This window comes from Hemitrygon akajei, chromosome 18 (assembly GCF_048418815.1).
Source record: "Hemitrygon akajei chromosome 18, sHemAka1.3, whole genome shotgun sequence".
In the NCBI taxonomy this organism is placed as follows: Eukaryota; Metazoa; Chordata; class Chondrichthyes; order Myliobatiformes; family Dasyatidae; genus Hemitrygon; species Hemitrygon akajei.
This window is the reverse complement of record NC_133141.1, coordinates 25,397,715-25,670,968: the sequence shown is the minus strand read 5'-3', so window position 1 is coordinate 25,670,968 and position 273,254 is coordinate 25,397,715. Positions and strand designations below refer to the sequence as shown.

The 273,254-nt window shown below is 41.5% G+C and overlaps 2 protein-coding genes across 7 annotated transcripts; one reads left to right on the top strand and one right to left on the bottom strand.

Moving 5' to 3' along the window:
• The first annotated feature begins 101,129 nt into the window (after positions 1-101,129).
• On the top strand, positions 101,130-175,895 carry LOC140741208 (cytoplasmic dynein 1 intermediate chain 2-like). Of its 6 annotated transcripts, none has more exons than XM_073071131.1 (18): positions 101,130-101,240; positions 117,040-117,157; positions 127,191-127,272; positions 133,285-133,375; positions 143,575-143,634; positions 146,006-146,121; positions 148,816-148,911; positions 150,653-150,815; positions 152,186-152,285; positions 158,844-158,969; positions 160,141-160,287; positions 160,492-160,605; positions 163,849-163,982; positions 166,003-166,147; positions 166,676-166,816; positions 168,496-168,621; positions 170,302-170,401; positions 175,789-175,895. In XM_073071131.1, the coding sequence occupies exons 2-18, from the start codon at positions 117,050-117,052 to the stop codon at positions 175,821-175,823; spliced, it is 1,884 nt and encodes a 627-aa protein (XP_072927232.1). In that variant the 5' UTR covers positions 101,130-101,240; positions 117,040-117,049; the 3' UTR covers positions 175,824-175,895. The 6 variants fall into 6 exon arrangements, with proteins under 6 accessions (XP_072927232.1, XP_072927229.1, XP_072927230.1 ...); XM_073071128.1 differs by having other exon boundaries at positions 133,234-133,375; XM_073071129.1 differs by having other exon boundaries at positions 127,155-127,272.
• Positions 175,896-183,386: 7,491 nt separating this feature from the next.
• Positions 183,387-210,275, bottom strand: dazap2 (DAZ associated protein 2). The gene is made up of 4 exons (XM_073071133.1): positions 210,127-210,275; positions 201,722-201,843; positions 189,138-189,338; positions 183,387-184,255 (listed from the first exon to the last, which is right to left on the bottom strand). Exons 1-4 carry the CDS (start codon positions 210,137-210,139, stop codon positions 184,127-184,129), a joined length of 465 nt encoding a protein of 154 aa, XP_072927234.1. The 5' UTR covers positions 210,140-210,275; the 3' UTR covers positions 183,387-184,126.
• Positions 210,276-273,254: the final 62,979 nt, after the last annotated feature.

Below are 273,254 nucleotides of genomic sequence, written 5' to 3'. Positions count from 1 at the left end.
GGAAGACCATGAACATACATTCAGTGGCCACAGAGTGTATGTGTGACTGACAGCATAGATACAGGCTATTTGGCTTAGCTTGTCCATGCTACTTTTTATACACCACACAAACATCCTTTTCACCTCACATGTTCTTTCTTTCTGCTTCTTTCTCCCTCAGGTGTTTAAATGTGCTGCTATCAGTTGGCTCAGCAAGTTACACAAAGTGTTAATTCTTTCAATGATAGTCATTGCTTGTTTAGAACGTAGCTTCCCAGTCTACCATCAGCAGCTCATACCGTACATCTTTGGAAGGTGCTTTCTTAAGATCTAAGACCATAAGACACAGGAACAGAATTAGGCCATTCAGCCCACTGTGCCTGCTCTGCATTTTCAATCATGGCTGATTAATTTTCCCTCTCAATGCCATTCTACTGCCTTCTTCCCATAATCTTTGATGCCATTACTAATCAAGAACCTATCAGCCTACATGTTAAATATATTCAATGTCTTGGCCTCCACGTCCATCTGTAGCAATGAATTCCACAAATTCACCACCCTCTGGCTACAGAAATTCCTCCTCATTTCTGTTCTAAAGGGACATCCTTCTAGTCTGAGGCTGTGCCCTCTCATCCTAGACTCACCCACTATTGGAAACATCCTCAATATGTCCACTCTATCCAAATCTTCCAATATTCGATAGGTTTCAGTGAGATCCTGGCTTTAGATTGAACTAGATCACTTTTGGCCTTTTGTATGAAGTTCTGCTACCCAGCATTTTTGGAACAGCTTCTTCCCTTCGGTCATGAACCCATAAAAACTACTTTGCTATTCCTCTTTTGTACTTTTATTATTTAGTTTTTGTAGCTTATAGTCATTGCTATGTCTCGCAATGCAGCAAACTTCATGACATATGTCAATGATAATAAACCTGATTCTGATTCTGATCACTGTTTCCTTAAGGTGTCTTTAGTATCAAATCATCAATTAACCCCTTTCTTATTAGACAGTACTTGATCAGAAATAGCCTGTTTCCTGATCAGTTCCTCAAAGTTCAAAGTAAATTTATTATCTAAGTATGTATTTGTCACCTTATACTGCCCTGAGATTCATTTTCTTGCAGGCATTCACAGTAGAACAAAGAAATACAATAGAATCAACGAGCAACCATACACAAACAACCAATGTACAAAAGAAAACAAAAATAACAACATGTATAGATGTTGAAAACTGTCTCTTATACACTCCATCAGTTCATCTGCCACACTATTATTACCATTAATTCACCCCACTCTTGTTACGAGTGCTACGAGTCTAGATGGGTCTCTCCACAACTGATGACCTGAGACATCAGTCACCATTTGTGCTTTCAGGAGAGGACATTGAGCGGACAGCAACCTTGACTTCAAGAGCAACTACACTCCCTTCGCTTTGGGAATTCACTCTTCTCATCTAATATTTCAACCAATGAGCTTTGGAGCTGAACCCAAACAGAGTATCTACGACTACAGCACAATGACCAATTTAGATCAACTAAAACCACAGTTTCCAGTAAGTGGCCAATGGCTCCAACAAGGTTAGAAATGGCAAACATTCCATAATAACCTTTCCCATTTAGACTCCATCCTCAGAAGAGAAGGACATCTGTTTAGAACAGAGATGAAGAGAAGTTCCTTAGCCTCTTTAGAGGGTGGTGAATCTGTGGAATTCATAGCCGCAGGTGTCTGTGGAGTCTGAGTTGTTGCATATGTTTAAACTGGAGGTTGATAGATTCTTGATTAGTAAGAATATCAAATGTTACAGGGAGAAGACAGGAGAATGGGGTTGAGAGGGATAATAAATCAGCTATGACTGAATGGTGGAACAGACTCAATGGGCAGAATGGCCTAATTCTGCTCCTATGCCTTATGGTCGTTTGTAATGTGCAAATTGGAGGGGACCCCCTGGTGTGTTCTGACTAGGAGCATAACCCTGCAAGACCAAATAAGCTGCCAATATACACCCTTAAAGAACAATGACACTTGGGGAGCAGTGGTCAGCACCAGACATTTGGAACAGGAGCTTATTGACGTGGAGAAGTCTGTCAGTAACTTGCTGTCTAGGACAGTGAAGGTATGATTCTAAACTATAAACAGTTTGAATCCTGTTTCAGAAATGCTTCAAACTCATTAAAACATAACTGATCACGCTTATTCTATTTTATGATTTAATACTTGAGTGGTAATGGATTAAAATTCACATTAAGTGCATTAATATTTACTTAAGCATTGATTTTTTTAATGATTGTCATTAGCACGAATTATAATGGGAATATCTACACATTTATCAGTATTTGCATAGTTCAACTGTAGCAGCAATGAGGGGTCACAGTATGCTGTTCTTGATATAAATTATCACACTAATAATTAATTACCATTTAATCGCTTCAAAGACTGGCTTCAGGCTGCGTCCTTGAAGCCTGCTTCCTGCCCTTTTAACATACGCACACCCGGCCTGCCACTTCTGATGGAGAAAAAGGAGACAGCAGCAAACACGCAACCCATGGACGCAGCGGGTCAGGCAGCCTCTGTGGGGGCAAATGGACAGTCAGAACCAGAATCAGGTTCAATATTATTGGCAAATGTCATGAAATTTGTTCTTTTACAATAGTAACACATTGCAATAGCTTTATAATAAAAACATATAAATCACAATAACAAGTATATATAAAACAGAAAAAAGTATTGCAAACAGAGAGCAAAATAGTGAGGTTGTGTTCATGGGTTCATTGTCCATTCAGAAATCTGATGGCAGATGGGAAGAAGCCATTCCTAAAATGTTGAGTGTGTGTCTTCAGGCTCCTGTACCTCCTCCCTGATGGTAGCAATGAGAAGAGGGCATGTCCTGGGTGATGAGGGTCCTTAATGATGGACGCTGCCTTTTTGAGGCATCGCCTTTTAAAGGTGTCCTGGATGCTGGGGAGGATAGCGCCCATGATGGAGCTGGTTAGGTTTACAACTTTCTGCACCTTTATCCAATCCTGTGCATTGGCCCCTCCATACCAGACAGTGATGCAACCAGATAGAATGCTCTGTAGAAATTTGCAAGTGTCTTTGGTGACACACAAGTCTCCTCAAACTCCTAATGAAATATAGCCACTGTCATGCCTTCCTTTGTATACGTATCAATACGTTGAGCCCAGGATAAATCCTCAGAGACGTTGACACCCAGGAACTTGAAACTGCTCACCCTTTCCACTTCTGAAACCTTGTTGAGGATTGGTGTGTGTTCCCTTGACTTCCCCATTCCCAAAATCCACAATCATTTCCTTGGTCTTAATGACATTGATTGCAAGGTTGCAGCAACACCATTGAACCTCACTCCTTCCCACCATCTGAAATTCTGCCAAAATAGTTGTGTTGTCGGCATAGCATTTGAGCATTGGGCTAAGCATACATCCTTGAGGTGTGCCAGTGTTGGTTGTCAGCGAGGAGAAGATGGTATGTTCGATCTGCTCAATGGCATCTTGTGAAGCTCTTTTCTCCCTTATCTTAACAATGTTTGCAATGCTAGAAGAAATGGCCACAGTTATCTTCTGACATCATTTCTGTTCTACCCCCTCCTCATCTGAATCACCTATGACCTGCCACCCCTTCCCCTTACCCCTTTATACTGACTATCTCCCCTTCACTCTCGGTCCAGATGCAGGGTCTCGACCTGAAATGTCGACTGTCCATTTCCCTCCACAGATGCTGCCTGACCTGCAGTGTTCCTCCAGCAGTTTGTTTATCTCTTGCTCTAGATTCCAGCATCTGCTGTCTCCTGTGTCACCACAGTCATCTCATTGTACAGGAAGGAAGGAGGCCAAGTAGAGCTGCTGGTTGCCCCATATTACACAGTATCTGCTTGCTGAAAGGGCAAACTGACTGGCCAAAAGAATATCATGCCCTGATAATTTTCCAGGCAAAACCCAGATATTCGAGGATTCAGTTCTGACCAGGACAGCATTTATCCTGGAGTGGGAAAGGCCCAGGGTTTTGCAGTCAGTGTGGAAGTTGCAGCAAGGTAATGTTCAAGATAATGTCCAGGCAAAGGTAGTTTACGGACAGTGTGTAGTCAGTCCAGCTGAGAGAGGCCATTGAAGAGCTTAGCTTCCCCTTGCACAGCAGGAGACTGGAGTCATTTGTCATACGGAGACATGATAAGGATGTAACAGAAGGATGCAAGGCACGCATACATACAAACTAGGGGATGATTACTTCATTAACTACAAAGTATCATCGGTTGTTAACTTGTAGCTTCCATTGGCTTTTAACACGTAATCTGATTGGTGACTGATTATGCAAATATGGAATTTGAACGTACACAGTTTGCCAAATACTCAATATCTGCAAAAATCATAATTTCTCTGTTCAGACTTCAGAACAGTGTGGTGACAGAGGCTGTGTAGTTCTCCTTAGACACAAGTAAATAAAGTATGATTGAGGAACGAGTACAAGTTTTCAGAGTCCAGTTAGTCGGTGGTGACGATGTCACTGGGAACATGCCACTGTGCTCCAGCAAAGTTGAAACTTACTTCAGAATGATCCACCCAGTGAAAATACCAGATTTCTTCCCACTGAGCCAGCACAAGGCTTACCCACAACTCCCAGCCGCACCGACAAATATAAGCCCTATCCATGACAGCAGCCTAATAACTTCAGCAACAGTAGTAGAAGCAAACTTGCTTCAGTAGCTTCAGTCCATCGCCCATGTCACAGATCATGTAATGAATATTGAGTTCAAGTGATCACGGACACTGTAGTGTGCAGATTATGAACCCAGTGTGCACAATTGTCAGAAGCCTATTCTGCCAGTGAGTGATGGGCCCAATCTTACGGCCAGAGGGGGCTTTGGACAGAGGGACTTCTGAACCAGTATAAGTGACTGCAGATACTGTAATGTTAAGTAGTTATGGCCCCATCTTATCCTCAAAATTTCCTGATCTTTAGTGGCGTTTTATTTAATTCCCCAATTATTTAATTGGCATCCAGGCCTGTGTCATCATATTGTATTATAAAACCTGAATTCCTAATGAAGTTCCAGTCTTCCCATGTGTACCATCATGGCGAGATACAGGTACAAAGAAAACTTGCTTGCAGCAGCATCACAGATATGCACAGTAGGTGCCTCAGTAAAACAGCCAACATAATCAAAGACCCCACCCGCCTTGGTCATTCTCTCTTCTCCCCTGTCCCATTGGGCCGAAGTAGTACCATCAGGATAGCTTCTACCCCACTGTATTCAGACTCGTGAATGGTTCCCCGGTACAATAAGGTGGACTGTACCTCATTATGACCTTGCACCTTATTGTCTACCTGCTCTGCACTTTCTCTGTAACTGTAGCACTTTATTCTGCATTCTGTTATTGTTTAACCTTTATACTACCTCAGTGCACAGACGTGAGAAAATAATCTATACATATGGCATGCAAAACAAAGTTTTTCACTGTAGCTTAGACATGTGACAATAATAAAACTTACCAATTTATCAGCCATGAGGTACTTCTGCAAGGTAGGAAGTGCAACAACCAATTTGAACATAGTTTTTAGATAGTAAGATACAAACTGACATTGATTAAGTGGCCAGTGCAAACACAGTCAATAGGTCTACCTCATTAGCCCTGACAGTGCAGGCAGCTCAGTTGTGAAATTACCTGTCTGATTCAGACAACAGACCCCTTGAAAATTAAGGCTCAAAGTCATTTCAGGTCAGACCTGGGTGCACAGCATTGACTAGATCCATGAGCGACAGAACTGAGAGCGTCTTTCTGCATTCCAGAAAAGTAACCTGGACTGCCGTACACACAGTGACCAGAGAGTCAAGAAAGTGCCCTTCTGTACATCGATCTGGGAGTACGAGAGAATTTCAAAACTGTCGCAGGTTATCTAATGCGTCTATGTAGCATTTCTACCTTTTAAGATAATTCTGTGCAAGTGTTTATCTCACAGACAAATTATTTCATTGTTGCAAAAAGAGACAGGTACAAGACATTATCCCACAAGAGTAAGAAATCCTCCACAGCGATTAAATCTTTAGGTCTGAATGTGACAATTTAAATGTACTATACTGTGGATGTCCATATAGCAGCTCCAGTTTCCTCACACTGTCCAAAGACATCTCGGTTGGTAGGCTAATAGGTGGTTGTAAATTGCCCCATCATTAGGCTAAGATTAAATTGGGGGATTGCTGGGTGATATGGCTTGAAGGGCCTGTTCCGCAGTGTACCTCAATAAATAAATATATACCTGTATATACTGTGCTGTATATATGTACTATATATAAATTGAGTTCAAGTCAAGTCTATTTTATTGTCATTTAACTATATGCATGTATGTAACATATATAGCCATATAGTGTATATTGATTGCATTCTATATTGAGTTGGTGTTTATAGCTAAGCAGGGAGGAGTGTTGTATATTTAATGTTTCAGTAATATTTGAATAATGTTGTAAATATGTTGTTTGACTAAGCATTCTTTGTTGTTTAAATAATTAATTACAGGTTATATGTAAAAGTACATGAACAGCAGACGTCATTATGCCACCATGTCATCTGTGTGTGCCTCACTAAGGTAAAACCAAAGTACATGTGTTATCCTTGTCTCCCCTCATTTTTCTTTCGATTAGTTTTATGTTTTGGAGTTATAAACCATAACAGTCAAGAGTCCATCTTATTGTTTTAGGGGATTGTTCAATTGTCTTGTAACTGTGGGTTAGAGCTGTTCTTAATCCTGGTGGAATGTGCTTTCAGGCTTTTGTTGTTTTTGCCAGATGGGAGGGAGGAGAAGGGAGAATATCTGGCATGGATGGGGTCTTTGATTCTGTTGGCTGTTCTACTGAGGCAGCAGGAAGTATAGGCAGAGTCCATGGAGAGAAGGCTTTTTCCATGATGTGCCAAGCTTCACCATTTGCTGTCATCCATTGATACTACAACAACTACCCTTAACAACTACCCTCAAGGAAAAGTTCAATGCACTGCAACTCTATTACATTCTCTCAAAATCGGTTCAATAATCCAATATCTTCTCGTGCTCCTAACTCCGGGTAAGTTGCATTGTCCATTAATTTGAAGCCAGCACTGAAAGTAATTGGAATGTTCATTAACAACAATTTTCCCCCCAGAACAGCTAACATTTGGCCCTTCCTTAATCAAATGGCTGGTCCTTAGAATGGCATTCTGTTTTTGGGATAGATTGGGAATGGTGAGAACCTGAAGCAGCAGGTAGGGCTGAGACCGGTGGGAAATCATACGTTTTCTTGAAGGTGCAGTCTCAAGAATGGTTCCATAGCCAGAAGCAGGACTTAGTTCAGCTGTAATAACTGGGCAAATAGTTCTTTTTTGGTGTTCACAGAATATAGAACAGGCCTTTCAGCCCATCATGATCTGCCCAACTAATTAAGATAGACTTAAATGCCCAACTAAACTAATCCTTTCTGCCTCCATAATGTCCATATCCCTCCGTTCTCTGTACATTCTCTCAAACACCTCTATTGCATTTCCTTCCACCACCCTCCCCCCCAACAATGCATTCCAGGCACGGTTGGATCCTGGCGACTTTGCGATCTAGCAGGTCTTTGGAAGTCAAGAATGAGGCATACAACTTATTGCTTATGGCTGTTAATTGATTGTTACAAGAAGAACAAACAAAGAAAAAGAGAAATAGCCAAGTCATGGCCATCTTATACAAAAGCTAGCTCACATAGAAACATAGAAAATAGGTGCAGGAGTAGGCCATTTGGCCCTTCAAGCCTGCACCATCATTTAGTATGATCATGGCTGATCATCCAACTCAGAACCCTGTACCTGCTTTCTCTCCATACCCCCTGATCCCTTTAGCCACAAGGGCCATATCTAACTTCCTCTTAAATATAGCCAATAAACCGGCTTCAACTGTTTCCTGTGGCAGAGAATTCCACAGATTCACCACTCTCTGTGTGAAGAAGTTTTTCCTCATCTCGGTCCTAAAAGGTGGAACCTTTATCCTTAAACTGTGACCCCTTGTTCTGGACTTCCCCAACATCGGAAACAATCTTCCTGCATCTAGCCTGTCCAATCCCTTTAGAATTTTATACGTTTCAATAAGATCCCCCCTCAGTCTTCTAAATTCCAGTGAGTATAAGCCTAGTCGATCCAGTCTTTCTTCATATGAAAGTCCTGCCATCCCAGGAATCAATCTGGTGAACCTTCTCTGTACTCCCTCTATGGCAAGAATGTCTTTCCTCAGATTAGGGGACCAAAACTGCACACAATACTCTAGGCGTGGTCTCACCAAGGCCTTGTACGACTGCAGTAGAACCTCCCTGCTCCTGTACTCAAATCCTTTTGCTATGAATGCCAACATACCATTTGCCTTTTTCACTGCCTGCTGTACCTGCATACCCACCTTTAATGACTGGTGTACAATGACACCCAGGTCTTGTTGTACCTCCCCTTTTCCTAATCGGCCACCATTCAGATAATAATCTGTTTTCCTGTTCTTACAACCAAAGTGGATAACCTCACATTTATCCACATTAAATTGCATCTGCCATGAATTTGCCCACTTACCTAACCTATCCAAGTCACCCTGCATCCTCTTAGCCTCCTCCTCACAGCTAACACCGCCGCCCAGCTTCATGTCATCCGCAAACTTGAAGATGCTGCATTTAATTCCCTCGTCTAAATCATTAATATATATTGTAAACAACTGGGGTCCCAGCACTGAGCCTTGCGGTACCCCACTAGTCACTGCCTGCCATTCTGAAAAGGTCCCGTTTACTCCCACTCTTTGCTTCCTGTCTGCCAACCAATTCTCTATCCACATCAATACCATACAGCACATATAGTTACGATAGCACATACAGTCACAAAAAATAACATTAGCACATGTCCCCGAGTGACTTGCTCTGAAGATTGATGAGGCATGGGATGGTGTCCTGGAGCCATGTTTCTGCAAGAAGAAGTATACAGCAGTTCCTCATCTCACACTCGTTCAGCAGATGAAGGAAAACCTGCTGGGTTAGCCGCAGACAATCCAGCTTGCCTTCCGAGGAGTAAACAGTGGAGAACAGAACTGATGGGAAGGATCAGCCCCCAGCCCAGCATGGATTCTAGCATGTCCACACCTCTGTTCTCTCCCACACCGCCTCCAGCACCTCGTCCCCTGAGTGACTGTAACAGTCAATGCCACCGCATGAGGACCTGGTCCTCGCAACAGCTGAGGTCATGCAGCTTCCCCACCATTGGTCTTGCCAATGAACTGGACTTGCATTATTTTATATTACCAATGTCCAACAGGGTTTTGTAATCACAAGAAAAAATGTTTAAGACACACATTTGCACTATTTGTTGGAGCCGGAGAGACTGCTGTGACAAAGCGTGCTGCCATCTTACCACAACTCACCATTGACATATAATGTAAAAAGAAGCGGTCCCAACACTGACCCCTGTGGAGCACCACTAGTCACCAGCAGACAACCAGAAAAGGTTCTCTTTATTCCCATTGTTTGCCTCCACCCAATCAGCTAATGCTCTATCCATGCTAGTATCTTTTTTCTGTAATACTGTGAGCCGTTATCTTGTTTAGCAGCCTTATGTATAGTGCCTTGTCAAAGGCCTTCTGAAAATCCAAGTTCACAACATCCACTAACTCTTATTTGTCTATCCTGCAGGTTATCTCCTCAAAGATTTCCAACAGATTTGTCGGGCAAGATTTCCACTTAAGGAAACCATGCTGACTTCAGCCTATTTTATCATGTGTCTCCAAGCCTCATCCAACATCTCACCAGCCACTGAAGTCAGAAGCAGCCATACTACAATTACTGGAGAATTTATATGGATGATTAGGATAATTATATGAAAATACAAGCAAGCATAGAAAAGATAACCTATGAGGAAAATAACAATTTTACTTTCTAATCTACCACTCTCTGCGTAAAAAACCAGGTCCCATGCATCTGCTTTGAACTTGCCCCTCTCACCCTAAATGTATACCCTCTGATATTAAATATTTCAACATCACATACTATATTTAGGAAAGAATGGATATGTGAACATGGTATCTTTTTAAGTTCAGATTCAAGTTTATTGTTGTAGGCGTACATGCTCAGGGTATAAATTCCACAAAAATTAGCTTTTTGCAGAAACAGAACAGACACGACAAACGTTAATTACATAAACCTAAATTAACATAAATGTAACCATATCCTAGCTCAACGGGGTCTTTTAAAACAGGCATAAAAAGGAAGATGAATGAATACAAGATTTGAACTTGATTTTGAATATCAAAATAAGAAATTGCAATGACTTTGGCATGTTTAGCTTCTCTTTTGGGTACAGACGCAGTGCAGGTGATCGTAGGGTGAGTGGATTGAAGCAGTCACCGGGCCCCACACTGTGAGAAGAAGAAGCTGGGAATTAACACGGTGAGAGATACTGTCAGTCACCCAGTTTGTGCTGTTGCTCATGGCATTTATCCCACCAGTGGACCATTTCGGCTCCCTTAGGTAGTCAGCCTCAGAAACTCCTCCCATCTGCAACCTTTTAATTATGTCATCAGGGCAAGCGTCTTCAAAAATGATAGAGAAAGAACAAAACGATCACTTGGGGGAGGTTATACGGCCAAGCTCGGTGAGATCTATAGTACTTTTATTGCAGCATCCAGAAACAGGCCACTGATACACTTGGTATAGACTGCTCATGTAGCTTCTCCTTCCCCATCTCATCTCACATAATAGCATAGAACATAGAGCAGCCCAGCACAAGGTCAGGCCATTTGACCCATCATGTCTGTGTTGACCAACCTGACCAATCCCATCCGACTGCATCTGGTCTATAAACCTACACACCCTGCCTGTTAATGTGTATGTCTAAAAATTAGATTCTTCCTTTACTCATTAATTCATTATCAGGCTATAGAGGTGGGGGCTGGAGCAGAAGTTGCCAAGCTTTTTTGTGCCATGGACCAATGCCATAAACCGAGAGGTCCGTGGACCCCAGGATGGGAAGCCCTGGACTAAAGGTTTTCCTGGCAGGACCTACTCTCCCTACTCTCTTCTTGGCATTATGGGGACTGCAAAGACCATCACAGGGGCTGTTGGGCTAGCCCCCGGATGACTAGAGATGAAGAGGTGTGACTCATAGACCAATTCCATTGAGACACAAGCCAGGACCCAGTCAACCCTGGCTGGGTTGCCTGGGCAAGGATGTCTAATGTTGAGAAACCCAAAACACCCGATGACCTCAGCTTTCGTCATTGTTCTTGTAATTCTTCCTTAATAAGAGGAAGAAAAATAGCATTGAAGTAATCTTAGTGGGTTGACTTGGAATCTACCGTGTTTTGGGGATGCCAGTCAAGTGGACTTGTACATCCTGGATCCTATAAACAAAACTTCAATAGAGTAGAATCTGGGCCCGTCTGGGAAACTGGAGTGTATTCCATCACACTCCTGGTCTGATCAAAAAAGATCTTGAGGTGTCGAGAGCTTGATTATCACAGGTTACACCACCTCCAGTTTGTTGCTATTGGCAGACTGGTCAAGTGAACATTTTCGTCAAGAGTAATAGTGAGACTGTTCCAATCAGGAGGATACAACTGGGCTTAGTATTGTCAGAGGCAGTCACTACCTGGCATACTGTCACTGTTACCTTTCAATTGTCAGTCTTGCTTGTCTCATTATCAGAGAAGATTGGTGGAGGGGCGGGTAGTGTTGAGGAAACAGGTAGGCTGCAGAAGGACAGACAGATTAGGAGAATGGGCAAGAAAGTGGCAAATGAAATACAGTGTTGGAAAATGCATGGTCATGCACTTTGGTAGTAGAAATAAATGTGTGGACTATTTTCTAAGCGGGGAGAAAATCCAGGAATCTGAGACACAGAGGGACTTGGGAGTCTTGTGCAGAACACCCTAAAGGTTAACTTGCAGGTTGAGTCAGTGGTGAGGAAGGCAAATGCCATGTTAGCATTCATTTCAAGAGGTCTAGAATACAAGAGCAAGGATGTGATGCTGAGGCTTTATAAGGCACTGGTGAGGCCTCACCTTGAGTAATGTGAACAGTTTTGGGCCCCTCATCTTAGCAAGGATGTGCTGGCATTGGAGAGGGTCCAGAGGAGGTTCACAAGGATGATTCCAGGAATGAAAGGGTTATCATACAAGGAACGTTTGATGGCTCTGGGTCTGTACTCACTGGAATTCAGAAGGATGATGGAGGATGTCATTGAAACCTTTCAAATGTTGAAAGGCTTAGACAGAATAGATGTTGAAAAGATGTTTCCCATGGTGTGAGAGTCTAGCACAGAAGGGTATAGCCTCAGGATAGAGGGGCGCCCTTTCAAAACAGAGATGTGGAGAAATTTCTTTAGCCAAAGGGTGATGAATTTGTGGAATTTGTTGCCACGTGCAGCTGTGGAGGCCAGGTAGTTGGGTGTATTTAAGGCAGAGATTTATAGCTTCTTGATTAGACATGGTATCAAAGGTCACTGGGAGAAGGCCAGGAACTGGGGTTGAGGAGAAGATAAAAAAAAGGATCAGCCATGATAGAATGATGGAGCAAACTCGATGGGCCAGATGGCCTAATTCTGCTACTATGTCTTATGGTCTTATGTGAATAGAACTGTGTACCAAAACAGTGTGCTAACTTCTGACCGTGTGATGGAATCAGGCAGCATATATGGAGGGAAATGAACAGTCGATGAAGGCCCTTCATCAGGACTGGAAAGGAAGAGACAGAAGCCAGAATAAATAAAAGGGTGAGGGGCTCAGCCCGAAACTTCAACTGTTCATTTTCCTCGATCGAGGTTGCCTGACCTGCTGTTGTGTTTGAAAATCCCATGAGGTTAGCAGCTTCTGAGATACTCAAACCACCCCATCTAGCACCAACAACTATTCCACACTCAAGGTCACTTACATCATATTTTTTCCCCATTCTGATATTTGGTCTGAACAACAATTGAACCTCTTGACCATGTCTGCATGCTTTTATGCATTGAGTTGCTGCCACATGATTGGCTGATTAGATATTTGCATTAACTAGCTGGTGTATCTAATAAAGTGGCCACTAGGTGGAAAAGCAGTTAATGCCCTACACTTTGCTCTTTTCACCCATTGGTGCCATTTTTTGGTTGGCCTATTCATCTGAATACTGTCTTATGTTGAAACAACTACTGTCACATCTTCTTCAGCTTTCATATGCACCAAGATCAAGGAAGTGCTGGGTTCTGGAGCCACTGTACTGATGGGAGCTGAATCCAGGACTGACTCAGCCACACTGGCCTTCAGCAGTCAGGGCACTGAGTGTGAAAGTTGGAAAGTTATGTTACAATTATATAAGGGGCTGTTCTTAAAAAAATTATCTGCAGTCTTGGTCAACCTGTTGCACGAAAGATGTTATTAATCCAGTAAAAGTGCAGAAAATATTTAGCCGGACTTGCTGCAAAGAGAGGTTGTGTAGAGAGGACTTTATTCCCTGGAATATAGGAGACTGAGGGCTGACCTGATAGAGGTATATAGGATCATGAGGAGCATCTACAGTCTTGGACAGCTTGGTAGCGTATCTCAGTGCAATGCTTTATAGCATGCCTACTGTAAGATCGGGGTTCAATTCCCGCCACTCTCTCTCGGGAGCTTGTACACTCTTCCCAAGACCGTGTGAGTTTCCTCTGGGTGCTCCAGTTTCCTCTAACATTCCAAAGATGTACAAGTTAGGGTTCATAAATTGTGGTGACACTTGCGCGAAGCTCGCTGGTTTGCTTTGACGCAAATGGCACATTTCACTGTATGTTTCGATGTACCTGCAATAAATAAAACTCATCTCTAATCTTCATTTTTCCCCAGGGAAGAGGTGCTAAAAACAAAAGGGCATAGGTTTAAGATCAGAGGTGAGAGATTTAAAAGAGACATTGGGAGCAGTTTCTTCAGGCAAAGGATGGTAAATATTTGGAACGAGCTGTAAGAAATAGTGGTTAAGCCCGGCACATTAGCAATGTTTAAGTGCACAAATAGGAGAAGTTCAGAGGGCTCTGGGCCAAATAGGTATCAAAACCAGAACGTATCCTCTGGGTACCACTGTAGCTTAGTGGTTGGCATGACACTTTTACAGCATCGGAGTTCTGAGTTCAATCAGAGGTTTGCTGGAGCAGTGCTGCACCAAGGGCTGGAAGGGTCTACCCTGCTCTGTATTGCTGAATAAAAAATAAATAAGTAAATGCTGGCAGAGGGGACTAGCTCACTGGGTAACGCAGTTGACGTGGACAGGTTGGGTCAAAGGGCCTGCTCTCTGACTCTCAGAAGATCCTCGCAGAGTAGGCACTGACAGCTGGAAATATTGCCAACTCTTTCTGTTGTTTTGCTGTTAACTGGAGGAAGTGTAGATAATCTGTGTGAGAAGGAACAAAGTGTGGATCTTTATCTTCTATCCACAGCTAATGATACACTCCATTCGAGAACTTCACGTAATCAATTTTATTTGTCTGCAGACCTTGAGGAGCTCACAAAGGAGACCAAAAAAATGAATATTGAACAGGTGCTGCATAAAGAAAATGACCTATCGAAGAGGCCTAATTATTCAAGGCTGTTTGATGGTTTGTGGGCATTCATTAACCCACTGTATTTTCCACTCCGCTAGAATAATGTTGTGTAGGAGGTTACACCTGCGATGAGACCTCCAGCTGGCACCAGGTTTTCAAACGCACTGACGCTCAGATCAATGTTCTGACCTGATGGTTGTCAGCTTGCAGTGAATTAATGACATCATGAAGGTAGGACCTGAAAAATGAAGTTGCCACTCATTCTGCAGATGTCCAATCATCACTGGTGTAGTCCTTGCTGCACACTAACCCTCTGCTACATCACTTCTGTTTAGCAGACGCTTCATCTGTTTTTCTTACTCTTCAGCAGGAGGAAAAGGAGCACTTTGATGGACTTAGCTGCCTCCCCTTTTACTTCATCGGCTCAGCGAGAGTGTGGGCTCGTCCAGCATCTTCCTGTGCAGGTCATCAGATACACACTGTGATTACTAGAGCATCCATTTGCGCAATGGGGAATGGCCCTTCCGCAATCTGCTCTCCTCTCCGTGTTTGCTCTCCCATCCGTATCTGGTCATACAGTCATCGAGTCAAACAGCACAGGAACAGAGGAACAGGCCCTTCAACCTGACTGGTCTATGCAAGCCAAGCCAAGCCAATGGCATTTGCCCGTGTTTGGCCAATAATTCTATAAACCTTTCCAATCCATGCACTTGTCTAACTGTCTTTTAAAGAATGTTATTGTGCCTGCTCAACCATTTCACCTAGCTGCTCATTCCACATAGATACATGCCCCCATTGTGTCAAAAAAGCTGCCCCCCAATTTCCTATTAAAACTTTCTTCTCTGATTTAAATATAGGACCTTGAGTTCTTGATTCCCCAGCCCTGTGAAAAAGACTGTGTGCTTTCACCCTCATGATTTTATACACCTTCAAGGAATGAATGAAGTCCTAGCCTAGCCAATCTCTCCTTATGACTCATCTTGGCAAGTCTTTCCAGTTTAATAACATCTTTCCTATAACAGGGCAACCAAAATTGAACACAATACTCCTAATGTGACCTCACTAACACCCTGGACTTCCCAAATTTTATAGCTGATGGCCTGAATTATGAAGACCAGCATGCCTTCTCCATCTTGTTCCCCACTTACAAAACTTTTGCTCTGAGGAAAACTCAGGTCTAATCATCCTTACAAATGATACTCGAACGCCTAAGTGCTTATGTGAGTCTTACCTCTGCCCTAGTTAAGACTATGAGGCTGACCTTGGAAGAAAGCCCCTATCCAAGTCAGCTGAGAACTCTAGGCAGAAATCCTGAGGTTAATATTAAGAGAAGAAAAACAGAGAAGTTAACAGTCACATAATATTCCATTGTGCCTTGCGAAAACAGTTGGTAGGGAAACAATTCAACAGAACTAGACCAGAATAAGTAGCTGAATTAAACATAATTAGAACTAATAGAGAAGTTTGTGATAATTATTTGTGTCTGAAAAAGACATGGAAGGAATACTGGGCAAAGATGTTTAGAGAGGTTGATAGGGAAGGACTAGAATCTCTAATGACTTGAAGGAAACAATTATCCACAACACTGATGGATCAGGATAAGGAAACAGACTATGTACTGTAAGTACTGTTAAAATAGCTCAGCAAAATGCATAAGTAGTTACAAATGCTTCAGAAGGAAAGACGTAAAATGGTTAAAGGGTAGAACAACTAGCTACTGAGATGTGGCTAGGTTAGTGAAAGTGTGAATGAAAGGTTAAGTAAGCTAAATTCCAGATGTGGAAAGGACTGATCAGGGGTTATAGTAAAGAATGCTAGATTGTAAGGGTGTAAGGAGATAACAATACCTTTGTGTTAGCCTTTGAAATCTGTAAATGAAGTACCCAGAATAAGTGGGATTTGTCCTCTTGTTAGCTGACATTGACGTCTATACTGGCAAAAGCACTGGAAAACAACAGTTAAATAGTTAGTCCTGACGAAGGGTCTCGGCCCGAAACGTCGACAGTGCTTCTCCCTATAGATGCTGCCTGGCCTGCTGTGTTCCACCAGCATTCTGTGTGTGTTAGTTAAACAGTTAAATGTTTGGTAAATGATTATTGAAGTGAAGTTAAAGTTATAGAACAGTACAGCAAAAAAAAAAAAACAGGCCCTCTGGCCCATCTAGTCCGGGCCTGACTATTATTCTGCCTAGTCACATCAACTAGACCATAGCCCTCAGAGGGAGTGGGGTGGCTCTGTTGGTAGAAAATAATGAAATCGAATCCTTAGAAAAAGGTGACATAGGATAGCAAGGTGCAGAATCCTTGTGGATAGAGTTAAGAAACTGCAAGGGTAAAAAGATGGGTGCTATATACAGGCCTCTGAACAGTAGTCAGGACATGGGCTATAAATTACACTGGGAGGTAGAAAAAGCATGTAAAAAGGGCAATGTTGCAATAATCTTGGGGAATTTCAATATTCAGGGAATTGGGAAAATCAGGTTGGTGCTGAATCCCAAGGGAGGGAATCTGCAGAATGTCTAGGAGATGGCTTTTTAGAATACCTTGTGGTTGAGCCCACTGGGGGATGGCAATTCTTGATAGGGGGTCATGTAATGACTCGGATTTGATTAGGGAGCTAAAGGTAAAAGAACCCTTAGGAGGCAGTGATCATAATATGATAGAATTCACCCCACAGTTTAAGAAGGAGAAACTAAAATCATATGTATCAATATTACAGTGGAGTAAAGATAATTACAGAGGCAGGAGAGAGGAGCTGGCCGAAATTGATTGGAAGGGAATAATAGTAGGAATGATGACAGAACAGCAATGCCTGGTGTTTCTGGGGAAAATTTGGAAGGAGCAGGAAAGGTATTTCCCAAAGATGAAGAACTATTCTAAAGAGAGGATGATACAACTGTGACTGACAAGGGAAGCCAAAGACAGCTGAAAAACAACAGAGAAGGCATAATAATGGGAAGCTTTTAAAACCCAACAGAAGGCAACTGAAAAAAGCCATAAAGAGAGTAAAGATGAAGTATGACGGTAAGCTAGCCAATAGTATAAAATGGGATACAAAAAAGTTTCTTCAGAGTAAAGAGTAAAAGAGAGAAGAGAGTGGATATTGGACCGTTGGAAAATGACACTGGAAAGGTAGTATGCCAGAAGTTGGAGAGTGTCAAGGAGCAGGAGTTGTTATTTCTAGAGAGAAGATGCTTGGGAAGCTGCAAGGTTTGAAGGTAGGTAAGTCACCTGGACCAGATGGACTACACCCCCAGGGTTCTGAAAGAGGTAGCTGAAGAGATTGTGAAGGCATTAGTAATAATCTTTCAAGAATCACTAGATTTTAGAATGGTTCCAGAGGACTGGAAATTTGCAAATATCCCTCCACTCTTTAAGAAGGGAAGGAGGCAGAAGAAAAGAAATTACAGGCCAGGTAGCCTGACTTCAGTGGCTGGGAAGATGTTGGTGTTCATTATTAAGGACGAGTTTTTGGGGTACTTGGAGGCTCGTGATAAAATAGGCCAAAGTCAGCATAGTTTTCTAAAGGGGAAATCTGCCTGACAAATCTGTTGAAATTCCTTGAGGAAATAACAGGGAAGAAGACAAAGGAGAGTCAGTGGATGTTGTGCATCTGGATTTTCAGAAGGTGCCACACGAGGCTGCTTAACAAGCTAAGAGCCCATGGTATTACAGGAAAGATACTAGCATGGGTAGAAGATTGGCTGACTGGCAGGAGGTGAAGAGTGGGAATAATGGGGACCTTTTCTGGTTGGCTGCTGGTGACTAGTGTTGTGCCACAGGGTTCGGTGTTGGGACCCCTTCTTTTCACATTAGATGTCAATAATTTGGATGAAGGAACTGATGGCTTTATTGCCAAGTTTGCAGACGATACGAAGATAGATAGAGGAGCGGGTAGTGTTGAGGAAACAGGGAGACTGCAATAGGACATATAAAGATTGGGGAAATGGGCAAAGAAGTGGCAGATGGAATACAGTGCAGGGAAGTGCATGGTCATGCACTTTGGCAGAAGGAATAAAGCTGTGGACTATCTTCTAAATGGAGAGAAAATTCAAAAATTAGAGGTGCAAAAGGATTTGGGATTCCTCGTGCATGATTCTCTAAAGGTTAACTTACAGGTTGAGGAAGGCAAATGCAATGTTAGCATTCCATTTCAAGTGGACTAGAATATAAAAACAAAGATGTAATGCTGAGGTTTTATAAGGCATTGGTCAGACTGCACGGAGTATCGTGAACAGCTTTGCGCCTTTATCTAAGAAAAGATGTGCTGGCGTTGTAAAGGGTCCAGGGGACATTCACACGAATGATCCCAGGAATGAAAGATTTAACGTATGAGGAGTGTTTGACGGCTCTGGGCTTGTACTCACTGGAGTTTAGAAGAATGAGGGGTGACCTCATTGAATATTGAAAGGTATAGATAGAGTGGATGTGGAGAGGATGCTTCCTATAGTGGGGGAGTCTAGGACCAGAGGGTAAAGCCTCTGAAGTTAGAGCTTTGTTGTCATTGCTGAGGACAATGAGATTACCCTGCTGCTCCATTCAGTGAAAAACAACAATCCAGTTTCTAAAAACACAATGACTAAATTTAAAAAAAACATCTGAGTTGGTTAGAATAACATCTCAGTTACAACTGAATTAACATCAAACAGCTCTAAGATTAAAATGTTGCATACCATTTAGCTAGGTCTTCTAAAATAAAGAAACAAACTGCAACAAATTCAGAAAGGATCACATTATTACTGGATTTATTATTTTACTTGCAACGGCAAATTACCTCCAAATAACATGCAGGAGACAGTTTCCGATCTTATGTTTCAATCAAAGCACTTTTATATGTTTTTTTAACAAGAAAACAGTAATTAGATTCCATTCCTCTGTTATCTTTATCTTATCTAGTTCTCACATTTGCTTTTTCAAAGCCCCATCCTGTTTCCCTCTGTTGTTAAAACATCTTCTGGCCATAAAATAAATCACCTGTCATATAAAAACAACTTCCTCCCATAAAACACATAGACTTGTGCAAGTTTTCTCATATAAACCAACACAGTACCTTATGGTTTCATAGACTTCATTTTGTCACATTACATTTTACAAAAGTTGCAAATTCATAAAGACCTCACAATTACAGATATACTTCCGTAAAAAGAATGGGCTGCCCCATTCAAGTGTTGCACATGCCCATGTGACAAAATACAGTGATTAAATATAAAATTGCATCAAGGATTAAAGCTGAATTTTTTTAAAATAGCTCTGAAAGCAAAGGAAGGTAAATGCACCATTTAAACCCAAATATTGCACATGCCTATGTATTGCACTTCGAGATTGTCTATAGTGCCTATGGACTATGGGTATGTGGGAAGCATTGTTCAGTTGTACCACAGCCCTGGGGAAAAGTTGTTTTTCAGTCTGGATATCCGTGCAGAGACGTTTCTATATTTAGGAGATTGAACAGGTGATTATTGGGGTGGGATGAGTCCATCAGGATGTTATAAGTCCACCGTAGAGAGCATGAGTTGGAGGTGGTTTCCATATCTGGTACTTGCGTCCCATTGATGTTCTGTGCAGTCCTAATCACTCATTAAAGTGCTTTTTGGTCAATCTTGTTGCAGCTAGTGCACCATACTATCATGCAGTAGGTCAGCGTGCTCTCGATAAAAGCTTATCAGCAGCTTCTGGGGTAGATTTGCTGTCTTTAACTTCCTTCCAGAACTGAGGGGCATTCATTTAGAACAGAGATGTGAAAAAAATTCTTTACCTAGAGGGTAGTGAATCTGTGGAATTCATTGCCACAGGCAGCTGTGCAGATGAAGTCATTGGGTATACATAAGGAGGAGGTTGATGGGTTCTTGATTAATCAGGGCATCAAAGGTTATGGGGAGAAAACAGGAGAGGGATTGAGAGGAATAAAAACTCAGCCATGATGGAATAGTGGAACAGACCCAATGGGCCAAATGGCCTAATTCTTCTATGTCTTATGGTCTGGCTCATGGACCTTTGCTTTCCCTCTTCTGAAGTCTACAATCAGTTCCTTGGTCTTATTGACATTCATGAAAGACTTCAGAAGAGGGAAACCAGAGGTCCATGAGCCAGTAATCATTGGAGGATGAGAGGTGGAGAGGGTCAGTAACTTTAAATTCCTGGGTATCACTATCTCAGAGGATCTATCCTAGGCCCATCATAGATATATAATTGTGAAGAAAGCACAACAGCACCACTACTTCCTCAGGAGTCTGTGGAGATTCGGTATGGCATCGAAAACCTTGGCAAATTTCTATAGGTGTGTGGTGGAAAGTGTGCTGACCGGCTGCATTATGGCCTGGTAAGGGAACATCAATGCATTTGAGTGGAAAATCCTACAGAAGGTAGTGGATTCGGTCCAGTCCATCATAGATAAAACCATCCCAACCATTGAGCGCATCTACATGAAATGCTGTTGTAGAGAAACAGCATCCATCATCAAAGATCCTCACCGCCCAGGCCTTGCTCTGTTTTCATTGCTGCAGTCAGGTAGAAGGTACAAGAGCCTCAGGACTCACAGCATCAGGTTCAAGAACAGTAACTACCCCATGACCATCAAGGCTCTTGAACAAAAGGGGTAACTACGCTCATTTAAGGACTCTTTTGTCTTGTTATTTTAAGCTCGTTATTTATTGCTATTTATTTATATCTGCATTTGCACAGTTTGTTGTCCATTGATCCTGTTTACAGTTACTGTTCTACAGATTTGCTAAGTGTGCCCACCAGAATAAAATCTCAGGGTTGTATATGTATGTACTCTAATAATAAACTTTACTTTGAACTTATGGTCTAATACCCTTCCCATCCATGTACCTATCCAAATTTCTCTTAAATGTTGACATAGCATCCACCACTTGCACCGGCAGCTCATTCCACACTCTCACCACTTTCTGAGTGAAGAACTTCCCCATCAGGTTCCCCTTAAATATTTCACCCTTTCTTACTTAAACTATGGACTCTAGTTCTTGTCTCATCCAACCTTAGTGGAAAAAGCTTGCTTGCATTTACCCTATCTACTGCATATCCCTCATAAATTTATATACCTCTATCAAATCTCCCCTCATTTTTCCACACTCCAGGGAATAAAATCCTAACCTATTCAAACTTTCCCTATAACTCAGGTAAATTGAATGTGGGAGGAAACTGGAGCAGCTGGAGGAAACCCAAGTGGTCATGGAGAGAACATACAAACTCCTTACAGACAGCAGTGGGAATTGAACCTGGCTCACTGGCACTATAAAGCGTTAGGCTAACCACTACTCTAGTAGGCCACCGTTCAAAGTTGCCCTTCAAGCTGGAATTGAACCGGCGATCTAAGGATTTCAAGAACCCTGCCACTATAGCCCTCGCCTCCACCCACTGAGCTATCAAAGGAGCATTGTGAATAACTACTCCAGGTAGCTTAAACAGCTGACAATAAATAATGCAGACTTCTGAGAGTTTTGGCCCCAATCAAAGTATTTTAATGCAGGACACCTGCTGCTCCTAGATGAACATTGGGACATTGCTGGAATGGTGCAGGGGAGAGGCAGAGTAAGTGGTTCCACATGTTAAAGTCATGAAGGCGTGAGGCATCTCTCTAATTGGTAAGAGCCCTGTCATCAAATGTGAGGTGTTCTCAGTGCTTCTACACTTGGTGCAAGTGTGGACCGCACTCCACTCCACTGTTCTAACAATAATCCAAGTCATCCTCTGGACATCCAAGTTGCAAATGATCTGACAAGTGGCAAGTCCATAGACGAAATGGGCAAAAGCATTTTTGCATTTCTCGCATACATTTTTTATGAATAAACATAAATTTTAAAAAGAAGCCTCGAAGGGGATCTTCTGTGTGTGTATGTAATGGGAGTGACATCAGACTCTGAAATAATAATGCCAACAAACCTCACAACAAAATAGGCCAGGGAGGAGTGCAAACTGCAAGGCTAAGAAAGTAGGCTTTTATACAAAGCCAGAAGAGAGTCAGATCGGAGCCAGAATGAGGTTTATTATCCCTGAGGTGTTTTGCAGCAGCAATACAGTGCAAGACATAAAAATTACAAAAGTAACTAAATAAACAGTACCAAAGAGGAATAGTGAGCTAGTTTCATGGGTACATGGACACAACTGAGAGGTTGGTATGAAGCATATCAACTCCTGCCTGAGGAGCGACCATCCAGGCCATGATCTTTTCACACTACTAACATCGGGAAGGAGCTACACGAGTCTTAATCCCACACCACTAAGTTCGGGAACAGTTATTACCCTACAACCATCAATTTCCTGAACCACCGTGGAGAATTTCACTCACCTCAATCCTGAACTGATTCGACAAACTATGGACTTACTTTCAAGGACTCTTTACAATTCATGCTCTCAGCATTTTTCAATTTGCACAATTTGTCTTCTTCTGCAAATTGGTTGTTTGTCATTCTTTGTTTATGTATAGTTTTTCATAAATTCCATTGTATTTCCTGTAAATACCTGCAAGAAAATTAATCTTAAGGCAGTGATTGATTGAATGGCTGTCTGTCATATCTGATGATGACAGTTAGATTTGTACTCAATGATCTGAACTGCATGAAGAAACCCGTGTGGGAGAGTATTTAAAGTGGAAAAGCCATTGCACTGGAGCAGTTCCACTCTCTCAGTCTTGGAATTCCAGATCCAGTAGTATGAGTAGTCGTCACAACCGGTGTCTTCCTCGCTTACAGTTGATGACCATAACTTCCTTTGTGGCTTGTCATGCTCTTTGCTCTCTACGAACCACATTCTTGGATCTCAATGTTGATCTTATCCACCCAGTATGCCAGAGCTGACTTTGCAGGCTAGGACAGCCATGTCCCAATCTCTCCTAGGGTTGAGACCCATGGACTACCCTCACCTAGTTTAGCCCACCTGTCGAAGCAGTGTACCGGGGTGTGGCTGCTGTCGCATGCAAACAGCTACTTGGAGCCACAGGTGAGAGCTGAGTGTCTGGTGAAGACCAAAGGTGAGTGAGCTGGCCCAGATTGGACATCTTGGAAGAAACTATTTGTAAAATGTAACGCGTGGATCTTCAGGCTCCTACACCTCCATCCTGATGGTAATAATGAGAAGAGAACATGTCCCAGATGGTGAAGGTCCTTCCTAGCAATAGTCATTGAGACAGTTCACCTTGCTCTTCTTGGGCTGAGACCATGAAATGGGGCTTAGAGCTCTAAGAAAAAACTTGGTACTCCATGGGGAGAATGTAGGGTTCTGATAGTGCGCCATTGTGCACAGGTGCAGCACTATTAAACGATTTATTCTACTTCAAACCAGTCCTTCGCATATCTTCTTGTTACATGAGCAGTTGATAATTATTTATGACAATCCTTTGTGCAATACAGTAGAGTTGCTTGCATTGTCTTTCTGGATCAAAGGTGCATTCAAGACCCTTTAACATAATGTCCTTCATTTGATTAATTGAGCTGACCATCATATTAAACCAACAAAGCACATTGCATTGACAGGACATGAATATTAAATAGGTTATTGTTTGTAGTTGAAACTATTGAGTGCATAGCCCTTGAGATCCTTAAGTTGAATGTAATCAGAAGGAATCCACTCTTCAGAAATATTACTTTTTTTTTATTTGTGTGCTGATCCAGATAAAAAATGAGAATACAGGAGGAGCAACTTGTTTCTCTTCTCAGCCATATCCTGCCACAGATTAAACCCATTCTGGTCAGCACTGCATACAGCAATGAACAAAAAGACCAAAGGCAAGTTCAAGTTCAATATATTGTCATGGGCAAACATGAGCAGGGTATAAATGCCCAGAAAAGTAACTATTTGTAATACAATATCTACTTTACACAGAGTGGTGGGCATGTGGAACACCCTGCCAGTGATGGTGGTAGTGGCTGATACATTAGGGACATTTAAGAGACTCTTAGATAGTCACACGGATGGTAGAAAAATTAAGGGTTAGATTGATCTCAGGTTATAATGTCTGCACAACATTGTGGGCTGAAGCGCCTGTACTGTGCTGTAATGTTCTGTATTCTAAAACATAACATAAATTATACAGAACTTACACAACGAATGGCATTAGTACAAGTTGAGAGAGAGAAAAGAGAAATATAGTCCAAGGTAGGGTCTTTTGGATCAGTTCAACAACCTAGTGACAGTGGGGAAGAATCTAGTGTTGAACCTTGGGATGCAGGTCTTCAAGCTCCTGTACTTTCTGCCTGATGGCAATAATGAGAAGAGGACATGACCTAGGCTGACATTTATTTCAAGGGGCATAGAATATAAAAGCAAGGAGATAATGCTGAGGCTTTAAAAGACACCAGTCAGGCCACACTTGAAGTATTATCAACAGCTTTGGGCCCCATATCTCAGAAAGGATGTGTTGTCATTGGAAAGAGTCCAGAGGAGGTTCACGAGGATTATTCTGGGAATGAAGGGGTTAACATATGAGGAGTGTTTGGCAGCTTTGGGCTTGTGCTCACTGGAATTTAGAAGAATGTGAGGGGAGCTCATTGAAACTTACCAAATGTTGAAAGGACTAGATAAGGGGGATGTGGAGAGAATGTTTCCTATGGTGGGGATATCCAGAATTAGAGGGCACAGCCTTAAAAGTGTGGAGCAACTTTTTAGAACAGAGGTAAGGAGGAATTTTTTTTTTAGCTAGAGAGTGGTAAATCTGTGGAATACTCTGCCACAGACTGCGGTGGAGGCCAAGTCCATGGGTATATTTAAAGCAGAAGTTGATAGTTTCCTGACTGGTCAGGGCATCAAAGGATATGACGAGAAGGCAGGTGTATAGGATTTAGTGGGATCTGGGATCAGCATGATGAAATGGCAGGGCAGACTTGATGGGCTGAATGGCCTAATTCTGCTCCTATGTCTATGGTCTTAGGTGGTAGGGGTTCCTGATGATGGATGCTGCCTTCCTGGACATTGCATTTTGCAGATGCCCTTGATGGTGTGGAGAGCTGTACCGGTGATGGAAGTTCAACGTTCAAAGTAAATTTGATTATCAAAGTACATCTATGTCACTATATACAACCCTGAGATTTGTTTTTCTGCGGGCGTATGAGATAAAAAAGGAGACCATGAGATAATGAGATAAAGGTTCCTTAAAGTGAGATCCTTGGTTGTGGGAACATCTCAATGGATGGGCAAGTGAGCATATTTATCCCCTTTGGTTCAAGAGCCTGATGGTTGAGGCCTAGTAACTGATCTTGAACCTGGTGATGTGAGTCCTGAGGCTCTTGTACCTTCTACATAATGACAGCAGGGAGAAACGTGCATGGCCTAGGTGGCGGGGATCTCAGATGATGCATGCTGCTTTCCTACGACAGTGTTTCATGTAGATGTGTTCAATGGCTGGGAGGACTGTACCCGTGATGTACTGAGCCAAATCCACTTCCTTTTGTAGGGTTTTTTGTTCAAAGGCATTGGCGTTTCCTCACCTGGCCATGATGCAGCCAGTCAGTACACTCTCCACTACACATCTATAGAAGTTTGTCTAAGTTTGTGACATCATGCCGAATCTCCACAGACTCCTAAGGAAGCAGAGGTGCTGCTGTGCCGAGTCCAGCTGTATCCCCCGAGTTTAGCAGTGAAGGTACTCTTCAATGCATTTATTTTGTTAACTTATGACTTGACCTAAACAACGCCTGTTTTGGGAGTTCATGTCTGGCACACAATCAATATGGTTATTCTGCCAATGGATTTGGAAGATTTTACAGAGATGCCATTGATTGTAGTTAAATATGTAATAAAACCAAGTATTTTACAGGCACATAAATAAGAAAGGAAAATATTAATCATTAATAAATGAATGTCACAATAGTAAAATTGGAGAAGTATGGTTAAGTACTTTGATGGTTTTTATTGGCATTAGAAGGAATATTGAGACAGTTACAATAAATAGTGGGGAGGACAAGGGATAAAACAAGAGGTGCAGGTGGACTGTATCCAGGGATATTAACTAGATTCACCATAAACTTAACATCAAACAGTCAACATCTGTGCTACAGATTCCATCTAACGCTATGCAAAATGTTTCTCAGGGATTTGTCATGTCTTTCCTCAACGCATCTAAATGAGAAAGGAATCAGAAAGACAGATTCTAAACTGAGGACACAATTAAAATTACATCCCAGGATGGAAGGAAACATTCGGGGAGAAAGGCCCAAAGCAATATGTCCAGGTCTTTAGGGAAATTTGTTCCTCGCTCCACAGCATCATAACCACAGGGACACATTTACATCTCCCAGGTGATATTCGAACAGCTCTCTGCTAGTCACTGCATCGTTAATTCCTTTTGCATTGCATATTAATGCTACCATTTAAAAATGTCAAGATCACTCAACATTAGCGCAGCATGTGGTACTTTGGTAATCTATCCTGCAGAAAAATGGTACAATTTAAATGACTTCTCACTCATTACATTATTTGTACCCATCTGTTTAGGAAGTCACAGCACAATTTCTCATCCACTTTCTTCTTGTTCGCTTTGTCAATCAGGAAAATCCCCCTGGATGCCGTCAATAACTAAATGTGGCCCTTTCAGTCCAGGCCATGCACGTGTCTAAATTACATCTTAATGGAAATATGAGGAAGGAGTTGAATTAATTTGTTCTGAGCCGGTTAATAGAAATATAGTAGGAGAATAATGTAAAATTGTAACTTGCATGTAGAAATATGAAAATTGATTTATTTCTGTTAGGCTCCATTATATGACAACACCGCCAAACTGTCAGTGACACTGTCTGGAGAAATGAAGACCAGTTAGTCCTGTCACTTCAAGTATGGCAATAATAACATCAAAATAATAAGTTGGATCCTTTTATGGGCTATTTGTTTTGAGAGTAGAGCTCATGTAAAAAAATTGTTTTAAATGATAATTCTGAATTAAACAAAATCACGCAAGGACACAAGGAAATAGGAACAGGAGGAGGCCACTTGGCCCCTCAAGCTGGCCCACCAATCAGTATGATCACAGCTGATCTATGTTGGCCTCTTCTGTACCATTTCCGAATCACCTTGAATCCCCGATTGTTCAAATGTTTAGTTATTTCCACCTTAGATCTATCGAATGATCTGGCATCTACCACCCTTTGCAGTCAGTCTTTGTTATGAATAGTTATGAATAGACACTGTTGTATTTCTTTATTTTCCTGTAAATGCCTGCAAGGAAATGAATCCCAAGACAGTAGGTGGTGACGTATAGGTACTTCGATAATAAATTTACTTTGAACTTTGAACAGAGAATTCTAGAGATTAACCGCCCAATGAAAGAAGTTTCTAAGCTCCTCAGTTTTAAGTGACCAGCCCCTTACTTTGTATCTATGTGTCCTTGCTCCTGATTCTCCCTCCAGTGGAAACATTTCAACATTTAAATCAAATGAGTTAAATTTAATTAGCAGCTAAATGTGGTGTGAACATAATATTGACAATTTTTGTCTTTTGCACTTTAACTTTATTTTTACAATTTATAGTATTTTTTCTGTCTTGCAATGTTCTGCAGCTACAAAACAACAAATTTCATGATATATGTCAGTGATAATAAACCTGATTCAGATTCTGAAGAGCTACAAGGAAGTATGAAAGGAAACTTGAAAAGGTTATTGAACTGGACTCTTACTGTCAGGTCTGCACAGTCAGGCACTTCCCAGTCTCCACCCATCTAACAGGAGTCACCTACCAGTTGTTTCCAACTCATTACCTGCAGCCTATTTAAACCCAGCTCTCATCCACAGTCCTTGTTTACTCATTCAACAGGCTAGCCTCAACCAGTTGCTCCCAGCCTTCAGTTACCTTGTTGCCTGTGTGATCAGTTTATGTTCCCTCTTGTTATGTGATCCTCGTGGCCTCAGGATCTAACCTGGTCTTAACATATCAATGTCGTTATAAAGAAGGCAAGACAGTGGCTCTACTTTATTAGGAGTTTGAAGGGATTTGGCACATCAATAAGTACACTCAAAAACTTCTATAGTTGTACCGTGGAGTGCATTCTGACAGGCTGCATCACTGTCTGGTATGGAGGGGCTACTGCACAGGACCAAAAGAAGCTGCAGAAGGTTGTAAATCTAATCAGCTCCATCGTGGGCACTAGCCTACAAAGTACCCAGGGCATCTTCAAGGAGTGGTGTCTCAGAAAGGCAGCGTCCGTTATTAAGGACCTCCAGCACCCAGGGCATGCCCTTTTCTCACTGTTACCATCAGGTAGGAGGTACAGAAGCCTGAAGGCACACACTCAGTGATTCAGGAACAGCTTCTTCCCCTCTGCCATCCAATTCCCAAATGGACATTGAACCCATGGAGACTACCTCATTTTCTTTTTATATATTTCTGTTTTTGCACGTGTTTTTATCTATTCAATATATGTAATTGACTTAATTGTTTATTTATTATTATTATTTTTATTTTATTTTTTTCCTCTCTGCTAGATTATGTATTGCATTGAACTGCTGCTGCTAAGTTAACAAATTTCACGTCACGTGCCGGTGATAATAAACCTGATTCTGATTCTGATTCTGTTACTTTGCAGTTGATTATTAAAGCTATCACGCACTGTTAGATCATTTCCGAGCTCTGCTTTTGGGTTAGGCCTCCTCTACAATTCCTGACAGGATGAGTGAGCCCTTGATTGACCCAGCAGAGTTTGCTACCCTAAAGGAAGGCATCTATTGTCAGGAGCACACAATCCAGAAGCAGCAGGAAACAGTTGACCATCTTCTTGCCGCTCTCAACCAGCTCTCCATATTGGTACAGCAACCCAGCGCCAGTCAACCTCCTCCCTCGGAGCCCTGGATTCTGGCGCCCAAACACTTCATTGGATTTCAAACTTGATGCCGCAACTTGCTGTCCCAGTTCATTTTGCACTTCGAGCTCCAGCCATCTCTGTATTTTACAGACTGAGCCAAGACTGCTTCCGTCATCTCTCTTTTGACTGGGTGAGCTCTGACCTGGGCTTCTCCTAACTAGAATAATAAGACCCCTATTTGCAACAGATATGAGGATTTCACCGCTGAGATGCACCAGGTTTTTGACCCTCCCCCGGGAAGTGGAAGAGAGACGGTGGATCGGATACTTGGCCTGCATTAAAGCTCACGCTCGGTACTGGATTACACCGTGGAATCGGGATCCTCGTGGCGGACTGCAGATGGAATGCGGAAGTGCTGCTGGCCCATTACCATCACTGCCTCTTGGAGCCCTTGAAAAACAAGTTGTCTACCTGGAGGTTTTCCACCCACCTCAAAAGCCTCATCACTCTGGCTCTCGGAACTGACAAGTGTCTATGGACTCGCCTTCCAGAACATCAGTCAGAAGCATTTCAGGCTGCAGGACCCTCATCATCAACGCCTCCAGAGCCCAGTCGGTAAGGGAGAGCTCCCTTAACCCCACCAAGAGGTGGAGAAACAACTTGTGTGTTTACTGTAGAGCTGCAGATCTCCCATGCATTAAATACCCACTGTGTCCGGGAAATAGCACTGCCAGATAAAGATGAGGGTCTTTCTTTCTGGTAAACTCCACTGACTTCTCGTTCCAGTACTCATTCTCTCTGTCCCCTCCCACACCCCGATGGCTCTATGCACACAGGAAGTTCTGGTGGATTCTGCACAACAGGCAACTTTCTGGATCGGACTCTGTGTAAGCAGCTTGGACTCCCTCCTGAGCCTATCTCTGACCCCTTCTGCATCAAAGCCATTGACAGACATCCCTCGGTGTCTGGGATGGTCAGAGTGTACACACAGCCTGTGAACATGAGGATTGGAGAGCACTGTGAATCCATCCAATTCCTCCTTATCGACTGGCCAAACACTCCTCTCATCCTGGGTCATCCCCGGCTCTCCTCTCACGACCCTCACTTTGTCCGGTCATCCGGTTCACTGCTGAGTTGGCGGCCAACTGCCTGCAACCTTGGTTGACCACACCCTTTAAATCCATGGAGACAGAAGAAACCATCAGCCTCACCAAACTCCCACAGGAATATCATGGATTAGTCATCGCCTTCAGTAGAAGGGAAGCCAGTACCCTGCCACCTCACAGACCACACAACTGCACAATCGACTTCCTCCCGGGCACCACCCCTCCTCGAGTTTGTCTGTTCTCCCTCTCCCATCCTGAGACCCAAGCCATGACTGAAGCGCTACAGCACAGCTTCATATCGATCATTGCTGTCCTCAGCCAGTGCAGGATTCTCCTCTGTCAAAAAGAAAGATGGGGGTCTCCGTCCCAGCACTGACTACCGTTGATGCAACAAAATCTATATTAAGAACTGCTACTCTCTCCCCTTTGCTGATAACACATTCGAAACACTCCGCAGGGCCCAGATCTTCCCCAAACTGGATCTATGGAGTGTGCACAACCTGATCCACATCCACCAGGGGGATGAGTGGAAGTCGGTGTTTATAACATCCACGGGCCGCGAGTACCTGGTGATGCCTTTCAGACTTTCCAACAGTCCAGTCATTTCCAAACCTTCATTAACGAGATCCTCAGACATACAACAGAGGTACGTGTTCATCTACCTCGATGGCATCCTCATCTTCTCTAAGGACCCCCAAGTCCACCTCTGTCATGTCCAATCAGTCCTTCAGTGTCTCCTCAAAAAGCAACTGTACTGCAAATTACATCCTTTCACCCCAAGGCATAACCAGGGAACCAGAGAAAGTGCAGGCCATTTTGAATGGCCCTAACCATGCTCCCTCAAACAGCAACAGCTTTTGGGCTTCTACAGCTTCTACTGCCATTTTATCTACAGCCAAATCACCACTCCCTCACCAAGTCAACTACTTCACGAATAACCGGTCTGTTACTGCGGACCATGCTTCACCACCACTCCCATTCTTCACTATCTAAATCCCTCTGGACATTTTGTGGTAGAGGTGGATGCATTTGACGTGGATGCTGGGGCCATCTTCTCCCAGTGAGGATGGGACAGGAAGACACATCCTTGTGCTTTCTCACGCAAGTTCAACTCTACAAAGGGCCATAATGAAGTAGCAGTCAGGGAGCTACTCACCATTAAATGGGCTTTGGAGGAATGGGAAACACCGAGTCCTTCCTGATCTGGACTGACCACCAGAACCTCATATCCATATAACAGACCCACCAACTCAACCCACGTCAGGCTCGCTGGGCCTCCTCTTTGAACTCACCATCTCCAACTGACCTGGCTCCAAGAACACCAAGGTGGATGCCCTGTCATGACAGTTCAACCCAGTGTAAGCAGAGATCAACCCTTAGTCCATCATTCCATTCTCTCAGATCCTTGCCCCAATTGCCTGGGACTTTGAGATTCAGATCCACCTGGCCTACATCAAGAGCCTGCTCTGGCCAACACTCCTGATAACCATATGTATGTGCTGGCAGCCATGCACTCTGAGGCATGACAGACTCTGGATTTTCTGTGACTCCAGTTCTGGTGGCCCACCATAATCACGGATGTAGATCAGTTCATTGCTGCCTGCTCTCAATGTACCCAGTCCAATGACCCCAACCAATGGTCCTCTAGGCTTCTGTGACCCCTACCGGACCCTTGACGCCCATGGTTCCACATTGCCATGGATTACATCATGGGTTTGCCACCTTCCAATAGGGCCACAGTGATCACGATGGTGGTGGACCAGTTCTCCAAGGCGGCTCACTTCATTGCTCTCACCAAACTTCTGGCAGACATGGTTCTCCAATGGTTTCCCTTACGACATTGGGTTGGACCAATTCATCTGCAACTTCTACTCCCTCAGTGTGAAAGAGCCACTCAGCAAGTGGAGAAGTTTCTGCAATGCTTCACTGCCTCTAGAAGTATCTGCTGTAGGCCGAACTGTCCAACAATCTACATACCTTCTCTGCCATGAGTATGTCATCCTTTAAGGTGCTTAATGGCTACCAACCCTCATTGTTCCCTGTGCAAGAGCCAACCATGGAGATCTTGTCCACCAGGGTTCTGGTTTGCCATTGCCAGAATACTTGGAAGAGGGAACGGTGGACCATCCTAGCTGCCAACCATGGCTACTGTCACCAGCAGCGCCCAGCCAGAATACTTTGGCCTGGGGGCTATGTCTGGCTGTCCACTCGAGATCTGCCCCTGTGCATCAACTTCCTGGTGCAAAAAACAAAAAAAATCCAGTGAGTGGCAGTTTGGTAGGCAAAAAAGCCCTGGTAATGAGAGAGGTCAGAGAAGAATGGCCAGACTGGTTGAAGCTGACAAGAGGGTGACAGTAGTTGAAATAACCAAGTATTACAATGGTGGTGTGTGGAAGAGCATCTCTGAATGCACAACATGTTGCGCCTTGAAGTAGATGGGCTACAGCAACAGAAGACCACACTGGGTTCCTCTCCTGTACCTAAAAGTAGCCACTGAGTGTATATTGTTACCATATAGAATAAGACCCAAGCCATACTCTCTTCTCGCTGTTGCCATCAGGAAGAAGGTACAGGAGCCTCAGGACCCACATCACCAGGTTCAGGAACAGTTATTACCCCTCAACTATCAGGGTCCTGAACCAAAGGGGATAATTTGACTCACCCCATCACTTGATATGTTCCCACAACCTATGGACTCACTTTCAAGGACTCTTCATCTCATGTTCTTGATATTTATTGCTGATTTATTTATTATCATTTCTTTTGGACTTGCACAGTTTGTTGTCTTTTGCATATTGGTTCTTTCTCTGTCTCATTGGGTACGGTCTTTTATTGTTTCTATTATGTTTCTTCAATTTTCTGAGTATGCCTGCAAGAAAACAAATCTCAGGGTTGAATATGGTGACATATATGAACTTTGATAATAAATTTACTTTGAAATTTGAAGAACATAGGTCCTGTACTGTGCTATAATGTTCTATGGCCTACGATGTTGTGTCGACTCTTAACCTACTCTAAGATTAATCTAACCCTTCCCTCCTACATGGCCCTCCATTTTTCTATCATCCACATGCCTACTAAGAGATTCTTAAATGTCCCTAAAGAATCTGCTTCCAGCACGTATTAGACAACGTCTCTTACACACACTGCGTAATGTCATGCGCACAGTGATCTTTAAGCAACGTGATAACAAATTTAATTCTGTAAGATACTGGAAATATGGCAATGATTGTATATTAACAGCACTTGATAGGTAATGTATTGTAATTTAAAAAATAATGAGCTTCCTTGTCCTGAAAAGAATAAATCCGAAATTAGTAACGAATTTCTTTTCAGTTTGGAGTCTCGAAAATTCAGGTATTCCTTGGAGAATCAGCCGCTGCGATGATGATACGTTGGCTAAATTACTTTATATAATAGATACGAATTATTCAGAAAAGTTGACTGTTTTTTTTATAGTTTCTACAGGCAAGACACAGATTATACCCTGTTCAGCAATCTCCAGTTACCAATAGAGACACAAAATTGCAACAAGCTGATTGACGTCTTAGGTCATGATCCTCTTAAGGCAGATATAGGAAAGAGATCAAACAAATTGACAGCTGAGATGAAATAAGTGTGCAGAGAAATTCAATCATGTAATGATTGTTTTTAAGCACGATGCAGCCCATTTTGAGCAGAAAGGCATTTGTGAACCGCAATGATGTACATAGCACTGTATTGAGCATTTCATTCAATGAAATGAATGCTGTGTGCATGAGATGCCGTCATAGAGTCACAGTCATACCGCACAGAGACAAGCCCTTTGTCCTATTATGTCCCTCCAGGCCATCAAACACTCATTTCATGAAAACAATTTACCAGTGTTTGGTCCGTAGCCTTGACAATTCAGGTACCCATCTTGATACTTCTTAAATGCTGCACTAGTCTCGGCCTCCTCTGGCCCTTCATGATTCTAGGGACTGGGAACTTAGCTTCTGTGGATAGACCAAATAAAATGGAGTTGTCCTCTTTAGAACAAAGGAGGTTCTGAAAGGATCTCAAAGAAGAGAAAATCTGCTGGAAATCCAAAGCAACACACACAAAATGCTGAAGGAACTCAGCAGGCCAGGCAGCATCTATGGAAAAGAGTAAATAGTCAATGTTTTGGGCTGAGACCTTTCATGCTTCTGAAGTGATCTGATGGATATGTTTAAAATTATGATGGGTACATATTAGGAGTTTGAGGAGATTTGGTATTTCACCAAAGAATCTTGCAAATTGCTACAGATGTACTCACAGCCTGGTATGGAAAATCCAATGTACAGGATTGCAAGAGGCTCAAACGATTGTAGACTCAGCCAGCTCCATCACAGGCACAAACCCCAACACTGTCGAGGACGTTTTCAAGAGGCAGTGCCTCAAGAAAGCAGCATCCATCACGAAGGACCCCCGCCACCCAGGACATGCCCTCTTCTCATTACTACCATCAGGGAGGTGGAACAGGAGGCTGAGGACTCGCATTCAATGATTCAGAAGCAGCTTCTTCCCCTCTGCTATCAAATTTGTGAATGGTCCATGAACCTGTCAACACTTCCTCAGTATTCATCTTTTGCACTATTAACTTGTTTTTGTAACTCAAGTAATTTTTATGTTTTGCACTTTCCTGCTGCTAGAAAACAACACGTTTCACATCACATGTCAGTGATAGTAAGTCAGATTCTGATTATATATATTCAAAGTTGGTGGTAAGACAATTCAGAATATAGTGACTAACTCTTAATGCAACTTTACATGTGCTTACAATTGCTACTATGTGCCTATGATGCTTCTGCAAGAAAGTTTTTCATTGCACCTGAGCAAACATGCACTTGTGTTATGTGACAACAGATTTAACTTTGTCTTTAAACTTTACTTGTTCAGTCTTACAGCTGAGTCAGGCAGAGTTAATACTGCAACCTTGTCAGCAACAACTAACGCTCTGATTTGGCTGTCACCGTTTTGCGCCACAGATGCTGCCAAAGAAAAATGACCAAAAGAATTCATCATTCCTTCCTCCAGGCAGAAACCAATCACCTTGTAATCCAGCTTGATGTGATTCCCCCTGAGTGCACTAATTTACATATATTACTGTTAAACATTATTGGGTGACTGGCTGCTCATTTATCTTACACTGGTTTTCTAACAGCACATGGAGAGCGTGCTGTGAAGATGACATTCCATACCTGCTTTTTACATCTTCTTTAGGTTTGGCCTAACAGCAACTAATGTAAAGTTTTAATAGACATTGAGCTCAGGAAAGGATGTGTTTATATGGAACTATGGAAGGGACCCATGCCAGTTTATCTGCTGATGTTAGCAGGTGATAGGCATACCTCATGCAAATATTTGTGATGTTTTACCCATTAACACCTGTTCAGTGTAGATCTTACAGGAGTCCTGGTGAAGCTAGCCACTGCTAACTGGGGTCACACCGGCATCTCTTAAAAGGACGGTGCCCATACATGCCACTTTGCAACCAGCCTCCATCTTCAAGACTTCAGTTCACACCGTAACGATGCCAGATTGTACAGGTGGTTCAAAAGCTCAACTCCGACAGGGAAGTTATAGGCTATTGATAGCAGTGATTGTTTACCAGATAAATTTTGATTAATAAAGTAGTTAGTAGCTTTCTTTGTTTCCTCTGCTTCACCAGTGCCATCTTAAACCAGAACATAGGTATAATTGGGTGATGCGAGCTCGTCAGGCTGGAAGGGTGTATTACCATCCTGATCTCTAAATAATGCTCTGTAATTGTATGCACTCAGTGGCCACTTTATTAGGTACACCTTTACACCTGCTCATTAATGCAAATATCGAATTAGCCAATCATGTAGTGGCAAGTCAATGCATCAGTATGCAGACACGGTCAAGAGATTCAGTTGTTGTTCAGACCAAATATTAGAATGGGGAAGAAGTGTGATTTAAGTGACTTTTACTGTGGAATGATTGTTGGTGCCAGATGGGGTAGTTTGAGTATCTCAGAAGCTGCTGATCGTCTGGGATTTTCACACACAACAGTGTGTCACCCAATAATGTTTAACAGTAATATATGTAAATTAGTGCACTCAGGGGGAATCACATCAAGCTGGATTACAAGGTGATTGGTTTCTGCCTGGAGGAAGGAATGATGAATTCTTTTGGTCATTTTTCTTTGGCAGCATCTGTGGCGCAAAACGGTGACAGCCAAATCAGAGAATGCTGCAAAAACCAAAGTAAAATATCCAGAGAGTGGCAGTTCTGTGGTACAAAATGCCTTGTTTGTGAGAGAGGTCAGAAGAGAATGGCCATACTGGTTCAAGATGACAGGAAGGCGACATTAACTCAAGTAACAACACACTACAACGGCGCTGTGCAGAAGAGCATCTCTGAATGCACAACACGTCGGACCTTGAAGAGGATGGGCTACAGCAGCAGAAGACAAGGAACATACACTCAGTGGCCACTTTTAGGTAAAGGAAGTACCGAGTAAAGTGGGCATTGAGTGTATATTGCCATGTTCACAATTGGGGCAGAAAACATTCTGGAAACACAGAAGACTGCAGCTGCCAGAATCCAGAACAACAAGCAATCTGCTGGAGGAACTCAGCGTGTCAGGCAGCATCGTTAGGGGTGGGGCGAGAGGAATTTGGGTCGAAACTGCATCGGGACCCAGAAAAACATTTTGGGTCGTTCTCCTGATGTATCGGTTGAACTGAGCTCTGAAATAAACTGCCTTGCTGCTCACAGACCAGCTCCACCATTGATTTTTGATTCGCTCCAATGGTGTTGGAAAGTCTGCATTTATTGCTCATCGTTATTTGCAATTAAGTGTGGTGAGGAGACACTTTCCGGGCCAATTCGTGAGGGACCCCTGGCTCTGCTATTGCTGAAACCAAATGAATGATCCAGCTCTATGCTGTTGAACCATTAACACTGAGCTCATCTGCAAATGAGTCCAAACAAGTCTTCAAATTATTGACAATCCTTTTACAAAGCACAGGTGCAGCCCTTGTCCTTGTTACTCAGAATTGCTTTCATCAGCATGCCTGAGAACTAATTACACATATGCAAAATAATTTCTCTAGAGAAGGATCAATGTCTCCTCTAATGCTCCGCATGCTTCATCCATGTCGGTGTTATACTGAGGCACAAGAGATTCTGCAGATGCTGGAAATCTTGAGCATACACACACACACCCATACACAACTCAGCCGGTCAGGCAGCATCTACGGAGAGGAATAAACAGTCAATATTTTGGGCCAAGACTGGCCAGCAAGTGCTGATGAAGGATCTCAGCCCTTCCATAGATGTTTATTCCACTCCATAGATGCTGCCCTACCTGAGTTCCTCCAGCGGTTTGTGCATGTCGCTCTATATCTTACACATGGATCTGCGCAATTAGATGATGCATTGTACTGTTTAAGCTATAAGGTCACAATTTTAGATTACAAGTGTTTGCTACACAACTGAGTTTCTAGATCGATGCTTTTGCTTCCTTACATAAATAAAACTAGCATTTTTAAGAAATTCTTAAAATAGTAAAATGCCCGATCAAATTTTACAAGTTATCAAGGATCATTCTATATCAAAATTATTCCAGAAAAATTCCATTAGGTGACTGAAAAAAGAGATTTTTAGGAACAACTTTAAGGAAGAAAGAGAGACCCAGAGGCCACAAGGTTTATGGAGAAAATTTCAGAGATTCACCAGAAGGACTGCAAGTGCTTCAAGCTGGCAGCTCACTCCGACTTCCTCAAGGGATGGGCAATAAGTGCTGGTCTTGTCATTGACACTCACATCCCTGTAAAGAAATAAAACAAGGTCCCTGCTCAACTGCATTCTACAATCAGTTCTGTTTTGTGCCAGTCTGCAATTGGTGGTCCAATGGTGAAGGGAACCAGCAGCTTTAAATTCCTGACGTTAACATATTGGATGATCTACCCTGGGCCCAGCACACAGATGCAACCTAAAGAAGGCACACCAGTGTCTTTGCTTTCTTAGGAGGTTTGGTTTGTCACTGAACACTCCAACAATCTCCTACAGAGGTACTGTTAATAGTATCCTGACTGGTTGCATCATGTTCTGTTAGGGTGATTCAGATAGCAGGAATGCAAGAAGCTGCAGAGACTAGTAGACTTGGTCTGATAAATCACAGGCACAACCCTCCCTAACATGAGTCGTAGCTACAGGAGGTGCTGCCTCAAGAAGGCAACGTGCAAGATCAAAGATCCCCACCATCTGGTCATGCCATCTTCTCACAGCTACCATCAGGCAGGAAGTACAGAAGCTGAAGTACCAAACCACGAGGTTCAAGAGCAGCTCCTTCCATTCTTGAACCAACCTGCACAGCCCTGATCACTACTTCATTATAGCAACACTATGACTATTTCAATCACTTTACACTAAACTGGACTTCTTTTGTTGTCGCTATGTTCTTTCTTATAAAAATTGTGTATAGTTTATGTTTCTCATGTGAATACTGTTTATTTGATGCTATGTGCTAGTTGCTGCTACAAATAAGTTTTCATTGCATATGACAATAAACTCGATTTTGACTTTGAACCTGTTGGTTATGGCAAAATTATCATAATTCGATGCCTGCGGCTCACCAACATTATTTACTGAGCTTTGTACATTTAAACACATGTATTCTCAGACTTTCTTGACTTCTCATTCAGTGCTGTATTTTTTCACTCTAGTGGTGTCTGTCTCACCAATCCATTGTGCATATTGCTTTTCTTTCCAAAGACTACATCCTGATTCCCACCACAGCTAACCACACTAAATTAGCTTGACCTATGCAACTCTCATTTTAAATTTCTGCATATATTCTGTAGAGTGATTGTCCAGTTTAAGTATGACCTTTCATGGTGTTGTCTGCTTGAGCACATATTAGAGTCATAGAGTCATAATGAACATAATGAACAGAAAAAGACGGTTCAGCCCATCTCATCTGTGCTGAACTATTACTCCACCTACTCCCATCAACCTACATCTGGACAATAGCCCTCCATATGCCTCCCATCCATGTACCTATCCAAATTTCTCTTAAATGTTGAAATCGAACCCGCATCTACCACCTCACTGGAAGCTTATTCAACATGCGCACCGCCCTGAGTGAAGAAGTTCCCCTCATGTTCCCCTTAAACATTACACCTTTCACCTTTAACCCATGACCTCTAGTTCTAGTCTCACCCAACCTCAGTGGAAGAACCTTACTTGCATTTACCCTGTCTATACCCCTCATAATTTTGCATATTTCTATCAAATCTCCCGTCATTCTCCAACACTCCAGGGAATAAAGTCCTAACCTATTCAACTTTTCCCTATACTCAGGTCTTCACATCCTGGCAACATCCTTGTAAATCTCCTCTGCACTCTTTCAATCTTACTCGATATCTTTCCTGGGGTTAGGGGACTAGAACTACACACAATATGCCGAATTAGGCTTCATCCACAACTTATGCAATTTCATTTTAACAACCCAATTCTTGTACTCAGTACTTTGAATTATGAAGGCCAACGTGCCAAAAGCTCTCTTTGTGACTGGTAATTTGTCTTCAGCATCAGCTGAAAATAACTGACACTGTTTCACGGTCTGCACCTGCTGATGAGAGAAGCTCACTACTGCTGGCCGACCATGGAAGTCATTGTGTAAGACCATAAGACCATCAGATATAGGAGGAGAATTAGGCCATTCAGCCCATCAAGGCTGCTCCACCATTCAATCATGGCTGATATTTTCTCAACTCTATTGTCCCATTTTCTTCCTGTAATTCTTAAGCCCTTTACCAATCAAGAACTTATCAAATTCCACTTTAAATACACCCAAAAGCATGGCCTCTACAGCCCTCTGTGAATCCCACATATTCACCACCCTCTAAAATCCCTCCTCATATCAGTTTCAAAGGGACATCCATTAGTTCTGAGGCTGTGTCCACTCTCACTACTGGAAACATCCTCTCTATGTCCACTGTATCCAGGCCTTTCACTGTACCGTAGGTTTCAATGAGATCCCCACTCAGCTTTTGCTGCTCCATTGTGTAAAGGCTCAGAGACATCAAATGCTCCTCATCGGTTAAGACTTTCATTCCTAAAATCATTCTTGTGAGCCTCCTCTGGACCCTCTCCAGGATCAGCACATCTTTCCTTATATAAGGGGTCCAAGATTCCTCACAATGTTCCTAATGTAGTCTGACCAAAGTCTTACCGGTACATCCTTGCTTTAATGTCCAAATCCTCTTGAAATGAATGCTAACATTGCATTCACCATCTTTACTACAAACTCAATAGAGTCCCAGAGTTATATAGCATTACAGCACAGAAACAGGCTCTTCAGCAAATCTAGTCAATGCCAAACTATTATTCTACCTGCTCTTGGTCCATAGCCTTCCATACCTCTTTTATCCATGTACATGTCTAAACCTCTCCTAAATGTGGAAACTGAACCCAAATCCACTTGAACCACGGGTAGCTCATTCCACACTCTCACCACCCTCTGAGTGAAGAAGTTCTCCCTTCCGTTTCCCCTTAAATATTTCACCTTTCATCCTTAACCAATGACCTCTTGTTCTAATCTCACCCAATTTCAGTGGAAAAAGCCAACTTGTATTTACCCCTCATAACTTTGTGTACCTCTACCAAATCTCCCCTCATTCTCCTACACTCCAGGGAATAAATCCCAACCTATTTAATCTTTCCCTATAAACAGGTCCTCAAGTCCCAGCAGCATTCTTGTAAATTTTCTTTGCACTCCTTCAATCTTATTTATATCTTTCCTATAGGAAGGTGACCAAAATTGCACACAATGCCCCAAATAAGCCCTCACCAACATTTTATACAACTTCAATATAACATCTCAACTCCTGTACTCAATACTTTGATTTATGAAGGCCAATGTGCCAAAAGCTCTCATTATGACCCTATTTACCCTTACTAAAGAAAAGAAAAGTGAGAAATAAAAACCATTAGGTGTTCAACCCTGGAGCCATGCATCATACAAAAAGCTTCTAAAGATAAACATCAAACCACTAGCAAAAAAATTAATTTACAATTAGATTGTGGAGGAAATCTATCAATTAACTCAAATGGTAGTAACAAGCAAATGAACCCCACCTTTTAAATTGAATCAGTGAATGACTAGCACAAATCGAAGAAGAGTTAACCAGCTTCAGAATCCGCGTCCAGTCCTCCGTCATAAAAGTCAAATTAAGTTCCTCTTCCCAATCTTGTTTAATCTTAAATAAAGGATGCTTATCCCATTTTAATAGTAAATTATAAATTCTTCCAATGGAACCCTTCATCAAAGGGTTCATACTCGTAATAGTATCTAACAGGTCGGCATCCAATATGTAAGGAAAATTACTTAAATATTTTTGTAAGAAATGTCTAACTTGAAGGTATTGTAAAAAGTGTGAGTATGAAAGAGAATATTTATCAACTAATTGTTCAAAAGACATCAGTCTATCTTCTTTAAATAGATCCAAAAAAGAATTAATACCTTTATTTTACCAAAGTAAAAAAATTGGATCACTCAGAGAAGGCTTAAAAAAAAAATTCGATAAATTAAACAACAAAGTTTAAATTTTTTAAGATTAAAAAAATTACGGAACTGGAGCCAAATTTGTAAAGAATACTTAACACAGGGTATAAATTTAAATTAGCAACTTTAGCTAATTGTATAGGTGAAGCAGCTCCCAATAATAAGGTTAAATAAAACTGTTTCACAGCTTTCAATTCCAAATCTACCCAAATTGGTCGCTCGTTCTTATCAACCCAGTGTAACCAAAGGACATATATCGCACATTAACAGCCCAGTAATACATTCTTAAATTAGGTAAAGCAAGACCTCCATCCTTTTTCAATTTTTGTAAGTGTCATTTACTAATTCTTGGTCTTTTATCATTCCAAATAAAAGATGAGATAATAGAATCAATTCGATCAAAAAACTTTAGTCAAAAAAACAGGGATATTCTGAAATAAATATTAAAATTTTGGTAAAATCATCATTTTGACTATATGGATGCAGCCAGCAAGTGAAAATGTATGTGGGTCCCATCTGCTAAATAAATACTTCATAGAATCTACCAAGGGAACAAAATTAGCTTTATAAAGATCCTTATATTTTTTAGTGATTATAACGCCTAAATATCTAAAGGAATCCATAACTCTGAAAGGAGTATTATCATATATAGAAACAGATTCATTTAAAGGAAACAGTTCACTTTTATTAAAATTTATTTTATATCCTGAAAAATCTCCAAATTCATTAAATAATTTTAGCAAGGCAGGGATAGATTCCTCGGGATTAGATATATAAAACAGTAAATCATCAGCGTAAAGAGAAATCTTATGAATGGTCTCATTCACAAGAATCCCATGAATATCTTTAGCTTCATGAAGAGCAATAGCAAGGGGTTCTAATATTAAGTTAAATAACAAAGGACTTAATGGACAACCTTGTCTTGTCCCCCGTGAAAGATGAAGAAAAAAGGGATCTACAGTTATTAGTAATAACAGTAGCAATAGGAGCTTTATATATCATTCTAATCCAATTATTAAAATTAACAGCAAAACCAAATTTCTCTAAAACATTAAATAAATATTTCCATTCAACTCGATCGAACGCTTTTTCAGCATCCAAAGAGACGACGTATTGTGGAGTTTTAAAAGAAGAACGTATATAATATTAAATAATCTCCGAATATTTGAAAAGGAATAACGACCCTTTATAAAGCCTGTTTGATCTTTAAAAATATTTTTACCCAAATTATTTTCCAACTGATTGGCCATTATCTTTGACAGGATCTTAGCATCAACATTCAATAATGAAATAGGTCTATATGAGGCACAAACAGTAGGATCTTTATCCTTTTTAAGAATTAAAGAAATAGAAGCCTCATAAAAAGTAGAGGATAAATCATCTTTCACAAAAGAGTCCTTAAACATTTCCAACATATACGGAGAGAGCAATTTTCCAAATTTTTTATAAAATTCTACAGGGTAGCCATCAAGTCCAGGGGCCTTACTGGATTACATTGAAAAATTAGCTTTATGAATTTCGGCTTCAGTAACTTGGGCATCAAGAGTTTTTTGATCCTCAACAGAAATTTGAGGAAAAACAATCTTTCGTAAAAAAGCATTCATTTTAGAAAAATCTACTGGAAATTGAGATTTATAAAGCTCAGTATAAAAATCTTGAAAACCCGTATTAATTTCTTCATATTCCCAAGCCAGGGTACCATCTTTCCTACAGATTTTCAAAATTTGCCTTTTGGCTCTGGCCGTTTTTAATTGAGATGCAAGCAGTTTGTTATTTTTATCTCCAAACATATAAAATTGACTTTTTAGCTTAAGCAAGTAGCCTTCAATAGGATGAGTTAATAATAAATTATATTGTGATTGAAGTTCCACCCTTTGTTTAAATAAATCAATATTAGGGAACTCGCATAAATATTATCTAAATCTTTAATTTGTTTTGAAATATTATCTAATTCTACTTTAGTCTGTTTTTTAAGCTTAGCTGAATAAGAAATGATCTGATTTTAGTAGGGGTTTTTTGTGTCACCATATTTTTCAATCTTTAAACATTTTTTTGAGACATTGTAAGTGTTACCTACTTCGATGTACTCTTGTTATTTTGGATAATAATAATAAAAAGATTTGAAAAGAAAGACCCTATTTACCCATGAGCCTTTCTTAAACAATGGAACATTAGCTATCATCCAATCCTCTGGCATCTCACCTGTGGCTAAGGACATTATAAATACCTCTGCTAGGACCCCTGCAATTTGGTGAGGGTTCTTCATGGTGGATGCTGCCTTCTTGAGTCATCACCTCTTGAAGATGTCCTTGATGATGGAGCTGGCTGAAGTCTACAACCCTCTGCAGCCTCTTGCAATCCTGTACATTACAGCCTCAATACCTGACTGTGATACAATCAGTCAGAATGCTCGCCACTATATATCTATAGAAGTTTGTGAAAGTCTTTGGTGACAAACAGAATCTCCTCAGACTTCCAACAAAGTAGAGTCGCTGGTGTGCCTTCTTCGTTAACAGACATATTACCTCACAGTAGTGTTATTTTTGCTCTTTTGCAGAGAAGATGGCACCAGCAAAATTCCTGAGGGAGAGAATGTTGATGGCAGCTCCAGCAACAAACAATCCACTGGAGGACCTTGAACAGTATCATTGGCGAGAAAGGAATATTTCAGTACAAAACCTTATATTAGGTCAACACAAATCATTGACAGTTCTTTCTCCGCCCACCCTGCCACCCCTCCCCCCCCATTCACAGGTGCTGTCTGACCTGCCGAGTTCCTCCAGCGTTATGTACAGTTTTTAGATTCCAGCATCTGCAGTCTCTTCTGTTTACATGTCATCCAGTGTACTGGTTTACAGGGCCATGACCTTCTCAGCAAATGCAATTCCAGAGAGATCCCTGTCCTGTATACTTTGCTTCCAAGTTCTTGGATCAGTCAGGAAGAGAAGTGTCCTTCTTTATTTGTATGTAGAGGGATATGTCCGTTTACTCATTTTGTCCCAGTTGTCTATACTTCTTACCTGAGGTGATTCCACTTCATGTGTTACATATAGAACATACTTTGAGCAAACAACAATGCAGCATTGGACAGGCCCTTTGGCCCACAATCTAGGGCTGATCTTGATGTCAATTAATTCTAAACTGGTGAGAGTAGAAGTGACAGGCTTTGGCTCATTCAGGCTTCGGCAAACTAAGTGGGTTGGTGGACCTCGTTTTTGATTTTTCTTTGCATTTTCTTTGAGGAATCAAAAGCATGTCTGTAGGGTCAGTGCTTTGCTCTGGGTGTCAGATGTGGGAATCCTGGGAATCTCCCAGTCTCCCAGATGGCCACATCTGTGCCAGGTGCACCGAGATGCAGCTCCTGAGAGACCGTGTTAGGGATCTGGAGCTGCGGCTCACTGACCTACAGCTTATTAGGAAAAGTGAGCGGGAGATAGAGATCAGCTACAGGGAGTTGGTCACCCCAAGGCTGCAGGAGTTAGACAATTGGGTGACTGTCAGGGAAGCGAAGAGAAGAGCTCAGATAGTGGAGAGCACTCCTGTGGCCATTCCCCTCAGTAATCGTTATCTCATTTTGGATGCTGTTGAGGGGGATGACCTGACAGAGGATGACCACAGCGATCGGGTCTCTGGCACTGAGCCTGGTTCTGTGGTGCAGAAGGGAAAGAGGAAGATGAGGAATGTGGTAGTCATAGGGGATTCCATAGTGAGGGGAACAGACAGGAGATTCTGTGAGCCTGATAGAGATACCCGCATGGTGTGCTGCCTCCCGGGTGCCAGGGTACAGGATGTCTCAGATCGGGTGCAGAGTATTCTGAAGGGAGAGGGTGAACAGCCAGAAGTCTTGGTAAGTGTTAGTACCAATGACATAGGTAGAAAAAGGGAGAAGGTCATGAAGAGAGAATTCAGGGGGTTAGGTAGGAAGCTGAAAAGCAGGACCTCCAGGGCAGTAATCTCAGGATTGCTGCCTGTGCCACATGCCAGCGAGTGCAAGAATAATATGATTAGGTGTATTAATGTGTGGCTGAGAGGCTGGTGTAGGGGATAGGGCTTCAAATTCCTCAATCATTGGGGCCTCTTCTGAGGGAGGTACAACCTATACAAAAAGAATGGGTTACACCTGAACCCAAAGGGGTCTAATATCCTAGAGCTGTTAGGGAGGGTTTAAACCAATTTGACAGGGGGATGGGAACCATAATGATAGGGCTGAGGAAGGGGGAAACAGAAATAAATCAAAGATAGCATGCAACAGAGATGATAGAAAGGGCAGGCAGGAGATGAGTCATAATCACAGTTGGTGGGATGATTTACAGGGCAATAGAGGCGTGGTGTAGGTAAAACAGAAAGCAACAAAGACTGGACTGAAAGTGTTATATTTGAATGCACACAGCATAAGAAATAAAATGGACGATCTTGAAATTCAGCTACTGATAGGCAAGTATGACGTTGTGGCCATCTCTGAAACTTGGCTAAAGGATGGCTGCCATTGGGAGCTGGACATCCGAGGATATACGGTGTGTCGGAAAGATAGGTTAGTAGGCAGAGGGAGTGGTGTGGCCCTGTGTATAAGAAATAATATTAAATCATTAGAAAGGGATGACCTAGGATCCGAAGGTGTAGAGTCTCTATGGGTTGAGTTAAGAAATGGCAAGGGTAAAAGGACCCTAATGGCAGTTGTATACAGGCCTCCAAACAGCAACCGGGATGTGGATTACAAATTACAGCAGGAGATAGAAAAGGCGTGTCAGAAGGGCAATGTCATGATAATCGTTGGGGATTTTAACATGAAAGTGGATTGGGAAAACTAGGTCAGTACTGGACCTCAAGAGAGAGAATTTGTAGAATGTCTAAGGGAGGCTTTTTAGAACATCTTGTTGTTGAGCCCACTAGGGGATTGGCTGTGGGTGTTGTGCAATGATCTGGAGGTGAAAAGAGAGCTTGAAGTTAAGGAACCCTTTGGGAACAGTGATCACAATATGATCAAGTTCACATTGAAATATGAGATGGAAAAATTAAAATCCAATGTGTCAGTATTTCAGTGGAATAAAGGAAATTACAATGAAATGAGAGAGGAACTGGCCAAAGTTGACTGGAAAGGGACACTAGCAGGAAGAACAGCAGAGCAGCAATGGCTGGAGTTTCTGTGAAAAATGAAGGAAGTGTGAGATAGATATATTCCAAATAAGAAGAAATTTTCAAATGGAAGAAGGACACTACTGTGACTGACAAGTGAAATCAGAACCAAAGTAAAAGCAAAAGAGAGGGCCAAAGGAAGCCAAAGCTAGTGGGAATACAGAGTATTGGGAAGCTTTTAGAAACTTGCAGAAGGAAACTAAGAAGGTCATTAGGAGGGAAAAGATGAATTATGAAAGGAAGCTGGCGACTAATATCAAAGAAGATACTAAAAGCTTTTTTAAATATATAAAGGGTAAAAGAGAGTTCAAGGGTAGATATAGGACCAATACAAAATGACACTGGAAATATTGTAATGAGAGATGCAGAGATGGCAGAGGTGGCATATTTTGCATCAATCTTCACAGTGGAAGACATCTGTAGTCTACTGGACATTCAAGAGTGTCAGGGAAGTGAAGTATGTGCATTGAAAATTACGACTGAGAAAGTGCTCAGGAAACTTAATGGTCTGAGGGTGGATAAATCTCCTGGACCTGATGGAATGCACCCTCAGGTTCTGAAGAAGGTAGCTGGAGAGACTGTGGAGGCATTAACAATGATCTTTCAAGAATATATTAGATTCTGTCATTGTACTGGATGACTGGAAAATTGCAAATGTTACTCTGCTATTTAAGAAGGGTGGGAGACAGCAGAAAGGAAACTATAGACTTGTTAGCCTGACATCAGTGGTTGGGAAGTTATTGGAATTGATTGTTAGGGATGAGATTATGAAGAACCCGGAGGCACATGACAAGATAGGCCAAAGCCAGCATGGTTTCCTGAAAGGAAAATCCTGCCTGACCAACCTACTTCAATTTTTTGAGGAAATTACTAGAAGGATAGACAAAGGAGATGCAGTAGATGTGGGGTACTTGGATTTTCAGAAGGCCTTTGACAAGGTGCTGCACATGAGGCTACTTAGGAAGATAAGAGCCCATGGAATTACAGGGAAGTTACCAGCATGGGTGGAGCATTGGCTGATTGGCAGAAAACAGAGAATGGGAATAAAGGGATCCTATTCTGGCTGGCTGCCGGTTACCAGTGGAGTTCCACAGGGGTCGGTGTTGGGACCGCTGCTTTTTACAACATATGTCAATGATTTGGACTATGGGATTAATGGATTTGTGGCTAAATTTGCCGATGATACAAAGATAGGTGGAGGAGCAGGTATTGTTGAGGAAACAGAGAGCCTGCAGAGAGGCTTAGATAGTTTAGGGGAATGGGTAAAGAAGTGGCAAATGAAATACAATGTTGGGAAGTGTATGGTCATGCACTTTGGTGGAAGAAATATATGAGCAGACTATTATTTAGATGGGGAGAGAATTCAAAATGCAGAGATGCGAAGGGACTTGGGAGTCCTTGTGCAAAATACCCTAAAGGTTAACCTCCAGGCTGAGTTAGTGGTGAAGAAGGCGAATGCAATGTTGGCATTCATTTCTAGAGGTGGAGAACATAAGAGCAGAGATGTGACATTGAGGCTCTACAAGGCATTTGTGAGACCACATTTGGAGTACTGTGTGCAGTTTTGGGCTCCTTATTTTAGAAAGGATATTCTGACATTGGAGAGGGTTCAGAGAAGATTCATAAGAATGATTCCAGGAATGAAAGGGTTACCATATGAGGAACATCTGGCAGCTCTTGGGCTGTATTCCCTGGACTTCAGGAGAATGAGTGGGGATCTCATAGCAACTTTCCGAATGTTGAGAGGCCTGAAAAGATTAGATATGGCAAAGCTATTTCCCATGGTAGGGGAGTCTAGGACAAGAGGGCACGACTTCAGGTTTGAAGGACGTCCATTTAGAACTGAGATGCGAAGAAATTACTTTTGTCAGAGGGTGGTAAATCTGTGGAATTTGTTGCCACGAGCGGATGTGGAGGTCAAGTCATTGGGCGTATTTAAGGCAGAGATAGATAGGTTCTTGATTAGCCAGGGCATCAAAGGGTATGGGGAGAAGGCAGGGGAATGGGGATGACTGGAAGAATTGGATCAGCCCCTGATTGAATGGTGGAGCAGACTCGATGGGACGAATAGCCTACTTCTGATCCTATATCTTATGGTCTTATGGTCTTAAATGTCGTCTTCCTGTGTATCATCCATATCTCTCCATTCCCTTCATATTCATGGATCGATCTAAAAACCTCTTAAGATCCACCAAACTACTGTTCCACTACTATCCTAGTAACCCATTCCAGGCACCTGTCACACTCTGTATAAAAATCTTTCCCCTCACCTCACCTTTAAGCTTCCCTCCCTAACCATAAAAAGATGTCCTCTGGTGGTTGATATCTGGGGGAGAAGATTCTGACTGTCTACCCTCTCTATGCCTCTCAGAATTGTAAACACCTCTATCAGGTCTCCCATCAGCCTCTGAAGCTCTAGGGAGAAGGACTCAAGTTTGTCCAACCTTGCCTTATAGGCCAAACCCTGTAATTCAGGTAGATTCCAGCATCTGCAGCCTGTTGTGTCTCATAAAATAGTCTGGCCACTTGTTTTTAGAACATCTCAGTCTCCAAATTTCTAGACAAATGCTTTTTCTCTTGTCAGTGTTTAGTGTGCCATATCTTTCATCAAAGTTTGAGGAAGAACTGCATGTTAGTGGAGACACGGTTGTTTTGTTCCTTCTCTCCCTCCTATTATGCACTACCCCTTGCATCTTGTTTAAGTATCAATTAGTTAATGTGGGTTATGGGTTTATTAGGAGTTGGCATAAGGGGTGAGAGAAGGAGATATGTGGTGAGTTGTTGGAGAGAGTTAAATCTGATCAGAATGTGAAGGGAGACTTAAGGGAGTGAATCATAGAGTCATCCCATACAGATGCAGGTCCTCCAGCCCAACTGTGCCTATGCCACCCATTCACTCCTATGTGAATCCCATTTTATTCTCCTTACACCAGATGACACCACCAACCCACCCCCCCCCCCCACCACCCCCGCCACCTACATACGCAGGGTTATTTACGGAGACCAATTAACCTACCATCCTGAACATCTCTGGGAACACCCAGGTGGCCACAGGGAGAACTTGCAAACTTCATACAGACAGCACCAGAGGTCGGGTTTGAACCTCAGTCTCTGGAACTGTGAGGCAGCGGCTGCCTGCCTGAATCTGTACGGAATTTGTAGTTTTGTGGCAACAGTACAGTGCAAGGCATAAAAATTTCTACAAGTTGCAATAAAAAGTACAAAAGAGGAATAGTGAGATAGTGTTCATGGGTTCATAGATTGTTCAGAAATCTGATGGTAGGGAAGGAGCTGTTTCTAAAATGTTGAGTGTGGGTCTTCAGGCTCCTACATTTCCTCCCTGACAGCAGTAATTAGAAGAGGGCATGTCTGGTTAGTGAGGGTCCTCAGTGATGATCCTTCTTGAAGCTTCACCTCTTGAGGATGACCTGAATAGTGTGTTCTCCTGACTTCCCCTTCCTGAAGTTCACAATCAACTCCTTGGTCTTGCTGATATTGGGTGTGAGGTTGTTGTTGCAACACCACTCAACCAGCTGACCTACCTCGCTCATGTACACCTCCTCACTGTCATCTGAGATTCTGACAACAACAGCAGCGTCATTGGCAAATTTATAGATGGCACTTGAGCTGGGCCTAATGACACAGAAGAAATTCCAGAGGCTGGGACTGAAGCATCTCGAAGGAGCATGTAGAATTGTGGGTGAGGAATTCCCTTAAGGTTGTAGGGTCGGACAGATTTCAGAGATAGGAACTGGTAAAATAGTAGGAGAAAAATGGTAGAATTAGAATTTTAACACATTCAGTTTTATTGAGGAGAGTTACTGGAACGAGGGTCCCTTGTCTGGTGGGACTGCGTGATATTAAAACTTATCTTTCCACTGTTTTTATTTATGCTCACAGTAACATTCTGGGCTCAGATCCTGTGCTTCTGGCACTTGTGCCCTATGATCTGACAAGCATTGCAATGACTCACACAAGAACAATCACACTTATGTTCTCACTGCCACCATTGAGCATTGTGTCTACCTGGACTCTGCCTTCAGCTTTTGTGGCTTGGGTTTTGAAGCTGGGAAAATCAGTCCTCGTGCCCCTGAAATAGTAGCCTCCAACCTAATCGTATGAACATCAATTTCTCTAATTTCAGGTAATTCCTCCCGTGTTTCTCTCTCTTCCCATTCCCCATTCTGGCTCCCCTCTTACCCCTTCTCTTCTCCTCTACTGCCTATCACCTCCCTCTGGTGCTTCTCCTTCCTTTCCCACATGGTCCACTCTGTTCTCCTGTCCAGCACTTTGTGTGTGTTGCTCTGGATTTCCAGTATCTGCAAAATCTCTTGTGTTTATGATCAGTAGAAATATTTTTACTTACGTAGCCCCCTCACCGAGCTCGTAAGCAAACTTGGCTTGTTAGCCAACTCAGCAGTGAGAAGGCCACCATTCATAAACAATATACGTCCAGGGTCAGTATGATTTGGGCTTCAACCAAACAGGAATGTTGCAATGTTCCAGTTAAAGGAACCTCGACTGGAGTGAATGCTGTATAAATAGTGCCCATACACAGTTATCGGTTGGCAAGAAATAACAAATCATACACTGCATAAAATTATAAAGAAAGTATATTTACCAATTTCAGCTTTATCAAACAATTATTAAGAGAAAGAAAAAAAATAAAAGAGCCCATTATGGTTAAACCACTCTAAATATTCACACAACATTGGAGCTCATATCTTCCAAACTGGGTATTCTTACTCACGTGCTGCATCCACAGTCTGTGTGAAAACACCCACCATGTTTTCAAATTCCCCTCGAGAACCATCTCCAGCAAACTCTCTCTCTCTCTTTCTCTCTCTCGAGTATTGCCCTTCGTCTTTGAAGCCATTCATCTGCACAAAGCAATCCTTGCAATGGGGACTCTCCTTCCCATGGCATTCTGAGGCATCTTCCCTTCTGTTCTCTGCGGCTCCCGCCAAAAAGACCCCAAACCAGACTACTGTCCATCACAAATCTCTCTCCACCCCGCTCTCTTCAGAACTTTCTCCTGATTCCTCCATCCTGATTGGCTGACACAATATTCCTAAGTTGAACAGCAAGGCTCCTTATCTTTAGCTGAAACCAAAACATTCTACCAGCAGGACACACTGCTTTTGCAGAAACTGCTGAAATGAAATGCCTACAGCGTACCAGTAGAAATCGTAACCAGGGCATTACACTCTTCCGGCGATTCAGGTCCTCCTGCTCCATGACTGACTTAGCTTCCTTCAGTTTAAGTAGGTGCTGCTGAACATCTTCAGCCTTCATTGGTGCTAACTGGCAAGATCTCTCTAATAGTATGGCAAGTACTCTAGGAGCAACCAACATCAGACTTGTCGGTAAAAAAGGCATCTTTGCACTCCAACATCTTCTCAGTTAATCTCCTTTTCCATTCCTCGGGCATCGGTGAGTCACCTAGGTTGCATGACTTCGATGTCGACTTCCTTGATCCAGGAGGCTGCTTCTTTTCCATTTCTCCTGGAAAACTAAACACTACCATCACAGGAAGAAGAGGAGCAATCGGCACCCCACATCTGAGGGTAACATCTCTTCCTGAGGTGTTCCTGATGATCATTGTCATCCTGTTTGCGTAGACAGCTGAATACTTCTGCAGTTCAGGTCTCACAAAACTCCTGCAAGTAAACGTGCCTCTTCTTCCTGATCATTGGGAACATCCACCTGGATGGCCAAGGTGTTGGACATTTTGACAAATTTAGGGGTTCCAATCACTCTAGCTACTCCTCCAGGATGTAACATGACAGGGTTAGACTAGGAGTACCACACAGTTCCTCATTTCTGCTCATCTTCCTGCTTAGGAGGAACTTGCCCCTTCTCAAAAGCAGCTCTGAACACAGGGTGAATGGACAAGGTTTCAAAAAGTTCTCTCCATTTCTCTCCTTGTATGCTCTCATGAGCCTTTTCACAATGAAAGTATTTGTTCGCAAAAGAATGGAAACTCCACCCTGTTCAACCAAATCTGTGCAGACCAATACTGGAGTGTCAATAGCCTCAGTTACTCCAACATCTGCTTCCAAAAACTCCAGTTTCAATGATAAGTAACCAACGTACAGATACTCATCAGTACTAAACCCCAAATCTCAAGGGCACGGAGTGGTGTCGATGGTAAATGTGTCAAATACCAGCTGTAAAACGATCTATAAAACAAAGTAACTTGAGAACCTGTGTCAAGTATGGCTCCAGCATAAACACCTTCAATCTGTATGGATACTTCAGAGCTTGGTCCCACTAACCCTTCAGTAATAGTGATTTGCACTTTGCACTTGACACGCTAGTTGGAAGGTATCCTCCTAACACCAGTCTGTTCTTTTACTGGGTTCCTCAGTAGTTTGGCCCATTTTCTTCCCTGCTTAATCAACCGCTGACTTACTCTTCAAACAGCATTCATAAGACATAAGAGCAGAGTTAGACTATTCAGCCCATTAAGTCTGTTCCACCTTTCTATTTTGACTGATTTATTATCCCTCTCAACCCCATTCTCCTGCTTCTCCCTATAACCTTTACTAATCATGAACCAATGAACCTCTGCTTCAAACATACCCAATCACTTGGCCTCCATAGCCAACCTGTGGCAATGAATTTCACAGATTTACCACCCTCTGGGTAAAGAAATTCCTCCTCACCTCTGTTCTAAATGGGCATCCCTCTATTCTGAGGCAGTTCCTTCTGATCCTAGAGACTCCCCCACGATAAGAAACATCCTCTCCACATCCACTCTATCTCACCTTTTCAATATTTGATAGGTTTCAATAAGAACCCCTCTCGTTCTTCTAAACTCCAGTGAGTACCGTCCCAGAGCCATCAACACTCCTCAGACATTAACCCCCTCATTCCTGGGATCATTCTCATGAACCTCCTCTGGATCCTCTCCAATGCCAGCACAGCTTTTCCCAGATAAAGGGCCCAAAGCTGCTCACAATAATCCAAGCGTGCTCTAACCAATGCCTTATAAAGCTGTCACTTCAATACTGAGGACGTGTCAAGGGAGTAGCTCTTGAATGAGACATAAGCATAGCTCCCATCTGCCCTCTCAGGTCATCACTTCAATGAACAGTGCTTGATAGCTTTGCTCAATGTATGTGGCAAAAACAGCCTATCTGGTTATTAACATGAAGATACAAAGAACTGCAAATACTGAAAATCTGAAGCAAAATCAAAAAGCGCTGGAAACACTCAGCAGCTCAAAGAGCATCTATGGAGAGAGAAACATGTTTCAGACGGAAGGCTCTTCTGAAACATTAACTCCATTGCTCCTTGGTTACAGATGCTGACTGACCTGCTGAGTGTTTCCAGCATCTTCTGTTTTTATTATTATCATCACTGTTGTATCAGACTTCCTGTGGACAAACTTGCTGGCTCACCTCTGACACTTACCACTACACTTTGTTGGTTTCAAATGCAATGAGACATCCTGGTGTTGTGCCGTGCGCTATAGAAATGCAGTCATCCCTTAGCTTTTACAAATCAGAAATCCAGGCATGCTGGCTCGTATGCAGTTCAGCTCTTGTGTTCAGATTTTGATGAAGGATGATTTCACACACTCCAGAAGAAGGATCAGTCTGAAATGTGCCCTGTAACACAGGGGCTAATAGAGGTGATGCATATTATCGCAGGGCAATCTTCTTTCATTTTCCTGTTACACTATTGAGATTGGCTTGGGTGGAGGAGGGGAACTGGAGCTCGATTAGCTGATGTGTTTTAACCCTTTAAATCCTGTGGTCCTTTTTTAAATCACCGATTCCCACAGCTAAGTTTCCACTCCCTAAAGTCATAGAATGTTAAAGCATGGGAGCAGGCCCTTCAGCCCAACTCCTTCATGTTGACTGTGTTGCTCAAGAAGCCAGTCACATCTGTCTGCATTTGGCTGATAACCCTCTAAACCACTCCTGCATGTGCACTTACCTAGACGGCTTTTAAATGTCCATCCTAACCATTGTTTCTGGCAGCTTATTCCAACTATGCACCATTATTTGCATGCAGAAACTACCCCCAGTGTTCCTTTTAAATCTCTTGCCTCTGATCTCAAAGCTACGTCCTCTTGTTCTTAGCATCCCCTGTCTGTGGAAAAAAAAAGACTACACACTTTCACCCTGTCTAATGATCTTATAAACCTTGATCAGGCCATCCCTCAGTCTCCTACGTTCCAGGGAATAAAATTCTAATCTGTGCAATTTCTCCTTGCAACTCAGAACCCCTGTCCATGCATCATCCTGGTAAATCTTTTCTGCACTCTTTCTAATTTAATAACATCTTTCCTATAACAGAGTGACTTAAGCTGGACACAATACTCCAAGTGCAACCTCTCCAATGCCTTCTTTAACTGTGTTATTACATCTTAACCCCTATACTCAATGCCCTGATTGATGAAGGCCAACATGCCAAATACCCTATCTACCTGTGACAATGTTTTCAGTGAACTATGCACTTGCACTGCTAGCTCCCTCTGTTTCATAACACTACCCAGGGCTCTACCATTCACTGTACTAGTCCTACCCTGGTTTGGTCTCCCAAAATTTAATGCCTCACATTTACCTGGATAGAAAATCATTTGCTAATCCTTGGCCCACTGATCAAGGTCCCTCTGTATCTTTTCATAACCATCCATACTATTTCCAACACTGCATATCTAAGTATCATCTGCAAATTTACTAACCATGCCTTGTACAGTATGTTCACATCCAAATCATTGCTATAAATTACAAACAACAAAAGGTCCCAGCACCAACCTCTCTGACACACCACTAGCCATAGGCCTCCTGTCTGAGAAGCAACCCTCAACCAGCATCCTCTGTTTCCTACCACTGGGCCAATTATGAATCCCATCTGCTATCTCCGCCTGGTTCCCATGAGATCCAACCTTCCAGACTAGCCTGCCATGAGAGTCCTTGTCAAAGGCCTTGCAAAAGTATATAGAGACACATCTGTTACCCTACCTTTATCTATCCTCCTGGTTACCTCCTTAAAGAACTCCAAGAGATCTAGCAGGCACAACATGCCACACACAAAGCCAAGCTGACTGTTCCGAATCACACCCTGTCTCTCCCAATATTGGTAGAACCGCTCCCATAGATTCTCCTCCAGAAATATGCTCACCACTGATATTAGACTCACTAGTTTGTAGTTTCATGGCTTGGTTTTCCCATCCTTTTTTAAGATGGTACTACATTACCCACATTAGCCCTTTTCCTGTCCTGAACCTCACCTGTGGCCAGAGACAAAGCAAAAATCTCTGGAAGTGCCTCCATAATATCTTCTCTAGCTTCCCATAAGGTCTGAGAATGCAGCAGGTCAGGCCCTGGGGATTCATCCACCTTAATGCACTTTAAGGCCTTGAATACCTCCTCCCTGCTAATTTGTATGTGGACCAGGACTGTTGCACTCACGACCTCCATTTCCTAAGTGTCCATTCTTTTCTCCACAGTGAAAGCTGAGTGAAATACTCATTTGAAAATCTCACCCATTTCCTGTGGTTCCACACAGAAGGCCATGTAAGGGGACCTATTCTCTCCCTGTCCCTGGTCACCATTTTACTCTTATATACCTATAGAAACTCTTGGAATTTTGCCTCACCTTGCCTACTAAATTTTTCTCGTGTCCTTTTTTTGCCCTACTAACTTCTTCCTTAAGTGTTATCAAGAGATTCATTCTTTACAAATTGCTAATATAGTAACACAGAAAACCTACAGCACAATACAGGCCCTTCGGCCCACAGAGCTGTGCTGAACATGTCCCTACCTTAGAAATTACCTAGGGTTATCCATAGCCCTCTATTTTTCTGAGCTCCATGTATCTGTCCAGGAGTCTCTTAAAAGACCACATCATATCCGCCTCCACCACCACCACCAGCAGCCCATTCCACGCACTCACCACTCTCTGCATAAAAAGCTTACCCCTGATAACTCCTCTGTACCTACTGCCAAGCACCTTAAAACTGTGACCTCTCATGTTAACCATTTCAGCCCTGGGAAAAAGCCTCTGACTATCCACACAATCAATGCCTCTCATCATCTTGCACACCTCTATCAGGTCACCTCTCATCCTCTGTTGCTCCAAGGAGAAAAGTCCAAGTTCACACAACCCATTCTCATAAGGCATGCTCCCCAATCCAGGCAGCATCCTTGTAAATCTCCTCTGCATCCTTTCTATGGTTTCCACATCCTTCCTATAGTGAGGCAACCAGGACTGAGCACAGTACTCCAAGTGGGGTCTGACCAGTGTCCTATATAGCTGCAACATTACCTCCCAGCTCCTAAATTCAATTCCATGATTAATGAAGGCCAATACACTGTATGCTTTCTGAACCACAGAGTCAACCTGTGTGGCAGCTTTGAGTGTCCTATGGACGTGGACCCCAAGATCCCTCTGATCCTCCACACTGCCAAGAGTCTTACCATTAATATTATATTCTGCCATCATATTTGACCTACCAAAATGAACCACCACACACTTATCTGGGTTGAACTCCATCTTTGCATCCAATCGATGTCCCGCCGTAACCTCTGACAGCCCTCCACACTATCCACAACACCTCCAACCTTTGTCTCATCAGCAAATTTACTAACCCATCCCTCCACTTCTTCATCCAGGTCATTTATAAAAATCACGAAGAGTAAGGGTCCCAGAACAGATCCCTGAGACACACCACTGGTGACCGACCTCCATACAGAATATGACCCATCTACAACCACTCTTTGCCTTCTGTGGGCAAGCCAGTTCTGCATCCACAAAGCAATGTCCCCTTGGATCCCATGCCTCCTTACTTTCTCAATATGCCTTGCATAGGGTACCTTATCAAATGCCTTGCTGAAATCCATATACACTACATCCACTGCTCTTCCTTCATCAGTGTGTTTAGTCACATCCTCAAAAAATTCAATCAAGCTCGTAAGGCACGACCTGCTCTTGACAAAGCCATTCTGACTACTCCTAATCATATTATGCCTCTCCAAATGTTCATAAATCCTACTCTCAGGGTTTTCTCCATCAACTTACCAACCACTGAAGTAAGACACTGATCTATGCCTCCCTTTTTCTTGAAATCCTAGATTCTGCGAGCATGCCACTCCCCTGGTACCTCACAGAGTGACCTCGAGTCAGCTCGAGTCAACAGGACTGTGAAGGGCCTCAAAGTGAAGAACAATCTAATTCAGATTCAGATTTATTTATCACATGTACTGTATATCAAAATATACGGTGAAATGCATCACTTGCATTAACAACTAACACACCCAAGGATGTGCTGGGAGCAGCCTGCAGGTGTCACCTCACATTGCAGAACCAACAGCCCACAATGCTCAGCAGAACAGAATCAGAATATCACTGGCATATGTTATAAAATCTGTTGCTTTGTGCCAGCAGTACATTTATAATAATAAAACTATAAATGATAATATGAAATATATATGTATATAAATGAAATTAAGAAAATTGTGCAAAAAGAGAGCAACAGAAGAAAAAAATAGTGAGGCAGTGTACATGGGTTCATTGTCCATTCAGAAATCTGAAGAAGGAGGGAAAGAAGCTGTCCCTAAAACATTGAGTGTGTGTCTTCAGGCTCCTGTACTTTCTACTTGATGGTAGTAATGAGGAGAGGTCATGTCCTGGGTGATGGGGGTCATCAATGATGGATGATGCCTTTTTGAGATATTGCATTTTGAAGATGTTCTTGATGCTGTGGTGGTTGTGCCCATGATAGAGCTGGCTAAGTTTACACCATTCTGCAGCTTTTTCCAATCCTGTTCAGTGGCCCCTCCATACCAGACAGTGATGCAACTAGTTAGAATATTCTCCAAAGTACGTCTGTAGCAATTTGCTGGAGTCTTTGCTGACCTATCAAATCTCCTCAAACTCCAAATTAAACATAGCTCTGGTGCCTTCTTCGTAATTGCATCAATGTATTGGGCCCAAGATACAGCTGATCTTCAGAGATGCTGACACCAAGGAACTTGAAATTGCTTCTTTCCATTGCTGACCCCTCAATGAGGACTGATGTGCATTTCCTTGACTTGCCCTTGCTGAAGTGCATGATCAATTCCTTGGTCTTACTGATGCTGAGTGCAAGGTAGTTATTGCAACACCACTCAACCAGCCAATTTACCTCACTCCTGTACGTCTCTTAGTCACTATCTGAGATTTTGTAGACAACAATTGTGATATTAGCTTTGAACTTCACCATCTTTCCATGAACATCTTCCCACGACCACCTAGGCTGGCAGGCTACAAGAGGGCACAGGCCGGGCGGCAGTGTTGAGTGTTATCAATTCTGCCACCTTGAGACAGGAGCAGATCCGTGCTCCTTGTAGCCTCTTCCTCTTGCCCTGGGATAGTCACGGTGATGCCAGTCACTTGTTGGAGAGCGGATCACTGGAGAGGTGGAATACCCTGGAAGACCACTAGCGATGGTGATGATGAGAGCTTACATGGAGGTCATTGCCATGGCAACACTCTGACATTGTGTGGCTTCTGCCTGAGCTGCAAAGGAAACTCAGACTTTGGCCTTCAGACCCAGTGTGATGTTTAGGCTCTCAAACCTTGAGAGATACGTGGCCACCAATCCCAGGTTGGAAAGGTTGTACTCAGAGACTCTGTACAATGCCAAGAGCAAGGTTGGAGACAGACATCCCTCATGCTTCTTGACATTTCACCCAGTGTTTCAGGAAGTCCATTCATGCACCGAGCATTTAGTTGTACTAGCCCATCACCTGCGGCCTGCCTCATCAACAACTTCATCTACGACCTCTGGAGCAGAACTCGTGAGCGATTTCACCTCCAGGGAGTTGGCTCCTGAGCTACCCTTTGCTACTGATCACCCAGACCCAGAAACACCCCCTCTAATCCACCCCCATTCAGAGACTAGACTCATCCCTACAAACTCCCTCCAGGAGCATTTGTCCAGGATAGCTTCCATGATCTTCTTGCACAAAGAACGTGCCTTTTGCGGTCACTGTTCTTCGTAGTCGAGGTTCTTCTCACCCCTCCGCCGAGGAACACTGTACCAGCCTCTCCCATCATTGCAACATCCATTCATTCTGCAGAAACACTCCCCTATGGCTGGAAGAGTGCTTATTTGTTTATAACTTGGAAGTTTGGCATTTAAGGTCACTGCACCAAGGCTAAGTGCTGACAGCTGTGATAGACAAACCTAAGAGCTCTGTTGTGGAAATAATGCATTGTTTATGAAGTTTATAAACAAAGTTTTGATGACAGGCAATAATGACTTAGGGCAATCTCGGCCTCTACCGCCAGGACTTAAGAACTTTTTAAAAGCTATTATTAATGCTTTTTGAGATAGTGATTTAGATGCATATCATATTTTTTACTGAGTTAAGTATTGTATGTAATTAGTTTTGCTACAACAAGTGTATGGGACATTGGAAAAAAAGTTGAATTTCCCCATGGGGATGAATAAAGTATCTATCTATCTATCTATCTATCTTTCTGGTTATTACTGCATTCTTGGTGTGGGATCTTGCTGTGCATAAACTTGCTGCTATGTTCCCTGGACTGGTCTTCAATGCTACACTTTGCTTGCTTAGAGCATGATGAGAATTCCTGGTGTTGTGCCGTGCGCTATAGAAATGCAGTCATCCCTTTGCTTTTACAAATCAGAAATCCAGGCATGCTGGCTCGTATGCAGTTCAGCTGTTGTGTTCAGATTTTGATGAAGGATGATTTCACACACTCCAGAAGAAGGATCAGTCTGAAATGTGCCCTGTAACACAGGGGCTAATAGAGGTGATGCATATTATCACAGGGCAATCTTCTTTCATACTATTGAGACTGGCTTGAGTGGAGGAGGAGAACTGGAGCTCGATTATCTGATGGGTTTTAACCCTTTAAATCCTGTTTTGGGGAAGCCCCTTACCAGTTACTTCAGAAACAGTTTTTCTTCTTTTCTTCGGTTCTGAAGTCCTGAGTTCTGAGTTTTGTGAGTATATCACCCTTTGGTACCTAACCAACCACTTATTTCTCATGAACCTAGGCAATTAGGTGCAACAAGCAATCTTGGTTAGCATAGACAAGTGGACTGAAGGGCCTGTTTCCATGCTTTATTACTCCATGCTCTGTGCTAATGGAATTTGCAAAGCACCACAAATGTGACGAATTTGATTTCCTATCCACACACGGGCATTTCCATCAAGGTAACTCAATGTCAATGAGGGAACTGGTTGTGATTATGTCTTTCAGAAATAGAGGTGTTCACGAATCAGAGTCCACTTGCAACTCCTCAGCTAACAACTTTGTTTGAAGCCTTCTGTGTTAGGACCTGGAAGCCATCCAGATATGGTCTAGTAAGTCACAGTTAACATTTGTGGTTACACAGGTGCCGGGCACATAGCCACCTTTGAAAGAGGATGTCCAACCACTTTCCCATCTGGCGATCACCGCGCAAATTCTGCTCACCATATTACAAGGCAGATGCAATTACACTCAAGAAAGTACAGAGAAGATTTATGAAGATGTTGTCAGGGCTGGACGAATTTATGAGGGAAGACTAATCGGATTCTTTTCTTTGGAACAGAGCAGGCTGAACCAGAGGTTTAAGGTGACAGGATTTTTTTTTTGTCAAAAAGTTTCGGGGAGCTGGGTATACAGTGGAGTCAAAAATGACCATCACCTTTAGACAAGATCCTTGTAATGTGGTGAGCAGAACCAACTCACCCCTCCCCCACTGCCAGCCCTTCATTACCCATTTTGCCCTCCTCTCCCTCCTTACTCCATCCACCCACCACACATACAGCTCACCCCCTATCTGGTTCTGGTTCCATCTGCCGTGCACCTCTCCACTAATGGTTTCCATTCCCACCAGCTCCTGTCTCACCACTCACCTTCTCCACTTTATACTGCCCATCCCACCTCTCCACTTTCAGTCCTGGGGCAGGGATCTGATCTAAAATGTCAACAATTCCTTTCCGCACATAGATGCTGCTCAGCCTGTTGAGTTCTTTCAGCAGATTGTTCGTATCACCTTTCTACAATACATGGAAGTCACTCAATGAAAAGTTAAGCATTGTTTTGTAGAGGAAAATAGATGTTGTTAGTGGGAGATCACTAACAATATTGACCTTTAACCCCTCTCTTCAACAAACATCCCCAAACAGATTCTCTTACTAGCTTGTGGCAGCTTGCTATTTTTAAAGTTGCTGCAGTTGTTTCTATTTTGTAGTAGTGATTATATTCCAAGATGTTCCCTGTGGAGAGAGAAACATTTCAGGTCCTAGACCCTTTGTTAGAAAGTTTTGGGAAGAAAGTCTTCCACTTGGATTATTAACTCTATTACAAAAACAGCCACTGTCATGGAAAAATGAAACCAGTTTTGATTCAAGTAGCTTTCCTCAGAACTGAAGGAAGAGTGGATGGAGTCATGGAGTCATGGAGAACTACAGGACAGAAACAGGCTCTTTGGCCTATCTAGTCCATGTTGAGCTATTAATCTGCCTAGTCCCTTCAAGCTGCACTTGGACCACAGCCCTCCATACCTCTCCATACACCTCCTATCCAAATTTCTCTTAAGTGTTAAAATTGACCCAGCATCCACCACTTGTGCTGGCAGCTCGTTCCACACTCTCACCACCCTCTGAGTGAAGACGTTCCTCCTCATGTTCCCTTTAAATATTTCACCTTTCACCCTTAACCCATGACCTCTAGCTGTAGTGTCATCCAACCTCAGTGGAAAAAGCTTGCTAGCATTTACCCCTCACAATTTTGTATACAGTACCTCTAGCTTGCTAGCATTTACCCCTACAATTTTGTATACAGTACCTCTAGCTTGCTAGCATTTACCCCTCACAATTTTGTATACAGTACCTCAATCTTGGGTTACAGTTTTGAAAGCAGAGCTAGAAAGAGAAGCGAAGTGTATTTGGAGATAGGATAACATAGATCAGGTGATAAAGATCATTAGGGAGGCATTTTAGAGAAACAGGGCAAGACATGGTCATAAGTAGGAAAATACAATACAATGAAAGAGCCATTTGCCTGAAGCTGGAAATTTTGGAATTAACTCTATTCTCTCTCCACAGATATTGCCTGACCTGATGAGTGTTTCCAGCATTTTCTGTTTTATTGCAGATTTCCAGTATCCGAAGTTTGTTGATTTTTAGTTTAAATAGTCAAGCCTGAAAGTAATCTTATTTGTCATAGAATTATTTTCTTAGTAATCTTCCAACATGCCAGGAACATCATGTGCAGATACTGGCTCGTAGGTCAGACGTATGGAAAAGAAAGCCAATGCAATCTTTCCAGTTAAAGGCAGCAAGCATTTTTGAGAAGTAATCATTGTTGTACCTGTAGAAGAGCAAAGAGCAAGAAAGCTGTTGTTAGTTTCTTGCTCTGCTTTTTCTTAGGCAGTCCATCGGAATTGAGCATGTGTTGGCTCCACTCTTACTTGCAGCAGCATTGCAGACACACAGCATCAAATACACAAGACAAGTGATTAATTATAAATCATACACAGTTTTTACAAGAGAGGACACAATTAGAACAAAAAGCAAAGTCCATTCTAGTGCCATGGCATACTGGCCTTTATAACAAGAGGAATTGAGTATAGGAGTAAAGAGGTCCTTCTGCAGCTGTACAGGGCCCTGGTGAGAACCCACCTGGAGTATTGTGTGCAGTTTTGATCTCCAAATTTGAGGAAGGACATTCTTGCTATTGAGGGAGTGCAGCGTAGGTTCACAAGGTTAATTCCCGGAATGGCAGGACTGTCATATGTTGAAAGATTGGAGCGACTGGGCTTGTATACACTGGAATTTAGAAGGATGAGAGGGGATCTGATTGAAACATGTAAGATTATTAAGGGATTGGATGCACTAGAGGCAGGAAGCATGTTCCCGCTGATGGGTGAGTCCAGAACTAGAGGCCACAGTTTAAGAATAAGGGTTAGGCCATTTAGAACAGAGATGCGGAAAAACTTTTTCACCCAGAGAGTGGTGGATATGTGGAATGCTGTGCCCCAGAAGGCAGTGGAGGCCAAGTCTCTGGATGCATTCAAGAGAGAGTTAGATAGAGCTCTTATAGATAGCGGGGTCAAGGGATGTGGGGAGAGGGCAGGAACGGGGTACTGATTGCGTATGATCAGCCATGATCACAGTGAATGGCGGTGCTGGCTAGAAGGGCCGAATGGCCTACTCCTGCACCTACTGTCTATTGTCTATTGTCTATTGCCATTTCAGAGGCTTTAAGAACATTCTTGAACTGTTTCCTCTCTCCCCTGGAAACCTTTTGCTGTGACAAAGCTCGTAATAAAGTGTCTGCTTCAGGACTCTGATGCCAGGCAAGTGGACAAGGGTGTCTGCTCATCAGGGCTGAATGGGTGCAATTATGGTCTCAGTTCTAGGGATGTTGGCCTGAGAGAGGATGCTGGCATTTGTTTGCTTTCCCTTCCAGTAGGTTTGGAGGATTTAGTAGAGACAGCATTGGTAGTGTCTCTCTAGAGTTATACAGCATGAAAGTAGGCCCTTCAGCCCAACTGGTGCATGCTGACTTATGGAGCTAGTCCGGTTTGCCTGCATTAGGCCTATATCCTTCTAGAGTTTATGGGAGAGCAACGATCACTGCTGTCCAGTAGACCATGAGATTTGTGCTGTCCTTCTCAGTCGCCTAAGGGCCGTACTGGGGCACTGAAAGTTTCATGACTGACTCTGACCATTGAGAAACAGCAAAGATGGTGCATGTTTTCCAAGGCCTCGTTGTGGACCTTAATCATTGGGGGAAGGAGTGCTGTGCACTTGAAGCAGATTGATCAAGGACTGTTGTACTAGATTAGATTAGATTATTGTCATAGACAGTGGGATGCACTGAAATTCCTTGCTCACACAAACTCACAGAGAAAACAATGGTAATATCAGCGGCGAGCGCAAAGTCACAGGATGGTACAAAGATAGCCATGCAATCTTTAATAGTGCAAGAAAGATCTGAATGCTCTGCAGATGTTGAGAATAAGGCCCATTCTCTCACTTGCTTTGGTAATGTTCCCCCCCTCCTTCTCCATTTCCCTCTCTCACCTTATCTATGTACCTGTCCATCACCTCCCTCTGGTGTTCCCCCCCCCTTCCTTTTCTTCCATGGCCTTCTGTCCTCTCCTATCAGATTCCCCATTCTTCAGCCCTGTATCTCTTTCACCAACCAACTTCCCAGTTCTTTACTTCATCCCTCCCCCTCTCTCAGTTACACCTATCACCTGCTACCTTGCATTTCTTCCTCCCCTCCTCCCACCTTCTTACTCAGAGTTCTCGTCTTTTTTCTCCAATTGTGATGAAGGGTCTCGGCCCAGCTCGTCAGCTGTTTACTCTTTTCCATAGTTGTCCAGCATTTTATGTGTGTTGCTTGAATTTCCTACATCTGCAGATTTTCTCTTGTTGTGATGATAAAAAGTGGTTTAGAGTGTTTACAATACAGTGCAGTGACTGAGGTAATAGAGGAGGGGTGGAGGGGTGCTAAGTAGAATGGTTGGAATGCTTTTGGGGCAGTGCTCACATCCATACATCAACCCGTCGCTATTGCTTTTCAAATTAAGTTTCACTAACATTACTTTCCCTCTGTGTCTTAATTGGTAACACACCTCCAAAAGAGAGGCTCAAGGGAGTTGACTTCTGCATTAAACCTCATGGGCTGTAATGTGCTTTGATGTGACCTGAAGGTGCAAAAAGAGGTGACAATGTTGCATTTGCTTTTGCGTTTACCCCTTCAGCTGATTCACACTGATCTACGCATCCAAGCACTGGATCTTCAGGCTCGAATCGAAAAACAATCAAGAACCACCTAAGAATAGAATTTTCTCCGGATAAAGTATTCTGTAACCCTAACTCTCCATACTGACATGAAAAAGAACTGAGGGACTGCACTAACAAAAAGAAAATAGACAAAATGTTAAGTGAGCTAGGGTTTTTCTCTCTGGAGAGGTGACTTCGTAGAGTTGTATACAAGATGATAAGAGGCATGGATTGAGTGGGTATCCAGAGACCTTCCCAGGCTAATATAAGGGGTATAATTTTAAGGTGATTGGAGGAAGGTACAGGGGGACGTCAGAAGTAAGCTCTTTACACAGAGTAGTGAGTGTGTGGAACGTCCTGCCAGGGTGGTGGTGGGGACATTTAAGGAACTCATAGTTAGGGAAATGAATAATAGAAAAAATGGAGGGTTATGTCGCTGGGAAGGGTTAGATTGATGTTAGAGTAAGTTAAAAGGTCAAAGGCCCTGTACTGTGTTCCATGAAATATATCAGTTGGTCTTTTTTTATAAAATGGTGAATATTAAAGTAATATGAACAACAATAATTTGCACTTATGTCAGGCTATGTACATAGTTAAGCATCCCAAAGCATTTCACAAGGGTTTTATCAAACAATGCTGTATGAGGATATTAGGACAGCAGATCAAAGGCTTGGTCAAAGGGGCATTAAGAAGAGTGCCACTGGAAGAAAGAGAGGTAAAGGAGTGGAGAAATCGGAGGGGGAATTCTAGAATAGAGGGCCTAAGCAGGTGAGGGCACAGTTGATCATGGGAAAATGAGGGCTATCAGGGAAGGGCAAAAGCTCAGAATGTAGCACCTTTCACAACTTCAGGATGTCACAAAGCACTTCACAGCTAGTGAGACGCTTTACGAAAGCAATCACCGTTGTAATGCAAGGTAATGTCACGGGTTTACACACACAACACGCTGGAGGAACTCAGCAGGTCAGGCAGCATGTATGGAGGGGAATAAACAGTCAAAGCTTTGGGCCGAGACTCTTGATCAGGACTGCAAAGGAAGGGTGCAGAAGCCAGAATAAGAAGGTGGGGGAGGGGAAGGCATACAAGCTGGCAGGGTAGATAGGTGAAACCAGATGAGGGGGAAGGTGGGTGGGAGGGGGAGGGGTGATGAAGTGAGAAGCTGGGAGATAATAGGTGGAAGACATAAAGGGCTGAAGAAGGAGGAATCTGATTGGAGAGGAGAGTGGATCATGCGATAAAGGGGAAGAAAAAAGGCACTGGAGGGTGGTGATAGGCAGGCGAGGAGAAGAAAGGGGGTAAGAGGGGAGCCACAATGGGGAATTGAAAAAGAGAGAAGGGGAAGGGACAAGAAATTATCGGATGGCAGAGAAATCAATGTTCATGCCATCAGGTTGGAAGCTACCCAGACAGAATATGAGGTGAGTGTGGCTTCATCCAACCTGAGTGTGACCTCATTCTGGCAGTAGAGGAGGGCATGGACTGACATGTTGGTTTGGGAATGGGAAGTAGAATTAAAATAGGTGGCCAACTGGAAAATCTGCCTTTCATTCTTTTAATACAGTTTTTAATAACAGGCTTTTAATACAGAAAGATTGTAATAATGTTGGCGCAAGAGACTGAAGATGCTGGAATCTATAGGAACACAAGAGGCACAGGAGGAACTCGATGGGCCAGGCAGGATCTATAGTCAGACAGTCAACATTTCAGGTTGAGACCCTTCATCAACACTGAAAGAAAGAGAAGAGAAAGCCAGTATAAAATGTTAAGAGAAAGAGTTTGGTGGTGGTGGTGGGGGGGGGGGGGTTGATAGCTGGATCCAGGTGAGGAGGGTGGATAGGCAGATGGAGGGAATGATGTCAAAAGCAGGGAGCTGATACGAGGAAGTGACAAAGGGCTGAAGATGATGAAAGGGGAATCAATGGGAGGAGTGTGTGGGTGATGGGCAGATTGAGAGGGTAGGGGAGGAAGAGACTAGGTAATGGGGACTGGTGGGAATAGAGTTAAATGTTGGTCAGGGTTCTAAGAAGAATCCCTGCACTTCATCAGAGGAGCAAAGAGATCTCTGAAGGTTTTAGGGCTGGGTTGCAGAGGGAGAGGAATATAAGGTGCTGGCATAAAGGGAATTTAAGAATTGACTCATGATGGCTACATGATGTATAACATGTTTAAATTACTAAACATACAATACATGTATAATATAACTAGAATCAAAATTTCCATAACATAAATCTCCTGGACCTGATGGGTTCCCTGTGGAATTTTATAAATCATTCTCCTCACTTCTTTCTCCTCAGTTACCTTCAGTATTATCTGACTCGTTTAACTACGGCAAATTGCCACCCTCTTTCAATGAGGCATCTATTATTCTTCTTTTAAAAAAGGGCAAAGACCCAACAGAGTGTTCCTCGTACAGGCCGATCTCTCTGCTCAATGTTGATGTAAAGATCTTAGCTAAAGTGTTGGCTCATAGATTAGAAACCATTATTCCCTCCATTATCTCTGATGACCAAACAGGCTTTATTAAAAACCGTCTCCCCTTTTTTTAACATTCGGCGTCTATTTAATATTTTATACTCAGTTCCAACTGGGACTCCTGAATGTGTTATCTCCCTTGATGTGGAGAAAGCATTTGATCGTATAGAGTGGAACTACCTTTTTGCAGTCTTAGAAAAATTTGACCTCGGCCAAAGTTTCATCTCTTGGATCCAATTGCTGTACCTGTGTCCTACTGCTTCTGTTCTAACTAACTTTCAGAAATCCCAAGTATTCAATCTCAAACGTGGCACCCGTCAGGGATGCCCCTTAAGTCCCTTTCTCTTTGATTTGGCTATAGAACCTCTGGCGATAGCATTTCGAAAATGTCCTGAACTGACCGGGATTTGGAGAGGGGGTGTTGAACATAAAGTCTCTCTCTATGCTGATGACTTACTACTCTTTCTCTCATATCCGTCTACATCCTTACCTCTAATGTTTTCACTTCTTGACCAGTTTAGCCAGATCTCTGGCTATAAACTCAACTTACATAAGTGTGAACTTTTCCCAATTAATAAAGAAGCACAAGAACTAATATTTCGTGATCTCCCTTTTAAAGTAGTCCATAATCAATTTACTTATCTTGGAATTACAGTCACAAGGAAGTTTAAAGATCTCTTTCGTGAAAACTTTGTCAATCTTTCATATGCTACAAAACAGAATCTGGTACAATGGTCACCTCTATCTATGTCCTTGGTAGGTCGTATCAATGTTGTCAAAATGTATGTTCTCCCCAAATTCTTATACTTATTTCAATCTATCCCAATTTTTATTCCTAAATCTTTTTTTGATTCCTTAGACTCTATTATTTTGTCATATCTGTGGCAGAATAAGTGCTCTAGAATTAATAAAATCCACCTCCAAAAATCTAAAAAAGAGGGTGGCATGGCTTTACCTAACTTTCGCTTATATTACTGGGCAGCTAATATACGTTGTGCTGCCTTCTGGTCTTTCTTCCACGGTCAACCTGAGTGCCCTAACTGGGTGGCAATGGAGTTGAGCTCCACTAAAGAATTATCTATATCTGCACTTCTTGGCTCTGCACTCCCTAGCAGTCTGCCCAGATCAATAGCTAATCCTCTGGTTAGACACACTTTGCGTATATGGGCTCAGTTCAGGAAATGCTATGGTTTCCAGGGGTTTTCCATTTCTAGCCCTGTCGCACATAATCACCTTTTTTTACCTACCACATTCGATTCAGCATTCCATGTTTGGTACAGGAAGGGCATTAGACATTTTGAAGATCTCTTCATTGATAACCGCTTCGCTTCTTTTCAACAGCTCTCTGTTAAGTTCAACCTGCCTAACGCTCACTTTTTCAGATATCTCCAAATCCGACACTTTACTGCTCCTTTAATTCCTAACTTTCCTGAAATGCCTGCGAAAAATGCTATGGACCTATTTCTCTCCATTAATCCACTAGGTAAAGGTTTAATTTCAATTATCCAAGATAAACTAGCAGCCTTACGACGGGCCCCTGTGGATAAAATTAAAATGGCCTGGGAGCAGGATTTAAATATCTCCTTATCCGAGGAGAGCTGGGACTCAGTTCTCAAATCGGTTAACTCAACCTCTCTTTGTGCTCGCCATTGTCTCTTACAGTTTAAGATTGTTCATAGAGCCCATATGTCTAAATCTAAACTATCTCGATTCTACCCTGGCATTAGTCCGCTCTGTGATAAATGCAAGAAGGGCGTGGCCTCTCTCATCCATATGTACTGGTTCTGTCCTAGCTTGGAGAAATTCTGGAAAGATGTCTTTACTACACTATCAGGTATTCTGAATCAGCACCTAGAACCTAACCCCTTAATTGCTCTGTTCGGTTTTTGGGGCGAGACAGATTTATGTCTGGGTCCGACCCAATGCCGAATACTATCCTTTGCCTCTCTCCTGGCGAGACGCTTGATCCTCCTTAGATGGAGAGATGTTGCCCCGCCCACTCATGCACAATGGCTTAACGACATTATGGCCTGCTTGGACCTCGAAAAAATTCATTATTCAGTTCTCAATTCGGATTTAAAGTTCCATAAGGTCTGGGGGCCTTTTATCGAGTACTTTCATAACCTTCCTCTTGACTAGGGTTTTTTTTCTTTTCGGTCCCTTGCTTTCAGCTCCCTTTTTTTTTCTGGTAGTAGGCATTACTATCCTCTGTTGCTAAGTGTATTCACAGTCTGGGAGTTTGACTGTCCGGACTTATACTCTCTATATTGTGTGGTGGTTGGTCTGGAATTGTTTTTTTTCTTGTGTTGTGGGGTTTGGGGAGGACACTAAGCTCACTTGTCTTTAATTTAGGTGCTTTTTTGTTAAATTCTCTTCCTTTGTAGCATATTGTTATTGTATGCTTAACCTTGCTCTGTATTAATGCTCCTCATTGGGATTTGGGGTTTTTAATTTTGTAAAATGTTTTGAAAAACTAATTTAAAAAATTTTTAAAAAAATTCCATAACATGATAACAAACACAATCAGAATCAGATTTAGTATCATTTACATATTCAATATTTCAAGATTCAAGATTGTTTAATATCATTTCCAGTATGCAAGTGTAAAGGAGAATGAAATAATTGTTACTCTGGATCTGATACAGCACAAAAAAGCACAATAAAATAAAGAACACAATAATAATAATAAAGCACAACAAATATAAATACATACAATAGCTTATATACATAGGTTGAGCGTATGTCTATAACATGATGCTAGACACAGGAGTGCCTGTACATAGGAAATGACTAAGTAGTGGTGGGTGGGGGTGTTAAAGGGTGAGTTAGTGGGTGGAGATGTTGATCAGCCTTACGGCAGAAGGGAATAAGCTGTTCCTAAAGCGTTGAGTGTGTGTCTTCAGGCTCCTGTGCTTCCTCCTTAATGGTAGTAATGAGAAGAGGGCATGTCCCATATGGTGAGTATCCTTAACGATGGGTACCGCCTTCTTGAGGCACCACCTCTTGGAGATGTCCTTGGTGACAGGCAGAATTGCCTGTGATGAAAATGGCTGAGTCTTCAGCCCTTTGCAGACTCTTGTGATCCTGAGCCTCCATACCAGGCAGTGATTAATTATTAACATTAACTAATTAACTATTAATTGATTCAATTATGATTGGCTTTGTGTCTAATAAAAGTAATAATACTGCACTGCAAATTTCCTATCTGACTCTCACTTTCAACTCTAGAAAAACTCCTTACAGAAGAGCAATTCACGATTTCGCTAAACCTTATTTTCAGTTTTCCAAGATCAAACCAATCCTAACCCTTTTCCAAACTCAAATGAGAAAAACACACAAGACCACAAAACACATAACACCATTATGATCAGCATGTGAAATTTCTACAACAAATCAGACAATACAGAGCCCAAATTCAATTAAACAGCTGGAGAGCCCACATAATGTAGATGGGTTGATGGTGAGATACGAACATTTTGCATGACTGAATTGAACAAGTCAGCTCTTCAGATCAAAGAGAAACCTTCTTATTTAAATCAACGAGGCTATTTACAATTTAAATTACGAACCAATTTCATGCAACATCAAAGATTTCTGTCAATACTGAGGTTAAGAATACAAACTATACAGATATTGTCACATCTACCATCTGGCTTGATCACTTTCATGGAAGAAACCTATTTAAGATAACTACTTACTGATTATGCTGTGATAGAAGACCGGGCTCATGACCCAGTACATACTCTGTTGAGACTGCATTAAGCTTTGTACACCAGAATAAAATGTGAGTAGATTAGAATTTTGTGCTGGAACAGAAAATTGTAATTGAGCAAATGTTCTATTGGTCTGCACCTTTGTTCAAAATTCACCTCCTTAATATGGTACTTTGAATATGCCAACTGAGTGCTGCCCCCTATCAAACAGTATTTTCGCTACATGTAATTTTAATATTTGCTAACATTCTGTCTTTTCAAATTGTCTGATATGGTAACAGTTTATAAATTGAATTAAAAATGCAGAATATTGGGATTGAATTTGACAGATGCTGGAAATCCAGTGTAACACACACAAAATGCTGGAGATAATTTGTAAAATTCTTCATAAGAATTTGGACTGGGAATATACTGTAACCAGCCTTGCAAGATCACATTTAGTGTCCATACCAGGCCATCCTGAGAAGAAAATGGTGGATGGCAATCATTTCTACAGTTAAGGATCTTGAAGAGACAGAGGTTATTGAGCATCAGTGACTTTAAGATCACACAGACCAAGAACAGGTTAATTTCGCCAAACTATGTTTGTAAACCAATTGCTTTTTTTCTCTCTGTACGAACCATAATTCATCAATTATTAAAAACTAACTACAATAGAATTTGAACTTCTTCCACCCCCCCACCTTCAATATTTCTATAACTAATGAAGAAATTGAAAAGAAATCATTTCTATTAACCCTAAACACAAGAGATTCTGCAAATTCTGGAAAGCTTGACCAACGCATATAACATGCATGAGGAACTCAGCAGGTCAGGCAGCACCCATATGAGGGAATAAACAGTCAAAGTTTCAGGCCAATACCCATCATCACGCTTTATAAATGAGTCTCGGCCAGAAACGTCAACTGTTTATTCCCCTTCATAGATGCTGCCTAACTTGCTGAGTTCGTCAAGCACTTTGTGTACATTGCTCCCTATAAACCCTCTGTTTTTTCCCCTTCTGATTAAGAGTTTCAAGAAGAATAATCTTCAATGCTAGATCAAAGGGGCACAGTGTTACAAGTAGAATAAACCAGTCTAGGAGTGAAACCAGAAAGCACCTTTTCACACTAATGTCACTGGAAATCATAAATTGTATTACACACACACATGTTGTTACGAACCCCGTAACTGGGTCACTTACCAGCAAAGATAGAGAGGTCCGCTGAAATCTGATGGTACTATTTTTAAACGTTTTTATTTATAAAGGGGCACAAAAGTAAGGTTAATACAAACATTCAGATAATATACGTCGTCAATACTCAATCTAAAGTGCGGGTATAGTAATAATCAACAATAAGAAGTAGCTCTATCATTTGTCTAGGGGTAAAACTATTGTCCGATGGAAATATCGAAGTCTCGGAAGTTCATACAGGCTTTTAGCCTTTCAGGGACCGCTGGGGTCTCACGTGTTGGAGAGAGAAAATAAACTTGCCAGCCTTTTGGACTCAACTCGTTGAATCAGGAACGTGGGTTCCCCGTTGTCATTTCGAAGTCTTTTTCGGGGTTATCAGCCACTCGTTCCCCAAGCTAGGGGAACCGAATCACACATGGCTCCCGAACAGCTTCCCGTCCTTACGGGAGCGATGAGCGATGGTGTCTCCGTCTGGTGCGTCGCTGGAGTACTGCCTCCTGCAGTCTCCTTTTTATCATGACTGGCAGATTTGTAAATGTCAATCAAGGTAGGGTGATACAATCCCCACCCCACATTGCCAGAGGGTGTCCATGTCCCTGATAGCTGGCACGTACTATAGAGTTGCAATTCACACAGGTGTCTCTAAGAACAATGGTCAAATCCGTTGCATTGTCTCTCATTTCCTGGGTCCAAGACCCGAATTAATAGCGATCTTGCGATTCTCCGGAAGGAGGGGGCTGGTCCCGCACCCTTCGGCCCCTCAGAGCTGTGGTACTTTCATAACACGCATACACATCCACATATGCATATGCATTTACATAGTTATGAATACAGAGTCAATAGGAAATTTCCAAGCGAATGAATGGAACAAGATACGGACTTCAAAGGTTATAGAGAAAAATGAAACTGGAGTTGAGGTGTAGATTCATTATGATCTAGCAGAAAAACTTGAGGGCCTCAGTGCTCTATTTCTGCTCTCATATAGCAATCTAACAACATGATAAATACTAATTCACTGACACCCGGAGGGTGTTGAAGGTTGGCCAAATGACTTTCACTGCTTATGTTCCTTCACAGGAGATGGTAGCCTTCGGTGTGCTAATCCTCAATTGCAAAGCTGAGCAGTTTGTTTTGCATATGCCACAGGGCTTTTCATAATGGAGTTTGTTCAGTGTTTAAACATGGACACAGGACAGCAGGGGATAGTGAATGATGATCCTGGATGGTTTTTAACACTGAGGCCAAGTCCCTTCTGTAAAGTGCTATAAGGCTATTAAAACAAAAATTTTACGCAATCTTAATTTTCTTCCCCTAGTTGGTTAATCTGATCAACCATTCTAGTTAGCACCACCCTGCTCCCCTATATCTATTACCTCAGTTACTGCACTGTAAACTGTTTAAACCTCTTTTTATAATGTTGTTTAAATTGTAAATACAAGATGGCATTTATGCCCATTTTATTCCATATCCATACTTTAATCTCGAACTTTATTTTTTATATAATTCTTTATTCTTATAATTATTGAGTTTATTTATTTCCTTATTTCTTTAGCAATCCAGCACAGAGTAGGCCCTTTCGGCCCTTCAAACCATGCTGCCCCAGCAACATTCCCCCCCCCCCCAACCCCCCACCAAACTCAATTAACCCTAATCTAATCACGGGACAATTTACAATGACCAATTAACCTACACGGTACCTCTTTGGACTGTGGAAGGAAACCGGAGGACCTGGAGAAAACTCATGCATTCCACGCGGGGGACGTACAGAGACTCCTTTACGGAACAGCGCCGGAATTGAACTCTGGAACACCACGATTTGTGATAGCGTCGTGCTAACCGCTACGCTACCGTGGCACGTTGATGTTTTTGTTGTAGGTCATCCCAAAACACCGTAGCAAATTCTTAATACTGTACACGTAAATATAAACGGCAAATAAAGTTGATCCATAGTACAAACATATAATCATTATGCAAAGAGCATACATGAAGCACAAATGGAGTTTAATCCAGGCTGATGTTACACTTTGGGAGGTTAATATAAGGCTGAAAGTATGCAGTTAATGGCAGGACCCTTAACAGCTTGGGATCTTGAGGCCCAAGTCCACATCTCACTGAAAACAGCCACGCAAGTGGATGAGATGGTAAAGAAGGCATATGGCATGCTTGCCTTCATTGATCAAGTGTGAGTCATGAAGTCATGTTGCAGCTGTATAAAAGTTTGTTTAGGCCTCACTTGGAGTTTTGTATGTCGTTATAATCACCCCATTATAGGAAAGATGTGGAGGCTTTGGAAGCAGTGCAGAAGAGCTGCTTTATCGGGATGCTGCCTGGATTAGAGGGTATAAGCCGTAAGAGAGGTTGCAGAAATGTGGGCTGCCTTGGGAAAGCAGCCAACATAATCAAAAACCCCTCGCACCCAAGACATTTTCTCTTCTCCCCCTTCCCATTGAAAGAAGGTCCACAAGCTTGAGAACAGACACCACCAGGCTCAAGGACAGCTTCTATCCCGCTGTTATAAGGCAAGAAGTATCATTGACCTTGTCTATTATGGCAGGAGAGTGGAAGTGTGACCCAACAATGTGAGAGAGGCAGTCCGACAGGGGGAACAGAGAGAGCTGTCTGAGCATGGGAGATGTGGTCGGCTGTAGATGTGGAGAGCCTAGTCCAACAATGGCAATGATAAGTCAGGCTTGCATGTAGGAGAGGCCAGTGCAGTACTGGGTGGTGGAAGCTGTGTTGTCAATCTGTCAGCTGGAGAACAGAGGCTTATTCAGCAACAAGAGTGGAGAGGGGAATGAAGCAGTCTGACATCCAAGGTAACGTAGGGTCTCGGCCCGAAACATTGACTGCTCGTTTCCACGGATGCTGCCCGACCTGCTGAATTCCTCCAGCTTGTTGTACGTGTTGATCCAAGGTAACGTGATGGCTTGGTGGGGTCCATCTGATTTAAGGGCCCACAATCTGGAAAGGCACATCAAAACACACACATACATAAACAGCATACACATTCAAACACACATATTCACACACAAAAACACAGCAAGTCATACATCAACACACACATGCAATACAGACTCACACTAACACACATAAGCGCGCGCACACACACACAACTTCTCACACTAAAACACATAGACAAATGTACACAAACATACACAAGCACACACACACAAACACATAAAAACACATGCACATACAAAAACACATAAATACACAAACAAACATACCTATACATAACTCATGCACACCAACAGGACATCAGGGCTCATTCACAAATGTCTGAAAAATGTCAACCTATGTGCCAGAGTTTAAGATGCCTGCTCCTTCAGTTACACAGCTCGATGCACATGCTGTGATACAGCAAAATGATGCCTGCAAACCGAGGAACAGGAAAAGATCCTTCAGCCTTTCCAACTCATTCTATGATTCAATTTCAACATGACTGATCGGTACTTTCCTGCCTGCTCTACCTATCCCTTACTGTCCACACCTAGCAAAAAAACTCAGATCTAATTTTAAAGGCTGCTTGTCTGTGCAACAATTGAGAATGCCACAGTAGATATATTTGTTACTCATGGAAGACAAGGGGCAGCATGATAATGTAGTGGTTAGTGTCATGTTTTACAATGCCAATTTGACCCGGGTTCAATTCCTGCTGCTGCCTGTAAGGAGTTTGTATGTTCTCCCATGACTGTGTGGTTTCCTCCTTATGCTCCAGTTTCTTCCCACATTCCAAAGACACACGGGTTAGTAGGTTAACTGGTCATATGGGTGTAATTGGGCAGTGCGGATTTATTGGGCCGGAAAGGCCTATCGCTGTGCCATATCGCTAAATAAAAAGGTAAAGAATGCCAGAGACCAGATTCCCATAGCATGCCAACAAACTCAAAAGATCCCTATAACACAACTTGATTTGAGCTTCAATAGAAGGAACAGTTAACCTTTTCTTTAGGAAAGCATGTCTATTAATGATGAAGCTTGCACCCGAAATGAAACTGCAGGCAACCTAACTGGCCAGCTTAATTACTCAGCTCTCAGCGCTCCACACTTGTCAGATTTGTATTGCAGATGTAAGCATTGCAAGAAAGTGAAGACCTTGGAGGATGCACACCATGACATCCTTCTTCGCACGTTGCATAATTGCCACAAAACCACTGCAACAGGACTGAGAAACTAATTTTAACCAAGGACAAATGTATTCATTATGATTCATCCACTTCCAAAGAGAACATTAATCATTGTATGGAAGGCTGGAACATATTATTAAACAAAACAGATTTTCATGATTTTTTTTCATTTATTGCTTTTTTTTGCTATAGCTTTTCTTTTAAGATCAAACCTATCTCTGAGTTGTAATAAAAGAACAACTTTAACTGGGCATTGCTGTTGACTGTAAAGGCATTGAATAATCTTATTTGCAGCTAAGTAAGAGCTTGGAAATATGCAGCGGAACCACAGATCTCTAAAAACTTTGCTTGCTGACAAAAATATCATGAAAGGAGTATGGGCTTGGGGAGTCCATCAGTAAACAAGTACAAAGATGGTGGGAATATCCAAAGTGCATTAAATCCATCCAATGCTGTGTCCAATACAATGGGAAAAAACATCTCTTTTATTCTTTCCCTTCTGCTATGATCCCATGTCTGTATTCCACTTTTCACTGTTAACTCAGCAACATGTCCTATTGTTTATCAAACAGGACCATACCTGCTGTGATGATCTGTAATCTGTTCAGAATCATCAGTCATCTGTCATGAAATTTGTTGCTTTGAGGCAGCAGTACAGTATAAAACATAAAAAAATGCTCTAAATTACAATAAGAGATATATTGTATTAAAGAAATACATAGGACAAAAAGCGCAAAAACTGAAGTAGCGTCCATGAGTTCACGCTCTGTTCAGAAATCTGATGGCAGAGGTGAAGAAGCTGTTGTTAAGATGTTGATTGTGGGTCTTCTGGCTCCTGTACCTCCTCCCTGATGGCAGCAATGAGAAAAGGGCATGTCCTGGGTGCTGAGAGTCCTTAATGATGGAAGCCGCTTTTTTGAGGCATCATTTATGGACACATGGCTGAGTTGGCAACTTTCTGCATGTTTTTCCAATCTAGTGCATTGGCCTCCCTATTCCAGATGGCGATGCAACCAGTTAGAATGCTGTCCATGATACATCTGTAGAAATTTGCTAGGGCTTTTGGAGACATACCAAATTGCCTCAACTCCTAATGCTTTCAATATAGTTCAATGATTTACTTCACAGCTTGGAATGATTATTTCTTAAAGAATCACAGAAAGGTTACAGCACATTCTGTGTCCCATGTTATTGGCTGTTTCTTGATACCACGTGGAGTGAATTTAACCGACTGGAGGTTGTTTTCTGTGCCAGTGGGGATCTCGGGAAGGAGCTGAATGGAACCATCTACTCGACACTTCAGTTTGATGAAAAATGCTTCAATTTTCACTTTAGCACTCACTTTTGGGGCCCCATTATCATCGAGAATGAGGATGCTCTTGGAGCCTCCTCTTCCCATTCATAGACTAACTGCGTGCCACCATCCCGTTCTGACTATTGCACGCTGCCTAGCATTGAAAGTAATATGTGTTGTATCCTTGCTGTGTTGGCACCTTTTGGGGGCAGTTGGTGCTGCTCTTTGAATCAGGGTGGGCCACTTATACACAGGTATGACTTATCTACTGGTATAGTCATGGTGGTGGGAGAGAGTGTAAAAGAAGGATGTTCAATCCATCTGCAAGCTGCAAACCAGACAGTACAGCACTAAAATGAGCCCTTTGACCCACCATGTCCATTGTCGGCCATTTTGCCCATCTACACTAATCCATTTCACCCACATAAGGTCCCTATCCTTCTATGCCTTCCCTATATAAGCATCTATTAAATGTAGTGATTGCATCTGATTCCACCACCTCCTCTGGCAGTGAGCTCCTGATATCAACTACTCTCTGCTTAAAGAAACTAACCAGATCCCCTTTAAAACTCCTTCCCCTCACCTCAAACTTTTGATACTCCTACTATGGCTAGGGGATTCTATCTACTTCTAGTTCAAAGTTCAAAGTAAATTTATTATCAAAGTAAGTATATGTCACCATATATTTCATTTTCTTGCAGGCATTCATGGTAGATAAAAGAAATACAATAGAATCAATGAAAAACTTCACATAAACAAAGACAGACAAACAACTAATGTGCAAAAGAAGACAAACTGTACAATTACAACAAAAATAATAATAATAATAAATAAATATGTAATAAATAATACTGAGAAGATGGGTTGTAGAGTCCTTGAAAGTTATTCCATAGGTTGTGGAACAGTTCAGTGTTAAGGTGAGTGAAATTATCCACACAGGAGCCTGAAGGTTGAAGGGAGGTGACTGTTCCTGAACCTGTGGTGAGGGTCCTAAGGCTCCTGTACCTCCCTTCCAATGGCAGCAGTGAGAAGAGAGCAAGGCCTGGGTGATGGGGGTCCTTGATGATGGATGCTGCTTTCTTGTGGCAGAGCTCCTTGTAGATGTGCTCAGTGATGGGGAGGGCTTTTCCTATGATGAACTGGGCCATATCTGCTACTTTTTATAGGCTTTTCTGTTCAAATGCTTTGGAGTTTCCATACCATATGATGCAACCAATCAGGACACTCTCCATTGTACATCGAGAGAAGTTTGTCAAAGTTTTAGATGACGTGCCAAATCTGCGCAAACTTCTAAGTATGTAAAGGCACTCTGCCATGGCTTCTTTGCATGGCAGTTACGTGCTGGTGCCAGGAGAGAACCTCTGAAATGACAATGCCAAGGAATGTAATGTTACTGACCCTCTCCATATCTGATCCCCCAATGAGGACTGGTTCATGGAACCTGAAGTAAATAATCAATTCTTTGGTCTTGCTGATATTGAGTGAGATATTGTTGCTATGGCACCACTCAGCCAGATTTTCAGTCTCCCTCCTATATGCTGATTTGTCACCATCTTTGATTCAGCCAGCAACAGTGATGTCATCAGCAAACTTAAATATGGCATTGGAACTGTGCTTAGCCACACAGTCATAGGTGTAAAGCGAGTAGAACAGAGGGCTAAGCACACGCTCTTGTGGTGCCTATAAACTGATGGAAGAGATGCTGTTGCCAATCTAAACTGGCTGGGGTCTGCAAGTGAGCAAATCAAGGATCCAATTGCACAAGGAGGTATTGAGACCAAGGTCTTGAAGCTTATTGATTAGTTTCGAGGAGGTGATAGTATTGAATGCCAAGCTCTAGCTAATAAAGAGCATCCTGATGTTTGCACATTCACTATCCAGATATTCTAGGGCTGAGTGAAGAGCCAATGAAATGTCATCTGTGCTGACCTGTTGTGACAGCAGGATCAAGTTGCTTCTTAGGCAGGAGTTGATATCTGTCATCACCACCCTCTCAAAACACTGATTGAAGCCTGCTTGAATCAAATGGGCACTTCAGATTATAAAAGAGAGAAGTTAAAGATTCAGTAAACACTCCAGCCAATTGTTTAGAACAGGTCTTTAGTACTCAGCCAGGTACACAATATCCTGAAGTGGGAAGGAGAACAGCCAGAGGTCGTGGTACATATTGGTACAGCCAGAGGTCGTGATACATATTGGTACCAATGACATAGGTAGGAAAATGGAGGAGGTCCTGAAAACAGACTACAAGGAGTTAGGAAGGAAGTTGAGAAGCAGGACCACAAAGGTAGTAATCTCAGGATTACTGCCTGTGCCATGTCACAGTGAGTATAGGAATAGAATGAGGTGGAGGATAAATGCGTGGCTGAGGGATTGGAGCAGGGGGCAAGGATTCAGATTTCTGGATCATTGGGACCTCTTTTGGGGCAGGTATGACCTGTACAAAAAGGACGTTGCACTTGAATCCCAGGGGGATCAATATCCTTGCGGGGAGTCTTGCAAAGGCTATTGGAGAGAGTTTAAACTAGAATTGTTGGGGGGTGGGAACCAAACTGAAGAGATGGTGGAAGAGGCAGTTGGCTCACAAATAGAGAAAGCTGGGAGACAGTGCGAGAGGGAGGATAGGCAGGTGATAGAGAAGGGACGCACTCAGGCTGATGATTTGAGATGTGTCTGTTTTAATGCAAGGAGTATTATCAACAAAGCGGATGAGCTTAGAGTGTGGATCAGTACTTGGAGCTATGATGTTGTGGCCATTACAGAGACTTGGATGGCTCAGGGGCAGAAATAGTTACTTCGAGTGCCAGGCTTTAGATGTTTCAGAAAGGACAGGGAGGGAGGCAAAGGAGGTGGGGACGTGGCACTGCTGATCAGAGGTAGTGTCATGGCTGCAGAAAAGGAGAAAGTCATGGAGGAATTGTCTACAGAGTCTCTGTGGGTGGAAGTTAGCAACAGGAAGGGGTCAATAATTCTACTGGGTGTTTTTTATAGACCACCCAATAGTAACAGGGACATCGAGGAGCAGATAGGGAGACAGATTCTGGAAAGGTGTAATAATAACAGGGTCGTCTTGGTGGGAGATTTTAATTTAATATCGATTGGCATTTCCCTAGAGCAAGGGGTTTAGATGGGGTGGAGTTTGTTAGGTGTGTTCAGGAAAGTTTCTTGACACAATATGTAATAAGCCTACAAGAGACTGTACTTGATCTGGTATTGGGAAATAAATCTGGTCAGGTGTCAGATCTCTCAGTGTGAGAGCATTTTGGAGATGGTGATCACAATTCTATCTCCTTTACCATAGCATTGGAGAGGGATAGGAACAGACAAATTAAGAAAGCATTTAATTGGAGTAAGGAGAAATATGAAGCTATTAGGCAGGAACTTGGAAGCATAAATTGGAAACAGATGCTCTCAGGGAAACGTACAGAAGAAATGTGGCAAATGTTCAGGGGATATTTGTGTGGAGTTCTGCACAGGTACATTCTAATGAGACAGGGAAAGGATGGTAGGGTACAGGAACCGTGGTGTACAAAGGCTGTTGTAAATCTAGTCAAGAAGAAAAGAAGAGCTTATGTAAGTTTCAAAAAACTAGGTGATGACAGAGATCTAGAAGATTATAAGGCTGGCAGGAAGGAGCTTAAGAATGAAATTAGGAGAGCCAGAAGGGTCCATGAGAAGGCCTCGGCGGACTGGATTAAGGAAACCTCAAGGCATTCTACAGGTATTTGAAGAGCAAAAGGATAAGACATGAGAGAATAGGACCAATCAAGTGTGACAGTGGAAAAGTGTGTATGGAACCAGAGGAGAGAGCAGAGGTACTTAATGAATACTTTACTTCAGTATTCCCTATGGAAAAGGATCTTGGCAATTGTAGGGATGACTTACAGCGGACTGAAAAGCTTGAGCATGTAGATATTAAGAAAGAGGATGTGCTGGAGATTTTGGAAAGCATCAAGTTGGATAAGTCGCCGGGACTGGATGAGATGTACCCCAGGCTACTGTGGGAGGTGAGGGAGGAGATTGCTGAGCCTCTGTCGATGATCTTTGCATCATCAATGGGGATGGGAGAGGTTCCAGAGGATTGGAGGATTGCGGATGTAGTTCTCTTATTCAAGAAAAGGAGTAGAGATAGCCCAGGAAATTATAGACCAGTGCGTCTTACTTCAGTGGTTGGTAAGTTGATGGAAAAAATCTTGAAAGGAAGGATTTATGAACATTTGGAGAGGCATAATATGATTAGGAATAGTCAGCATGGTTTTGTCAAAGGCAGGTCATGCTTTACGAGCCTGATTGAATTTTTTGAGGATGTGACTAAACACATTGATGAAGGAAGAGCAGTAGATGTAGTGTATATAGATTTTAGCAAGGCTTTTGATAAGGTACCCCATGCAAGGCTTACTGAGAAAGTAAGGAGGTATGGGATCCAAGGGGACTTTGCTTTGTAGATCCAGAACTGGCTTGCCCACAGAAGGCAAAGAGTGGTTGTAGACAGGTCATATTCTGCATGGAGGTCGGTGGCCAATGGTGTGCCTCAGGGATCTATTCTGGGAGTCCTACTCTTCATGATTTTTACAAATCTACTTATCCAAGATGGCGGCACGATGCAGCTTGCAGCAGCCACTCCGGAACTGATTATCTATTATTTGTGAAGCGGGGTGCCGTGTGTAATCATAATTGGATGAAAAACGGATGTGGGAGCACGGAGGAACATCTGGAAATCAAGATGTACCCCAGGCTACTGTGGGAGGCGAGGGAAGAGATTGCTGAGCCTCTTGCAATGATCTTTGCATCATTAATAGGGACGGGAGAGGTTCCGGAGGATTGGAGGGTTGCGGATGCTATTCCCTTATTCAAGAAAGGGAGTAGATGTAGCCCAGGAAATTATAGACCAGTGAGTCTTAATTTAGTGGTTGGTAAGTTGATGGAGAAGATCCTGAGGGGCAGGATTTATGAACATTTGGAGAGGTATAATATGATTAGGAATAGTCAGCATGGCTTTGCCTTACAAGCCTGATTGAATTTTTTGAGGATGTGACTAAACACATTGATGAAGGAAGAGCAGTGGATGTAGTGTATATGGATTTCAGCAAGGCATTTGATAAGGCACCCCATGCAAGGCTTACTGAGAAAGTAAGGAGGCATGGGATCCAAGGGGACATTGCTTTGTGAATCCAGAACTGGCTTGCCCACAGAAGGCAAAGAGTGGTTGTAGACGGGTCATATTCTGCATGGAGGTCGGTCACCAGTGGAGTGCCTCAGGGATCTGTTCTGGGACCCCTTCTCTTCGTGATTTTTATAAATGACCTGGATGAGGAAGTGGAGGGATGGGTTAGTAGATTTGCTGATGACACAAAGGTTGGGGGTGTTGTGGATAGTGTGGAGGGCTGTCGGAGGTTACAGCGGGACATCGATTGGATGCAAAACTTGGCCTTTGTATTTTTCTTGGTTGCCAGACCTGAATGCTATTGATCTGGCCCTTATGGGATTGCGGATCTCTTGGTCCATCCAGGGCTTCTGGTTAGAGAAGACTCTGAATGATTTTGTGGGAACACACTCGTCTATGAGCATCTTTATAAAGTCCATGACAAGTCTGCAGTAGCTGGAGCTATGATTAGTATCCTCTGCCTCAGGGATTTTGCTGGTGCCAGCTACTCTGCAAAAGAGCAAAAATAATGTTACTGTGAGATAATTAGTCAGTTAACGAAGAAGGCACACCAGCTGTTCTACTTCACTAAGAGATTGGGGAATTTGGTATGTCACCATAGACTTCAACAAATTTCTACATATGTACTGTGGAGATCATTCTGACTGGTTGCATCACCATCTGGTGTGGAGGGTCCAATGCACAGGATTGGAAAAAGCTGCAGAGGGTCATAGACTCAGCCTCAAGAAGGCAGCATTCAACATAAGGACCCTCACCATCCAGGATTTGTGAAAGGAAAATCATGTCTGACGAATCTTATAGAATTTTTTGAAGATGTAATTAGTAGAGTGGATAGGGGAGAGCCAGTGGATGTGGTATATTTAGATTTTCAAAAGGCTTTTGACAAGGTCCCACACAGGAGATTAGTGTGCAAACGTAAAGCACACGGTATTGGGGGTATGGTATTGATGTGGATAGAGAATTGGTTGGCAGACAGGAAGCAAAGAGTGGGAGTAAACGGGACCTTTTCAGAATGGCAGGCAGTGACTAGTGGGGTACCGCAAGGCTCAGTGCTGGGACCCCAGTTGTTTACAATGTATATTAATGATTTAGATGAGGGAATTAAATGCAGCATCTCCAAGTTTGCGGATGACACGAAGCTGGGCAGCGGTGATAGCTGTGAGGAGGATGCTAAGAGGATGCAGGGTGACTTGGATAGGTTAGGTGAGTGGGCAAATTCATGGCAGATGCAATTTAATGTGGATAAGTGTGAGGTTATCCACTTTGGTTGCAAGAACAGGAAGACATATTATTATCTGAACGGTGGCCGATTAGGAAAAGGGGAGATGCAACGAGACCTGGGTGTCATTGTACACCAGTCATTGAAGGTGGGCATGCAGGTACAGCAGGCGGTGAAAAAGGCAAATGGTATGTTGGCATTCATAGCAAAAGGATCTGAGTACAGGAGCAGGGAGGTTCTACTGCAGTTGTACAAGGTCTTGGAGAGACTGCACCTAGAATATTGTGTGCAGTTTTGGTCCCCTAATCTGAGGAAAGACATTCTTGCCATAGAGGGAGTACAGAGAAGGTTCACCAGATTGATTCCTGGGAAGGCAGGACTTTCATATGAAGAAAGACTGGATCGACTAGGCTTATACTCACTGGAATTTAGAAGATTGAGGGGGGATCTTATTGAAACGTATAAAATTCTAAAGGGATTGGACAGGCTAGATGCAGGAAGATTGTTTCCGATGTTGGGGAAGTCCAGAACGAGGGGTCACAGTTTAAGGATAAAGGTTCCGCCTTTTAGGACCGAGATGAGGAAAAACTTCTTCACACAGAGAGTGGTGAATCTGTGGAATTCTCTGCCACAGGAAACAGTTGAGGCCGGTTCATTGGATATACTTAAGAGGAAGTTAGATATGGCCCTTGTGGCTAAAGGGATCAGGGGGTATGGAGAGAAAGCAGGTACAGGGTTCTGAGTTGGATGATCAGCCATGATCATACTGAATGGCGGTGCAGGCTAGAAGGGCCGAATGGCCTACTCCTGCATCTATTTTCTATGTTTCTATGACACACCCTCTTCTCATTACTATCATTAATAGAAGGTACGGGAGTCTGAAGATGCACATTCAACATCTTTGGAACACATTCTTCCCCTCTGCAGTCAGATTTCTGAATGGACAATGAACCCATGAAACTACCTCATTATTCTTTTTTTGGCAGACATAGGCAAGCACCTCCCTGTCTCCACCCAGCTAACTGGGGTCACCTGCTGCTTGTTTCCAACTCATCACCTAAATTAAACCCAGCTTGCATCCACAATCCTGGTTCCCTCATTCAAACCAGCAGCTTCAACCAATTGTTCCAAGTCTTCAGTTACCTTGTTGCTTTGTTTTCTTCCACATTTCCTGACTGGTGGTGTGGGAATTTCATCTTCTGTACCTCCTGACCAACTGTAGCAGCAAGAAGATAGCATGGTCTACATGTGATATCCTATCAAAGGCCTTCTCCAGGCAGGCATACACCCGTCTGTCCTGCATGTTGGCGATGGTGTCCCTGAGTAGCACAAGGTTGCCAGAGAATTTCCTGCCAGGGCCAACACAGATTTGGTCTGGGTGGATCACCTGTCCCAAAGCAGACCTGACCTGGTCGATGATGCTCTTGGACCAGGATCTTACAATCCACATTCAACAGTGAGATAGGTCCACAATTCCTGATTTCCTCCCTCTTCACTCCTCACTCTTCTGCTCATAGATGAAGGTGATGATGCCCTTCCCCATGGAGTCTGACATGCTGCCAGTTAGAAGCATAGTGTTGTACTCTTCCAGCAAGTCTGGACTCATCCAGTCCCACAGAGCTGAATTCAATTCAACCAGTTAGTTGTCGATTCCGAGAATTGAAGACCATAATAAGACCATAAGATATAGGAGCAGAATTAGACGATTTGTCCCAGCAAGTCTGCTCCGCCATTTCATCATAGCTGATCCAATTTTCCCCTCAGCTTCAGTCTCCTGCCGTCACCCCGTATCCCTTCTTGCCCTGACCAATCAAGAATCTATCAACCTCTGCCTTAAATATACGTGAAGACTTGGCCTCCATAGCTGCCTGTAGCAAATAATTTCACAGATTCACCACTCTCTGGCTAAAGGAATTCCTCCTCATCTCCATTCTAAAAGGACGCCCCTCTATTCTGAGGCTTTGTCCCCTGGTCATAGACTCTCCCATCATAGATAACATCCTCTCTACATCCCCCCTATCAAGGCCATTCACCATTCAATAGGTTTCAATGTGGTCACCCCTCATTCTTCTGAATTCTAGTGAATACAGGTGCAGAACCATCAAACATTCTTCAAATGACAAGCCATTCCATCCTGGAATCATTTTTGTGAACCTCATTTGAACCCTCTCCAATTTCAACACATCCTTTCTAAGATAAAGGGCCTAAACCTTCTCACAATACTCCAAATGAGGCCTCACCAGTGCTTTATAAAGTCTTAACATTACATCCTTGCTTTTATATTCTAGTCCTCTTGAAATGAATACTAACATCGCATTTGCCTTCCTCATCACAGACTCAACCGGCAAATTAACCTTTAGGGAATCCTGCACAAGGACTCCCAAGTCCCTTTGCATCTCAGTTTTTTTGTCTTTTCTCTCCATTTAGGAAATAGTCAACCCTTTCATTTCTTCAACCAAAGGGCACGACCATACACTTTCCGACACAATATTCCATCTGCCACTTCTTTGCCCATTCTCCTACTCTGTCTAAGTACTTCTGTAGCCTCTCTACTTCCTCAAAACTACTTGCCCCTTCACCTAACTTCATATTGTCTGCAGACTTTGCCACAAAGCCATCAATTTCATCAAACAAATCATTGACATCTAACATAAAAAGTATCGGCCCCAATACAGACCCCTGTGGAACACCCACTAGTCACTGGCAGCCAATCAGAAAAGGCTCCCTTTATTCCCACTCTTTGCCTCCTGCCAATCTAGCTTTATCCATGCTAGAATCCTTCCTGTAATACCATGGGCTCGTAGGTTGTTAAACAGCCTCATGTGTGGCACTTTGTCAAAAGCCTTCTGAAAATCTAAGAGCACAACATTAACTGATTCTCCTTTGTCTGTCCTGCTTGTTATTTCAAAGGTTTCAAAGGTACATTTAATGTCAGAGAAATATATACAATATACATCCTGAAATACTTTTTCTTCGCAACCATCCACAAAAACAGAAAAGTGCCCCCAAAGAATGAATGACAGTTAAAAGTTAGAACCCCAAAGGCCCCCTCAGATCCCCTTGCTCCCATGCGTAAGTGGCAGCAATGATTCCCCTCTCCCCACCATCAAAAAAAAAGCATCTGCACCCACCACCAAGCACAAGCCTGCAGCAAAGCAACAGCAAAGAGACAGACTTGCAGTACTCCAAAGACTACTTGTTCACCCGGTATTCAACGTACCACAGGCTCTCGCTCTCTCTCCCTAATAAGGGAGAAAGAGGTGTCTCCCTTTCACAGCGAGGGGGGAGACACAACAAAACAACTCACTGATTTACGCTGTTAAAAGTCAATTGCATCACTTTTTCCGGCTCTGTGCCCAAAGATCTCGGGTCTCTGGGCACACAGCCTTAGATCTTCCATCTCCCACGACGTACCGATCTCCTGCCCGGACACCAACCTTCGATCGGCCCGTCTTCAGAGCCACGAGATCTCAGCCCTCCGAAGGTGAGCTGAGCTCTTAGGCCACGCTCTTGGCGTGCCGAATATTGGCCAGTTGTGAAACCCCGAGAGCGGGTCCCATTCCCGCAAAGAACCGCATTCAGCATGTAACTCCAGGTCAGGGTCTTCAAAACAAGCAGAATAGACAAAGGAGATGGGAAGATCGAGGTGAGGAGGGATGATAGGCAGATGGAGAAGAGGAGAGTGGAGATAGTAAGAGGTGTTGGTGACAAAGGGCAGTAGTGGGACTTGATAGGAGAGGAAGGTGGAACCAAATCAGGGAGGCGAGGAAGGTAAACGGGAGCAGTGGGGGAGGGGACCCAGTGGAAGGAGTGTATGGATGGAGTGGCTGGAGAGTCCAGATAAAAAGTCTCTACCTGAAATGCCACATCCATCAATCCTGATACTGCACTTTATACAAAGCTAAAAATACTCACGTCATTCTACATAGTAGAGAACATCCTAATGATCTCAACACTGCACTGCAGCTGACAGGATAGCTCCACAATAGGTAGTCAAAACTGCCCAACGCATCGCTGACACCAGCCTGCCTGCCATCTATGAGATATCTACAGAAAGGTGCTGGAAAAAGGCCTTAACATCATGAAGGGTACCCTGCTCGTGGACTGTTTGTCCCACTCCCATCAAGGAGGAGGCTACGTCGCATCCACGCCAGGACCACCAGACTCATTACTTTCCCCAAGCAGTAAGGCTGATCTGCACCTCCACTAACTCTCCATGCCCCCAACAACCACTACACTACTACTTGATTATTTCCTGTCAGTCACCTTAAATGCAGACACTCCTGAGCAGAGGAGCTCTTTTAGTAATAGACTGAGACAACTGCGCTGCTCCAAAGAGCGCTATATGAGGTCATTCTTACCCTCGGCCATTGGGTTCTATAATGACTCAACCTATTGCCGGGGAAGTGATGACCTCCCCCCCCCCCCCCCCCCCCACCTCCTTTCTTTTCTTTCTCAATCTTTTTTACTGAGTTTCAAGTAGATAAACATAACAACGATAATGATACAGAGATGGGGATTACATTAATAACGGTTAACGTGTACAGAAAAAGACTCCGAGTAACCTGTGTAATCTAAGCCTCCCAATCTCTCAGTAACTAAACATGAAAAAGATTCAAAAACAAATTTTTTTACAAGAGGGAAAAAAAGTCCCCCTAAACTAAAAATAAAATAAAATAAAAACAAAACAAAACAAAAGCTGGGCTGCCATGTTTCATCAGTTAAAATCGTTATTTGTCATTAACTCCGCTCCTCTATACACGAACAAAAAGTTATTGAGAAGGATTCGGAAAAGGTCAGCTTACATCATATGAAAATGTTGAATAAATGGCCTCCAAGTTTCTTCAAATTTAACCGAGGGGTCGATAGTGCCACTCCTAATTTTTTCCAAGTTTAAACATGTTATAGTTTGGAAAAACCATTGAAATGTAGTAGGGGGATTAGTTTGTTTCCACTTAAATAAAATGGATCTTCTAGCTATTAACATAACAAATGCAATCAAACGGCAAGCTGAGGGGGATAATTGACTAGAGTCCATCACTGGTAATCCAAAACTTGCAGTAATAGGGTGAGGTTGTAAATCAATACGCAAAACTGCTGAAATAATATCAAAAATATCTTTCCAATATTTTTCCAAAAGAGGGAAAGACCAGAACATATGAGTCAAGGAAGCTACCACAGACTTACATCTGTCACAGATAGGATTTATATGGCAATAAAAACGAGCTAACTTATCCTTGGACATATGGGCCCTATGAACCACCTTAAACTGTATCAAAGCGTGTCTAGCACACATTGAAGAAGTGTTAACTGGTTGGAGAATTTTCTCCCATTTCTCTATAGGTAAAGATACCTGAAGTTCTCTTTCCCATTCATTCTTAATTTTATCAGATGTACCTAGATGTATTTTCGTAATCAGATCATAAATAATTACTACTAAACTCTTCGGATAGGGGTTTAAACCTAAAAAAAAATTCTGTAATTTCAGCTTGATGTGATATTGGAAAAGTAGGTAAAACAATATTCAAGAGGTTTCTAATCTATAAATATCTGAAAAATGTGATCTAGGCAAATTATATTTATTAGACAACTGTTCAAAAGACATTAGACAGTTATCCATGAATAAGTCATGAAAACATGTTATTCCCTTCGTTTTCCATAAAAGAAAAGTTTGATCAATTCTGGATGGTTAGAAGAAAAAAAATTAGATATAATAGGACTTGATAGGATAAATTTATTCAATCCCCCCCCCCACCTCCTGTTAGACTGTTTGAGGTAACATTTTTTATTCTTTCTTACTTCTCTTCTAATACTTATATACTTGTGCACTTTTAATGTTACTGTGACACTGTAATTTCCTTTGGGATTGATAATGTATCTGTGGCGACCCACTTTCTGCGCAGGCGAACCAGCTCACAAATAGCCCGCGCGCGGGGAGAGACTTTGATAATGCACCTCTGATGTCATTTCTGCCCGGAGAGGGTGGGAACTAGGGATTAAAAACCAGTGCCACAAAGTTTGAATAAACTAGTCTCGAAACGACCTACCAACTGTGTGTCATATCTAGCTCTGTGTGTAGTACATTGCTACATATCTATCTATCTGTGCCTAGTGTCACTTCATGGACATACAATCAATCTATGTATATAAGCTATCTATGTATTTATATTTAATGTGTTCTTTATTACTATTGGATTCTTTATCTTCTGTGGGAATTTTTGTGCTGCATCAGAGCTAGAGTAACAATTATTTTGTTCTCTTTTATAATTATGTACTGGAAATAACATTAAACAATCTTGGAGTAAACAATCTTGAGTACATTGTGGAGTGCTTTGAAAATACTAAGCAATAATGCAACCTCTAACATTTTGTTTTAAATGAAGGGGCTAATTTAATAAAACTTTCAGATGAACATGTCAGTTAAATATAATTTAGAGTTAAAAAAAAAACAAATTGCTAGAGAAACTCAGTGAATCAGACTGCATCTGTAGAGGGAAGCAGACAGTCCACATTTTGGGTTGAATCACTTCACCTGGTGGCTACTGTCCATTTCCTTCCACTGATGTTTCCTGATCCATTAAGTTCTTTCAGTTCAAAAATAAAATTTACTTCATGAATGTATATATTACACAAAGCAAAAAAAAATGCAAAACCCTTTACATTCTTAGTGTCATTTGATCAATACATTTGATTAACATCTAGAGTCCCTGCTGACCAATGTGTCCACCCAGCTAGTCCCAAACTCTCCAAACCCTATCCCTCCATGTTGCTATCCAAGTGCCTCTTAAACATTGCTATTGTATATGCCTTAACCACTTCCTCAGGCAGTTCATTCCATATACTCACTACCTCGGCACGGAAACATTACCCCTCAGGTCCCTTTTAAATCTTTTTCCTCTCACCTTAAATCTATGCCCTGGCCCCTAGTTTTAGACTCCCCTGCTATTACTATCTGCCCCTCATCATTTTAAATATTTCTATAAGGTCGTCCTACCATCCGAGGGGAAAATCCGAGCTGATCAATTTCCCCCTATAACTCAGGCCCTCGAGAACTGGCAACATCCTCATAAATCTTTTCTGCACTCTTCTCACTGTGACCAAAACTGTACACAGTACTCCAAGCGCAGCCTCACCAATGACTAGTACAATTGCAATATAATATTCTAACTCCCATGCTGGCCCAGCATGCTAAACATCTTTTTCATCACACTGGCTATCTGTGACACTGCTTCCCATGAACTACACACTTGTGTTCCTACGTCCCTCTGTTCCGTTACATTCACTAATCTCCTAACATCCATAGTATAAGTTCTATATTGGTTTGACTTTCTAAACTGTATCGCCTTGCAGTTATCTGTAATGAAATCCATTTGCCACTCCTCAGCCCACTTCCCTAACTGATCATGATCCCCTTGTGATCTATGATAATCTTCTTCACCATCAGCAGCATTTCAAAGATACTAAACTGAATCCTGCGGATATCTAGCTAAGAACTTACACTGGAGAAAAGGGAGCACCTGTGGGAATGGCATTTCTATCATCCCCTGTAACCGAGTCAACTGAAAGCAAATTAAGAAAGGTACTGTATGATGTCACAACTGTCTCCATACTGTACACCATTAACCATTGCCCAGCAGAGGGCAAACAGGTTTTGGTACCAATAGAGGTCAAGGTAGTATTATTGATATTATGAGGAAGCAAAATGAATTAACAACCTTACTGTTACCACAGTAACACGTTTCATCATTGCCTAAAAGAGAAATTCAAATTTTCAATGGCAATCCATCCAAAAGGGTTTTTGATTGATTCCTATAGTGACTGTCTCTATTTCCTAGCACAGTGCACTAGAGGTCACCCTAGAGAACTTGTCAGAATATGTCAGCATGTTGACCCTAAGAACGGATATCTAAAAGCTAAGGCTTTACTACAGGAACATTTTGGTGATGAACAAAAAATTGGATCCACCTACATGCAAAAGGCTCTCTCTTGAGTACCCATCAAATCTGAAGACATGAAAGCTCTTCAAGACTCCAGTCTTTTTCTAAGAGGCTGTTGCAATGCCATGGAAGAAGTGCAGTACATCAGTAAGCTGGATATGTCTGTCAATATGTTGATTGTCATAAAGAAATTACTCTATATGTTAGGGATAAATGGATAACTGGTCTGTAAACTGCAAGAAAGGCAAAACCATAAGGTAACTTTCACTGTCATTGTTAATTTTATAGAAAGGGATGTTTAGATTGCTACACACTTGATGATTGGCAGGGTTTCCATAGATGCTGCCTGGCCTGCTAAGTTCCTCCAGCATTGTGTGTACGTTGCTCAGATTTCTAGCATCTGCATATTTTCTCTTGTTTGTGAAAAACTTTTGTCTGTTCTGCGAGGGTGAACTTACATTGGATTTGTGCACTCGGGTGGAGAAAATGGCTCATAGTGAGAAATAGTGTCTGCTTTGACTGTATACAAGACACATCAAGAGGAATTACAAGATGCGTCTTTCATGAAAGGTATGCAGTGGCAAGCATCCCAGCATACTTCATATTCACTCTGACAAAAGGGTGCAGAATCAAAACAAGCCATGAAAGAATCAGACACAGCAATGAGTAGTTCCCTGGTATCTAATGGCTTTACAGGGGCTGGTGATCATGACTGTAAACTTCCCATAGTTCCGGTACAAGTGAAGTCTAAGAAAGGTAACAAGACAGTGGTTACTTATGCTTTCCTCGAACAAGGAAGTGCAGCTGTGTTCTGCACAGTGGGCCTCATGAACAAGCTCAACCTGACAGGAAAAAGGACACGCATTCTCTTATGCACTGTGGGTCAAGAGATCGTGAGTAGCTACATTGTTTCAGGGTTGGTGAAAACTATTGTGAACTACTAGCATCTAAATGCAAGAAAGTATGCCTGTCCACAGGGGACTTCCAAGGATGGTCTCACCTGAAACATGTCCATTTGATTCAGAAATTGAGCTGCTGATAGGGACAAATGTGTCTAAACCATTGGAGCTGTGGCAAGTGATTTGCAGTATTAATGATGGACCCTATGTAATTAGAACAATGTTGGGTTGGACTGTGAATGGACCACTGAAAGGAGACCATGGTGGTAGAAGAGACTTTGGTCAGAGCCGACAGTTAACAGGATCTTGGTTTAGAACCTGGATGAGCTTTGGCAGTGGCAGTTCTGGGCAGACTTCCCCTGAATGCAGTCAGGATGAACCACCTGGTTTGTCTAGAGCTCAAGTTCATGGAGCTGGTTACAAATTCTGCAAAACTGGTGGATGGCCACTACCAGATTAGTTTACCTTTGAGAAAGGAGGTTAGGATACTAAATAATGGGAAGATTGCAGAACAGCATACTCTAAATCTAAGGAAGAGGTTTAAGGAGTTGTCATTTCACACTGACTACACAGCTTTCATGAAGAAAGTCATCTCCAAAGGTTATGCCGGTGGAGTGCCAGCAAACGATCTGGAACGCAGTGATGGGAGTGTCTGGTATATTCCACATCCTGGTGCTTATCACCCCAGAAGAGGGAAACTCTGTGTTGTGGCTGACTGTTCACTTAATGCTCAGCTTTTACAGGGGCCAGATCTTACCAGCTCACTGGAGTCATAGCAGATTCAAAAAGAACCTAGTGATCATAGCAGACATTGAATCAATTTTTCATTAGGTTGAAGTACCAGTGGAAGATACAGATCTTCTGAGGATTCTCTGGTGGCCTGATGGTGACCTCAGCCAAGATATGGTTGACTTTAAGAATGGTGGAAGAATCTTCACTATTAGGATATGTGCAGAAGACAATGAAGAACAGTTCAGTCACAAGATGGCAGATAAGGTTTTTTATTGCTTCTATGTTGATGACTGCCTTGTGTCAGTGACTTCTGAAGAAGAAGCAGTGTCTCTCTATCATGACCTTGTATTCATTTGTGCTAAAGGCGGCTTTTGACACACAGACTGGGTAAGCAGCAAGTATAGTGTGTTAGCTGTGATAGCAGAGGAGCAAAGAGTGAAGGACATGAACAATTTAGATTTGGATCAAGATATATCTTCAGTGGAGAGAGTACTGGGTGTGCAATGGTGCATTCAGTCTGACACTTACAAGTTTAAGATCATGATCCAAGATAGACCACTCATAAGAAGGGAGATCCTCTCCACAGTTAGTTCCACCCTTTATCCTTTAGGAATCTTCAGTCCAGTGGTGCTATCTCCTAAGAAGATCCTACAAAATCTTTGTAAGAAAGGGCTCGGGTGAGATGACATTATGGCAACATCAGTTGCTCATGAGTGGACAAGCTGGCTAGAAGACCTCTGTGAACTGGAAGATTTCAGGGTTGTTAGATGTTTGAAGCCTCTGGATTTTGGAGAAGTTACTGCTGCACATTTAAACACTTTACACCCAAGTGAAGATGGCTATGGAGCAGTGACCAACCTATTATGCTCTCAGGTGCACAGTGCTTTTATCATGGGAAAACCTAGGGTAGCTCCGTTGAAGCCAGTTTCCATCTTTCATATGGAGCTCACCCTGCTATGACGGCAATCCATATGGACTCATTTTGGAGGAAGAAGTTGCACATGCAGCTTCAGGATTCAGTGTTTTGGACTGATAGTACATCTGTGCTGAAGCATATCAAGAATGAAACTTTCAGGTTCCAATCCTTTGTTGAAAACAGAGTTTCAGAAATTCTTAAGACCTCACAGCATCCCAATGGAGGTATGTAAACTCTTCAAGCAACTCGACAGATGTGGCCTCTCAAGGGTTGAAGGTGAAAGCATTCCTGAAAAATGAGACATGGATGTCAGGGCCTCAGTATCTTCTTCCCTGAAAGCGAATGGCCTGTGAATCCCAATGGTTCTGGAGAACTTCTGCTAGATGATTTGGAAGTCAAGAGGAGTGCTACAATGAATGCCATGTAGATTGAAGAGGAGGTGGATGCAGTAACACGTGTAATCCATTGCTTCTCATCTTGGACCCATTTGAGGAAGACAGAGGCTTGGATTCTTAGATTTAAGAACCTGCACTCATTTCTTAGGTTGAAGAGGAAGCAAGCGAACATCACTCTTGCTCAGTCTGACTTGGATAAAGAACCACAAAGGTATTCTTTGGAGAGAGAGATTGAGAAGGCCAAGGGTCAGATTGGTCATGATTGTCTCTCAGTGGAGGAGCTCAGAAAGGCTAAAATGGAGATCACAGGGTTTTGCCAAAGAAAGAGATTTTTCAGATGAATTCTCAAATTTGCAAAGGGGAGAAAGTATGAAAAGGAACAGCCATATTTTCAAGCTCAATCCAGTCCTTGAAGATGGTGTCTTGAGAGTTGGTGGACAGTTTAGTAGGGCAGCCATGCCTGAAGAGACTAAATGTCCTGTTATACTGACAAAAGATCTTCATATCTCAGACATCATTCCACTGCATGTACATTAAGAGGTGGGACATGGTGGCCATTACCACGTGTTATCCAGGTTGCATCAAAAAATACTGGATTCCCAGTGCTAGTACAGCTATAGGAAGAATCCTGTCTAAGTGTGTTGTTTCTCAATGGTTACATGCAGCTCCAAGATGCCAGCAAATGACAGATCTATCTCTGGACAGTGTCTCTCCAGATGAACCTCAGTTTACACGTGTAGGAATGGACTACTTGGGACCTTTTGAGGGGAAGAGCAAAAGGAGTGAAATGAAGAGGTACAGAGTCATATTTACCTATCTAGAAACATGAGCTGTTCATATTGAAGTGGCATCTTCTTTAGACACAGATTCCTTTATTAATGCACTTTGATGCTTTATAGGAAGATGAGGACAGGTTCATGAACTGCGCTCTGATAATGCAACAACATTTGTTTGGAACTGGGCATGAGTTGTGAGAAGCCATTGGGAAGTGGATCATTCATGGATCACTAATGTCCTTCTTCAAAAGAGAATTAAATTGATTTTTAACCCTCCCCACACCCCATCAGCTGGTTCACACTATGGAGGAACATGGGAGAGATTAATCAGGTCTGTGCGAAGGGTCCTCATTACCACAATGAAGGTACAGAATTTTGATGAAGAGAGTTTCCACACAGTCCTTCATGAAGTAGAGGCCATTATCAATGTCCATCCAATTACTCAGGCAGCTTCCAATCCCAATGATTTGGAAGCACTAACACCCAATCATCTGCTGCTTCTGAAGACCCCACTATACCTACCACCAGGAGAGTTCCAAAAGGAAGATGTTTATGCTCATCGTAGATGGAAGTAGGTCCGATACATGTCAAGCTTTTTTTGGAAAGGGTGGGTCAAAGAGTATTTATTAAGTCACAGGAACATCATAAATGGACAGGTATAAAACACAATTTCCTCCCATGAGAGATTGTGTTTATAATTGATGACACAGAGCCTCAAAACTCATGAATCATGGGAAGAGACATTTAAGTCTCTCCAGAGAGGAGAGGATTTGTGCGGTAGATGCACATCACAACCGTGAGGACAGGTCTATAACCAACATCTGTCTTCAACAGGAGGCAGAGGTTTAAAGAGCTACAGCTCTAGAGGCTTCATGACTTTGACTTGATTTATTGACTTGACAGAGAGCGGTGGTAAAGATCACTCTGTGCTGAGCTTAGTGCTGGTAAGCTCTGGCCTAGATGGCTGTTCCAAGACTTGACTGGAAAACGAAAAAAGAAAGAGGACATTTTATAAATGTTAAGATATTTGTCCTTGAAGGTTTCATGTCTCCTATTTAAGTAGTACATAGATATAATTATTATAGTGTAATCGTTAGGGGGCTGGGATGTTGGAACCGTTTATCTATTTTCTGTCTGTATGGTATTTTGAGGTGTATTTATTATAGTAATCTGTCATGTGGGTGGGGGCATGCTGGAAGCAAATGGCTACAGTTACGCATTCACGCATCTTTTTAGTTGTTTAGTGTAGTCTAGTTGATAGAGGTTGAGCCATGGGAATTGATGTTTTTTTTTGGTTGACCACTTAAATATGCTAATTAGTTACACTAACTTTGTTATTTCCCTAACTAGCTAGCTAATTGGAACGCTATTAGAACACTTACACTATTCAAATGTTCATATCGATTTTAGACCATTGTATCGCTCATTTAATTTTTTTTATCATTACAAGATTGTCCACCTTTGCTGATTTCATAATAAAGGATTGAACATTCCTTTTTAGATTTGGAAATTCATTATTTGGAAAAGTGTCATATGGTATCAAGTACTCTGGCTTAGTCTCTCAGCGGTTTTGGTTTGTTTTCAAGTAACTGCTACAGTGAGTAGAAAGAACCAGAATCTACTCTGCGTGCGTTAAGGTTATTGCAAGAATTTCAAACGGGAGACAAAAAGCTGCTTGTAAATTTGGATATAAAGCTCAGATGGATGAATGGAAGACCAAAATAAAGGAGTCAGTGCAGATACAAAAACAGAGTCAGAGTATTCATCAGATGATGTAGTGGATCAGGAAACCAAGAGGAGACATCAGATCATAAAGGGAGAAATGGAAGGATTAATAAGAGAATACTCCAGTGAACTAAATGTACACTCCCAATATCAAGGGTCACATCCTAGAAAGAGGAAAAAAGAAAAGAAAGAGAAAGATGACACAAGTTCTATGTAAATGGAAGAGGATAAATGAGACCCAATTTCTCAAAAAATTAGCAGATTCAGACACAGGAAAGCACAAGAAGAAAATGGAAGGCAAGAAAAAGAAAGAGAAAAAGAGAGAAGAGCTAGAGAGAAAGAATGTGAGTGAGAAAAAGAAGGGCATGAAAGAAAGAAGGAACATGATAAAGGAAAAGAGCAGAATAAAGGGAGAGAAAGAAGCTGGAACTTGGAGACAAGCAAAGATCAAAATAGATCTTGGAGTTGTCAGAACCGCTTCCTGCAGTCTCAGAGTCAACTCCTACAACCACCATGGAGAACCTGAGATCGTTTCACATCCACAAGCCTCACCTGACAAGCAAAGTAATCCCCCCTGTGCAGAAATTGCAGCGGTCCTAGCAGAGATATTTAAACTGTCTTAGCCATGGGTGTGGTGCCGGAGGATTGGAGGGTAGCTAATGTGGTTTCATTGCTTTTGAAATTCTCTAAGAATAAACTAGGAAAATATAGGCCAGTGAGCCAAACATCAGTAGTGGGTAAGTTGTCGAAGGTCTGGATATATAAATATTTGGATAGAGAGGCACTAATTAAGGATAGTCAACATAGCTTTGTGCATGGTAGGTCATGTCTAACCGATCTTGTAGAATTTTTTGAGGAAGTTACCAGGATGAAGACAAGATAGAGGATGGTGTCTACATATAATTTAGCAAGGCTTTTGACAAGGTCTTGCATAGGAGATTGGTCAAGAAGGTTCAGTCACTTGGCATTCAAGATGAGGTAGTAAATTGGATTAGACATTGGCTTTGTGGGAGAAGCCAGAGAGTGGTAGTAGATGGTTGCCTCTCTGACTGGAAGCCTGTGACTAGTGGTGTGCCACAGGGATTGGTGTTGGATCCATTGTTATTTGTCATCTATATCAACAATCTGGATGCTAATGTGATAAACTGGATCAACAAATTTGTGGATGACACCAAGATTAGGAGTGTTGTGGACAGCGAGGAAGACTATCAAAGCTTGTAGCATGAACTGGACCAGCTGGAATTATAGGCTGAAGAGTGGTAGATGGAATTTAATGCAGACAAGTGTGAGGTGTTGCACTTTGGGAGGACAAACCAGGGTAGGTCTTACACAGTGAGCAGTAGGGCACTGAGGAGTGTGATAGAACAGAAGGATCTGGGAACACAGATCCACAATTCCTTGAAAGTGGCAGCACAAGTATATAGGTTCATCAAGAGAGCTTTTGGCACATTGGCCTAGAGTTATGTTGAAGTTGTATTAGACATAATTTGGAGTATTGTTTGCAGTTCTAGTCATCTACCTACATGGAAGATGTCAATAAGATTAACAGAGTGCAGAGAAAATTTACAAGGATTTTGCCAGGACTTGAGGGCCTGAGTTTCAAGAAAGATTGAATAGGTTAGAATTTTATTCCCTAGAGCGTAGAATACTGAGGGGAGATTTGGTAGAGGTATGCAAAATTTTGAGGGGTATAGATGGGGTAAATGCAAGCAGGCTTTTTCCACTGAGGTTGAGCGAGACTAGAACTAGAGGTCATTGGTTAATGGTGAAAAGTGAAATGTTTAAAGGGAACATGAGGGTGAACTTCTTCACTCAGAAGGTGGAATGAGCTGCTCATCCATCCCTTTCGTTACCTCTTCAATAAACTCTAAAAGATTTGCCAAACATGACTTACTTCACAAAATGCCAGTGCTGACTCCTCCTATTTAGACTCAGACTATCCAAAATCTGGTAGGCCCATTCCTGCAGAATTCCCTGCAGTAACTTCCCCATTTCTGATGTCATGCTAATCAGCTTGTAGTTCCCAGGCTACAGTTCTTAAACAATGGAACGACATCAGCAACCTTTCAGTCTTCAGGTTATTTTTTAATATTGCACCGTTGCCACTCATGTGACCCCTGGGATAATACACACTTCCATTGTTCGAGGGGCATCCACACCATCAATGCCCAACTCAGTCCCTTCATCTGTGGTTGCAGGCTGTGATGCTTCTCCACATAAACTTTGCATTGGCTGCACCAAGCTTCAATGCATTCAGCAGCTCGTACTCCTGCAGCCTGGAAAGTACCAGTTGGCAGTTTTCACTTATAGACATCTTGCTGTGCTGGAAAACCAACAAGTTTCAAGGAGACCAAAGGGTGCCTTTCACCAAGTTGATGTCTGTCTCAATAGTTTACCCTGGGGACAGAGGGAGTCCTCAGTTACAGAGCTTTTTTTTTGCTTCAGATTCCAGCATCTGCAGTCTCTTGCATTCTCCATTCTCGCTATGTGACTGCTCATGAGAAAAGTTCAAAGTAAATTTATTGTTAAAGTACCTTGAGATTATTTTGCAGGCATTTACAGGAAAAAAAGAAATACAAAAGAATTTACTATAAAACTATACATAAACAAAGACTGACAAACAACCAAAGACTGACAAACAACCAATGACTTGAAAAAGACAAGTCTAAAATTCACATCATTAGCCAAATAAAGCCATGCTGCAACGAATTAAAAGTGGGACCTTGAGGCTTTGAATGCAAGTTGAATTTGCATAAATTCCAGCTGCAACAGCTGGAATTTATGCAAATACATTTGCCCTCTCGCGCAATGCGTTGTGGGATGACATCATCTTCTCCTGATGTGGTGCTGGTGCAGTCGCGAGACGCAGAAGCATCTTTCCTTCTCACACACACATATATGTTAACAGCAAAGGTTAGTTATCTTTAAATTAATGATTGAAACATTACGATGAAATAAAGTTTGAGTAACGTTCGTTATTCAGAAAAGAAGTGGACGTTTGGAAGATTGCATTTTGATGGATTCTTCCAAGTTAAAAACGACAGACAGCGGTTACGAGTATTAAATATTAATTAACTTGTTTTCATAAAAGATTATTTTCAATTGTTTGCTGAAAATTATTTGAACAGCTCGCATCTGTCAAATAGCCGTTCCGCAGCGTCCGACTACGCTGATAGGATTTTCGGTGAGCGAGATTTGGAAATGTCTGACTGCTGATTGGCGCAGGACCATGTCAATTATGCATGTCTCCCCCTCCATCTGGGGTGACAGTGCTGTCTTCTCCAGCCTTGTCATTCCAGACGTGTATTTTGGAGATTAAGTAGAAGCAGGATGAGGTTTGAGCAAATAGTTTGTTAGCCTGAGGTTTTTCCCAATAGGCGTAAAATTATTCGTTCCAATAGTAGGGCATTATCAGCCGAGGCAATTTTGATTCAGTCTGCCTGGAGGCCTTATTTTTGATGGTGAGAAGTGTCTGGCCCATTTCCAGGAGCCCATCGATGGCTGCTTTTGTTAAGAGTGTAGTCGATGCAAGTTATTGTGTAACATTAGTCTACTTTTGCACTGGAGATGCTAATGAGGATTGGGCTAACATCTTATGTGACACAAGAGACCATAGACGCTGGAATCTGAGAAGTGACATTTTCCTCTGCCACTTCCCCTCCTCCCCCCTCTCAAAAATAGCTCCTAGTTAAATGTCTAGAATAATACTTTTCTATTCTCTTAATTGAACGTAAAATGAAACAATTTCTGAAACTTTTCGATGGTGGGGTGATTGCAAGCTGCTGTTGACTTTCAAGGAAATCAGACTTTGGGAGAAGGTATATATAGGTATAATGAGGGCTCAAAATTAACATTTAAAAGGAGTTTGAAAACTTTATGTACTTCAGAATGCAAAACTTAATGTAAACAAACCATTGCTGAAGCTAATTTCATAAATTCTTTAAAATGTGTTCCCCTCTGTATCTCTAAATAAATAAATGTAGTTATTTGGGAAAACAATATAGAAATTAAACAAGAGAGAAAATTTGGACACGTTGGTATTCAAAGAGGAACACCAGTGTTGATGTTGTGAGCTAAATAATCTGCTTTTATGCTGTCATATTCTAAATCTATTCTCCACATTTACTGAATCATGTCTCTTTGGGTTGTATGAATTATTTATAATAATTGAGTATGGCAGTTGGATCATTTTTGCATGTTTTTATTGCACTCTTCTTAACTGCCTGGAGATCTGAATGTAAAACCAGCCGAGGAATGAATCAGACAATGTTTTGCTGCCTCTCTTGACTGTCAGGATTTGACTGAAATATGATTCCAGGCTTGGATTGTCTTTCAAAATGCCAGTTTAATTCAAAGACCTTGTAATGACGCAATAGGGAGTTTCATCTGAAGTTTGAATTAATGCCATTTATTGTTAAGGCATGTTATATTTATCCTAGGTATAACCAATGCATACACAAAAAGGTGTGACTTGCATTTGTATAGCTCCTTTTCTGAATGCTCAAAGTACATTCAAAGAGTATTATCAGAGAATGTATACAGAATACAACTCTGAGATTCGTTCTCCCACAGGCAGTCACAAAACAAGGGAAGACCATAGAACCTGTTCAAGAAAATATCAAACACCCAGTGCACGAGGAAAAAGAACAAATTGTGCAAATGGCAAAAAGTGAGCGAACAACACACAGAATATCAACATCAAACCAGGAAACAGTTGTATTCAGTTTCGTTCAGCACCGCGCTGCTAACCAATGCAGGCTGCTTTGCCAAAGTGCTCCAGTCTGCATCGATCACCCCGATCAAACCACTCAAAAATAGCAAATAAAGAACAGTAACCAGAATCCAGGAACACATGCAACATGAACTCAAAGTCCCCCAAACTGAGATCATATTCTCATCGATCAATCCTGGTAATGTGGATCCCAAGACCCCTGCACTTTCCTTGGACAGCAGCTAGTGAGAAGGAGAGGAAGACCAGTCAAACGCAGGCCGATCACCTGCCTGTCCTCTGCTCTCATCCTCATTGACTTCAGCCTTGTTTAATGCCTAAATTGGAGAGATGTAATGGAGTCAATCATGCACTCGCGCCCCATCTCCAGGCTTCTAGGCTGCACACTCCACTCAAACCTAACCTAACACTCTCGGAAACAGCAGAAGTGCCAGATTGCTCAAACGGCCTCAAAGCACACCATCAAAATGTAAATCGTAGGTTCCAATTGCATGCAGCTTAGCAGTAGAATCATATTTGAAAGGAGAAGTAAAAGCAGTAGTTTCACGAACTATCTGCAAGACATCACCGTTGGTTGCGTTGTCTGCTGATGCCATCTTGTTGAATGTTTTAATGCACATTACAATCAACTGAAATATTTTTAAAACTGTTGTCACTATTGTTCTGTAGGAAATACAGCAAACAGTTTGAACACACTCCTAAAAGTGATAATGTGGTAATAAAACCAGGAAAAGCTGGAAATGTCCACCAATTTTTGACAGCATCCGTTAGGAGAGAAACAGAGTTAAATCTCAGTTTTGTTAATATCTTAATCTTCAATCAAATCAACCCTTCAACTTTCAATTTCTGCACCTGTTGTTTTTCTATGCTTTTAGTGGGTTAAATGGAAAGAGAGAGGTTGGCAGGAATTATGATGGACCTAGCACCTAGATTGACAACTCAAGATGAGAGTCTTAACCCAAGAGATCATTCTTGGTCTGCTTGTTTTATTAATGGGATGGGTTCTCTATGTACATAATGATACATGTTTGATGAAATATGTTTATTCTGAAGTGTCAATTGAAACAACCTCTTATTGAATTTGTAGAATATCTGCATTTTGCAGAACCAAGTTGATTTTGCAGAACTGTGCAGTACCATTCATTTAAAAAGGCTGTGGGAGAAATTGTGCATTGCTTTTTAATTTGCTCTCTTGATTATATACAGTTTCATTATTTAACTAGGTACATTTGCTGCAGGATGCAATGAAGATATAAAGGACAAGATGTTTAAAGTGATTAACCATTATCATATGAAGCTGTAATGCTTCATTTTGGCTAGGGTGGTTTTATTCCCCCAAATCATACAGGTTTCTAGGATCTGAGGTTACAAATTGGATTTACATTTTGTAAGTCAAAGCAATCAAGATAAGATATGTATTTAGTGATGAGTAATAAATATGTGATAATGACTGAATGCTTTTCTTATGACCCATTGTAAGTGATGTGTTTTTTTTAGGGGATATGTATGAAACTTTGTGTAAAGTGCCTTTTGGCTTTCTACTGCTCTCAATTTCAATATAAAGCAATAATCAATCCTACTCAAAATGTTGGAGGAATTCAGCAGGTCAGGCAGTGTCTATGGAGAAGAATAAACAGTTGATATTTTGGGTCAAAACCTTTCATCAGGATTGAATGGCCTTGGCTCGAAATGTCGTCTTGTTTATTTTTCTCCTCAGATACTGCCTGACCTACTGAGTTCCTCTAGCATTTTGTGTGTGTTGTTCTGGATTTCCAGTATTTGCAGAATCTCCTATGTTTATAATAGTCAATCCTTAAAACTTTATTGACTCTCCTACTGCAAAACTAGATTTCATTTCCTTTTAACCGTGGCATCTACTTTGTTTTCTTAAAGATTGGGGCTGTATAAATCTGTTATGCCTTTGCTCACAAAATGTGTAGATGTTATTTCACTTTATGTGTATGAATGTGGAGATCTCCAACCTTTCTCACTATAATTGTTTTTGACAGCATCTGTGGGGAGAGAAACAGAGTTAAATTTCAGTTTTGTTAAAAATCAACCTTTCAATTTTCTAAATGTTAGCAAGTACAAATTTTAAACAAGAGGTTCTGCAGATACTGGAAATCCAGAGTAACACACACAAAATGCAGGAGGAACTTTGCCTTAGACAACCTTTCCCACTATCCATCATGCTACCAGCTTTCATGTCATCCACAAACTTGCCAATCATTCCTCTTACATGCATGTCCAGCACCAGCCCCCTGTGGCATGCTATGGGTCAGAGACTTCCAATCACAAAAGTAACCTCCTCCACAACTGACTGCCTCCTATCACTAAGCCAGTTTTGGATCCATTTAGCCAATTCTTCTTTGATGCATTAACTTTCTGCATCAGGTGACAATTCAAGACCTTTCTAAACATCATACAGATAATGTCTACTACCCTGCCTTCATCAATTTTTGCATTTACTTAAAACTCTCTTACATTAGTGAGACAGAATTTCCTGCACATAAGCGCATGCTGACTAAACCTGATCAGCCCTTGCCTTTACAAATGTACATAAATCTGTTCCTTTATAATTGTCTCCAGTCATTTCCCTACCAATAATGCACAGTTCACCAGTGAGCATTTATCTGGTGTATCCCTGTCACCTTTCTTAAATAAAGGGACAATGTTAGCAATTCTCCAATTTTCTGGTACCTGATGAAAAGTCATAAGACCATAAGACATAGGAGCAGAATGTGGCTATTCAGCCATTGAGACTGCTCTGCTATTCAACCATGGCTGATTTATGTTCCCTCTCAACCCCATTCTCCTGTCTTCTCCCCATAGCCTAAGACAGCTTGCCTAATCAAGAACCTATCAACTTCTGCTTTAAATACAGTGATTCTGTTTAATTGGGGCACACCAGAACCAGTAAATTTTGGCCCAATTAAGCGGCTGCTCCAATTAACTGAAGTTTCATAGAAATGGTGATAAAGCTATAAATAAAACAAACTACCGGCTAACTGGGTAACAGATTCTATTTTTAAATGAAATACAGAACAAATTAGAACACTACCAATACTGCTACAGTACTATAAAACTGTGTATTAGTTCCTAATAGTTACTGATGGAGGAATTCATCCAGTGTTCACTGCCATGTTCTTTTGACAGTAAATGAACAAATTCAGCGCAGACACCTAGTGTAGAGAATGGACTGTCTTCAAACAGTGCTTTTGACGAATGCATCCTCCAAATCTTCATTTTCATTGTCACACTCAAGATGATTGTCAATACCTTCAAATTCTTTGTACTTCCTAACTTGCTGAAGTAGTAACATCATTTCATTTTCACTCCTGGCTGTTTCCGGCATCTCCAAGCTTGAATGCTTGAAACTGCAGTGAGCAAAACAGTTCTGAATTGTCTTGCTGCTTATTTCTCACCGACTATCAGTGACAAAAATCATTGCTTTTTGAACACACAACTGACAGTATTTAAAAACTGTTCGCTGTAAGCACAGTGTAGTGTCTAATGGGCACACAAGTGCATGCAACTGGCCCTAGTTAGAAACTTCTGCAAAAGTCTTCTGTACTAATAAAGCAGCACAGTGTCCCAAATAAACAAAAGGAACCCCGGCTATTTTATCGATTAGTTTTGTTCTCTAAGAGTTGTCCCAAATACGTGTCTGCCCCAATTAATCAATGACCCAATTAACTGGAATCCACTGTATATCCAATGACTTGGCCTCCATGACCATCTGTGGCAATGAATTCCACAGATTCACCACCCTCTGGCTGAAGAAATTCCTTCTCTTTGTTCTAAATGGATCTCCCTCTGTTCTGCGGCTGTGCCCTCTGGTCCGAGACTCCCCCACTATAGGAAACATCCTTTCCACATCCACTCTATCTGGGCCTTTCAGCATTTGATAAATTTTAATGAGACCTGCCCCCCCAGACCCAAAGCCATCAAATACTTCTCATACATTTTTCTTCAGACCAAGGGTGTAGCTATGGGCACTTGCATGGGCCCCAGCTATGCCTGCCTCTTCGTGGGTTATGTGGAACAGTCTATGCCCCAAATCTATACTGGTACTGCTCCCCAACTTTTCCTTTGCTACATTGACGACTACATTGGTGCTGCTTCCTGCACCCATGCTGAGCTCGTCAATTTCATCGACTTTGCCTCTACCCAGCCCTCAAATTCACTTGGTCCATCTCGGACACTTCTTTCCCCTTTCTCAATCTCTCGGTCTCCATCTCTGGAGATAGACTGTCCACTGACATCTTCTATAAACCCACTGACTCCCATAACTACCTTGATTATACCTCTTCACACCCTGCCAAATGTAAAAATGCTATTCCCTATTCCCAGTTCCTCCATCTCCACCGCATCTGTTCCCAGGATGAGGCTTTCTGTTCCAGGACATCCCAAATGTCTTCTTTCTTTAAGAATCGTGGTTTCCCTTCTGCTGTCATCAACGAGGCCCTTACCCGCATCTCCTTCATTTCCCACACTTCGGCCCTCACCCCATCCTCACCACAACAGGGACCGTGTCCCCCTTGTCCTCACCTACCACCCCACCAGCCTCCAGATCCAACATATTATCCTCCACAACTTCTGCACCTTCAACAGGACCCCACCACTAAGGACATCTTTCCTCTCTACCCCTCTCTGCTTTTCGCAGGGATCGTTCCCGCTGTGACTGCCTGGTCCACACATCCCTCCCCACAGATCTCCCACCTGGTACTTATCCCTGTAAATGCAAGTGCTACACCTGTCCCTACATCTCCTCTCTTACCATCATTCAGGCCCCAAACAGTCCTTCCAGGTGAGGCAACACTTCACTTGTGAGTCTGTTGGGGTCATCTATTGCATCCGGTGCTCCTGGTGCGGCCTCCTCTACATCAGCGAGACCCGACGCAGATTGGGGGACCACTTCATCAAGTACCTCCATTCCGTCCGCAACAACAGAGAGGATCTCCTGGTTGCCACCCACTTCAACTCTGCTTCACATTCCCATTCGGCTATGTCCATACATGGCCTCCTCTACTGCCATGATGAGGCCAAACTCAGGTTGGAGGAACAACACCTCATATACCGTCTGGGTAATCTCCAGCCCCTTGGTATGAACATCAAATTATCCAACTTCAGGTAATTCCCTCCCTCTCCCTTCCCCCATCCCACTTTCACTCTGTCTCCTCTTCTAGCTGCCTATCACCTCTCTCATGATTCTGCCTTCTTCTACTACCCTTAGTGCTTTCCCTTTACATTCCTTCTTCACCTCTCCTGCCTATCCCCTCCCCCACCCCTTGATCTTTCCTCTGATTGGTTTTCCACCCTCCCCCCACCTTCTTTATGGGCCCCCTGCCCCCGCTTTCTTCAGTCCTGACGAAGGGTCTCGGCCCGAAAAGTTGACTGCTCATTTCAACGGATACTGCCCGACCTGCTGAGTTCATCCAGCTTGTTTGTATGTGTTGACTCCTCATACATTGACCCTTTCATTTCTGAAATCATTCTGGTGAACCTCCTCTGGACCCTCTCCAGTGCCAGCATGACCTTTATGGGGCCCAAAACATTTCACAGTATTCTAAATGTGGTTAAAGCTTCAGCACCACATCCTTGTTTTTATGAATGTTAACATTGCATTTGTTTACCTTACCACTGACACCTTCAAATTAACCTTTAGGGAATCCTGCACTAGGACTCCCAAGTCTCTCTGCACCTCTGATTTGTGAATTTGTTCCCTGTTTAGAAAATAGTCCTATACCTTTATTCTTTCTACTAAAGTGCATGACCATATACTCCCCTGCACTGTATTTCATCTTCTACTTTTTTGTCTATTCTCCTAATCTTTCCAAACACTTCTGCAGGCTCCCTGCTTCCTCAGCACTATTTGCCCCTTCACCTATCTTTTTGTATCTTCTGCAAACTTAGCCACAATCTCATCAATTCCATCATCCAGATCATTGGCATAAAACGTGTGTAACCCTCAGGTTCTGTCAGCTGCGTAAGTCTAGGGAGGACAATCTCTGGCCCTGCCAAATGGGTGAGATTGAGATGTGAGTCCACCCCTGTTTGTGTGGATGTTGCGTGATTTGTTCCCCTGTTACAAATCAGTACCACGAAATAAGAGACAGTACACAGCATACAATTAAACGACTTAGCTTTATAATTCTTAATTTGACTCCAGGGTTAGTGAAGAAAAAGCAAAAAAAGGAAAGGGCCCATTTTGATGAGCACATCAAACGAGCACAAGTTGTGGCTCACGGTTTCTCCTTCGCCAATCCTCCTTCGATCTCCCTGATCTTCGTTAGATCACGGCTCCACTCCGGCATCTTCTCTCTTCATTTCCCACCGAACAAAAGACCCAGATCACCCTGGTGTCAAGCACCCGGCATGAAAACACCTTCCCATCCTTGGACAGCTCACATTCCAAAGCACCCGTTATCTCTCACCATAACACAAACACTGCTTCTACAGAAAGACCATTACGTTAGCAGTGAAGCATTTCCCAGGGTGTTACACGTGAAAAGAGTCGAACCTGTAGAACACCACAAGGCACTCGCAGCCAACCAGAAAAGAACCTCTTTATTAGTATCGTCCCTGTAGCACCATGGGCTCTAATCTTGTTTAGCAGCCTCGTGTGGCACTTTGTCAAATGCCTTCTGAAAATCCAAGTACACAACATCAACAGGCTCTCCTTTGTCTATCCTGCTTGTTATTTCCTCAAAGAATTCCAACAGATTTGCAGGCAAGATTTCCCCTTAAGGAAGCCATGCTGACTTTAGCCTATTTTATTACATGCCTCCAACTCTTACAAAACCTCACCTTTAATAATGGATTCTGACATCTCAACTACTAAGGTCAGGCTAACTGGCCAATAATTTCCTGTCTTTTGCCTCCCTTCCTTCTTAAAAAGTGGAATGACATTTGTGATTTTCCAGTCATCTGAAACCATTCCATTATTTTGTGTTTTTTTTTTGAAAAATCACTACTAATACCTCCACAATCTCTTCAGCTACTTCTTTCAGAGCCCTGGGGTGTATCTCATCTGTTCCAGCTGATTTATCCACCTTCAAACCCTTCTCTCTTCATAATCTGTAAACTACAGAATTTAGTTTTATAAGTAATCCCAAGAAGAGTTTATTTGTCATATATGCCGGGAAAGCATTAGACCCTTTTTTGACTGTTAACTTTGCCATTTTGTTAAATGCATATTGTACAAATCAGTGAGGATATGATCCCAGCTTTTACTTTTGCTGCTTCTGTGAGTCAATACGAAATCCTGTTGCAGCCAAAAGTAAATTTATGTTGTGTTAGTTTATATCTGTAGAATTATTTCTGTTTATAAAATTTTACAAATAGTTCTTAGAAGAAATTATAATCAGATCCTGTTTATAAGACCATAAGGTATAGGATTAGAATTAGGCTATTTGGCCCATTGAGTCTGCTCTGCCATTCTATCATGGCTGATCCTTTTCTCCCCTCCTCAGCCCCACTCCCCAGCTTTTCCCCCGTAACTTTTGATGCCCTGTCCAATCAAGAACCTATCAAGCTCTGCCTTAAATACACCCAATGACCTGACCTCCACAGCTGCCTGTGGTAATAAACTCCACAAATTCACCACCCTCTGGCTAAAGAAATTTCTCTGCATCTCTGTTTTAAATGAATGCCCCTCTATCCTGAGGTTATACCCTCTCATCCTAGACTCTCCCACCATGGGAAACATTCTTTTCACATCTACTCTGTCTAGGCCTTTCAACATTCAAAAGGTTTCAGTGAGATCCCCCCTCATCCTTCTAAATTCCAGCGAGTACAGACCCAAGCTGTCAAATGTTCCATGTATGATAACTCTTTCATTCCTGGAATCATCCTTGTGAACCTCCTCTGAGCCCTCTCTAATGCCAGCACATCTTTTCTTAGATAAGGAGTCCAAACCTGTTCACAATACTCAAGGTGAGGCCTCACTGGTGCTTTATAAAGCCTCAGCATCACATCATATCCCTGCTCTTGTATTCAAGACCTCTTGAAATGAATGCTTAGATTGCATTTGCCTTCCTCACCACCGACTCTACCTGCAAGTTAACCTTTAGGGTGTTCTGCACAGGGACTCCCAAGTCCCTTTTCATCTCAGATTTTTGGATTTTCTCCACATTTAGAAAATAGTCTGCACAATTATTTCTTCTACCTAAGTGCATGACCATGCATTTTCCAACATTGTATTTCATTTGCCACTTTCTTGCCCATTCTCCTAGTCTGTCTAAGTCCTTCTGCAGCCTACCTGTTTCCTCAAAATTACTTGCCCTCCACTAATCTTCTTATCATCTGCAAACTTGGCAACAGAGCCATCTATTCCATCATCTAAATCACTGATACACAGCATAAAAAAGAAGTGGTCCCAACACAGACCCTTGCGGAACACCACTAGTCACTGGCAGCCAACCAGAAAAGGATTTATTCCCACTGATTGCCTCCTACCAATCAGCCAATGCTCTAACCATGCCAGTAACTTTCCTGTAATAGCATAGGTTCTTAATTTGGTAAGCAGCCTCATGTGTGGCACCTTGTCAAAGGCCTTCTGGAATTCCAAATATACAACATCCACTACACCCCCTTTATCTATTCTACTTGTAATCTCCTCAAAGAAATCCATTAAGGAAATCATGTTGACTTTGTACTATCTTGTCCTGTGTCACCAAGTACTCCATAACCTCATCCTTAACAATTGACTCTAACATCTCCCCAACCACTGAGGTCAGACTAACTGGTCTATAATTTCCTTTCTGCTGCCTTCCTCCTTTCTTAAAGAGTGGAGTGACATTTGCAATTTTCCAGTCCTCTGGCACCATGCCAGAGTCTCAATGATTTTTGAAAGATAATTGCTAATGCCTCCATAATCTCTACCGCTACCTCTTTCAGAAGGGTGCAGTTCATCTGGTCCGATTGACTTATGTACCCTTATGTCTTTCAGCTTTTTGAGCACCTTCTCCCTTGTAATAGTAACTGCACTCACTTCTCTCACTCCCTTCAATATCTGGCACACTCCTAGTGTCTTCCACAGTGAAGACTGATGCAAGATACTAATTTAGTTCATCTGCCATCGCCTTGTACCTCATTATTATTTCTTTGGCCTCATTTACTAGTGGTCCTGTATCAGCTCTCATCACTTTTTTTTTTATTTTTTACATACTTGGAAAAGCTTTTACTATCCACTCTCTGACGGTGGTGTCTGAAAAGAGGATGCTGTCCAAGTTGCATGCCATCTTGGACAATGACTCCCATCCACTCCATAATGTACTGGTTAGGCACAGGAGTACATTCAGCCAGAGACTCATTCCACCGAGATGTAACACTGAGCGTCATAGGAAGTCATTCCTACCTGTGGCCATCAAACTTTACAACTCCTCCCTTGGAGTGTCAGACACCCTGAGCCAATAGGCTGGTCCTGGACTTATTTCCACTTGGCATGATTAACTTATTTAATTATTTATGGTTTTATATTGCTATATTTCTTTCACTATTCTTGTTGGTGCGGCTGTAACGAAACCCAATTTCCCTCGGGATCAATAAAGTATGTTTGTCTGTCTGTCTGTCACTCTGATATTGTTTGCTAGCTTGCTTTTATATTTCATATTTTCCCTTCTAATGCTTCTATTAATTCTCTGTAGGTTTTTTAAAGCTTCCCAATCCTTTGTCTTACTACTAATTTTTACGTCGTATGCCCTCCCTTTTGCTTTTACATTAGCTTTAACTTCCCTTGTCAGCCGTGGTTATACTGTTTCACCATTAGAGTATTTCTTTGTTTTTGGAATACATCTATCCTGCACCTTCCTTGTTTTCCCCAGAAACTCATACCTTTGCTGCTTTGCTGTCTTCCCTGTCAGCATCTCCTTCCAATTTACTTTGGCCAGCTCCTCTCTCATACCACTGTAATTTCCTTTACTCCACTGAAATACTGCTATGTCAGATGTTACTTTCTCCCTATCAAATTTAATTCCTTATTTGGCGACAAATGAGTGGGTCATTTGGGCTTCCAGTAGCTATGGGCATTGCTGAGACTTGAATTGTAGTCTGTTATTGAGTTACTTCTTTTCCCTTGATTGCACCTTAACTGATTCATATTGTTTTAATTGTTGTCTTACAATTTTTCCAGAATATCAAAAATGGAAAGTGCATCAGTGACATACACAAGCATAGTCAGGGAAATGCAGCCAAAAATGAAGCCAAGTAAAACAATGCATCATTCAGGACATTCTTGTTACAAGTAACTCTGGCAGTGACTCATACCAAACAGCCAAGTCCACTGAAACACTGACTTCCAAAATAGACTCCATTTTATTGTCATAGAATCATAGAGTGACACAACAGACTGACTGTTCAAACTGTTCTTTGGTAGATTAGTCTCAATTAGTCCAGCAATTTAAAAAATTTAATTATTTATCCTATTTGCTTTTGAAAGTTATTTTTCTGTATCTGCTTTCGCAACTCTTTCCCTTATGCCATTAGCAATTGTCATGCGGAAATTCTGAGCACGTTTAACATTGTTATGCAGTTAGCAGTTTTCCCCCAATTTTTTTCCTCCACCACCCAATTCCCCACATCCTAATGAAATATTGGGCTGAAGTATGTCAAGCAGAATGCTAAAATCTCAAAAAAATAGATCTTGTGAAATTAGTTACACTCAGCATGTCAGAAGCATATAATAATGACTTGTTAGTACAGTGACATAAGAGATTCTGCAGATGCTGAAAATCTTAAGCAACACACACAAAATGCTGAAGGAACTCAGCAAGTCAGGCAGCATCTTTGGAGGGGATCAAACAGTCTATTTTGGGTCAAGTCCTGTTAAGGGTCTCTGCTCAAACGTACAGTAAATTAGGGTTCCTAAACAGATAGTTCAGGGAAAGCAAGTAAATATCACCTTCAAACTTTGCCCTAGTGGCTGTGTAAAGACTTTAAGAATTCAGACTGCACACAAGGACTTTTTTGGATTTTTATGGGAGTGGTACACCATCAAGAGGGCTATCTTTTTGATGTGATCTTAAATTAATGTGGGTGTAAAACATTCTCTGACAATTTGAAAACTGTGGAGTTCTCATGATACCCTGGCCTGAATTTATCGTTCAGCTGGCATCACTAAAATATATTGATAATAATAAGTACTTTATTGATCCCGAGTGGGAAATTATATTGTTACAACAGCAACATTTAAAAACACACTTAGCAATAATAATAAATTGTAACAATTATAATAATATTAACTAATAATAAAGTACATAATAATAATATACACAGTAATAATTTACCTATGTGCAATAATAATGTATGAAATAATAAAACAGAAACTGTTGAACTATGATGTGTGTTGTCCTCTCACACAGAGATGAACTGTTGTATATGCTTATTGCATTTGGTCCTCTCCACCACTAACTCAAAATTTTGAGTCTGGTTTGTAGCCAAGGATGGATCCAGCCTTTTTTGATGAGTCCATTTAGTCTCTTTGCATCATCACCACCGATGCTGCTCCCCAACATAAAGCTGCAAAGAAGACTGCTCTCTCTACCACAGACTGGTAAACGATCTCCAACATCCTGCTGCACACATTGAAGGATCTCAGCTTCCTTAGAAAATAGAGTCTGCTCATCCCCTTCTCGTAAACAGCCTTGGTGTTGGTTTTCCAGTTAAGTCTATGGTCGAGGTGAACACCCAAGTATTTGTACTCCTCCACCACTGCAACTTCTTCTCCCAGAATGTATACAGGACTCGTCACAGTCCTCTTCCTCCTAAAATCAATCTCCATCTCCCTGGTTTTGACCACATTCAGGAGCAGATGATTCCTCCTGCACCACTCCACAAACTTGTCCAGCAGTCCTCTGTACTCTGACTCCTGCCCATCTCTGATACACCCAACCACCACAGAGTCATCAGAGAACTTCTGCAAGTGTCAAGATGGAAACTGAGCCGGGACAGTTTCTTGTGGCACTCCAGTGCCCCTCATTACCATCTGAGACAGAGAACTACCCAGCGATACAAACTGGGGTCTATCAGTCAGTAATCAGTAGTCAGTAATCCAGGAGATAGTGGATTTGTCTACACCCATCCTTTGCAGCTTCTCACTCAGAAGAAGTGTCTGGATTGTGTTGAAGGCACTAGAGAAATCAAAAAATGTGATTCTCACAATGCCACCAGCATCATCCAGGCTGGAGTGAGCTCTCTGCAACAGGTAGATGATGGCATCATTCACTCCCACATGAGGTTGGGAGGCAAACTGTAGAGTGTGCAATGAAGATCTCACCTGCAGTCCAAGGTAAGTCAGGACCAGCCTCTCCAGCACCCTCATCACATGAGATGTGAGGACAATTGGTTTGTAGTCATTAAGTTCAGACGGAGTCGCCTTCCTGGATACAGGAACCAAGCAGATTGTCTTCCATAGCACCGGTATCTTTTCCTGACTCAGACTCAGATTGTAAAAGTGCTGCAAAATGCCAAACAGCTGGCTCACACAGGCCTTCAGTACCCTGTCTGTTACTGATTTTGTGCTGTTTTAAATTAGCTGCTGTGTTTCGGGATTACAACAGTGACAGCAGTTCAAATGTGCTTCATTGGCTGTGAAGTGTTTTGGATTACACCAGGGTCATAAAAGGCTCTGCATGTTCTTTCCAATTGGTCAGAGCAATTGAATCATTGCAATGTGAATCAGGCTATTTTACCACAAACCTCTTTTTCAACTCTCTTTGCATAGGATAGTGCATTTGCAAGGAGTACCAAAATGCCACATCAATTTTGAGATTCATTGTTTAATGTTACTAAAAATAGAAAAATAGAATTTTTCTCTACTTTCTCTTTCATATAACCATATAACCATATAACAATCACAGCACGGAAACAGGCCATTCCGGCCCTCCTAGTCCGTGCCGAACTCTTAATCTCACCTAGTCCCACCTACCCGCACTCAGCCCATAACCCTCCACTCCTTTCCTATCCATATACCTATCCAATTTTACCTTAAATGACACAACTGAACTGGCCTCTACTACTTCTACAGGAAGCTCATTCCACACAGCTATCACTCTCTGAGTAAAGAAATACCCCCTCGTGTTTCCCTTAAACTTTTGCCCCCTAACTCTCAAATCATGTCCTCTCGTTTGAATCTCCCCTACTCTCAATGGAAACAGCCTATTCACGTCAACTCTATCTATCCCTCTCAACATTTTAAATACCTCGATCAAATCCCCCCTCAACCTTCTACGCTCCAATGAATAGAGACCTAACTTGTTCAACCTTTCTCTGTAACTTAAGTGCTGAAACCCAGGTAACATCCTAGTAAATCGTCTCTGCACTCTCTCTAATTTATTGATATCTTTCCTATAATAATGTTCTCTTTCATGAACATAAAGTTTCACTGGGTTGAATATGAATGTATGTTTGGCTCTGTTGTATCAGTGACTAATCTACTTTCAATGATTCCATCCTGTACTTATTGTGACACAGTCAAAACCTATTCGGTTCCTTAGATCTGTGCTGGTTCCCAGTGGGATTATCCCATTTCCTTTCTCCTTATTTCCCTGTACCTCTGCACTTAATTCTTACATGTATATCCCAAGCAACTCCCCTATTTTGATCGTTTTGTCATTATCCTAGACTAGGGGTAATTTAGAGTAGCCAATTAACTCACCAACATATTTTTAGAATGTACGGGTTAAGCCACGTGATCACAGTACGAAAATACAAACTTCATACTGTCAGCACCAAAAGCCAGGATCTAACCTCGGTGTTTGGAGCCAGTAGCGCTACTGCTTCACTTCTACATGACTGTGACAGGGGTATTACCCCTAGTTTGACACTTATGCTGTCCAAAAGTAGCCAGGTTGAGTGTGGTAACAGTTGAGGAGTTAGATGGAAGGGGATGAGAAAGAATATTACAATACTAATAACTATACTGACTAAAACATGAGGAGAGTAACAGTATTTTTAATTATCCAACTGGGTTTTTTTTTTCAGGTACCTTACTATGGCAGACAAGAGTGAGCTCAAAGCTGAGCTGGAACGAAAAAAGCTACGGCTAGCACAGATCAGAGAAGAGAAAAAGAGAAAAGAGGAAGAGAAGAAAAAGAAAGATGTGAGTTCAGATATTGATGGCCATTTCAGAGAAACTGAAATACCATTTGAAAGGCTCAAGTTAATTATGCAGTTGAACTGGCCAATGATGCCTTAATGTATTATCATAATCAGGTGTGGAAGAGTTGCTTCTAGTCTGTGTTATGATCTCTAAGAGTGACAATATCCTTAAGAACATAAGATAAAGGAGCAAAATTAGGCCATTTGGCTGATTGAGTCTGCTCTGACATATCGTCATGGCTGATCCAAATTTCCTCTCAGCTCCAATCTCCTGCCTTCTCCCTGCATCCCTTCATGCCCTGACCAGTCAAGAATCTTTCTTAAATATACATAAAGACGGCCTCTACATTGCCCGTGACAAAGAATTCCACAGATTTACCACTCTCTAGCTAAAGAAATTCCTTCTCTGTTCTAAGAAGATGCTCCTCTATTCTGAGGCTGTTTCCTCTAATCTTAGATTCTCCCACCATAGGAAACATCTCCACATTGACTCTATCAAGGCCTTTCACCATTCGATAGGTTTCAATGAGGTCACCCCTCATTCTTCTGAATTCTAGTGAATACAGGCCCAGAGCCATCAAAAGCTCTTCATATGACAAGCCATTCAATTCTGGAAACATCTTCGTGAACCTCCTTTGAAGCCTCTCCAGTTTCAGCATATCCCATAAGGGGCCCAAAACTGCTCACAATACTCCAAGTGAGGCTTCACCAGTGCTTTATAAAGTTTGAACATTACATCCTTGCTTATATGTTCTGGTCCTCTTGAAATGAATGCTAACATTGCATTTGCCTTCCTCACCACAGACTCGACCTGCAAATTAACATTTAGGGAATCTGGCACAAGGACTCACAAGTCCTTTTGCACCTCAGTTTTTTTGTATTTTCTCTCCATTTAGAAAATAGTAAATTATTTTACCAAAGTGCATGACCATATGCTTCCTGACACTGTATTCCATCTGCCATTTCTTTGCCTAATAAGTCCTGTAGCCTCTCTACTTCCTCAAAATTACCTCCACCTATCTTCATATTGTCTGCAATAAAGCCATAAATTCCATCATCCAAATCATTGACATATAATGTGGTATAGGAACTCTTTGAGGAAACCATACTGACTACAGCCTATTTTATTATATACTTTGAAATACCCTGAGACCTCATCCTTAATAATCGACTCCAACATCTTCCCAACCACTGAAGTCAGACTAACTGGCCTATAGTTTCCTTTCTTCTGCCTCTCTCTTGTTGAAGAGTGGAGTGACATTTGCAATTTTCCAGTCTTCCAGAACCATTCCAGAATCTAGTGATTCTTGAAAGATCATTACTAGTGCCTCCACGATCTCTTCGGCCACCTCTTTCAGAACTCTGGGGTGTTCACACCAGCTGGTCCAGGTGACTTATCTATCTTAAGATCTTTCAGTCTCCCAAGAACCTTCTCTCTAGTTATGGTAACTTCACACATTTCATGATCCCTGACACCTGGAAGTTCCACCATACTGCTCATGTCTTCCACCATGAAGGCTGATGCAAAATACTTAATCAGTTCATCTGCCATCTCGTTGTCCCCCATTACTACCTCTCCAACATCGTCTTCTAGTGGTTTACCCCTCATTCTTCTTTTATACCTTATGTATCTGAAGAAACTTTTGGTATCCTCTTTAATATTATTGGTTAGCTTACTTTTGTATTCCATCTTTACCTTCTTAATGACTTTTTTAGTAGTCTTCTGTTAGTTTTTAAAATCTTCCCAATCCTCTAACTTCCCATTAATTTTTGCTCTATTATATGCCCTCTCTTTGGATTTTATGTTGGCTTTGATTTCTCTTCTTAGTCACAGTTGTGTCATCTTTCCTAAGGAATACTTCTTCCTCTTTGGGATGTACATATCTTGAGCCTTTCAAATTGCTTCTCGAAATTCCAGCCATTGTTACTCTGTCGTCATCCCTGCCAGTGTTCTTTTCCAATCAATTCTGGCCAGCTCCTCTCTCATTACTCTGTAATGTCAATATAGAACATAGAATAGCGCAGTATATTGTGGACCATTCTATCCATGATGTTATGCCCACCTATTCCATGATCAATATAACCCTTCCCTCCTACACAGCCCATAACCCTCGATTTTCATTTGCCTATCCAAGAATCTCTTAAATGTCCCTGTTATATCAGTCTCAACCACCACCCTCAACAGAGCATTCCAAGCACTTACCAACCTCTGTTTAAAAAAAACTACCTCTGACATCTCCTCTAACTTTCCTTCACTTACCTTAAAAGGATGTCTTCTGGTATTAGCCTTGCCACCCTTGGAAAAAGGCGCTGGCTGTCTGCTTATGTCACTTTCAGTCTTAAACGCCTCAATCAAGTTACCGCTCATCCTCATTTGTTCCGAAGAGAAAAGTTCTTGCTCACTCAACTTTCCTCTTTGTTCTCTAATCCAGGCAGCATCCTGGTAAATATCCTCTACACCCTCTCTAAAGCTTTCACATCTTTCCAATAATGAGGTGACCAGAAGTGAACACAATACTCCCAGTGTGGTGAACTAGGGTTTTATAGAGCTGCATCATTACCTTGCGGCTCTTAAACTCAATCCCCCAACTAATGAAGGTCAATACACCGTATGCACTCTTAACCACCCCATCAACTTGCACTGCAACTTTGAGGATCTATAGACATGGATGCCAAGATCCCTCTGTTCTTCCACACTGCTAAGAATCCTATCATTAACCCTGTATTCTGCCTTCAAATTTGACCTTCCAAAGTGAATCACTTCATACTTTTCTGGGTTGAACTCCATCTGCCACTTCTCAGCCTAGCTCTGCACACTGTCAATATCACAATGCAACCTATGACAACCTTTTACACTGTCCACAACATCTCCAGCTTTCGTGTTACCTGCAAACTTATTAACCCACCCTTCCACTACCTCATCCAAGATACTTATAAAAATGACAAAGAGCAAAGTTCCCAGAAAAGACTGCTGTGGAACACCACTAGTCTCTGACCTCCAGGCAGAATACGCTCCATCTACTACCACCCTCTGCCTTCTGTGGGGGAGCCAATTCCAAATCCATACTGCTAAGGTTCCATAGATTTGATGCCTCATGAATTTCTGGATGAGCCTTTCATGGTTACATAAATAAATTCGAATCATTTTGTGTTCTGAAATCCTTTTTAACTGTCAGAATACCTGCTTCATAGTCTGAATGCTTCATACTGTAATGCATAAGCTATTCTTGTCCACCTAATTATTGCAGCTATGTAGGACAGAAAGGGGTACCTTGACCCCTTTGCCTCAGTGTCAGGTAATGAAATGGTGACGGAAGCAGTTTCAGTAGTTACTTCCAAAGGGTATTCCATAGATACTCAAAGGGGAAGGTTTTCAAATCAGTAAGGAAGTAGAATTAATTAGATAGGTATTTCATAGAAGTGGCACAGATAATGAGCCCAATACTTTTGCAGTGCAATATGATTCTATGATATTGTAGCGGTGTGCTACACGCAGCGCTGAAATAACGACACGGAGTCGGTGAACTGCAGTTACAAAAAGATTTTATTCGAACTTCGCGGCCTCGCTTTAAAGCCTTCCTGATCCCGCCCTCCCCGGGCACAGATGCTGTAGGGGGCACGTACTCGCAGTTCTGTCCCGCGCGCGGATGCTGTAGGGGGCACGTATTCACAGTCCCACACGGGCTTTTCCCCTTGCTGGTGAAGCAGACTTGGCGCCCTTTTGGGACTGGCCTTTATGCCGGCGCGCTGGCTATTTGTGAGCCGGTTCGAGTGTGCTGGGAAGTGGGTCGCCACATAACCCCCCCCCCCCCCCCCAGAACCGGCGATACACCCCCCAATGTCCACAGTCTGGGCCGGACCCTGTTTGGGAGGTCGGCCTCTACGCCGCGGTGCCGGAAACTCGACCGGTTGCGCCAGGTCCACATGGGCCGGTTTGAGTCGGTCCACTGTGAAAACCTCCTCTCTCCCCCCAACGTCCAGCACGAACGTGGACCCGTTGTTCCTGATCACCGTAAACGGCCCCTCGTAGGGCCGCTGTAGCGGTGCCTGATGCCCGCCCCTTCGTACAAACACAAACTTACAGTTCTGCAGGTCTTTGGGTATGCAGGTCGGGTTCTGCCCATGCTGCGAAGTGGGTATGGGGGCCAGGTTGCCGAGCCTCTCGCGTAGTCTGCCCAGGACTGCTGCGGGTTCTTCCTCATGTCCCCTTGGGGCTGGTATGAATTCCCCGGGGACGACCAGGGGTGCGCCATACACCAACTCGGCCGACGAGGCGTGCAGATCGTCTTTGGGCGCCGTGCGGATGCCGAGTAGGACCCAGGGAAGCTCGTCCACCCAGTTAGCTCCTCTCAGGCGGGCCATGAGAGCCGACTTCAAGTGACGGTGGAAGCGTTCCAATAGTCCGTTCGACTGTGGGTGGTAGGCAGTTGTGTGGTGTAGCTGCGTTCCCAACAGGCTGGCCACAGCCGACCACAGGCTGGAGGTGAACTGGGCGCCTCTGTCGGAGGTAATGTGGGCCAGTACACCAAAGCGAGATACCCAGGTGGCGATCAGTGCCTGGGTGCTAGATTTGGAGGTGGTGTTGGTGAGCGGGATCGCCTCTGGCCATCTGGTGAACCGGTCCATGATAGTGAGGAGGTGCCACGCTCCACGCTACACTGGCAGGGGGCCCACGATATCCACATGAATGTGTTCGAAACGCCGGTGGGTGGGGTGGAACTGCTGCGGCAGAGCTTTGGTGTGCCGCTGCACCTTGGCCGTCTGGCAGTGCATGCACGTTTTGGCCCATTCACTGACTTGCTTGCGGAGTCCGTGCCAAACGAACCTGTCGGAGACCATCCAGACGGTTGTCCTGATGGAGGGGTGCGCTAAGTTATGAATGGAGTTGAAAATGCGCCGCCGCCAGAATCTCAAGATTATATATAGCATACATATTTTGTTAATAAATGTATTTTGAACTTTGCCTTGAAGGAAGTAATGGTATGTAAACCCTGCTGTAGCTGATGTGCATCTGATTCCATCTCTAACGTCACTTGGAATTGCTTAAGATGGCCTTCCTTATAGATAGCCTTCGTACCTGGATTTCTTGTAGAGCTCTGGATCACCAGATTTACCTCTCAGCAGACTGAGAATCTCCTGGTTCATTCATAACTTCTGGTTTCTGTATGTCCAGTATTTTATAGTCATAGAGCACCACAGCACAGAAACAGGCCCTTCAGCCCATCTAATGTGTGTTGAACTATTAATCTGCCTAATGCCTTCAACCTTCACCCAGACCATAGCCCTTCATACCCCTAGCATCCATATACTTATCCAATTTTCTCTTAAATGTTGAAATCAAACTTGCATCTACCACTTGCACTGGCAGCTCGTTCCACACGCTCACCACCCTCTGAGAGAAGTAGTTCCCCCTCATGTTCCCTTTAGACATTTCACCTTTCAGCTTTAACCCATGACCTCTAGTCCTAGTCTCACCAAACCTTAATGGAAAAAGCCTGTTTGCATTTACCCTATTTATAATTTTGTATACCTCTATCAAATCTCCCCTCAGTCTTCTATGTTCTAAGGAATAAGGTCCTAATCTAGGTCCTCAAGTCCCGGCAACATCCTTGTAAATTTTCTCTGCACTCTTTCAATCTTATTTACAATTTTCCTGCAGGTAGGTGACCAAAACTGCACACAGTACTCCAAATTAGGCCTCACCAATGTCTTATACAGTTTCAACTCTTTTATTCAGTACACTGATTTATGAAGGCCAATTTGCTGCACATTTTCTTTACATTCCTTTCTACCTGTGTCACTAGTTTCAAGGAATTATGGATTTGTATTCCCTGATCTCTCTGTCTGCTGCACTTCTCAGTGCCCTCCCACTCACTTTGTAAGCCCTACTCTGTTTGGTCCTCTCAAAGGGCAACACCTCACACTTATCTGCATTAAATTCCATCTGCCTTTTTTTCTGCTGGTCCAGATCCCACTGTAAGCTTTGGCTGTCTTCCTTGCTGTCCACTGCCCCCCAGTTTAGTATCATCCACAAATTTTCTGACCCAATTGACCACATTATCATCCAGATCATCGATATAGATGACAAACAACAACAGACCCAGCACTGATCCCTCTGGCGCTCCACTAGTCACAGGCCTCCAGTCAGAGAGGCAACCATCTACTACCACTCTCTGGCTTCTCCAGCAAAGCCAATGTTAAACCCAATTTCCTACCTCATCTTGAATGCCTAGCCACTGAACCTTCTTGACCAACCTCCCAGGCAAGGACCTTGTCAAGGTCCTTGCTGAAGTCTATGTAGACAACATCCACTGCCTTGCCTTTATCAACTTTCCTGGTAACTTCCTCGAAAAGCTCTATAAGATTGGTTCAGCATGACCTACCACACACAAAGCCATGTTGACTATCCCTAATCAGTCCCTGTCTATCAAAATATTTATATACGGTATCTAGTCCCTTAGAGTACCTTCCAATAACTTTCCCACTATTGATGTCAGGCTCACCAACCTATAATTTCCCGGCTTATTCTTAGAGACTTTCTTAAATAGCGAAACAACATTAGCTATCCTCCAATCCTCTGGTACTTCACCTGGGACTAAGGATGTTTTAAATATCTCTGCTAGGGACCCTACAATTTCTGCACTTGCCTCTCACAGGGTCCAAGGGAACACCTTGTCAGGCCTGGGGATTTATCCACCCTAATTTGCCTCAAGACAGCAAACACCTCCTCCTCTGTGATCTGTATAGGGTCCATGACCTCGATGCTGCTTTGCTTCACTTGTACAGGCTCTGTGTCTGTCTCCTGAGTAAATACAGATGCAAAAAAAATCAGTTTACGATTTCTCCCATCTGTTTTGGCTCCACACAGAGATTACCAGTCTGATCTTCCAGAGGACCAATTTTGTACCTTTTGCTCTTAATATATCTGTAGAAACCCTTAGGATTCTCCTTCATCTTGTTTGCTAGAGCAACCTCCTGCCTTCTTTTAGCACTCCTGATTTCTTTCTGAAGTGTTCTTTTGCATTTCTTATGCTCCCCAAGTACTTCATTTGTTCCTGTCTATCTATGCCTGCTCTGTACTGCCTTCTTTTTCTTAACTAGGGCCTCAATATCTTTTGTAAGCCAAGGTTCCCTAAACCTGCTATCTTTGCCTTTTATTCTAACAGGAACATACAAACTCTGTACTTTCATAATTTCACTTTTGTAGGCCTCCCACCTACCAATTGCACCTTTTGCTAGAAAATAACTTGTCCCAATTCACACTTGCCAGATCCTTTCAGATACCATCAAAATTGGCCTTCCTCCAATTTAGAATCTCAACCTGAGGAACAGACCTATCCTTTTCCATAATTACCTTGAAACTAATGGCATTATGATCACTAGATGCAAAATGTCCCCTCCACAAACTTCTGTCACCTGCCCTATCTCATTCCCTAAAAAGAGATTTAGTATTGCGTTCTCTGTAGTTAGGACTTCAATGTATTGATTAAGGAAACTTTCCTGAACACATTTGACAAACTCTTTCCCATCCAGTATGAGAGTCCCAATCAATATGTGGAAAGTTAAAATTATCCATTATCACAACCTTATGTTCCTTCCAACAGTCTGCATTCTCTCTACAAATTTTCCCCTCTAAGTCCCGCAGACTGCTGGGCGGTCTATAATGTAATCACATTAACATGGTCATTCCTTTCTTATTCCTCAGTTTTACCTATAAAACCTCACAAGTTGAGCTCTCCTGTCTGTTCTGATTGAATATTGCCGTTATATTTTCCCTAACTAGTAACACCACCCCTCCTCCTTTAATCCCTCCTGCTCTACCACATCTAAAACAATGGAACCTCAGAACATTGAGCTTCCAGTCCTGTCCCTCCTGCAACCAAGTCTCAATAATGGCTACAATATCATACTTCCACATGCTGATCCATTCCCTAAGCTCATCCTCCTTTCCTACAATACTCCTTACATTGAAGTATACACAACTCAGAAGTTTAGTCCCACAATGGTCAACCTTTTGATTCCTGAGTTTGTATGTCGACTTAACAACATCTTTCTCCACAACCACTCCATTCTTTGTTCTGGCGCTCTACTTCCCATCTCCCTACAATTCTAGCTTAACCCCTCCCCCCTGCTGTGCAGCACTAACTGTGGAGCATCCCCCTCCAGTTCAGGTGCAAACTGCTCCTTCTGTACAGGTCCCACCTTCCCTGGAAGAGAGCCCAATGGTCCAAAAATCTGAAGTCCTCCCTCTTGCACTATCTCCTTAGTCACATGTTAAATTATTTAATCTTGCTATTTGTGGCCTCACTAGCACATGACATGTGTAGCATTTCTGAGATCAATACCCTGGAAGTTCTGTCCTTTAACTTAGCTTCTAACTCCCTGAACTTACTTTGCAGGATCTCACCACCCCCCCCCCCCCCCCCACATATGCCATTAGTACCGGCAACCTCTGGCTGCTCATCATCCCACTTAAAAGTGCTGTGGACTTGATCCAAGATGTCCCCGACCCTGGTACCTGGGAAACAACATGCATCAGGAATCTCGTTCTCATACATAGAACCTCCTTTCTGTTTCCCTAACCAATGAATCCTCTATCACGACAGCTCACCTGTTCTCCTCCCTCACCCCTTTCCTACTGAGCCTCAGAGCCAGACTCAGTGCCAGAGACCTGGCTGCTATAGCTTTCCTCTACTAGGTCATCCCTCAACTGTATCCAAAGTGGTATACCTATTGTATATTTTCTCAAAGGCACACACTCATTCACATAGCTCTTAATAAAGTCTGTGACAACTGTGGCATATTCATTCAGATCTGATGACAGATCCCTGAATAATACCCAGTGTACCGATTCAAAGCAGTCCTGTAAGTGCTCCTCTGTCTCTCTTCACCATACCTTTGTGGTCCTCACCACTGGTGCTGTAGTCCTCAGTCTCTATCTGGAGTAGAAGTAGAATAAAAGCTCAGTTAGCTAGTTTGTTAAATTTAGGAGCAACACTACAATGGGGAGAACAATACAAAAGATGTAGCCAAAGATTTGGCAAATAATTGAAATCAGCAGAGCAAGTGATCATACAAACAACTAATGAAATTGAATGCTAATACTGAATTGAATGAGAAGCACAAATCTGCAGTGAAGGGAATAATTATGTAAAGGGGAGTGGAGGTGGGGTGGGGAGGAGGAGGGGGGCTTCAGCCTGCCTTCCAAAAGAAAAAGATAAAAGTCACTTACCTAAATGTGTTCCTTCAATCCAATAAGAATAATTAACTCCAAAATGAAAGACAACTTTGAATGACGTTTCCATTCTTTAGGGAAGATTAGTACACATCCTCCACACCCATCATCTGTGTGAATTTCTTTAATAGCATGGCATGCAATAAATCGGGTAGAAATAAGTGTGGGAATCCATTATATGGAGTCAGGAATATATGGTGTCCCCATACACCTGTTGTTCGACAGGTGTATCTGCTGCTGGTTCCTTTCCAAGGCACACATCATTCCTGTGTCTATATCCTAGAACTCCTTCCCTGGTTATGTTCTGTGTGAGTATGTGAACTAGAAGGAGTTCTGCACCGTCTCAGTGATTAGAGATGGGAACTGATGCATCAGTTTAATCTGGTGAATAAATTTAAATCAAACAAGGTCTGCATTATGAAATGTGATTTGCAAGGTATAAACTCCCCTCAATTTTAAAGAGAGATAGGAGAGTGATAGTAAACATAGGGAGAAACAGAAATATGTGAAATATGTTGGTTAATATTTAGGTGCTGTCTTCCCAAATGATGGGGAGGATGACAAATTTGGGAATATTAAATGGTATATGTGAAGTCCAAAATGTTTTGGTATTGGATCAGGCTGGCATGAATTTAAGTGATTTACAAGAGCATCTTGTTTTAAGATAATTTTTGAAAGTGTGATGTTTCCTTGATATACTGTAAAAGCCTTGTACAGATGTTGTAAGAGCGTCATCCAGTGAATCTTAACAAAATTCTTTCAGGGTGATTTCAAGAAAGAGACCTCTTCTGCTTCACAGGTTGAATTGGACCTGGAGAGAAAACGTAAAGAGACTGAAGCACTACTTCAAAGTATTGGCATAACTACAGAGCCCTCCATGGGTGAGTCAATGAAACACCCAAAACTGGGTTATGCATTATTTATTTTTACAAATAGTTTAGAACAAGTGATTTTTCAAGTGAATGTTGCCATTGTATATTGTTGTTTTAATCAACCAAATTAACCTTTTTATTTTCTTCCATTTCAGTTCTTTCTGTTCTTTAAATTGACCTCTTGAATATGAATTACACAATTCACAGATTCCATAGTAAAACATAATTAGGGTGTTTGTGAATTGTGTACAGATCACATGTGCAAATGACTGATGCAGAAAAGTGTCTTAATTTTGAGTTACAATCAATGCTTTTTCTGTTGCATTTTGTTAATTTGGAGACTATCAAAAATGGTCTTAACAATTTTAACTAAATATAGAAAATACTGGAAACACTCAGCAGGTCAGGGAGAATCTGTGGAAAGAAAAAGAGGTAGCATTTCAGTTTGAATACTCTTCTAACTAAGGATTTCCATCAATTGCTGTTTTTAGTTCAGATTCCTAGCATCTGTAATTTCTTTCATTTGCAATTGCTCTTTTAAAGTATGACTTAAAAGCTTTAAAATGGTCAGAACTTTAGACAAACCAACATCAGCTGAAATCATTCAACACAATGCCTGCCTCAAGTTTTTCTTAGGTGAAAAGTTAGATGCTGGTTAAACAGTGTTGTAATTTTTCATTCTTATCCCATGTTAAAATGTATATTAACCCAATAACATTCCCTAGCTATGGAACACAGTTTTGTGCCTTTTGGTCTTCTGTGCTACTGTCTTGTGTCACAAAACATTAAATCAGCCAGCAATTTGCTAGATTTTTACAGACAGTGTACTTGTACTATACAGGATAGTGTTATCATAGGTATGTCAGATATTTAAGATACGATAAATAAATGTCAGTCCTTTTTTGTATGTCTTAATTTAGGCCTTGTCTGTCATGCCAGCTAAATTTGAAAGATCACGTAGCACTAAAATAAGTTTTCATTATGTTCTGGCCAATGAAGTTAATCAACTGCGATAATGTTTGCCCCACCATAGAATGTGAATTAAAAGAAGAGATGACTCCTCAAAAAAATTTCAGCTCCATTGAGTCTGTACTCTATTTCAATTAGATCATTGCTAATATGTACCTTAACTCTTGTCTTCCTTCCATATTCTTTCATACACCTGCTCAACAAAATATCAATGAATACCATTGTAATAGCGAGGGCAAATGTGGGGAAAGCTGTTTGGGAGTATGGACTTCTCTGCCTTTCTCCTAGCTCATAGTGCCAATTCAGCAGTTCTGATGTGCAAAGTTGTTAAACCACCAATCAAAATAGTTAAGAACACAATCCCATACTACACCCATCCATGTCTGAGAGGTCTTTTATTAATTTGCAAGTGAGTAAAATGCTTCCTCCCATTGTACTCTCTTATTTACTCAGTTTGACTAGCATTTAACATTCAAAGTCTATTGGAGGGTGTTCTCCAGACATCAAGTTACGAGGAGTCGGTTGGTGACTAGTGGTGTGCCTCAGAGATCTGTTCTGGGACTCCTACTCTTTGTGATTTTTATAAATGACGTGGATGAGGAAGTGGAGGGATGGGTTAGTAAATTTGCTGATGACACAAAGGTTGAGGGTGTTGTGGATAGTGTGGAGGGTTGTCAGAGGTTACAGCAAAACTGGGCTGAGAAGTGGCAGATGGAGTTCAACCCAGATAAGTGTGAGGTGGTTTATTCTGGTAGGTCAAATATGATGGCAGAATATAGTATTAATGATAAGACTCTTGGCAGTGTGGAGGATCAGAGGGATCTTGGGGTCCAAGTCCATAGGATACTCAAAGCTGCTGCGCAGGTTGACTCTGTGGTTAAGAAGGCATATGGTGCATTGGCCTTCATCAATCGTGGGATTGAGTTTAGGAGCTGAGAGGTAATGTTGCAGCTATATAGGACCCTGGTCAGACCCCACTTAGAGTACTGTGCTCAGTTCTGATCGCCTCACTACAGGAAGGATGTGGAAACCATAGAAAGGGTGCAGAGGAGATTTACAAGGATGTTGCCTGGATTGGGGAGCATGCCTTATGAGAATAGGTTGAACTCGGCCTTTTCTCCTTGGAGCGACGGAGGATGAGAGGTGACCTGATAGAGGTGTATAAGATGATGAGAGGCATTGATTGTTTGGATAGTCAGAGGCTTTTTCCCAGGGTTGAAATGGCTATCATGAAAGGGCACAGGTTTAAGGTCCTGGGGAGTAGGTACAGAGGAGTTATCAGGGGTAAGTTTTTTTTAACTCAAGAGAGTGGTGGGTGTGTGGAATGGGCTGCTAGTGATGGTGGTGGAGGGGGAAACGATAGGGTCTTTTAAGAGACTCCTGGATAGGTACATGGAGCTTAGAAAAATAGAGAGCTATGGGTAACCCTAGGTAATTTCTAAGGTAAGGACATGATTGGCACAGCTTTGTGGGCCAAAGAGCCTGTATTATGCTGTATGTTTTCTATGTTTCTATGAGTCTGTGCAGAAGAGTAATCACCAAACTCTCTCAGCTGAGCCATTTCTTATTGGCAAGAAAATATCTAAATCTTGGAAATGTTACAGATGAAGGGAAAATAGTGCTTGAAAAATTTATAAAGGACCTTTTGTGGATGTAACTCTTACGGAAGTGAAAGGGAAACTAGTATACTTGGACATTCAAAGGCATTTAATAAAGGTACCAACATAAGGTTGTTAATAAAATCCAGGTTCACAAGGTCATGGAGTTGTGGAGAGTGAGGGGAAGTAATATCTTGGTATAGATTGATTAAAGGACATGAAAAGAAGCATAGGAATAAAGAAATTATTTTAAAGTTGGCGGGTTATTAAAAATAGGATGCCCTCAGCTGGTAACAGAATTAGTGATCTAATGAAGGAAATATTCTGATGATATAAAACTAGGAGCAAAAATGACCTATGCAAAGAGCTTGCAAACCAAGATACAGTAAACTGGTTAAGTGATCGGTCAAGGTAATGGTAGGTGTGGAGCAAATGTGAGGTTATGCACTTTGGCTAATGTAATGCATTTGGCTAAGCAGTAATGCCAAGGTACTAAGTGGAACGCTCGCAATCAGCTTCTGAGGAAAAAGAAACTTTTTTTGCAGAAAAGCAGCTTATGGCTGAGCCTTGCAAACATCTCAGATAGGTCTTTCACTTTATCAGCTGAACTTGCCAGAACATAGCAATAACATCCTGAACTACAACAGTGGCCGTGCAAAATTCTGACCCTATTTCATGGTACTGCAGCTGTCACACAAAGATCATAGACGTGTTTAGTTGGTAGAGATTGTTGCCAACCAGTGCTAGCCCACATTATTCCACCTATCATCTGCTAATTTCCAACATCTTTTCCAGGATGGAAGATTACATGAGCAAGACCAGTCTCCCTATTCACAGTGACTTGGCAAAGTTACTGCAAAAGGTGTTTAATATCACACTGTCTCTTCTGAAAAATAGCAGACATCATCTGTGCTGTGGAAAGAACATGGGGGCACATACAACGCAGAAGCAAAGACCTCAGCGCTGACCTCCTATGCTTTGATCTTCTACTGAAGACAGTGAATAGTCTTAAACAGAATCCATGCAGGCCATGGACAATGTAGTCACCTGCTTTGCAGTGGCAGGTGGAAGTGCGACTGTAGCCATGAGTCCCTGGATTAGATTTAGTCTTGTTCTTTTGGTGCGCTAAACTGCTGCATAGAGCGCTAACATGCAAACGGATCCCTCTGCAAAAAATCATAACATTAACCAAAAATCCATTAATAAACAGCAATACTATGGTGGTTTACATCCAGAATTATGTACTAAAACAGGACCTCTGTAGACCCTAAATGGAGCTGATAAAAAGATTGCAACTTTTTCATTTATTGCCACGCTGATCACTGGAAAAGGTGTTAAACCTTATAGGAATTTGCCACATGTTAGTCACAAAACAGCTGCATAAAAGACAGAAGAGGTGGAAATTATGTGTTTGTGTGTGTGTATGTCACTATCACTGCCAAAACAATACGCTGCCCTGAGTGAGTTCAGTGTTGCAATTAGCCTCATGCCTCTGTGAGGTGTGAAGATGATCAGTAAGGTAGAAATAGCTGTATATGCTTAATGTAAAGAGTCAGAAGTCAATGATAGAGTAACCTGTGATGAGATTTCCAGTATCCTGAGCATGCTAAACTGAGTCTGGCAAGTGTGTGTAAGGCATAGATTCATAATGAAGACCCTTTAATTCATGTCTTATTGATGATCTCAGAGTGATATATTTCTTGTTTTTGTTTTGTGAACGTTCAACAAAGATTATAAGTTGTACCCAAAAGAAAAGGGAGGAAACCTGCAGCAGATGACTTTAGGTGTCTTTTGGTGCATGACTAACACCAGGAAGATGCCAGGCTAAGCTGAACTGCCCAGGCCAGTTTCCCGAGGATGCATTTACACCTAGAAATGATCACCAGTGTGATCTACTATGGGTTTAAGTCACTTTTATGGACTATTGTATCTAATTTCTAGGTGTTCTAGGGATTCTGATTTTCAGAAAGTGAACATTTGGGTACAGTGAGCAAGTAAGACAGAGCGTTGGCCTTTTATTGTAAAGGACTGAAATAGGATGATGGGACTCTATGGAGCTTTAGTGAAATCTCATTTGGAGTATTGACTGCTTGCCTTCAGTCAATAGATTCACTTGCTGAATCTTCTGGAGGTGAGATTCAGTACAAAAGAAAGCAGCCTAGGAATAGGTCATATTGTCCTGCCCCCAAGCCCTTCAATAAGATCATGGCTGCTCTGATTGTTGAACTTGACTCTACTCCTGCCTGATCATCATAACCCTTCATATTCCTGTAATCCAATAAACAATTTATTTCAGCTTTGAGCATGGTGATTCAGATTCCACACCTCTTTGGGATAGAGTTTTCCCAAAGATTCACAACCTTCTGTCCAAAGAAATTTCTCCTCAACTTGGTATTAAATCAGTAACCCTGAGTTCTAGATCACTAGAAACAAAGTTCCTCTTGACACCTACTATAATTTCTCATTCTTTTAAACTCCAGAGTATTTAGCTCCAGTTTACTCTCTCTTTCTTCCTAAAATAATTGCTTCATCACAATCTATTGGACCTTCCCTGCATTGCTTGCCAGTCAGCTACAGTTTAATGCTTTCTGTCTTTGTCCTTTCTAAAACAGTGGCATTACATTTGAATTTTCTCTTTCTGCTAGGAACTTTCCAGAAACAAGGAAGTTTTGAAAGATCCCAACTAAAACTGTTCTCTGAGAGATTAAATTTGGCCTATATGTGACTGTGTTGGAGAGAAAATGTAGGTTGGAAAGGAATTTCCAAAACAGGGAATGTGGTCCAGAAACCCAGTGGAAAGGCAGTGAGTGATGTTTGGGGACACTTTTGAAAGGGACTGACAATTATTTTGGTAAAATTTATACTCAGGTAGTTTTATAAATACTTTAAGCTTTCTTCCCCAAACAATGTTATCTTTTACCTTTTGGTGTCTCTGACATTTCCCAGATAGGTGGCTTTACACAGACCTTGCTTCAGTTGTGGAGTAATGTGAGGATAAATCAAAGTAATCAAAGAGGACAAATAATTATAGTAGGAGATATTATAATTGCAAACTATCATTTCAATAAAACTAATCCCATGATTATCTGTCAGGTGGGCTTAATTACTTTCTCAGACCCAATAGTTGGCCCATACAGCTTATATATACAGGCAATATACTCTGGCCTTCACCTCTTTACCTAAATTGTTTTGTGCAAGTTTATCATGCATTACACTATTGGGGCTGTCTCGAGCTTACTAATACAAATGTAGATCCTTCTTTGAACAGTCTTTTAATAAATGTTATTTTCTTCCTTCTCTGTGTGTTTTTTGTTTTCATTCCGTTTTCTGTTTACTTTCTCCATAATGTTTTTACCTAACAATTCACATTTTATTTAATTTAATTAATAAACATCGTTAATAGTGCAGCCGCTGCGGACAGTAACTGGAGACACCTGTTTGTTCAATTATTTAGTCCATTCTCCTATTTCCCCATCGAACAAATCGCTGGGAACGCCAAGTGAATCTGAGAGCCAGGAATCTGTGGAGGGCACAGTTGGATCCCGGTAAGGCAATTCTAAATTTTAGTAATTTTTGATTTTGTAGTTTGTCTTCCTTTCAATTTTAGTTTCAAACCCTCATTCCACATACATTTCCAAACCACAATTGTACCCTTGGCCAAGAACTAACAATGAGATGAAACCATAATGTTTCATTCCTCAGGGAAAATGCAATTGCTCTTAAAAGTGAAGCACCTAACCAGTTGTTATCAAGTATTTCATCTGTTCATTGCCAGAGACATAAGAAACTATATTAAGTGGGCTATTGAATCAAAATTTGGAAATTGTTAAGAATAATTTGGATCAGCAAATGTAATTAATTTATTATTAATTAATTTTAATCCCCACCCCAGGTGAACCAGCTGCCGATGTTATTGAAAGTTTGTGAATGCCTTTTGAAGATCACAAACATTCAAAAATACTTGAAGCTTGTTAAAAAGAATTCATCTATTTGTTTTCACATTTTAAAAACAACCAAGACATTCAAGCTAACTTAAATAGAATCCTTTCTGCCAGTAAATAGTGTTTCCATTTCATTTTACTGGGTCTTCTGTGCTCAGTTCACATTGTCCTGTTAGATTCCATAAGAGTCCACTGGTGCAGTACAATAGTAGTCTAGATAGCAGGGCAGAAGATGCTGCTGTCAATGGAGACCCTGGTTGTTGCTGGAAACAGGGACTCGCATGGGAAAATGTAGATAGACCCTGGCATTAGTGTTGACATGAGAACAAAAGATTCAGATCACCATATATTGTTCCTCTTAAACTACCCGTAGTTTCCAAAGAGAAAAAATAGTGGTATCAGCTTCCCAGAGGAGGAGAGTGGGCATTTAATCCACATCCCATTTTATTGATACTCTAATTCCAAGGAGGTTAAACAGTTCATTGATTATAAAGGACGTACATCACCTTATGGAATTGCAACTTGAGGTTCATTTGTTTCAGTTTTAAGTGTCAAAGCTATCATACCTTGTCCTGTATACAGCACTAAGAATTCAGCAAAATGGCATTCTCTGGTCATGGGGATCTCTTGAACATGATATCCCCATGTACATTCACACCTGAATTAATTTGGAACCTAAAGCCTGATGATTCCAGTGTGGTAGCTGAACTATACTTGCTGCCAGCTTACTATGATACTTACTCCTCCTACAGACGGTGTTTTCATGTAAGCAATTATTATATTTTCTATAGGATAACTGATATGTATGTGGTCAGATGACAGCACCACACTTTGCTGTGTTAATAAGCAAAGCATTTCAGTCACATTAGGGTGATTGATTTTGAGAGTCTGATCGTATATATGGAAGCAATGGGTTACGGAGCTGTAGAAAACTCTTTATTCTCTTGGCCTTATTTGCCAAGGCGTGGTTGTGATAATATACCAGCATTGGCTACAGTAACAACCATTCCGTCATTTTAGTTTATTATTGGTGGTGCACAATCCACTTAATAGTGGCTAATGGAGTATTTTCAGGAGTTGGCAGTTTCTGTTTGCCTCTCCAAGAAGGCATTAATTCTAATGTTCTTGCTTGAGGATAGCAGCTAAGTCAGCTTGGAAGCTAGATAGGGTCTCCTGAATACAGAGATCTTTGTGCATGTGTTTCTTTCAATTTCTATAATCCATAATAGGTAAAATGATTCAAGCTGTGAGAACCAATGTTTGTTTGGTATCTCTTTCTTTTTGTATTTGCATATCTAGGCTTTTTGACATTACCACAATTGTCAGAGGAGAGGAAAGTAGAAAAGTACTATAGAATAAGAGCCTGCAATAGAGTTTGTTCCTTGTTTTCTGTGTGTTTCATCTTTAGCAGCCAAATTTTATTGGTAAACACCAAAATGGGTGCTATGCATCGAATAAAATTATCAGTTGAATAACTGACCCCAGATAAACAGAAGTTGTGCAAACTGGAACTATGTCCAGGAATCACACAAAATGCTGGTGGAACACAGCAGGCCAGGCAGCATTTATAAGGAGAAGCACTGTCGCGCTTCGGGCCAAGATCCTGACGAAGGGTCTCGGCCCAAAACATTGACAGTGCTTCTCCTTATAGTTGCCGCCTGGCCTGCTGTGTTCCACCAGCATTTTGTGTGTGTTGTTTGAATTTCCAGCATCTGCAGATTTCCTTGTGTTTGCTATGTCCAGGAATGCTAACTTTACCAATTTCGTCATGATTGCTCATACTTAAAAAAGCACAAATAAGTCTAATTTCCAAGCAAAAACCTGTAAAAGGGCAAAACTATAGTGGGTGGAGTATAATGTAACATTTAAGGCTGTTCAATCTAGTTAAAAGAAAAATTAAAAGAAATTAAAAATTGCGAAACTAATAATATTGGTATTCAATGAGATCTGGCTGACCTCCTACATGAAACACGGAGTCAGCATGCAGATACACCAAACACATCAAGAAAAGCTCATGTAATGTTGAACTTTGATTGTAAGGGGATAGAGTATTAAAGTTAGGAAGTATTGCCATAATAGTATAGAGTATTGGTGAGACCACACCTGAGTTACTCTGTATATACTTGGTCCTTATTTAAGGAGTGATAATTTAAAAAATGATGCAGTGAAGATAATTCCTGGAATGATGAAGTTGTTTTACGAGGAAAGATTGAAGTGTCACTGGAGCAGAGGGCACCTTTCAGAGTGGGGTGTTAGGGCTGTTACAAGGGTCACCACTTGTAATAATGATAAGGGAGGCACAAAGACAATTTGTAATTACTGTTATTGTCTCAATGGAAGAATGTGAATTTACATAATCAAATACCTTCTGTACACCTACTAAATTTTCCTGACCTTCCATGGATAGTCAAAAAATAATACTAGTTAAAAAGGAGTTTCTGCTGCTGGCCACATGTTCCTCATAGTCCTGTTTCGAACATCCACGGCAGTGGGATACCTCACGTCCACGATGAGTCAGAGTCAGAGTCATCGTTATCTTATGTCTGAAAACCGCTGATTTTATATCCATTTCTTACCAGTTGAAATGTTACTTTCCATTGTCATTGGCTATAGCACACACACAAAATGTTGGAGGAACTCAACAGGCCAGGCAGCAGCTATGGAAAAGAGTACAGTCAATGTTTGGGACTGAAACCCTTCAGCAGGACTGGATCAAAAAAGCCAAGGAGTATATTTAAAGGTGGGGGGAGGGGAGGAAGAAACAAAAGGTGATAAGTGAAACCTGGAGGAGGAGGAGGAGGAGGAGGGATGAAGTAAAGAGCTGGGAAGTTGATTGGTGAATGAGTCAGAAGGCCATAAAAGAATGGGAAGAGGGAGGAGTACCAGAGGGAGGTGATGGGCAGGCAAGGAGATAAGGTGAGAGAGGGAGAAGAGGAATGGGGAATGGTGAAAGGGCAGTGGGTTGGGGGCATTACTGGAAGTTTGAGAAATCGATGTTCATGCCATCAGGTTAGAGGCTACCCCAACAGAATTCAAGGTGTTGTTCCTCCAATCTAAGTGTGGCCTCATCACGACAGTAGAGGAGGCCATGGATGGACATATCGGAATAGGAATGGGAAGTGGAATTAATATGTGTGGTCACTGGGAGATCCCGCTTTTTCTGGCGGATGAAGTGGAGGTGCTCGGTGAAGCGGTCTCCCAATCTATGTCATGTCTCACCGATATACGGAAGGCCACACAGGGAGCCCCTGACATAGTATATGACCCCAACAGACTCACAGGTGAAGTGTTGACTCACCTGGAAGGACTGTTTAGGGCCCTGAATGATAGTGAGGGAGGAGGTGTAGCGGCAGGTCCACTTGCAAGAATAAGTGCCAGGAGGCAGATGAGCGGGTTGGGACGAATGGACAAAGGTGTCACGTAGGGAGCAATCCCTGCAGAAAACAGAAAGGGGGGTGGGGTGAGGGGAAGATGTACCTGGTGATGGGATCCAGTTGGAGATCACGGAAGGTTTGGAGAATTATGTACTGGACATGGAGGCTGGTGGGATGAGGACAAGAGGAACCCTATCCCTGGTAAGGTGGCGGGAGAATGGGGTAAGAGCAGACGTGCAGGAAGTGGAAGAGATGCGGTTGAGGGCAGCATTGATGGTGGAGGAAGGGAAGCCCCTTCCTTTGGCCCAGCAAAGGCATAAGTAGCTGCAGTGTTGAAAACTTTCTGTTGTTAAGGCAGATATACCAGTTGTACATGAAGATTACATTATCATGTACATGATTGTTGCCAGAGAAACATTGGTTGCATTATACTTTAAAATGCCCAGTCCACTTTCCCAGTGGGCAGGACTCCCATCTGAAATGTTTCCTTCAGTGTTATAGTGTGCAAAACAGCTTTTTAGGTGCAATTCACAAATACTAGCACATTAGTCCAAGTTCCGGGCCAGTGAATCCACTGACACACTCCCATCATCTTATAGACTACTGTAATATTCTGGAAGCTTCATTGGCATTCAGAGTCATGATGGCGGCAGTGAGAGTTTCCTCTACAGTACTGGGCCTTTTTGACATTATGATGTCATAATGTATTGATGGAACCTACCAGTGTACTGATGTAAGTAACCACCAGTTTTTGTTGAAAAGGTTAGGCTGTGAGTTCAGTGCAAGATCCTCTGCCAAATTGGTACTGGATTATTTCTCCATCAGTGGTCTCCTGTAGCCTTGCCTACCAATGGCCTCATCTGAATCCTCCGCAGCAGAACTAAGGTGCAGTCTTGCTTTACACAATCTTGTCTCTGTTCCCTCCTCCCCTCACCAACCTTTTCCCCACCCTAGCTCCTACACAGTTGTACCTGGTGTCTCACCTTGTGCAGATCCCTCATCAATGCTGGCTTAAAATATAGGTAGTGCTGGTCTCTGAACTGGTAGTTGTGAATGTGAAGATTGTGAGTTTCTTCATGTTTATAATTTCTTTACTGACTGGGAAGGTTCCAGATCTTGGGCACCTGAAAGAAGAAGAGCAAGTAGTCTGCCTTTCTTGTATCCCCTTTTTTCAAGAAAAAAAATTCTATGCATACTGTTGTCTTGTGTTCGCAGTAAATGATGATTTGAATTAAAAAGAGGAACTACTGGAAATAATTTGCAGGTTAGACAACATCTATGGAGAGAGAAAAATAATTAATGTTTCAGGGTAATCTTTCAAGAGAGCCTGAAACTACTCTGAATGTTCCATTCTCTACAGATGATGTTTGACCTGCTGAGTATTATCAATGCAATTTACAGTTTACATTCAGATTTGAAGATTGGTGGCTGAGTAGTGTGTCAGAAAATGCTAGAAGCCACTCAACAAGTTAGGCAACATCTGTGGAGAGAGGAACAGTTAATATTTCCGGTTGAAGGTCTTATGAAAGATCTTTGATTTGAAACATTGGATGATTGTTTCTTTCTCTGCAGATACTGCCTGATCTCTGAGTGTTTCCAGCATTTTCTGTTTTTATTCCAAAATTTCAACTTCTAGAGTTTGTTGATCTTCGAAGGTTTCTGTAGCAGACTGCGGATATTTATTGTGTTGTTTTGCAGCTTTTCAAAATGGCAGCTTGGGCCTTCTGAGCTATTATGAGGGACATTAAACATCATCGGTAGAATCACCAAACAATGCTAGATCTCATTTGGTGGAGCATTGTATGACTCAGTTGAATGGATTTAAACATTTAAGTTCATGTTGCATTATAGTCCTTGCACTTATCAAAAACAAAGCTTAGATGTTGGAGCACAAATAAGTGAAAAAAGAGAAAGTGGTACCACAGGAATGGAAAAACAGGGAGAGGAAGGATGGCTGAAGCATTGTTAGTCTGGATCTTCTAAATAGTTACTGGCTGATAGCTCAATACAGCTTGCTATCTTGTACTGCTTGCCTCTCGCCTATCACTGAACATCACATTGTCCACTGAAAGTGCAAAGAAACTTTGAAAATATACAAAGTTAAATTTTGTGAAATGTGTAATGAGATATTGCATACAAAAAATTATCATCATGTCTGATGTGCACTCTTGCATTTCCTAGTGTACGTTCTGTTGCTGATCAGTTGCTGTAGCGCAAATAGGGAAAAGCTGTTGGCTTTCATATGGTGAAACTGCAGATACCTTTGAATTTGAGCAACAAGGTCAAGAAGGACCATTTTCAGACTGAGCCATTTCACCTTGGATTAAAACAGGCTTAGCTGGCCTCTGAGGTATAATAGTATGGGCACAGGTGTAATGGCAAAGGTGGGAATGTGAAAACTTGAGAGGACGCTAGGTCATACTCCATTACCTAGAAATTGAATTTCAGCTGTATTAGCTGCACAAAACACATGTTTGATTCCTAAATGGACATTGAAGCTTTAGACACTACCTCCCTTTTTTTAATATACAGTATTTCTGTTTTTTAAATCTATTCAATATACGTATTTGACTTATTTATTTATTATTATGTTTTATTTTATTTATTATTTTTTTCTCTCTGCTAGATTATGTATTGCATTGAACTGCTGCTGCTAAGTTAACAAATTTCACATCACATGCCGGTGACAATAAACCTGATTCTGATTCTGCGTTTTTAGCACCAAAGCCCAAATGGGAACCACTCACTGGGGCTGAGGGTGAGGATAGGATCTGCAGAATTTGTAAATGTCTTCCTTCTTGGAAAATAATGCCTATATAGTTTTCACCTTGATTGCCAATGTAAAATGCATCCTGCACAATTCCCAGTCAAAGATGCTTGCAGCAGCCTCATCTTTATTGCTGGGAGTCATGGGAAGTAGGTCACAGCCTTGAAAAAAGCTCTGCCAATTACAGCCACAACATAACAGCAGAAAAGGGAACCATGAAATTACAAACAATTCAAAAATGTTCTCTAAGCCTCCTTGAAAATGTGTGACATTTATGTGATTGGAGAAGGAGCATCCAGGACAATTCTAATTTTGAAAGCTTTGATGCACCATCAATAACTCACTCTGAGACGTAAGAAGCGAGATATCGGCTTTTATTGACTGGAAGAATGAACAACACTACATCCTGGAGAATGAGGCCAGGCTCAGGCCTCAATCGCCTTTATACAGGGGTCTGTGGGAGGAGCCACAGGAGCAGTCAGCAGGGTCTGTGGGAGGAGCCAAAGGAGCAGTCCAGACAGGTATATGTAGTTCACCACAAGCTTGTAATCAGCATTGTGGCCCAGCAAAGGCATAAGTAGCTGCAGTGTTGAAAACTTTCTGTTGTTAAGGCAGATATACCAGTTGTACATGAAGATTACATTATCATGTACATGATTGTTGCCAGAGAAACATTGGTTGCATTATACTTGAAAATGCCCAGTCCACTTTCCCAGTGGGCAGGACTCCCATCCGAAATGTTTCCTTCAGTGTTATAGTGCGCTTTTTATGTGCAATTTACAAATATTAGCACATTAGTCCAAGTTCCGGGCCAGTGAATCCACTGACACACTCCCATCAACTTATAGACTACTGTAATATTCTGGAAGCTTCATTGGCATTCAGAGTCATGATGGCGGCAGTGAGAGTTTCCTCTACAGTACTGGGCCTTTTTGACATTATGATGTCATAATGTAATATTTTACATTATGATGTCATAATGTAATATTCTGCATTATGATGTCATAATGTATTGATGGATCTTACCAATGTACTGATGTAAGTAACCACCAGTTTTTGTTGAAAAGGTTAGGCTGTGAGTTCAGTGCAAGATCCTCTGCCAAATTGGTACTGGATTATTTCTCCATCAGTGGTCTCCTGTAGCCTTGCCTACCAATGGCCTCATCTGAATCCTCCGCAGCAGAACTAAGGTGCAGTCTTGCTTTACACAATCTTGTCTCTGTTCCCTCCTCCCCTCACCAACCTTTTCCCCACCCTAGCTCCTACACAGTTGTACCTGGTGTCTCACCTTGTGCAGATCCCTCATCAATGCTGGCTTAAAATATAGGTAGTGCTGGTCTCTGAACTGGTAGTTGTGAATGTGAAGATTGTGAGTTTCTTCATGTTTATAATTTCTTTACTGACTGGGAAGGTTCCAGATCTTGGGCACCTGAAAGAAGAAGAGCAAGTAGTCTGCCTTTCTTGTTTCCCCTTTTTTCAAGAAAAAAAATTCTGTGCATACTGTTGTCTTGTGTTCGCAGTAAATGATGATTTGAATTAAAAAGAGGAACTACTGGAAATAATTTGCAGGTTAGACAACATCTATGGAGAGAGAAAAATAATTAATGTTTCAGGGCAATCTTTCAAGAGAGCCTGAAACTACTCTGAATGTTCCATTCTCTACAGATGATGTTTGACCTGCTGAGTATTATCAGGCATGTTGTTTTTAGTTCAGATTTGCAGCAGCTGCAGTTTTATTGTTTTTTTTGATTAATCTGACTTTCATGGAATTAATGAAACCAAAAGATCAAGTGAATTAATGAATATATTTATTTCAAACTGAATCAAAGAATTGATCGTGCCAGTGATTTTACTGTAATAGTGCTTATATCCTTATTCTCCAAAATTCAAGTATTCCTCTCTGAAATTTCTCCCACCAATATGAATGTATATTCAGTAATGTTACTTAGATTATAACAATGATAATTCCATGAATTGCCTTAATGTGTTTGCTTTGTTCAAGCTTTTAAAACAATATTGTTTTTGATCATTAATAATACTAGATAATTCAGTGATTCCTGCATATTTGCAATCAATAGGATGTGACTGGAAGAAGCTGAGTTCATCTGCTGCCATGTTAATTGTTGAGCGATTTTTGGGTTTAGCACATTTACATTTAGAAAATGACTACTCAGCCACCAATCTTCAAATCTGAATGTAAATTGTAGATTTAATTTAAATAAACAATAGGTTCCTAAAAGCCCTGAATCACAGACCAGATAATGCTGATTAAAACACACACAATTTCCAGCATCTGCAGATTTTCTCATCTTAATACTGATTTAAATTCATTTAGATGTATATAGCGTGGGTGCAAATCAGAAGGTTTAAAGTTTGTGTGTAGTTTCAAAGAAAGCACTGAAAATATGGAATTGTCCTTTGATGTTTAGAGCCCTACATTGGGCCAGTGCAACCTTTCCACTAAAAGCGTCTCCATATGATGCCTGCTGTATCTTGTTTCGTCAAATAAAGAAGTTGCTTCGTATCTGCCAGTACTTTTCTCGGTGACTTCATTCACACAACAACATTAACTTGCATGTAGATGGACTAGAAATTCAGCCTTCCACCCCTTGCTCGTCTGATCTACTCAAGAGTTCAATCCTACGATACAGACTAATGTTCGAGTGATAATATGTGGAATCACTTGCCCACATCCCTAAGATAAACTATCAGTTTAAAAATAGAGAAACTATTTCTAAGAAAGCAGTTCATCAGAGTTGGTGATTACTTGTTTACCCTCCAATTCTGATGTGACTGGTGAGGCTAGTGCAGAATCTGCAGACTAAGAGATGGTGCACCCCTTCCACCATTTATGCAAGAGTGTATGTGATTCCTAGTGATTGGACTCTGTTCTCAGTATCGTCCTGGATGCTCCTTCTCCAATCACATAAATGTCACACATTTTCAAGGAGGCTTAGAGAACATTTTTGAATTGTTTCTTCAGCACACCTGGTACTTTCTTGCTGTGATGGAGTCCAAAATATTGTCTGTTTTGGAAGTCTGATATAGCACTTGCCCATTGGATCAGTTTGAATGTAACTAGGGCTTCGATGCTGGGGACACTGTCACAAGAAAGAATATTGACAGTGACTTGTTGATACTTGCAAGAGATTTGGAAATTTTGTGAAGACAGCATAGAGGTGGTATCTCGAGTGCTTTGAGATGTCTGTTATAGGTAGTCCGAAGCAAAGCAGGCAGTAATCACTGTTTCCAGTAGCATTGTATAGGTTTGAGGTCTTGATCTTCAAACATACTTTTCCTCAGATGCCTAAAGGCTATGCTCACACACTGGAGGCAATGGTGAATTCCACCTATTTTTTCCTGTGTTAAAGTTAGCTCCTGAGATGTAGAATATATCTCACCCCCAGTTTAGTCAAGAAGCATAAAAATCAATTAATCAAAATATCACCAAATAGCATTAACTGGCTCTATTGGTAAGAATATTTGTATCACATTGGTATTGGAGCTGGCTATAGTCATTCGTGTATGTTTCTAAATCTACAAAAGTCAGACCGGGCTGGATTATTTTTCCACTATACAATTGTGTAGTTTTATTTACGTACTATGAATGAAACTAACCTATCACTTTTCTACTTTATGGTTTATTCTGCTAACTTCATCAGGACGCTGCAGTGGGATACAGATCTATCTGTGCTTCAACTTCAGACTGATTCTGAAATGCGGTACCTATCCTCTACTCCATTCTACTGCTAACTATAATACTTGACTTACTGGCCAAATTTTTGAAAAAGGCTCATTAACATGAGCTAATGGTAAAATTGCTTCATGTTTCTTTTGGGAGTTGAAACATTAGTTCATTAACTGATGTTTTTTAGTAAAAAGTAGAATTTTTTAAGGGTTAAATTTCAGAGATCTTTAGTGATTTTACAATTAGCAAAGGCATTTAATACTGAGAAATGGAAGGAACATCATTAAAAAAAGCAGGTTAAGAAGAAGGTATAGGTGAAATAGTTGCCAAACACTAGAAATGTGCTTATGGAACAAAGCTAATAGAAGGGTTAGAATGAACAGTGAGCTCTTGATACCAATTTTGTAAAGTACTATTGATTCTGCAGGTCACTTAGTCTTTCAAGTTGTGTTCGACAAATTAATTGACCAAGGATAAGGAAATAGTTCAAGAAGAAATTAAGCAATGTAATTTCAGATTTCATATCATTTGAGATCCACCTACCTGTCATGTGCATTTAATAGTTCTTTAGAAACCATGCACAATAGAAACAAAGTGCTTAATACTTGACGTGAAGCTCAACAGTATTAAGGATAATTCCCAATTTATAAAAATTTTGTTTGAGTGTCATATATTAAATGAAGTATTATCTTTGATAGATACCTTTTATCATCCGTGCTCTGTGGGTGATGTCACAGGGACCCTGAACTTAACGATGCATTAAGCATTCTGGTATCTAAAGTGAAACATTTTGTATTAGATATTATTGAACTGATGTGATTGTAATATGTGGGTATTCAAATGAAATTTTAATTGCTTCACCTCCTCTATACACACACACACACACACACACACACACACACACACACACACACACACACACACACACACACACACACACACACACACACACACATTGGTCTTAGCAAGCTAATTGCCAATTAGGCTTGATTCTTAATTTATTCATCTTTAATAAATATGCAAGTGGAGAAGAAACATTTTGGGAATTAAATATGTATAATGTGCTTTGTCTCACATCCAAACAATTCCTGCTGTGGCTAAACTCTCAGTATATGTAGTCCTTATTTATTCATTCATTTTTAAATTATCCTTTAACTTAAGTTGGAGAATCTGTTCTGCCCCTGTAAGTGAAACTATGAAATCAATGGAAGTTAAAATTGGCAAGTCTATGACAGCTGGGCAATTAATCTCCAAGTATCTACAGCCCAAGCTCTAAAGTGGACAATTGCATCCTGTAATCTGAGCGTGTCTATACAATTGTGGTACCCACGGATATTTTTATAGCATGGTGAGATTCTCCAAAATTTTGATTCTTGCACAAGAGTATCTCTGTCCTCTTCTTGGCAAAAAAATCAGTTTATCAATCTTCACAATGCCCCATCCTTGCTACTTTTTACATTTAAATCTTATTTCTTAAGTACAACAAATAAAACAGCCACTTGTAATTGGCAAAATATCATACAAATGCTAGTCTGCCTTTTGGTGGAGGATAAGTGGAGAAATTGCAAGTTATTTTTATTTAAAGAGCAGCTTGTACTTAAGATAATGCTAAACATTTTCAAAAATAATTATTGTTTAAGTATTTACTTCTGGTTTAATTATGTACTTTCTACAACAAAGTATTCTGCATTTAATAACCATATAACAATTACAGCATGTAAACAGGCCATCTCAGTCCTTCTAGTCCGTGCCGAACGCTTACTCTCACCTAGTCCCACCAACCTGCACATAACCCTCCATTCCTTTCCTGTCCATATACCTATCCAATTTTACTTTAAATGATAAATTTAATCGGTGTGCTTATTGGCTGTTCAGTGCATGTTTTATGTATTGGGACAAATTAGATCACCAATAGTTGACAAGCAATACTTTGTAGCACTGTATATCTGGAACCTCCTTTATTTGCCAAAATGAAGAAGACACTGGTGGATAATGAAAATTGGTGAGTAATTCACAGACAGATCCTCTATGTATGTGTGTATAGTCAAGCAATATTCTCTGGGCACAAATGAAGACACTTGCAATGAAAATTTTAAAAACTGATACTGATACATTTATGTAATAAATACAGAAAATGTTAGAAAAAGTAGGTCATGCATCATCATGTATACTGTTATGTAGTTGCTTTTACTGATGAAATGTAATTTTAAAGAAAAAATTTGTCATACAATGGGATGGGATCTTGTACAGTTTCCTGCCCTGTGATAATTCTGGCAGATATCAAGTGTTTGGATGCTGGAGGTTCCATATACATGGCTACAGAAGCATAGCAGACTTCAAGGTTGAATATTGTTTTGTTACTAATTTCACCACAGTGATATTTTTATTTATCAACTCCTACATAGACATCGCCTGCAAAAGCTAGGAATAGCCAGAGTTACCCATGTGGATATCGCACCTAGTGAACGCCTTGCTCACTGTAAGGAAACACAGACACCAGTGGTTGCTAAACCAGATGAAGGTAGGCAAGGTCTAACCATGTTCCAATAATTTTTCTTACCATCCAGTGATACAGTATGAATTCAGACCTCCCTAAAGAATTTAAATTCAAAAAAATCTATGACCAAACCATTCCTGAGCTGCACTTGTGAATTTCTTAGCATTCAGCATAGTGGCAGCTGTAAGCTATTGGATAACTGCTTTAATAGCCAGAAATAGTGCATAGTCCAAGGATCTGATAGAAAGGGCTTTTCAAATAATTTACCATGCGTGAACTTGGGTAGATTATGTTCAACCTAAGGAAGGCAAATGCAATGCATACATTTCCAGAGGGCTAGAATATAAAAGCAAGGATGTAATGCTGAGGCTTTATAAGGCATTGGTCAGTCTACTTTTGGAATATTGTGAACAGCTTTGGGTCCCATATTTAAGAAAGGATGTACAGGCCTTGGAGAGGGTCCAGAGGAGATTTGAGAATGATCCCAGGTATGAAAGGGTTAACAAATGAGGAACAATTGATGGCTCTGGGTCTATACTCGCTGGAGTTTGGAAGAATGGGGAGGGGGGGAGATCTCATTGAAGCCTTCTGAGTATTGAAAGGCCTAGATAGAGTATACATGGAGAGGGAGTGTGACAGTCTAAGACCAGAGGGCACAGCCTCAGAATAGAAGGATGCCCCTTTAGAACAGAGATGAGGTATCTCTTTAGCAAGAGGGTGGCAAATCTGTGTAATTCATTGCCACAGACAGCTATGGAAGCCAAATCATTGGGTATATTTAAAGTGGAGATTAATAGTTTCTTGATTAGTAAGGGCATCAAAGGTTACAGGGAGAAGGCAGGAAAATGGGGTTCAGAAGGAAAATACAAGCCCCATTTCCAGAAAAGTTGGGATATTTTCCAAAATGCAATAAAAACAAAAATCTGTGATATGTTAATTCACGTGAACCTTTATTTAACTGACAAAAGTACAAAGAAAAGATTTTCAATGGTTTTACTGACCAACTTAATTGTATTTTGTAAATATACACAAATTTAGAATTTGATGGCTGCAACACACTCAACAAAAGTTGGGACAGAGGCATGTTTACCATTGTGTTACATCACCTTTCCTTTTACAAACACTTTTTAATCGTTTTGGAACTGAGGATACTAATTGTAGTAGATTTGCAATTGGGAATTTTGTCCATTCTTGCTTGATATAAGACTTCAGCTGCTCAACAGTCCGTGGTCTCCGTTGTCTGATTCTCCTCTTCATGATGCGCCATACATTTTCAATAGGAGATAGATCTGGACTGGCAGCAGGCCAGTCAAGCACGCGCACTCTGTGTCTACAAAGCCACGCTGTTGTAGCCCGTGCAGAATGTGGTCTGACATTGTCCTACTGAAATAAGCATGGACGTCCTGGGAAGAGACGTCACCTTGATGGCAACATATGTCTCTCTAAAATCCTAATATACGCCTCAGAGTCAATGGTACCTTCACATACATGCAACTCACCCATGCAGTGGGCACTGATGCACCCCCATACCATCACAAATGCTGGCTTTTGCACCTTTCGCTGATAACAATCAGGATGGTCGTTTTCATCTTTGGCACGGAGAACTCGACGCCCGTTTTTTCCAAAAACTAGCTGAAATGTGGACTCATCTGACCACAGCACACGGTTCCACAGTCTTTCGGTCCATCTGAGATGAGCTCGAGCCCAGAGAACTCGCCGGCGTTTCTGCATAGAGTTGATGTATGGCTTTCTCCTTGCGTAATACAGTTTCAAGTTGTATTTCTGGATGCAGCGACGGACTGTGTTAAGTGACAATGGTTTTCCGAAGTACTCCCGAGCCCAGGTGGCTATAATTGTCACAGTAGCATGACAGTTTCTTAGGCAGTGCCGCCTGAGGGCTCAAAGATCACACGCGCATTCAACAGTGGTTTCCGACCTTGCCCTTTACGCACTGAGATGTCTCTGAATTCTCTGAGTCTTTTCACAATATTATGTACTGTAGATGTTGAAAGACCTAAATTCTCTGCAATCTTGCATTGGGAAATGTTCCTTTTGAACTGACTAACAATTTTCTCACAAATTTTGGCACAAAGGGGTGAGCCACGACCCATCCTTGCTTGCAAAGACTGAGCCTTTGATGGACGCTACTTTTATACCCAGTCATGATACCTCACCTGCTACCAATTAGCCTGCTTAATGTGGAGTCTTCCAAACCGGTGTTACTTGAATATTCTGTGCACTTTTCAATCTTATTTTAACTCTGTCCCAATTTTTGTTGAGTGTGTTGCAGCCATCAAATTCTAAATTTGTGTATATTTACAAAATACAATTAAGTTGGTCAGTAAAACTATTGAAAATCTTTTCTTTGTACTTTTGTCAGTTAAATAAAGGTTCACGTGAATTAACATATAAGATTTTTGTTTTTATTGCATTTTGGAAATTATCCCAACTTTTCTGGAAATGGGGTTTGTAAATCAGCCATAATCATATGGCAAAGCAGATTCAATGGGCTGAATAGCCTAATTCTGCTCCCATATCTTATGGTCTAGTAGTGTATTTTATTCATTGTTGGCATTTGGGTAAGTGATTTGACTATAAATTGAAGCAATTTGCTGATTTCAAGAGTGTTTACACAGTGGCTAAATCTATATCCTGAAAATTGAAATCTTCACTTTTGATGTGTATTGATTTTCCACTTGGCATAATTATTTTCTGCAGAAAGACAAGAAACAATGTTTTCTCTGACAACTATAAATGAAGCAGAGACTGAAACACCTGAAGAAACTCAAGAGGAAAGAGAGGAAGGGCATCAAGGTAACTGCTCTCATATGTTTGGGATACACTAAAACTACTTGGTCCATTAAACATTTCACTATAATGGACTTGGCTGAAACAAGATTATTCAAGGAATACTCCCTAGATTATCTCGCAGAGTTCTGAAGGATGCTGTTATCCACTGAATCCTTGGAGATGCTGTTATGTACTAAGAAGAGATGAAATGTCTCCTCCCTACACATTCATTAGGTTCTGGTTACAGTTTAAATCATGCATCAAAAGTTCATTTTTGCACTGCCCTCATGCTCATTTAATTCTTACACAGATGAAAAAGCAGCACTCAGTTACATTGCAAATGGGGCTATCAGAACTAACAGGAATCCAGGTTGTTGTTATTATTAGTAGTGTGTTCAAACCAAAGTCTGAGGTCATTGTCAGTAAAAAAAAATTGAAAAGTGTTTCATTCCAATTAAAGCTCTCCAGCTAAACGCTTTATTTCTCCATCAAATTAGGAGATACTTCTTTAGGCAGAGGGTGGAGAATCTGTGGAATTCATTGCCACAGCTGGCTACTGTAGGGAAGCCAAATCATTGGGTATATTTAAAGCGGATGTTGATAGGTTCTTGATTAGTAAGGGCATCAAACGTTATGGGAGTCTGGATTCATGTAGTTGTGGTTAATTCTTGCACTAAGTCCTTTGATGAGGCCTGTTGTGGTCCTTGACTTGTGTTGAAACTTGCTGTGGAGTTGATTGTTTATATTGCAGGTACAAAATGTTAGGAGACTTGCTGCTATCTCATCATAGTTGGCATTCCTTTTGTGAAGCTCTGTTTACTCCTAAATTCGAGCCAGTTCTGATGAAAGGACAGGTTATCAACCTGTAATGTTTATCTGGCTTTTGCTACTCTCCTTCCTTAATTGGGAGAATGTTGCTTGAACAAGTAAATGCCTGCTGGATATTGTAAATTTAGAGGAATTGTAATACCTCACAGTTCTACCTTTTTTCCCCCTCATTTATCTCACAGTACTTGCACTTTAACCAGACCAATCATTTATATTTAACAAGTATCCACCACCCTCTCAGCTAGCAGTACTACCACCCCTTCACAGATATTCCCTTTGTTCTCCCCATGGATATACCCCATTTCTCCCTCTTCTCTACAATATCAAATACCTTTTGGTTCCTAACTTTTCCCAATTCACAAAAAAAGAACGATGAGATGATTTGAAATATTAACTCTGTTTCTCTCTACAAAAGTGTTGCTTGACCTGCTAGGTATTTCCTGCATCTCTGGAGTTTATTTTGCATTTGATTCCTTGGAGCTACATCATTCTGAGTCATAAAGGAGTCTTAGTTTGATCTTATTTAGTGTGCTGTCATGAGATTAAGCTGATAAGAAATATAATGAAGAAGAGAGAAAAGTTAGAGATCTCCCCTGGGTAATAGTCATCAAGGTGAATGAACTCCAGGGTACAGACTTAAATGTGTATAAGCTGAGTGTATATGCTAATAGATACCATACAGCATGTTGTTTGTTTATATGATCTATCACAAAACCGAAATTGTGCCTTTTTTGTGCTTCCTTACTTTTCTTTCTTACACAGTTGTTTGATGTGAAGGGAGAAAAAGCAGTGGTTGAACGATATATGGATGGCAAGGTATTTAGTGTGGGAGATTAAAGAAAGGGAAAGAAAAAGAAAAGTATTCATGCTTATGTATATATAAATAATTGCATTGCAGCCATTTCAGCTTAATTGCCGTGTTAAATTTTCTTTCTAGTGAATCGGCATGAACTAACAGAGGATGAAAAGGAAAAAATTCTTCAATCAGATTCATTTCGGTCCTTCTTTGATCACAGCTCTAGGGTGATTGAGCAAGCTCTGAATGAACATGTTGACATCTTTTTTGACTACAGTGGACGCAACCTCGATGATAAAGAAGGGTGTGTAATGGCTTCCTTGTTAGACAATTGTTTTACAGTTGAATAGAGTCTATGGTGCAAAACCAGGGCATTCAGTCCAATGCCCTTTCCAATGTTTGAAGCAAAATTAAGTGTAAAAACTGGAAATTTGAAACAAAATGAGAAAATATTGGAAACACTCAGCAGATCAGAACCCATTAGTGGGGAGAGAAACATGTCTCAGATTAGTGGCCCTTCAACAGAACTAGAAAAGTGAGAAAGCAAGTGAACTGTTAAATCTGTTTCTCTCTCCAAGGACACTGCTTGACCTTCTGAGTAGTTCCACCATATTTCCACATAAATCTGCGTTAATTGTCTCAACTCAGTGTCCCACAATCCTACCTCATTCTGAGTAAAGAAATTGCTCCTAAATTCCCTATTGAATTAATTAGTGATTTATGTTCATGGCCTTTGTTTTAGGCTCTCCTACAAGTGAATATAAGAAACAGGAGCAGGAGTAAGCCATTTGGCTCAAGAGTCTGCTCACCATTCAGTAAGAACATGGCTGGTCCAGGGCCTCAAATTACTTTTTTTATCTGATCCCCAAATGCATTACAATTGAGTATTTTTTCTCTACATATGATCAATTAAACCTCTTCAATATCATTAAACCACTCTCAGGTCATCCCTCAGCTTCTCTTTTCCAAAAAAAAATCCTTGGCCTGTTTAATATTTCCTGATGGTTATAATTTTCAGTTCTGGCATCACCCCATTTGGAACCTTCTTCACTCTCTCTATACTCTTTTTGAAATATAAATATATAAACTCTGTATAGTACTCTGTGCTCTAAATTAGCACCTATACAAGCTTAACATAACACTTCTGGTTTCTAATTCCTTCCCTCTAAAAATGAACTGCAGATTTGCATAGTTACAATTATGAATCTGTTCTTCTCATTCGCTCTGACCTTTATCCTACCTGGTCTCTTAATTTCAAAATACTAGATGGCTCTTTTATTCTTAATGTCAAAGTGCACCATCTCATGTTTGTTTATATTGAAGTTCCTCTAGCAAGACTGTCTTTCTGCATTGCACTGAGTTCAAGCAGCTCAGACTTGTCTCTATACTGCATTCACCTCAAGTTCCTTGGTCTTTGATAGTCTTTCTGAGATTGTTCATTGGATACATGCTGTACACATGTAAAAGAGTCCTCTAAATAGCAACCACTTTAATCCATTATCCCTGCTGTCAAGACCAATATTTACTGGCCATACAGTTAACCTTGATGGTGGTGCAAAAAAAAAGCCACTTCTTTCTGGCAGACCAGTATGGTGACTACATTGTGCTCTACAAATGCATTTTCTGGTGAGTTGATGTTCTATGTTTTTAATATTTTATGAAATGGCTTTCCAGAGAGGTTCAAGCGGGAGCCAAGCTGTCTCTGAACAGGCAGTTTTATGATGAAAATTGGTCAAAGGATCGTGTTGTCACTTGTCTGGATTGGTCACAGCAGGTAATTTATTATTGAATTCATCTTTTGAGATGTAGCTGTCAAGATCAGCATTTATTACCCATTTTTAATTGCCCTTGAGAAGATGGGGGTGAGCTGCAATCCTTCTGGTGAAGGTGCTCCCACAGTACTGTTTAGGGGGGAGTTCCAGAGTTTGGACCCAGTGACAATGAAGAAACAATGATAGATTTCTAAGTCAGTAGAGTGTGTAACTCAGAGGAAAACCTGCAGGTGGTCGTATTCCCGTAAGCCTGCTGCTTTTGCTCATTTTGCTGGTAGATGTAGCAGGTATAATAGTCAACAAGGACGAATTAACCAAGATTGAAAGGAAGCTATGCTAACTAATTAAGAGACATAGCTCAGAAACAGTCCACTGTCCTTGCAGGCTTCAAGGCAGCCACCATCATTCTGGTGCCCAAGAGGGGGACCATAACAGGCTTAAACGATTACCCTTCAGTGGCACTGACCTCAACAATCATGAAGTGCTTTGAGCGGCTGGTAATGGATCTTATAAAATTCCAACTTCCAGCTACACTGACACCTTTTCAGTTCACCTATGCTCAAACCGGTCCACTGATGATGCCATAGCCTCAGCCCTCCACTCTGTCCTGTCCAACCTAGAAAATGATGCTTTATACACCAGGATGTTGTTCTTTGACTTCAACTTGGCATTTAACATGATCATCTCTCAGAGGCTGGTAGGCGATCTAACCTGGACCCACAACACTTCCTTACTAGTTAAGAAGGCACAGCAGCATTCACACTATCTGAGGAGATTGAGGTGTACAAGGCTTCCTGCCCCTATTCTAACAGCTTTCTACAGGAGCGCCATTGATAGTGTCCTATCTGGCTACATCGTTCTGTGGTACAGAAGATGCTAGGCATTGAACCACTGGACCCTACATAGGATAATAAAAATGGCTGAGAGGATCACCAAGGACTCCCTCCCCTCCCCCTCCCACTTGTGACATTTACCAGGAGCATTGTTGAGGATCCCTACCACCCATCCTACTTTGACCCACGACTGTCAGGAAGGAACTACAGGAGCATCAAGACTAGGACAGCCAGACTGGGTAACAGCTTCTTCGCCCAGCCTGTGAGACTAATGAATACACTGCCATCACTAGGACAGTGAGCTGTTTACTGTTTACCTGTGTTACACACTTCACATGCATTTTGAATTATATTAACTTATTTGTGGTAATATTTTGTTTTATGTGCTGTGTGTGATATATGTTGTGTGGGTGCACTGTTGTCCAGAGGAATGTTGTTTCATTTCATTGTATATATGTACAGTTAGATGACAATATACTTGAACTTGAACTTGGCCCGCTGAGTCCAAGCTGAATATCAAGTACCAATCCATATCAGTCCCATTTACCACTGGCTGATCAGTAGGTCCATAGTTTACTGCTCCTTAGTAATGCAAGTGCTTGTCTAGATAGTTAAATGTGGTGAGAGTTTCTGCCTCCACCATGTCAGGGAATTTGTTCCAGATACCAACCACCCCTCTGTGGGAGAAAGTACCTTCTTCGGATGCCCCCTAAAACCTCTTATCCCTTACCATTAACATATCACCTCTGGTTATAGATACCTCTACTATGGGGATTTGTTTGTTCCACTCCCATCAAGGAAGAGGCTACACAGCATCAGTGCCAGGACCGCTAGACTCAAAAACAGTTAGTTCCCTCAAACTGTCCACACTTATACCCATTAACCCACCCCACCACTGAGCGTCACTATGTATATAGTTCACTAGTTCCATTTAATATCAGAGAATGTACACAATATACAGCCTGAAATTCTTGTTCTTTGCAGACATCCATAAAAACAGAATAGTCCTCCAAAGAATGAGTAAAAACATTAGAGCCCCAAAACCCCCCACTCCCCCTCCCACACACAAGCAACAGCAAAGCAACAACCCTCTCGTACCTCACCCACTTATTTCAGCAAAAAAGAATCAGCACCCTCTGCCCACCAAGCAAGCAATAGCAAAGCCCCCAAGAAAGACCACGATCTGCAGTACAACAAAAACTATTTGTTTCCCCGACAATTTGACATACCACAGGCTCTCCCTCTCCCGAATAAAGGGACAGAGAGGTGTCACACAGTGAGAGACAAGGCTAACAAGACAAAAAGAACACTCACTGATTTACGGTGATAAAGTCAGCAACAAACTCTCCCCACCAACGAGAGAAAGAGAGAGCAATCCGAGTACAGAAGTCCCAACAGCTGATCCGTTGTTCCCAATATTCCATTTTTTCCCCACGATGTTTCAGTTGGCAGCACCGGCATAGAATCAGCTCTTATCCAGGGTTGCAAAGCCTCAGAACATTGAAGGCGAGCTTGTTCTCTAGGCCACATCCTTGAGATATCGAAAAACGGCCAGTCGGTGAGCCCTGGGAGTGCGTCCCATCACCACAAAGAGCCAAAGTTTGAGTGTAGCTCCAGTTCAGGGACTTCAACAGAACCCCATCCACCTTGAAAAGGGAAAAGAGAGACATTAAAGGTAGAAATTAAGCCGTTTCCACAGATGAGCTCAAAGAAGTTGCTGTCTAACTCCATTGTAGCTTTGCCCACAACTGTATATAATAGTTACTTGTACATTGTGTTTTATAGAATTACTTTTATATTTATATTTATTGCGCTCTTTATGCTTATTGTGTATTTTTAAGCTGCATCGGATCTGAAGTGACAATCATTTCATTCTCCTTTACACTCATGTTCTGAAGAATGACAATAAACAATCTTGAATCTTTATGACTGTCAATCCTAATAATGTTCTTCATAATTTTGTCTACCTCTATTAGGTCCCCCCTTACCCCATCAACCAACCCAACTCCAAGGAAAACTCCCTCTATCATCAAAGTCCCCACCTTCCAGGGCATGCTCTCTTCTCACTACTACTATTGGGCTGGAGGTACATAAGCCTTCGGTCCCGCACGACCAGGTTCAGGAACAGTTATAACCCTGCAACCAGCAGGCTCCTGAACCAGTGTGGATAACTTCACTCACCTCAACACTAAAATGATTCCGCAACCACAGACTCACTTTCCAGGACTCATGCTCTCAGTATTATTTTTATTTACACAGGTTGTCTTCTTTTGCACATTCATTGCTTGTCCCTCTTTGTTTATGTATAGTTCTTTTTTTTAATAAATTCTATTGTATTTTTTCATGTAAGTGTCTGCAAGAAAATGAATATCAAGGTAGTATATGGTAACATATATGTACTTTGATAATGAATTTACTTTGAACTTTGAACATAATACTACAGCTATGGCCTAACCAAAGTTTTATAAAGTAGTACCGTAATGGAACATTATCTTCAAATGGTTGGGTAAAAAGCATATTAAAGTTGCAACAGTGTGCTGATGAATTAATTTCATAAAATGCTTGAAGGCTGCTTTTCCAGACAGAAGAGCAGAATGAAAAACATTAAATGTGTAAATAATGTTTTCAAGACTATCACGCATTGACCATCAAGGACATTTTTACCTCATTTTTTCTCCCCATATTGCCTTTTTAGTTAAGTTCTGTTGTTCCTTGAAAATTTCCCAATCATCTGTCCTCCCACTCAACTTAGCTCTGTCATACTTCCTTTTTTTTAATGCTATGCAATCTCTGACTTCCTTTGTCAACCACTGTGGCCCCTTTCCCCCCTTTGAATCCTTCCTTCTCCAGGGGATGAACTGATTTTGCACCTTGTGCATTATTCCCAAGAATACCTGCCATTGCTGTTCCACTGTCTTTTCTGCTAGGATATCCGTCCAGTCAACTTTGGCCAGCTCCTCCCTCATGGCTCCATAGTTTCCCCTGTTCAACTGCAACACTGACACTTTCGAGCTGCCCTTATCCTTCTCAAATTGCAGATAAAAACTTATCATATTATGATCACTACCTCCTAATGGCTCCTTTACTTCAAGGTCGCTTATCAAATCCTGTTCATTACATAACACGAAATCCAGAATAGCCTTATCCCTGGTCGGCTCTCGTACAAGCTGTTCCAAGAATGCATCCCGTAGGCACTCTACAAACTCCCTATCCTGGAGTCCAGCACCAACCTGATTCTCCCAGTTCATCTGCATGTTGAAATCCCCCATAACTACTGCGACCTTTGCCACATGCCAATGTTAACTCCCTATTCAACTTGCACCCAATATCCATGCTACTGTTTGGTGGCCTGTAGACAACACCCATTAGGGTCCTTTTGCCCTTACTGTTCCTCAGTTCTATCCACACAGACTCTACTTCTCCTGATCCTATGTCCCCCCTTGCAAAGGACTGAATCTCATTCCTCACCAACAGGGCCACCCCACCCCCTCTGCCCACATTTCTGTCCCTACGATAGCACGTATACCCTTGTACATTCATTTCCCAGGTCTGATCTCCCTGCAGCCATGTCTCCATTATCCCAACAACATCATAGTTACCCATTCGCACCTGAGCTTCAAGCTCATCCACCTTATTTCTGACACTTCGTGCATTCAGAGATAGAATTTTTAGCCCATTTCTCCTCTCTCTGTTTGAATCGCTGCCTATTGTGCTTAACCCAGCTCCCCAAGCTCCCATCGGGCTATACGCCCCTTGAATTTTGTTGTCCATCCTAAATTTACTTATTCTTTCTGCAGATTTAACTCCATGTTCCGTCAGACCATCCCTCTGTACATGTGTCCTCCTTATCACTTGTTCTGCCTCACCTTTACTACACACTTAATATTCCGGAACCGTGTAGTCCCCACCTGTCCTTTATTCTTCCTCTCGCTATCCTCTCTCACATTCTGGATCCCTGCCCCCTGCAAATTTAGTTTAAACCACCCCAAGAATGAGCAAGTGCAGCAGGCAGTGAAGAAGGCTAATGGAATGTTGGCCTTTATTACAAAGGGAATTGAGTACAAGAGCAAGGAAATCCTCTTGCATTTGTACAGAGCCCTGGTGAGACCACACCTGGAGTATTGTGTACAGTTTTGGTCTCCAGGGTTAAGGAAGGACATCCTGGCTGTAGAGGAAGTGCAGCGTAGATTCACGAGGTTAATTCCTGGGATGTCTGGACTGTCTTACGCAGAGATGTTAGAGAGACTGGGCTTGTACACGCTGGAATTAAGGAGATTGAGAGGGGATCTGATTGAAACATATAATATTATTAAGGGATTGGACAAGATAGAGGCAGGAAATATGTTCCAGATGCTGGGAGAGTCCAGTACCAGAGGGCATGGTTTGAGAATAAGGGGTAGGTCATTTAGGACAAAGTTAAGGAAAAACTTCTTCTCCCAGACAGTTGTGGGGGTCTGAAATGCACTGCCTCGGAAGGCAGTGGAGGCCAATTCTCTGGATGCTTTCAAGAAGGAGCTAGATAGGTATCTTATGGATAGGGGAATCAAGGAATATGGGGACAAGGCAGGAACCGGGTATTGATAGTAGATGATCAGCCATGATCTCAAAATGGCGGTATTTGTATTTATTGTGTTCTTTTTCTTAGTGTGTTTTTTTTAATCTGCTGCATCTGATCCAGAGTAACAATTATTTCCTTCTTTACACTTGTTTACTGGAAATTACATTAAACAATCTTAAATCTTGAATTCGGTACATTTTAACTTATTTAAGTAAAGCTGCTCAATACTGAAAATTGTTGCTCTATTCCTGCAGTATATTTAGGTTGTGACATCTAGCAAGCTTTGCATCTGGTTCTATGATGGCCTTATTAATTTAATTTCCTTACAGTTGTTGTTAGGTAAATGAGGCAAAGTAAACACGGTTTGCAAAATCTTAATAATTGTTGAAGAACGATTCATATTTCAAAATATCCGTTGACTTTCATGTATCTTGATTGTGTAATTGGGATTTTCCTGATAGGCCAGGCCCCAGCTGAGCTCAGCCGCCATGCTGTAGTGTTACCACATCCATTCACCTGGTGTACAGCAGCAGGCAAGCCTGAGGCTTGAGGCCTGGTCCTCGCTACAACTGAGGCTACTCAGCTGCCATGCCGTCTATCCCTCCACCTGACATGGTTAATAGGTCTGTGGCAACTTACATCATCACTGGCCAACAGAGTCTTGCAATCACAAGTGAAATGTCCAAGACCATTTCCCACAATTATACTGCACCAACTTTGATGGTTCTGAGTAGAGGGCAGCTACACAGTCTGCAGCCAGGTCAGCTCCTCTGAACTCAAGCTGGCTCCTCAGACACACTGGCGGCCTCCTCAGATATCCTGACCAGCTCCTTTGACATCTAGGCTGACCCCTTCAATACCTCAGCCAACCCCTTCAACATCCTGGCTGACCCTTTGACACCTCGGCCAGCTCCACCACTGACACCAGCCCAGCTACTCCAATCAACAAGCAGCCAGCTCACTGATGGAGTAGCCCTGCGGTGCCTGATGTTCTTGGAGTAGAATTGTCTTGCAATCGTAAAAAACACATTTTACAAAGAAAAATGCACCTTTGGTTGCCTCCGAGAGGCCGCTGCATTCGTATGCTTCCACAACTTACCAGAAGTATTTAAGAGCTCCTGTGAAATAAATTGTTTTTACTTTTATTTTCCGCTTTTTTTTTTACACAGTGTCCAGAACTACTGGTTGCATCATATACTAACAATGAAGATGCTTTGAATGAACCTGATGGCGTAGCCCTTATATGGAACATGAAGTTTAAGAAGACCACTCCAGAGTACATCTTTCACTGTCAGGTGTTGTATAATCTGATGTAATCCTTTTACACTCATTTGGTTTACAAATTCTACTATTTCCTAACAGCCAAATGAATTTGTAAAGTCTAACCTGGCATAATGTAAGAAACTGGTATTTTAGTTGTCTCATGATTAACATTATTCTTTTTGTTGTGGCATTAATCTCTTCTAAAATTGCATTTTATAAGATTATTTTTAATGTGCATCTATAATGTGCTGCAATATCTGTCCAACCTCCCGAATTCTCCCAATTTGCCTTTCTAAATCTGAGCACAGCGGACCAATCCATATAGCTGCCGCCATTTCCAGTTAGTTACACATTAGTGAGTGCAATTCACATTGACCTCATTGAACTACTCAGTTCCATCTAAAAAGATGTGCAATTCTATGGCACCTTTCACATTTAAAGTGCTTTACACCAAATGAAGTCTTGTTGAAGTGTTACAAGAAATGAGTTGGAGACATGGAACCACAAACAAAGAGTAATGGTGGCCAAATAATCTGTTTTGGTGATCTTGATTAAATGTTCTGCATTGGCCACAACTAGATAACTCCTAACTCTTCTATAGAGAGCGCCAAAAGCAGCAGACAACATCCACTCTTTAGCTGGGGCACAGGGTGTAAGAACAGGGAGGTTATGCATCAACTTTGTGAAACATTGGCCAGACCACAGCTAGAGTACTATGTGGTTCTGGTCACCACACTATAGGGAGGATGTGACTGCACTGGAGAGGGTGCAGGGGAGATTCACCAAGATGTTGCCTGGGATGTAAGGTTTCAGTTATGAGGAGAGAACAGAGGTGGGGGTCAGTTTATTTTCCTTGGAGCTGAGTGGAGTGAGGGGAACCTGACAAATGTATATAAAGTTATGAGAGGCATAGATGATGTGGATATTAAGAAAATTTTCCCTGTATACAGTTGTCTTAAGACTGGTGGGCATACATGTAGGCTTACAGTAAAATGTATTATAATTCTAAAGTGTAGGTAAAATGGACAGTATAGACACCATGGGCCAAAGGGCCTATTTTTGTGCTGTACGATTCTATAATTTGGTTTAATGTTCCAGTAAAATGATGCTTGGTGTCAGAATATAAAGATGGAATATCAATAAACTCTTTTAGTCCATTTTTTATGAGAACGCATGGTCATGTTTAATTGTTTTCTTTTTCAGTCAAAAGTTATGTCTGCCTGCTTCGCACAGTTTCATCCAAACCTGATGGTGGGTGGAACGTATTCTGGTCAGATTGTTCTTTGGGACAATCGCAGTAGCAAGAAGACACCTGTCCAGCGGACTCCACTATCTGCTGCAGCTCACACAGTGAGAATAATCTTTTTAATCCCATTTATTGATAGTTGGCATTCAAACCTTGCATCACAATACGTGGATCCAGTGAATGAAATGGCAAACATAATAGTGGTAGTATTTGGGAAACACATATAATGAAAGAGTTAAGTTGACCTGAGTAAATAGCTGCTTTCTACATCTTTTACATTGACTTTCATTGATTGTTCTGCAATATAGCACCCTGTGTATTGTGTGAATGTCGTTGGCACTCAAAATGCTCATAACTTGGTCAGCGTTTCCACTGATGGAAAACTGTGTACGTGGAGCTTGGACATGCTGTCTCAGCCACAGGTAAGAAACTTGCATTTTCTTGTTACTTAATAAATAAATAATTTAGTTTTTAAATAAATAATTTAGAATTGAAGCAAAACTGTTTGATTCTTGCACCTGTAATAGTTACAAAAATGAACTCGTCTGCATTAACTTTCTCTGATGTTGAATTGTTAATATTGTAAAATACGCCAAGGCATTTCACAAGGGAGATCGATGACTGGGAGCCAGGACAAGCTTGCTAAAGATGACCAATAATATTGGTAATTAGTTTATTATTGCCAGGTGTTCCGAGATACAGTGAAAGCTTTTGTTTGCATGCCATCCAGATAGATTATTACATTCATAAGTACATAAAGGTAGTACAAAATGAAATAAAACAGTGCAGAATATAACGTTACAGTTAGTGAGAAAGTGCAGTGCAGTTAGACAATAAGGTGCAAGGCACTAACAAGGTAAGTTGAGATATCAAGAGTCATCTTAGCATATAAGAGATCCATCCAAAAGCCTAAAGTAGCACGATAAAAACTGTCTTTTAGCCTGGTGGTATGTGTTCTCAAGCTTTGGTAGGTTTTTATAAATAAAGACAGATGGATTCAAGGTAAAAAGTTTTAGGAAAGAGAGTTTGATTGGAATTGTGACGGTTAAATGTTCTACTATCAGTGTAGGTGGGGTAGGAGATGCTGATTTTGGTAAGGTCTGTTAGTCGTGAATGCCTGGCCTGTGATGTTGGGCGGGAAGAAGATACAGAGAGAAGACTTCAAAGACATTGTAAATCAAGATGACGATTTTTGAATTGAATTTGTTTGGAAATTGGGAGCCAGCAGTGGTTGGTTAGAATAAAATTTGGGGAGATAAAGTTTATGTAGAGTTGAGCTTTAAGATGGTGCTGGTTAAAAAAAAAACAAAACTACTAACTACTTTAATAATCACACTTTTTCTGGAAAACAATCACTGCAACCAACTCCCTTTCAGAGTTGGCTTTGGACCGCCTATACAACCTGGCATTTTTTTTGGTGTGAACTAAAGTCTCAAAGATGCAGGACGGTTGTGGTGTGGTGTGTACAGGTCAAATCAAAGCAGCAGGGCCTGGGTCCAAGAGTGCAGAACGAGCCAATGTTTAGCCATTGCTGGAGTGGACGGAGCCGATTCAAAGTGGCATATCCAAGGCGGTTCGAGCAATGAACAAGCCGATATTTGACTGATTTAAACACCAGGCCAGATTGTAAAGGTTGGGTACGGGCCGAATTGAGGTGGCAGGGCCCAGCTTCAGGAACGTATTGAAATGACTGAGCCCATATCCAAGACCAAGGAATGACCCGCTGTTTGGTCAATTTCAGTGCCCGGCCAGATTGAAAAGATCAGGGTGTCGGCACCAAAGCCGAGGGATAGGCTTGCGAGGTTAGCTTGTCTCTGTGCTGAGTTGAAGCTGTGGCCTGCAACTAATGGGCTCCTGGACTGGCTATGAACTTACTTTTGTGAACTTCAATTCTGAATGTTATTTGTTTACTTTTACTGATTTTGTTTCTGCACAGTGGGTGTTTGACAGTCTTCTTTTTTAATAGATTTGATTAGGTTTCTTTGTTTTGTGACTGTAAGGAGGCGAATCTCGAGGTTGTATATACAGTCCCTGCTGCTGAAAAGCATCCCCATCATAGCATGATGCTACCTCCACCATACTGCCAATGCATAGTATTAGATTTCTGTCACACATACCGCTTAGTGTTGAGGCCAAAAAGTTCTACTTTATCTCATCTGACCACAAGTCCTTACACATCTGTACAGTATCTTCTAAGTGATGCTTTGCGCAGTCTTTACAGGCAAGGATATAACAAACACGAGAAAACCTACAACTGCTGGAAATCCAAAGTAACACACACAAAATGCTGGAGGAACTCAGCAGGCCAGGCAGCATCTATGGTAAAGAGTAAACAGTCAACATTTTAGGTCAAGACCCTTCAACAGGACTGATGAAGTTTCTCAGCCCAAAACATCGACTATTTACTCTTTTCCATAGATGCTGCCTGGCCTGCTGAGTTCCTCCAGCATTTGCATGTGTTGCACAGGCAAGGATATGCTTTTTTTTAAGTGGAACGTGTGGTGTAAATCTAATAGATAGATAGATAGATACTTTATTCATCCCCATGGGGAAATTCAACTTTTTTTCCAATGGCCCATACACTTGTTGTAGCAAAACTAATTACATACAATACTTAACTCAGTAAAAAAATATGATATGCATCTAAATCACCGATCATCTCAAAAAGCATTAATAATAGCTTTTAAAAAGTTCTTAATACTGTGCATCAGCCTGTATGGTGGAGGTAGCACAGTGCTATGGGGATGCTTTTCAGTAGCAGGGACTGGAAATCTGGTCAGGATTGATGGGAAGATGAATGCTGCTAAATGTAGAGAAATCCTGGATAAAAACCTGCTAGCCTCTGCCAGAAAGCTTATACTGAGGTGGAAGTTTGTCTTTCAGCAGGACAAACGGCCCAAAGCACACTGCCAGTGCAACCATGGGGTGACTTCAAATGAAGAAAGCTGATGTCCTTGAGTGGCCTAGTCAGAGTCCTGATCTTAACCTGATCGAACACCTCTGGCCAGACCTCAAGATTGCTGCCCACAGCCATTTCCCAACTAACATGGCACAGCCTGAGTAATTTTGCAAGGAGGAATGGGCAAATCTTGCTCTATCACCTTGTGCAAAGCTAATAGAGACTTATTCAAAAAGACTACTGGCTATAATAGCTGCAAGAAGTAGTTCAACTAAGTACTGAGGATGAATACTTTTGAACTTCTGACATTACAGTTTTGATTTTTTTTTTTGTTTTTCATTCTTTACAATTTTCCCTGTTTTTTTTGCCTCTACTGTGAAAAGAAAGGACCATGTGGTTCACAAATAAAAATCTCAGTTAAAATGATCAAAATCCCTGTCTGTAATACTCATTTGTATGAACAAAGGGTTGGGGTCTGAATACCTCTTCAAGGCACTGTAATATATTTACTTTTATAATAAATGTACTTCGAGCTTTTGAGAATGACTGGGGTGAACTTTGAGCAAAATCAAACAGACATGAAAAATCAGGCAATATTACAACAATTGGAATAGGTCTTGCCAATGTGGAGCCTTTGAGATTTGTTACATTAGTAATGTAAGCTTTTAACCTTGTGTCTCGAGACATCTCTTGCATATAAGGATTGATCTGAATGTGCAATTTTATATCTTTCACTTATGAAATCACTTGTTACTTTATTTTGCAGGATAGTATTGAGCTGGTACACAAGCAGTCAAAGGCAGTTGCTGTAACCTCCATGTCCTTCCCACTGGGGGATATCAATAACTTCGTCGTGGGCAGTGAAGAAGGCTCAGTGTATACAGCTTGTCGCCTTGGCAGGTATGGGGTATGGAGGAAGTCTGCTATAGTTCCAATACCGATTATAATAGTCAATCATTATTCTATGATACCATTAGTTTGCCAACTAAAGCCAACACTAAAGTTCTGGGCTTTGAGCTTCAGCACTATTGCTGAACAGGTGATATGATGGAGTTCAGAAATGGAGTGTGTGTCCATAAAAATCAAAGCAGGGCAGGATGGAGGATGTTGAGGTTGGTGAGGTCAGGATGGGCAGGAAAACAGGACAGGTCAGTGGGGGGGGAAGAGCTAGAGAAGGAATCAGAAGATGAGCACAGGACTGGGGTGCTCATGTATGCAAACAAGAAAACTTTGGTGTGATCAAAGTTTTCTCTAAATCTTTAATATTGAGTTATTTCTGTTGTCAATGTAATCACTTAACTGTGCACATGATAGTATATTACTGCATTTATTCTTGCTCTGCTTGATACTCTCAAACAAAAAATTTGCAAAGTAGCTCATCCTTCAGCTCATCCCTGGCATGACTCTCAAAGCTTCAAAACCTGCAGGTTGTTGGCTACTTTCTTCCATCTTTGGGTTACGGATAAATTTCTGTTGTTTGAGTATCTGTGATACCATTATTGAACTTGAGCAGCAGTATACCTGCTCTGTGATAATTAAAGACCAAAACTTTAGTGTTGGCCTTAGCTAGCAAGGATGTAAATCAAGTGAATTCACTAATTGACTGGGGAAACACCGCTTTCCTCCTGAATCTGTGCCGTTGTCTGAGTCGACTGCATCTTCAACCATTTACAAAATACAAAAGTAAATGTAAACTTCTAAGATTTTCACTCATCCTTCTGAACTGTGGAATCATAAACATATGTTGAATTCCAATTAACCCTTAAATGTCCACCACTAAATTTGCTGTATAACTTTCCAGTCTTGATAATAACAAGATATGTTAGAAGTCCTCACCAGGTCTGACAACATTTCAGGTTAATGACTTTTCATCAGATCTCAGAAAAATGAGAAACAAAATGTATTTTAAGTTGTAGAGGAGGGGGGAGAAAACAAAAAGGAAAGTCTGTGAATAAGTTGGAGAGCTATAGCAAAAAGGATGATACTACAAAGCAAGAGGGAATGGCAATGAGACAAGATGAGAAAACAGAGTCTTAAGGACATGTAAATGGGAATAGCAGAATTATCTGAAACTGTTGAATTCACTATTGAGTCTGGAGTGCTTTAATGTGCCCTGCCAAAAGATTAAATGACACAGTTCATAGTAAATATTTGAAAGTTATGGGGAGGAAGAAAGAGGAATATTGAAGTAAAAAAAACATTAAAAGATAGAGATGATATTAATTGACTTGGAGAAAGGGAGGGGCACGGTGGTGCAGCAGATAGAACTGCTGCCTTACAGCTCCAATGACCTGCATTCAATCCTGTCTGTGTGGAGTTTGCATATTCTTCGTGTATGGGTTTCCCTCATGTGCTCCTGTTTGCCCCCCACACATCAAAGCTATGCCAGTCAGTGGATTAATTCGCTGCTGTAAATTACCCCAACTGTCTAGATGAGTGGTGGAATTTAGGAGGAGTTAATTGGAATGTGAGGAGGAAAACGAATGAGATTATTGTTGGATCAGTGTAAGTGGGGGGCTGATAGGTAGTGTGTACTATAGGCCAAAGGGCCTGTTTCCATGTTACACCTCTGTATGGCTCTATGTAAATGTAAGCAGTACAAAGAAAATTGGAGGTGGCCAGAAGGAATTCTATCCCTAACTGCTGCTAAGACAAGAACACAATTTTTGAAATTGAAAGTGAATGTCTGTCGACTGCAGACTGCTGCAACATTCATGGGCTCAGGGTCTTGAACTGTGTTTCTAATGTGTGACTGTATTTTACTGATATCTTATATGTGCTTGCTACCTTATATGTGCATTGTGCTGTGTGTGACTGTTGGTACTGTATTTTGCACTTTGGCCCCAGGGTAACTTTGTATTCATGGGTATTCATGTTTGGTTGAATGACAATTAAACTTGAACTTGTCTATAAACTACAGCAAAGCTGGAATTATTGAGATGTTTGAAGGACACCAGGGTCCAGTGACAGGAATCCATTGTCACACAGCAACAGGAGCAGTGGACTTCTCTCATCTTTTCATCACTTCATCATTTGACTGGACTGTGAAGCTTTGGTCAACGAAGGTATGTACAAATAGATATCAGCAGACTTCTGATTTACTTCTATTGTGTATTTATGCTACCTTTTTCATAATCACATTGTCACTAATACAAAATGATCTGAATTGCTTGCATTAAAACAAAAGCAAATGGATTTTGTAGTTTTGTTCTAGTTAGTATGCCTTTTGAAATATTTTGATTCTTAAACAGGTAGTCATGGCTGAAATAATTCTGTGTGACTCAAACGTAATTTCCTTCTTTCAGCCAGGTAGACCTGATTCAATCAACCCGTCTATACTGAACGAAATTATCTTAGCCTCTGTGATAGAATTAAAAATGCAGCCTTTATTTTAGATCCTGGTTCCATTGGAATGCATCTGCTGGATCAAAACAATATTTGCTCCAGCAATGATCCTTATTACAGTGAATCACTTCAAAGTGGAAGCAGAGGAGCAGTAGAATTGTACACCTTAATGATCTTTTTATGTGTCTAAAGATTATTGTATTAATTGCATGCTATCTCTTTAAGTTAACAAGATCTCTTTCTTTTAGAGCAACAAGTCATTGTATTCGTTCGAGGACAGTTCAGACTATGTGTTTGATGTCATGTGGTCCCCTATCCACCCTGCACTCTTTGCATGCGTTGATGGAATGGGCCGACTCGATCTTTGGAATTTAAATGAAGATACTGAGGTAAGTCAAGAAAATCATTGAATGTAAAAGAGATTCTTTTGGTTGATGAATATGACACTATTTAATAGAAATTACAGCTGACAAAACATAATTGAAGATCACTCCTCACCTGAGGTGTGAATGCAGGTTGGATTCCATTAGACTTTCTAATCTCTCTGAAACACAGCTGCATTGAGAGACCATGGACTGAAATGGAAAAGGAGTCAGAATGCCCTGCATATAGAAACACGTATGCCCAGAAATTGGATTCCTCCTTGTTGTGAAAAATATACACTGCCCACTTGCATCTCCTAGAAAATAAAACTCTGAAGTTGGGCAAAAATACATCTAAAACAGCCTAAAAAGTGTTTTTCTCGCATATAGTCATGTAATAAGGAGGACCTGTGGAATCCTTGTTAGGAATTCCACACAGAATTCAAAGTTGCCATATCCAAAGTCACAATGATTGCTGGGAAACAAATCAGAGCTGAAAGATCTCTCTCCCGTTGCAGCCACAGTACACAGCGTATTTGCATAAAATGGCTGTGGTAAATGAAAGGGGCTTCACTGGTTCATCTTCCATAATTCTGGCCATGTCATGTGGAGGCTAGGAGATGCTGGGTCAAGACATCGATGTGCCAGTCCAGACCTTTTACAACATGGAACAGTACAGCGCAGGAACAGGTCCTTTGGCCCACGATATCATGCCAAACTAATTAAACTAGTAATTAAACACCTACCTAAACTACTCCCTTCTACCTAACAATATCCATAACCCCTCAGTTCTTGGAGAGATTTCCATATTAATGGTGTAGTATTTCCTCTCTTTCCAGTTCCACCGAGTGCAAGTGGACTTCCACAAAGTGGTGCCAATCCAATGTCATTCCTTCAGCACAAACCCCAGCTTTTCCAAGTGTGCCTGAATGCCATCATTCAAATCAACCTGATCTCCCCTTCAAGAGCAGCCAGTCAGCTTATGAGGAGCGGGAAATAGTCCCAGTGGGTGGTGAATGTTAACTACAGCATTCCAGCAGTAGATCTCATCCACCACAGCATTAGCCAGGAATTTCTCCAGACTATTACATGGCTGCCTTTTCTAACTGAACTCTCAACAACCTCCAGACATTGGGACATTGGATGTTCCCTTGTTTGATGTAAGAAGAGAATTTTAGAATCTTCCTCATATCACTTTTACAACTAGTGATGGAAAGCTTTCAATTACTGATGATCACGTTAGTGAAAGGCACAGCTCAAGGCAAACAGTGCTTTAAAAAACTCTGAAGCAAATCTTTAGTTGCCATCTCATTTCCAAATCCTACACTGTTTGCTCCTGGCTTATTTTTCTCTATGAGTATACAATAAAGATTGTCTTGGAACCTCTAACATTGGTGAAGAAGAAATTACCTGTGACAACATTAAGTATGCCACCAATGTCAGGCAAATACAAACTGTACTAAAGTGAATCACACAGAAGTGGCCAGGCCAAGTATCTAATTTACCCATAAAAATCACACTCAAAAAATCATAGTTTCTTTGCTTTGAAACTGGACCACTCATGGACTTATCATGTTGTAACTGGACTTTAAAGCTAGAGTGTATCTCAATGCCTTAATATAGTTTTCAATTGTTATACTTAGAACAAAAGTATCTTCCACATTCTTCATTTAGAAACAAAACCTCAATTTGCTTGTAAAATTTAGGTGCCTACTGCAAGTATCACCATGGAGGGAAACCCTGCATTACATCGTGTACGATGGGCACAGTCAGGGCGAGAGATTGCCGTGGGAGATTCTGAAGGTCAAGTGTTAATCTATGATGTTGGTGAGGTAAGGAGTTGCCATCAAAAGGTTCCCAGGCAAAGTTGCATTTCATTGCTGTTATATTTGCTTTTCTCAACTCTCTGAAATGCTTTTCCACAAGCAATATGATGTGTGTGGTATTTTTTAAAGAGTCATAGAGCATTACACAGAACCAAGTCTTTCAGTCCACTATATACTTGCTAACCATCAAATACCCTTCTATTCTAATCCCACTTACCAGCACTTAGTCCATAGCCTTATCTGCATTGGAGATTCAACTACTCTTCCATATAGTGAGAGTCCCTGCCTCCACTACCCCCTCAGTCAGTATGTTTCAGAATCCAACCACCTCGAGGGGAAAATGTTCCTCTGATTCCCTCCAAACTTCATAACCCTTACCCTAAACTTATGCCCTCAGGTTTTGTCTAATTTGCTAAGGGGTGTAGTTATATACTCACTATATACCCTATCTATACTCTCCATAATTTTGTACACCTCTATCAGTTCCCCCTCAGCCTTCTCTGTTCAAAGGAAAGTAAACCCAAATTATCCAGTCTCTTATTATAACAGAAACACTCTATCCCAGGCAATGTCCTAGTGAATCTCTTCTGAACCCTCTCTAGTGCAACTACATACTTCCTATAGTGTGGCAACCAAAAAGGTTCCTTAGTGACCTAGTGGTTAAGATTTGGTGTTTGCACTGCCACGGGCTGAACTCAGTTCCCAATCAGAGAAAAATGTTTGGTGTGGTATGGTAGTGTAGTGGTTAGTGTAATGCTATTACAGCACCAGCAACCTAGATTGAATTCAGCCGCTGTCTGTAAGAAGTTTGTATGTTCTCTCCGTGATGTGTGAGTTTCTTCTGGGTGCTCCAATTTTCTTCCACATTCCAAAGTCGTATGAGTTAGTAGGTCAATTGGTTACATGGGTGAAAATTGGGTGGTGCAGGCTCGTCGGGCCAGAAGGGCCTGTTACTATGCTGTATCTCTAAATAAAATGAAAAAGGTAAAAGCTGCACACAGTACTCTTAAGTACAGACCTAACCAATGTTTTATAAACTTGTACAAAGATGTCTGTGTGGTTATATTCTATGCCCTGCCTAATGAAGACAAGTATCCTATACATCACCTTCCCCTTAGTTTTCCACTCTTAAGCTTCAGCAGGTTCCAGTCCTGTCCCCAGCTAAGTGATTTTCCAGTAGTAGTCATGAGTCACTGACTGAGTTACCATTTCTTTGGCACAGAATAGACTGCAATGCTCCAGAGCTAACCCTAATTAATTCAGGTTTGACAACAATTTTCTTGGTTTGTATGCTTGAGTGCATTTTACCTCAATTCATCCATTCAATAAAGAAATAACAGATTCTGTGTAGTGTGGTGGAAATGTAGATGAGATTACAAAGTATCTCCCAGCAATGTATGATGTTAAACATACTGAGATTGTTTTAAATAACTGTACTTACAAACCTGACTCAGACTGATTGAATAACCTCAGAACTCTAAGCTGTGCCTAATAATCCATATCAGAGCATGATATAGTTCAGTGTTCTGGGAAAGCTAATCCATTATCTCTACTGGCTTTCATGAGCCACATAGATGGGGGTCATCATTATATAGCTTATCTCAATGAGTAGCTGTGGTAGTGAATGGCTGACACTAATGACTGTTTATAGGTATAACATGAACTTCATGTTTTACTTTTTTTCAGCAAATCGCTGTTCCCCGGAGTGATGAATGGAACAGCTTTGCCCAAACGCTTGTTGACCTCAAAGCAAATGGAAACGATGCAGAAGAGGAAGCAACAACAGGTCTCTTAGCATAAACATTATAGTGGTTTTGCCACCTTCTCTCAATTTATCAGTGGAAGAAACTGCTTTCATACTTACTAACGCAAATAAGCTTTCCTATTGCCTCTCCTTACCAATCAATCATGTAGAGAGTATAATGTGTGAATTGTGCCAATTTCCTTGATTCAATATTTCTTCAGGACTTTCTGCTTGGATGATAATATTCTCCCTGCTCATTTGTCTGGTTAAAGCCTCCAGCGCTGCTGTGTGTGTTCTATTACTACTTATATCTAGGTTTTTTTTGTTGCTCTTCCAGTGACCTAAGGTGGTAGTCTCCAACCTTTGAGCAGCAGAGCAAATCTGTATGCCATTATTAGTGAGTGGGCCCAAATGATTACTCTTGGACTGAAAAGACCCATGATTGAACAACATGTTATGCTTACATTACTTGCAGCAGAACCTTTCCTCATACTCTATGAGAACTTGGAGGAAAATATTCTGGTCTGTTAATACTTAGAAACACCTCTGTTAGAGTGCAGAGTTACTGACATTTACCTGAGCCTAAAAATTCAGTGACAGAGGTCACTTTCGAATTCTCTTCCCTGCTACCCATGCTGTGTTGCAAATTCTTTCCACAACTGGATAATAGGCGAAGGAATACATCAAAAAGTACCCACTTATTTCACAATGTAGTATTATTACATTCCAAGCCAGTTGTGCAAATCATGGCATTTCTTGATCTGTCCAAAAATGTTGCAGATTTCTTAACTTTTTAAATTTCCCATGTAACTTGCAAGCATTTAGAATCGATAAGGAGGAAGGAGGCCAGGCAGCTATCAAGTATGGCCCAGTTGAAAACAAACTGCCCAGTCTAATCGCTATCCCTACTGGCTGCAGCTCTTCAAATTCCAATATTGTTTAAATGTAGGGAGTGATTTCTGCCTCTCCCATCCTTTCAGACAGTGAGTTTCAGCCACCCACCCACCCAGCACCCTCTGGATGTAAACAATTTTCCTCCTCTCCCCTCTATTCCTTCCACCAGTTACTTTAAACTTTGTCCCCTGATTATTAATCCCTATACTGAGAAGTAAGTGTTTTCTATTTACTGATAATTTTGTGCACCTGAATGAAGTGTTTCTCTTTAAAGGAAACAACATGGTTTATTCAATCTTTTCATTAATTTAAACTTAACCATATTAACCAAGGTTTAAACTACTGGTCATCTGAGAACCCAGAAGGGCATTTTATGAGAAGTTTGTTCAGTATTTTGTTATTGATTGTATTTTCTAGCAAGGAAGTCAGGAAATAATATAATGCTCCCACCCCTTTTATTCCTGGTCTGGTTTGATGACAGGCCAACACTATGCATTTTTCCATTCTTGGCCAGGATAAATATTTCTTCCCTGTCTACAGACAGTCATTTGAACCTACATAATTTGAAAGCACCCGCACGCAATGCCTAGTTACAGCTACTTCCAAAAATATTCTTTGAATATTTGCCCATTGCTTCCACTTTCTGGAATCCCTCCTATATGGGTTCTGGATCCTCAGTTCATTAAGCAACTGCCTAGAATAATTCAACAGTATAAATGAACAAATCTGTGTTCTCTTTAGCACAAATACACTTGTTGCCTGAAAGAACTCAGAGCAGCTGCTGTATCTGAAACCTCCTGACTGGTTGCTGAATCAGCGAAGACTAACTCTGTTCAAAACACAGTAGACTGTGGATGTTCAGATACTTTAGATTTTGCCCAATTATTTCTTCAGCTATTTGCTGAACCTCTGATCTCAAAAACATTCCAGCATGATGGGGAGAGACTTCTCTTGCTTGCTTTGTAAAGCTCATGCCTGACACACCACCTCTGTAAGCCACTGCTGTCAGTCCATCATGAAGTCATTAACAAAGTGAAGATTTATTTTAATTGCACCTCAACTTCAAGCATTTAATGAAAGATGTTTGATTTTCACTGAATACTCTTAGCACCAAGAGGATTTAAACATTATTATGCCCACCAGAACACTGATGTCCACTAGTCTTCACAATTCCTTCAGTGGACCTCCAACCAAACAAGAGTGACAATTTCCTAGTATCCAGGGTTTTTAGGTGTTTTTTTGTTACCTACAAAGAGAAACACAAATAAAAAAGTTTGCAAAGGAATCTAAGCAGGTAAAGGGGATGAGGGAAATGTATAGCAAAAGGGGTATAGTTAGGGAAGTGAGAGGTTGCTCATTTTGCCAGGCAGAATGATTTCAATAGTGTGAAAGAAATGAATGTCAGTGTTCATCAGAATCTTGGGTCCTCTTATAAGAAACACAAAGTTATCATTCAGGTACAACAAACAGTGAGAAAGGTTAGTGGAATGTTGGCCGAATTGTAGGAGGCATGGTGTACATTAGTAAGAAAGTCTTATGACAATTGCACAGGGCTCTGAGATCACATTGAGGAATTGTATATGGTTTTAGTCTTAAGCAAGAATATATGTATATTTTTGGAGGCAATTGAATGAAGGTTTGTAAGATTTTTTGCTTGGACAGAGATGTCTTATGAGAAGAGATTATCTACACTGTGCCTATCCTACCTGAAGCCTGGAAGATGATCTCATTGAAACTATTGAGAGCAGGTTTGATAGGGTAGATGCAGTCATGGGAATTGAAATAGAGCTAATGGTCCAGGTTGGAGAACCTTCATCAGAAATGGGAAGGAGACAAAAAGAAGCTCATTATGCTGCCAGTGGATTGGGGTGGGGGAGTGCGGTGGAGTGGAGTATGTCTTTGATTGGATAATTCTGGTGTGACCAAGCTGTAACAGGAGTTAGTGGGTGAATGGGAGTAATTGGAGAGACAAAAAGAATGTAGGAGTTGTGAAATGCAGAGTAGAAAGGCCTGTCCAACATCTCCAGCTGGGTATGTTCTCCACTCCCCAAGAGAAAAGTGCAGGACAGAAAGAACAAACCAACATCACAGTTGGAAGACCAATAAAGACAGAGAGTTGTAGAATTTGATATTGAGTCTAGAAGGTTGTAATGTGCCCAGGAGGAAGTTTCTTTCTAGCGGTGTCTAGATCTAGTCTCAGGTGGAGATGAGAAGGATTTATTTTTCTGTGGATTGTGAATCTTTGGAATTGTCTATCCAAGACAGCCATGGAGGCTGAGTTACTAAGTACATCTAAGACTGAGAAAGTTGGATTATTGGATTACATGGGAATTGAGCATCTTATGGAGCAGGCAGCAGAGTGGAGGTGAGAGCAAGGGTCAAATCAGTCATGACTTAAATGGTAGTGCAGGTGAGAGGGATGTATGGCCCACTCCTGCTCTTGCTCCTTATCTTATTAGCTAAATACTTAACTCAAATGTAACATTATTTATGTGTGAAACCCCGCAGGTTTTCTTAGCTGTGTAAGTCTAGGGAATACACACCCCCGTGCCGGGGGTGTTATATATATTAACACTAACTTATTTGTTTAAACCATTTTAATATAATGCTTTTATGACAATTAGAAAGGATGGAAGAATATCTTGTAATATGGAATCAGAAACTGATTTAATATCAAGGGCATATGTCTTGAAATTTAACACGAGGAAGTCTGCAGATGCTGGAAATTCAAGTAACACACACACAAAATGCTGGTGGAACACAGCAGGCCAGGTAGCATCTATAAGGAGAAGCGCTATCGACGTTTCAGGCAGAGACCTGACGAAGGGTCTTGGCCTGAAACGTCGACAGTGCTTCTCCTTATAGATGCTGCCTGGCCTGCTGTGTTCCACCAGCATTTTGTGTGTGTGTCTTGAAATTTGTTGTTTTGCAGCAGCAATCCAATGCAATACATAATACAAAACTATAAATTACAATAAGAAGTATGTATAAAAAGAACATAAACTTATGCAAGGGGAGACATTGCATAAAAATATACTCATTTATGATCAGGGCACGACATATTTTGGCAGTGTGCTGTAGAATGATGAACTCATCTGAAGAATGTTGTCAAGTGTGCTCCAGGGAAATGGGCTGCAGAACTTCCTAATGTGGAGTCATGCCAACATGTTTAGCACTGCACAAAATGAGGGACCGCTATCTTGAGATTAAATGGAGCATATTAAGAATTGTTCTTTTCTAAAACATAAGAATGTTTAAGTAGTTTGGTCATGAGCAATTCCTTCACAGCATCTGCTGTAGATTTGGAATAGAGATGCAAATGATAGATGTAAAAGTTTTTAAATGCACTTAAACTGATGGCCTCTCTATAAATAACCAAACACCATCAAATGCTAACACCTACAACTCGTCTTAACTGTACAATGAAACTATCCTCTCTTGCACTTACTGTTCCTGCATTCACTGTTGCAGAGTAAGACCTTGCTCTGTGTAGTAACTGGCTTTCAGATCTCCTAGACACTTTTAGCCTGCCACCTCACCCTGCTGAGGCAGGATACTGATGTTGGGCACAAACTTCTGTTTCCATTCCAGAATGCAGAATATAACACAGCAGATGTATCATTCCCTCAGACAACTGACCACAAGTAGAAATAATTTTATTTAAAATGCTGCTTCTATTGATTAAGTGGAATGCCTCCTTATGTATGTGAGAAAACAATACTTATATATAACAATAAGGAATGCCTCCTTATGTATGTGAGAAAAACAGTCTAGTTCAACAATATGGGATCAAATAGTTTAAACTGTACTTAATGCTTGGCAATGATTGGTGGTTTAACAAAAGATGGAAAGAACAGACTTCTCCGTGTACTCATGGTATCATTACAAACAGAAATAAAATCAGGATGGGATCAGGTTACCATGCAGTACTTTAAGTTGGAGTAACCACTGAGGCTAACATCCACAAATCCATCTTTGATCACTCAGTTTGCTTTGTGTGCCATTTGCATGATTATTTTAAAATGAAATCTGGAAAATATGACAATTGCATCCCATGTTTGGGATCCTGGATGTTTCTCAGTGTTTCAACAAAATTCTTCACTATCTGCCTTAATATAGGTTGCATGGCTATATTGGTGTTTAAAATGAAAAAAAACTCATAGCCTACTCTGGCAGTGCAACTATACCGATATTAAGCAGAGCTTAATTATTAACATCTCAAAGCTTGATTCTAAAAAATATAGCCTGATGCATTTTTTGCAAGTGTTAAGAAATTAAAATTATATAATGTATGTGTGTGTTGCTGCAATAATGTGTAATTTGAATTTAAATTTTAATTTGTAGAATGCTATTTAAATGCATATCAAGTGCTTATTAAAAAGTTGTTAAATATTTTATCATAATACTTATGGCATTTTTTTAAAAAGCAATTCATTGTGTATGAAGCACTTTAAAAATTTAAACATAAGCTGGTTATATAAATGGAGATATTTTGATTTTTTTTTGCTGACACTATAATGCATTACTCCTTCCAGAAATGAGCTGCGAAGTACAAGAAGTACCTCCCTGAGATTTTTCAATCAATGTATTGTTAGCATTATGAATGCAAATAAAGTACAGAACATTCCTGCAATATAAATAACATGCTTCTGTTTTCTTTTTATATATAGATAACATATACAGATGTTGCTTGACTGTTATATTAACTTTACATAGTTACTTAAACAATGAAATTCTCAGTCTAATACAAAAGAATCTACAGATTTTATTTACTTTCAACTATATTAAGGACTTGCATTCTACAGTACCCTTTAGAATGCCTAAGTTAATTTTATAGTCTGTTGTTACAGCATTATATCAGTGACTGGACAATGTAGGAAATGTGCTTTTGAAGAAAAAAGCTGGGAAAACCTATAACAGTTGTAGATTCCCTCACCTCTCATTGATTTGGTTTTAAATACAACTGTCATTTGTGAAAGAGGAGCAGCACCATAATGAAACATGATGGGTAAAGGCAAAAAAATACTGGAAGAAGCAAACAGAAACTTTACAACTTATTCGTAGTGTTTGGAAGGCTTTGATTTTTCACTGGATTATTAATCACTACCAGATCTTTCAATGGAAAGGGCAAATACTAACCCATGTACTGCCACTAAGTGTGATTCTTAATTATTACAAATGGAACGACTGTCAATTTCCCTGTCACTTCTGGGTAGCACGATATTAATACGCAGCAGCCTCTCCGGACTCTGGATTGGGGATTGCCAAACGTTATGTGGATTTTCTGGTGTAGTCTGTTTTGTCATGTGTTTTTGTGATATCATTCTGGAGGAACGTTGTCTCATTTTTTAACTGCATTGCATTTGTGGTTTTTAAATGACAATAAACTGAATCTGAAAAGCAAGGGTGTATTGAGAAAGAGAAATGTGGTTTTGATGATTTTGGTCAGTTCAATAAATGTGTGAATAAATTCAAGATACAAAGCCCACATAACTAGTTCTCAGTGTAGCAGTTTATTCCAATAGCACTTTATGGTCAAAGAACTACTTTCAAGTGAAATGACTCATAATACAGAAACATGGCATACTACAAGCTCCTACAAAGGATAAATGGCCTCAACACCAAGAATAACTTCTTACTCTTTCTGAAAACAGCACCAAGAATAGTCCACCCAAGAGCATAGATGAGCCTTGATTTAAAGGAAGCTATGACAGTGCAGGGACACTAATACCCTTGTAGTACTGGATTTAGGAGCCTCAGTCTAGATCTTTCTGCTTGAACGTTGGGTGTGGGACTCAAATCCACAACTTCCTGGCTGAAATTGTGTCAGAGCCACAACTGATACAATGTTCAAAGCTGCTCCCAGCATGACCTTCTACACGCTTCACTGGACCAGAGTTAGTCCCCTGGACTGACAGTAAAGGTGGAGTGAGGGATGTGCCAGGCCATGAGTTTACACATTGTGGAGATGGATCACCTCTGCTGCTGACAATCTACAGCATCTCATGGACACCCAGTTCTCATCTGTCAGATCAGTTCTGAGTCTGTCCCATTGAATACAGTTGCAGTGTCGCACAACCTCATGGAGGGGGTGCTCGGTATGAAGGTAGTACTTCATCTCCACGAGGACTGTGCAGCAGTCGCTTCTACCCACATTATTGTGGACAGATTTAGCACTGAATTTGCCCTCTTAAATTCACAATCCTAGTCTGAATAAGAAACTGCAGCGTTGCTTGTCAACCTCATTCAGGTCCTGGATCTCTTGTTTCTCCTCAAGGTGATGGCATCAGCCCATGCTTCAAGCCCACCAATCACACAGAAAGGGGGGGGCATTTCTAATGAGGGGCCAAATACCACTGGATGTCCTAACAATTTTCCAATTGGGAAAACTATGGGAAGGCTGTCTCAAGAGTGAGACAGAAACACCTGAAGAATGTTATTTTAGTGGATCTTCAGACTTATCATGAACAGCAATCTGAATCTGATGGTTGGAAAGGCAAGTAACATATTAGATTATATTAGCAGAGGGACAAAATCCAAATCCAAAAGTACAAAACTCTGGTATAAATGAACAGAACCACTGGCAGGCATATATTAATGACCTAGTGTGCTCATAGGGTTTTGATACACAGTGGCCCAGAAGCTGTAGGAATTATGCATCAGTTTGTGTTGCAAATTCATTTTTTACATCAACCTTCAGACTGTATAACATTGACACTGCTGATTACTTCAATGCTAGATTGTTACTGGCTCAGCATATCATCAGGGCATGTATGTTCAAATGTTCATTTATTATCAAAGTATGTATCTGTACACAACTCTGAGATTCATCTTCTCCAGATGACCAAGAAACAAAGCAAGAACATGAAAGTCATTTAAAGAGAAACATCAAACCCACCCCGTCACCAAAAAGAATGGCATCCCGATCATCAACCCCCCCTCCCCTGCACAAAATGGAACAAGAACATTGACCCAAGTCCCTCACGCCCGCACAAAAACGCAACAAGAACATCGATCCCAAACCCCTCCCCTCACACAACAAAACAGAAAATGAGCAAAAAACACAAAATTTCAAAACCATAATTTTAAAAAGTCCACAGTCCATAAATGCAATAATTTAATCCATAAATGCAGAACCATGGTTACATCCTCTGACATCACCGAAAGAGGACACCACACGAATGCAGAGGCTTACCCACCTGTCGCAGTGATCCACATAGCGATAGGTCACTTACAGACTCCTCTGGTCACAATCAAAAGGAAGGCAGTTGGTGCTGAACTCTCACTCGCCTTCTGCATTCACCTCAATGTCTCAATCTTTCACAACGCTTTAAACAGCAATTAATGGATGCTTTAATAGTGAAATGGAGTCAAACATTGGCTCTTGGCCCATCTCTAAGTTTCTTCACATCAAGGCCGTTAGTACGCATTCGCTTCCCAGAATCTTCTCAGAGACAACGAAGTGCTGGGTCACTCACTCGATCTCCAGACTGTAAATCATAGGCTCTAACAATTCCAAAAACACATTTAAGGTGAAAAACAGGCATAAAAGTAGTAAAATAGACATTTTTGTGGGCTTTCTAGAAGATGTCGATAAGAAACACCTTCACATCCACCTTTCTATTGTTTTGACTCTTCTAAGCTCCAACAGATGCTGAAATATTTCACCCATGTTTCCAATTTTTCATTGTGTGAATCAGGTTTGGCTTTCTGGAGGCCATATGGCGATATCTGTTTTCTGGGATGATACAAAAGTTCATGACTAAGAAGAGTTGAAGAGTAAAAGCAAACGAGAGGACATAAAACAAAGTAAAAATTAATGGGAAGATGGAGGATTGTGAAGTTTGTAAAAACCTACAGAGAGCAACTAAAAATATCATTAGAAGGGAAAAGATGAAATATGAAAGCAAGCTAGCAAATAATATCAAAGTGGATAGTAAAAGTTTTTTCAAGTATGTTAAAAATAAATGAGAAATGAGAGTGGGTATAGGACTGCTAAAAATGATGCAGGAGAAATAATAACGGGACAAGGAGATGGCTGATGAACTAAATGAGTATTTTGCATGTCTTCACTGTGGAAGACACTAACAGTATGCCTGATGTTGTAGTGCAGTGGTCCCCAACCACCGGGCCGCAAAGCATGTGCTACTGGGCCGTGAGGAAACAATATGATTTGGTGGTATGAAACGATATGAGTCAGCTGCAGTGCATACTCATATCATTTCATACCACCAAATCATATCGTTTCCTCGTGGCCTGGTAGCACATGCTTTGCAGCCCGGTACTGGTCCATGGCCCAGTGGTTGGGGACCACTGTTGTAGTGTGTGAAGGAAGAGAAGTGGGTGCAGTTACTATTACAAGAGAGAAGGTGCTCAAAAAGCTAAAAGACCTGAAGTTACATAAGTCACCAGGACGAGATGAACTGCACCCTAGGGTTCTAAAAGAGGTAGCATTAGAGATTATGGTGGTATTAGCAATGATCTTCCAAAAGTCATTGGACTCTGGCATGGTGTCAGAGGACTGGAAAATTGCAAATGTCACTCCACTCTTTAAGAAAGGAGGAAGGCAGCAGAAAGGAAATTATAGACAGTTAGTCTGACCTCAGTGGTTGGGAGATGTTGGAGTCAATTGTTAAGGATGAGGTTATGGAGTACTTGGTGACACAGGACAAGACAGGACAAAGTCAGCATGGTTTCCTTACAGGAAGATCTTGCCTAAAGAACATGAGGAATTCTTTGAGGAGATTACAAGTAGGATAGATAAAGGGGATGCAGTGGATGTTGTATATTTGGACTTTCAAAAGGCCTTTGACAAGGTGCCACACATGAGGCAGTGAGTGGGAATAAAAGGATCTTTTTCTGGTTGGCTGCCAGTGACTAGTGGTGTTCCACGGGGGTTTGGGACCAATTCTTTTATGCTGTTTATAAATGATTTAGATGATGGAATAGATGGCTTTGTTGCCAAGTTTGCAGATGATACGAAGATTGGTAGAGGGGCAGGTAGTGTTGAGGAAATGGGTAGGATGCAGAAGGACTTAGGAGAATGGGCAAGAAAGTGGCAAATGAAATACAATGTTGGAAAATGCATGGTAATGCACTTTGATAGAAGAAATAAATGTGTGAACTATTTTCTAAATGGGGAGAAAATCCAAAAATCTGAGATGCAGAACACCCTAAAGGTTAACTTGCAGGTCAAGTCAGTGGTGAGGAAAGCAAATACCATGTTAGCATTCATTTCAAGATGTCTAGAATACAGAGCAAGGGCCCCTCATCTTAGAAAAGACATGCTGGCACTGGAGAGGGTCCAGAGGAGATTCACAAGGATGATTCCAGGAATGAAAGGGTTATCATACAAGGAACGTTTGATGGCTTTGGGTCTGTACTCGCTGGAATTCAGAAGAATGGGGTGGGGGGGTATATCATTGAAGTCTTTTGAATGTTGAAAGGCCTAGACAGAGTAGATGTGGAAAGGATGTTTCCCATGTTGGGAGAGTCTAGGACCAAGAGGGCACAGCCTCACGATAGAGGAGTGTCCATTCAAAACAGAGGTGCGGAGAAATTTTTTTAGTGAATTTGTGGAATTTGTTGCTACATGCTGCTGTGGAACCAGGTCATTGGGTGTATTTAAGACAGAGATTGATAGGTTCTTGATTGAACATGGCATCAAAGGTTATGGGGAGAAGGCCGGGAACTTGGGTTGAGGAGCAAAGAAAGAAAGGATCAGCCATGATTGAATGGTGGAGCAGACTTGATGGGCCAGATCGCCTAATTCTGCTCTTATGTCTTATGTCTGGGTAAGTGGACAAAGGAATGAGAGATGGAATTTAACTCAGAAAAGTGTGAAGTGATGCATTTTAGTGAGTTAAACAGGGCAGGGCTTACACAGTAAATGACAGGGCACTAGGGAGTGTTGTCAAACAGAGAGACCGAGGGGCACAGAGACTTAACTCCCTGAATATGTCAACAGGTACAAGGTGGTGAAGAAGGTGTATAGCACACTTGCCTTCATCAGATTGGATATTAAGTATAAGAGTTGGGACATCATGTTACAGCAGTATTGGACACTGGAGAGGGGAAAGATTTTAAAAGGGTTAAGTTTTTCACAGAGATGTTGTTTGTTATATAGCACAAACTACCAGAGGAAGTGGTAGAGGCAGGTACAAGTGCAACAGTTAAAACTCATTTGGACAAGCTCATGGAGAGAATAAACTTTAGTGGGACATGAATCAAATGCAGGCAAATCGGATGTGCTCGGAAAGGCAACTTGGTATAGATGAGTTGGACCAAAAGGCCTGTTTCCATGCTTTACAACTCTGAGTATATATATTCTATTTACAAATTCTACTATTTCCTAACAGCCAAATTAACTTGTAAAGTCTTACCTGGCATAATGTAAGAAATTGGTATTTTAATTGTCTCATGATTAACATTAATCTTTCCAGTAAATTTGTTGTGGCATTAATCTCCTCTAAAATTGCATTTTATAAGATTATTTTTAATGTGCATCTATAATGTGCTGCAATATCTGTCCAACCTCCCGAATTCTCCCAATTTGCCTTTCTAAATCTGAGCACAGCAGACCAATCCATATAGCTGCCACCATTTCCAGTTAGTTACACATTAGTGAGTGCAATTCACATTGACCTCATTGAACTACTCAGTTCCATCTAAAAAGATGTGCAATTCTATGGCACCTTTCACGTTCAAAGTGCTTTACACCAAATGAAGTCTTGTTGAAGTGTTACAAGAAATGAGTTGGAGACATGGAACCACAAACAAAGAGTAATGGTGGCCAAATAATCTGTTTTGGTGATCTTGATTAAATGTTCTGCATTGGCCACAACTAGATAACTCCTAACTCTTCTATAGAGAGCGCCAAAAGCAGCAGACAACATCCACTCTTTAGCTGGGGCACAGAGTGTAAGAACAGGGAGGTTATGCATCAACTTTGTGAAACATTGGCCAGACCACAGCTAGAGTACTATGTGGTTCTGGTCACCACACTATAGGGAGGATGTGCTGCACTGGAGAGGGTGCAGAGGAGATTCACCAAGATGTTGCCTGGGATGTAAGGTTTCAGTTATGAGGAGAGACCGGAGAGGCTGGTTCTGTTTCCCTTGGAATGGAGGAGACGGATCAGGAACCTGACAAATCTACACAAAATTGAGGGGCCTAGATGGTGTGAATATTTTTAAAAAAACCTTTTCTCCATGCAAAAAACATCTAAGGCCAGAGGGACGAGGAGTAAGGACTAACAGGAAATCTGAGGAAGAAGTTTGTCTTCCTCCTCCCACCTCCCTTCAAGGGTGGTTGTAATCTGGAACTACTGCATGATGGGGTGGTGGAGGCAGATACTCGCACTATATTTAAGTATCTAGATAACAACTTGAACCACCAAGGTCTGAATTGCAAAACACCAGATGGAGTGCTGCATGACTCCAAGGACTATATGAAAAATTGAATTAACTTTGCAACAAAAAACCAAATAACCATACACTCCATGTTATATGGGAATAAATTGAACTACAATTTATGTTTGGGTCAATAACTACTTAAATACCATGAGTCCATTTTATGTTAAAAATGTTAACACATTTTTAACATTTTTGTCCAATGCATGGGTGCCCACTCATTGATCTACCAAGGCTACATGTTAGTAACACAGTAAACTTGAATTTTCAATGTCCGTCCATATAAAGATACCAGCCTCTTATACTAAGGGTGAAAAAACATTTGACCTATCTGGGATACAGGAAACATCATGCCGACCAACACAAAGATTGTAATGATACTGAACATAATAACTCCTCCACTGCAGATGACTTGGTTCTTTAGCTAATGTTGCCAGTTCCCAACTTTAAAAGTTGGCCACTGATTTTCAGATTTTTTTGTTCCAGCCTTGGGACAGAAAATTCAAATCAGTAATTCACTTCAGAAGCTCAGAAATTATTGACCAACTCTGCTCGCCTTAGTTTCAAAGCACAAATTATAATCTGTGATGTAGAAAAAGCCAAGAAATAGGCAGACAATTACCCTCACCCTACAACAAGAAGTTTCAAAGCAAAATAACTGAGGTATTCTTCCACAGAGTTGAACTTGCAGTGAAATGAACTGGGCCATAAACACTAACAAATAAGTGCACTAGAAGCTTTTATTTTTACATATAGGAATTTAACAGTCAGAGCAAATCAGAGAGAAAACTAGCATAATATGATGATCCTTCAGAAAGTGAGCAAGATAGGAGAAATAATTGCCTCCCCTTCAATTATTTGCACAAGAATCCAAGTAAGAGAATTCAGATGCATTTAACAAGTTAAAAATAAAGCTCAGATTTCCATAGACCTCAGTAATTAGCGCAATTAAACCCTTTGAGCACGGCATTAATATCTATCAAATTTGCAGCTTTTATTAAAATGAAAGATATTATCACTGTTAATTTTTCATGTTAACCAGCAATATACTGTACATAAAATCACTGTGCCGTGGTTACATGCAAAACCTTTGCAGCATTGCCAAATCAGTAGTGAAAATGGATTAGACACAGCAGTCTGTGATCTTGAAGTACTACTGGTTGATAAATGTTAACATTGAATCATCTTAATAAATGCTACTTATTGATGATTTACGCTTTTTTGTTTTAATTCTAAAACGTTAAGGCACAAAACAAAGCAGTTACTTAGATTCAATTCAATCCATTTTGTTCTGTTAGCAGTTCCTCCTGCTGCAGAGGTGTACTACAATTTTTGATCATACAAAGTGCTTTTACAAAGTGCGAAGAGGCCAAGCTATCAAGAAAAGTCCATTGTTTGTCTAAATAATTGGTCTAGTTCATTGCTTCTTCCACTGTACGTTCTTGTTGAGGCCTTCATCGAATTACCAGATAGTGTAACCACCATCAGAACCTCCGGAAGCCCAGCTGCCCTTTTTCTGGGTTGCGATGACATTGCTACCCTGCATGGCTGCAATCTGAGCTGCATTGGGAGAACAACCAGGTGGAGGTGGCTAAATAAAGAAAGAAAATAAAGTGTGCTTTTAAACTTAATAAACATTGTTTGGTATGTATAAAAAAAGTCATCTTAAATTATAAACTTTTGAGTTTCTAATTTGCTTTTCTCTCCTATATTCTCCTTTCAGAACATTTCCAGCCAGGCAGTCCCTTGTTTTCATTGGCAAAAGTCAACTGATTGTGGAAGCAACCTATTGTGAAGGCACTTTATGGTTGGTTAACAAGCAAAGCCCGATTTGAGCCATTTGATTGCATTCTGGCTGTACTTCACAACACTTCCTAATTTTGTGCATGACACTTGATCCACTGTCATTGTTCAGAGTGGTCTCAGTGTGCCTCAAGACATTTAAGAGACGAGTTATTTGTGGGCGACGACATTTTATTTACCCAAAAAATGCTAGTGCCAGCAAGGAAGTTGAAAAGATCCAGTTAAAACGAGTCTTCCATAGGGCTCATCTGAAGCACAACGTACAGTGATCCGTCATGCTAAAGGAGCCACTAGTCAAAGAATAACACGTTGGTTCAGTCACAAACCCAAGAAGCAGAGTGAAATTTGAAAGCCGCAAAGCTGAGAGTCTCCTGCACTGTTGGATAGTAGCATTATTGATTACATCAAAGTTTGGCAGCATCAATTTCAGCAGATAAACATATTTTGATAGCTCATCACATGCCCTAAAAGTCACAAATATCTGACATGAAAACCACCAATGGTCAGCCAGATGTGCATTGAACTGACTGATTAAGGTTCGAAACTCATTTACACTGAGGATCACTGCACCAAGCCAACACAAATATGAGATCAGGTGAGAGACCTAGGCTGCTGTAATATGAACTCAGTGATCAAAGTTAAAAGGTGGTCCTATAGAATGACTTTGCAGAATAGAAAGTTCAGAGAACAGGGTGGGATTAACTAGTCCTTGAAGTCTTTCCATTCTCTGCCAGGCATAAATCAGGTGTCTAGCAGAATACTCTCCACCTGAAGTTCCCATCACACTCAAGAAGCCCAATGACAAAGCAGCCCACTTAATTGAACATGAGAAAGCAGAGGAGCAGGGCAGGTTAATTGATCCTTTGAGGCTACTCTACTATTCATTCATACCTTCTGCCACAGTGCCACTTTCCAGCACTATCCCAGTATCTCTTAACATCCAGAAATGTATTGATTTCTAATTTAGGTCCTCAGAGATTGAGCCATTACCACTGCAAGGTAGAAAATTTCAAATATTCACCACCCAGAGAGTGAAGATTGTTTGTCATCTCCCTCTTAAACTATGCTGCTGCTCCTGGACTCTTCACCTATGGAAACATCTAACTTGTTAAGCCTTTTAATCAATTTGTAAGTTTCAATAACAATGCCTCTCATCTAAACTATCAAGAACACAGTCCCAGTTCATTCTCTCCCTGCATGGGAAATCCACCACCCCTGGAGACCGCCTCATGAATAGTACCTCATTTACCACCAATACAGTGACTCCATGTGTACCATCTGCAAAATGCAGTTACTTATCAAGCCTGATTCCACAGCACCTCCCTAACATGCAACCACTACAAAGGAGGGCAGCACAACCTGCAGGTTGGAGACACAAGAGGCTGCAGATGCTTGAATCTGGAGCAACAAACAAGATGCTGGAGGAACTTAGCTGTCGAACAGCATCTGTGGAGGGAAGTGAGCAGTCAATGTCTTGGGTTGAGACAATCTCCAGGTTTCTCCCCAAGGTGCACACCTTCTCACCTCAGAAATACATTATCGTTCCTCAATTACTGTGGGATCCAAGTGCTAGGACTCCCTATGCGAGAGAACTGTGGAAGAAATTTCATCAGAAGGACAGCTGCAATCCAAGAAGGTAGCTCACCACCACTTCCTTAAGAGTATTTAGGTATGGGCAATGAGTCCTTGCCAGCGTCATCATCATCCTGGTCGGGATATCGAAGGGGCTCACCTGGTCAGAGGAGCCGGTTTGGGTTCAGAGGAGCTGACCTGACTGGAAACCGTGCTGCTACCCTCTACTCGGAAGCATCGGAGTTGGTGCAGAACAACCGTAGGAGATTGTCTTGGACATTTCACTTGCAATCACAAGACTCTGTTGGCCAGTGATGATGTAAGTTGTCGCAGGCCTGTTAACCGTGTCTGGTGGAGGGACAGACAACATGAGAGCTGTGTAGACTCAGTTGTAGGGAGGACCAGGTCTCAAGCCTCGGGCTTGCCTCCTGCTGTAGACCAGATAAGAGACACGGAAGCGCTACAGCGTGGCATCCGAGTTCAGCTGGGGCCTGGCCTCTCCTGTCGGTGCTGCCCTCAGGTGTTCGATCGATGGAATGACAGGCTGGATTGCATGCATCTGTATACTGCCAGGAGACTGTACCATTGATTGCTGGACATTGTCGCTCAGCGTCTTGGACCATATACATGGGGTTTTTTTTGAGTGAAGATGCTTCTTTGCTCACTATTTTGAGTTATGTTACTCGCTATTTTTGAATGTTTGGTTGCTATTTTGAATGTTTTGCACCTTGGCCTCAGAGGAACACTGTCTCGATCAGCTGTATCTACTGTATGTATGGTTTGAATGATAATTAAACTTGATTTGATTTGATCCCATAAATGAGCAAATAAAGACACTACATTGCAGATTGCAAACTGAAATATTATGTCAGCAGTTGCCCTGTATTTTGACACCAAAAATAATTGGGAAAATAGAGTGCAATGGTAAATGACATTCAACATGAATTAATGCAGGTGGGGGACATCTGGCTTTTACAGAACAATATGCAGAAATCAATGGAAAAGGCAAACATTGCTCAAGGGGAAAAACACAAATCCCCAGATACGACAGCTGCCTCATACAAAACACTCATCCATGCCTAGGTGGAGTATGGTGTACAATTTTGGCACAGTACCACACTCACAGGGGACACTGTGATCTTAGAAACAACTAGATCAGTGGATAGGTGCATTTAAGCAAGGAGAAAACATTGCCCTGAGGACTTTACATTGGAATAAGGAACTTAAGATCTTCAGAGGAATAGAAAATTATTCCAGGGTATCCTAGAAGCCAGGTCAAAAAAGCTCCAGGCCAATAAAAAGTAAATATGCAGTTGAGTCAGGACATTTTCACAGGACAGTCAATGCAGAACAACCTACCCCCATAGAAAACAGAAATAGATGATGTTACAATTTCTTTTAAAAGAGGGTAAATTGGTTTAGTACTGCTACATGTACCAAGGTATAGTCAAAAGCTTATTTTGCATATTGTACAGATCAATTCATTGTAACAGTACATTGAGGTAATACAAGATAAAACAATGACAGAGTGCAGAATAAAGTGTTGTAGTGCAGAAAAAGTGCATGTGCAGGTAGATAGGTCGGTGCAAGGCCCCAATGAGGTAGATTCCGAGGTCACAAGTCCATCTTATCATAATAGGAAACCATGCAATAATCTTGTAACAATAGGATAGAAAGGTCCTTGAGCCTAATGATAAGTGTTTTCAGGCTTTTGTATCTTCTGCCCAATGGGAGGGGTGAGAAGAAAGAAATGTCCAGGGTTTGATCTTTGATTATGCTGGTTGCTTTTCTGAGGCAGAAAGAAGTATAAGCAGAGCCCATGGACGGGAGGCTGGTTTCTGCGCCGGGACAACTCTCTGCAGTTTCTTTTGGTCTCATGCAGAGCAGTTGCCTTACCAAGTCGTGATGCATCCAGATAGCATGCTTTCTATGGTGCACCGATAAACATGTGTCATGGTCAAAGGGGACACGTCACATTTCTTCAGCCTCCTGAGGAAGTAGAGGTGCTAGTGATCATTCCTGGCCGCAGTGTTAACGTGGTTGGACCAGGACAGACTGTTGATGATATTCATTCCTAGGAGCTTGATGCTCTCAACCCTTGACCACAGCACCGCTGATGTAAACAGGAACTCTGCACTGCAACTCCTCCTCGCTTTCCCTGAAGTTAATGACCAGTTCTTTTGTTTTGCTGACATTGAGGGAAAGGTTGTCGGCTGGTGGCGCAGTGACATCAGCACCAGACTCCAGAACGGAGGTTCCCAGGTTCGAATCCAGTCAGGCCATTCCTGAGTACGCTTTCCATCTGTGCCGGGTTGAGTGTTGAGCTCGCAACTCGACCTCGTAAAATGAAGTAAAAAATACTGCGACATATCTGTGTGAGGAGTGGCGCACCACACAGTCTTTCGTCCCGCGCCTTGTAAGGCATGAAAATGTCCGACGCTGGCCTCTCATGCCTGTTGAGTTGACGTCATCATCATCATTTGTAACACCATTGTCACTAGGCTTTCAGAAATGAAATGGGCTCATGTAGCTCTTTGAGACTACAGAGAATGGTGTACAGAGTTGCAAGGGGAGGTTTGAGATCCAATGATGTGTAACCATGCTTTTCTGGAACATGGTTCATAGCTTTAAGAAAATCAGAGAAGTATTTCTCAAAGCTTTGCCACAGCTTTCTTTGCCCTGCATTATTTTTGTTTCTGCCTCCTGTTGGTTAATACATCTAGAGTAATACATGGGTACAGTTCAACACTGCCCCTTAGCATGTCGCGAATATTGCTGAAACTGATACTGTTTCAAATTTTTTTCTATGTTAAACCGAAGACAATATAATTTTTTTTAAATTAAAAGCACAAAGAATATCAGGAAATGCAGGACAGTGCATAAAGGTTTTCATTTATATTTCATTTTATTCCAGTAGATTAAGATTATTAGGCATCATCATTTGGGAGATCGTAGTTGCTTTATACTTGTAGCTGATTCTGTGTCAGAATACACCTATAAACTCGCGTGAAATGCTTTCAAGCTAAAACCAGAGAGCACATTAGGTAAGGTTGTAAGTTGTACTGTGGCATACAATGCTAGCTGTCCATAATACTTACCGGGAGATTAGCAGTGGCTCCTGCCCCAAACCTGGCACCTGCATCAAATGCACCTTCCACGACCACAGTAGAGTGTGGAGGAAACACTTGTGGTACTGCATAGTACCTCACAGGCATGCCTGCCCCTGCTGGATTCACTTGCATTTGCGCTGAGACTGGCACATAAGGTGGAACATGGGCATATCCTGGTTGGCGTTGGATCTGAGAGGTAAACAAATTCAAATCAATTTATCATAAAGCTAAAATCTTGATATTACAATCCATTCATTGAAAGTATACGGTACTGTGCAAAAGTCTTGGGCACATATATATAGCTAGGATGCCCAGGACTTTTTCACAGTACTGTATTTCTCAACGTGAAGTAGAAAGAGAGTTTATAAATCTGGCAGGAGCAAAGGATGTTGGGAATGGCAAGAGTGGGGCGCCGCGGGAGGGGTGTGGGGCAGCTGCCAGAGAAGGAGCGCCAGAGGCAGTAGGGAGGGGGGTTCTCAGGTGCAAACACACCTAGCCCTGATACACTGGGCAAGACCATTTGATTCCAAACAGTTAGTTTGTTCATTATTACAGACTGTCTCTCTGGTGCTTCTCACTCCCTCCCCTCTCCCTTCCCTTCCCCTTTTCCCAACCATGATTTCCTTCTCCCTGTACCCTTCCCAATCTCAGTCCACAATAGAGGCCCATTGCAGAATCAGGTTTATCATCACTCACATATGTCATGAATGTGTTTTCTTTGCAACAGCAGTACAGTGCAATACATAAAATTACTATAGTACCGTGCAAAAGTCTTGGGCACCCTAGCTATATACGTATAGATGCCTAAGACTTTAACACAGTACTGCAAAAGGGAACAAGTCTGGATATACTCAGCAGGCCCACCAGTGTTTGTAAAGAACAACACATTCATGTATCATCTTCTTATGGAGGGTCTGTGACATAGAGGATAATTTAGAAATGGGGAGGTCCACCCAATATTTAGTCCCAATTTCCAACATTTGTGTTCTTCCATCTGCTCTTCCTCTGAAAATTCTGTCTACGCACCTCTCATACAGTCATTGATAAAACTGGAGGCTGTAACTTCACTCCAATTGTAAACCAGAGAAACAAATGCTTTAGTTTGAGCATTCCATAGTAAAACAGGACTAATGATCATATAGTAAAAGAGCCTTTTGAGAAGAGAGATCATAATGTGTGTGGAGCCAGGGGATGTGAATGAGATATTTAAAGGACACTTCTCACTCGTATTCATCAAGAAGGATGAGGAAGATCACAAATTCAGAGAAGAGTGTGTTAATAGTCTAGAGCATGTCAGCCTTAGTGAGGTGGCGATAGAGGTCTTCAAATGTGTGTATAAATCCCCAGGGCTGGATGTGATCAATGCCAGAATGTTACTGGGGCTTTGATGGAGATGTTTGCTTCTGTATTAGCCGCAAGTGAGGTACCAGAAGGCTCGATGATAGCTAGCATTCCTAGATTTTAAAACGGCAGCCAGGCCAGTGAGCCTTACGTCAGTGGTAGGGAAATTACTGCAGACAATTCAGAGGGACAGATTTTATGTAGGAAAGGCAGGGGGTAGTCAGAGTTAGTCAGTACGGCTTTATGTGGGGGAAATCCTGCCTCATTAATCTGAGTTTCAGGAACAGCTTCTTCTCCTCCACCTCAATAATTTTCCCCTCTCTTTTTCATTATTTATTTAATTTTCTTTTTTAATATATACACTTATTGTAATTTATTGTAGCATTTTATTATTATATATTGCAATGTACTGCTGCAGCAAAACAAATGTTTCATTACACATTGACACCCTCCGTTATTCAGGGTCAATCATGGATATTGTGTCCTGGCTGTCTGCATGATACACAAACCAGAGCAGTAGGATATGGAGAGCAAGCTGTTGCCCATGCAGCAGCCTCTCCTTCTTCACACAGCTGATGAGTCCAAAGGAATGGCAGAGACCAATACAGTTTGGCACCAACGGTGTTGCAGGAGTTGCCAGTCAGTGTTGAACTCAACATAGTACTGCCTTAGGGACGCCAGCTCTGGGGTTTGAAGCCTTCCCCATGAGTGAGTATAGCCTCAAGGCAGCAAAGATTGAGATCAGAAAAATCTTCCTTCTCCTGGATGAACTTTCAACAACGACTGATGAGCCCCATCTGCCCAAAGTGACTGGTTTTAAGGTGCCAGTAACCCAACTTTACCCCTTCGCCTGTCAGTAGAAATGGTTGCACTGGGCTTAGTAGCTAAACCACATATGAAAGCCAGGAACTGGATATATGCCAGTGATATTAAGTCTGATTCGGATTCTGAGTGTGTTTTTTTGAGGAAGTAACTAAGATGATTGATGAAGGCAGGGTAGTAGACATTGTCAATGTGAACTTTAGTAAAGCATTTGACAAGGTCCCATATTGTAGGCTGGCCCTGAAGGTTAAGGAAAATGGGATCCATTGCAAACTGGCTAATTGGATCCCAAATGTTTCTAGTGACAAAAGGAAATGGTGGAAGCCCATGACTAATGGAGTATCACAGGAATCAGTGCTAGCACTGTAAGTTCTGATAATATATTAATGACTTGGATGTGAATGGACATGATTAATAGGTTTGTGGATGAACTGAAAACTATGGTGCTGTGGATAGCAAGAAGGATTATCAAAGTCTACAGCACGATAAAGATCAAGTGGAAAGTTGGGCAAAGCATTAACAATGGAATTTAAGTGATGCATTTTAGAAGTCAAATGGGGGCTGGTGAAGACAGCACGTGGCATGTCTTGGTCAGGGCATAGAATATAAAAAGCTACGACGTTATGTTGCAACTTTACAAAACACTGGTTAGACTACACTTGGCGCACTATGTGCAGTTCTGATCACCACACTGTAGGAAGGATGTGATTTCATTGGAGAGGATGCAGAAGAGATTCACCAAGATGTTGCCTGGATTGGAGGACTTTAGCTATGGGTTCATTTTCCCTGAAGCAGAGGACCTGGAAAAGGAAAAATTATAAGAGCTGTGTGTAAGGTTGTCAGATTCTTTGTCCCATGGTAAGGGTAACAAAAACAAAGTATAGGTTTAAGGAGAGAAGAAGGCGTTTCAAAGGCAAGTTTTTTTTCCTAACTACAGAGTAGTTGATATCTGGAACACACCACCAAAGGAGGTGGTGGATCAGACCCAATCACTACATTGAGGAGGCATTTAGACAGGCACAAACAAGCAAGACACAGAATGATGCAAACTCAATGCAGATAAATGTGTTTAATGTAGGTAGGTAAAAACAGTCCGCATGGACGCGATGGACCTGAGGGACTGTACAACTCTGTGAATCTTCTCCTCATCCTCATCTTCCACCACAGCGAACTCCACATCATCTGGCATTTCTACTACCTTCACTATGATGCCCCTACTGGACACACCTGTCATTGCTCCTCCACCCCAAACCCCCATTCAGCTTCTGAAGGGACTTTCACCCTGGTTCATTCTTCCATCTACATTCACACCCCTTCTCACTACATCTTCAGATGCAAAGTCTTCCCTTCCCAGCGCTCAGGGGCTTAAACAATCCCTGCATGTGAATTGTTGCTTCACCTGGAATTCTTCCAATTTAATGACCTGCATTCACCACTCATGATGTGGAACCCATTGCTGATTAGGTGACCGCTTTGTAGAACACGCCTATTTGGCCCACCGAGCGTCTGATTGTCACTTCAGTTTTTTTTATCTCACACCCACCACTTTTGTCTTTGATCTCTTGCACTGTTCCTACAGTAGACCTGATGAAGTGCATCTGGCTAGGCATGTTCTGGGACTCAACAATTACAGAAAAGCAGTCTTTTCAGTTTGTATCAGAACTGGCCAGTCTTGATGAAAGATCATCAATGTGTGACTTTAACTCAGTTTATCTCCCTGGACAGTCATTGCCCGAGCTACTGGGTAGATCCAGTATTCTCTGGTACTTCAGATTTCCAGCAAAGGCAGTGTTGTGTCTCACAGTTTCAATGTCATTTCTCTCTTCATTCATCTCCCTCTATTGACCCCTGATCCAGGCAGATCCTCTGTGATTAATGAGCCTTCAGCACCACCACTGCACAGCATTCAGTCTTTCTTGGTCTTGACCCTATCATAACTATTTCTCACCACCCCTCCCCATTCTCTACCACTTAAAATAAGGTTTCTTAACTCTTCTCGTTTCTGATAAGAGGTTATTGCCCTGAAATATTAATCCTTTTTTTCTGTCTGACTAGCATTTTCTATTTTTATTTCAGATTTTCAGCATCTTAGATTTTTTTTTTGCAAAAGACCTCTGAGATTTTTTCAACACAACTGAACTGCCAAGTCATGGCGGCTTTCAGAATGAGCGAGATCTGGAGAAGGAATTTGAGTTTCTGGTCGAAGCCGGAGACTCAAAGAGAGGCAAAGGGAGAAAAACTGAATCTTATTATAATATTTCACCTCATAGCTCCTGTGACAAAGATTGGTCATTTAATAGCGGTGTTGCACACACCTAGGGGTGGGTGAGAAAGCAACAGTGATTCAAATAAGCCTTGCCCTCTGTCCTTCTTGTTCTTTTTATGTCCTCCCTGCCTGTCGTGGAAGAGAGGCTGTCCAAATCAGAATCAACACCCAGGAGGGAGAGGAGGTGTATGATTCGATGTATGCGATAAATAAATTAACCTGAATCTGAGACAATGGGACAGAAGGGAAAATGAAAGAGAAATATGAACTTGGAATTAAAGAGGAGAGACAGGAGACAGGAGATGTTGGAATCTGGATTAAAGAACTGCTGGAGGAACTCAATGGGTCAGGCAGTATCTGTGGAGGGAAATGAACTATTAACATTTTAGGTTAAGGTGCATTATCTAGACTGGGAAAATGTCCAGATGACGCATCTTGACCTTTAAAGTCAACTGTCCATTTTCTTCCAAAGATGCTGCCTGACCTATTGAGTTCCTCCAGCATCTAGTTTCTTTGCATGAATCTAAAGACTACTACTCACATGGAAGTTAAACATCAATATGTACTCATGGGGATTATGTACTGTTGTTTCTAAATAACTTTGTTAAAGCTATTTGTGTGACTAACTTTGCACAAAATACAGTCTACAGAATGCAATCAGTAAAAGTTTGGTTTTTTGCACGGTTGTTTGGTGTTGCCATTTGCGCTATTTGGTTTTTTTTGTGCTTGGGGGGGGTTGGTGTTTTTTCTTTGAACGGATTCCATGGTCTTCTTTCTTGGTTTTCTTTGTTTTGTGGCTGTCTGGAGAAGACAAATCTCAGGATTGTATACTGCATACATACTTCGATAATAAATGTATTTTGAATCCTTTATTGTTATGTAAATTACACAAAGATTGGACAAAAACAAGTTATAACTGTGATTACAACTGAAGATATTAATTTTAGTCCAAGTTGTAAAAAAAAGCTAGGGCACCTATTTATTTCAATGTTGTACACTGTAATTAAAGACTAATCTCGAGGCAAAAAAAAAATATTTGTGTGAGATCCAAAGCAAAGAGAAAGGCCAGAGATACTCAGCACCTCTGCAGGGAGAAGCAGAGTTAACAATTCACCTTTCATCATCAGAACGTTGACTTCTGGCTGTTAACATAATCAGATGAACTGTCCTGCGACAAGCACACTGATACAATCACACAGAAGGCACACCAGCGTCTTAATTTTTTAGGAGATTAAAGAGGTTCAGCCTGTCACTGAACAAGCTTCTATAGATGTACTGTTGAGGTGTCCTGACTAGTTGCATCATGGTCTGCTACAGCAATTCAAATGCACAGGAGTACAAGATGCTGTGGAGAGTAGTGCACTCAGCCTAATACATCATGTGCACGTCCCTCCTCACCATTGGTAGTATCTACTAGAGGCGCTGCCTCAAGGAGGCAAGATCTATGTTCAAAGATCTCCACCCTTGGGGCCATGCCATCCTCTCAAAGCTGTCATCAGGCAAGAATTTCCTTCAATCATTCAGTCCTTGAACCAATCAGAACAACCTTAAGCACTACAGTTTAGCAAAACTGTGACAGATTTAGAACATAGTAAATAGGAGCAGGAGTAGGCCATCTGGCCCATCGAGCCTGCACCGCCATTCAGTATGATCATGGCTGATCTGGCCATGGACTCATCTCCACCTACCTGCCTTTTCCCCATGACCCTTAATTCCCCTATTATACAAAAATTCTATCTAACCTTGTCTAAAATATATTTACTGAGGTAGCCTCCACTGCTTCATTGGGCAGAGAATTCCATAGATTCACTACTCTTTGGGAAAAGCAATTCCTCTTCATCTCCGTCCTAAATTTACTACCCCGAATCTTGACTCGATGTCCCCTAGTTCTAGTCTTACCTACCAGTGGAAACAACTTTCCTGCCTCTATCTTATCTATCCCTTTCATAATTTTATATGTTTCTATAAGACCTCCTTTCATCTTTCTGAATTCCAGCGATTACAGTCCCAGGTGACTCAATCTCTCCTCATAGTCTAACCCCCTCATCTCTGGAATCAACTTGGTGAACCTCCTCTGCACTGTCCCCAAAATAAGGAGACCAGAACTGGACGCAGTACTCCAGATGCGGCCTCACCAGTACCCTATACAGTTGCAAAATAACCTCCCTGCTCTTAAATTCAATCCCTCTAGCAATGAAGGCCAACCTTCCATTTGTCTTCTTGATAGCCTGCTGCACCTGCAAACCAACCTTTTGTGATTCATGCACAAGCACTGCTGCAATTTTTTACTATTTAAATAATAATCTGATCTTCCATTTTTCCTTCCAAAGTGGATGGCCTCACATTTACCAACATTGTACTCTATCTGCCAGGCCCTTGCCCACGCACTTAACTTATCTATATCTGTCTGCAGACTCTCCGTATCCTCTGCACAATTTGCTTTTCCACTCCATTGAGTGTCATCAGCAAACTTAGACACACTACACTGGCCCACTTCCAGATCGTTAGTGTATATAGTGAACAGTTGCGGGCCCAGCACCGACCCGTGGCACACTGCTCACCACTGATTGCCAATCATAGACACACACATGTATCCCAACTCTCTGCTTTCTATTGGTTAACCATCACCCCCAACTCCCATGCTAATATATCACCCCCAACTCTATCCATCCTTAACTTACGGATAAGTCAAGTATTTTTTTCTTTTTAAAAAAAATCAAAATGTAAGAAGTGGCGGCTGGTGAATTGGGGGGGGGCAGTGAAGAGAGAGGGCTAAAGAACATAAGCTCCACTGGGAAATAATAGCTCAAGAATCATTCCCCATTCTCTCCATGTACACTGGAGCCAGCACAAAACACTATTTGAAAGCATGCCACCAAAACCAATTTGTGATAAAAGATTTGTTGGTAAAATAGACAGCAACTTCAAAAATGAATGCAAACAATATTGAAAGAGGAACACAGCATTTGTTTTTATACTGGCAATCCCACCTGTTTATCACCTATCCCCAATCCCTGCCTTACTACCAGCACCACTCCATCCCCAAGCAAGAAAGCTCACAGTTCTGATGAAAGTATCCACAATTCCCAGAAAGTACATGACCCCAGGCTGCAGTCGAATTACATAAACTGGAGATTCATTTCAGTGCATGTGACAGAAGCCTATTAGAACAAGTGCTCAAGGGTGGTAGTAGAGACAGCTGTGAAAAGCAAACAAACTTAACTAGCCAGGTACAAATGCAATTACTTTTCATTGTTCCTTAGAAAATCTAGCTACACAGAACATTCTGTATTCTGTGGACCTCAATAGTATGCTCAAAGAACACTTTCATGATTTCAGGCTGGCTCATGCACTTTTAATCAAAGCTTCCATCAAAAGAAACTTTGTCCATCTCAAGGAAGAATGTGCTTAATTACTGTTTCATCTCATTTTCATCAACCATTCTTCAGAGCTACTAAAAAGGGGAAAAGCCTTTTGAATTTCTACAACAAGTTTATCTTGCAAGTTTCCGACGTACAGGGAAGAGCATTCTGGTTGAATCCCAGCCTGTTACAGAGGCTCCAACATACAGTATCGAAAGAGGCTGCAGAGAATTATAAGCTCGGCCAGCTCCACCCTTCCCCACCATTAAGACAATCTTCAAGAGGCAGTTCCTCAAGAAGGTATCATCCATCATTAAGAACCCTCACTATCTGTGACATGCCCTCTTCTCATTACTACCATCAGGAAGGAGGTACAGGAGCCTAAAGACCCACACTCAATATTTTAGGAACAGCTTCTTCCCTTCCACCATCAAATTCCTGAACAGTCCATGATCACTACCTCGTTATTCCTTGTTTATGCCTAATTATTTTGTAATTTATATCTTTGTAGTGTACAACTGCAAAACAACAAATTTCATGGCATGCAGTACAAGTTAGTGATAATAAACCTGATTTTGAACAGCAACATTGTACCTGGATCGAAGTCATTGAAGGCAGAAAACTGTTTTACAAGAAACTAGAAAACTTGACTAAAACTGTACATCCTATTTTAAAATACTATCCAAACTGCCAAATTTTCCTTCTATCACAATGACATTACCACAACATGCATCTCACCTCATGCAAGCATCCTTATATTTGAGACAAACCACATTTAGGAAAAAAAAACAATGTGTTCTCTCAAAAACAATGCTACCACAGGGAATAATGAGAGGTGAGATCCTGCCATTGCATTTGAACTCTCAGTAGACCAAGCCAGTAGCATATAACATTGTCCCATTGGTAACAGAATACAACTGGTGTGCAATGCAACTAAAGCTAACAATACGCTAATATCAGCAGCTAAAGGACCAGTGTATTCCAGCAACCTAAAAGGCATCATAGATGTGTTGACTAGGTAATTGTACCTGCCCAAAACAGAAGTATAAGAATAGCCAGGTTATTCAGTCTGTCTTTGGAAATCTACAGTTTTGGCATCTCCAGGATTTTGCCACTATTCCCCAATGCAAATACTATGCTAGGTACTGAAAATACCATTCCTGACATTACTCACGAACCTGTTTCTTGCCAGTTTGTACAAGCATCCCTTTGCCCTGCACTCGAGATTCCACTTGAAATAGCGTTCAAGATCTACTATACCTTTGCTGGTCTATTTAGTATTGGTGAAGATATCCATCTTATTCAGCTCCTTTCAAGAATGATGAGTCCAAGATTTTCCAAACAGACCTTGGACACTGAATCTAAATTTCACTTGGCTAGTCTGATACATAAAAGAGATAAATTTTGCATCTCAGTGCCTCCTACCAATGAGAAGGTTAGAGTGGGCAATTGCTCAGTTGTGTGCTACTTTGACAGGTATAAACATGTAGAAGCACCCTAACATTTCCATAGGGAATTATTTTGCAGAATGGAGCGACTAATCAAGAAATGAATTGCTCATCATCAACACTTTTGTCTAAGAGCATACTTCCTGTCATGAGCAATAAACAAATCCAAAAGTCATGACTGTGATGCATGGTATAAAATTTCCTCAATTCAGCTGATACCCTTTATTTTTTATATTTGGAATCTCAAATATGAGAGACACAGAGACACAAATTCTCTCTTTAAGGAAACATTACAATCCCCCAGTTCAAAACACACCATCCTCATCCAGAATTGCATTGGTCAAAATCTCAGGAAGAATATCTTTGCTTGTGCAGAAACAACCAGACTAATGGGGCCACTAAACCACAAATGTCGAGTAATCAATATCACCAGTTTAAAAACCTCCATCAGTCAGAGTCACAAACAAATAGTGTAGAGTACAAAAGCAATGTACAACATGATCTAACTGCTGGATTGTAATGTCTCTGCTGAACAAAGATGTCCCTGCATGCTTCTACAATGGCCCTCCCAGCATTTCTGCTTCTCACAGGTGGAGGGTATAGTGATAAACCAGTATCAATCCAATACTCTCACCAATGCTGTAAAGAAGCTTGTCAACTGCTACACCTCCCTTGACAATTAATAGTCCCAGGTCTCTTGACAGGGAACAATTACCTCCCATTCTCCTGCCTCTCAGAGAATTTATTTCTGCTAAATGCTGGAATTTCAGAAGAAACTGGGAGCCATTGAGCTAAGATGGTTGTGGTCTGCACCTTTGGTAATATTATGTTGTAAGGCCTCAGAAGAATGAATGAAGCTTGTACAAGGAGAATTTTCGATACTAATGTATCGGGGAGGTAATGTATCGGGAAGGGAGGTAAATGTCTGAGGAATGAGGGGCAGGGGAAGAAAGTGCTGGCTGTAAATATATAAATATGGATAGATACATGCACTCAAAAATGGTTATGGAAATTGCTCAGAGATGTATACTATACACATGTATACAGTACTGTGCAAAAGTCTTTGGCCCAGGTAAAAAACAAACTTTGTAAAGCAAAGAAGCTTTCAAAAATAATGAAATGAGAAGTTTCTAAATATTTAAAGATTGACTATAAAAAGCAGTCAACAGTAAAAAGCTAAAGCAAAATTTTGTGTACTACCCTTTAAAACTCAACAGTTCCCTTAGATACACTGTTATGTAGTTTTTTAAGAAAATTGGCTGGTAGGCTATTCCAAGCATCTTGGAGAACTTGCCTGTCTCGCTTGCTTCTGTCTCTTCAGGTAATCTCAGACAGCCTCAATGGTGTTGAAATCAATTCTCATAGAGGGATCAGAAGTGGAGAGAGTGAGCAGTTTCAAGTTCCTTGGTGTCAAGATCTCTGAGGACCTAAACTGGTCCTAATATATCGATGCAGTTATAAAGAAGGCAAGACAGCGGCTATACTTCATTAGGAGTCTGAAGAGATTTGGCATGTCAGCAAAAGTGCTCAAAAACTTGTATAGATGTACTGTGGAGAACATTGCATAGGACCAAAGAAGCTGCAGAGGGTTGTAAATTTAGTCAGCCCTATCTTAGGTACGAGCCTACAAAGTACCCAGGACATCTTGAAGGAGCGGTGTCTGAGAAAGGCAGCGTCCATTATTAAGGACCTCCAGCACCCAGGGCATGCCCTTTTCTCACTGTTACCATCAGGCAGGAGGTACAGAAGCCTGAAGGCACACACTCAGCGATTCAGGAACAGCTTCTTCCCCTCTACCATCCGATTCCTAAATGGACATTGAATCCTTGGGCACCACCTCACTTTTTTTAATATATGTATTTGTTTTTGCACAATTTTTAATCTATTCAATATACATATGCTGTAATTGATCTACTTATTTATTTATTTATTTATTCTTCTTTAAGCTTGAACAGCACATCTTGAAACTCCTGTCTGCCATGAAATTTCAGCTTGGGAGAGACCTTGCTGATGCTGGATGACCACCTTGTGTCTTGTTGCTATGCTCACTCTTGCTCTGGTGTAAAAATTAATGACCTGAAGGTTAAACTGTCACATCTGCTACACCCTCACCTTTTAGCTTGATTGGCCTTTGCTCAGTTTGATTCCTTTTGCACCTGTTTCTGTTTCATTTAATCATTTTAGTTCATTCAACTCAGTATCATCAATCAACAGCATCCTGCTTGTTATCTTTGTTTAATCATTCACTGGGCTGTATACCTACAAAGTCATCAAGTTTTTATTTGAAAAGTAATCTATTACTTAATATGTTACTTTCTATAATAAATAACAAAAAAATTACTTTAGCATTTAATTTTATGGAAATGAATGTTTGGAAATCTCAAACTTGTCCTTTTCTGCTGACACATTAATGCAGAAGACAAAAAAAAACAACTAAAATACATATGAAAATCTAGGGTGCCCAAGTCTTTTGCACAGTATATACACACACAAAATTTGATCTGTAACAGTCCATCATCTCCTCCAGGTTTAATCAATTTATACTGACCACATGAGCTTTAACATATTATTATTCATAAGGATATAAGAAATCGGAGCAGGAGTCGGCCATCTGGCCTGTTGAGCCTGCTCCGCATTCAATAAGATCATGGCTGATCTGTCCATGAACTTAGCTCTATCTACCAGCCTTTTCACCATAACCCTTAAATCCCCTACTATGTAAACACCTACATATGGGTTGTAAATATATTTAATGAGGTAGCCTCTTCTGCTTCCTTGTGCAGAAAATTCCACAAATTCACTTCTCTCAGGGAAAAGCAGTTCTTTCTCATTTCTGTTTTAATTCTACTCCCCTGAATCTTAAGTCTATGTCCCTTAGTCTTGTCCCCACTGCCATTGGAAACTACTTTCCTACCTTTATCTTATACAGTATATCCCTTTCAGAATTGTATGTTTCTATAAAATCCGCTTTTATTTTTCTGAATTCCAGCGAGTATAATCCTAGGTGACTCAATGTTTCCTCATAGTCTAACCCCCTCATCTCCAGAATCCAGCTGGTGAACCTCCTCTGCACCACCTCCAAATCCAATATATCTGGCTCTCACGGTTACTATTGCCACAGGCCAATGCTCCCTCAAGACCCACTCCTGGCTCAAATTCTACTCTGCAGTTAAGTTCCCCTCAACCTAGGAGTCAGGAGTAAAGGAGCTAATTTTCTGAACTACAGTATGATTTACCATACTATTGATTAAACAAGGCACCGTAGTGAAATGAGCTGGAATTGCATTACGGGATGTCATCCCCGTGAAAAGTTGACGCAACTAGGTCGCTCACCTCTGCATACGATGGAGGTGGTTCAGTATAAGGTGGTGGTTGAGGAAACTGAACAGTGGGCACATACTGGGGCTGAACCACAGCTGGTTGTCTGGGATAACTTGCCTGCCGAGGATATGAACCTAAAACAAAATTGGGATTGGGGCGGGAAGGGTGAAGAAATTCAAAACATGAAGACATTCAACTGTGAACATTAAGACTTTACATTTGAAAAATAATACAGAACTGATAACTTCTCAACCTGCACCCATTATTTTTCAACATATAGGTAAGGGGGAAAACATGCCCCTGTGAAATTAGCATACATTGTGGAGAAATTGAGATAAATCAGCACAGATATTTCCCCACACCCACAGAAAAAAATTAGCAAATATGTCAAATAATGGTAGTGAGAGTGTGGAATGAACTTCTCACACAAATGGTACATACAAGCTCGATTTCAACATTCAAGAGAAGTTTGGATAGGTACATGGGTAGTAAGGATATGGAGGGCTATGGTCCAGGTGCAGGATGGGAGGAAGCAGTTTATATGGTTCAGCACAGACTAGATGGGCCGACACGCCTGTTCCTGTGCTGTACTTTTCTATGACTATGACTTTCTAATATCAACTGTATTTCAAGGTGTCAACCTGACTAGCAATACAGCAGCATTCCAGAAGCCAGGAGTGAACTTCACAGCAGGCAAATGGGGAAAAAAATGTAACGCCGATCACAGCCATAACAAGCCTTACAAAGGTATCCAGAAACAGCCGAATTTCTGACAAGTGGAGAATACAAGGAAAATAAAAATCATAACCAGCGGTCCCCTTTTTAGAAAAATGCATTATTATATTTTAAAAGGAAGATGGCAGAGTGTGAATTGACAAAAATATTTTAGGTGACCTAAATGCCATTTGATAAACTAATAACAGCATCATAATGAACTACAAGAATCAGAACTTGCATTTTGATTTTACTAAGAAACATCATAACCATTGGTTTTCAGAAAATTATCAGTCAACATCCGATCCACCAGCACATGTTTTGCTCAGCTTTTTTTTAAAAAAACACACCAGATGTTATATTTGTTAAAAATAAACCAATGTTCTGCATGAAAGGGCCAATCATAGGAAAGATGCGGCAGCTTCACAATACCTCTGACACATTATCACAGATTGGCACACTCCTTTCTTATTAGCTGCCAGTTCAGCTTGGGCAGGAAACATAGAAGTATGTACCTTTCTGCCTTCTACTCCCTTTGAGCATAGATATTGACTCTAAGCCAACACAGTTGTGCAGCAGTCAGTACTGCTGCCTCAGCCTCAGAGGCTTGGGCTCAATCCCGACCCTAGGTGCTGTGTGGAATTTGCACATTCTATCCAAACGTCTCTTGAAAGCCTCTAATGAATTTGCCTCTACCATCATTCCAGGCATCTATGACTCTGAGTAAAAAACTTAACCCTCATATTCCTCTTGAGCCAACCCCCTCTCACCCTCAATGCATGCCCTCTGGTATTAGACATTTCTACCATGGGAAACAGGGTTACTCAGATACTCTCTGTCTACTCTATCTATGCCTCTTGTAATCCTGTAAACCTCTATCAGATCTCTCCTCAGCCTCCGGCGCTCCAGAGAAAACAACTCAGGTTTATCCGGCCTCTTGTGATAGCACACACCCTCTAAACCAAGCAGTATCCTGTTAAACCTCTTCTGCACCCTCTCCAAAGCCCACCTTCCTGTAGTGAGGTGACCAGATCTATATGCAATACTCCAGATGTAGCCTAACCAGAGTTTTATAAAGTTGCAACATAACCTCTTGACTTTTGAACTCAGTGCCTCAACTAACAAAAGCAAGCAATCCATAAGCTTTCTTAACCACTTTATCGACCTACGTAGCCACTTTCAAGGAACTATGAACTCTTAGCTATGAACCTAAAAGAAAATTCAAAACATGAACACATTCAACTGTGAACATTAACATTTTTCATTTGAAAAATATTACAATGGATTCTGATTAATTGGGACACATTGGGACAAGTACATTTTGGCCCAATTAAATGTGTTATTGACAAAGGAAATCATCCAGTGTAAGCATGGTGTAGTGTCCAACAGCCAGATAAGTACACACAACGGACGCTAGTTAGAAACTGTTCGGCAACAGTCTCCTGTCCCAATTAAGTGACAGTGTCTCCAATAAACAAAGGGATCCTGGCTATTTTCTCAATTAGTTTTTATTCTTTAAAGGTTGTCCCAACTAAGTGGCTGCCCCAATTAACCAGAATCCACTGTATAGAGCTGACAACTTCTTAACCTCCACCCATTTATTTTATATATAGGTAAGGGGAAAAACGTGCACCTGTGAAATTAGCATATACTATGGAGAAATCAAGATAAACAAGTAGATATTTCTCCACACCCACAGGGAAAAAACTGCAACCTTGAGTCAGTTCCTCTGTTCAGTTGATAACCTGTATCCTTGTGACAGAGCAGGGATAGATGATCAGAATATAAAACCAATAGAACAGAACACCTATATTGTTGATGCCTTGTATTTTTGCCACAAATAACTGAGTTATTTGAACTGAACCGCCTCTGTCTTATTGAAAATGTGACAGAACTTGGAACAGAGAAATTGTTTCAGAATTCTGTTGCTGGGCACATGAAGGATGGAGCCTATTGTAGTCTAAATCTCAAAAGCATAGAGATGGACAGGACCATAAAATTGTACCAGGTCTGACATCTTCATATTTAATCACTCTTTCCCTCAGAAGGCCAAAGGTTGTGTTGATGTACCTGAAGAAGATGGTGAATTTCATTGTCAATTAACACCTTTTCCAAGAGGTGTCTCAGAGATGTGGGAATTTTCCAGAGTCTCGTTATGAATCTCTATTGCCAGAAGGCAGTGTAGTTCAGTGAGGACATACTGATAGGACACCCTTGTTTTGCAGGATGTTCAGTCCAGGGCCCATACTTTTGTATGTCTCAATGAATGAATCAACAATGTCTTGGCGCTCCACACTGAACACATGTATATGCAAACATCAGCTGCAGACAACAAATCAACACTGAAGTGGGAGTAACTGGCTCTGGAGGGGAGGGTGTGTTGGTTGAACAATTTCCTTTCTTGCAGCTTAGTTTCAGTACAGCAGGAAGCAAGTTGGAGACAAGGGACAACAATGCAGGAGGAAGGATTGAGAAAAAGTTGGAGCAATGCCACAACTTTATATCACACCAATCTGCACTGGGATTTTAGTTCTTTATGGCAAATATACAATAAGGCTCTAGAGTTATCAAGGATAAACGTTATTTGCCATACACATGTATTAGGAATTTGCTGCTGTGGTGTGTTGGCACAACATGCAACAAAAACAACATTCATCTACTATAAAGAATAAAGAAATGCAGTGGATTCTGGTTAATTGGGGCAGCCATGTATTTGGGACAATTCTTAAAGAATAAAGACTAATTGAGAGAATAGCTGGGATTCCCTTTGTTTATTTGGGGCACTAATCTGCTTAATTGGGACAGGAGACTGGTGCCAAACAGCTTCTAACTAGCATCAGTCACATGAACTAGTGTCGTCATTAGACACTACACTGCTCAGAGCAAACAGTTTTTAAAATAGCACCAGTTGCATGTGTTTGTGTTCAAAAAGCAGTGATTTTTGTTACTGATAGTTATTGAGAAATAAGCAGTAAAACAACTCAGAACTGTTTTGCTCACTGCAGTTTCAAGTACTCAGGCTTGGAGATGCCAAAAACAGCCAGGTGTGAAAATAAAACAATTTCACTACTTCAACGAGTTAAGAACTACAAACAATTTGAAGGTATCAACAATCATCATGAATGTTACAATGAAAATTTGGAGGATGCAATCATCGAAAGTGTTGTATGTATGCAGTCTATTATCTGCACTAGGTGCCTGCACTAATTTTGTTCATTTATATTCAATCAAAAGAACAGGGCAGTGTGTTGGTTGCCTGTCGTGTCCGACGATGACAGTGAAACCTGTGCGAGAGCTTTTAAAGTGGAAGTGCCATTGCACTGGGACAGTTCCACTCTCTTGACCTCAGAAATGCAAGTTCAGTGTTACGAGAAGACATCACAAACTGGGGTCTTCCTTGGTTGTAGTGGATGACCATGACTTCTTCTGTGCCTTGTCGTGCCCTTCGTTCTCCACGGAGCGTTGTAGAACTGCCTTCCCGGCCATTGGATCTCACTCTTACTCTCATCCACCCAGTCTGCCAGAGCTAACTTCACATGCTAGGACAGGCGTGTCCCTTTTTCACTGGGTGCAAGACCCTCACCTGGTTTAGCCCACCTGCCAAAGCGGTGTACCAGGGTGTGTCTGCTGTCACGTGCTAACAGCTATTTGGAGCCACAGGTGAGAGCTAAGTGTCCAGTGGGGACCAAACGTGAGTGTGCTGCCCTAGAATGAACACAAGCCCCTTCACCAGAGGTGCTACCCCTCCCCTGGATACCCTATACATCACAGCAAACATGGATGAATTCCTCCATTGTTACTATTAGGAACTAAATCACAGTTTTATAATAATGTAGTCACATTGGTAGTGTTCTAATTTGTTCAGTATTTCATTTAAATACATCATTTACTCTTCAGCTAAATGGTACTTTGTCTTTTTTATTCCTTTGTAACAAGTTTATGAAACTTTGGCTAATTGGGGCAGCTACTTAACTGCGCCAAAATGTACTGGTCCTGATATGTCCCAATTAACCAGAATCCATGGTATATAAAACATAAAGTTAGAGGTTAAAGTACAGATATGGAACAAAATGTGCAGAAACACTACCATGTATTTACAATGTAAACAGCATTATAAAAAGTGGTTTAAAGTATTTTGAGTACATTGCAGTGACTGAAATTATAGATGGAGGGGGCTAATTAGAATGGTTGATCAGATTAACTGCCTGGATTTTAAGATTGTGTGAAATTTGCGTTTTAATAGCCCTATGGCACTTATATAGATGCTGTGTTCTATTGGTCCCAACTCTTCATTCTGGATTTCCTGAGTTTAAAAAAAGCATTTTCTCGAAACTGCTATTCAGTGAGGTAAACAGAAAGTGAAACTATAAGTACTGGCCACTGGATGGAGTTGCTGTTTTGTGCAGAGAAACAAAATGGATAACTAGTGAATGGAAAATTTAATTCTAACAGTATGCAGTGTTCCCAGATTAGGTGGAGCATTTTGCAAGTTGCAGAGCAAAACTATCCACAATTTGTTCCAATAATGGGGGATTCAGGGTTAACGATAAACTGGATCGTTATTAACAGTTTGTCTTGGTTATACAAAACAAAACAAATCTCCTATTGTTGGAGCAGAGTGGAGGAAATTTTACTCTGGGCTGAATTGACAAAAATTCTCCCTCATGCTGAAATTTTAACAGCCAGCTGTTAAATCTTTGCCATCTGGGCAGGATTAAAATCAGGACCACATATCTAAAACAGTTCGATAATTCAGTCCACCCACATCTGATCCTTTACTAGAGTCAATTAGAAAAAGTTGCATTTCCCCTTTGTGCTATACAGTTCTTTCTTCCTCACCACTTTTCAGGCCCAAGTTCAGTTCATTCAAAATACCATAGTGATCTTCCATTCTCTGGCTCCTTGATTATAGGACGACTTAAAAGCTTGATATTTGAAAATTGCTTCTTCCTCATGAGAAAATGTCTGCACTTTGTTTTGTACTTTGCTCACAATACCACGGTTATTGCTCCCACATTTTTTTTTCAAAAATCACTTCCTCCATCCTGTAACCTCCCTATATTAAAAATAAATAAAGACTCATCACCTGCAACTCCAATTCTAGGTGCTCAAAACTCTGAAGTCATTGTATTCATCAACACTGTAAATCCTGTGGGCATTGTATCACAAGACATTTTGGTTTTGTTTCCTTGTGATATACCCAAATCCCTCTAGGTATTTTTTGCTTTAAGTCTTGTTGCAAGAGGATACTGCCATGGCAGAGTAAAATGGTATTTTCCCTCTGGAGAAAAATAACTAATTCACAGGCATATGGATGACGAGGCTGATGGTTAAAGAACCACAGTAAAATGTATTTGCACTGCTCAGTGACTTACCTTAGAAGCAATAAGTCACTGCACCAATGTGGCAGGTTTGAATCAGAGCAAAATATTTAATAGTTATAAAATTTAAAATATTGAAAGCTGTCACAAAAATATTGAGTGTGGTGTGGAATGTTGGCCAGGCCTACCCCATGTATTAAAAGCAAAACAAACCCTACCACATTAATCATTACCCTATCAATCTTCTCCCAAATGTTATTTTGAAAGAAGCATCATAAATAAACTGACAAAAGCTCAGCCTGGGTCAGGTCTCATTAGGGCTTTGGTACATGGACAAAAGACTAGAATTCCAGATGATCTACAAGGTTGTTGCTAAGACTTGGTGGACTGGGTTACAGGGAGAGTCTCGACAGTCTAGCACTTTTGTTTTCCTTTAAAGTGAGTGAGACTAAGGGGTGAGATTATAAAGGTGTATAAAGTAGATGGAGTGAATACACTCAGTCTTTTTCCCCAGGATTGGTGAGTCAAGAACTAGAGGGCCTAGGTTTAAGATGAGAGAGCTGAAATGTAATAGCAACTGGAAAAACAACTTTAAAAGATCAAGGTGGTACATATATGGAACAATCTGCTAGAGGAAGTGGTTGAGACAAGTAAATGACAACATTTAAAAGGCAGTTTGACAGGTACATGGATAGGAAGGTTATGGAGGTTTATAAGGTTTTGGACCAAACATGGCCAAATGGAAGTAACTTAGATGGTCATCATGGCGAGCTATATGAATCTGGGGCGATAATGCTTGCCTTTGACATCAAGACAGCATTTCACCAGCGTTTAATCGAGACAAAGCTTTTCACTGTATCTTGGTACATGTGGCAATAATAGACTAATATTAATTGAGATACTAAAGAAACCTAGTAACCTGGTCAATAAGGGAGAAGGGGTGGGTACGCTGAGAAATTCTGCACTTCTAGAGTCTGTCATTCCTTGCATAAAAGATGGTGGTTGTTATTGAGGACCTGTCACCTCAGCACTGGGGCATTTTGGAGGAGGTTCCTGACGGCACTGAGCCCAGCTCTTTCAATAATATTCCATGTTCATTGAAGAATGTACATTATTCTTTTCCATTCACCTTTTCTCAAATAATGTCCGACTTAGGCAAATATCTCATTGTGTTAAGGTTCTTGAATTTCCCACCGAATAGCACTGGGGGAGTATCTGCGCCATAAAGATGGCAACATTTCAAGAAAGCCCACCATAACATTTTAAAAAGTTAACTAAGAACAGGCAGTAAATTAAGTCACTTTCAAGGATACCCACATTCCAAGAATTAGTAAGAAATGTGAAAAATAAAGCAACTGATTAAGGAAAGCAGGTTATGAATTGAACCTAATAGAAGAGCACTGTACCGAAAGGGCATGCATATTGTGAAATTATGTCATGGAAATTATAGAATTTTCTTGTGGACAAATTGGCACCTGTTTTCTTACATTGCCACACTGATTACACATCTAAAGTGTAAAATAGCTGTAAAGTCTTCTGAGCTGGCTGGAAGACATGAAACATTGTTCCAGGAGCACAATTTATCAGTTTACTTTGTATCCAATAATTACTCATTAGTAGCCAACAGTATAACCTCCCTTCCCCCCCCCCCCCCCCCATACAAGCTGGCGTACAATTATGAGTGTTGTTTATTAAGTTGTATGCGTGTATGCATACTGGGAGAAAAGTACAAAAAAAATTAGTGTTCTCATTCTCATCCTTCTAGTACGTGCACAGGTACATTTAGAAATCACAGTCAGCTACGATGATCCTCCCTGTCCATGTCGATTATCCTTTTCATCCATAACAACACTAGATAGATGCCAAGAGACACTTCCTTCCTTCTCAGAAAGTCATCAACATGGTTTCAGATTGGAGACCCTTCTCATTTGACCCTATTCCTTTCTTTGCAGATGCTACCCGACCTGCTGAGTCCAGTGTGTTTATTTTTACTTCAGATTTCTAGCATCTGCAGATTTTCCCCCCAAAGGGTCCTCAGGGGAGAACTGAAAAAAGCACAACAATGTTCTTCAATGGCTAAAAAAGAAGTTGCACATACATTCATGTCAAACAGGCCACCAACTGCAAAAATAAACGTTAGAAACAATGTTCGTGCAAATAACTCAAACAAAGGATATTATTCTCCAGCTGTATTTATCTCATTTATAATACGCTTTATAATCTAAGCAGGGAAATTTTCAGTTGGATCAGCGGAGTCGCCCAACGCTAGGCGGCACAAGGCTGAGCAACGAGAGAACTGCGGATCGCACACACCCCGATTATCTCCGATCCCTTCCTCGGTAATGAGGCCGTACTGTAATCCTGATAAATACCACACGTTACCTTTTTTATTCATGATGCGGCAAAACACGGTAACAAATGGCGGCTTCGCAGATTGTCGAGATCAGAGAGTTTGTTGCTACCTCGTTCGCTGCTTCGCTCTTACTTCCTTGTCAAGATTACGTGCAAAATTTCGTTTGACGCACGGAAACGATCCCAGACTCTTAAAGGGGGATTGATCTTGTTAAACTATTAATAAAGTTAAAAGATTTATTGATGGTTTACTGTATACATTTTTTGCGGTGTCCAATTTAGACAGATGGAAACAACTGAGACTCAAGATCTGTTGTCTTAAAGCACCTTTGTAAACTTGCATTACCATAGGGTATGACAATACTACACATTGAATACATTAAGCTATTTATACTGCTGGATATTAAACATTAGTCAACTGCAATTCTGATAAGAGAGCAAATTAATCCACATTAAGAAGACGAATAAAAGACAATATTTGTGCTTTTGCTCACTTACACCAACTGCAGAAAATACATGTTAGAATTATGGCTACCACAATCAGAAAACCTATTAGCATTTGGCTGATAGAACCAGCCTTAGCTCAGTTGGTAGTATACAACCATCAATCTGGAGATAATGGGAAAATGTATCTATCAGTGGTTAAGAAAGCATATGGTGCATTGGCCTTCATCAATCATGGGACTGAGTTTAGGAGCCAAGAGGTAATGTTGCAGCTATGTAGGACCCTGGTCAGACCCCACTTGGAGTACTGTGCTCAATTCTGGTCGCCTCACTACATGAAGGATGTGGAAACCATAGAAAGGGTGCAGAGGAGATTTACAAGGATGTTGCCTGGATTGGGGAGCATGGCTTGTGAGAATAGGTTGGGTGAACCCGGCCTTTTTTCCCTGGAGCAACGGAGGATGACAGGTGACCTGATAGAGGTGTACAAGATGATGAGAGGCATTGATCGTGTGGATAGTCAGAGGTTTTTTCCCAGGACTGAAATGGCTGCCACAAGAGGGCACAGGTTTAAGGTGCTTGGAAGTAGGTACAGAGGAGATGTCAGGGGTAAGTTTTTTACGCAGAGGGTGGAGAGTGCGTGGAATGGGCTGCCAGCGAAGGTGGTGGAGGTGGATACAATAGGGTCTTTTAAGAGACTCCTGGATAGATACATGGAGCTCAAAAAAATAGAGGGCTATGGATAACCCTAGGTAATTTCTAAGGTAAGGACATGTTCGGCACAGCTTTGTGGGCCGAAGGGCCTGTATTGTGCTGTAGGTTTTCTATGTTTCTATCTCAGCTTTGACATTCAAGCCCTTTTGGGGTGGAGAATTTAAAAGATTTAGAGTCCTTTGAGAGAAGAAATTACTCAAAGTCTTTGTCTTTGTGACTAACCCTTGGTCCAGAAGCTGTGATCCTTGAGTCTGGACTCCCAATCAAAGAAAGCTTCCTTGCAGCACCATCCTGACAATCCTCTCAGCATCTCATAAGTCTCAATGAAGCCACAGACATTTAAAGAACAGACCAAGTCCATCTCGCCCACTGCATTCAAGCCACATAAATAGATTTCTGGTCAATCCCACTTCCCATAGCCCTGCAAAGAACATGTACCAGTTTACCTTTGGGCTATCAATGGTGGAGAGGGTCAGCAACATTAATTTCTTGGCCCTTAGCACAACAGATGATTTGTTCTGGGCCCAGCACATAGACACAATCACAAGGAAGGTGTGCCAATGTCTTTATTAGGAGATTAAGATTTCTTTGGAGCTCAATTTGTCACTGAACACTATAGATATACTGTTGAAAGTATCCTGACTGGTTGAATCATGTTCTGGTATGCCAGTTCAAATGTGCAGGAACATAAGCTGCAGAGAGTCATGGACGCTGCCCAATACATCATGGCAGGTGGAAAGTGCTGCACAGAGCAGAACCATGCAACAGATGCTAATATTGGCTTATGCACTCCCAGGCCTCCTGTTATTTCTGTGGAGATGGTGTATCATGTATATACAGAGTGTGAGCCGCTGCTTTGATCTTTTGAGGGGCTGCTCCTCAGGTTCGAGCTGCACTTCAGCTGCCACAGTCCTGAATTTAGGTCACCAGGGTATGGAGGGTGTGAGTCACTCATACCATCTTTGTGATATGGTGCAACTCAAACTACCTGCGTCTCGATATCACCAAGACCAAGGAGATGGTGGTGGACTTTAGGAGATCTAGGCCTCATATGGAGCCAGTGATCATTAATGGAGAATGTGTGGAGCAGGTTAAGACCTACAAGTATCTGGGAGTACAGTTAGACGAGAAGCTAGACTGGACTGCCAACACAGATGCCTTGTGCAGGAAGGCACAGAGTCGACTGTACTTCCTAAGAAGGTTGGCGTCATTCAATGTCTGTAGTGAGATGCTGAAGATGTTCTATAGGTCAGTTGTGGAGAGCGCCCTCTTCTTTGTGGTGGCGTGTTGGGGAGGAAGCATTAAGAAGAGGGACGCCTCACGTCTTAATAAGCTGGTAAGGAAGGCGGGCTCTGTCGTGGGCAAAGTACTGGAGAGTTTAACATCGGTAGCTGAGCGAAGGGCGCTGAGTAGGCTACGGTCAATTATGGATAACTCTGAACATCCTCTACATAGCACCATCCAGAGACAGAGAAGCAGTTTCAGCGACAGGTTACTATCGATGCAATGCTCCTCAGACAGGATGAAGAGGTCAATACTCCCCAATGCCATTAGGCTTTACAATTCAACCGCCAGGACTTAAGAACTTTTTAAAAGCTATTATTAATGCTTTTTGAGATAGTGATTTAGATGCATATCATATTTTTTACAGAGTTAAGTATTGTATGTAATTAGTTTTGCTACAACAAGTGTATGGGACATTGGAAAAAAAGTTGAATTTCCCCATGGGGATGAATAAAGTATCTATCTATCTATCTATCTATCTATCTTCTCTCAGCTACCATTAGGCAGGAGATACAGAAGCCTAAAGTCCACACCACCAACTTCAGGAACAGCTACTTCCCTTCAACCATTCAGTTCTTGAAGCAACTGGCACAACCCTAATATGATAGCACTTTGATTCCTTAAGGTTGTCATAGCTAGGGCTTGGTAGTGGGGATAAGCTCCCGCTACCTATTAAAAGCTCCCTTTGGTGTGTGTCTCAAATAGCCTCTGACAACCAAGTCCAGTTCCTGGCCTTCACGTGTGGCTTAGCTACTAAACCCAGCAGAACTGTTTCTACTGACAGGAGAAGGGGCAAAGGCAGGTTACTGGCACCTTAAAACCAGGCAGATGGGGCTCATCAGCTGTGGTTGATAGCTCATCTGGGAGAAGGAAAACTGATCTCAAACCCCTACTGCCTTGTGGCTATACCCACTAATGGGGAAGGGCTCAGAAGTAAGCCCTGAGGGAAAAATCTGGAGCTGGAGTCCCTAAGGCAGTCCTACGTTGAGTTCAATGCTGACTGGCAACGCCTGTGACGCTGCTGTGCCAAACTGTATTGGACTCTGCTGTTCCTTTGGGTTCATCAGCTGTGTGAAGGGGATGGGAAGCTTGCTACATGGGCAACAGTTTGCTCTCCATATCGTACTGCCCAGGCTTGCATATCTAGACAGCTAGGATGCAACATTCATGGTCAACTCTAATCAGTGGACTGCCTACATAAACACTTTGAACACTTTGCACAATAATAGAATTTGTTTCTTTTTATTCTCATTGTGAAACATTGTGTAAAATTTAAGTTTGTATTTTTCTTGTGAATCTGATGCTACATGCCTGTGATTCTAGGGCAAGTAACTTTTCTTTGCGTCTGTGCATATGACAAACTCAGCTTTGACTTTAGGTGTAAGTGCTCATCTAGGTAATTTTTAAATGTGAGTTTCTACTCCCCTCCCCCACTTCCCCCAGCAACTTCCCACAGTGAGTTACTAATTGTTCAATGAAATCACTGTTTCCTTAACTCCCCTTTGATCCTTCTACCAATGAATCTATGTGTGGTCCTCTAGATGCGATCTCGCCAAAGCCCTTTGCAGCTTCCCTACTTTTAGAACATAGAACATAGAAATCTACAGCACATTACAGGCCCTTCAGCTCCCAATGTTCTGCCAACCATGTAACCTACTCTAGAAACTGCCTAGAATTACCCTACCACATACCCTCTATTTTTGTAAGCTCCATGTACCTATCTAAGAGGCTCTTAAAATCCTCCGCCACCATCGCTGGCAGTGCATTCCACCCAACCACCACTCTTTATGTGGAAAAACTTACCCCTGACATCTCCTCTGTACCTACTTCCAAGCACCTTAAAGCTATGCCCCCTCGTGTTAGCCATTTCAGCCCTGGGAAAAAGTCTCTGACTATCCACACAATCAATGCCTCTCATCATCTTATACCCCTCTATCAGGTCACCTCTCATCCTCCGTCGCCCCAAGGAGAAAAGGCCGAGTTCACTCAACCTATTCTCATAAGACATGCTCTCCAATCCAGGTAACGTCCTTGTAAATCTCCTCTGCACACTCTCTATAGAATGCACATCCTTCCTCTAATCAGGTTTTATATTCCATCACTTGCAATAAAAGCCAATCTTCCATTTGCACCCTTCACCCCCACCTGCAAGCAAACTTTGTGTGCTTTTGTATGGGGTGAGATACCCAGCTCTCTCTGAACATCAATATATAGTAGCTTTACATAATTTAAATAATCTGCTTTAATATTTTTCTTTTCAAAGTGAATGAGGTCACATTTCCCATGTTACAGTCATCTGCCAACCCCTTGGCCACTCAATTGAATTGTTTAAAGACTTTCATAAATTCCTTGCCTTCCTCACAACTTACGTTCGCAGTGGCTTTTGTACCTCCAACAAAATTATATACAATACACACAGTCCCTTCATCCAAGTTTTTAACATTAGCTGTAAATAGCTGATGCCCAAGGACTGATCCTTTGGCATCCCACTAGTTGCAACTTGAAAGTGACTGCGCCTTCCACAACATGCCTTCTTTTCATTACTACTTTCAGGGAGGAGGTACAGGAGCCTGAAGACCCACACTCAATGATTCAGAAATAGCTTCTTCCCCTCTGCCATCAGATTTCTGAACAGTCTATGAGCCCATGAACATACAATAACCACTGATTAATCATTTTCCCAATGGGTTTATTCTTCAATAGAAATACATTTGTTGAAAATTATTGGTATTGCAATTAATGGTTGTTATTGCATTTAAAGCTTTAAACTAAATTGTGGGTGTTTGTGGGTTCTGGTGAGGAGAAATTCAAAAAATCTAAAGGATAAAGCAATTGTCCTCAGGAGCAAAATGGGTAACAACAACCAAGTCTTTCAGGAAGAGATATAAACTTTTGCTTAATTTAGAGTCAGACCAGGTATAAAAGGTGCAAGTAAAACTGAAGGCTCTTTATCTAAATACAAATAATGTAAGAACAAATAGAAATAAATGGGTAAAGTCATTACTGAGACATGGCTGCAAATTGACCAAGGTTGGAAATTAAATATTCTAAGACTTTTAGAAGAGGTGAACAAAATGGAAAGCAGGTGAACTATCCTGTTTTTAAAGAATACGGTTAAGGCGGTGGAGAGAAAGGAACTTAGCTCCAAAAATCAAGCAGAAGAGTCCTCTTAGATGCAAGTAAGAAACGGCAAAAAGCAGAAAACATGGGTAGAAGTTCCACACAAACCTACAAACAGCAGTGGGCAAGAGTATAAATCAGAAAATTCATGTAATAATGGTAATGCAAGAATCATGGGAAACTTATCTATAGATAAACTGGGGAAACCAAATTCGCAACAATAGTGCGGAGGATGAACTGATGAAGTGTATAAGAGACGGATTTCTAGATCAGTACATTGAGGAAATAGCTACTTTTGATCAAGTACATGTATTATGATCAGAATATGATAAAATTTTACATAAAGACCAAAAGTGATGCAATTCAATCTGAAAGCAGGGGCATAAATATGAAGAAAGCAAATACAGAATTAGAATCAGGTCTATTAATATGATGTGAAAACTGTTGCTTTGCAGCAACAATATACTGCAAATTACTATAAACTACAAAATAAGTAAATAGTGCAGAAAAGAATAATGAGGTAATGTTTATGGGTTCATGGACTGTTCAGAAATCTAATGGTGGTATGTGTGTCTTCAGGCTTGTGTATTTCCTCTCCGATGGAAGTAATGAGAAGAGAGTGTGCCCTGAATGGTGAGGGTCCTTAATGGTGGATGCTGCTTTCTTGAGTTACTGCTTTTTGAAATTGTCCTTGATGTTGGGGAGGTTGTGTCCGTGATGCAGATGGCTGAGTCTACAACCCTCTGCAGCTTTTTGTGATCCTGTGAATTGGAGCTTCTGTACCAGGCTGTGATGAATGCTCTCCACCATAAATCTATAGAATTTTGCAAGAGTCTTTGTTGACATACCAAATCTCCACACATCGCTAACAAAGTAGAGCTGCTGATGTGCCTTCTTCATAATAGCGTCAATGAGTTGGGCCCAGGATAGATTCTCTGAGATGTGGTAGTGGAACTTAAAGCTGCTTACCCTTTCAACCACTGCCAATTGGTGTGTGTTCTCCCAACTTCCTCTTCCTGAAGTCCACAATCAATTCCTTGGTCTTGTAGATGTTGAGCATGAGGCTGTTGTTATGAACTACTCAACCAGCCAATCTATCTCACTCCTACATGCCTCCTCATTGCCATCTGAGATTTTACCAACAATAGTCTTGGAATCATCTGTAAATGTCATCTGCAAATTTATAGATGGTGCTTGTGCTGTGCTTAGCCACATAGTCATGAGTGTAGAGAGAGTAAAGTTGTGGGCTAAGCACGCATCCTTGAGATGTACCTGTATTTATTGTTGGCAAGGAGATATTATTACTGATTGCTGTTGTTATCATTTCCGAGGACCTGTCCTGGGTCCAGCACCTAAGTACAATTATGAAGAAAGGACAATGGCACCTCTATTTCTTTAGAAGTTTGCGTAAATTTGGCATGACATCTAAAACTTTGACTAACTTCTATAGATGTGTGCTGGAGGTATATTGACTGGTTACATCACGGCCTGTTAAGGAAACACCAATGCCCTTGAATGGAAAAGCCTACAAAAAGCAGTGGGTATGGCCCAGTCCATCACGGGTAAAGCTCTCCCCACCATTGAGCACATCTACACAGAGCACTGTTGCATGAAAGCAGCATCCATTATCAAGGACACCCACCACCTAGGCCATGCTCTTTCTCACTACTGCCATCAGAAAGAACATACAGGAACCTCAGGACTCACACCCCAAGTTCAGGAACAGTTATTATCACTCAACCATCAGGCTCTTGAACCATAGGGGATAACTTCACTGAACAAAAACATGAGAAAATCTGCAGATTCTGGAAATCCAAGCAACGCACACAAAATGCTGGCGGAACTCAGCAAGCCAGGCAGCATCTATGGAAAAAAGTACAGCTGACATTTTGTGCCGAAACTCTTCAGCAGGACTGGAGAGAAAAAGCTGACGAGTAGATTTGTAAGGTGGGGGGAGGGAAGCGAGAAATGCCAGGCAATAGGTGAAACCTGGAGGGGGAGGAATGAAGCAAAGAACAGGGAAGTTGATTTGCAAAAGAGACAGAAGGCCATGGAAGAATCAGAATCAAGTTTATTATCACCGGCATGTGACGTGAAATTTGTTAACTTAGCAGCAGCAGTAGTTGAATGCAATATATAATATAGAAGAAAAAAAACTAATAATAAATAAGTAAATCAATTACAGTATATATATGCTGAATAGATTAAAAATCATGCAAAGAACAGAAATACTATATATTAAAAAAGTGAGGTAGTGTCCAAGGGTACAATGTCCATTTAGGAATTGGATGGTAGAGGGGAGAAGCTGTTCCTGAATCACTGAGTGTGTGCCTTCAGGCTTCTGTATCTCCTACCTGATGGTAACAGTGAGAAAAGGGCATGCCCTGGGTGCTGGAGGTCCTTAATAATGGACGCTGCCTTTCTGAGACACCACTCCCTGAAGATATCCTGGGTACTTTGTAGGCAAGGACCCAAGATGGAGCCGACTAAATTTACAACCCTCTGCAGCTTCATTCGGTCCCGTGCAGTAGCACCCCCATATCAAACAGTGATGCAGTCTGTCAGAATGCTCTCCATGGTACATCTATAGAAGTTTTTGAGTGTATTTGTTGACATGCCAAATCTCTTCAAACTCGTAATGAAGTATAGGTGCTGTCTTGCCTTCTTTATAACTGCATCAATGTGTTGGGACCAGGTTAGATCCTCAGAGATCTTGACACCCAGGAACTTGAAACTGCTCACTCTCTCCACTTCTGATCCCTCTGTGAGGATTGGTATGTGTTCCTTTGTCTTACCCTTCCGGAAGTCCACAATCAGCTCTTTCGTCTTACTGATGTTGAGTGCCAGGTTGTTGCTGCAACATCACTCCACTAGTTGGCATATCTCACTCCTGTACATGCTCTCTACCAACAATGGTTGTATCGTCAGCAAATTTACAGATGGTATTTGAGCTATGCCTAGCCACACAGTCGTGTGTATATAGAGAGTAAGAGCAGTGGGCTAAGCACACACCCCTGAGGTGCACCAGTGTTGATCATCAGCAACGAGGATATGTTATCACCAATCCGCACAGATTGTGGTCTTCTGGTTAGGAAGTCGAGGATCCAGTTGCAGAGAGAGGTGCAGAGGTCCAGGTTTTGCAACTTCTCAATCAGGATTGTGGGAATGATGGTATTAAATGCCAAGTTATAGTCAATGAACAGCATCCTGACGTAGGTGTTTGTGTTGTCCAGGTGGCCTGAAGCTGAAAGAAGAAAGGGGGGAGGTGCACCAGGGGGAGGCAAGAGGCGAACAAGGAGATGGGAAATGGTGGGTGGGGGAGGTTTGAGGCACTAATGGAAGTTTGAGAAATCGATGTTCATGTCATCAGGTTGGAGGCTACCCAAACGGAATATAAGGTGTTGTTCCTCCAACCAAAGTGTGGCCTTATCCCAACAGCAAAGGAGGCCATGGACTGACATATCAGAATGGGAATGAGAAGTGGAATTAAAATGGATGGCCATTGGGAGATCTCGCTTGTTCTGGCAGACAGAGTGTAGATGCTCGGCGATGCGGTCTCCCAATCTACGTTGGATCTCAGTGATATACAAGAGGCCACATCGGGAGTGTATGACTCCAACAGACTCACAGGTGAAGTGTCACCTCACCTGGAAGGACTGTTTGGGGCCCTGAACTTCAGTCAACTTCACTTTTCCCATCACTGAACTGTTCCCACAATCTGTGGACTCACTTTCAAGGGCCCATCATCTCATGTTATCAATATTTATTGCTTACTTATTTATGATTTTTTTTAACTTAAAGAGTTTGTTGACTTTTGCATATTGGTTGTTTGTCCATCCTGTTGGGTACGGTCTTTCAATGATTCTATTGTTTCTTGTATTTACTGAGTATGCCTCCAAGAGTATCAATCTCAAGGTTGTATATGGTGACATACATGTACTTTGAAAATAAATTTACTTTGAACTTTGATTTGCACTGACTGTGGTCTCCCAATAAGAAATTCAATGATCCAGTTGCAGAGGGATGTATAGAAGCCCAGGTCTAGAACTAGGTGATTAATACTGAGGAGATGGCGATATTGAGCACTGAGTTGTAATCAATAAGCAGCAGCCTAACATATGAGTTCTGGCTGTCTAGGCACTTCAAAGCATTGTGGAGAGCCAGTGAGATTGTGTCCACTATAGACCTATTGCGGTGGTAGGTAGATTGCAGTGGGCCCAGTTCCTTCCTCGGGCAGGAGTTAATTCTCGCAAAGACGAAGATGTGAGTGTTATTGGGCAGCTTACCCTGCTCTTCTTGGGCACCAAACTGAAGGAACGAGCCATGAGATAGCTATTGAAAATTGGTAAACTATGTAGAGAGTTATGACAGTAACCATGCAATGGCCAACCTTTAAGTATTATTTAATATATTATGAGATACTGTGGAGAATAGGACTTTCTGGCCCTTTGAGCCATGCCAGCCAGAAATCCCCAAATTAACCCTAGCCTAATCAAGGGACCAATTAACCTACCAACCAGTACATCTTTGGACTGTAGGAGGAAGCTGGAGCACCTGGAGGAAACCCAAGTGGTTATGGGGAGAATATGCAGTGGGCTGCCTGTACTGTAAAACATTGTGGTAACTACTATGCTACTATGCCACCCTATTAATATTAATAGATAGTTTGCAGGTTATGTACATTTTTCTTTAAGGCAACAAATTCAGGAGACGGAGTCCACTCATGACTATCAAAAGTAGAATAGTATCAGACCAAAGAAAAAGAGCAATACAACAATCGTGGGCATTTTGATTCTCAGACCAATTTCAAAATATACTGTTACGAATAGGTTCATATAATGCATTTGAGACAATTTTCTTGAGCAATGCATTGTTGTCTAATCAGGGAACAGACCACTGTAAAAGCTCATGTTAAAGCACCATAAAAGCACATGCTGGATTTAAGAAGTAGCTGTTAATGAAGAGCTGGCCAGGCACTCCCTCGCCGCTGCCCATCATGGCCTCGGGCAGTTCAGTTGCAGCTCTTTCTGATGGCCTGGATAATCTCACTAAAGCCTACCAGATTGTAAAATGACATGATAATGCTTTTTATCTATTTTAGATATTGACTGAAGTAATTAGTAAAGTAACCGCTGGGGAAGAGGACTGTCATGTGATAGAATTCTGATCTGAGTGTGGCAAATTTAAATCTGAAATCAGTGTCTTAATCTTAAATAAAGCCAATTACATAGGTGTGTGAGATTTGGCTAAATTAGACTAATCATAAGAACGTTAAGAAAGAAAAAAGTTCATGTCAGTCCAGCCATTCTTTAAAATAAGGAACGATCTTTTACCTGAGCACTGCTTTCTTGTACTATCCCATATCCCTTAACATATAAAAGTATATCTAGCTCAGTCGTGAACACTTACAGAAGATGAACTTCCACAGCCCTCTTGGCCATCTTATGGTAAAACTTCATTGTCCTCTGAATTAAAAGAAAATCTTCTCATCTCTACTCCAAGTGACCCATTGTTTATGCTGAGGCTATTCAAGTCATCCAGACCAGAAGTCACATTGCATCTACCCTTTAAGTCAATTAAGATAAAACTCATTTCCATGAGCTCACCTCACACTCTTCTACATTGAAGAGAATACAAGTGCAGTCTGCTTAATAATGGGAAACCAGTGAATGAAGTGTATTTGGATTATCAAAAGTTTTCAATAAGGTCCTACACAGGAAGTTATTCAACAAGGCTAGACCACATAGTTTTGGGGATAATATACTGAGACGGATTTAAATTTGTTTTCTTCAGAGAGAAGCTAAAACTGATAATAAACAGACTGTTCTCAGTATGGAAGGCTGGAACTTTTAGGATCCCACAGGACTGGTGCGTGACTCTTAGCTTTTTCACAATTCATATTCAACAATTTGGCTGATTTACTTATCATACTAAACTAAGTGGGATTGTGATTAGAATTAGGATGTAAAAAGGCTTCAGGAAGATACGGACAAGCTGAACAAGTAGGTAAGAACATGGCACATGGAATACGATGTGGAAACATATGCGGTCATTCACTTCGGTGCATAAAATGAAAAAGCAGAGGATTTGGTAAATGATGAGATCAGTGGTGATATGTTCACATGGACCTGGATGTGCTTGTATGCAAGTAACTGAAACTCAACATGCAGGTGTAGCAAACACGAGGAAATCTGAAGATGCTGGAAATTCAAGCAACACACACAAAGTGCTGGTGGAACGCAGCAGGCCAGGCAGCATCTGTAGGAAGAAGTACAGTGGACGTTTCGGGCTGAGACCCTTTGTCACGATGAAGGGTCTCGGCCCGAAACGTCGACTATACTTCTTCCTATAGATGCTGCCTGGCATGCTGCATTCCACCAGCATTTTGTGTGCGATGCAGGTGTAGCAAGTGATTAAGAAGACAAATGATATGTTAGCCTTTGTTACAAGAGGGTTTGATTACAGAAATAAGGAAAATCCTATTCCAATTTTATAGGGGCTTGATGAGACCACACCTGGAGTACTGTGGGCCCTAATCGAAACATAAAAAAATTCTCAAAGGGCTTGACAGACTGGAGCATGTTTCACCAGTTGAGGAGTCCAAGGAGCAACAGTTTCAATATAAGAGGTAGGCCTTTTAAGACAGAGATGAGGATAAATTTCTTTACTAAGAACCTTTGCTGATGGTGAACCTTTGGAATTCTCTACCCCAAATGGCCATGTTACTTTGTTCATTCAAAATAGCAATTGATGGAATTCTGAGCATCGAGGCTTATAAGGATAGTGCTAGTAAATGGTGTTGAGGTAGCAGATCAGCTACAATCTTAATGAATGGTGGAACAGGCTCAAAGAGCCCAATGCCTGCTCTTGGTCCTATTTCTTACTTATTCCACCGATAAGTGTTTTCTACTCCCTGACTTTCTGAACCCGTATCTTTTTTCACAACTGACTTAATGTCATCCTTTACTGTCATGCTGAGTCCCAGTGAAGGGTCTTGGCCCAAAACACCAACTGTACTCTTTTCCATAGATACTACCTCGTCTGCTGAGTTCCTCCAGCATTTTGTGTGGGTTGCTCAGATTTCCAGCATCCGCAGACCCCACCCCACTCCTCCTTTCTGAGGAGAAAGATCCAATCTTTCTGAAATGTCAAGTACCCTGAAATATTCAGTTCACAGCTTTGGCTACTCCACTAGAAGATCTCTGTAATGTCCATTTCATCAAAATCATGCATTTGTGCCAATAAAACACATGTTGTATTACAGATACTTCACGTATTTGTTCTTTGTTAGCTGCTTTGTTCCAAATACTTCATGTATTTATATCCCTCCACTGTCTGTAAGGTGTTTGCACGTTCTCCCTGTGACGTTGGTTTCCTCCCATATTTCAAAGATGTACAGGTTAGTAGGTTAATTGACCACATGGGTGTAATTGGGTGGTGAAGACTCGCTGGATCAGAAGTGCTGTATCTGTGAATAAATAAATAATGCTTTAATGTTAAACACAAGGAATTCTGCAGATGCTGGAAATCTGGAGCAACACACACAAAATGCTGGAGCAGCTCAGCAGTTCAGATAGCATCTATGGAACTGAATAAACAATTGATATTTTGGGTCGAGACCCTTCATCAGGGCTGAAAAGGAAGGGGGAGATGCCAGAATAAAAAGGCAGGGGGAAGAGAAGGAGGATTAGCTAGAAGGTGATAGGTGAAGCAAGGAGGGTAGGAAAGGTAACAGGCTAGAGAGGAAAGAATCTGACAGGAGAAGAGAGTGGACCATAGGAGAAAGGAAAGGAGGAGGGGTACCCAGGGGTTGGTGATAGGCAGGTGAGAAGAGTTAAGAGGCCAGAGTGGGGAATAGAAGAAGAGGGGAGGGGGAGGGAATCAATGTTCATGCCATCAGGTTGGAGGCTGCCCAGACAGAATATAAGGTGTGGTTCTTCCACCCTGAGGGTGGCCTCATCATGGCACAAGAGAAGGCCATGGACTGACATGTCAGAACGGGAATGGAAATGGGAGTTAAAATGTTTGGATACCGGGTAGTTCTGCTTTTGACAGATGGAGCAGAGGTGCTCGACAAAGAAGTCCCCCAATTTACGACAGGTCTCACCAATGTAGGGGAGGCCACATTGGGAGCACCAAACACAATAGACGACCACATCAAATTTGCAGGTGAAGTGTTGCCTCACCTGGAAGGACTGTTTGGGGCCCTGAATGGAAGTGGGGGGGGGGGGTGGTGGTGTAAGGGCAGGTGTAGTACTTTGCTTGTTTGCAAGGATAAGTACCAGGAGGGAAATTAGTGGGGAGGGGTAAATGGACAGGGTAATCATCGAGGAAGTGACTTTACTGTTGACTTTATAACCATTTCCCCTACTTTGACCCTATATGCTACTGTTTCTTATTGTTATATGCTTTATCCCTTCCTGTCTCATTTTACTAAATGCCTATATCGCAACAACTTATACTTTCTCCTTCACTTCCTGAATTCCCTGTCACTTCAATTCTTCTCCAACTATTTAGTTTAAAGCTCCATCCTTAATGCCATGCAGCCTATCCTGCTCTATGCTAGTATTTCTGCTCCAGAAGGGCCTCTTCTTAACCTGCTTCATCTGACCCTGTCAGCAAATCATTTTTATTCCTTCATTTCTTCTGTATTTATATTGCTACCTCTTGAATACATCTGTCATTCACCTCAGCTTCTCTGTATTGCAGAGGGTTCCACATTCTAACAAAAGTCTAGATAAAGAAATTTTTTTAGGATTCACAATCAATATCAATGATCTAGGTAGGGCCATATTTCCAAATGTGTCATATTTCCAAACTGACTGATGATGCAAAACTAGGCAGGATTATGAATATCAAAGGGATTGTAAAGAGACATTAGTGAGATACAGACAAGCTGAGTAAGTGGGTAAAAACATGGCAGATGGAATATTAAATGGAAAAAATATAAGGACATTCCCTTTGGAGCACAAAACAGAAAAGCAAAATGTCTATTAGATAGTGACAGATTGGCTAATGTTGATGTTCAAAAGGACCTTGGTATCTTACTACACAAGTCACTAAAAGCCAACGTATGCAGCAAGCAATTAGTAAAGCAAATTATACGTTGCCATTGATTGTGAGATGATTGGAGTATAAGAGTGAAAGAGATCCTCCTATGATTATATTGACACTGGTACCATTGTACCTTGGGTATGGTGTACTGTTTTGGTCTCTGTACCTAAAAATTGATGCACTTGTATCAGACGGGATGCAGTGAAGATTCACAAACTGGTTCTAGGGATGTCGGGTTTGCCGGACAGAGAGACAGAATAGATTGGGCCTACTCTCTACAGTTTAGCAGAATGAGAGGTGATCTCACTAAAATGTACACAATTTTTACAGGGCTCAACATGATGGATTCAGGGAGGCTATTCTTCTGGCTGAGGAGTCTAGAACCAGAGGCCAATCTCACTACAAGGGCCTGGACATTTAGGGCTGAAATAAGGGGAAATTTCTTCACTCAAAATGTATAATCTTTGGTATTCCCCACCCTGGAAGGCTGTGAAGGTTCAGTCATTGCATTCATTCAAACAAGAGATCTTTAGATTTCTGGAAATAAAGGGAATCAAAGATTGTGAGGATAATGCAGGAAAACAGAGCTGAGATAGAATCTCAACTGCAGTTTTGATGAACAGGCGTGAAGAACCAAATTACCTACTCTTGCTCCTAGTTCTTATTCCTTATTGGAAACAGAGAATCGAGGAGCAGTTCAACTCAGCGCATGTGGCATGGCATACAGGTCATTACAGACTTCAAACCACCTAGTACTGTGCCCCCTTCCAGCTCTGCTTCCCTCCCTGATGACTCAATTACTTCTACGCTCGCTTTGACCGAGAGAACAAGGAGGTCACCCTCAAAGCGGATCTCCCACCTGGTGAACTGCCTCTCTCACTTTCCACCTCCGATGTTTGCGCCACCCTGAGCAGGGTGAATGTACGGAAGGCGGCTGCTCCGGATGGAATATCTGACCGTGTGCTCAGAGTCTGTGCAGGGCAGTTGGCCGGGGTCTTCACCGACATTTTCAATCTGTTCCTGGCCCAGGCAGTTGTCCCCACAAGCTTCAAGATCGCCACCATCGTGCCAGTGCCGAAGCATTCCACTGCCATGGGCCTGAATGACTTCCGCCCAATTGTACTCACCCCCATCATTGCAAAGTGCTTTGAGAGACTGGTTCTATCACATCTGAAATCCTGTCTGCCCCTTACCCTGGACCCCCATCAATTTGCCTATCGCACCAACAGGTCAACAGAGGACGCCATCTCCACAGCACTTCACTCTGCCCTGACCCACCTGGACAGCCCCAACTCTTACATCAGAGTGCTGTTCATTGACTCTAGTTCCACATTCAATACTGTGATCCCCTCCAAGCCAATCACCAAACTTCGCCAGCTTGGTATCAGCTCAGCCCTCTGCAATTGGACCTTGGACTTTCTGACTAACAGACCCCAATCTGTTAAGTTAGACAACCTCTCCTCCTCCACTCTCACCCTGAACACCGACGTGCCTCAAGGCTGTGTGCTGAGCCCTCTTCTGTACTCCCTTTTCACCTATGACTGTGTTCCTGTACATGGTTCTAACTCCATAATCAAGTTCGCAGACAACACCATGGTGGTTGGCCTGATCAGAGGGGATGACGAGACGGCCTACAGGGACGAGGTCCAGCACCTGGCCGCATGGTGTGCCGACAACAACCTGGCCCTCAACACCCAGAAGACCAAGGAGATCATTGTGGATTTCAGGCATGCTAGAAGCCACACTCACGTCCACATCTACATCAACGGAGCTGTAGTGAAGCGTGTATCAAGCTTTAAATTCCTTGATGCCCACATTTCTGAGGATCTCACCTGGTCCCTGATCAAAAAGACGCAACAGCGCCTTTATTTTCTGCGGAGCATCAAGAAAGCTCACCTCTGTCCCAGGATACTGATGGATTTTTACCACTGTACCATTGAGAGCATACCCACCAACTGCATCTCAGTGTGGTATGGCAATTGTCCCATATTGGACCGCAAAGCACTCCAGTGGGTGGTGAAAACTGCCCAGCGGATTATTGGCACCCAATTGCCCACCATTGAGAACATCTACCATAAACGTTGCCAGGGCAGGGCGAAAAGCATTATCAAGGATGCATCTCACCCTAACCATGGACTCTTTACTCTCCTCCCATCCAGTAGGCACTGCGGGAGCCTCCGCTCCCGCTCCAGCAGGCACAGGAAGAGCTTCTTCCCTGAGGCTGTGACCCTGCTGAACCTCACATCACAGCGCTAAGCAGTATTGCACCCATATTGTACTGTCTCAGTATGTTTATATTTGTGTGCTGTAGCACTTACTTTTTATTCACAGTTATTTTGAAAATAACATTATTCTTTGCATTTGTGGTTAGATGCTAACTGCATTTCATTTGGCTTTGTATCTGTACTCGGCACAATGACAATAAAGTTGAATCTAATCTAATCTAGTCTATTTTATTAGTGACAAATTGATCTGTAGTTATCCCTTCTCCATAAATGGAAAAAATAATTAAGTTGAATTTAGCAATCAAGAGTCTGGAGTCAAATTGTAAGCAAAATGGAGGTACAGCAGAACAATGAGTTTGTGCCATTTTGAAATTGATTTTTATTTCTAAGACTACAATATTACCTTTTATCTGCAATATGGTTGGCTGTATCAGATGATTCCTTTATTCATTGGATATGCAATTAATTTCTCTAACAAAAATATAAAATAAACATTCCAATCTATTTTTAAAATCTACAGTCATTGTCTGTTTCATTACAGCCCTTATTTTCTATCATAATTTGTTGTTAGAGTCAAATCATTGCTATTGCTTCTTCCAATTTTTCTCCACGTGGAGCTGCATAATCCAATTTGTGGTTTTGTCATTTACAAATGATTTGGTCAGGCTCAGTTGCAGCTAACTTAATCCAGTTTTATTTATAGGGTTGATTTATTCTCCATAGAGTAATTTTAAATGGAAAGGATGATTCTTAGATTGTATCTGGTGATTCATTGTGCACAAATAATAGAGAAAGATATTATGATATTCTAAACAGGGGGTAATTTTAACTTCATTGTAGGCAATGTTAACTTTGGGTCATGTGTAAAAGAGGTAATATTGAATCGGCTGCCTGCTAAAGAGCCATTAACTTTCAATAGGTGCTAAAGGGGGAAAACAAATCAGGTGTTTTGTATAATGAGGCATACTCCACATTTTATCCTATCATTCAAATTTAACATTGGTCAATCTATTTTCATAGTTTTATTGATTGTAAGCTAGTGATCATGAAATTACAAAATAAATAAATAAATAAATTGCCATTTGTTACAGAAAAAAAATCAAAAGAATAAAAATTATAGAAATTTGAAATCAAAACAGAAAATGTTGTAAATATATGGTAGGCCCAAATGCAAAGGAAAGGATAAATGGCTCAGGTGGAATCACCAAAAACAGGAATAGGAGTAGGCCATTTAGGTTTCATTTCCCCTCCTCACTCCCCCAACTATTTAATAGGTTAGGGGTGATTATCTAGTTGCTGCTTTCTCTCCATATTCCTTGATCTGTTTAGCCTTTAGAGCTACATACAACTTTTTGAATATACAGTAGTTAATGATTTGGTCTCAACTGCTCCCTGTGTTAGAAAACTCCACAGGTTTGCCATTTTCTGGTTGAAGAAATTTACGCACATCTCAGCCATAATGATTTAATCTGTTTTCTTAGATTATCCACCCGGTTAAAGATATCCTCTTCATCAGGAAGATCGTTCCTGCATCTGGTCTATACAGTCCTGTCATTCTATACATTTCAATGAGATCCCCTTTTATTCTAAACTCTAATGACTACAAGCCCAATTGTCCCAATCTCTTTTCCTATGTCAGTCTCACCATCCTATGAATCAAACTGGTAAATCTTCACCGCACTCCCACCATAGCAAGAATATACTTCCTCAAATAACAAGACCAAAAATCCACACAGTACACAGGTATGGTCTCATCAAGGTTTAGTACAAGTGCAGCAAGATATCCTGCTCCTATACTCAAATCCCCTCACAATGAGGGCCAACATGCCATTTTCATTTTTAACAAACTGCTCGACTTACATGCTTACTTTCATCGACTGGTAAGCAAACACACACTGATCTTGTTGAACCTCCTCCTTTCCTAATAGGTATTTTCAGTTGCTAATCTCTGTTTTTACAAAGGGGAATGATATAATTATTCTTGTATAAACACGGTAAATTAAATTGGGCATTACAGTAAACTGATAGCTCTAACCTTCGGTCATTTGGTTATTTAATACATTTGAAGTGAATATTCTCAATATTTGCTAATCCATAAGCACTCAAATGAACCATGATAGTATACCTTAATCTTCATGCCTTAATTTCATTATTCCTCTTTGATACCTGGCTTCCCTGTTTGTTATCTTTTATAGGAAAATTCTCCGAACCAATTTATTCGATTTAGCGTTCTCTGAAAAAGGAAACCACATGGTCACAAGAACACTGAAAACAATCCATGTAAAACAAAGACCATCTGCTTCTTGTGACCTTGTTTCAAAACATGGAGAGTACTGATATCTTCAAAGCTATTAAAATGACACTTCATTATAAAGATCCAGTCTACAAGAAATAAACAACTTGATCATTTCTCTCGAATTTTCTGAACTAAGTTTTGGATATTTAGAATATAATGACATATTAAGTTTCAGCTTTTAACATGCTTAGAGCTAATTTTCTTTAAAATAAATTTATTTATAGGGTGACACAATTGCAAAGTTTTGTTTTTTACACAGTAAAAGGAGGACCGAAGAAAGTTGTTATAATATTTTAAACATTACTCTAATTGGGGATGATTCTAAATTTGGATGATGGTGTAACTCTAGCAACATTGAACTGACGGCTAGCTAAACATCCTGCAAGACTGAGCCATTTGATTTTCATGTGAGCACCTGTACACTGCTCTGCGTCATCCACACTGATATCCATGTGTTTTAATGGAGATGTTTCACTTTACTTAAATATAAGCGAAACACCTTATGATAACTTCCTATAATTGTGTAATTTCATCCACCTGCATTCCTGCATGGAGCCCTGGCCATAATAGGTTTATTCAAAGAACAAATGTTAACATATTGCAGTGTGTTGTTAAAGGATTAATATCTTTTAAGGGCACAAACGTCTGTTTCACTTCAGTCGGGGACCCATCACTGCTAACTTCTGTCAGGTCCACATCTCAATCTGCTTTACTCTTCTTGCTATGCAAGACAATAAGTCATAGTGGGCCAAAGGGTCAATGGAGCAAAAGTTATTTGGGAGAGAGGATTCGACCTTGCAAGATGAAGATTGGGAGCTGGCAGTGTGCAAAATGGACAAAGGGCTGAACAATTATTGGAGAATCAAGGATAGAGGGCCTTCTGATGGTTGGACCATTGTTGAAGGGGAAGGGTTGTGGAAATCAGGACCTTCACTAGGGAGTACAGTGTCAGTAGCTTTGGGGGGCACGAGTTGTTGCATAAGTAATGACAACAGTTGATGAACATCTGAGGTAAGAAATGCATCAGACACACAATTCTGACTCACTCCATGAAGTGCATAGTCAAATTTCCTGAATAGCGCCTAAATGCTCAGAAATTGCAAATGCATCTCATTCTGGATCTGTTCATTTTCAATCTCATAGTACTGAAATGAACAATGCTGTAAAATCAAATCTCTCGCTAATTAAATTACAAAATCATTCTTCCAAGTATATCAGTTTTCATTTTGGACCTTAAGCTTCATTGAATGATTATAGTGGTTCTAGAAAAAAAAACTGATATGTAGATCTGTAACAGAACAATTTCTGCAAATATCCTTTCTACAAAAATAGGGGCTTGACTTACTTACCATCCATATACATAGATTAATTCATTACAACAGTGCATTGAAGTAGTAAAAGTAAAACAATAACAGAGTGCAGAATGAAGTGTTACAGTACAGAGAAAGTACAGTGCAGGTAGACAGTAAGGTGCAAGGTCACAACGAGCTAAGTTGTAAGGTCAAGAGTCCATCTTAATGTACTAGGGAAATAATCAATGGTCTTTTAACAGCTGGCAAGCTATCCTTGAGCCTGTTGGTACATGCTTTCAGTCTTTTGTATCTTCCACTTGATAGGAGAAGGGAGAAGAGAGAACATCTATGGTGGATGGGTTTTTAAATTAGGTGACCGCATTACTGAGGCAGCAAGAAGTGTAGACAGTCCTTGGATGGGAGGTGTTATGTTACAACGAAAGGTTCTCAGATTTGGGTCAGATAGGCAGAAAGACACACCCAATTATCTACTTAAAACTATGTTTCTCAAGACAGAACATAGTAAGCTTTAAAAATCCTTATCTAGATATGTGCGGTCCCTCTCACTGTGACACACCTCCCATTCTAGTCATAATTCAAGACTAGCTCGTCAGCAAGGCTTCAAAGAACTACCCCTAAACCCCCCCGAATGCTCTGTTTTATACCCTCTCCACTAATGTGAAATGCTGCAGTAAGTGGACCGATTAGCACCAGCTCAACCAGAATCACTTGTCACCGCTCTTCCCGAGTCCCATCCCTGTATTCACCAAGCTTTCATGTTCCCACGGCTGTGTTCCCACAGTATATTGCATTCTCATGGTTATATACCCATAGTATTAATCAAAGCTCCTGCAGATTGTTCTGTTACGTTCAAGGCCACAGTGGTGGTGAGACATTCAGCAAGGACAAAGATTAAGCATCTACCATACAGAAAGCTAGTTTCCACGATGTGCTGAGCTGTATATACAATATTCTGAAGTTTCTTGCAGTCACGGGCAGAGCAGTTGCCATACTAAACCTTAATGCATCCAAATAGGATGCTTTGTACAGTGCAATGATAAAAAAAATGGTGAGAATATCAAATTTCTTTAGCCTCCCGAGGAAGTATGGTGTCAACATAATTGGACCAGGACAGACTAATGGTGATGTTCATTCCAAGGAACTTGAAACATTTAATCCTCTCAACCTCAGCAATGTTGATGTAAACAGAAACGTGCACTTCCCCTTTTCCTGAAGTCAATGACCAGCTCTTTTGTTTTTCTGACATTGAGGGAAAGGTTGTTATCATAACACTAGGCTCTCTAACTCATTCCTGTTCTCTGACTTATCACCATTTGAAATATGGCCCACCATGTGGTATCATCTGTAATCTTGTAGGAGTCAGAGCGGTATTTGGCCACCCAGTCATGAGTGTACAGGGAGTAGAGTAGGGGACTGAGAGTGCAGCATTGTGGACCACCAGTGTTGAGAATAATCATGGTGGGTGTGTTGCTGCCTATCCTCACTGATTATGGTCTGTTGGTCAAGAAGTCAAGAATCCAGTTGCAAAGAGAGGTGTTGAATGCCATGTTCAGGAGTTTGGAGATGAGTTTGCTGGGGGGTTATAGTATGAAGGCAGACCTGTAGTCAATAAATAATAGTCTAACATTGGTGTCTTTACCATCCAGATGCTTCACAGATAAGTGTAGGGACAGTGAGATGGCATTCACTGTAGACCTGTTTTGGCGGTAGGTGAACTGCAGTGGGTTGAGGTTGTTGAGGACGCTGGAGCTGATTTATGTAACAACCCCAGCCACTCGAAACACTTCATGATGGTGAATGTCAGAGCCACTTGATGGTAGTCATTAAAGCACCCTGTTTTCTTAGGTACCAGGATGACTGTGGTCTACTTAAAGCAGGTAGAAACCTCACATCAAACCAGACAGAGATTATAAACATCTGCAAATACCACCACCAGCTGATCTAAGGACATGGCAGTTGCTTTCTGCAGGTTCACTCTCTAAAAGTCTGATCTTACATCCACAATAGTAACTGTGAATTCAGATACATCAGGGGCTGTCAGGTGTACTGGTGATATTCCTATCCCCTTCTGTTCAAAACACAAATCCAATGCATTAAGCTCATAGGGAAGGGAACTACTGTTATTGGTGACGCTGCCTGACTTACTTTGTAGCCCATTATGGCATGTAAGCCCTGCTACAACAGCTGGTTTGGGATTCTGTATTAGATTAGTATTGTCTCTTGGCATCCCTGATAACTTTACAGAGGTCATACTTGATTTCTTGTAAACAGGGCAACAGGATTTGAATGCTGCAGTCCTAGACTTCAGTAGGGAGTGTCGCTCCCAATTAATCTGTGGCTTCTAGTTTAGGAACACCAGGTTGTCCTCTTTGGTACACAGTCCTAAACACACTTACTGATCAACCCACGGAAGGCTGCTGGACCAGACAATATTCCTGGTAGAGTGCTTAGAGGATGTGCAGACCAGCTAGCAGATGTTCCACTGACATCTTCAACATCTCCCTGAGCAACGCCACCATTCCAACCATTGTCCCTGTGCCAAAGAAGTCTTCAGTGTCCTGCCTCAATGACTACCATCCCATTGCACTCACATCCATCATCATGAAGTGTTTTGAGAGGCTCGTCATGAGACACATCAAGACCCTGCTGCCCCCCTCACTGGACCCACTGCAGTTTGCATACCGTCCCAACCGCTCAACAGACAACGCCATTGGTATCACCCTCCACCTGGACAAAAAAGACACATACGTTCGAATGCTGTTCATAGACTTCAGTTCAGCATTCAACACAATCATCCCTCAGAAATTGATTGGAAAGCTGAGCCTACTAGGCCTGAACACCTCCATCTGCAACTGGATACTAGACTTCCTGAATGGGAGACCTCAGTCAGTCCGGATCAGAGGCAGCATCTCCAACACCATCACACTGAGCACAGGGGCTCCCCAATGCTGTGTGCTCAGTCCACTGCTGTTAACTCTGCTGACCCATGACTGTGCTGCAACACACAGCTCGAACCACATCATCAAGTTTGCCGATGACACAACCGTGGTGGGTCTCATCAGCAAGAACGATGAGTCAGCACACAGAAAGGAGGTGCAGCGGCTAACAGACTGGTGCAGAGCCAACAACCTATCTCTGAATGTGAATAAAACAAAAGAGATGGTTGTTGACTTCAGGAGGGCACGGAGCGACCACTCCCCACTGAACATCGACGGCTCCTCGGTAGAGATCGTTAAGAACACCAAATTTCTTGGTGTTCACCTGGTGGAGAATCTCACCTGGTCCCTCAACACCAGCTCCATAGCAAAGAAAGCCCAGCAGCATCTCTACTTTCTGTGAAGGCTGAGGAAAGTCCATCTCCCACCCCCCCATCCTCATCACATTCTACAGGGGTTGTATTGAGAGCATCCTAGGCAGCTGCATCACTGCCTGGTTCGGAAATTGCATCATCTCAGATCGCAAGACCCTGCAGTGGATAGTGAGGTCAACTGAGAAGATCATCAGGGTCTCTCTTCCCGCCATTATGGACATTTACACTACACACTGCATCCGCAAGGCAAACAGCATTATGAAGGACCCCACACACCCCTCATACAAACTCTTCTCCCTCCTGCCATCTGGGAAAAGGCACCAGACCATTTGGGCTCTCATGACCAGACTATGTAACAGTTTCTTCCCCCCAAGCCATCAGACTCCTCAATACCCAGAGGCTGGACTGACACCAACTTACTGCCCTCTACTGTGCCTATTGTCTTGTCTATTATTTATTGTAATCCCTGCATTGTTTTGTGCACTTTATGCAATCCTGGGTAGGTCTGTAGAATAGTGTAGTTATTTTTTTCTGTGTTGTTTTCACATAGTTCAGTGTAGTTTTTGTACTGTGTCATGTAGCACCATGGTCCTGAAAAACATTGTCTCGTTTTTACTGTGTACTGTACCAGCAATTATAGACAATAGACAATAGACAATAGGTGCAGAAGTAGACCATTTGGCCCTTCGAGCCTGCACCGCCATTTTGAGATCATGGCTGATCAACTACTATCAATACCCGGTTCCTGCCTTGTCCCCATATCCCTTGATTCCCCTATCCATAAGATACCTATCTAGCTCCTTCTTGAAAGCATCCAGAGAATTGGCCTCCACTGCCTTCTGAGGCAGTGCATTCCAGACCCCCACAACTCTCTGGGAGAAGTTTTTCCTTAACTCTGTCCTAAATGACCTACCCCTTATGGTCGAAATGACAATAAAAGTGACTTGACTTGATTTGATAATGTCCATGATGGTGGTAACATTCTCATCTAGGCTGATTGCTCAGTCTTTGAATCTGGACCAGTCTACTGACTTGAGGCAGTCACATAGAAGCTGAACCTGTTCCCTCAGACCAGTGCTGTACAATCTTCCGTCCTCGATCATCATGTTTTAGATTCAGTTTATGTGCAGTGGGAAGGAGCACAGTTTGGTGATTTGATTTACTAAAATGTGGGTGGGGTGGCTTAGTAGATGGCTCTGTTGGTTGTGCAGCAATGGTCAAGGGTGTTTGGGCCCTTGGTGGGAAAGGAGATGTGCTGGTAACATTTTAAACAGAAATATATAAACAAAGAAAACCTACAGCACAATACAGACCCTTTGGCCCACAAAGTTGTGCCGAACATGTCCCTACCTTAGAAATTACTAGGCTTACCTATAGCCCTCTATTTTTCTAAGCTCCATGTACCTATCCAAAAGTCTCTTAAAAGACCCTATCGTATCTGCCTCCACCACCGTTGCCAGCAGCCCATTCCATGCACTCACCACTCTCTGAGTAAAAAACTTACCCCTGACATCTCCTCTGTACCTACTCCCCAGCACCTTAAACCTGTGTCCTCTTGTGGCAACTATTTCAGCCCTGGGAAAAAGCCTCTGACTATCCACACGATCAATGCCTCTCATCATCTTGTACACCTCTAACAGGTCATCTCTCATCCTCCTTCGCTCCAAGGAGAAAAGGCTGAGTTCGCTCAACGTACTTTCATAAGGCATGCCCCCAAATCCAGGCAACATCCTTGTAAATCTCCTCTGCACCCTTTCTATGGCTTCCACATCCTTCCTGTAGTGAGGCGACCAGAACTGAGCACAGTGGGGTCTGACCAGGGTCCTATATAGCTGCAACGTTACCTCTCGGCTCCTAAATTCAATCCCACGATTGATGAAGGCCTTCTTAACCACAGAGACAACCTATGTCTCTATGTCTCTGCTTTGAGCATCCTATCTCAAACCCCAAGATCCCTCTGATCCTCCACATTACCAAGAGTCTTACCATTAATACTGCATTCTGCCATCATATTTGACTTACCAAAATGAACCACTTCACGCTATCTGGGTTGAACTCCATCTGCCACTTCTCAGCCCAGTACTACATTCTTGATGTTGGTCTAATTGAAGTCACCAACGATGATGAAGAGGGTCTCAAGATATCCCATTTCAAGGCTGTTGACCAAGCAATTCATTGAGTGCAGGTTTCATGTCTGCCTGGGGCATAGAACAGGAGCAGGTTCATCATCCCATGATGTTGCACCAATCTAATTAAGGTAATAATGCATAATTACGCGAATCCCTTCTACGTATACGTGTTCCATATGCCTCCATTTTCTACATATTGATGTAAATTGGCAAACTAGTAAATTGCTAAATTGGTTTATTACTGTCACATTCGTTGAGGTATGGTGAAACCTTCGTTTGCATGCCATCCATACAGATCATTTCATTGTAACAATGCATTGAGGTAGTACAAGGGAAAACAATAACAGAATGCAGAATAAAGTGTTAGTTACAGAGAAAATGCAGTATAAGTAGATGTCAGGTGCAAGCTCACAATGAGGTATTTCATAAAGTCAGAATCCATTTAATAGTCTTATAACAGTGGGGTAGAAGCTGTCCTTAACTCTGGTGATATGTGCTTTGAGGCTTTCGTATCTTTTGCCTGATGGGAGGGGTAGAAGAGAGAATGACAGGAGTGGGTTGGGTCTAATTATGTTGGTTTCTTTACTGAGGCAGCAAGAAGTGTACACAGAGGCCATGGAGGAGAAGCTGGTAGCCATGATGTGCTGAGTTGTGTTCACAACACTCCGCAGTTTCTTGCAGTTATGGGTGGAACAGTTGCCATACCAAACCCTGATACATCCACATAGGATGCGTTCTATGGCGCATCAATAAAAATTTTCCAATCCTATGCGGTGGCCCCTCCATACCAGATGGTGATGCAACCAATTAGAATGTTCTCCACGATACATCTGTAGAAATCTGAGAGAGTCTTTGGTGTCATACCAAGTCTCCTCAAACTCCTGATGAAATATAGCCACTGCCATGCCTTCTTTGTAATTGGATCAATATGATTAATTAGGATAATTGATCATTGTAAATTGTCCTATGAATAGGCTGAGGTTAAATCGGGGGTTGCTGGGATTGCACAGCTTGAAGAGACAGAAGAGCCAGTTCCATGCTGTATCACTAAATAAAAAAACTAAATAAATATCGCCTGTGGAACCAGAGGAGCCAACACATTTGACCACTGTTATACCATCATCAAGAATACTTACCATGCCATCCCACATCCGCACTTTGGAAAGTCTCATCATCTGGCTGTACATCTACTCCAAGTGTATAGGCAGAGACTAAAGACCTCAGCAGCAGTGGTGAGGACCAAGAAGGTATTATCAAGGGAGGCAGAGCAGTGCTTACAGGGCTGCTTTGAGTCGGTGGACTGGACAATATTCAGGAATTCATCTTCAAGTCTGAATTAATGTGTCACAGTTGTCACTGACTTCATCTAGACCTGTGTGGATGAGTGTGTGCCTTCGAGAACATACCAGTCATACCCAAACCAATGACTGAGGATGAACCAGGAGATTCATAGTCTGTTGAGGGTTAGATCTGTGGCATTCAAGACCAGTGATCCAGAACTATACAAGAAGTCCAGGTGTGATCTACAGAAGACTATTTTAAGAACAAAAAAACAATTTTGTTTGAGGTTAGAGATAGAATCAGATGCATGTCAGCTCTGGTAGGGTTTGCAGGACATTACTCCTACAAGGTGAAACCCAACTGTAATGTGAAGCTTCACCCCCAGATGAGCTCAACAGCTTTTTTGCACACTTTGAAAGGGAGAATACAACTACACCTGTATGAATCTCTGCAGTATCTGGTGATCCTGTGATCTCTGTCTCAAAGGCTGATGTCAGAATATCTTTTGAGAGTGTGAACCCTTGCAAAGTGTCAGACCCTGATGGTGTACCTGGTAGAGTACTGAAAACCAGTGCCAAACAACGTTTTCAAGAACATTTTCAATCACTGCTGCATTTGGAGGTTACCACCTGCTTCAAAAGGGCAACAAATCATACCAGTGCCCAAGAAGAGCAGGGTGAGCTGCCTCGATGACTATCACCCTGTGACACGCACATTTACTGTGATGATGTGCTTTGAGAGGTTGGTTATGGCCGTAATCAACTCCTGCCAAAGCAAGGACCTGGACCCTCTGCAGTTTGCTTATCACCACTACAGGTCTAGAGCAGATGTAATCTCACTGGCTCTCCACTCGGCCTTGGACACCCACGTCAGGCTGCTGTTTGTTTATTACAATTCAGTGTTCAGCAGCATCATACCCTCAGTACTAATTAACAAGCTTCAAAACCTGGGCCTCTGTACCACCTCATCGCCTCCTCGTTGACAATCAACACTGGTGCACCTCATGGATGCATGCTTAGCCCTCTGCTCTACTCTCTCTAGCCCCACAACTGTGTAGCTAGGCACAGCTCAAATTCCATCTATAAATTTGCTGATGACACAACTATTGTTAGCAGAATTTCAGGTCATATGAAGAGGTGTACAGAAACAAAATAGATCAGCTGGTCGAGTGGTGTCACAGCAACAACTTTGCACTCAATGTCAGTCAGACATTGATGAAGGAATTGATGGTGAAATTCAGGAAGGGGAAGTCAAGAGAACAAACATCAGTCCTCACCGAGGATCAGCAGTGGAAAGGATGAGCAGTTTCAAGTTCCTGGGTGTCGACATCACTGAAGAACTATCCTGGGCCCAACATATTGATGCAATTACAAAGAAGGCATGGCAGTGGCTACATTTCATTAGGAGTTTGAGGAGACTTGGTATGACACCAAAGACACTAGCAGATTTCTACAGATGTATCGTGGAGAGCATTCTTATTGGTTGCATCACCATCTGGTATGGAGGGGGCCACTGCATAGGATTGGAAAAAGCTGCAGAAATTTGCGAACTCAGCCAGCTCTATCAGCCTCCCTAGCATCCAGGTCACTTTCAAAAGCAATGCTTCAAAAAGGCAGCATTCACCATTAACAACCCCCATCACCCAGGCCGTGCCCTTTTCTCATTGATACCATCAAGGAGGAGGTATAGAACCATGAATACACACACTCACCATTTTAGGAACAGTTTCTTCCCCTCTGTCATCAGATTTCTGAACAGACAATGAACCAACCCATGAACACTTCTTCAATATTTGTCCTTTTTTTCTCTCTCTCTTTTTGCACTACTTATTTAATTTAATTTTTTACAATCTATTTCTGATTGTAATTTATAGGTTATTTTAATATTATGTGTTGCAATGTACTCTGCTACAAATCAATAAATTTCATGACATATGCCAGTGATATTAAACCTGATTCTGATTCATAATTTTATAAAATTTTATCAGGTTTCCCCTTGGCCTCTACCGCTCCATAGAAAAGGACCCAAGTTTGTCCAACCTCTCCTTATCACACCTGCTTTCTAATTCAGGCAGCATTCTGGTAAACCTCTTTTGCACCCTCTGTAAAGCCTCCATTTCCTTATGGGTGACCATAAATGAATGCAATACTCCATATATGGCCGAACCAGAGTTTTATAAAGGTGTAACTTAACTTGCTGACTCTTGAACTCAGTACCTAAGCTCACAAAAGAAAGCATGCCAAATGCCTTCTTTACCACCCTATGGACTTGTGCAGCCACATTCAGGAAGTTATGGACTTTGGCCCCATGATCCCTCTGTACATCAACTATGTTAAAAATCTACCTTTAACTGCCTGCTTTCCCAATACATTTGATCTCCCAAAGTGCAACATCTCACACTTGCCCAGATTAAACTCCATCCACCCATATCTGTTACTGATCTATATCTCACTGTATCATTTGGCGGTCTTCTACACTATCCACAATGCCACCAATCTTTGTGTCATCTACAAACTTACTAACCTACCCATCCATGTTTTCATCAAGTAATTTATATAAAACACAAACAGCAGAGGTCCTAGTATGGATCCCTGCAAAATACCACTAGCCACAGACCTCAACCAGAATATTACATCTAATGATAATAATAATATTCTATCATTAATTACCTTCTATCTTCCATGGGGAAGCCAATTCTTAATCCAAACAGTGAAGTCTCCATAGAACCCATGCATCTTAATCTTCTGGTGAGACTACCATGAGGGACCTTGTCAAATGTCTTACTAAAGTTCATGCAGATAACATCCACTGTTCTACCTTCATCAATCACTTTTGTCAGCTCTTCAAAAAACTCAATCAAGGTAGTATGACATTTGTTAATATTAAATGCAGACTAGATTTTAAAGATATTTTTCTTTGTGCAAAATCATAAACCATTTCTTGATAAAATACAATCAAATTTTATCATACACATCACAAAGAGGAGAACCTCACTGCAGGTAATTCCAATGAAGACATCAAAAACAACTATATTCAGTTACTCTCTGCAACTTGGTGTCAACAGCAGGAGGGAATACTTGCTAACTAAAGTGTTATTCCATTTGCTGAGGTGGGGAATGAATGAGATGTTATCATTTGATAATAAATGCTATTTCTGTATAACCAAGCATGTGAGAGTTTTTGAAATTCATGTTATTTTTTAACTGCATAGCTTATAGAAAATAAATAGAAAACAAATACAGTATCACAGAATTACATAGAAATGACAGCACAGAAAGAGGCCATTCAGTCCAACTAATCTGAGCCAGATGCCTTTTCTTATTCTTCTACATCTCAGCACATTGTATTGGTATATTAATTGGCTGCTATAAATTGTCCCTAATATGCAGGCAAGGATTAGAATCTGGGGGCATTGATGGGAATGTGGGAATTAATGTAAATGGGTGCTTGATCATTGGTCTGAAGGACCTGTTTTTTGTGCCATGTGACTCTATAATACAAATTCTGTCTTCTGTCCTCCCTCTTGTGCTTCCTGAGGTACTTCTGAAATGCATTATTCTTCACCTCAACTACCCACTTGTGCTGATGAGTTGCACCCATCGTAACACTCTCTGTGTAAATACAAATTAATTTCCTGCTTGGTTTCTAAGTGACCATCTTATATTAATGGCTTCCAGCTTCCTCTTGCCCACAACTTGAAACATTCATTCAGTATCTACTCTGTCAGAACCATGCATAATTTTAAAGATCTCCATTAGCACAGTCCTCAGTCTTCTGTTTTCTACAAAAATGAAGGAGTAGATATAGAGAAAGCTATTTCCTTTGGTGGTCAGAGAAATCCAAAACAAAGGAGCAAGACCTTAAGGTGAGAGTTATAGGATATTCAGGAGGAAACAAGAAGACTTTCAACAGAAAAAAGGATATAAATCTGGATTTCACAACCTTCTGGGCTGTGCATTTTGCTATTAAAGTTTCCAAGGTTGAGAATGAAAGAGTAAGGATCTCAAGGAATTTGAAGCAAAGACAAAGGAGCTGAGTTCCCACATTCCTACACCTAATTGCTCTGCCTAAGACTGCAAGAAATTGCAACAAGTTGTGAACACAGTCCATCGCTCAACCAGCTTCCCACCATTGACTCTGTTTATACTTCCTACTACCTCAGGCAAGCAGCCAACATAATCAAGAACTTCTTCTACCCAGGTCATTATCTCTTCTCCCCGCTGGCATTGGGCAGAAAATACAAAAGCCTGAGAGTATGAACCACCAGGATCAAGGACAATTTCTAACCCACTGATTTCAGACTCTTGAATGGGATTCTTTTGAATATGCCAAAAGATTAAGTCTTGATCTTACAGTTTACTTCATCATGGCCCTTGCACCTCCTGTAATTGTTTACCTGCATTGGACTTTCTCTGTTAATGTAGCACTTTCTCCTCCAACACACACAAAATGCTGGTGGAACGCAGCAGGCCAGGCAACATCTATAGGGAGAAGCGCTGTCGACATTTTGGGCCGAGATCCTTCTTCAGGGTCAGGGTCTTTGAAGGGACCTGACGAAGGGTCTCGGCCCGAAATGTCAACAGCACTTCTCCCTATAGATGCTGCCTGGCCTGCTGTGTTTCACCAGCATTTTGTGTGTGTTGCTTGAATTTCCAGCATCTGCAGACTTCCTCGTGTTTGACTTTCTCCTCCATTCTGTTTTCTTTTTATTGCCTCACTGGAATTATGTATGGCATGATCTGTTTGAATAGTATACAAAACAAAGTTTTTCACTGTATCTCAGAAAATGTGAGAATAACAAACCAATGCTAACACTAATATATTCTTTTGTTCTTCCCTCCTTTCAGGAGGCTCTCTCCCTTTTAGTTACCCTTGTCGCTTCTTGTGACATATTCATTTCTGTGTATATAACCTGTTTGTCTGGAGTTCCTCTTCCTATTGACTTGAAAGAAATCCCTCTGCTAATGTTAAGGTACACATAAGCAGAGATCTGCATCATCTGACAACCTACCTGTAACTCATAGACCGTTGTTTCTATAGGTATTGTTTGTGTCTGTACTTATGTATATTCACTGAATTTCAGAATCAGAATCAGAATCAGGTTTATTATCACCGACATGTGATGTAAAATTTGTTAACTTAGCAGCAGCAGTTCAATGCAATACATAATCTAGCAGAGAGAAAATAATAATAGATAAAATAAAATATAATAATAAATAAACAAGTAAATCAATCGCATATATTGAATAAATTTTAAAATATGTGCAAAAACAGAAATACTATATATTTTTTTAAAAGTGCAGTAGTGTCCAAAGCTTCAATGTCCACTTAGGAATCAGAGGGGAAGAAGCTGTTCCTGAATCGCTGAGTGTGTGCCTTCAGGCTTCTGTATCTCCTACCTGGTGGTAACAGTGAGAAAAGGGCATGCCCTGGGTGCTGGAGGTCTTTAATAATGGACACTTCCTTTCTGAGACACCACTCCCTAAAGATGTCCTGGGTACTTTGTAGGCTAGTGCCCAAGATGGAGCTGACTAGATTTACAATCTTCTGCAGCTTCTTTCGGCGCTGTGTAGTAGCCCCTCCATACCAGACAGTGATGCAGCCTGTCAGAATGCTCTCCACGGTACAACTATAGAAGTTTTTGAACTATAGAAGATCTTGCCATGTGGGTCACCCTGGCAACCACTTCTCACTATCTATCAAAGAAGCAGCTGCATTAAGGAAAACACTTTGCAAACCTCTTTGTGTAGTTCAAAACATCCCAAGTTGTGTCACAGGCCTGTTATCAAATAAAAGTTGACACCAAGTCGCATAAGGACACATTAAGAAAGATAAGGTATTCTGAGAGTTTAAGAGAGAGATGTAGTAGATTGGAGATACTTGTGCATGAGGTTGGGGAATGGGAAGATTTCCAGAGCTTTAGGACTTAGATGGCTGAGGTACTACTGCTACGTGTGGGACAGTGAATATTCAAGTTGTGTAAGAAGTCAGAACTTTAGGTTTCAATAACTGAAGACATCATTGTGAAGGAGTTGTGGAGCCTGGCTTGACTTACTAAACTTTCCACCACCCTCACAACTATTTGTGGCTGTGTGAATAACTGAGCAGAGTTGCCTACAACTGCTCTTAGTGTTGTAATAAAAAAAGCCAACCAGTTAGTTGGCTGCAAATAGAAGGTTTTGGCCAAGTTACTTGTGTGAAATTGGTGTAATTTTTATTACAATATTAATGCATCTTTTAGAAAATGGCACATTAACTTGGTACATTGTGTTAATTTGATGATTTATTCTTCCAACCTGTCCTCGGACCCACCCCCACCACCAACACCACCACCTATTTCTCTGTATTTTTAAAAAACTCTTAACTTCTTCCCTTTCTAATGCAAATTCATCATCCTGAAACTTTAACAGGTGCTGAGTATTCCCTACATTTTCTGTCTTTACTTAAAGAAAAATCAATCCAGATTACCAGGCTTTGGAACCTGACAATCACCTTTAACAGGACGTAGACTTGTAAAATAAATGTTCACTCAGAAGTAAAATGCCTCCAAGTCTCTGGAGCAGGATGGAAGCCTCAAATTACAAGACAATGTTTACAATCTATATACTTGTCAAAAGAATTTGGACAGGTACATGAATAGAAAATGTTGAGAGGAGTATGGGCAAATGGGACTAACTTAGATGGGATTTTTGGTTAGCATGGACCAGTTGGAATGGAGGACCTGTTTCTGTGCTGTATGACTCTATAATTTAGAGCACCTTGTCAAAGCTTTGGGTACAGATGGCAGGCTTTAGAAAATGCACTGTGTTCTGCTAAATATATTACTGTATATAATGTATCACTATTTATAGTGATATATTGTATAGTTCTAATAATAATTGTCTTCTGCTGAGAAAATAGCTAGTAACAGTTTCATAGGCTCAGATTCTACAGTCATTAGTACAGCAATAGCATTCACAGCTGATCGCAAAGTAAGCGGCCCACAAAGGTCAAGTAATTATGTAGCATTGTGCACCACACCTTGGTTACTGTTTTTGCTGGTAATTTGAAGGGTCTTGTTTTAAAAAGTGCCTATCCCTAATTGCTCAAGAGCAGCTATGAGTCAGCCAGATTGTTTTGTGTCAGTGGTCACACAAAGTCAGATTTAATAAAGATCACATCATTTTCTTCAATGCTTGAGAGAATGAAAATCACACCAAACATAAGATAACAAGTTTTCTGATAGGGCTGAGACATCAAGAAATGTACACCAAATTGTTCTAATCCAGATTCAACTGATTTTCAATAGCACAATGCAAATTTTTTGCACATATATGGACAAGCTAACTGTGCTTCTTAATATTTAACACTTAAAATGGCAATATCAAAGGAACTACAGATGATTAAGCCGATCAAAGTCCACCCTAGGTCTCCATTGTGAGAGGTGGAAGGGTAAGACCAGCCAACAGGGCTCTGGTGAAGCTGTATAGGCCACTCACCTGTACAGTGGACACAATGGATTACAGAAACATAGATGAACTCCAACCATACCATCAACTTTGGACGGTGGAGATGAGAAGTCATCAATGGCCACTGGGAGCTAAAGGCCCAAAAAGAAGAAGACATATGATTAAATTAACTTCCACAAGAATATTAGCGATGCAAGACAGTTCAAAACAACCCATGTTTGCACTTGTAATATGAATTAAATTGTAGATGAGCTAAAATTGAAATTTTATTTTGTTTGAAATTTTCCTTTATATTTTTAGTAAGCATTTGTAAATGAAGGCAGTGTTAAGGTACATTTTACCATATAAATCACCGTTTAGACAAAACATCTGCAGAAGAACAGTATGGGCTATATGTAGTTCTTCCTAACCTAAAAGGACAGTTCATATTTTATTGGTAAAACACTTTGAAGTTCTCTTTTTCTAAGTTTATTTAACAGACAGGACTGTCACTGACAGGACCAGCTTTTATTGCCCACCTCTAATTGTTTGAGAGAAGGTGATGGTGAGTTGCCTTCTTTTGCACAGCTGTGCTTTTAGATGAAGGAACCCTACAGCGCTGATGATTGGAGAGTTCCAGGATTTAAACCTGTCTTTTCCTTAGCACTTGACAGTATGGTACATAGTCCTGACCAATTTTGTGCTGTGGGCCAATGCCTGGTAGGAAATGGGAGAATATTGCTTTCACTTTTAACCACCTTAGTGAATTAATGACTAATTACGCATGTGCAGCGTTTCACCACCTACATGAGGGAAAAGCTAGCACAGAGGATTTATGAGAAGATGGAAGAAAATCTGAATGCCATTCAAAAATGGGACTTAGAATTAACAATAACTCCTGAACTTAATCAGAAGATTAAGGCCAATTGGCACATTGATGACTTTTTTTGCATGTTCTACTGTTATTATTTCCAAATGATTGCAGTGTGCACTATTGCCTGACTACAAATAAGGGTATTAGTTACTTTAAGCTATGTAAAATTTGTTTGATAAAAACTGCCATTTCAAAGTGATTTTTGTAATGCAGTGCACCATTATGTTAAATCCAGTTAATAGCATGCTATAAGTAGAGTCATTGCTGTCCCCTAGGGCACAGATGATTATGGGAACAATGTAGAGAAAAGTACAGGTTCTGGATTACATGATATGAACTCTACCTATGGGAACTACTGCTATATCATTGAGTTGGAAGAGGAAAATAAACTCATTCTTAGTGTGGTATCATTCATAAAATAGATGAAATGATTTTTAATCATATGATAGAACTGCTAATTGAAAAAACATACTAAAATATTGAAGTTTTTTGAACTTGATAACAATGAACTGCAGCCAATGATCTTGGCGAGAACTGCTGTCTAACACTGTTGCATGGATCAGCAAATTCTCCACATCTGCACTTTCATTTGACTTCCTGTTCTACCAGTGGGCTCAGCACAGAGACTGGGGGCAAATCAGTTTTGTTGAGTTAAGGGGGCCAGATACATCTTATGCCTGGTCTCTCATTTGTACATCAGGCACGGCTAGCATATGTAGTGTGACCCCATTCATTTGATCACTGACCAATAATTAAGTTTTTAAAAAATCAATTAATATTAATGATTATGATTAATTCACATCATTAAAAGTGCATTTAAGTAAATTTATTATTTTTATTTTAATAAGTTTTAATTTAAAACTATTTTATTTGTTTATATTATATTAAGAAACAACTGAAAATGTCTTCAACACAATGTCAAAATGTCACTAGAGAACTGGCCCTTCCTCTTGCCTTGAATCACCTTACTATGGGCAAGACTAACTTACAATAGGGTTTATATAGAACCTAGATGTAAGTACTCCCCCAATGGGCTAAATACTCTCCGTAACTGGCTCAGATGGCATCCCTGGCAAATTTGCTGATGACACAAAGGTTGGGGGTGTTGTGGATAGTGTGGAGGGCTGTCAGAGATTACAGCAGGACATTGATAGGATGCAAAACTGGGCTGAGAAGTGGCAGATGGAGTTCAACCCAGATAAGTGTGAGGTGGTTCATTTTGGTAGGTCAAAAATGATGGCAGAATATAGTATTAATGGTAAGACTCTTGGCAGTGTGGAGGATCAGAGGGATCTTGGGGTCTGAGTCCATAGGACACTCAAAACAGCTGCACAGGTTGATTGTGTGGCTAAGAAGGCATATGGTGTATTGGCCTTCATCAACCATGGGACTGAGTTCAAGAGCCAAGAGGTAATGTTACAGCTATATAGGACCCTGGTCAGACCCCACTTGGAGTACTGTGTTCAGTTCTGATCACCTCACTATGGGAAGGATGTGGAAACTATAGAAAGGGTGCAGAGGAGATTTACAAGGATGTTGCCTGGATTGGCAAGCATGCCTTATGAGAATCGGTTGAGTGAACTTGGCCTTTTCTCCTTGGAGCAACGGAGGATGAGTGGTGACCTGATAGAGGTGTATAAGATGATGAGAGGCATTGATCATGTGGATAGTCAGAGGCTTTTTCCCAGGGCTGAAATGGCTAACACAAGAGGACACAGTTTTAAAGTGCTTGGAAGCAGGTGCAGAGGAGGTGTCAGGGATTTTTATGCAGAGAGTGGTGAGTGCGTGGAATAGGTTGCCGGCGATGGTGGTGGAGCTGAATACAATAGGGTCTTTTAAGAGACTCCTGGATAGGTACATGGAGCTTAGAAAAATACAGGGCTCTGGGGAACCCAAGGTAATTTCTAAAGTAAATACATGTTTGGCATAGCATTGTGGGCTGAAGGGCCTGTATGTGCTGTAGGTTTTCTATGTTTCGATGTTTCTTAGATTCTGTGCGGTTCAGCTGGTGGAGGTATTCACAGACATTTTTAACCTCCCTGCTGCATTCTGAGGTTCCCACCTGCTTTAAGAAGACCACTATCATTCCAGTACCTAAGGAAAACAACATAAGATGCCTTAATGACTACTGCCTAGTGGCTATGACATCCACCATCATGAAGTGCTTTGAGAGGCTGAATGTGGTACACATTAACTCCAGCTTCCCAGACCTCAACCCACTGCAATTCACCTACCATTGAAACAGGTGTATGGCTGATGCAATCTCCCTAGCCCTACAGTCAACTCTAGAGTATCTATTCAGTAAAGGCACTTACTTTAGACTATTTATTGACTACAGCTTCACTTTCAATACGGTAATTCCTAGGAAACTCATCACCAAATTCCAAAACCTGGGATCCAACACCTCCCTTTGCTAATGAATCCTTGACTTCCTGACCAACAGACTACAATCAGCAAGGATGATATGGAGCAACACCTCTGCCACAATTATCCTCAACATTGGCACTCCACTCCCAGCCCCCTGCTCTACTCCCTGTATACTCATGACTGCACAGCCAGATCCTGCTCTGACTCCATCTACAAGCTTACAGATGATACCACCATAGTGGGTCGTATCTCAAACACTGATGAGTCAGAGTGCAGGAAGGAGACAGAGAGCCTTGTAACATGGTGTCATAACAACAACCTTTCCCTCAATGTCAGCAAAACAAAAGAACTGGTCATTGGCTTCAGGAAGGGGTGGTGGTGATGGTGTACATGCTCCTGTTTACATCAACAGTGGTCAAGCGGGTTGAGAGTTTCAAGTTCCTAGGAGTGCATATCACCCATTCTGGTCCAACCACATTGACTAATTGGCAAGAAAGCTCATAGGCACCTCTATTTCCTCAGGAGGCTAAAGAAATGAAGCTTCTCCCCTTGAACCCTCACCACAGAAAGCATCCTATCTGGATGTATCACAGCTTGGTATGGCAACTGCTCTGCCTGTGATAGCAAGAAAGTGCAGAGAGTTGTGGACACATCTCAGCACATCATGGAAACCTGCCTTCCCTCCATGAACTGTGTCTACACTTCTCACTGCCTCAGTAAAACAGCCAACATAATCAAAGATCCCACCTAATCTGATCATTCTTTCTTCTTCTTCCTCCCATCAGACAAAAGATACAAAGAACCTGAAAATGTGTACCATCGGGCTCAAAGACGACTTCTAGCCTACTGTTATAAAACTATTGAACAATCCCCTAGTATGATAAGATGGATTCTTGACCTCACGATCTACCTCGTGATGACCTTGTAACTTACATCTATCTGCATTGCACTTTCTAAGTACTGTAAAACTTTATTCTGTACTCTGTTATTGTTTTACCTTGTACTATCTCAATGCATAATTGTGTCTGTATGGACACTATGTAAGACAAGTCTTCCACTGTACCTCAGGATATGTGACAATAATAAACCAACTTACCAATTTAATGGATACCATGAGGGTGCACCACATATACTGATAGAGACCAATTCTCAGGAGGTATAAAAGGGTTTATATTCAGAACTACTGAGTCATAGAATCAGACATTTGAAACAGGTCCTTCAGCCCACAGAATCTGCACTGAACATCAAGCTTCTATTTACACTAATCCTATACTAGCACTATTTTAATTCCACCCCCCCCCCCATCAACTACCCCTAGGTCTTATGACCTACCTACGCACTGGGGCAATTTACAATGACCAATTAACCTACTGACCTGCATTTCTTTGGGATCTGGTAAGAAATTAGAGCACTTGAATGGTTAGATTTGCAGGCGTGGGACTCTGAGCAAGAGCAAATCATGGGATATAACAGTAGCCAGCGAGAGCAGGTTGAGTGATCAGGATAGTCAAGGGCACAGTAAAGGCAGAAAAAAGAATACTCGGTTAAAATGCCTTTATTTCAGTGAATAAGGTTTAACAGGTAAAGCAAACTAACTCAGAATGTGGATTAGTTCAGAGTCTTGGTTACTACAGCCATAACAGAAACACAGCTGAGAGAAGGACGGGACTGGCAGCTTAATATTCTAGGATACAGATTCTACAAGTAAGTGAGGAGGGGAATGTTGCCTTTTTGATAAGGAAGGGCGTAACAGCAGTTATAAGAGATGACATTCTTGGGAATTGTCCAGTGAGATCACATAGGTAGAACTTAGAAACAAGAAGGGGAGGGTCACTCTAGTGAGGCTGTATAGATTCCCCCCCCCCCCAATAGTCATCAGGAACTTGAGGACCAGACGAGAAGAGAAATTGTTCATAGTTATATGACTAAGGAGGATAACTAAGGAGAATGCAGTTCCACTCAAGGATAAAGGAGAAAATTTGTGCTTGGAATCAGAGCAAGTGGATGAGATACTAAATTAGTATTTTGTGTTAGTATTTTCTGAGAAGGATGTGGAGGATAATGAAGACAGAGTGGGGCATGCTGATGTCCTGGAACATTTTAAGATCAAGGAGGAGGTAATACTGGGTCTTCTGAAAAATATTATGGTGACTAAGTCCCTTGGGTCTGACGGCATTCATCACAGAAAATTTAAAGATGCAAGTGTGGAAATTTCCAGGTCTTGAAAAGGTCTTTGTGTCCTCACTAGCTACAGGCAAGATCATGGAAAACTGAAGAGTAGCAAATGTTGTGCCTTTGTTCAAGAGGGGAAATAGGGATAATCCATGTAATTATAGGCCAGTCAGCCTCACGGCAGTAGCAAGAAAACTACTGGAGAGGATACTTTGGGATAGGATTTATGCACACTTGGAAAGGCATGGCCTTGTGCCTTATAAACGTGATCAAGACTTTCTGAGGAGGTGACAAAGGAGTTGATAAGGGTAAGACAGTGGACATTATCTACATGGACTTTAGTAAGGCATTTGATAAGGTCTCTCATGGAAGGCAGATTCAAAAGATGCATTGGGATTCATGTTTGCAAGTTTGGATTCAGAACTGGCTTGTTCATAGAAGAAAGACAGCAGGGGTGTAAGGCTATTATTCTGGCTTGAGATCCATGACCAGTAGTGTTCCACAAGGATTGGTGCTGGGATTTCTGTTGTTTGTGATACATATCAATGACATGGATGAAAATATAGATGGGTGATTTAGCAAATTTGCAGATGACACCAAGATTGGTAGAGTTATGGGCAGTGTAAAGAACTATCAAAGAATACATCAGGATATAGATCAGTTACAGAGACATGGCAAATGGAGTTTATTCTGAACAAGTGTGAGTTGTTGCACTTTGCAAGGTCAAATGAAAGGGGAAAGTGTACTGTTAATGCTAGCTCCTTAATAGCAGTGAAGTACAAAGGGGTCTTGGGGTCCAAGTCCACAGTTCACTGAACGTGACTACACAAGTGGATAAGGTGGTAAAAAAGGCCTGATGGATGCTTGCCTTTATTGGTAAGAGGGTGTTGAATATAAGAGTAAGGAAGTTATCTTGCAGCTATACAAAACTTTAGTCAAACCATACTAGCAGTATTGGTGCAGTTCTGGTTGCCCCATTATAGGAAGGCTGTGGAGAGGGTGCAGAAGAGGTATACTAGGATGCTGTCTGGATTAGAGGTTATGAGCTGTAAGAAAAGGTTGGACAATCTTGGGTTGTTCTTCCTAGAGTTGGAAGTAAAGGGGAAGCCCTGACAGAGTTGTTTAAAATCATGAAAGGTATAGTAAATAAGGTGTATAGTCAGAATCTTTTGCCCAGGGTGGAAATGTCAAATACCAGGGGATATGGTTTTAAGATATTGGGGTAGGGGCAGAGTTTAATGTGAGGGGTGAGGATCTTTTTAGGCAGAATGGTGGGTGCCTGGAATGGATTACTGAGGTAGTAGTGGAAGCAGGCAGTTTGGTGGAGTTTAAGAGGCTTTTAGATTGACACATGAATATGAAGCGAATAGAGGAATATGGATGATACACAGGAAGAGGACATTTAGTATAAATTAGCATCGAGATCAGCACAACATAAAGGGCTCAGTGCTTTACTGTTTTGTGTTCTTAATAATACGGTTGTATTAGCGGGAGATTTTAATTTACCCAGTGTTGACTGGGACACTCAGGATTTTAAGGGCCTGGAGTGGGTGGAAGGTGTGAAATAAATCCATGGAAGTTTCCCAAGTCAATACATAGAGGGTCCTATGCAAGAGGGAACAATACTGGCCCTCCTCTTAGAGAATGAGGCTGGGCAAATAACTGAAGTGGCGAAAGGGAGCACTTCGGCTCCAGTGACCATAATTCCATTAGTTTTAAGATAGTGATGGAAAAGGATAGGATAGGTCTACAGGTTAAGCTCCTAAACTGGAGCAGAGCTATTTTTGGGAGAATTAGGCAGGATCTAACAGTAGTTGATTGGGAGAGCTTATTGGAATGAAAAGGAACAAATGGCAAGTTTTATGGGTATGATATCAAGAGCCCAGGAACAGGAACCCTAGCTAATGAGAGATATTGAGGTTCTGGCCAAGAAAACAAACGAAACATGCATTGGTTTAGGAGATTGGGAATGAGTGAATCTCTTGATGAGAATAAAAAGAATAAGAATACACTTAAGAGGGAAATCAGAAAGGCAACGAGAGTGTATGAGATGTATCTAGCAGGCAAGATTAAGGAAAATCTCAAGAGTTATATTAAAATTAAATAGGTGGCTATGGAGAGAGTAGCTCCTTTTGTAAATCAGCAGGGTCACCGAAGATGTCTCACCTGGTGTGTCTCAACCACAGAAGATGGATGGGATTTTTAATATATATTTATCCTCAGTGTTTACAATTTTGGTGCACATAAACACATTTACCACTAATACTCAATTGGGTCCACTGCAAGAAAATCATGAAATTGACCAAAATACAATTTTAAAAGTCTTTCATGTGGTTTACATCCAGAAACAAACTTTAAAACACTAGTGAATGAGGTAAATGCCAGGAGGAAAGTCGTGGGTGTAAAGGGTTCTAACAGGGCCATTGTAAGAAGAGTGTGGGATAAGGTGGCTGCAGGTTTTTCACAATGGAGCAAATGCTGAAAGAAAAGTCATAATCTCAGCAGAAATATTGAGGTGACCTGATCACAGCTGTCTATCCTGCAGAGTGAAGGTAGAAAATAGAACACTTTTATACATCATGTGGCCAGTATCAATATAACTCTGGAAGATATCTTACTCCAGTGACAACCAAGGCTGTGGACGCTGAGTAGAGGCATCTCCACAAGAAGCCTAATTCCTCCTGCTTAAAATGTAAATGCTGATCTGCAGACTCTTCCTCTGTTGCTGCTTGCGGTTTGTATTTTTCAAGTTTGTGCAACACTCTGTGCACAAAGGGAAAGTCTCTGCATTTGCAGGTAGCAAAATCATCTTTTCAGAAAGCCAATCACATTTTCCAGTTTCTTGGTATTTGAATGGCTCTTAATGAACTGGTGCGTAGGATCTATGATTGGAGACTCATAGTGGCCCCACTGATCTGAGGGGCCAGGGAAATAGCAGGTAGCCTATGACATTCCCTTGTGATGTTGTGATGCCAGTATTGGAGTTGGTGTTCATGCACACTGATGCAGTTGGTGCTTGACTACTATAGTAGTCAGTGTCACCGTCTCATCCTGATCTACGGACAACCCCCAGCAGGTACTCTTGGTCACACAGAGACATAAGAGATCTTACAGGTGCTGAAATCTTGAGTAACATCACAAAATGCTGGAGGAACTCAGGTCAGGCAGCATTTATGGAGGGAAATGAACAATTCAATGTTTCAGGCTGAGAGCCTTCATCAGTCCAGTCAAGTGTTCATTGCCCTCCGTAGATTCTGCCTGACCCACTGAGTTTCTCCAGCATTTTGAGTGGGTCACTACTCTTGGCTGACAGGCTGTGGCTCAGGGCTCCCCTTGCTGTCTGTGCAGAAACTCTGAAAAGAAGAAATATACATTATGTGTCCCTGCAGCTGCAGTGATTTGAAAGTGTTTGATTTCATCACTGACTATGCCTCATTGCTGTAATGGGAACATTTACAGAGTTCTGGAGCCTGCATCTTTTCTGCAAATATTGACATTTGAATCAGAGTGATGAACTCAAGCTGAACCTATTGGTAATGGACGTGTTTGCAAGTGTTTCCAGTACCACCCGAGACCGAGTGTACACTCGATTACCAGCTTTAAACGTGCACCAGTAATGCAGCTTTGGTAAGATTTCTCACAATGTAGGAGCCTGATGCTCCCTGATTCCTGTCTAATGGGCCACAAGCATCTTCAGCTATTGCTCCCCTGTCATATTGATCTCGTAATTGTATCCGAGTGCACATGCAGTGGTGATGTTTGATTTAATGTGACTACCTTGGATATAGAATCTACAGTAGGTGTCTGCATGCAAGTTATATATAGTTTACATTGATGTGTTTATATTAACTCATGTTTGTTCTCATATTGTGGTGAACTGTGCTGCTGCAAAAAGTTAATTTTCATGGTATTTACAGTATGTGATTTAATGTCTATTACAACACTAAACTTGAATAAGTCCCTTTGATACGTGGTTGGCATCCATCTGCCTCAAAGGACAATGGGTGATGGTGATCATCATCACAAGCCTGGGCAGAAGGTATGGAGATCCTGAGATGTCCAGTCATCAAGAACCCCCTCTCAGCCTCACCAGTGTAGTCCAAAGGAAAGCTTATGAAGCAATAGGTTTGGCACCAGCTTGGCTAAGGGAGCTGCCAGAAGAATGTTTAATGACATCCAGCCACTTTAGGGGCTCCACTCCAGGTTTACTCCTGTAGCCTTTGTCTCTCCTGAGGCTGCCCACAAGGCAGTGGGGCTATATACCCATAGCTGGGGATCTGGTCATGAGCACCAGGGCGTATCCACACACCAATGGGCCTGCAAGGGTCAGACCTCCTCCCCATCCTCTGTAGTTCAGCTTGAGTCCGAAAGGAGTTCAGTATCTATGTGTCACCAATGAGGAGGCACTATATGAGGCTTGCTGTTGAAGAGGCTATATACTCACAGGGAGAGACTTACACATTAGCCCTTCTTTTCATAAGTCTGCTAGCCAGCGGTGGAAACTGAAAGCGAGAGCGACAAGCACTCCCCACTACACTACAACACTAGACACATCACAACAACCATTTTGGCACCACTTTGATATAGTGTGCTACAGTATGCAGCATGGATATGTGGACATGCTACAGTCCAAAACGCTTCGATTCTGTTGGGCAACCCAATTGGCCAGGTGCAGTTCAGTGATGTCATACACCTGCACAATGGACAGATTAAATCCTGCAGATGTCAGGTGACTCCAATCATTCAGAGTGCTGGAAAATATTTCCTGTTGATTCTATCTTGCACTCAATGGACAATAGACAATAGGTGCAGAAGTAGACCATTCAGCCCTTCGAGCCTGCACCGCCATTCTGAGATCATGGCTGATCATCTACTATCAATACCCGGTTCCTGCCTTGTCCCCATATCCCTTGATTCCCCTATCCATAAGATACCTATCTAGCTCCTCCTTGAAAGCATCCAGAGAATTGGCCTCCACTGCCTTCCGAGGCAGTGCATTCCAGACCCCCACAACTCTCTGGGAGAAGAGGTTTTTCCTTAACTCTGTCCTAAATGACCTACCCCTTATTCTCAAACCATGCCCTCTGGTACTGGACTCTCCCAGCATCTGGAACATATTTCCTGCCTCTATCTTGTCCAATCCCTTAATAATCTTATATGTTGCAATCAGATCCCCTCTCAATCTCCTTAATTCCAGTGTGTACAAGCCCAGTCTCTCTAATCTCTCTGCGTAAGACTGTCCTGACATCCCAGGGATTAACCTCGTGAATCTACGCTGCACTTCCTCTACAGCCAGGATGTCCTTCCTTAACCCTGGAGACCAAAACTGTACACAATACTCCAGGTGTGGTCTCACCAGGGCTCTGTACAAATGCAAGAGGATTTCCTTGCCCTTGTACTCAATTCCCTTTGTAATAAAGGCCAACATTCCATTAGCCTTCTTCACTACCTGCTGCACTTGCTCATTCACCTTCAGTGACTGATGAACAAGGACTCCTAGATCTCTTTGTATTTCTCCCTTACCTAACTCTACACCGTTCAGATAATAATCTGCCTTCCTGTTCTTACTCCCAAAGTGGTTAACCTACACTCCTTGTAGGTTAAGCCACCTCTGCTGAGCTTGTGCTAAGGTCCAAATAATTCATACCTGGTAGATCTAGCTGTGTTCCACTTTTCCTGATGCTGGGCCCACTCAGTAGTACCTGTTCCTGGTGACTTTTGCCTGCAACAGAGCACAATTGCAAGGGATGGCTGAATAGTACAGATATTGTGGGAGTAACTGTGGACGTGTAGGCATTGGTGGAGTGAAGGACAAAGTGAGCTGTTCAGACATGTGTGCATTAGAGAAATAGGTGGGTGCAAGCAAGAAAATGAGAACATGTTTTTTAGTCCTGCCCCAGTTTTAAGAACCTTTAAGAAATGTCAATGCTGTGTGAGGGCCAGGTCCTGAGACTTAGCAGCAAATCCAAGAGCAAAGAAAGCCAAGGAGCACATGCTGAGCAGGTGGGAAAATAATCTGGAGAGTAAATGGTACAAGTGAGACTGGGCAAAGGCAGCAATGAACGTGAAGCAGCCAAAGGAAGGGAGAGTCAGTGGCGCATGATGAGCAGCAGAGATATAAAGTGAGCAAGAGAACAATGCAGAACAGCAGGGACCTGAAAATGGAGTAGTGGTAATGGTAGAGGGAGAACAGGCAGAAGGGAGGCAGGGAAAGCTTAGGAGTGAGAGTGTGAACATGAATGAGTTCCAGGAGCAGGATTTGCCACAGAAGGTCAGGTTTGTGTAGTAAGGAGAGGTATTAACTAAGTGTAAATTCAGGTACAGCAGAAGCTGCTGATGTTTTAAGTTATGAGAAATCATCTTGACTAATCTAACGACAATGTATTTTTTTGCCACACTGATCAGCACTGCAGCAAATATTGCTTCTAATTAAGATCTCCTAGGTAACCTTCTGCCAGAATCACCAGCAATTAACAATAGAGGGTTTCCTGTGCTCTCTGGATCAGATTATGTGGTCTACCACTCTCTCCAGATGCCTCTCACAAAACTTGGTGCAGAACTGCTACAACCATATAGAAATATCATATGCCAGCATGAACATTGAGTGGGGAAACTGTTGGTGATCCTTTATGCATGCCTTCTGGAAATGTCTAATAATGTTCCAGCAGCATAGTCTGTAATCTAAAATTGACTTTAAATAGCAAAATCACTATTTTCAAAAATAATTGGTGCTTTCTTCCAAATACAATTGGTGTAATCTCTGAAAACAATCTTATTGCTGTTTGTTTTAGCGTTCATATTTCAATGAGAATTTAAATGTCAAATGAAAAATGATGGACTTGGTCCTTCAATGAGGTTATAATCAGGTGAGCTGTGATTTTACTAAATGGTGGAACAGGGCTTGAGGGGCCAAGTGGTCAACATCTACTCTTAACTTGTATGAAAGATATGTTGAATTACACCCTTTGAAGTTATTTATATAGGTTTTTACATTATTGAATTTCATAGTGAGATACATGAAAGGGCTGACAGCAATGCAAAATAAATGATCACATTAACACTTTAAAATTTAACCTTCTCATTTTTAAAAGAGCAGCAGTAGAACTGCAGTCAGAGACTGCAGTATTTGGCAGGAAATGACAAGTTTTTATTCTTTTAATTAAAAATTTTACAATATAAAAATAATATTGGGTTACAGAATTAGATCAAACACTGGCTAGAACAATACATGTACAATGGATTCTGGTTAATTGGTCCATTTATTAATTGGGGCAGCTGCTTATTTGGGACAGCTCTTAAAGAACTGAAACTAATTGAGAAAATAGCTGAGATTCCCTTCATTTACTTGGAACATTATGTCACTTAATTGGAGTAGGAGATTGTTGCCGAACAGGTTCTGACAAGTGTCAATTGTACATACTTGTGTGGCCGTTAGCCGCTACACTGTGATTGGAGCTAACGGTTTTTAAATAGTGTCCGTTGCATGTGCCTATGTTCAAAAAGCAGTGATTTTTGTCACTGATAGTTAATAAGAAATAAGCAGTAAGACAATTCAGAACTGTTTTGCTCACGGCAGTTTTAAGCATTCAGGCTTGGAGATGCCAGAAATGGCGAGGAGTGAAAAATAAATGATTTCACTACCTCAACAAGTTAGGGCCTACGAAGAATTTGAAGGTATCTGTTATGTTTTGTAATTCCAAAAACTAATTGTTAGAAAAATATGGGAGCCCAAGGAAGCGTGTTTCTTCAAGTTCATTTCTTTTGTGAGGCGCACACATATGATGTGGTGAAGTAATGGCATTTACCATTCATGTACTGTACTTCTTAAATATAACCCATAATGAATTATGTAAGCAACAAAGAATGCTTAATCAGACAATATATTTACAATACTACTCAAATATATACGTATATATACACACAGTATACTATATAATACAACTAACATATAGAGAAAGGATAGCCCAGGAATAGTATAACAGGTGAGTTGTTGGTTGTGGAGTGTGCTGCATTGCGATAAGCAAGGAGGAAATTGGAGAGCTTCTGATTCAGTGTCAGTGTGGTGTGTTCTGCTGACGTTGCTCACAGTGCGTTCTTTGGACTCTAGACAAACCTTTCCACCAAGCCATTTGTAGCAGGATGATACGGTGCAGATGCAATATGTCTTATTCCATTCATTTTCAGGAATGACTGAAACTGTTCCGCAACAAACTGTGGTCCATTCTCAATGACTAAGTGTTCTGGAACTTCACTCCTTGAGAAGAGGCTTCTTAACACAGCAAAGGTATGCGAGGCTGTTTACTGGAGGCTATTGGGAACACTTCTGGCAACTTCGTAGCTGCTTCCACACCTACCAAGAAATGTTTTACCTATGAATGGTCCAACAAAATCCACATGAATCCTCTACCAGGGCCATTCCCTGGGATGGAATGGCACGGCTCTTGGCATTTTCTGGACATGCTGGCATCCCCAACAGTACATGACAAGCTGCTCAATCTGCTGATCCATCCCAGGCCACCAAATAAAGCTTCGAACCAACATTGTCATTTTGACCATGCCTAGATGACTGGCATGTACAGTGCATAGCTCTTCTAACACATTAGCTCTTAGCTTGGATGGTGCAACTCTCAATCCCCACATAAGGCAATCCCTGTTATGGGCAAGTTCATCTTGACACTGGTAAAAATGAGGGAACTGGAATTTCTGCTGCAAATTCCAACCAGTTTGGGTTGCCATGTAGATCTGAGACAGTGTGGGGTCTTTTCTGGTTTCCCTTTGGATCATCTCTGCTGTAATAGGGAGACTTTCAATTTGTGTTTAGGAGAATATGTCAGGGAGTGTCCTCTTTTGTAAACTTTTCAGATATTTCCTTTTCCAAGGGTAAACAAGGGTGTGATTGGCAACTAAATATTCCTGGATTTAGTTGCTTCAGGTGTGATAGAGTAGGAGGGGCCAGAGGAGGAGGTGTTGCATTGCTTGTCCAAGAAAATCTTATGGCGGTGCTTTGGAAGGATAGATTAGAGAGCTCCTCTAGGGAGGCTATTTGGGTGGAATTGAGGAATGGGAAAGGTGTAGTAACACTGATAGGAGTGTATTATAGGCCACCTAATGGGGAGCGTGAGTTGGAAGAGCAAATGTGTAAGGAGATAGCAGATATTTGTAGTAAACACAAGGTGGTGATTATGGGAGATTTTAATTTTCCACACATAGATTGGGAAGCTCATTCTGTAAAAGGGCTGGATGGTTTAGAGTTTGTGAAATGTGTGCAGGATAGTTTTTTGCAACAATACATAGAAGTACCGACTAGAGATGGGGCAGTGTTGGATCTCCTGTTAGGGAATGCGATAGGTCAGCTGACAGATGTATGTGTTGGGGAGCACTTCGGGTCCAGTGATCACAATAGCATTAGCTTCAATATAATTATGGAGAAGGACAGGACTGGACCTAGAGTTGAGATTTTTGATTGGAGAAAGGCTAACTTTGAGGAGATGCGCAGGGATTTAGAGAGAGTGGATTGGGTCAAGTTGTTTTATGGGAAGGATGTAATAGAGAAATGGAGGTCATTTAAGGGTGAAATTATGAGGGTACAGAATCTTTATGTTCCTGTTCGGTTGAAAGGAAAGGTTAAAGGTTTGAAAGCGCCATGGTTTTCAAGGGATATTAGAAACTTGGTTCAAAAAAAGAGGGATGTCTACAATAGATATAGGCAGCATGGAGTAAAGGAATTGCTCGAGGAATATAAAGAATGTAAAAGGAAACTTAAGAAAGAGATTAGAAAAGCTAAAAGAAGTTACGAGTTTGGTTTGGCAAATAAGGTGGAAGTAAATCCGAAAGGCTTCTACAGTTATATTAAAAGCAAGAGGATAGTGAGGGATAAAATTGGTCCCTTAGAGAATCAGGGTGGTCAGCTATGTGTGGAGCCGAGGGAGATGGGAGAGATTTTGAACGATTTCTTCTCTTCGGTATTCACTAAGGAGAAGGATATTGAATGGTGTAAGGTGTGGGAAACAAGTAAGGAAGTTATGGAACCTATGACAATTAAAGAGGTGGAAGTACTGGCGCTTTTAAGAAATTTAAAAGTGGATAAATCTCCGGGTCCTGACCAGATATTCCCCAGGACCTTGAGGGAAGTTTGTGTAGAGATAGCAGGAGCTCTGACGGAGATCTTTCAGATGTCATTAGAAACGGGGATTGTGCCGGAGGATTGGCGTATTGCTCATGTGGTTCCATTGTTTAAAAAGGGTTCTAGAAGTAAGCCTGGTAATTATAGACCTGTCAGTTTGACATCAGTGGTGGGTAAATTAATGGAAAGTATTCTTAGAGATAGTATTTATAATTATCTGGATAGACAGGATCTGATTAGGAGTAGCCAGCATGGATTTGTGCGTGGAAGGTCATGTTTGACAAACCTTATTGAATTTTTTGAAGTAGTTACGAGGAATGTTGACGAGGGTAAGGCAGTGGATGTAGTCTATATGGACTTCAGCAAGGCCTTTGACAAAGTTCCACATGGAAGGTTAGTTAAGAAGGTTCAGTCGTTAGGTATTAATGCTGGAGTAATAAAATGGATTCAACAGTGGCTAGATGGGAGATGCCAGAGAGTAGTGGTGGTTAATTGTTTATCGGGATGGAGGCTGATGACTAGCGGGGTGCCTCAGGGATCTGTTTTGGGCCCAATGTTTTTTGTAATATACATAAATGATCTGGATGATGGGGTGGTAAATTGGATTAGTAAGTATGCTGATGATACTAAGGTAGGAGGTGTTGTGGATAATGAGGTGGGTTTTCAAAGCTTGCAGGGAGATTTATGCCGGTTAGAAGAATGGGCTGAACGTTGGCAGATGGAGTTTAATGCTGAGAAGTGTGAGGCTCTACATTTTGGCAGGAATAATCCAAATAGAACATACAGGGTAAATGGTAGGGCATTGAGGAATGCAGTGGAACAGAGAGATCTAGGAATAACAGTGCATAGTTCCCTGAAGGTGGAGTCTCATGTAGATAGGGTGGTGAAGAAGGCTTTTGGAACGCTGGCCTTTATAAATCAGAGCATTGAGTACAGAAGTTGGGATGTAATGTTAAAATTGTACAAGGCATTGGTAAGGCCAAATTTGGAATATTGTGTACAGTTCTGGTCACCGAATTATAGGAAAGATATCAATAAATTAGAGAGAGTGCAGAGACGATTTACTAGGATGTTACCTGGGTTTCAGCACTTAAGTTACAGAGAAAGGTTGAACAAGTTAGGTCTCTATTCATTGGAGCGTAGAAGGTTGAGGGGGGATTTGATCAAGGTATTTAAAATGTTGAGAGGGATAGATAGAGTTGACGTGAATAGGCTGTTTCCATTGAGAGTAGGGGAGATTCAAACGAGAGGATATGATTTGAGAGTTAGGGGGCAAAAGTTTAAGGGAAACACGAGTGGGTATTTCTTTACTCAGAGAGTGATAGCTGTGTGGAATGAGCTTCCTGTAGAAGTAGTAGAGGCCAGTTCAGTTGTGTCATTTAAGGTAAAATTGGATAGGTATATGGACAGGAAAGGAGTGGAGGGTTATGGGCTGAGTGCGGGTAGGTGGGACTAGGTGAGATTAAGAGTTCGGCATGGACTAGGAGGGCCGGAATGGCCTGTTTCCATGCTGTGATTGTTATATGGTTAAACAGGACAATCTGTCAGCATTTCCATGACTCATCGTGCTCTTGAATTCAGTCTTGTAATTGTGTCCTCCAAGAAACAGAGCCCATCACTGTACACGTGCTGCTGTTAGTGGAACACCCTTCTGTGGATTGAAAATGGACACCAGTGGTTGATGATCAGTAATGAGGGTAAACTCTTAACCATACAAATACCGGTTGAAAGGTTTTATATCCCAAACCAGTCTCAAGGCCTGTCAAACTGTGCATATGGTGAGGAGCCACAGGGAAGCTTCACTGGGCAATGTGGATCATAGTGTGTGAGTACAGTCACCATTTCCTTTGCCTTTTGGAAAGATACCTCAAACTGATTTGTCCATTGCCATTTCTTCCCGAACTGTACTGATGAGTTCAAGGGGTGGAGCACAGTAGCCAGCTTTCTGAGGAAGAAGAGTCTTTGTTGTGCCTTTTTTACAAGCAGAGAGGTGTTGGTGGTCCATGCCAGCTGTTTTGACAACATAACTCCAAGGAACTTTAGGTTTTCCACACTTTCCACTACATGTATATGGAGGGAGGTCTGTACTCTGTCCTTTCATCTCCAAAGTCAATGATCATCTCTTTTGTTTTAGGAATGTTAAGGACCAGGTTGTTGTCCTTACACCACTCTGTCAGATGATCCACCTCGAGCCTGTAGGCTGTTTTATCTCGTCCGAGATCAGGCCAACCGCTGTGGTATCGTCCGCAATTTGTCTGTTAAGCCTGCCCCAGGTTAAAGTTGGCATGGAAACTGCACTGTGGCAGATAGGAAGGCTCTACAATGGGTAGTCAAAACTGTCCAACGAATCACTGCCACCAGCCTACCTGCCATCAAGAACATATTTACTGAAAGGTGTCAGAAAAGAACCAACAACATCATGAAGGAACAGGGAGGAGGCTACACAGTATCCACGCCAGGACCACCAGACTCAAAGGAGCTTTGACCAGCGGCCAATCTGGACATCAGAAGTTTGGAGAGGAGGAGACTTCAATCAGGTTGTGTCAGCGTAATAGAGCTTTGACTAGTGACTAATAGGCATTTGGGATTGATTAGTAAGAGCAAATTAAAGGAAGGCGGGGGCAAACACAGCAGCCGTTATCTAAGTGGACATAGCCAGAGTGGTGATCTTGAGGCTATAGCTCTTTGAGGCTTCACTCAGAGAAAGCAAAGGAAAGAAAAGCTCAAGTCTTTTTCCTTCTCTTCTTTATATCTGCTCTGCTAGGACAGTAGGGATGACAGGCAAGATAGTGGAATGCTCCTCTTGCAGGATGTGGGAAGGCGGGGAGACCTCCAGTGTCCCCATCAAGTACAACTGTGAGAAGTGCATCCATCTGCAGCTTCTAACAGACCGTATTGAGGAATTGGAGCTGGAACTGGGTTAACTCCAGATCATTCGGGAGGCTGAAGGGGTGATAGATAGGACATATAGAGAGGTAGTTACATGCAAGGTGCAGGACACGGGAAATTGGGTGACAGTCAGGAAGGGGAAAGGGGTTAGGAGCCAGTGCAGTGTGCCTCTGTGATCATCCCCCTCAACAATAGGTATATCACTTTGGATACTGTTGGAGGGGATGACCTAATAGAGGAGAATCATGCTGGTCGGGTCTCTGGCACTGAGTCTGCCTCTGTGACTCAGAAGGGAGGTGGGGAGAAGAGGCACACTGTGGTGATAGGGGATTCATTAGTTACAGGAACAGACAGGAGGTTCTGTGGGTAAGAACAAGGTTCCCAGGCAAAGGGACTTGGGAGTCCTTGTGCAGTATTCCCTAAAAGGTGTCTGGAAGGTTGAGTCTGTGGTGAGGAAGGCAAATGCAATGTTAGCGTTTATTTCAAGAGGACTAAAATATAAAAGCAAGGATGTAATGTTCCAACTTTATAAAGCACTGGTGAGGCCTCACTTGGAGTATTGTGAGCAGTTTTGGGCCCCTTTATTCTTAGAAAGGATGTGCTGAGACTGGAGAGGGCTCAAAGGAGGTTCATGAGAATGATTCCAGGATTGAATAGTTTGTCATATGAAGAGCACTGATGGCTCTGGGCCTGTATTCACTAGAATTCAGAAGAATGAGGGGCGATCTCATTGAAGCCTATTGAATGGTGAAGAGTGGATGTGTGGAGAGACTATTTCCTATGGTGGAAGAGTCTAGGACCAAAGGACACAAAAGATCTCAGAATCTTTTCCATTTAGAATGGAGATGAGGAGGAATTTCTTTAGCCACTGAGTGGCAAGTCTGTGGAATTATTTGCCACAAGCAGCTGTGGAGGCCAAGTCATTATGTACATTTAAAGCAGAGGTTAATAAATTCTTGATTGGTCAGAGAAGTGTGCTCAGGCTGGAAAGGCCTACCTACTCCATGCCTTATCGATAAAATAAAATAAATGGGAGACACAGACTATCAAAAGAAAGACAAGTTCTTTTATTGTTTAAATTAGTCTCAGCCTTCTTTAATCCCTGATTGTGCTTTCTAATGTTTTAGATGTAAAATAATTTTTAACTAATTCCAAGTCTTATTGAACGTCTTTGAATGGGTAATTTTCAACTGCTGATCAGCCTGGGGAATGGCCTTCATCAGCCCTCAAAACCATTCTGTCTACCCTGAGGAAATGCTTGTGCTGCACTTTTCCCTGCTGTGGCATTGGGATCCAAGATGTCAGCAAGAAATTGTACTGGGAGCAATATTGTGCAGCATTACCTTGGGCAAGGCCACCAACAATTTCATGGTAACAGAAGGCCTGTCTCACAAAGTTCTCAAACTACCTTTAACTGTACTAATTTTGTTTTTCTCTTTCTCCAATTCACATCTACTGCAACCAAATAATGTTACAATTAATGCTCCCCTCCCCCCACCTTCTTACTCTGACTCCTCATGTTTCTTTTTCTTCAGTTCTGATAAAGGGTCTCGGCCCAAAATGCCGACTGTACTCTTTTCTGTAGATGCTGCCTGGCCTGCTGAGTTCCTCCAGCACTTTGTATGTGTTGCTTGGATTTCCAGCATTTAGAGATTTCTCTTGTTTGTATTGTTACAATTGTTATGGTAATGCTAAACAGATAAAAGAACACTAAAAAACAGTGCACCTCCTGAAGTGGTGTAAGAAAAGATCCAGAATAAAAAGACAAATTTAGAGACCTATTGCCTTTAAAGGACTAAATTTTGATTCTCAAGATCTTTTTAACAATAATAAATAAAAGGTGCTTAGTTCCTCTACCTAACCTTCCCTTGATATGCTACAGTCCAGTTAGCATCAGAATAGATTCACATTTGCAAAATCATCAGCAACCATTACCTTTGTTTCCACCCACTGAGCCAGTTTTGGATCAAATTTGACTCCCCTTTTCATTGAAAATTCTCAGTATCCAACATATGATTTACTTTTTAGCCTTCTCTTATCTGTTATGCAATATGTCATTAGGTGGTTTTAGATTTGGCAGTCCCATTCTTTTTCTTTGTGGGAATTTGTTTACTATGAATCTCTTTAATCTCCTTTTTAAACACCTCCCTTTGCTCACAGACTGATTTCCTTTCAAGGTCTCTTCAGTCTAGTAAACTTGGCCTTCCCCCAATTTAGAACCTTTTATTCTATGTCCTATTTTATCTTTGTCCTTTTCCATAGCTATGCTAAATCTAACTGAATTACAATCACTCCCACAAGAGTGCCCTCCAACTGAAACTACTGCTGCCAGTCCAGTTTGATTGCTTAAAATTCTGTAAATGCTTTATTTATAAAATTAGAAGTTAAAATTTAAAATAACAGTCATCTGCTGCAATTTATTGTTCCAAATGTACATTATATTTGCTTTTAATAATTACAGTATGTCAATGTGACATCAATATTTAATTCTGCACAGGTCTGAGAATTAGCAGAATTTTAGAAGCTAATAAATAAAGGTATATGGAGGAATTTAAGGTGGGGGATGTTTGGGATGCAGGGTTTAAGGGTCGGCACAACATTGTGGGCCAAAGGGCCTGTACTGTGCTGTACTATTCTATGTTCTATAATTAAAACTTCAAAAGGAGAAAGAATACTGAATATGAGAATAAACCAACAAAGCAAAATGTCATATGACAAAAGCATATGACATATATGTAAAAAGTAAGAGAATGAAGTCAAACATGGTCCCATAGAAATTGAGACAGAGGGATTTATAATATGAAATAAAGAAACACAGAGACCTTAAGTTCGTAAGTTGATCGAGAAGATCCTGAGAGTAAGGATTTATGAACATTTGGAGAGGCATAATATGATTAGGAATAGTCAGCATGTCTTTGTCAAAGGCAGGTCGTGCTTTACGAGCCTGATTGAATTTTTTGAGGATGTGACAAAATACATTGATGAAGGTAGAGCAGTAGATATAGTGTATATGGATTTCAGCAAGGCATTTGATAAGGTACCCCTTGCAAGGCTTATTGAGAAAGTAAGGAGGCATGGGATCCAAGGGAACCTTGCTTTGTGGATCCAGAACTGGCTTGCCCACAGAAGGCAAAGAGTGGTCATATTCTGCATGGAGGTCGGTGACCAGTGGTGTGCCTCAGGGATCTGTTCTGGGACCCCCTACTCTTTGTGATTTTTATAAATGACCTGGATGAGGAAGTGGAGGGATGGGTTAGTAAATTTGCTGATGACACAAAGGATGGGGTGTTGTGGATAGTGTGGAGGGTTGTTGGAGGTTACAGCGGGACATTGACAGAATGCAAAACTGGGATGAGAAGTGGCAGGTGGAGTTCAACCCAGAAAAGTGTGAGATGGTTCATTTTGGTAGGTCAAGTATGATGGCAGAATATAGTATTAATGGTAAGACTCTTGGCAGTGTGGAGGATCAGAGAGATCTTGGTGTCCAAGTCCATAGGACACTCAAAGCTGCTGTGCAAGTTGACTCTGTGGTTAAAAAGGCATACAGTGCATTGGCCTTCATCAACTGTGGGATTGAGTTTAGGAGCTGAGAGGTATGCTACAGCTTTATAGGACCCTGGTCTGACCCCACTTGGAGTACTGTGCTCAGTTCTGGTCGCTTCTCTACAGGAAGGATGTGGAAACCATAGAAAGGGTGCAGAGGAGATTTACAAGGATGTTAGAGAATATGTACACAACGCTGGAAGAACCCAGCAGGTCAGGCAGCATCCGTGAGAAAAGAGTAGCCAACATTTCGGGCCAAGACCCTTCATCAGGAATGGGGGGGGGGGGAAGAGAGGGCCGAAGCCCAGTAATAGAGATAGGGGAGGGGGTAGGGCCTAGAGGCGCCAGGTGGAAAACCAATCAGAGAAATTCTAAATTCCTAAAACTACCTGTCTAGTAGTTTCTTAAATTTCACTAGTGTATCTGCCTCCACCACTGACTCAGGCAGTGCACACCACGCACCAACCACTTTCTGAGTGAAAAACCTTCCTCTAATATCCCCCTTGAACTTTCCTCCCCTTACCTTAAAGCCATGCCCTCTTGTATTGAGCAGTGGTGCCCTGGGGAAGAGGCACTGGCTGTCCACTCTGTCTATTCCTTTTAATATCTTGTAAAAAAAAAACCTCTATCATGTCTCCTCTCATCCTCCTCTCCAAAGAGTAAAGCCCTAGCTCCCTTAATCTCTGATCATAATGCACACTCTCTAAACCAGGCAGCATTCTCGTAAATCTCCTCTGTACCCTTTCCAATGCTTCCACATCCTTCCTATAGTGAGGCAACCAGAATTGGACACAATACTCCAAGTGTGGCCTAACCAGAGTCTTATAGAGCTGCATCATTACATCGCGTCTCTTAAACTCTATCCTTTGACTTATGAAAGCTAACACCCCATAAGCTTTCTTAACTACCCTATCTACCTGTGAGGCAACTTTCAGGGATCTGTGGACATATACCCCCAGATCCCTCTGCTCCTACACACTAGCAAGTATTCTGACATTTACTTTGTACTCTGCCTTGGAGTTTGTCCTTCCAAAGTGTACCACCTCACACTTCTCCGGGTTGAACTCCATCTGCCACTTCTCAGCCCACTTCTGCATCCTATCAATGTCTCTCTACAATCTTTGACTATCCTCTACACTATCCACAACACCACCAACCTTTGTGTCATCTGCAAACTTGCCAACCCACCCTTCTACCCCCACATCCAGGTTGTTAATAAAAATCACGAAAAGTAGAGGTCCCAGAACTGATCCTTGTGGGATACCACTAGTTACAACCCTCCAATCCAAATGTACTCCCTCCACCACAACCCTCTGCTTTTAGAATCCACCTGGCCAAACTTCCCTGGATCCCATGCCTTCTGACTTTCTGAATAAGCCTACTGTGTGGAACCTTGTCAAATGCCTTAGTAAAATCCATGTAGATCACATCCACTACACTACCCTCATCTATATGCCTGGTCACCTCCTCAAATAACTCTATCAGGCTCGTTAGACATGATCTTCCCTTCACAAAGCTATGCTGACTGTCCCTGATCAGACCATGATACTCTAAATGCCCATAGATCCTATCTCTAAGAAGCTTTTCCAACAACTTTCCCACCACAGATGTAAGGCTCTCTGGTCTATAATTACCCAGATTATCCCTACTACCTTTTTTTGAACAAGGGGACAACATTCGCCTCCCTCCATTCCTCCAGTACCATTCCCATGGACAACGAAGACATAAAGATCCTAGCCAGAGGCTCAGCAATCTCTTCCCTCGCCTCGTGGAGCAGCCTGGGGAATATTTCGACAGGCCCCGGGGACTTAACCGTTCTAATGTATTTTAGCAACTCCAACACCTCCTCTCCCTTAATATCAACATGCTCCAGAACATCAACCTCACTCATATTGTCCTCACTGTCATCAAGTTCCCTCTCATTGGTGAATACCGAAGAGAAATATTCATTGAGGACCTCGCTCACTTCTACAGCCTCCAGGCATATCTTCCCACCTTTATCTCTAATTGGTCCTACCTGTCATCTTCTGTCATTCTGTGATCACTCCTGTCATCTTTTTGTTCTTCATATAATTGAAGAATGCCTTGGAGTTCTCCTTTACCCTACTCGCCAAGGCCTTCTCATGCCCCTTTCTTGCTCTCCTCAGCCCCTTCTTAAGCTCTTTTCTTGCTACCCTACATTCCTTAATAGACCCATCTGATCCTTGCTTCCTAAATCTCATGTATGCTGCCTTCTTCCACCTGACTAGATTTTCCACTTCACTTGTCACCCATGGTTCCTTCACCCTACCATTCTTTATCTTCCTCACCAGGACAAATTTATCCTTAACATCCTGCAAGAGATCCCTAAACATTGACCACATGTCCATAGTACATTTCCCTGCAAAAACATCATCCCAATTCACACCCACAAGTTCTAGCCTTATAGCCTCATAGTTTGCCCTTCCCCAATTAAAAATTTTCCTGTCCTCTCTGATTCTACCCTTTTCCATGATAATGCTAAAGGCCAGGGAGCGGTGGTCACTGTCCCCCAGATGCTCACCCACCGAGAGATCTGTGATCTGACCCGTTTCATTACCTAATATGAGATCTAGTATGGCACTCCCCCTAGTCTGTCTGTCAACATACTGTGACAGGAATCCATCCTGGACACACTTAACAAACTCTGCCCTGTCTAAACCATTGGAACTAATCAGGTGCCAATCAATATTAGGGTCACCCAGGATAACAACCCTGTTATTTTTGCACCTTTCCAAAATCTGTTTCCCAATCTGCTCCTTGGTATCTCTGCTGCTACTAGGGGGCCTACAGAATACCCCCAGTAGAGTAACTGCTCCCTTCCTGTTCCTGACTTCCACCCATACTGACTCAAAAGAGGATCCTGCTACATTACCCACCCTTTCTGTAGCTGTAATAGTATCCCTGACCAGTAATGCCACTCCTCCTCCCCTTCCCCCCCCCCTCTCTATCCCTTTTAAAGCACTGAAATCCAGGAATATTGAGAATCCATCCCTGCCCTGGTGCCAGCCAAGTCTCCGTAATGGCCACTACATCATAATTCCATTTATGTATCCAAGCTCTCAGTTCATCACCTTTGTTCCTGATGCTTCTTGCATTGAAGTACACACACTTTAGTCCTTCTACCTTACTACCTTTACACCCTTTATTCTGTTTCTCTTTCCTCAAAGCTTCTCTATATGTTAGATCTGGCTTTACTTCATGCACTTCTTCCACAGCTCTATCGCTCCAGGTCCCATCCCCCTTGCAAATTAGTCTAAACCCTCCCAAACCATGCTAGCAAACCTACCTGCAAGGATATTGCTCTCCCTTGAGTTCAGGTGCAACCCATCCAATCTGTATAGGTCCCACCTTCCCCAGAAGAGATCCCAATGGTCCAAAAATCTAAAACCCTGCCCCCTGCACCAACTCCTCAGCCACGCATTCAACTGCCATCTCTTCCAATTCTTACCATCACTATTACGTATTCTTTTGATTTCTTCCTTTTTCTTAATCACATATTCTTTCCGTAACTTAGACACAAGCACTAGCTTCAGTTTTCCTTCAGTCTGATGTTGTGTTATAGTGTCCATAACGATCATGTCTTCTATTATGTGAGAAAGTGTTTTCACAAACAATGCACAACGCTTTTCCTGACAGACCCGCTATAAATAAGAATTCATTTCCCCACTGTTCATTGAATTCACGCTTACTATCACTTTCTGCTTTTCTTTTGCACTGTGATGGATAACTGAATGTAAAAACAAGGCTTAATTTTTGAAAAAGTACAAAACTGCAAATGTTCACAAAGGACGAACAAAGCTCAACTCCGTAGCGCACGAGTGTCAATTGTAAACTGGCAAAAATCTGCGACACACCGCTGGTGCAGACGCCTGGCCCCTCAGGATCAAACAAATTTCAAACGTGTATTGAACAGTTATGGAACGACTGCAGAACAAAAGTCCTTCTTTCCTAGTTTGACTCATTGAACTTTTTTTTAATTGAAAACAGATTAATGTGAAAGAAGATAACATTCGCCAAAAGATGTGCATGAAATAATAAAATAGCTAAAAATAATTGCTAAGTTTTAGATTTATTCTCAGTAAAACCCTTTCTAGCTCTAAGCTACTTGAATTTCTGTTATAGATTTTTTTCTACAAATCTGTTTTTGGTTAATACTTTTGCCATGAGTAGGCATACTTTTTTATTATTATCACTGGGGTGCAATGCGCCACTTCTAATCATCCAATGAGCCTCTTTTGGCGCATGCGCCATAGGTTGGCCACCCCTGCATTAAAGGTTGATATAATGGATCTGATGCCTTGCATCCTAGTATTGTAGAAGAAGTGTATACAGAGACATTGGGCACATTGATTATGATCTTTTAAATTTTATTTTAATTCTAGGCAACTCTAATTGGCATGAGACAATCTCACTTAATATCTTTTGTTAAGGCAGTCATTTGTGATCTTTCACATTTTCATAGATTCTGTACAGGTCCCAGCACAATGGAAAACTTGAAAAGCAAGATCAATTTTCAAGAAACAAAGGAGGAAGAAAACAGTTAGCAATAAACCCATTGCCTAACATCTATAACATCACAAAACTGCTCAGAATCCATTGTTGGCAAAGTAGTAACAACGTTGTGAAAATGTTGCTACAATTAAGCAATTAACATGGTTTTATCAAAGGAAATTTGTTTGACAAACTTGTGAGACTTGTGAAGGGCGTAACTGCCAGGATAGATAAAGGAGAACATTTCCATGAGAATTAGTTGGATTTTCAAAAGTCATTTGATACAGTTGCATATAAAGAGATTATTGTAACTATACAGGTTGGTGAAACTACTTTGGAAATATTGCAAACAGTTTTAAACTCCTCATTTAATAAGTAATATACGGGGATAGTGCAGAGCAGTTGCAATACCAAGCTGTGATGCATCATATAGAAAGCTTTCTATGTGCATCTATAGGGAGGAGTTATGCGAGGTAGGCTTCAGTCCTGAGTATTACTTTGTTGCTTTAAAAATACATTTTTATATAAATATACAAATCAAGAAACTTTGATAATGAAATGATCCTTATCAAAGTTAAATTAATCCAGGTGATAGTGAATAGTACCAAGTGTTAAGAAAATAAAATTGAAAACTATCTCTTTTGGAATTTAAGGCACACATCAAATAGTTACATAAATGCATTGCAAATGCTTTCATGAGATGAAGGGTCTGAGCCCAAAATGTCAACTGTTAACTCTTTTCCATAGATGCTGCCTGGCTAGAGTTCCTCCAGCATTTTGTATTACCAAAATCACTGTGAAAATTGCTTTATTATCATATACTTTACTACAGAGTCCATTAGTTGCAAAAAAAAGTCTCAGTCTTCTAAAGTACCCTTGTAAACAGAAACCCTTCATTTTGATCCTAATATTCAGAAGTCTTCAGAAGTTTTCTGATAACTCTGCCATAGTTGGATGCATCAGCAGGGGAGATGAGGCTGAGTACAGGGCTACGGTGGGAAACTTTGTCACATGGTGCGAGCAGAATCATCTGCAGCTTAATGTGAAAAAGGCTAAGGAGCTGGTGGTGGACCTGAGGAGGGCTAAGGGGTTTCTATCCAAGGGGTCAGTGTGGACATGGTGGAGGATTACAAATACCTGGGGATACGAATGGACAATAAACTGGACTGGTCAAAGAACACTGAGGCTGTCTACAAGAAGGGTCAAATCCGTTTCTACTTCCTGAGGAGACTGAGGTCCTTTAACATCTGCCGGACGATGCTGAGGATGCTCTACGAGTCTGTGGTGGCCAGTGCTATCATGTTTGCTGTTGTGTTCTGGGGCAGCAGGCTGAGGGTAGCAGATGCCAACAGAATCAACAAACTCATTCATAAGGCCAGTGATGTTGTTGGGGTGGAACTACACTCTCTGACGGTGGTGTCTGAAAAGAGGATGTTGTCCAAGTTGCATGCCATCTTGGACAATGTCTCCCATCCACTCCATAATGTACTGGTTAGGCACAGGAGTACATTCAGCTAGAGACTCATTCCACCGAGATGTAACACTGAGCGTCATAGGAAGTCATTCCTACCTGTGGCCATCAAACTTTACAACTCCTCCCACGGAGTGTCAGACACCCTGAGCCAATAGGCAGGTCCTGGACTTATTTCCACTTGGCATGATTAACTTATTATTATTTAAGTTTTTATATTGCTATATTTCTACACTATTCTTGGTTGGTGCGGCTGTAACAAAACCCAATTTCCCTCGGGATCAATAAAGTATGTCTGCCTGTTTGTCTGTATATAAGACAAAGGACCAGAATTCAGGTCACAATTCCTGCAACTTGCACTGCCACTAAATATAATTGCTGTTTTGACTGCTGACCTCAACTACACTTTTCTGCCTGATCTGCATCATCTTTGATTCCTCTGCAGTCTATATCTGGCATTGAACATATTTAATGACTCAGTCTCCGCAAGTCTCTGGGGAAAAATTGCAAAGATTCATGACCTTCTGAGGTTAAAAAAATAATTTTTATTCATTTCATTCTTAAATGTGCATTCCTTCATCTCAGGGCTATCCCTTGTGTTTCTAGATTC

What these genes read in the sequence shown, in the direction of transcription:
- LOC140741208 (XM_073071126.1), top strand. Translation starts at nt 117,050, where the DNA reads ATGGCAGACAAGAGTGAGCTCAAAGCTGAGCTGGAACGAAAAAAGCTA. An exon ending in CAGACTGATTCTGAAATGCG is followed by an intron (nt 143,635 to 146,005) that starts GTACCTATCCTC and finishes ACTCCTACATAG; the next exon opens with ACATCGCCTGCAAAAGCTAG. An exon ending in ACATGCTGTCTCAGCCACAG is followed by an intron (nt 160,606 to 163,848) that starts GTAAGAAACTTG and finishes TTTATTTTGCAG; the next exon opens with GATAGTATTGAGCTGGTACA.
- dazap2 (XM_073071133.1), bottom strand. An exon ending in CACCTCCATCGTATGCAGAG is followed by an intron (nt 189,339 to 201,721) that starts GTGAGCGACCTA and finishes TTTACCTCTCAG; the next exon opens with ATCCAACGCCAACCAGGATA. An exon ending in GAGCCACTGCTAATCTCCCG is followed by an intron (nt 184,256 to 189,137) that starts GTAAGTATTATG and finishes TTCTTTATTTAG; the next exon opens with CCACCTCCACCTGGTTGTTC.